The following is a 288,358-nucleotide window of genomic DNA, read 5'->3' as shown; positions in this document are numbered from 1 at the left end:
ACAACAGTATTAGTAACCATATAAGTGCATTTCGAAAGGAAGTTTGTTATTAATGTAGTTAACTAAACCCTGACCCTTACAGAATTTAGGAGGTAGAGTATTAATAATTTTAATTAAGTATCCTATGCCTTTACTGTCATTTACAATAAAATTGGCTAGTTTAGCACTAATCATATCTACAATGCCTATTTTTTCATTATGGAAATTATTGTTGCCAGCATTTTCTTCTCCTGCTATGACCAACAATCTATCTATAAGTTTTCTTACATCATCCACCCACACAAACTCTTTGGGTAGAGTAATGTTGTGTTTAATACCACTACCAGTTTTAAGTTGGTTTCCTTTAGGTTTAATCAGATTTTTGTATTTGTCTCCACTGCTAGATTTAACTCTATTCTGACCAGCATTATTGTTTCGGTATAGAGCATCAGACATTACTAAAATTTCTGAGTAACTCTGGTAATCTTCATCTGTATAATCTCTATTATGTTTCTTGGTGATGAGTTCCCACAATCCTACAGTACCAGGATATCTGGACCAGCTATTTGATCCACCTAAATTGACTTTTACGTCATCTCCTTGAAATGTAACTCTAGATTTTCCAATTTTCCAAACTACTCCCTCATTAGGCTCCATGGTTGGATATAATCCAAACACTTCATCTTTGTCAAATTTTTCAGTACTCAGGTATTCTCTTGCCAAGGGACCCAATTCAATTTTTTCTGAATCTCCTATGGCCTTAGTAGGTGGTTGTTGGATTACTAGAGGAGTATGAATACTGGATAGTGGTGTAGGAGGAAAATCTGCATAATTTCTAGCAGCAAGAGGCACTAGCTCATTCATGAGATTCTTATTTTGTTCTGTGACACTCTTAATTTCTCTACCAAGACCACTGATAGCATGAATAATTGGTTGACCTTGACGTTTGTGTTGTTCATACTATCCTCTATCCTCAGATTTCCAGCCTTTAAATCTTTTAGCCAGATAGTTACGTAAATTCAGATTGTCTTCAATTTTACGTTTTGTCATTTTTGTTCATAGGTTATTTATAACGTCACAACGTATCTTATAATGACTCAACATTTATAAAATTGTTAATTTTGTTTCTATATTTTCCATTGCTTGGTCATTGAGTCATATCAATTGTGGCAAATCCAAAATCATCTTTATTCCAACCGGAAGAGCAGAATTTATAAATTGACTGTAGTTTAAATCTCCTTCTACATAGTCATTATATACATGTTTAAGATTAGTGTGGTCCTGACGAAACAGACAAAGTAAATTTGTATTATCACGAAGTAACTGTTTGGAAATATTAGAATTGTTGGCTCTTGCATATCTTTGTGTGCATTGTACTATGCCCCCACGTATAGCTCTTTCTATAAAGAGAAACATATGCACATCTAAAATCAGCTACAGCTCAATTTTTGTTTTTAGCAACATAGCTGACCAAGCTAACCCTAGGAGACTGTAAAAGTGTGCTGGGTTCAATTTATAGATATTCATAGACAATTTTCTAAAAGCTTGGAATACGTCAGCAAGAATTGTCACATTAAATTTTAAATAAGCATGATGGTAGTTTCCCAGTGTCTTACACCCTAATTTCTTCCACGTTAATTTTGCATGATGGTAATCTTTATATGTAATATTCTTTTCTCTGAGTTGGCTGTAGAACTCCTTGAGAGGAGGAAGAGTTTCATCATTAAACTTAGTATGGTCAGTCACATATTCATATGCATATACCAATTTTTGTCTAATATGATCTATGCCCAAGCCAGGAAAACTTTTAGTTGTAATTTGGAACTGATCATTAGATAATTTGTTGGCAAGAGCATCCAGGTCAGCAGAGAGAAATCTCATAGAGTCTAGAAATGTCATCTTAATAGTACTGTTCTCAGAAATTTTTACTCTTTTGCTAAGATTAATGTATCTCTCTTGATTTTCTGCTAGAACATTTATATGCTCTGTATCATAACTTAGATGCCTAATTAAATAGTGGAAATCGTAGCCACTGCCATTATGAAAAAATAAGGGAATAAATTTGTCTCTTTGTATTTTGAAATTACAGCTGTTGCACAAAATCCCCAAATTTTCTTTTGTGAAATGACAATGATAATGAATTTTCTTATTTTCATTTGTTGCATATGAATTGCACTGTGGGCAGATCTCAGTAGCATCATATAATTGCTCTTCAGCAGCTGATAAAGGTACTCTTGGTTTTGACACATATAATACTTTATCAATTTTCGTTACTTCTTTTATTTTTTGGAAAAAGTGTTTTACAGCATTACGTCCTCTGTATACATAAGACTCATTAGCTTTTAATGAATTAAGCCACAAAACTACATATCCATAACTACAGACCTCACGGAGCTGATAAGGTGTAGTAGAAGATATTTCAGGATTAGGGTCTGAATAGTTGAATGGTTTGAGAAATGTCTCAGAATCTGCTATTATTATAGCTGAATGCTCCAACAGGGGCTTGTGTTGTTTGAATTTCTCAACTTCTTTTGGTTTGGGCATAATCATACGTACAGGCTTGTTCTCACCACAGTATTGTTTGTGTTCTTTAAGTTTCTGGATAGCATCATAGTTCTGATTATCAAATATGGACAAACACCTACGACAAATCTTGATTTCCCCATGATGCTTGGTTGCTTGGCTTCTAACCAGACGAGAGAGATTACGAATTAGACAGTAATGGAAATGCTTGTCATCTGCAACAAGTAACAAATTGATAACAATAGCATTATCATTATTAGAGCCCGGAAGTTTGGCAAAATGCCTCTTTTTATCTACTGCATATATTGATAAAATTTTTCCGGATATACGTTTCTTATGTTGTTTCGAATGTTTTGGAAGCCTTTTCATTTTGCTTATTTTGCCTACTTGGGACCCCACTGCCTATTTTTAATTATAATGCCTTTTTTTGCCTTTTTCAATGAAATTTGACATTTTGTTTTAAAAAAATGTGTATATAAATTATTTTTCTCCCAAAAAACGTTGTTGGCATTTATTTTTCTTCCGTTTATTATGTGAATAATTTTCGCCTTATTTAAGTAATATTGAACTCACGCATGTTTCAACATTGCTGAAGGAGAAAAGTGTGAGAAAAAAGTATTTCATGCTGAGTCAGGATATTGCCTTTCGGTTAACATTTCTTGTGCATGATTGACTGCTGAAGTGGACAGGTTGATTTCGAACACAAAGAAAATATTTCTGAAATCTCCCTCTCGAACCCGAAAATTTCAGGAAGTTGCGATTGAGCTTAGTTTATCTCAGCAACCAGTCTTTACGAGATAGGGAACCTGGATATCAGCAGCTATATATTATGCTAACAACCTTCAAAAAATCAGTGAGGTGATCGATGCTCTTCCAGAAAATGAAGCGGCTTCAATTCGAAGTGAAAAAGCTCCTGTGCTATTCAAGTTTACTTTTGCACATTATGGTGCATTACCAGAGACAATTACAATTATAGCATCCATGAAAATCTTCGAGGAATCTATGCAGCAGATGATGGAAGTGCCAGGAGAAAAGGGGTCAGCTGTTGCGGAAAAGTGCTAACGGGTAGTGAGTGCAAATAAGGACTTGAAACAATTGAAAACAATTTGTGATATTCTAAAAGGTGAAAATGCTGTTACCAAAATGAGTCCAGCTACATTAGCTTGTTTTATGTATGCTCGAATAACTTCTGTCGAATTAGAAAGATCATTTTCTATTATGAAAAACATTCTCTCTGACAGACGACTATCAGTGAATGTTGAGAACTTAAAAAGCACCTTGTAGTTATGTGCAATCAAGACGGAGAAAATTGAAATGCTCTTCCCAATTTAGATTTTAACATTTTGCCAGAAATTATAGATAAAAGTAAGCGACTTCTAAATGTGCCTTTTTTCGGTTTATTTTGCCTTTTTCCATTTTTAGTGCATATTTACCACATTATAAATGCCTTTTTGCCTGCCTATTTTAACGAAAATAAATGCCTGAACTTCCGGGCTCTAATCATTATTAATGTTACTTATTCTGAGAGGATATACAAAATTGCATACACATTGAATTGATTGCCAAGAGTTCTTTTGCCTGTTTTTTCAAATTTTGTTATATCAGATACAGCAACAGGATTCTGGATATTTGACATAACATGCTCAAACTCTATATCATACTGTATATAATGATGAACTAGCTGTGGATTGTCTTTCCAATGAATTGGGTAAATTTTTGCCAAGATACACCACAGAAAACACTTGTTACCTTTATTTTTTATAATGACCACTGCTTTCTTCTTTTGAATATTTACTGGAAGAGGGACATAGGTAGAAGCAGATAGAGGTGAGAATTGACTTATTTTCAGTTTTAGTTTCTGTGGGAGCCCACATAATTTCCAACCAGATCCTTTGGCCTAAAATTCCTCATGTTTTGTGAGTACTGTATCCATAAGCTGGGCATAGATTTGTTCCAAATTATCTACTATATCACTCAAATATAAATTCTGAGTCTTGGAACAATGGTGATGTATATGATGTGTTTCATCAGGTTTCTTATATTCAGAGGATAGAGTAGTATAAAACTCGATAGATTTATTTTTAAGTTAATTTCTCAGGAGTTCTATTATATTAATGATTTTTTGTCCTTCAAGAAATTGTTGATCTCAGTAACAACTACTTTTTTACAACTGATGGCAATGCCCAAGCAAAACCTATATATATACACTCTGACGGGACATTCCCGAACTAGCTTAGTTTTCGGGATATTCCTGAATTTCACTTACAAGTATAAGTTCCTATTCTCAAAATCTGCAAGTGTGAAGGAGAGGACAAGGAAGAAGCATACTAATATATATACATATATCTAACCAATCAACAGAGTCACATGACCTTAGGGTAGAATATTCCCAAAGTAGATATTTAAGAATTATACTCTTGTTAATAATATTCAACCTTGAGCTTTTTTTAGAAATACCAGCAAGCACGCACAGGTAATTTATATCTCAAATTCCAGACTAGATCAATACATGTGCATGTAGGTAAGTAATACATCAGACTAAACAGTATGTCCCAAAAGTTATATACATTTTTTCCTACATTGACTCACAGCAAATAAGGATAAAAGACAGGGTGTATTAAAAGTAGTGTCTATTTTATTTAATATAATAACTCACAACAAATGAGGATAAAAGACAGGGTGTGTTGAAAGTACTGTCTATTTTTTTTATTGGAAACCAAATAGTCAGTTTTTTTCATATCTAATGAACTACTTTTAATAGAAGCAAATATAATAGTTTTTTACTATAACTAAGAGACTATGTTAGGTAGAAAAACATTTTTTTCTCAAACAAGACTAGCCACCTGCTTGTAGCATAACCCCAAGTACAGTCAGAAAAAGTAGTTTGTGAGCCACGTGAACTACGATATCGTAACATCTTAAAGCCTGTTGTCTATGCATCCCAAATATTAAAGTTATCGCTTAGGTTTGCCTGGTGAACCTGGCTTCTCGGGAACGATTGAGTATTCACAGCAGCGTGAGTCATACCCCCAGAACCAGCCATAACAAACAACAGCTGGGTGCCATGAGACCTCCATAAAAGTTTCAGGAATTGGTGTCTTAACTACTACTCGTAAGGAAATGTTATCTTTACTGATATTAGAGTCATTGTCTAGAAAGTTCACTAAAGTGGTGGATTTAACCAAATCATCATCGAGCAATACACATGCTGTTAACCCAGAACTCCTTGAAAAAGATTGGAGTTAAAGACAACTACTTGACAAATCATAAGACGAATTGATATTCATTAGTCCTAACTTAGAATTTTGTGTAAGGCATGGATCATTATGTCCTATCATCCATTTCATAACTTCATTAATCATCCTCATCGCCTTTGTTGACGCAAGTGCTAGAAATGCAATATAAAATAAGCAAAATTAATAAATGACATTTTCAGCGATTTCACGCAGCGACTCAGTTGCATGTAGAAAGAGTTTCTTTAATTTAGATCCAAGGGCACCCCTCATTCTGCTTCATTGTCATTTTGCCTCCACTTTGCCTACCACAACCAACCACGAAACAATCCACAAAGTGCACCAAAGCGGCACATATTATGAATAGGTAAACTATCTGATATTATGCTAATTTAGAATTTAGTAATAAAATGGGAATTTTGGGGGTCCCGTTAAGTGGCTGCACATCCATTATGTAATCGCAATATCATCAAATTGTACGAAGCGTGTCTACACCTACGCAAAGTGCCAGTCCCCGTGATGGAATATGTAGTGCAAAACCATGGCTTTAAGATCAAATTTGTTTTGTTATTGTTTTTATTAGTAATTACCTCAGTTTTCTTCCTCTGAAGTTAAATTATTCATGACGACGATTTATGATTACATTAAACACATGAATGAACATACACAATGAACCCATTTTGGTCGGAATTCGGAACCTTGTTCGGCAAGAAATACAAATATCCATAAGGCATGAGTGTTTCAATGGAGATGTTCCTCTACTTCCCTCATTTTATTACTAATATATTTCCGTAATATACAATAATAAATCACAACTACCTAAAAATAAATATTATATTACATTTTCACATGCGTATGTTTATTTTATGGTTAGAGTGTGAACTGGCACCTGTTTATTTACGTGATTGTTCTTTATGTTTCGTGTGTAGTTAAAGATAGGAAAAATGCTTGTGGAACGATTAGGGCTATAAGAATTCCGTCCGTGACGGAGTGGTTAGTACAGTGCGCTACGATGTCTGATGTCCTGGGTTCGAATCCCATCGTAGGCATGGGTGTTGTTTGTGATTGCCCCTTCATCAATTTCATCATATCACTCATCCTCGTTGTCGCGATTAGCAAAAGGTGAAAGAAAAACGACCTTAAATAAGGAAATAAAGAGGTTATAAGAAGCATTCTTATTTCCGGACGTGTCTTAGATTTTAGAGTTGTATCTGGCCTCCGGAAGGAATTTGAAAGCAATCACAAATGTCTTATATGTATTTTGTGCATCACGTAACTTCAAATTAGATGGAGAAACAGAAAATCTGAGGGAAGTCTGAGAAAACGTGGTTCCTTGGAGAAGTATGCTTAAATCAAAGAGTGTGCATGGTTGCTACTGGATGTTCGGAAAAAAATTACAATCCCAGCTCAGAAATTACTTCCTGATTTTCTAGATCCGGAAAAGTCCGGATATATGTATAAAAATGCTTACTTTGTGAAATTTTATCGATACTTTAAGTGTCGGTAATTTGTTCGAAGTAACAAGTTTCATTCCAGAAATTACATATGGCCTCCCCGATGGCGCAGTGGTTGCGTTGCCGCCTTGTAATCAAGGGGTCCCGGGTTCGATACCCGGTGGGGGCACAAGTGGTTCGGATCCAACTTTAAACTGTAGATCCAGTCCGATTAGCCTTACTGTGCATAAAGTGGACTTAAAACAACAACTCAATTCAACTCAACAGAAATTACATAAACAGTCCTTATTGGAGATATAAGGCACACAATTCTGTTTTTTCCGTGTATAGTAGTATTTTATACTACTTCCAGAGTTTGTTTACGAAATTGTGAACTTTTTCCTTCCCGATTGTTTTCCCTTCCTCCCGTCTCGACGGAAAACGTTCTGTCTTGCATACACAAGTTGATATCACATACGGCCGTGCTATTAATTAGCAGTTGAGAAATTTAGAACACAACCGTTCACTTCAACATTAATTTTTGAGCTGAAGATGTGTCATATTCTCGTTATACAATGCTAAGATGTCCTAGTAACTTATTATATTGTATTTACTGCAAATGCGTTCGTGTCCAACATTTTGAGATAATTTGTCCTACTTTCCGATGAAGAGTGATCTGATAGCCCTATGTGTGATGAGAACTGTTTTTACTCAATTTCAAATATAATTTATTCCATTTTCTTCAACTTCTATTACCTTGTTATTACCTCCAATGCTTACACGACTTTTCCTTCGTGCTCGACATTTGGGTTCAGAAATGTTTACAACACCCCCATCTCCCGCACGTAAATAGCAGGCAACAACACTCTGGAAGACCATAATGCATTCAACTTGTTTACTATATATTTTACGAAAAAATTAGAATGTTAGTTTGATATAGCTGTGGATTGTAACGAACGAAATAAATACCTGTTTTATACGCACACTGGAACGAATGCAGGCTTGCCGTGAGTCACCCTGGCAGTGAAGGTCACTGATCGAAGCAGTTGGTGCTTTCTTGCTACAAGCAGGCACCTTATCTCTGCTCAAGGAAACACGGAAATCTTCGTTACTTTTTTTTCGCCAGACTAATGGTGAACATTTATATGAACGTAAGGAGCAGTATCGTGTATTCTTTTGGAATTACATTTCGTGACGTTTAAAAGATATCATAACAATATGTAAATCTCTTTTGTGACCTACACTGAACTTATGTTAAAGTTTCAATGACATGGGAAAGCGGAAATTTATAGATCCTTCTTCCTTACGATTTCTAAACAACTGAAGAGTGTGGTGAACGTGAAAAACTACTTATTGTTCGCCACAACGATATCTATTATACAAATGGTATCTAATGAAAATCCCTATTACATCACACGAAATGATTTTTAAGACACTTCTACCACGTATCCAACATAACCAATATTCAGATTGATTCCAAGCTTCTGTTTGGGTTATTTTGTGTCTCATTTTTACCTCTTGCGATAATCGCGACGATGAAGATAATGGGTAATGATACGAATGCAATGCTACATCTAAGCCTCAGCAGGTTTCGAACCTGGATCCTCTGGCTTTGTAGAGAGTTACGGTGATATTTATTTTTATTTTCATTTGGTATTTTAAGTCCACTTTGTGCACAGTAAGGCTAATCGGAACTGCATCTAGTTTAAAGTGGGATTCGAACCACTATGTATCTCCACCGGGTATCGAACCCGGGACTCCTTGATTACAAAGGCCACTCCGCTACAACTGCGCCATCGGGAAGGCTAAGAGAGAGAGAGAGAGAGAGAGAGAGAGAGAGAGAGAGACAGTTACGGTGACTACGCTTATGAAGATTTTAAAGTAGCAGAACGACTAAGCTATTCTTTAGTTAATATTATTGGGATTGTTAATGAATGTTATGAAAGTCTGTTCAAATTGGAAAAAAAAACTACGAAATTTCCAGAGTGCCGTTACAAATCGTTAATTTTTCCCTTTTGACACATTACTTTGCTACGTACTAGATATTTGCATGCTAAGATGTAGAAAGTGCTACATTTTCAGTGTGTGGAATTCAGATTTATTCCTGAGAATGGAGTAGTTGGAAAAGGATCACCTCACATGTTTGGATTATACCCCTACCCTGCCCACACACGCACACAAAGGATATCGGCTGTTGTTCTTATAACGAAATATCACATATTGTGTCAAGAAAAATTGGAGCCTATTCACATCCTTAAGGAACTGGGAAGAAAGCCCACGTAGAGATTTGAAACTTCTGTTCCGACCAAATCTGGATGTATATAGTAAATTAAAAAGCAAAGTGCTCTGCACCAAGCTATGAAGGCGTGTAGGGGGTGTGGAGATAAGGCCCCAAGCTTTCTCGATGAGGCACAAAGTGGGGATGATGTGATCAGCACCACACCCCTGGCCGCCTTACTCCCCCCCCCACCCGAGTTTCATCCAGGTACCCACCTTATACGACGCTGACTAGGCACCGGAGTCGCTAGAACAGGTGGACAAAATCCCGATTCTCCCCCGTCGGTGATCGAAGCCAGATCTCTCGCATGATAATAAAACGCCCTGACGACTGAGCTACTGCGGCACATATAGTAGACTATGTAATTAAGGCAAGAATTATTTTAGCGTTTCGTTCAACGATTTTAGGCGAATCATTTTCAAAGATATAACGTGTACCTCTTGCCGGTTCTGCGACCTGGCTTGAGAAAAGGCGATTTTCAGACCAAGAACATTCCACCTGACAAGTCACGTGACTTTCCTACATTTCCTGTGTCTGTTGGCTATTCCATGAAAGACGAGTTGCTCTTGAGACAGACAGAATCATCCGATCACCTAAACGTGCAAATGTGTGTTGCCTACCCTTCCGGCATTATTTACTGCCATTAAAGTCTTATGGGGAAGAACTTTTTTCCACCACTGTACAGTCATGGAAAAAAGTTCTTCCCCATAAGGCTTTAATAGGAGCAAGTAATGCAGGAGGGTAGGCAACACATATTGCACCCTTCGATGATCGGGTGATTTTGCCTGTCTTAACACCTAGAAATGTCTTCCACGCGAAGGTCAACATGACAGGAAAGCAAAGAGGGTCACGTGACTATTGGTTACGTGGAGTGTTGTGCTTCTCCACGTCCCCAGTTCTTGATCCACATTGCAGAAAAAGTAGAGCTGCATGCAATATATGAAAATAGGTTGTTTTCAACTACACGCTTAATTATGATTTTCCCAATTGTAAATCTATCAGACGTGTCTCCCGATTTAGTCGGGACAGTCTTTTACTTTGAATTCCTGTTTGTCATAGGCGTAACTTGACGGGAGCAGAAAGGGCATTTGTAACCCCCCCCTCCAAATCAGGTTTCTTAAAGCTGCTAAAACAGGAATTAAATACTATGATTTGACGCGTCCAAAAAAAGTATTATATTGAAAGATTTTTCTCAAATACGTAGATAGCAATTTAATACTTTGAAAGTGTCTCAGATTTGTTTATTGTCACATCTTAGTGTGGCACAGGTCTACTACAAAAGTGGAATTTCGTAACAGAGATATGAACCCACTCCTTTTATTTCGTAGCCGATTTCATCTTGAAACTGAAATTAAGAATATTAGTTAATAATGTCATTGGTAAACAATAAAAAAATGTGTTAGACCCAATTCTTTAATACCTTATCATAATCTTTATCGCAAATTTAAATTTTGTTGTAAGTCCACTTTATGCAAAAAAAAAATAATAATAATAAAGTTCTTACCTGTGCTTGGCGCTACGCCATGAAGGCGTATAGGGGGTGTGGGGGTAACGCCCCACACTTTCTTGATTCGTTCGTGAGTGGGGGTGATGTGATCAGCATCACGCCCCTGACCGCTTTTACCCCCAGGGTTTCCCCCAGGTACCCATGCCATTCGACGCTGGGTGGTCGCTGGGGCCGCTTCAAACGTTAGAAAAGTTCCCGGGCTTGAACCGGCCGGGAATCGAACCCGGGGCCTATAGCATGGTAGTCAGACGCGTTACCGACTGAGTCACCGGCACAGATAGACTAATCTGAAGTGCATACAGTTTAAAGTGGGATCCGAACCACTATGTGCGATCACCTGGTATCGTACCCCAGACCCCTTGATTACAAGGCCTTCCACTACGCCATCAGTGAGGCGCACACAATCTTTGTATTTTGACCTTTTTAAACCTATATGTATCATATAAGAGGTTGTTTAACGTTGCTATGCCTCTATGGATTATATTTAGCAAGTATTCGAGCACATAGCGTCAGGTTTCATAGAATATAAGCTTCTCTTCCATGTTTATGGTTTCCTGTCTGCAGTAGAAAAACTGGCAGGTTCCCATAGCTTTTCTTTCAATAGTCTTCCAATGGTTGCATATCATATCACTCAAATTTGATTCATTCGTTTCGAACACATTCCCCGATGGCGCAGTGGGATCGTGGGCGCCTTGTAATTAAGGGATCCCGGGTTCGATACTCGGTGGAGGAACATAGTGGTTCGGATCCTCCTTTAAACTGTAGGTCCATTCACGATTAGCCTAACAGGACATAAAGTGGACTTAAGACACCAAATCAAGCAACCAACACAATCCCGTTATTGTCCAGATTATCGAATCCAGAACCTTCGTCGCGAATAACATAAGCAGGAAGACAACGTGAAATAACCGAACAGAAACAGAACCTAAAACCCACATCGGATAGATTGGATTAAGTCGACGATACAGCACGGGTTCTGAAATGAAAAAGAATACGAAAGTTGAAGGACCTCTATACGCACCCACTTTTCCTCCACTCAATGGGGAAGATATCATCCTAGCTGAGAAGCCTTTACGTAGGAGTGCCCTGAGGGAACTTCAAGGCCACGACGATAAAGTGTTCTACGTGCAATGACGGGACCAAAACATACGTCAGATAGCTGTGTTCCTCCTTATTTCGTACGCCATTGATAACTGGAACACGTGACCTCGTCTTTGGTAGAGCAGAAGCCTGCTTGCTTGCCACCGCTCTTTAGTTCAGTGACCTTCGCCCGTAGTCAGCAAGAGTGAATGACTCACCATATACTTGTTGTCTGTGAGGCTACACAAGAATAGATATTTCGTTAGTGGCTGTAAGTATTGTTTCATCTGCAGTTATATCAGTTAACATTTCAATAGTTTCCTTCCTAATGGTTACGTTAGTGATAAACATGTAAATTAGTTCTCGAGAGTGAACGTTTTATCTATTTGAACGGGGGATTTTTATACAGCCTGCATGTATTATTTTTTCCTGAAAGCCCGACCCTGTGGCCGAGTGGTTAGCACATCGCGCTGCGACGCCACGGGTCCCGGGTTCGAATCCCGGTCGGGTATGGTTGTTTGTGAATGTCCATTTTCATCCATTTCATCATTTCATCACTCATCCTCATCTTCGCAAATTAGCCAAGAGGCACAAAACGCGAAGTAAAATAAACTAAATCAATCAATCAATTTTTCCTGAAACAAGAAGAAATTCGAAGACGCAAAAAGAGTTGTATAAGAGTAGTTAACAAAAGGAAAAAAGAAGAAGAAAACGAAAATGTAAATGCTGAAATAAATTATGGTAGAGATCGAGTGAATAACATTTTGTCATGGGGCCTCCTCGATGGCGTAGTGATAACGTCGTCGCCTTGTAATCAGTGGATCCCGGGTTTGATACACGGTGGATGCACATAGTGGTTAGTATCCCACTTTAAACTAAAGGTCGAGTCCAGATTAGCATATCTGTGCACCAAACCAAAACTAAGAAAGAAATTGTCACAGTGCAAGAAAATTTCATGTTCAACCAGATACGAAACAAAAGGGAATAATATATTGCAGGTTGGAGTTCACATCTGTAGCATCTAACCAGCACAATTATGAATCGCAACATATCGTATCAGATCCATTTTTATTATACATGTATGATAATATAAGAGAAGTAGAGGAAAGAGAAAACCAAGCGAAACACGGACGCCTTCTCCAGAATTTCAAATCTCGTTACATAAGGTTCTGGGTTGGAGTCTAGAACAGGCATGACTTTCTTGTTCTTGCCCTTTTATCTGCTTCATTTCATCATAATTCATCGTTATGGTTTACCTGCAGGGGAAGAATAATGACAATAATTGTAAATACAAAGCCAATGACAAACAGAACAACTCGATTACGGAGGTGCCAAGAAGAAACGAGACTTTACAGTTTCTCCGTCTCTCGGTTTGTCGAATTGAAAATTGCTCTCCCGTTCTCGGTCTCGATTAGTTAAATATAGAAATCGAAAATGTATGTGAATGAATATACATGTATTTTATATATTCCGGTTTTGTAGGAGATTTCGTGAGAGATGAAATAAGTACTCTTCCATCGTATTTATTTTTATAATTTTTATTCCCTGTTCGATGATCGCAACGATAAGGACGAGTGACCATTACATGAAATTGATGACGAAATAATCAAACACCCCCGACAAGGACGGTACTTAAACCCGGGAACTTTTGCGACGATATCGAATGTCAATCACTTAATGAGCTTGACCACCGAGCCTGCTTAATGTTGTTTCTGTCAGGTAATTCGTAATAATATCCCACATTCACTATCATTTGCTTCATAATTTATCTTATTGTTGTGATTAACCTGAATTCAAAGAATTAGTTGAAAGGCAAAAATGCAAGATTGAATGTCTCTGATGTTACTTCGTGCCGAATAATATGACGTGGTATTATGATATGAATTTATTAATCATATAATATGCCTATTCATTCCATTGATTGATCCCAATTGAGCACACAAAATATGCTATAATGTCCACTCCATGGAGGAGTGGTTAGCACAGCGCGCTAAGATGCCATGGGTCCCTGGTTAGAATCTCGACTTGGGCGTGGGTGTCCTTGGTAAGTGTCCCTTCATCAATTTCATCATAGCATCACTCATCTTCATCGTCGCTATTTGCCAAAAGTGAAAGAATAGCAAATCTAAATAACAAACATCCAATCAAATCGAACATCTCTACCGATTTAATTCTATACGGTACCGAATTCCCACTTTATTACTGCATCTTAAGTCATTTTACAGCATCTCAATTGTTTTCCGATTCGAAAACATTTGGAATGTTGTTTTGTGCAGTTGATTGTGCATTGTTTCGTTGTTTGGATTGTTTAATTAACGTCGCATTAATTAGTTTTAGACCAATCGTGACGGGGGAAGCAAGAGCACAAAGAAAGCGAAACAAGGAAGAGACCACGGCTTTCTTTAAAGATAGCATCCCGTGAATACAACTCAAGTGACTGCAGAATATTATGAATAAAATTTATTTCGCTTTTTCCTTTTATTTCTGTTTCAGTTATTTTACTTCGCTTTTCTTCTACCACTCGCGTTACTTGTGTCGGTGAGGAAGAATTATAAACTCGTAAAATGGACGATGGTACAAAAAAATATATGCCTCTCCCACGGTTCCAAGCTGTCAGTACAAAATATTGTCTTATTTTTAAAATTTACGGGCAAATATGGTTTGTCACGTAGCAATTTTCGCTTATCTATTTCTCAAGGGGTTCCATTGCCTCTCTGATGTCGTAGTGGTAACGTCTTCGCCATGTAATGAAAGGCTTCCGAATTCAATACCAAATAGAGAGGCATTTGGTTTTGGATCCCATTTTAATCTGTAGGTCCAGTGCATGAACTGGACTTAAACAATTAACGTGTGGCATGTGGTCTGTGATGAGAACCATCATTTCAGCGAACCTTCTTGACGATGACTCTAATATCACTGGAAAGAATAGTATATCCTTACGAGTAGCTCTTGTCAAGAAACCAGTTCCTGAAATTTTCTTCTGGAGGAATCATAGCACCCAGCTATTTGTTGTGGCTGGGGCACGAGTCATGTGACTCATGCTATCAAAGCTCAATCCTTCCCGAGAACTCAGAATCACCAGGCAAACTTAAGCGAATATTTTGTTATTTGGGTTGCATAAACAACAGGCTTTAAGACGTTACGAAATTCTACGTCCCGTGGCCCAGGTATTTTTTTCTAAGACTGTACACTCACCAATCAACAGAGTGTCACATGGCTCTGAGAGTAGAATATTCCCAAGCTAGATATTCAAGAATGTATAGAATGCTATAGAGGAGCACACTCAAAAAATGTTTAATGTAGAACCACCACTAGTCACACAAAGTTCCAAAATATTTACGATGGCACTTTTTGCCAAACTTGGTTCGTACTCCTTTACAGGTGACAGCAGTGGCGGCGATTAGGGCGGGGCCGAGAGGGGGCAGTTGCCCCCCTACCTTTTTGCCACTTTGGCGCCACGCTAACCCTATGTACCAAGGGAAATTAAACTGTCCTTCTCCCCATACTTTTGCACCTTGGACCCCTAGTTTTGGAACCCAATCGCCGCCACTAGGTGTGAGTGATACAAATGTTTTCTACCAAGGAATAAATGTCTGCAATTTCAAATTGATAAACCTGTTGAGCATTTTAAGTTTAGAATCTAAAAGTTGTCAACGGTGACTGCGTGACTCATGTATCTGGAGACGGTGCAAAATCGGAATGAGCGTTCGCTGAAGATAAGCGAGCTTGGTCTTACAAGGCCTTCCACTTACCCGTAGGCTTTCGATGCTTGACGGGTCAAAACTCAGGTCTACAGTTTTACTCGACCGCTCGCCAGCCAGGCGGGCCTAGTAAGCGAGTTTGACCGATGTGCAGCTCTCTGATCGGGACTAGGCATACAATTTTTAAAGTGAGATTTTGAAACCCACCCCCAGAAATCTATAGTTTGGACCTAACTTTTGGGGATCTGAATCGAACTTGGATATAACTTTAGGGGGATAGAATCAAAAGTTTTCTACCCCATAAAAATAGGGCCCAAGACTACTTTGCTAAATTACGGTTACATTTGCGAAATCATAAAAATTACTCATTAACTTGCTTCTCAGGTCCCAGGAGGTTAACACAAGTTCCATTAGCTTGTTAATTCTGAAAATTCGTTAAGTGGGCGAGTGCCCCCGCTAAGTTACGGCTAATTAGTCTGAGGCTCCTTGAATGCAAGACAATAACGATTACCACTATTATATATCTAACGTCCATCATTGTGTACGTAATTTCATAATCAATTGTTGTTACGGTACTAATTAAAAGAATTAATTCAATATTGATTCTTCTGTACTTTTAGTCATGATATTTTAAAAATGTATTTAGCTTGATGCAAAATAACAAAACTTACCAATTCGACAACGCATGCTCAAACTGAAAAATATTTCCAACAAAGGATACCACATTCCGACTCGCAAATGTGTTTTTGTTTGATTGATTAATTGATTTAGTTTATTCTACTTCGCTTTTCTGCCACTTTTGGTTAATTGCGAAGAGGGGGATGAGTTATGATATGATGAAATTGATGAATGGACACTCACAAACACTCATGCCCAGGTCGAGATTCCAACCCGGGACCCTTGGCATCCACAATGTGCTAACCACTCTGGCACGGGGACCGGCCTATGTGTTTTAATTCAGCGATATTGCATTATGAAGGCAGATTCCTGATATAGCATAGTCTGGAACTCGTAATGCTCACTTTTTCCACTAATATTCTAGCTTCACAAAGAAATATTTTAAAAATGACTTCGTAAAGGGCTATCGTGCTCACGTCAAAAAATCCATGTAGGCTATCTTCGTGCACTATTGTTCCACTCATACGAATACAGACGTTCTGTGGTGACAAGTTTGAGTCAGGTAACAACTCATTTGTAACTTTCATATTGATTGGGTGGCATTTTTCTGCCAAATTCTTTGGACAAAAGGGAAATTAAAGGAGAAGTGGGAAAAAGTCAGTAAATTGCAAATAATTTATTGTTCCCCCCAAATATCATTCCCCCAGGGATAAAATTTATCAAGCAGAGAGGGGGACACAAGTATCCAGATGGGCGAATTCACCCCATCCACCCTACAAATACCACACTGCTCATTGGAGATTTGTAAATTGCCCTAGAAGCTTAACTATGGCAACCTTTGACTCACCTACCTTGATAATAAAATGGATGATAATTTAAATTTGTCCATTAAAAAAAACATTAAAAAGTACATTCTACGTTAAATTAAAGTGAATGAAAAAGTCCAAAGTGAACATGGTTGCCAAATTTCTTAGATATTATCCGAATACTCTGCCAAATTATTAAAAGTTTCGGGGATGAACTCTCAATTTCCAGGGGGAAATCCCCCTGGGTAACCCCCTGAATTCATCACTGTCGAAATGTTTTCCTTGTAGTGTCACAAATTTTTCACATTTCCTAAGAAAGTAATCTTAAAAATTGCCGCACCACATTTCTGGACGAAATTATTTTACATAAGAATAGTACATAAAAATTCCTTGCACGAAAGAACACTTATATTGCGGCCCTATGACAACAATAATAACATTTACCAACACTGAACAGAATATACCTTACCACCTCGTAACAGGTATTTAAATATTAATAAAATGTTTATTTTTTTCTGTAATTGTTCGTAATTTATGAAACATTACTTAGTTCTTATGTATTATTTTCTTAAGAAATCTCCCCTGAAACATCGGTAAGATGGCTGGACGTAGGAACACCATCCAAAGTTATGTGCAATTCGACTCTAAAACGAGAGGAGGAACAAATTCCATGCAGCCTATGTGTGAACGGATTTTGAAGCGACCGGAAGAACAAAATCCACCCAGCCTATGTAAGAACGTATTTTAAAGCAAATGAAGGAGGAAGATCCACTTAGCCTACGTAAGAACGTATTTTGAAGCGAATGAAGGAGGAAGAACCATTCAGCTTATGTGAGAATGTATTTTGAAGCAAAGGAGGGACGAAAATCCACCCAACCTATGCAAGAACGTATTTTAAAGCGAAGGAAGGATGAAAATCTACCCAACCTATTTAAGAACGGATTTTGAAACGAGGAAGGATGAAAATCCACCCAACCTATTTAAGAACGTATTTTGAAGCAAAGGAAAGATGCAAATCCACCCAACCTATGTAAAAGGGATTTTGAAGCGAAGAAAGCATGAAAATCCACCCAACCTATATAACAACGGATTTTGAAGCAAAGGAAGGATGAAAATCCACCCAACCTATGTAAGAACGGATTTTGAAGCTAAGGAAGGATGAAAGATACTATTGAAAAGTGCTGTGAGCAGTATGCAAGCTGCTCAGACAGAGCTGGAACACTTTCTATTTCTGCATTTAGCTTGTTCATCTTGTCTGTCATTTCTACCACTAAAATTTCTTTATTGTTCAGCATCTCTTGTATTTCGGCCATATTAGCCTAAAGCTGCATAATCTGATTCTCTCTGGCTTTAAGTATGTCACTTCTTTCATGTTTACCGGCTGTTTCAACTTGTTGCTCCAATTCCTTCACTGATGACTGCTCTTTACCAAGTTGCTCCTGGGTAGCCTGTAATTCTGAAGACAAAGTTGACATTTGAGTTTCTTTGCTTTCTATAACTGCTTTGAACTGGTTTAACTTTTCATCTAAACTTCTTACAGCAATGGCTTTTTGCTTTGCAAGTTTCTTCATCTTCTTCTGATTTTTTGTGGAGGTCATCGGTCAAAACTTTAACCTTCTGTTCCAGCAATTGGACTTGATTACTTAATTCGGCTTTCTTTTCATGATCCCCAATAAAGCCGTAATCTTCTGTTGATTTTCTAAGCAGCCACTCTTGTTCTTGCTGCTGCCTTATAGACTGGAGTTCATATCTGAGCTGATGTACTTCCTGCTGCAATTTATCATTCTCAGCACATGTTTTAGAAGTTGTAGACTCGGACGGTGTGGCCAGTTCCAAACGTTCCCGAACCTGATTCTTTTCAGCGCAAACCATCTCGTGTTCCATCTTCAAGCTATCACTGTTCTTGAATTTCCGTGTATGCTGAATAAATTACATTGTACTCGCTTCTCATACTCTTGTATGTTGCCTCGGCCTCCTTGAGTTTCTTCTTTACAATGAACTTATTTTCAAGCTCTTTCGTAAGCTTTTCGTTCTCACATGTTGCCTGGTTGAGCTGGAACTGACTCTCTAACAATTTCTGTGCCATGTTGGCTTGTTCTTCTTTCTGTGACTCTAGATAACTCTGAAGAACTTCATTGTATTTTGATATGGAGGCAATTTGTTGCTGGAGTTGATGTATTTGCAACAATAATGATGCATTTTCACCAGCTCTTTCACTCACAAGCTCACGCAATGCACTCATTTCATGCTGGACGGAATCTTGTGGAATGTTGGTGGCATGTTTTGCATCTAAAGATGGTACCATTTCCCGTTCAAATACATCTACAACTTCTGGCTTATCCTCGAGCTCCCTAACTTTCCATTCAAGTGCTTCTACGTGGTTTTGCAAATCTTTGTACTTCTTTTGCATCATTTCCATTTCAATGTCTTACCTTTCCTTCATTTCAACAAGCCTCTCGTTCCCTGTTACTAAAGTGTCAATGCGGTTAACCATGCCTGATTTTTCATTTTGCAATGTGTCAACTGTGCTTCTCAATTCCTTGGATTCTTTTTCCAGAAGCTGAATCTGATTTTTCAGTTCTTCTTCAATTTCCTTATCCAAGTCGCTTGTATCCATTTTGCTGGAAATTTTACTGAGTTCGTTAATTTGCTTTGTCAGTTTATCATTCTTGTCCTTAAATTCTTTCAGTCGTTCAATGTGAGTATCAATGTCAGAAAGGAGATTGACATGTTTCTTTTTCTTTTTGCAATGACGCATTTACACTTAAGAGATTCTTGTTCTCTTCTTCTTGTTCAGAAAATAATTTTGCTAAATTTTGCAACTGGTCATGAGAAGCATTTATACTTTCCGACGATGATGATAATTGTTGCTGCAGTTCAATAACTTTATTTGAATTTTCATCCAGCTGTGTCTGAAGTTGTTGTATTTGTACATTTCTGTCATTTACTGGACACGTAAGCCTGTCTATTTCCTGTCTACCATCCTGAAACATTCTCTCAACTTCAGTTTCAACAGTCTCATTTCAGTGGATACTTTGAAGTGTTCTTCAGTTTCCTGATGGGTCTACAGCTCCTTCTCAAGCATAACGACTTTATCAAGTGACTGGTTGTAAACAGCTTCTATATCAATCAACTGATCTTCTTGTTGTAAAGCTCGGATCGTATTTTCAGCGCACATTAAGCTTTTCCTCAAGTCTACATTCTGAGCTTGAAGATTTTCTATTGAAAAGTGCTGTGAGCAGTAGGTATATAAGCTGCTCAGACAGAGCTGGAACACTTGCTATTTCTGCATTTAGCTTGTTTATCTTGTCTGTCATTTCTACCACTAAAATGTCTTTATTGTTCAGCATCTCTTGCTGTAACTACAGAAGCGAGGAACATAGAAAACAGAGAATTTCGAAGATCTTCTAGATCCAAGAAGGAGTCGCATAGACTACAACTTACCTTTGGTAACAAGACCTACGAATGATTTTTTTTTTGTTAGAGGGGGAGAATTGATAGAAGTTAAGAAAAAGATAAAGGATTTAACAATATATCATGTGAATAAGTCTAGTTGCAGAGAGATTGTCTTTTGTCTTTGTTGAATGTCATTCATGTAGTTTTTATAACATGAAGTTATAAGTTAAATAAATGTTGTTATGTTCGATAACGTTTTGCCTAAACGAAGATCATTACACTATATTAGAAAGGATTTTAAAGCGAAGGAAGGATGGAAATTAACCCAACCTATGTAAATGGATTTTGAAGCTAAGGAAGGATGAAAACCCACATAACCTATGTAAAAGGGATTTTGAAGCGAAGGAAGGATGAAAATCTACACAACCTATATTAGAACGCATTTTAAAGCGAATAAAGGATGGAAATCAACCCAACCTACGTAAGAACGGATTTTGAAATGAGGGAAGAATGAAAATCCACCCAACTTATTTAAGAACGGATTTTGAAGCGAAGGAAGAATGAAAATCCACCCAACCTACGTATGAACGGATTTAAAGCAAAGGAAGAATGAAAATCCACACAACCTATATTAGAACATATTTTAAAGCGAGAGAAGGATGGAAATCAACCCAACCTATTTAAGAATGGATTTTGAAGCTATGGAATGATGAAAACCCACACAACCAATGTAAAAGGGATTTTGAAGCGAAGGAAAGATGAAAATCCACCCAACCTACGTAAGAACGGATTTTAAAGCACACAAGGATGAAAATCCACCCAACCTATTTAAGAACGTATTTTGAAGCAAAGGAAGGATGAAAATCCACCCAACCTATGTAAGATCGGATTTTGAAACGAGGGAAGAATGAAAATCCACCCAACATATTTAAGAACGGATTTTGAAGCGAAGGAAGAATGAAAATCCAGCCAAACTATGTAAAAACGGATCTTAAAGCTAAGGAAAGATGAAAACCCACATAACCTATGTAAGAACGGATTTTGAATCAAAGGAAGGATGAAAATCTACCAACCTATTTAAGAACGGATTTTGAAGCGAAGGAAGGATGAAAATCCACCCAAACTATGTAAAAGGGATTTTGAAGTGAAGGAAGGATGAAAATCCACAGAACCTGCGTAAGAACGGATTTTAAAGCAAAGGAAGGATGAAAATCCACACAACCTATTTAAGAACGTATTTTGAAGCAAAGAATGGTGAAAATCCACCCAACCTATGTAAGAACAGATTTTGAAGCAAAGAACGATGAAAATCCACCAAACCTATGTAAGAACGGATTCTGAAACAAAGGAAGGATGAAAATCCACCTAATCTATGAAAGAACGGATTTTGAAGCGAAGGAAGGATGAAAATCCACCCAAACTATGTAAAAGGGATTTTTAAGTGAAGGAAGGATGAAAATCCACAGAACCTGCGTAAGAACGGATTTTAAAGCAAAGGAAGGATGAAAATCCACACAACCTATTGCAGAACGGATTTTGAAACGAAGGAAAGATGAAAATCCACCCAACCTACGTATGAACGGACTTAAAGCAAAGGAAGGATGAAAATCAACCCAACGTATTTAAGAACGGATTTTAAAGCGAAGGAAGGATGAAAATCACCCAACCTATGTAAGAACGGATTTTGAAGCAAAGGAAGGATGAAAATCACCCAACCTATGTAAGAACGGATTTTGAAGCAAAGGAAGGATAAAAATCCACCCAACCTATATAAGAACGGATTTTAAAGCGAAGAAAGGACGAAAACCTTCCTAACATATGTAAGAACGGATTTTGAAGCTTAGGAAGGATGAAAATCCACACAACCTATATTAGAACATATTTTAAAGCGAGAGAAGGATGGAAATCAACCCAACCTATTTAAGAACGGATTTTGAAGCTATGGAATGATGAAAACCCACACAACCAATGTAAAAGGGATTTTGAAGCGAAGGAAAGATGAAAATCCACCCAACCTACGTAAGAACGGATTTTAAAGCACACAAGGATGAAAATCCACCCAACCTATTTAAGAACGTATTTTGAAGCAAAGGAAGGATGAAAATCCACCTAATCTATGTAAGAACGGATTTTAAAGCAAAGGAAGGATGAAAATCCACACAACCTATTTAAGAACGTATTTTGAAGCAAAGAATGGTGAAAATCCACCCAACCTATGTAAGAACAGATTTTGAAGCAAAGAACGATGAAAATCCACCAAACCTATGTAAGAACGGATTCTGAAACAAGGGAAGGATGAAAATCCACCAAATCTATGTAAGAACGGATTTTGAAGCGAAGGAAGGATGCAAATCCACCTAACCTATGTAAGAACGGATTTTAAAGCAAATGAAGTATGAAAACCCACCTACCCTATGTAAGAACGGATTTTGAATCAAATGAAAGATGAAAATCCACCCAACCTATTTAAGAACATATTTTAAAGCCAAGGATGGATGAAAACCCACATAACCTATGTAAAAGGGATTTTGAAGCAAAGAATGATGAAATTGCACCCAATCTAAGTAAGAACGGATTTTAAAGCAAAGGAAGGATGAAAATCCACACAACCTATTGAAGAACGGATTTTGAAACGAAGCAAGGATGAAAATCCACCCAACCTACGTATGAACGGATTTAAAGCAAAGGAAGGATGAAAATCTACTCAACGTATTTAAGAACGGATTTTAAAGCGAAGGAAGGATGAAAATCACCCAACCTATGTAAGAACGGATTTTGAAGCAAAGAATGTTCAAAATCCACCAAACCTATGTAAGAACGGATTATGAAGCAAAGGAAGGATAAAAATCCACCCAACGTATTTAAGAACGGATTTTGAAGCGAAGGAAGGATGAAAATCCACCCAACCTATGTAAGAACGGATTTTGAAGCTTAGGAAGGATGAAAATCCACACAACCTATATTAGAACATATTTTAAACTTTTCTAACGGTGGAAGCGGCCCCGGCGCCTACCCAGCGTCGAATAACATGGGTACCTGGGGGAAACCCTGGGGGGTAAAGGCGGTCAGGGGCGTGATGCTGATCACATCACCCCCACTCACGACCGGATCAAGAAAGTGTGGGGCGTTACCCCTACACCCCCTATACGCCTTCATGGCGTGGTGCTATGCACAGGGGAACACTTTACCTTTACCTTTTATTTTAAAGCGAGAGAAGGATGGAAATCAAACCAACCTATTTAAGAACGGATTTTGAAGCTAAGGAATGATGAAAACCCACACAACCAATGTAAAAGGGATTTTGAAGCGAAGGAAAGATGAAAATCCACCCAACCTACGTAAGAACGGATTTTAAAGCACACAAGGATGAAAATCCACCCAACCTATTTAAGAACGTATTTTGAAGCAAAGGAAGGATGTAAATCCACCCAACCTATGTAAGATCGGATTTTGAAACGAGGGAAGAATGAAAATTCACCCAACATATTTAAGAACGGATTTTGAAGCAAAGGAAGAATGAAAATCCAGCCAAACTATGTAAAAACGGATCTTAAAGCTAAGGAAAGATGAAAACCCACATAACCTACGTAAGAACGGATTTTGAATCAAAGGAAGGATGAAAATCCACCAACCTATTTAAGAACGGATTTTGAAGCGAATGAAGGATGAAAATCCACCCAAACTATGTAAAAGGGATTTTGAAGTGAAGGAAGGATGAAAATCCACAGAACCTGCGTAAGAACGGATTTTAAAGCAAAGGAAGAATGAAAATCCACACAACCTATTTAAGAACGTATTTTGAAGCAAAGAATGGTGAAAATCCACCCAACCTATGTAAAAGGGATTTTGAAGCGAAGGAAGGATGAAAATCTACCCAACCTACGTAAGAACAGATTTTAAAACAAAGGAAGGATGAAAATCTACACAACCTATATTAGAACGCATTTTAAAGCGAATGAAGGATGGAAATAAACCCAACCTACGTAAGAACGGATTTTGAAATGAGGGAAGAATGAAAATGCACCCAACTTATTTAAGAACGGATTTTGAAGCGAAGGAAGAATGAAAATCCACCCAACCTACGTATGAACGGATTTAAAGCAAAGGAAGAATGAAAATCCACACAACCTATATTAGAACATATTTTAAAGCGAGAGAAGGATGGAAATCAACCCAACCTATTTAAGAATGGATTTTGAAGCTATGGAATGATGAAAACCCACACAACCAATGTAAAAGGGATTTTGAAGCGAAGGAAAGATGAAAATCCACCCAACCTACGTAAGAACGGATTTTAAAGCACACAAGGATGAAAATCCACCCAACCTATTTAAGAACGTATTTTGAAGCAAAGGAAGGATGAAAATCCACACAACCTATTTAAGAACGTATTTTGAAGCAAAGAATGGTGAAAATCCACCCAACCTATGTAAGAACAGATTTTGAAGCAAAGAACGATGAAAATCCACCAAACCTATGTAAGAACGGATTCTGAAACAAAGGAAGGATGAAAATCCAGCCAAACTATGTAAAAACGGATCTTAAAGCTAAGGAAAGATGAAAACCAACATAACCTATGTAAGAACGGATTTTGAATCAAAGGAAGGAAGCGAAAATCTACCAACCTATTTAAGAACGGATTTTGAAGCGAAGGAAGGATGAAAATCCACCCAAACTATGTAAAAGGGATTTCGAAGTGAAGGAAGGATGAAAATTCACAGAACCTGCGTAAGAACAGATTTTAAAGCAAAGGAAGGATGAAAATCCACACAACCTATTTAAGAACGTATTTTGAAGCAAAGAATGGTGAAAATCCACCAAACCTATGTAAGAACAGATTTTGAAGCAAAGAACGATGAAAATCCACCAAACCTATGTAAGAACGGATTCTGAAACAAAGGAAGGATGAAAATCCACCTAATCTATGTAAGAACGGATTTTGAAGCGAAGGAAGGATGAAAATCCACCCAAACTATGTAAAAGGGATTTTTAAGTGAAGGAAGGATGAAAATCCACAGAACCTGCGTAAGAACGGATTTTAAAGCAAAGGAAGGATGAAAATCCACACAACCTATTGAAGAACGGATTTTGAAACGAAGGAAGGATGAAAATTCACCCAACCTACGTATGAACGGATTTAAAGCAAAGGAAGGATGAAAATCCACCCAACGTATTTAAGAACGGATTTTAAAGCGAAGGAAGGATGAAAATAACCCAACCTATGTAAGAACGGATTTTGAAGCAAAGGAAGGATGAAAATCACCCAACCTATGTAAGAACGGATTTTGACGCAAAGAATGTTCAAAATCCACCAAACCTATGTAAGAACGGATTATGAAGCAAAGGAAGGATAAAAATCCACCCAACCTATATAAGAACGGATTTTAAAGCGAAGAAAGGATGAAAACCTTCCTAACATATGTAAGAACGGATTTTGAAGCTTAGGAAGGATGAAAATCCACACAACCTATATTAGAACATATTTTAAAGCGAGAGAAGGATGGAAATCAACCCAACCTATTTAAGAACGGATTTTGAAGCTATGGAATGACGAAAACCCACACAACCAATGTAAAAGGGATTTTGAAGCGAAGGAAAGATGAAAATCCACCCAACCTACGTAAGAACGGATTTTAAAGCACACAAGGATGAAAATACACCCAACCTATTTAAGAACGTATTTTGAAGCAAAGGAAGGATGAAAATCCACCTAATCTATGTAAGAACGGATTTTAAAGCAAAGGAAGGATGAAAATCCACACAACCTATTTAAGAACGTATTTTGAAGCAAAGAATGGTGAAAATCCACCCAACCTATATAAGAACAGATTTTGAAGCAAAGAACGATGAAAATCCACCAAACCTATGTAAGAACGGATTCTGAAACAAGGGAAGGATGAAAATCCACCTAATCTATGTAAGAACGGATTTTGAAGCGAAGGAAGGATGCAAATCCACCTAACCTATGTAAGAACGGATTTTAAAGCAAATGAAGTATGAAAACCCACCTACCCTATGTAAGAACGGGTTTTGAATCAAATGAAAGATGAAAATCCACCCAACCTATTTAAGAACATATTTTAAAGCCAAGGATGGATGAAAACCCACATAACCTATGTAAAAGGGATTTTGAAGCAAAGAATGATGAAATTACACCCAATCTAAGTAAGAACGGACTTTAAAGCAAAGGAAGGATGAAAATCCACACAACCTATTGAAGAACGGATTTTGAAACGAAGGAAGGATGAAAATCCACCCAACCTACGTATGAACGGATTTAAAGCAAAGGAAGGATGAAAATCCACCCAACGTATTTAAGAACGGACTTTAAAGCAAAGGAATGATGAAAACCCACACAACCAATGTAAAAGGGATTTTGAAGCGAAGGAAAGATGAAAATCCACCCAACCTATGCAAGAACGTATTTTAAAGCGAAGGAAGGATGAAAATCTACCCAACCTATTTAAGAACGGATTTTGAAACGAGGAAGGATGAAAATCCACCCAACCTATTTAAGAACGTATTTTGAAGCAAAGGAAGGATGCAAATCCACCCAACCTATGTAAAAGGGATTTTGAAGCGAAGAAAGCATGAAAATCCACCCAACCTATATAACAACGGATTTTGAAGCAAAGGAAAGATGAATATCCACCCAACCTATGTAAGAACGGATTTTGAAGCTAAGGAAGGATGAAAGATACTATTGAAAAGTGCTGTGAGCAGTATGCAAGCTGCTCAGACAGAGCTGGAACACTTTCTATTTCTGCATTTAGCTTGTTCATCTTGTCTGTCATTTCTACCACTAAAATTTCTTTATTGTTCAGCATCTCTTGTATTTCGGCCATATTAGCCTAAAGCTGCATAATCTGATTCTCTCTGGCTTTAAGTATGTCACTTCTTTCATGTTTACCGGCTGTTTCAACTTGTTGCTCCAATTCCCTCACTGATGACTGCTCTTTACCAAGTTGCTCCTGGGTAGCCTGTAATTCTGAGGACAAAGTTGACATTTGAGTTTCTTTGCTTTCTATAACTGCTTTGAACTGGTTTAACTTTTCATCTAAACTTCTTACAGCAATGGCTTTTTGCTTTGCAAGTTTCTTCATCTTCTTCTGATTTTTTGTGGAGGTCATCGGTCAAAACTTTAACCTTCTGTTCCAGCAATTGGACTTGATTACTTAATTCGGCTTTCTTTTCATGATCCCCAATAAAGCCGTAATCTTCTGTTGATTTTCTAAGCAGCCACTCTTGTTCTTGCTGCTGCCTTATAGACTGGAGTTCATATCTGAGCTGATGTACTTCCTGCTGCAATTTATCATTCTCAGCACATGTTTTAGAAGTTGTAGACTCGGACGGTGTGGCCAGTTCCAAACGTTCCCGAACCTGATTCTTTTCAGCGCAAACCATCTCGTGTTCCATCTTCAAGCTATCACTGTTCTTGAATTTCCGTGTATGCTGAATAAATTACATTGTACTCGCTTCTCATACTCTTGTATGTTGCCTCGGCCTCCTTGAGTTTCTTCTTTACAATGAACTTATTTTCAAGCTCTTTCGTAAGCTTTTCGTTCTCACATGTTGCCTGGTTGAGCTGGAACTGACTCTCTAACAATTTCTGTGCCATGTTGGCTTGTTCTTCTTTCTGTGACTCTAGATAACTCTGAAGAACTTCATTGTATTTTGATATGGAGGCAATTTGTTGCTGGAGTTGATGTATTTGCAACAATAATGATGCATTTTCACCAGCTCTTTCACTCACAAGCTCACGCAATGCACTCATTTCATGCTGGACGGAATCTTGTGGAATGTTGGTGGCATGTTTTGCATCTAAAGATGGTACCATTTCCCGTTCAAATACATCTACAACTTCTGGCTTATCCTCGAGCTCCCTAACTTTCCATTCAAGTGCTTCTACGTGGTTTTGCAAATCTTTGTACTTCTTTTGCATCATTTCCATTTCAATGTCTTACCTTTCCTTCATTTCAACAAGCCTCTCGTTCCCTGTTACTAAAGTGTCAATGCGGTTAACCATGCCTGATTTTTCATTTTGCAATGTGTCAACTGTGCTTCTCAATTCCTTGGATTCTTTTTCCAGAAGCTGAATCTGATTTTTCAGTTCTTCTTCAATTTCCTTATCCAAGTCGCTTGTATCCATTTTGCTGGAAATTTTACTGAGTTCGTTAATTTGCTTTGTCAGTTTATCATTCTTGTCCTTAAATTCTTTCAGTCGTTCAATGTGAGTATCAATGTCAGAAAGGAGATTGACATGTTTCTTTTTCTTTTTGCAATGACGCATTTACACTTAAGAGATTCTTGTTCTCTTCTTCTTGTTCAGAAAATAATTTTGCTAAATTTTGCAACTGGTCATGAGAAGCATTTATACTTTCCGACGATGATGATAATTGTTGCTGCAGTTCAATAACTTTATTTGAATTTTCATCCAGCTGTGTCTGAAGTTGTTGTATTTGTACATTTCTGTCATTTACTGGACACGTAAGCCTGTCTATTTCCTGTCTACCATCCTGAAACATTCTCTCAACTTCAGTTTCAACAGTCTCATTTCAGTGGATACTTTGAAGTGTTCTTCAGTTTCCTGATGGGTCTACAGCTCCTTCTCAAGCATAACGACTTTATCAAGTGACTGGTTGTAAACAGCTTCTATATCAATCAACTGATCTTCTTGTTGTAAAGCTCGGATCGTATTTTCAGCGCACATTAAGCTTTTCCTCAAGTCTTCATTCTGAGCTTGAAGATTTTCTATTGAAAAGTGCTGTGAGCAGTAGGTATATAAGCTGCTCAGACAGAGCTGGAACACTTGCTATTTCTGCATTTAGCTTGTTTATCTTGTCTGTCATTTCTACCACTAAAATGTCTTTATTGTTCAGCATCTCTTGCTGTAACTACAGAAGCGAGGAACATAGAAAACAGAGAATTTCGAAGATCTTCTAGATCCAAGAAGGAGTCGCATAGACTACAACTTACCTTTGGTAACAAGACCTACGAATGATTTTTTTTTTGTTAGAGGGGGAGAATTGATAGAAGTTAAGAAAAAGATAAAGGATTTAACAATATATCATGTGAATAAGTCTAGTTGCAGAGAGATTGTCTTTTGTCTTTGTTGAATGTCATTCATGTAGTTTTTATAACATGAAGTTATAAGTTAAATAAATGTTGTTATGTTCGATAACGTTTTGCCTAAACGAAGATCATTACACTATATTAGAAAGGATTTTAAAGCGAAGGAAGGATGGAAATTAACCCAACCTATGTAAATGGATTTTGAAGCTAAGGAAGGATGAAAACCCACATAACCTATGTAAAAGGGATTTTGAAGCGAAGGAAGGATGAAAATCTACACAACCTATATTAGAACGCATTTTAAAGCGAATGAAGGATGGAAATCAACCCAACCTACGTAAGAACGGATTTTGAAATGAGGGAAGAATGAAAATCCACCCAACTTATTTAAGAACGGATTTTGAAGCGAAGGAAGAATGAAAATCCACCCAACCTACGTATGAACGGATTTAAAGCAAAGGAAGAATGAAAATCCACACAACCTATATTAGAACATATTTTAAAGCGAGAGAAGGATGGAAATCAACCCAACCTATTTAAGAATGGATTTTGAAGCTATGGAATGATGAAAACCCACACAACCAATGTAAAAGGGATTTTGAAGCGAAGGAAAGATGAAAATCCACCCAACCTACGTAACAACGGATTTTAAAGCACACAAGGATGAAAATCCACCCAACTTATTTAAGAACGTATTTTGAAGCAAAGGAAGGATGAAAATCTACCCAACCTATGTAAGATCGGATTTTGAAACGAGGGAAGAATGAAAATCCACCCAACATATTTAAGAACGGATTTTGAAGCGAAGGAAGAATGAAAATCCAGCCAAACTATGTAAAAACGGATCTTAAAGCTAAGGAAAGATGAAAACCCACATAACCTATGTAAGAACGGATTTTGAATCAAAGGAAGGATGAAAATCTACCAACCTATTTAAGAACGGATTTTGAAGCGAAGGAAGGATGAAAATCCACCCAAACTATGTAAAAGGGATTTTGAAGTGAAGGAAGGATGAAAATCCACAGAACCTGCGTAAGAACGGATTTTAAAGCAAAGGAAGGATGAAAATCCACACAACCTATTTAAGAACGTATTTTGAAGCAAAGAATGGTGAAAATCCACCCAACCTATGTAAGAACAGATTTTGAAGCAAAGAACGATGAAAATCCACCAAACCTATGTAAGAACGGATTCTGAAACAAAGGAAGGATGAAAATCCACCTAATCTATGAAAGAACGGATTTTGAAGCGAAGGAAGGATGAAAATCCACCCAAACTATGTAAAAGGGATTTTTAAGTGAAGGAAGGATGAAAATCCACAGAACCTGCGTAAGAACGGATTTTAAAGCAAAGGAAGGATGAAAATCCACACAACCTATTGCAGAACGGATTTTGAAACGAAGGAAGGATGAAAATCCACCCAACCTACGTATGAACGGACTTAAAGCAAAGGAAAGATGAAAATCAACCCAACGTATTTAAGAACGGATTTTAAAGCGAAGGAAGGATGAAAATCACCCAACCTATGTAAGAACGGATTTTGAAGCAAAGGAAGGATGAAAATCACCCAACCTATGTAAGAACGGATTTTGAAGCAAAGGAAGGATAAAAATCCACCCAACCTATATAAGAACGGATTTTAAAGCGAAGAAAGGACGAAAACCTTCCTAACATATGTAAGAACGGATTTTGAAGCTTAGGAAGGATGAAAATCCACACAACCTATATTAGAACATATTTTAAAGCGAGAGAAGGATGGAAATCAACCCAACCTATTTAAGAACGGATTTTGAAGCTATGGAATGATGAAAACCCACACAACCAATGTAAAAGGGATTTTGAAGCGAAGGAAAGATGAAAATCCACCCAACCTACGTAAGAACGGATTTTAAAGCACACAAGGATGAAAATCCACCCAACCTATTTAAGAACGTATTTTGAAGCAAAGGAAGGATGAAAATCCACCTAATCTATGTAAGAACGGATTTTAAAGCAAAGGAAGGATGAAAATCCACACAACCTATTTAAGAACGTATTTTGAAGCAAAGAATGGTGAAAATCCACGCAACCTATGTAAGAACAGATTTTGAAGCAAAGAACGATGAAAATCCACCAAACCTATGTAAGAACGGATTCTGAAACAAGGGAAGGATGAAAATCCACCTAATCTATGTAAGAACGGATTTTGAAGCGAAGGAAGGATGCAAATCCACCTAACCTATGTAAGAACGGATTTTAAAGCAAATGAAGTATGAAATCCCACCTACCCTATGTAAGAACGGATTTTGAATCAAATGAAAGATGAAAATCCACCCAACCTATTTAAGAACATATTTTAAAGCCAAGGATGGATGAAAACCCACATAACCTATGTAAAAGGGATTTTGAAGCAAAGAATGATGAAATTGCACCCAATCTAAGTAAGAACGGATTTTAAAGCAAAGGAAGGATGAAAATCCACACAACCTATTGAAGAACGGATTTTGAAACGAAGGAAGGAGGAAAATCCACCCACCCAATAAACGGATTTAAAGCAAAGGAAGGATGAAAATCCACCCAACGTATTTAAGAACGGATTTTAAAGCGAAGGAAGGATGAAAATCCACCCAACCTATGTAAGAACGTATTTTGAAGCAAAGGAAGGATGAAAATCACCCAACCTATGTAAGAACGGATTTTGAAGCAAAGGAAGGATGAAAATCACCCAACCTATGTAAGAACGGATTTTGAAGCAAAGAATGTTCAAAATCCACCAAACCTATGTAAGAACGGATTATGAAGCAAAGGAAGGATAAAAATCCACCCAACGTATTTAAGAACGGATTTTGAAGCGAAGGAAGGATGAAAATCCACCCAACCTATGTAAGAACGGATTTTGAAGCTTAGGAAGGATGAAAATCCACACAACCTATATTAGAACATATTTTAAAGCGAGAGAAGGATGGAAAACAAACCAACCTATTTAAGAACGGATTTTGAAGCTAAGGAATGATGAAAACCCACACAACCAATGTAAAAGGGATTTTGAAGCGAAGGAAAGATGAAAATCCACCCAACCTACGTAAGAACGGATTTTAAAGCACACAAGGATGAAAATCCACCCAACCTATTTAAGAACGTATTTTGAAGCAAAGGAAGGATGTAAATCCACCCAACCTATGTAAGATCGGATTTTGAAACGAGGGAAGAATGAAAATCCACACAACCTATTGCAGAACGGATTTTGAAACGAAGGAAGGATGAAAATCCACCCAACCTACGCATGAACGGACTTAAAGCAAAGGAAGGATGAAAATCAACCCAACGTATTTAAGAACGGATTTTAAAGCGAAGGAAGGATGAAAATCACCCAACCTATGTAAGAACGGATTTTGAAGCAAAGGAAGGATGAAAATCACCCAACCTATGTAAGAACGGATTTTGAAGCAAAGGAAGGATAAAAATCCACCCAACCTATATAAGAACGGATTTTAAAGCGAAGAAAGGACGAAAACCTTCCTAACATATGTAAGAACGGATTTTGAAGCTTAGGAAGGATGAAAATCCACACAACCTATATTAGAACATATTTTAAAGCGAGAGAAGGATGGAAATCAACCCAACCTATTTAAGAACGGATTTTGAAGCTATGGAATGATGAAAACCCACACAACCAATGTAAAAGGGATTTTGAAGCGAAGGAAAGATGAAAATCCACCCAACCTACGTAAGAACGGATTTTAAAGCACACAAGGATGAAAATCCACCCAACCTATTTAAGAACGTATTTTGAAGCAAAGGAAGGATGAAAATCCACCTAATCTATGTAAGAACGGATTTTAAAGCAAAGGAAGGATGAAAATCCACACAACCTATTTAAGAACGTATTTTGAAGCAAAGAATGGTGAAAATCCACCCAACCTATGTAAGAACAGATTTTGAAGCAAAGAACGATGAAAATCCACCTAACCTATGTAAGAACGGATTCTGAAACAAAGGAAGGATGAAAATCCACCTAATCTATGTAAGAACGGATTTTGAAGCGAAGGAAGGATGCAAATCCACCTAACCTATGTAAGAACGGATTTTAAAGCAAATGAAGTTTGAAAACCCACCTACCCTATGTAAGAACGGATTTTGAATCAAATGAAAGATGAAAATCCACCCAACCTATTTAAGAACATATTTTAAAGCCAAGGATGGACGAAAACCCACATAACCTATGTAAAAGGGATTTTAAAGCAAAGAATGATGAAAATGCACCCAATCTAAGTAAGAACGGATTTTAAAGCAAAGGAAGGATGAAAATCCACACAACCTATTGAAGAACGTATTTTGAAACGAAGGAAGGATGAAAATCCACCCAACCTACGTATGAACGGATTTAAAGCAAAGGAAGGATGAAAATCCACCCAAAGTATTTAAGAACGGATTTTAAAGCGAAGGAAGGATGAAAATCCACCCAACCTATTTAAGAACGGATTTTGAAACGAAGGGAGGATGAAAATCCACCCAACCTATGTAAGAACGGATTTTAAAGCAAATGAAGTATGAAAACCCACCTACCCTATGTAAGAACGGATTTTGAAGCAAATGAAAGATGAAAATCCACCCAACCTATTTAAGAACGTTTTTCAAAGCTAAGGACGGATGAAAACCCACATAACCTATGTAAAAGGGATTTTGAAGCAAATAATGATGAAAATGCACCCAATCTATGTAAGAACGGATTTTAAAGCAAAGGAAGGATGAAAATTCACACAACCTATGTAAGAACGGATTTTGAAGCAAAGGAAGGATGAAAATCACCTAACCTATGTAAGAACGGATTTTGAAGCAAAGAATGTTCAAAATCCACCAAACCTATGTAAGAACGGATTATGAAGCAAAGGAAGGATAAAAATCCACCCAACCTATATAAGAACGGATTTTAAAGCGAAGAAAGGATGAAAACCTTCCTAACATATGTAAGAACGGATTTTAAAGCAAGGGAAGGATGAAAATCCACCCAACCTATTTAAGAACGGATTTTGAAGCAAAGAATGATGAAAATCCACCAAACCTATAAAAGAACGGATTTTGAAGCAAAGAAAGGATTAAAATCCACACAACCAATGTAAGAACGGATTTTAAATCGAAGGTAGGAAGAAAATACACCCAACCTATGTAAGAACGGATTTTGAAGCAAAGGAAGGATGAAAACCCACCCAACCTATGTAAGAACGGATTTTAAAGCAAAGAAAGGATGAAAATTCACGCAACCTATTTAAGAACGGATTTTGAAGCGAAGGGAGGATGAAAATCCACCCAACCTATGTAAGAACGGATTTTAAAGCAAATGAAGTATGAAAACCCACCTACCCTATGTAAGAACGGATTTTGAAGCAAATGAAAGATGAAAATCCACCCAACCTATTTAAGAACGTTTTTTAAAACTAAGGACGGATGAAAACCCACATAACCTATTTAAAAGGGATTTTGAAGCAAATAATGATGAAAATGCACCCAATCTATGTAAGAATGGATTTTAAAGCAAAGGAAGGATGAAAATTCACACAACCTATTTAAGAACGGATTTTAAAGTAAATAAAGGATGAAAATTCACCCAACTTATGTAAGAACGGATTTTAAAGCAAAGGAAGAAAGAAAATCCACCCAATCTATGTAAGAACGTATTTTGAATCGAAAGGAGGAAGAAAATTCACCGAATGCTCCTCCCGATTATGTTTCTTTTGCTACAACACCCAAAAACTTCAAAGAACAAGTCGTATTATTTTTATTGCAAAGACAACAATTGAGCATTAGCTCGTACGGCTAAGCAACAGGAATCAAGTAAAGTAAAACCATGTACCAGGTGGTATTTTGCAAACACTTATATCTGACACAACGAATATTTCAACCTGTGTGCATGCTATTTTAGTATCGTAACGAACCTTAAAGTTCGTGGGATCTTAAGAGTATCTAGCAGGTTAACCAGTTAATTGATGGGGTGATGTAAACTACTCATCATTCATCCTCTTGATGAGACCACTCGTCATTAGCATGACGAGTTATCGCTTGGCATGCGAAAGGTACAAATTACACAAAGGAATTAAACTACTGAAAAGACAATGGTCACTCGTTGGATTTTGTGAACCGTTGAACCTGTATCATGGCTGGGTGTAGGATAATTACCTGTCTAACTGAAGTCTCTTAGCTGAATGAAAATAGCGAAGTCCTCTGTAAGCTTCTCTCTTATGCTGACCAAAGCGTGCTTCCACTACTGACCTCCTGCCTTGCTGACCACCTTCTCTCTCCCCACTCAATCTCCAAAGTTCGTCACCTCCCAGCTTGTCTCACCTCTATATTCCCTGGCCATCGAGCTCTTCCTCGATGCCGAATCGCCGAATCGTGTGATTATCATAATTGCTACCATGCAAACCGCTGACACCATAACCAGAAGTATTACCTGTTCCTGAATGCTCAGGAGGTTTGCATGGCACAACACAATGCATTGTAAACATGCCTAAGAAGCTTGAGACAGCTGAGAAAAACAAGTGAATGCCCTGGTCAACATGAAGCGTTCAGAGAGACTTAATAAAATAAACATACAATCTTAGGGATTGTTACGTTCGCCCCGACTGAGAAAAATTTTCTCCTTTGAAAATTTAAAAGTCAAATCGCAAAGCTTGACGTGACTCAGGTTCGCCAATTCCATATATTTTCTTAAAAAACCAAATATACAAAAGAAATCCACCAAAACATAACTTTCTCTTTTTTGCCGTATCCTGAAGGAAAGAAAATTTTCATTCCCTAAACTTTATAATAAATAATACCATTAATACTAACAAATTCGTATGTTTATACGATGTAAAAAAGAATAATATGTACTATTAGACTGGAAATCACAAAAGTTCGTGTCGTTAAGCGATAAAACTCTTAATGTACCACATTTGTGCGTACGTAATGTTTATTATGTAGAATTGCTCATCCGCCAGCGCTTAGTCAATAGTCTGTGATGCCTCGCCAAGTGGTAACTACTCTGTGTCGTCAGCGAGGCAAATGGCTGGAGCGTCTTCGCAAGGTAGAACGGAATTCACAATGTTTGTTTATATTGCCACTCGATATAGACTCTTCAAATAAATAACAAACCCTTAAAAAGGTGCACAAGTAAGTAAACGTAAGTAGGCATGTAAAACGTTGTCACATCTCACTGTTTTTCCTGTGTGAAAGCCTGAGTATACTAAAGTTTGCGTAGCCACTGCACTCCTGACATCGCCAAATATATGAACTTATATGAACTTGCACTGGCTATGTTGCACATTCCAATGTATTATAATACAATATTCAATGCATATAATTGGTTACACTGATAACTGTCGCTGGTAAAACATAACTATAGCGTTCAATTTTCTTTTCTACGTTAATCTGTACACTGTATACATGGCTTGGTGAATACCTTTGTATGACTGCACACACACAAAAAAAATAATCTTGCAGTATTTTACCAACTGTCTACTCTGATTGAAAATATCAGAAAATGTCCAATGTGCAATTGTATTCTTATGTGCAATTGTATTTTTAACTATGTACCATGTTGGTGAAACACAATTAACTGTTTGGGAGAAACATTTGCATAAAACTAAAGCATACTTTCGGCAATGTTTGAAAGTGCTGTAGTTATGCTTGTTATAGCTTGCATGTGCAATTGGATATCCATTGTAAAACTTCTTCTTAAAAAAAATATGCACTAGTTGATGCTAGCACTGGTCAATTGACACCACTGGCGCTTGTCGCTTCCTTGTAGTATAATGTAAACTTGAATGCATATAAAACTGGTTCTCATGCATGGCACAAAACTGAAAATGTGTATAAGGGCTATGGAAAAGTATTGTTTCCCATAATGCATGTTAAATGACCAAATAAATACACATGATAGGAGCTCGCATGTGTATGTGTAGAAACACTGTAGCACAATTCTGTAATTATTGTTTGTGACCGGAACTGCTGTTTGTAGAATGTATGTTTTCTATGCTTCTTCTTCTTTCTGGATTGCTTGTCGTCTTGACTGCATTGGGGCAATGTAAAAATGTGGTAAATTACCCGTAAAACTTGGGAGATGGGGAAAAGTTGTTGTTTGAACTGCAAACAGTGTGGAGGGAAATTATTATCTGCTTCCTTCACTAGGTGTTGTTGATAATGTATAGTCCGCTATACTGGGAAATTCCTGGTTAATTACATCCTTCCTGTAAAATGTAGTACTTGTAGTATGAGTTAAAATGTCTGCATATCTCCATCGTAGAATGGTAATAAGTCTTTCTGCCTGGTAATAGTAGACTGCCTGCGGATGTCCGGCATGAAAAATGCCCATGGATGGTGTAGGCATTGCTTGTCCATGGCGTTCCGTATAGACAGGTTAGGTTGAATAAAGGGAAAATTATGACAAAGAAAGGAAATAATAAAGGATAGGAAATGTATAATTCGTGTTCATGCAAGTACCCAATACCAACTTATTTCCATTGCCTTTTCTTTAAAATCAAATTAAATTGTCTCATCAAAATAAAATAAATTAAATAAATAGATAAAATAATTGCCATAACTCTTTGAAAATAAATAAGGAAAATTTAAATAAAATATCCAACTGTAATTAAAATATTAATGTCCATGATTAATGTGTTGCCTTAACCTATTAATTATTACTGCACTGCTCTAAATGAATCTGTTTCGCAAGCTGATGATGCTTAAAGAAATAATATCCTAGGGTTGCGGTTAATAACACATTCCAAATAACAAAAACTAATATAGACATGGGCAAAGGGTTTAAAACTAATTCCTGAAATGAGATGCCCTTACTAATTGATTGATTAAGTTGCTTTAAAGCAAGTTCAAGCGGAGTCCATTGGGGAATAGTGAAATCAGATAAATTCTTGGGGATATTAAGTAATAATTCAATTTCCTTCATCTTTACTTGTTCGAAAGCTAAAATTCTTGTGTGTAAAATTTGTTGATCCACAATAATCTGCGAAAAATCCTGATAATTAAAAAATATAGATTGCCCTTCGTTAAGCTGAATTGATCTGTGCGTGTTCAAATTATTATTCAAATTCTGAATAACAATAAATTGACCTGATCCTGATATTAAAATACCATTACGTGTTCTAATAAACTGAAATAATTTATTGTCAGTAATAGACTTCACCTCAAAATTACAAAATGTAGAATTAATAAACAAAGTAAGTGTTGCAAGCATGTTCTGCATTCTGTTGAAAATTATAAAATAAATTATTATGTTGTGAACCCTTAAAATAAATATATAAAATTTGAGTTGCGCAAAGCAAGCTATTAGTGTGCTAAAAGGTTGCTTTGGCAAGCCTCTAATGGCCTCCTAATAAATGATAGGCCGGTGCAATTTGCCGTGGTTCATAAATTGCAATGTAAAACAAAATTTCAGTAAATGCTACTTCTGAGTTTCGTTGAAACTCCAGGTGGTAACAAATATGGCATTAGGGAATTAAAAGTGTGATATTCAAATTTTAAACACAATAAAAATAATAAAACTTTCTCAATTTCAAATTTTCTTTAAACAAAAGAAATTTAACCACTCAAAATTTCTTGAGTCCGCCGTATACTTCAAATCACTTGGTCTTGTAAACAGACCCGCCGCGGAAAAGTATACTTGACCCATATAAGAAAAGTGTGTCAATTCCTTAGGTATGTTTAAACAAAATAGATAGAGAATAGTTATGCTATATATTACAATATAAATACAAATTAATAGTTATTACCTCCTGTACTAACATTAACATGAAGTTAATCAGTAAGAAGTAATGAATTTATTGCTGCATTGTCGAATAAGGTGCAAATTGGGTAAGTGAACTAAATTTTCCTAATAATAATAATAATAATAATAATAATAATTTCTCAAATTATAACATTTGTGGTAAACCACACTGTTAAAATTTGGAAAGGCTAACGATGCCGTGGCGACTTTTGCCGCACATGCCTGTGCCAATCACCGAGGCTTAGCCTGGCATGTTGCTAATAATCTTGATTACTCTATGTGCATAAAGTGCTAAAAATTACCCTTTTGTAACATTTCCCTAATTTTATCGAAATTTCGTTTGACTTTATCCTGATTTAAACCAAATGTACGTCCATTTCCCAAAAAATTTACTCACTATAAATATCTCTATGAAAAACGGGAAAATTTTGCGAGAAAAACGCAAAAAAATTCGTCTTGTTGTTCCTTTATAAAATTATTGGTCGTGATTAGTCTGAAGTGCATAAATGCGACGTTTTACGGCTAGATTTATCTATATAACAAAAATTATCCCTAACATTGTTGACATGAAGTTCTATCGTGAAAATCAAATTCTGATGGCTATATGCGTAACTAAACTGTTCCCATAAAATTTTAATGGGGAACGCCACTGATTCGAGAAAATCTATGCTAAGTGTTTTCTGAGCTTCGAGCGTGTTCAAAGTACTCGGGAGAGAGCTTCCGTGCGGAGAAAGGAATTCGCTGACAAAGTTCCTGCAAAGTTGCATTTTCGTGGTCGCATGGAAGGACTGAACTGATTTCTCTACAGCGACAGGCGTGATCGGCGACTTCGGGGAAGTTCGGGTTCCGTTCGGGATAGCGAACGAAAAATTGTTGCTTTGGGCAGCGGGCAAAGGAACGGAGGAAGAAAAATGCAAGCTCTGGTTCGCTGATACATTGAATGACGCGTAAATATTTACAAAACTTTAAATTACTACAAACAAAGTCTAGTAAGCGCTGCGAGAATCGAAATGGAAGTCAAGGACTTTGAAATGACGTAATAAATGGGATGGAAAGAGAGAAAACTTCGTTGCGCTTGCGACAGCGTGTTTACTTGAACACTTCCGTGCTCGTACAATAACAATAGTTGGGAAGCTGTTAGCAAACTAAATGACTAATAAACCTTGCATAAGATACAATCAAACGTAAAAAAATGAATTATACTTAAAATTAAAATCGTAATGAATATAAAATTCTAGGCGAATGTGAAGTCGTAAAAAATATGGTCTGTAAACGATACAACAGGTTCGGAAACCTGAAAATTTGGCTTACTTTCTGCTTTTAAAGTAACATTTGAAACTTTCTCGACTTTTACTGGTGACTGATTCGCAAATGACTCTTTAACTTTTACAACTGGCTGAACACAGGGTGAAATAGGCAATTCACTTTCCATTTTGCGACTGTTTTGAACAAAATTAGGATCCTTGCTTACGGCAAATTTCTGAACTCTATCTTTAACGGATAAAACATTCTTCGGCAAATCTATACTGTCGTCTTTAGTGACTAAACTATTTCTGGATACATCTTGAACTTCTAGTTGTACCCTAGGTTGAATAATAATGGACTGAGGCAAGGGTGGGGGAATTGGCGGGTGACTCGTTTTAAATGGTACCACTTCAACAATCGGTGCAACATCGTCGTAAATCTGGTCAGTGGGCGGTGAATGATTATTAAGTTTGCTTAACTGTAACTCGTTGGTACACTCATGGTCATAAGTAATAGATTTCTTGCGTTGACATTGAAAATAACAGATTATGAAAATTATAAAAATACTAATAATAAATGTTGTTAATAATAAAATTGTAATTATATTATAAGGATAGTTAAAGGACTTGTTCAACAGATAAATAAAATTAGAAGCTTTTACGTATGGAAGAAATCCGTTTAAAATAACTAAAATCGCAATGATTTTCATGTTGCTTAGGCAATCAAAACAAACAGTTCTTCAAAACTAATACGTACTTTAAGCCTGCCTAGTTTAAAGTAATAAATATTTTAACTCAACTTTTAATTAGTTCTGACTCTAGGCTCAAATTATCTGCGTAATTTATTTATTTAATATAATTTCTTTATTCTCTAAATTTATTAGCACTGTTTAACTTATCTTATTTTAAATTTCACTGCAAACTTATCTTATTTAATTTCAGGTGTTAACTTTGTTTAAATACTTAAAATCAATCGAACCGTACTGAGGTACAAGGTAAGGAAAAAATTAAGACTGATTTACTCCTGACTACCTGAAATAAAATAATAATTATTATTTACGCGATCTTTAAATGCCTTAAAATACTAACATCACTAAAACTTGAAGAATCTTTAATTCTCTCTACTCATTCTAAAATATGCTTAGCATATTATTGTGGCAAAGCTTTATACTAAAACCGTTGTGGTTTAATCATAATCATTCTGCGATGGCAGAATGGATTTCCAGGATTATCGGTTGCAATCCAATATCCGAAGGAAAATACTTGTTAGTGGAGTGCAATAAAATCTTGACGTCGACGTCTACATATTCATAATATAAATATTCTCATAATTGGCGCTTAAAATAAACTTTGCTAATATAAATCATATACCTTCTTCTGAAGAGTAACTATAAAAGTCTAGTGATGTATTCGCCGAGCTAGTATTGTTACATACTGCAAAAAAACTTTTGTGCCTAAAGCACATTATTAAATAATAAGTCTGCTTTTAATTGTTAATATTATTAGTGCTATTTTATTATAACTTATTATGTCACGCAAGTGAAATTAAAAATGTTAAACCTGTTACTTATATAAATTTTCAATTTTAGTGACCATTATCCGTGCGTGAGTCCGCGTTGTCCTCTTGATGATCTTCATCTTCACCTGCCAAATTCTCTTCGCCTTCACCGTCGTCTGGCGCATAATATTTTTTGAGTCTCTGGACGGCAATAGAGTCCACTAATGTCTTTCCGCGCTTGTTTTGAAATTCCACCAGGTATGTATTGGGATTCTCTTCTCGAATAACTGTGGCTGGGCCTTTATAAATACCTGAAAAGCACCGTGCGGTTCCAATTTTCTGGGTGCTGTCAAAAATTAATACTTGATCGCCTGGTTGAAACTTGATCTGTTTCCTCTTCTGATCATAATATTTCTTCACTTCAACATGACGTTTTGCTAAGTTATCCGTAGCATTGGTTCTTGCTTTCTCCAATACTCGGAACCGTATATCATTCTCCACATTTTCACAGCTTGGTGTGTGTAATGCAAGCTCCCAGGGCAAAGTAGGTTGGAATCCATGTACTAAAAAGAATGGGCTATACCTCAAATTCTGATTCCTCGTAGTGTTATAACTGAATACACTTGGCTGTAAATATTGGACCCAATCAGTGTGTTTTGAATTAACAAAACACTTCATTATACTTTGCAATACCCCGTGGTTACGTTCAGAAAGGCCTATAGAATTATGCAAACCTACTGGTGAAAACTTAATGGTGATTCCCAATTTATTGCCAAGTTCCTGGAAAAGCTTAGACTTAAATGCTGATCCGGAATCGGTGTAAATATCCTGTGGGGTTCCGTAGCGTAACACTATTTCCTCATACACAAATTCAGCTGCTGTACTGGCCGTGCAATCTGCAACTGGTTTGGCTATTAAATAGCGCGTCCCAAAATCTGTTGCAGCGATTATGTATCGATGACGAAGATTGGATGAAGGAGGATATGGACCTGAAAAGTCCAGGCAAATCCGCTGAAATGGCTTCTGTGCGGGAAAAGTGCACAATTCTCCTGCTGGTAGACCTGGACGGCGTTTATTCTGCTGGCATGTAATACATTCCCTAATTTTCCTCTGTATAAATAACTTCATATTTGGAAAATAAATTCGTGGTAATGCAACGTTGTAACACTTGGTAAATCCAAGATGAGAACCTCCTATGGGTGAAGGGTGGAGTGTCTCAATCACAGAATCACGTAACGTCATTGGAATGCATAATAATTTCTTGGTAGTAGCTCCTAATTTCTGCTGTCTATATAATAATCCATCTTCCAACACATGATGATAGACCTGCCTCTGGATGTATAGAGGTAATGTTCCATCGTCCCTGTCTGGGTCCTCCAAAACTTTAATAATTGGGCCAAAAAATGAATCCTGTCTCTGATGTTCCGCGACATCTGTGGTTGCATCAAATAAAGTAAGTGTCCTGGGTTCGGGAATGTCCTCTTCAGTGTTGTCATCCTCTACGTTTTCTCCACATTCTCTGCTGAGGGCATCGGCGATGTTTTCCGTAGTTTTAACATGGATAGGAGTGAATGAAAAATCCTCCAAAAGGTTACTCCATCGAAGAAGCTTTGAGCTTAAATTACGGGATGTCCTAATGTACGTAATTGCTTTGTTGTCCGTGTATAAATCAAAATGGCGCCCAACAAGATAAAATCTAAATGATTTGAAAGCATATAAAATTGCTGTTAACTCTTGCTCAATAACACTCAATCTTCTTTCAGTGTCCGTCAATGTTCTACTGCAGTACGCACATGGCAAGTACTCTCCTTCTGCATTGGGCTGCATTAATACGCCACTGACCGCATGAGATGAAGCATCGGTGAAAACCTTGGTGTTCTTCGCTGGATCGTACGGTAACAAAACAGGTGCAGTAATTAGAGCTTCCTTTAATTTCTCAAATGCTGATTGTTGTTCAGGACCCCATGTGAATTTCTTGCCCTTACGAATTAAAGCCTGTAATGGTGATGCAATATCAGAAAAATTCTTGACATATTTCCTCACGTAGCTGCAAAGACCTAAAAACATTTCAACCTTCTTCGTGGTGGTGGGAACCTTATAATTCTTAATGGATGACAGTATTCTATCACTTATACGATAGCCATATTTGGCCACATTGTGGCCCAAGGCAATTGTCCCATAGTATCCAAATGAACATTTAGGTACAGCCAATTTCAATCCGGCAGATCGTAAACATTGAAACATTTTCTCTAAATTCACCAACATATCCTTAAATGTATTGGCAAAAACAAACATGTCATCGATATAAAAGGCAAAGTTATTGTCATTCATACCCGCTGTAGCGAGCTGAACACATCGGGTCATTGCCGCAGGAGAAGTCACATGTCCCATAGGTGTAAAATTCATCGCAAATTGTCCCCTGGCTGGTATAGTAAAAGCAGTGTACTTTTTCGATTCTTCCGCTAATGGAATTTGAAAAAATCCTTGTTTCAAATCAGCACTACAGTAGTAGCTCTTACCGGCCATATTGTGCAATATCTCTGAAATGTTTCCAATTGAAACTGCGTCGAAAACGGACCTGGCATTCAGCAATCGAAAATCTTGCACCATGCGATAAGCTCCTGATTTCTTCTTAACAAGAAAAACTGGTGAATTGTACGGTGATGTAGGACTGATGACCCCTGCTTCTAGCAAGTTGTCAATTTGCTGATTAATTTCCTTACGTAGGTGTACAGGTATAGGGTAGGCTGGGACGTGAAATTCCGAATCGTCCTTTAACTTTATACGATGCGTATAATTAGTGGCACAACCAATGTCTTGCTCAGACCAAGAAAATACATCTACATACTTCTCTAATAATTGTCTAAGTTGCAACTTCTGATCGGGTTCTAATGCTGGATTTATGTCAAATTTAGTAATGTCGTGCACTGGTTTTGTCACGGTGCCAGTCTCCTTGGTCACCATAACGTTAGGTCCTCCGTCATCTGCAGTATGACGCGAAGCTGGTACTGGATTTTGCCATGCCTCTGCGGTACCTAAGCGTGCACCTTTCCTAATTTTAATTTTGTAAGAATTTGGATTAGTAATCCAAATTAAAAATGACTCCGGATTTACAATGGCTCGAGGCACCATTAAGCCTGTGTCCATTTGAAACTGTAAATCTGGTTCCAAATAAGTTAAATTTTGATTATTAGAATTTGTCAATTTGACAGGAATACACAAATGAGATCTAGGTTTGATTCTAATTTGTCTGGAAGTTACAAATTCCGGCACATATAGATCCCTGATCAGACTAGCAACTTTTATGGAAACGTCAAAGGTTTTTCTGTGTTCCGCCCTTAACTGGTTCCGCGGAGGAGTACCAAATCTCCTCAATGTGAGTCGATTTTGATCAAAATCCAAATTTGCCTTATGAGCTCTTAAAAAATCATTTCCTAGGATTGTCTCACGTTCAAAATTTGGAATCATCCGAAAAGGATGGGTAAAATTGCGGCCGTTTATTGCAAATGTTAATAGGACAATCTCTTTAATTTCAATTTGTTCTTTTGCTACTCCCCTTTTGGCCGTATGAATTTTGAAACGTTTGGCGGTTGAAGGAATGCCTCGATCACTGGTAACTGATACTTGGCTTCCGGAGTCCACAAGAAACCTCTGACGTTGTCCCCCTAACACTGCGTTAATATAAATTAATTCCTCATAGGGGAAAGTAGAGACTGATATTTGTTTGCCAACGAAATCTGCGCATACGTCTCTTCTATGGGCAGTCACTGTTCGTTTAAAGCCTCCGTGTTCTGAAAACAAGTGGCTGCTGTGTGATTAGGGTAATTACAAATAGAGCAGCGTGGTCTCCCCCGTTGCTCTTCCCTGTTTTCCTGGCCTCGCCCTGCTGAAGACGAGGAACCCCGCGAGTTCTGTCCACGGAAGTTTCCACGTCCTCGCCATTGTTGGGTATTACCATATCGCCTATTGCGATCTGAGTTGTTACCATTATTGCGTCCATTCCTGTACCCCTTATTGTACTGTCGTCTATTATTATTACCCCGATAGGAGCCTCTATAATTATTACCCGACTGATAGCTATCCCTATAATAAGGTTCTCTAAATTGTTTTGGAGTAGATGAGTCGGTGCCAGGGTTTTGTTTTTGATCCTCCATGCTATCCAATCTCAAAGTGAGACTGGCTAATCTCGCTTCCAGACCAGTTTCCTGAGCCTGGACTTGAGCTTTGGTATTTTGAGGATTATTAAATAATTTTAATTGCTCAACCTCCTTTTGCAAGGCTTTGAATTTTGCCTCAATGTCTGAAGTGGGTCGCGATTGCGCAGACTCAGCAGCAGCCAGATTGTTACTCTGCAGTAAAATCTGCTGCTGTTGCGGAAAAGTTGGCGTATTATGCAAAGGAGAGAATAAGCTATCCCTTTGATCTTCGTACCTCAGTTCTTTCAGCTTGCGCTGCCTCATCAAGAACTGACGTTTTTCAAAGGATTTTAAATCCTTAAGTAACCCATGCACGGACTCATACTCTTTATGGTGGATATCTTTCATATAATCCACCTGTAATCCCAAAATGATGTTTGATCTGTTGTTGAACACTCATTTTGGGGTCTGCCTTGAGTAGAAGTAATTGTTTGTCCCGAACATAATTCGTAACTGGCTCAGTTTCCTTGTGTAATCTATATCGAATTTGTTCCTCGATCTGGAGTTGATCCAAGGACCCTGTAAATTCGTCTTTAAATTTTTGCCGTATCTCCTCGTAAGAAACTTCTTGATTTTCTGTACCATCTTTCCAGGTCTGGTACCATCGTAATGCTGGCCCAGCCAGAAGGGCTGGAAATAATTCCTGCTTACGGGCATTGTTCCATCCATTTAATATGGCAAGGCTATCCACTTTATCTAAAAATTTTGATACATCCTCCCCGGCTATCCCCTGAAATGGGATACCCTCTAAAATAGTTGGGGGAACAAACTGCGACTGAGCCATTGTTGCGAATTGCGTTTGGTCTAAATCTCTAATATCCTGATCTTGTTGCTCTAATTGTGGTTCACATTTCTGTTTTTCCAATAATTCTCGCTGAAGGCGTCTAGTTAAAATTGGGCTACGTTTAAATTTGGGGGTGGAACTTGCAGCTGGGCCGCTGACATCTAAATTAAAACTTGTAGTTCCTCGTGCTATATCTAATAATTGATCTAATGTTTCGTCGAGTTCATCAGCAAGGTGAAAGCTCGACATCTATCATGGCACAAGTAAATTCTTCTCCCCCCATAAATGCAAAAAGCTTTAAGCCCTATGTATTTTCAAAATTAATTTTGGCAAGGACATACCAAAAAACTAAACAAATGAGCAAAATTTTAGGGTGGGTTTGAATTTAACCATGTAACAAAATTTGGGGTGGGGTTAATTTAAACTGGCTAACAAACTCTTTTCTCATCGCATTTCCGAAAAAATGGATGAGAAGCCCAAATCTCCACCACGTAACGAGCTGGAGATAGGGGGAAATTTCTAGGCTAACAATTAAATGTAACTCTTTTCATTTCCGAAGAAAATGAAAAGACCCAAAGCAACTCCACCACGTAACGAACCTTAAAGTTCGTGGGATCTTAAGAGTATCTAGCAGGTTAACCAGTTAATTGATGGGGTGATGTAAACTACTCATCATTTATCCTCTTGATGAGACCACTCGTCATTAGCATGACGAGTTATCACTTGGCATGCGAAAGGTACAAATTACACAAAGGAATTAAACTACTGAAAAGACAATGGTCACTCGTTGGATTTTGTGAACCGTTGAACCTGTATCATGGCTGGGTGTAGGATAATTACCTGTCTAACTGAAGTCTCTTAGCTGAATGAAAATAGCGAAGTCCTCTGTAAGCTTCTCTCTTATGCTGACCAAAGCGTGCTTCCACTACTGACCTCCTGCCTTGCTGACCACCTTCTCTCTCCCCAATCAATCTCCAAAGTTCGTCACCTCCCAGCTTGTCTCACCTCTATATTCCCTGGCCATCGAGATCTTCCTCGATGCCGAATTGCCGAATCGTGTGATTATCATAATTGCTACCATGCAAACCGCTGACACCATAACCACATAACACGGTATCGATCTGGAAATTGCGTATGTACACGTGTGTGTGTGTGTGTGTGTGTGTGTGTGTTAATGTATCCGTCATTGTATTCTCTTATAATTTTATTGTTTTTCATTTATGTCAAATTCATTCATGTTATGTTATTTGATTTCAGTATTATTCAGTATTATAAATATATGTATTGTAACTTTTATTCACCAGAGTTAGGTGGTAGAGCAGCCCAAGGCTGAATCTCGCTCTGTAGTAAATAAAAAGACTTTTCAATTCAATTCAATTCAAGAACGAATTTTGAAGCGAATGAAAGAAGCAAATCCACTCAGCCAACGTAAGAACGGATTTTAAAGCGATTGGAAAAATAATATCCAGCAACCCTATGTATGAACGGATTTTGAAGCGACTGGAGAAAAAAAAAGCTACACAGCGGAAATACCATGCATTTCTGTGGAAAATGTTACTAACAGAAACAAACGGGAAAGTTTCTAAAAATAGAAGAAAGCAAAGAACGTAGAGAAGACAAAATCCATCCAAATTGAATGAATAACAATAAAGGATAAAATTATGTCAATTTGAATTACAAAATATTAAATTTTACCTATCTTGTATGCGAATCAAATAAAAATATACTTATAACAGTGTTCAGAACTTTGATTCATTATAAATATTCCACAAAATATTGTCTTTGAGATTTATATGATGTAAGCAAATTTGTGTCTCTGAAACCAATTATTTAAAGCTATATTTAAGAAAATTTTATATTAATTTTGCAGAGTTCGAATTATTAACTTCAAGACACGATTTTATATTAATCGTAATTTCGTAAAAACCAATGTGATGTAACTACGTTTGAAGTTAATTTCTCTAAATGATGTGTTACATTGCATTATAAAATTTTATTATGTTAAATTAATGAGGAAATTACTGTGCGTCTTGTGTTTTAAGCCTGAATCACACGGAACTGGATTTCCAGTAGGAATGCCCTAGTTGGCGTTGGACTGGCTACCCATTTGCTAGTTTTCACCTCACACGACACTTGTTACCGTACTTGCGGCCGCGTGAGATGTAAACATCGATCACTTCACATTTTTAAAAGCCCATAACTATTAAACCGAGAGGAATAACGTTTCGTATAAAACGTTATTAGGTATAAAACATTGACACTACTGAAATACATACTTTATAAAGGTTACTATACACGTATGGAAGAATATTTGAATTGTTTCAATTGTAAACACTGTGCACTAAGCATAGATTGTGTAACTCAATGTGCCTTTCATGCTGTATATGTTATTCTTCTTTGTAGCTGATCAGTGGTGATTTATTTATTCTTACTTGTTGGAATTTTAACCACTGTGTTAATTTTAAAATACCAACGTTTCAGAGGCTGAATCTGCCTACGTCTGAAGGGTAGTGTGTAGTATGTTAAATCATATGGTGTCTATAAATGGTTGTTGCCCTGTAGGATTATTCTCGGTGGCCAAGGCTCCCGTTTCTCGGTCACAATGACCTCTATGTACATGAAGTTGCCAGGCAGGATTATCAGTGGCCCAGGTTCCACTTCGTCAGGTGGCCACGTCAAGACCTATTTTTGTATGTAGGTTGCCAGGGAGGATTATGTTGCGGTGGACCAGGCTCCACCTTGTCAAAGGATTGATGCTGTAGGATCTGGATATCAACCCCAACACACATTCCGAGAACTAGAGAAATTACACAAAAAAACAAACTAGGTAAAGCCCAGAGCCACATCTCATTCCTCATTGCATGACGTCAGTCCAATATCATACCGAAAGGCTTAAGACTAATCCCCCCATCAGATCTCCTAGAGCCATCCGTATTGCAGTTAGGGCCAGCCAGGCTCTAGTAAGAGAACGCATCAATTTTCACAGAATGAACAAAGAGAGGCTTCTCTCTCAAATAGACCACATCAACAATAATTTATTAAATTCTCTAGAAGATCAAGACTACAAACGAATAACAAAAGCAGTTCAGAATACACAACAGCAAGTTATTCATAAACAGAACGAAACACACGATAGAAAATTACAACTACTAACCAGGTAAACAGACAGACAGACACAAGAAACCTCCCCACACAAAACCACTATTCAGAACCTTTCAAGCTACACATTCTCACAAGAGGAGGAAAGATTACTTAGTAAGGGCCTCAACTTCGCTCTCCCCCACCCAAGAAATTACCTGTACTAGACATAATTGCGTCAGTAGAAAATGCCACTGCAAAAATGCAACCTGAACAAGCTGAGGAACTCAGATGGGAGATCAGAAAAGTCATCAAAAAACCAATACAGCTCTCGCGCAATAATATTACTCAAAAGGAGATAACAGCCATCACAAACCCAGGGTGGCTACTCAAGGACCATGATAAAATTCAAGTATAATTCCCAGTTTTCAAGGCGAACTTTCCAAAAATTCAAGCAGATGTTTTCTCTATCTCAACCTTACGTATTACCGCCTCTCAACATCCACACACAAATATCTTAATAATATAAAGAGGTGATTCCAACATCCAAAATTTCTGATTCAATTAAACCGTATACCTAATATAATTAAGATATTGAATTTAAGGTGCCGAGTTTCTATTTACAATCAGAGGTGCAACCACGATTTTTGTCTGGGGGGTAAGCACCAGAATAAAGGTACTAATACCAATAATAATAATAGGGTTAATGATATTATTATAACATTATTATTATTATTACTGATTTGCTTTATTTTAATTCGATTCTTGTGCCACATTTGGCTAATTTGCGCAGATGGGGGTGAGTGATATGATTACATTGATAAATGGACACTCACAAACATCCATGCCCCAGCCGGGATTTGAACCCGGGACCAACATTGTTATTATTATTAGTAGTAGTAGTAGTAGTAGTATCAAAGACGTTATTAACCTCGTAAATTACACAAAAATGAGGAGAAGTTTTTGCTAAAGCATTTGTGTTCGAACAAACGATTTGAATTTATTTTTTTCAAGACGTTCAATTTCACATTAATAATTGAAAACAAGCACACAAACTATTTTTGAGACAGAAAATGCTTGATAAATGCATTCCAAATATAATTATTTTTTACATTAACATGTATAATTTTCATGCACGATATATGTTTCACATATATGCAAAATGAAGTGATGTGGACACTAAATTGTGTACGTATTCAAAAGTTTCTTTAATACATATTATATGCAACATATATTATTTTAATACATTACACAACCAATTCATCCATCTCACAATAAACCAACAGCAAAAATTACATAAATTGTCTCTCAAATGTGCACGCTCCCCTTCCTCAAAACAATTGTTCATGCATTTTAAACATAATCAATTAAGACAAGTCTTATTTCTCTGTCTGGTAATTTACAATACAATACATTACAGAAAATAACCGTACGATGCGAGCGAGGCAAGCAACAAAATTTTTAGCTCCAATTTTTTGCAGGCTGAAATCAATATTATTTTAATAGGGTGCAAATAATTTCACAGGATGCCAATGCATTCTCTCTTTTCCAACTTTTGTGCCTCCCCAATGGTGTAGTGGTAACATTGTTGGCTTGTGTTAAGGGGTCCCGGGTTCGATACCTGGTGGAGGCACATGGCACAGTGGTTCGGATCCCACTTTAAACTGTGGGTCTAGTCCCGATTAGCCTTTCTGTGCATAAAGTGGAAATCAATCAATCAATTTTACAACATTTTTTAAGTTCGATCGTTCGGCCGGGCTGACTCCCGCCACCCCCTAGCTATGGTTATGAAATTGAGAAGACTAAGAAAAGCAGGAATTGCGACAGGCCAGTAGCTAGAACTGACCTCCAGGGGGGGACTCACGGGTTATCAGGTTTTTTTTTGTAAACCAAGTTCATTTTTCAAAAGTTTAATAGTATTAAATGATGGTAAATTATGTGTCATTAAGTTATTTTAAAATATAAAATTTAGAAATATACAAATACTAGTTTTTTTTCCTATAGTTTTTAAAACATCTCTTGAAGTGCTAATGCCGGCTACTGGCACACACTCCATACTATTTTTGATGATACTGATATTTATATCATACATGTTAAAATGTACAATATTCACTTAAATCATTGTGCCTACCATACATTCCACCCCGGGTCAAAGCAATAAAACTTGGGATTTGTTGACATTTGACACAGATGCAGAAGGAATGTGGATAATGACATCAAAGTCACAGATTTCTGTTAAACGAGAGGCTGCAACAGGGGCAGAGAAGGTACAGATAAAGAAGGCTCCTTATGAAAGAACATTCTAAAGTCTAGAGAATCTTTGAAACACTTGCCGCTGCTTAGACTTCTGCTCATAAACAAGATAATCGAACGAAGTTCTGAACAAAATAATATATTCTGTCTAAATTTTCACTCTTCACCTCAAACAAATTAGAATACAAAATAGTTTTACCTAATGTCAAGGGGGCTGGCGGCAGTGTCAGGGGGGGTTGGCAACCCTGTTAGGGAGGTCTGAGCCCCCCTGGGCCCTGCCTGAATTGCGAGCGAAGCAATCAAGATAATTTTACGGAAGTAAATGTGAAGTATTGGGCGGTAATTGCCCCCCTGCAGGTTCACTTGGCCGTCTACGTTTGCCCCCCTAGAACTCATTTCCATCCAAGGTTGGGCAGGCAATGCCCCCTGCCCCCCTGTGGTTACACCACTGTTTACAATTTCACATAATCAGACTCGAAATACATATACAAACACAAGTCACAGATGTTACGAGATGTACTAATCTACAAAAAATTGTTAATTGTCAATCCATTTAGGGTCTGACAGTAGCACATAAGCAGCACTGATAATGATCAACCTCTGCCACATACCACGATCCACACACCATACATAAAAGGCATATCCGAGAGAATCCTAAAAATAACCAAGAAATACAAGAAAAATCAACCTCAAGATATCTTGCAATAATCTTTCACCTGTCAGATTGTTCTGGAAAGGACAGTAACGAATTAAACAGATTGAGAGAATTGTTTTATTTTTCGCACAGGTTTTGTTGCGTTCCTCGTTTGTACGCTGACTGGCCAAATAAACCTTTTCCTGCTCCCACAAAAATAGGCAATGATTAGGCTGGAGAGTTCAATGAACAACAACAGGACCAGAGCACACAATTTGGACACTATCTCTCCATACACCTAAGATCCCAGCGACATTAGTCCTAATCTCGTACACCCAAAACATTCAGACACTATACAATGGAAGATATCACTGGCCAGAATTTTCGAAAGGGGGTGTAAATTCTTTTTCAGAAATACTAGCACAAAGGGAGTTATGACTCCAATCAACACCGCCTTTGACACGCCTCTGATCACAAAACTGCAGATCATTCACGATGTTACTACTTTCATCCTGGAACACGATTATTACACCTCTTTTCCGGGTTTAATTTACAGATTGTTTGATTTTCTTCACTTTACCCATAACTGTGACCTCTGCAGAACGTGCACTTTCGAAACTTCATCCAAAAAAATATTATCTGCGGAATAGTGCTCGTCAGCAAAGATTCACAAACACATCTATTTTGAACAATGACCACAGTCATACGGTATGGCTAAACATTGAACATACTGTGAAACCCTTTGCTCATGCCAAAGCAGGGAAGTGAAGTTTTTCAAATAATTATCTTGCGCTCAATTTAATATTGTTATTTATTTCTTCTATCTTGATTGTTTGATATGTGTTAAATACACATTCATTATTTGTTTTGCTGTAAAATGCAAACTTCTTTCAATGAACATCAGACACACGATGTGGGTTTTCTGAGTTAAAAACATTATAAGCATGCAATTCATAATTGTAACCACCCTTATAGTGTAATAAATACTATGGCTGGGTGGTGGAGTGCAAAAATATGACACATGGCTGGGCCTCCAACGTTATGTTAAATATGGTGGGGAGAACCTTGACTGGGCTGTTTTCATGGAAAGAGAAATAGGCAAGTGTAACACCCATTCCCGCCACTTTCAGAAAGACATCATACCTTGTGGGGTCCAATTCCAACTTAACAAAAATCTGCACCCATTTATCTGACAAACCTTATTTTCTTTCCAGTCTTTTTTGAGTTGTGTTATGATTCCTTTTGCAAATTCTCACTCATTGATAAGTTTTGTTTCGCCTTCTGAACTAGAAAATATATCAAGACTTGTTATCTATAATTGACCATGACGAGAAATTTTTACACAAGATTATTACTGGTGACGAGACTTGGTGTTTTGCCTACGATCCTTGAAACAAAACGTCAGAGTTCCGAATGGGTCAGTAAAACATCCCCAAGACCTAAAAAACTGCACTTCCAAAAAACAAGGGTGAAGACAATGTTCATTTTCCTGCTGCTCGACAATGCCCTGGCTCATTTGGCAGTAATAAATCGCCAGTTCCTTGCTGAAAGCAAGTCTCCGCGTTGCACAATCCACCTTATTCACCAGATTTGTCACATCCGGACTATTTCCTCTTCCCAAAACTGAAAATGCACATGAAGGGTTCAAGATTCGACTTGATTGAGGCGATTTAGAAGGCTTGACCGACAAACTCAAGACACTTCCGAAAGAAGACTTTTCTGAGACCATGAAGAGATTGAGAACTCATGCTGAGCAATGTATCGCATCAAATGGATCCTCCTCCTATTTTGAGTAAATAAACAGTCAAAATTCATATGTCTTTGACTTTTTTGTTATTGCCTTAGTCCGGGAACTTCGGACCCCACTGTGTATGTTGTAATGATGCGATCATTACTGGATCCTTTTTATGTTATAAATTGTGTATGCCTAAGTCTATGTCCTGTACGTTTGAGTTCTTGGCCGTTGGGGAGCGGTAAGTTTCCAGTAACGGTTTAGGTCATTAGCGGGGCCTATAAAAGGAAGGGAAGGCAGCAGTCGGCCTCAGATGTTTCGGTGCAATACGGCGAGGTAAAGAGGTGTCTCTTCTCTATGGGGCGAAACGAAGACTTTTCTTGATAATATGAATAGGCGGATACTTTAACTTTCTCTTTTTCTTTTAGTACACACACTTGCTCTTTTCACATTATTCCAATAGTTTATTTCATGTGGGAAACTTTTCTCTTACATAGAATCTTGCCGCTTTCGTTGAAGGAAATCGCTGCAGATTGGTTCAGATTTTCGAGACCATTCGGCACTTTTAGGGAATTTGAGAAGGCGTTCTTGGAAGAATTCTTTAGTGTCGATTACGACTCGGAAATAGCAAGGATCATTCAGAACAATTACCAGTCACCAGACCAGTCTCTTCTTGCATTTATTCGACACACCAGGAAGCTTTTCGCAATGAGGGAGAAACGGGGGACAGAAGACGAGGTCATCCAGCACGTTTTGAAATTTTCCCATCCTAAATTCAGAACACACTTGTACAACAGAACATTCGCAACAATCAAAGATTTGGAAACCCATTCTATGGACATTCAAAAGAGATTGTATTCAGAAGCCCTGTACTATTGCCCAGAACTGAGGGACAACAACAGTTCACCGCAGGTGTTCGCCCAGCCGTTTCCTGTCAGTGGAACCAAGCAATTAGCAGCCGCGGGGGCAACGAACCTCTTCGGCAGCGTGAGGACAGAAGTATCAATGAGAGCCATAAATCCTGGACTGGTCAACCGGCTAAGCTTTTCCGGGAATGTTGGGACCCCGTCGAGAGCAGAAGAACCGACGAAGAGAAGGGGGATCCGTTAGTCCCCTGTAAAATCAATGGAAAGGACTTCTCCTTATTCGTAGACACAGGGGCCTCTGTGAGCACTGTAAATTTAGACATCGCAAAACAACTGGAAAAACAAGGAAATAAGATTAACAATAAACGTATCAATATTTCTTTGGCAGTAGGCTCTGTACAATCATGTGGGGAAATGTATCTTACTGTACATTTGAATGGGGTGAAACTTAGGCATAAATTCGTCGTTTTGCGCGATTGTTTCAAGGGATTCATCGCAGGTCGTGGGTTCATAAGGCAAGCCGGATTATCTCTGCACTTGAAAGAGGGAGGCTACAGCTTTGCAGACAGTGACGTCATATATTTGTTTTCTGCGGAGAAGAGGGAAGCGGGGATGAGTCTTCCGATTCTGCAGGGGACGTCGACTGTGGAGGCTGAAGCTGGGGCAACCGCGACGGTAACCGCGACGATGGGAAAAAGTGAAACATCTGATGCAACAACCGCAACGATGGGATATTGCCAAACACGTCCCGAAATAGCAGAATTGATTGAGCGTGCAGAATGTTCACCAGAAGTAAAGAAGAAATTAGCAGATATTTTAAACATCTACAGTAACGTCTTTTCTGAAAAACCTGGCGTTACACACATCTTACAGCACAAAATAGAACTAACCGATAGGACACCATTCTATTCTAAGCTTCGTATTTTGACTCCAGAAAAGCAAGAAATAATGGATAACTGTATCGATGAGCTGTTAGCTGGGGGTTTCATCGAGCCCTGCAAATCTAATTACATTAATTCACCGTTGTTAATCAGGAAAGGGGATAAATACAAGGTGATCCTGGATCCTTGAAAGACAAACGCAGTAACAAAGAAATCTAGGAATGAAGTCCCGGATATGTTTGAATCTTTGAGTAAATTAGGCAAGGCTAGATATTTCTGTAAATTAGATTTGGTAAACGCTTTTGGCCAGCTTTTATTGGAAGAAAACTCACGCCAATACACGGCTTTCAACACTTCACGAGGAATCTTTCGCTATTTGAGATGTCCCTATGGATTGAGCATGATTCCTAACACACTGGCGAAACTGATGAATATTGTCCTTGGAGAGCTGCAGGGTGTCTCATGCATTGCATTTTACGATGACATTTTGGTTTATGGAGAAACGGAGGGAGAATTGTTGCTCGCGCTGAAAGAAGTTTTGGAGAGAATGCACAAGGCGAACTTAACACTTTCACCATCGAAGTCCCAACTTTTTACTTCGGAAGTGGATTACCTGGGTTTCAGAATTTCTCACAAGCAAGTGATGTGCCACCCATCCAAGATTGAGTATTTGGACCAGATAAGGGCTCCGAAGAATGTGAAGCAACTCCAGAGCATTTTAGGATTCTTCGGATTTCTGAAAGGGCATATTAGCCACATGTCAGAGTTGACGAGTCCTCTCACTGACATGTTACATAAGGGAGTTCGTTTTCGGTGGACGGATGTTCACGAAGAGTGCCTGACCAAACTGAAAGAAGCAGTAAAGAATAACGTTTCTCTGTACATTCCCGTACTGAATGAGCCGTTCGTCATCTACAGCGACGCGAGCGATAACTGCGCCGGTTTCTTACTAGGACAGAGGGACCAAGGGGGGAAACTGCATGTTGTATCCTTTGGAAGTAAAAAGTTCTCACAAGCCCAGAAGAACTACAGCACAACGCACAAAGAATTCCTCGCTCTGCTCCTTGCAGTCGAGACTTTCAACAAGTACATCTGCCACGCTCCGGCAGTGGAAGTTTTCACTGACCACAGTGCTCTGACCACGATATTCAGTACTGAAAACAAGAGTGCAAAGATGTCAAGGTGGACCGCTCGTCTCTCGCGCTACCCTCTGCTCATCAAATACGTGAAAGGAGAGCTAAATCTGGTAGACTTTCTATCGAGAAATGAAGTATGCAACACCCATCCGTCTGAGTACGACGGGTTACCCGCAGCGCAGGAAACATTCCCCCTGGAAGATGAAAATGATGAAGGTTACGTAAAATTCGAGATGGAAGACGGAGTTGTGATCGATTCTCGTCAGATATTGCACAGAAACCAGTTGCTGACCTCAGTGCTTTGTGCACTATACAAAGCGCGAAGCAAATAAAGAAGAAACGACGAGAAAATTTGCTTCGAGGGATCAAACTACCCAAGGTTCGTCTCTCTAAAAGTGAAAAGATGCAGGGCTTTTCATTGTTGCCTTTCTCCGTGGCCGAGGGGAATGAAGAACACGAACCGCTGGATCCGAGCAGGCTTCTGGACACCACTTCAATCATTTCAGAGCAAATGAAAGATAATTTTCTTGCAGACTTAGCGAAGACTGTTAGGAACGAGGAGGTGGAAGGGACGAAGATGTACAAGGAAAAGTTGAAGACACTGGCCAAATCTTCGTATTTCGACGATGATGGAATCCTTAGGAGAAATTTGCCTGCAGAAAAGTACAAAGAGAAAGGAACTGGCAAAATATGGGCACCTCTTTCTCTATGTGCGCAAATTCTTATGTCCTTGCATGATAGTGCATTCGCTTCTCACCCTGGAAGATTGAAAACTTTAGCAAAGGTCAGAGAACAATACACGTGGCTAGGCCTAACAAAAGACGTTATTCAATACTGTAAGTCGTGCCAACCATGCTGTGTATTTAAAGGGGACACGACTAAGAAGCAAGGCTTCATGGCAAGTAATAAGGAAACAGAAGTTGGCAAGAACTTATACTGTGACATTCTGGGACCAGTCGTTCGTTCGAAAAAGGGAAATTTCCAATACGTTCTAGTATGCGTTGATAGTTTTAGCAGATTTACTATCTTGCGCCCTCTTCGCGTTGTGACTGCGAAATCTGTGCTAGAACAATTACTGGATATATTCTCGATCCATGGATTCTACCCGAGAATCTCCACTGATAATCAAAGCATTTTCAATTCCAGAATGTGGAAACAGATGATGAAGATGTTTGATTCCAAGCAGATCAGAATTTCTCCATATCGCCCGCAGGGCAATCTCGCAGAATGCTACGTAAAGGCAACTAAACGTGCTCTTTCCACACTAATTTCGTCGCACAACGAGTGGGCGTCATCGCTACCGTACGTGCAGTTTGCATTGAATTCACAAGTTTGCAACACGACCACATTCAGTCCAGCATATTTGCATTTTGGACGTTCTGTGAGGGGTCCTTTCGAGAAGGCCAGGGACGCTTTGCCTCAAGGACCTGAAATCAGACAGGAGGACATCTTGGAATTCGTGGAGGAAACGAAATTCAGGATAGAAGAAGCCAAGAAGATAGCTTGCAACAATCAAGAGCGCATGCATAATGCACAGAAGAAAGTATATGATAAGAAACGCCACAAGTGCACGTTTAAGGTGGGGGAAAAAGCTTGGCTTAAGGAACATCCTCTCTCTGATAAGGCCCGTGGAGTAACTAGTAAACTCTCGGGGAAGTTCTCTGGACCGCACGCAATTGTGGAGCAAACTTCGGCAAATACTTTCAAACTAAAACACAGCGAGGACGGAAGAATATTGAGAGCCAACAGCGATCAGTTAAAACCTTATTCTTCGCCGCCTGAGTTCGCGAAGAAAGTAGCCGGGCAAAATTCAGCGAAGGGAGCGCACGTATCTTCTCCAGAAGACAAGAATGAAGATGTACCCCAGATGCGTTACAAGCTGAGAAACAGATTCTGATCTAATTTCAAAAGGGGACAGTGATCAGAACGCTACATTTTAAAAGTAGCTTCGCTACAGCTACAGCTACTCTTCCAAAATGTAGCTTCGCTACAGCTACAGCTACATTTACCAAAAAGTAGCTCGCTACGCTACTCCTGATCGCTACTCGCTACTTCGCTACTTTTTGCGCTACTTCTGCATAAAAAAATAAAAACAACCATATGGGTATTAAAAATCTCCTACTACTGGTAAATAGATTCTGTTATTTTTTTGTCATGATTCCAGTCATTCAATAATTTTGATAGCAGTGTTACTTCAGTTACTTATTTTACTATAGTTTTGAGAATTCCATACCTATGCAAGTGGCATATCAATTCATATTTGATATGTGAATATTGCAATTAGAGTGTTACCCAAATTAATGATTACAACTATACACAAATCAAATTTGGTAGGATTACGTATGTTCACATCAACATATTTTTCTTGAGAATAAATATTTCATTTTTTATAGACTGATATGAAACAGCATTTTGAATGAAAAGTACCTGAAGCCCTTTGACTACAAAAGGGCCTCAGGTTCGATTCCCAGGGGAAGCACATAGTGGTTAGGATCCAGTCTCGATCAGCTTATCTATGCATAAAATGGACTCAAAACAAAAACTAGGAAAGACGCCAAGTTGGGAGGATGGGATCCTCCTGCTCCTCCATTCCCCTCACTGCTCATCATTCTTCCTCGTTCTCACAATTAGGCGAAAGAGGTAGAAAGTGACTATAGATAAGAGAATAATTAAATAAACCATTCATCCTCATTGTCATGATTGACAGAAGTGGAAGTAGATGAGGAGGTAAACAGAAGAGGACAAATGGGTGGTGGACTATATCAAAGCATTCGAAGATTAATATGGAACAGGGATGTACCTATGAAATGCAAGAAGGTAATATATAACACATACTATGTGCCAATAATTGCGTATGGACCAGAGACTTGGACAATGGCAGAGAGAGACAAAAAAAAGATACAGGCAGTGGAGATTAAATTTTTAAGGATTATTTTGAGGAAGACTAGAAGGGATAGAATAAGGAATGAGGAGATCCGACAGACAGTGAGTGTGGTGAAGCGTCAGGACAGGATAGATCAGGCACAGATGAGATGGTTCGGACAGATGAAGAGGATGGATGCAGAAAGACTACCAGTAAGAGCTTAGAATGCACAAAGAGTGGGAATAAGGCCAAGGGGGAGACCAAGATGTCGATGGAAAGAGCAGATAGTGGAGTGTTAGGAGAAGAGGACAAGATTGCAACACCGTGCAAAGAGAGGAGTGGTGGAAGACCTGAAAAAATGGAGAGGCTTGACTTATATGTTGACCCAGCCAGAGGCAGGAAACGGCAAGGGATGATGATGATGATGTCATGATTAGCAAAAGTTACAGAAAAGTGACGCAAAAGTAGGAGAAAAGAATAAATTTTAAAACTATGTATATTAACTAAAGAAAATTGTCGTTTCTGTAGGCAAGTCAATAACTCGTACATACTTTTTGCAATATGATAAAATTATTGAGGAAACTGTCGTGTAAACCTGTCTGTTCTAAACGTATTGTAATTTTAAAATTTGTGAACAATACTATCGCGAAAATAATTGTAATTCCAGAAACTCTATCATTCTTGTAACAATAATTTCCTGCTGGTGAGATCCTATATACTGACGATCATCAATGCTGTTACCGTACTGAGCCATTTATTGCTGGCACTATTTCCTTGTCAGTGCAGTGGAAAATCCATCACTCATTTTTGCACTGCAAGTAGTGTCTTACACAGCAATTAATGACATTTTGGTGTCTCTTACACCATGGATATCAACAGGATTTGTTCCGGGGGTGACACAAACGAGGCACTTTTTTCCAGTGGTGAATCAAACGAGGCATGTTTCTCCCCAAAATAGCGATGCACCTAAAAAGACGTAGCTGTTAGCAGGAATATATTCATATATGTCAGTTAGTTATCTGGATATCTGAATTATTCAGCTACTAATTAATTAAATTACGCAGATATCTACAATCTACAATCTAGATAATCTGTACCTCCATGTAATAAACTGTCTTTATGAACCTCCTGCAAAATTAAGGGTTATTGTCGATTTTTTCTGACGCTGTTGCCGCATTCAAAATTCACCTCAAAATGCTGAGAAAAAATGTAGCTGTAGCGAAGTTTTCGCTACAACTACAGGAATTTTGTAGTTTCGCTACCGCTACAACTACAATTTTCAAAATGTAGCGTCGCTACAGCTACAGCTACAAAGTTTGTAGCTAGCTACAGTAGCGACGCTACAAGTAGCTCGCTACTTCTGACCACTGAAAGGGGATTTTTGTAAATATTGTATATAGGGATTTATCTATCTTTTCTTTATTTTTTATCTTTCATTTATTTTCTCTCTCTGATACCTCGCACCTACTCGTGCAAACGTTTCGTTCCGCAGTCAACAAAAGTAACGCAAAGTTAGTGCGTATTCTTTTACCGCGTATTTTCGTCGAGAAGCCGCAGTTCGGTGGTGAGAAAATCCAGTGAATAGCAGTGACATCTCTGGATGTAGAGCCATTTAGACCCATTCATGTGGAACCCGGTCGAAGCGGTGTCTTCCGATCTCGGCAGGAGCGCAGAGCAGTGGCGTTGCCGGGAGTCGAACCAGCAGCCTTGGTGACTTGGATGGATTTCCAGGAGGAAGGATGGAATAGATGCTGAGTGGGTAAGAATCGACGTGGGTTAACCAGCTCCAGTGCTGAGGGAAGAACGCAGATCTCGAAGTACACTTGTGGACAAAATTAGAGTGAACATTGACTGTCAGTGTCGTGTGACCTAATGAAAGTGTGTTTGTAGTGAACAGAAACTGCGGACAAGTGTTTTGTGTATATTATTATTATTTTTCTAGGTTACAGAACTTTGATTTTTCTCTCTTCAGGAAGGGGGGACTATGTAATGATGCGATCATTACTGGATCCTTTTTATGTTATAAATTGTGTATGCCTATGTCTATGTCCTGTACGTTTGAGTTCTTGGCCGTTGGGGAGCGGTAAGTTTCCAGTAACGGTTTAGGTCATTAGCGGGACCTATAAAAGGAAGGGAAGGCAGCAGTCGGCCTCAGATGTTTCGGTGCAATACGGCGAGGTAAAGAGGTGTCTCTTCTCTATGGGGCGAAACGAAGACTTTTCTTGATAATATGAATAGGCGGATACTTTAACTTTCTCTCTTTCTTTTAGTACACACACTTGCTCTTTTCATATTATTCCAATAGTTTATTTCATGTGGGAAACCGGGTACACAACACACATACCTTCAGCCACCTTTTTTGGTACTGAGGGTTATATTTTTTTTTTTACTCGTGGAGCCAGTGGCTACGCGAGTCTACACACTCTCTTTGGGAAGGGGGGACAGGGTACACCGGAATGTAATGTTGTGAATAACGGCCAAGAATTAACTCCTGTAAATATATTATGAATAAACCTATATATATCTAAAAGGAAATGGGCGTTATACTATAATTTGAAGAAATACGTGTCTATTGCCTAAACTAGCATCCACAGAACTTCAGGTACTGCAAGTTTTGAACCTCGGGACAAGGATTCAAAAATGTATGGTTGTGTATATTGTGTATGTTGCTGAGAATCGGCTTAAAAGCACAAAATATACCGTTACAATGTCAAGATGAGAAAATAATACTTATAACTGAGAATTACTTACAAATCAGATTTAGATACTATGTCATATCATTATTCAAATACTGTAATTGTATCTATTTTTAGGAACAAGATATAGCATAATGAAGATTATTTCTGCCATAAAGTTGTAAGTTAACGAATCAAAAAGTTTGATTCTTAAATACATTACATTTGCACTTTATTAGTTTTATGTCGGTTAGCGCCCACTTCCCGTATACATTTACTTTCTGGTCAAGCATGTATCTTTTTCTTTTTCCGTTCTCTATGACTGAGCAGTAGGAAATTCAAATGTTCACTGAAAGAACCGCTGTTCTGTTTTTATTGTGGAACATGGCAAACGTCAGCTATCAGCATCTTTTTAATGTGTGTACTTTCGTATCACGATTGCTTATAAACAAAAATGCATCTTGTATTCTGGACAGTTGTGGCAAATCTTTCTCTTGTGATTTCATGCCATGCACCACATCTCCTTGCATTCTCTGAGCAACTCGAGACCGATCACCACCATGCCCACCAATCCTGTTTCGTATTTGAAACTCAGCTTGTGTTTATGTAACTACAAGAAATGAATATTTCTGTGACATTGTTGAAGCTTGGTTATGTACGAATCAAATGTATTTCACAAAACTTTGTACATATAACACCGAATTATGTACAAATAAGGTTTATACTGAAGAGCTAACATCACTCTCATCTTCAGAATTGAATTCAATTCCTGAAGATGAAAGTGATGTTAGCTCTTGAAAGCTCCGAAGCCTATTCGGAAATCAACCTCTTCAATATTCGCTGCCAGGAAAAAAGGTAAAAAAAAGGTAAAGTGTTCCCCTGTGCATAGCACCACGCCATGAAGGCGTATAGGGGGTGTGGGGGTAACGCCCCACACTTTCTTGATCCGGTCGTGAGTGGGGGTGATGTGATCAGCATCACGCCCCTTACCGCCTTTACCCCCCAGGGTTTCCCCCAGGTACCCATGTTATTCGACGCTGGGTGGGCGCCGGGGTCGCTTCCTACGTTAGAAAAGTTCCCAGATTTGAACCGGCCGGGGATCGAACCCGGGACCTTGAGCATGGTAGTCAGACGGAAAGCATCAAGAATTATTTAAGGTTTATATTTTTAAATTGGTGGCCGCGGTGGCTCAGTCGGTAACGCGTCTGACTACCATGCTAAAGGTCCCGGGTTCGATCCCCGGCCGGTTCAAATCCGGGAACTTTTCTAACGATGGAAGCGGCCCCGGTGCCCACCCAGCGTCGAATAACATGGGTACCTGGGGGAAACCCTGGGGGGTAAAGGCGGTCAGGGGCGTGATGCTGATCACATCACCCCCACTCACGACCGGATCAAGAAAGTGTGGGGCGTTACCCCCACACCCCTATACGCCTTCATGGCATGGTGCTATGCACAGGGGTGCATTTTTTTTTTTATATTTTTAAATTATATTTTGCCGGGACCTACAGTATGATAATAGAGGATTGTCTTTTAAGATAAATTAGATGCAAATAACAGCGGCTGTCAAATAGATTATAATCTTTTCCCTTTGGTTTTTACACTTGTTTATACATTTACTAATAAACATTACTACATAAAAGAAATTCATACTGGAACAAAAACATCATTTTCAGACAAAAGTTACAAAATAAAAGTAGCTGAAGCAAACCAGAGTTTGTTCTTTTATCAATAACATCTTTAGCAACGATTATTTGCAAACCAAGGGTAACGATCACATTCGAACTCAATCAGGGTGGTTACTCCACATAAAGGCTTTATACATGTGTCTCTGCAATTACTAATAAAAATTACTATGTAAAAAAAATTCATACTGTCGGAAATCTTTGTTATGTGCATATTTGACTAGTCACAGTCTATTCAAGCACCTCTTACAGCGTTGTCAAAATCTATGGTCATCACATATATAAATCATAATAATAATAATAAAAAATGCACGGACTTGAGAAAAAACTAGTTCATGTTTTCATCACCAATTCTTATACCCTCCTCACCATCTTGAGCGGCTTGACTATCAGAAGCCACTCTATCACAGACAGATTCACTTTCACTTGCTTGTTTTGAAGACTGTAACTTACTTCTCTTAGCTTGTTCAATCCTTGACCTTCTTTGCCTTTCTTCCCAACTTTCCCGAAAGGCTCTCCTTTTCTCCCCCTCCTGCACAACTTTTCCTTTATCTCCGGTAGCACTTCTTGACACTTTCAGTTCCTTCCTTAACAACCTCCTCTTGCTTGCTACTTTGCTACTGACAACAACTTCTCTAGTTTTGCAGCTTCTATAACTCTCTCTCCTCGCGTCCCTTTCGTCATTGTTATCCTTTCGCTTGTCTTTGTTGAAGCTTTCCCTGGCTACTTTGGCTTGGAGCCTTTCCTTGGCCTTCCTCACCCTGTTCAAAGGCCACTTCTGCTTCTTCAGGCTTTTGGCTATCACTCGTTTCTGGTGATGCAGCTGTGGGAATAAGTCTGGAAAAAGAACAAGACAACGATAGTACTACATATTGCAGACATGGTAAAACACAACAAGGAAAAAGTAATCTATCTGGTGTAGGATAAATGCACATAGCAGTGTGTGGAAACAGGGCTCCCCCACACATTCTTGACCTGGGCCATACTGAAGATAATGTGGTCCTTTATCATCCAAATACATATTGATTAGAGGCTGAATAAGCACCACAGCTGCTTCATGCAAGGACACCACGAGAAAAATTAGTAGCCTTGGAATCAAATCTGGGTCTTCTGCATGAAAGTCAACTACCCTACTAACTGAATCACCTTGGCTATTGTAGGTATACATTGATATGAAATGCATTAACCTGAATTTTAAGTTCCTTAGATTTATGTTTTCCTGCTTTATAAGTTTTTTCAACTTGGTACCCCTGAAAAACGTAAAAGCAAGGTTTAATGTTGACATAGCTTCAGTAAAAAAAAGTACCTCGAATTTGGCTGGTAAAAATCCCACATTGGGATATCGAGAATTCATTTTGTCCGTAGGATGGCAGCACTGTACTGAATGACCACGACGACTGACGAAAATGCTGGAAAAATCAGGACAATGGTGCTTGAAAACCGGCGTGTGAGTGTGAGAGAGGTGGCTCGTGAGCTTGGCATATCACACATGTCCGTTCACAACATGTTGACTTATTTGTTAGGCATGAAACGTGTTGCGGCACGACTTGTTCTGAAGGAGTAGAATTTCCTGCAAAAAGCACATTGCAGGGATGTTGCTGAAGACATGATTTTGCAAGCCTCTAGTGACTCAACCTTCATGAAACACATCATAACTTGTGATGAGACATGGGTGTATGAGTATAACATGCAAACAGGTCAACAATTTTCGGAATGGCACTTCAAAAATGAACCAAAACCCAAAAAGCCATGCCAAAGTCGATCAAAAATTAAGGTCATGCTCATTGTTTTCTTTGATTATCGTGGTGTTGTGCACTCAGAATTCCTTCCAGCGGGACAAACTGTGAATAAAGAGTTTTATTTGACCATTGTAAGGCATCTGCGTGAGAATGTTTGCCGGAAAAGATCAGAGTTATGGAAAAACAATTCTTGGATTTTGCATCATGATAATGCGTTGTCGCACACGTCGACTCTTGTTCGAGAGTTTTTGGCCAAAAACTCAACACATGTCCTCGCCCAAGCCCCATATTCTCCAGGTATGGTTCCGTGTGATTTTTTTTCACTTTCCGCAACTCAAGTTACCACTTCGGGGAAGGCATTTTGAATCAATTGAATCCATTAAAGGAAATTCGCAGAAGGAACTCAGGGCGATAGTGTCTTCTGCATTTGAAAAGTGTTTCCAGGACTGGGTTAAGCGTTGGCATATGTGTATTGCATCTGATGGAGCCTATTTTGAAGGAGACAAAATAAAAGTTGATGATTAACCACGTATCTTGTGTCTTATTAACAAATTCCGGGTACTTTTTGTATGTAGTAGTAAATAAGGAAGCGATAATGATTTATGAAATCCTACTGATCCAATATAAATTTGCTAATGTTCCTTATGAATGTGAAATGTGTTTGCAAGAAAGGCTATGCTGGATTCCTTACACTTCTTAAATATTTTTTTTTCCCCAAGCAAAAAAATGTGACTTGGCATGATTGTAGGAATATAGAACTGCTGCACACTACATTTTTCGTTTACTTTGGTCTATTGTGACAGTCACAGGGGCATGCAGAATATGAATTTTTCCATAAAATTTTGATTTCCTTCTTCATATTCATTCTTTTAACTTTCATTATTGGGAGGTAAAATGTATACATTCACATCTACCAAGAGCCCTGTCATTCATCCCCCCTTCCGAACAAAAAAAAATTGATCTCTTAACGACAGTTAGCTCTCTTGCTACATTTTTTTTATATCACACTAAGTTCAAAAAGCACACTTGTGAAAAGTTCCCATCCAGAGGCTTATGTCTGCTAAACATCAAGCAAAGGCAATCACAGAACAACTTCCTCTGAATAGAATAAAACACCGCCAAATTCTTCGAGTCTCATGAATCATTCCACATTTACATACAATATTTTTCTTTTCCGTATAGGATCGAATGATTGATTCATTTAAAATTTTTGGGTGTGTCCTCATGCAAGGCCACTTTGCACCCTTCAGTGCTTCCGGGGAAGATCCCATTATCTAAAACCCTTAACTCAAAATTGTAAAAAGGGGTGTAAAAAGCCCCTTGGGAAATGTTAAAAATGCAGGTTGTAAATGGACCTGCACAGGACTAACACAACGCATTAAGAAAGGTAAGGATAGTTTAAAAACTACCTCAGAAACAGTGGAAAAGACCTGCTCTTATTAAAAATCTAAAAACATTAGCTAAAACACTGTCATCGTCACCCAACATAGATGATACATCGTTGGGAAGGTTAAAACCCCGTCTGAGGTAATTAAAATTGGCACACACTAGAAGAATGTGTCGAACACTTGAAACAACGTCACAAGTATGGCAGAATGGAGGCTACAGTCCTTGCAGCAAATGGCAATGTGCAAGACAGCTAAATCCGATTGAGAGTTGCATTAAGATGACTACTTCTCAGTGGGAGGGACGGGACAAGGAACGCCAAGCACAAGTGATGGGCTTGATAGCTTGAAGCTTGTTCCCCCATATCTCATCCCACTCTGCCTGACACAGGTTAAGAACTGAACAACAGAAAACGTTATGCAAGTCACTAGCTGGCAGAAGGTGGACAAGAACGTTGCCATCTGCATCAGCAGACTTGGAGGCTGCTTCGTTCCCTTTATGCCCACGTGACCAGGGATGCAAAAGAAGCGAACATCAGCTCTGGCACACAAGATACAGATGAAACTAGCCGTTCAAGGATACGGTGCACTACAGGAAGTCTGGAATTCGGCAATTCCAGACTCTGGAGCACACTGGTGGAATTTGTGCATAAAGAACTTTCTTCAGGGTAGAATAACAGCAAAATCCAATGTCTTGAAGACTACATACAGTTCTGCCATGTAGATGGAACAGGCAGGGTGTAGGGTGAAACTAGAGCTTTGTGAGTCCACAACAAAGGCGCATCCCACTGATTCCAGGGGTTTGGACCCATCCATGTAAAACATATTAAAATTGGGGTACTGAGATTGAAGCTCTAAAAACGTATGCTGGCATTCTACCATTGGCGTTTCTGTCTTGGAGAGGGCAGTTAGAGACAAGCCGATCGAAGGTGCAGGAACTCCCAAGTTGGGAGAGACGGGATGAGTGGAGACACGCCAGAAAGGATCTCGTCTGCATGAACACCAAATGGTCTAGTTGCATGAAGATGTAGCAGCTACAGAGCCAGACTTCTATCATCAGAGAAGGTATGATATGACAGATGCGTGGGCATCGAGTTAAGGTGGAGGAAGTAATTCAGCATAAGCTGCTGTCTTCGCAGAGACAGTGATGGCTCAGATGCCTCGACATACAAACTGGCGATGGGACTGTGGAGAGAAAGCACCGAAACAAATACATACCAGAATGATGGGCAATGTCTAGGACCGAAGCCAAGAAGATGGGTGGGCGAATACACAACGCATCCATAGTATAACTTCGACCTGATAAGTGAACAGTAGAGGCAGAGCAGTAAAGTCCTATCAGCACCTTAAGATGTATGACCTAAAATGCATAAAAGGTTGAGAACTCTGAGACGAGGGAATTTTAACTGGCCAGGTTAGTTTCCTATCAAAAATGAGGCTGAGAAATCAAGCATTCATGAAATGCAGAGGTGTTCTCCCCATGTACAGGTCATGGTCATAGTGGCAGGTAAGTTGTCAACAGAAGTGAATGCACACGGATAAATGAAAAACTGAAACCAGTTTGGGAGGACCACTCAACCAAATGGTTTATAGTCAGTTGGAGCTGACGAGAAGCTGGCACGAGATTCTGTGAGCGGCAAAAGATAGTTAAGTCGTCCACCCAGAAAAGACTGTGAACAGGAGTGAGAATGTTGGCCATAACCAGGGCCCGGATTTTGATGACATTTCATCTTTTAACTGGTGCAACGTAGTCATTGCTAACTACTATCGCTGACAAAAATATTGAGCCCTCTGTTTACGTGCTTGTAAAATTGTATTCCGTAGGTGGAAAAAAGTCAAATATACCTCATTGGAAAGCTTCAAGTGTCTATTTTTTAATAAGCGTCATCTGAAAATTATTCTTCATTGCACTTTCTTTTTGTAATGAAAAATTTACTAAAAAGTGTAGTTTTTCTTAGATTTTGCAAGAACGGGGAACTTAAGATCATACAGTTCATAATCAACTATTGATGTAAAACTGAGATTTTTTGTACTTAAAGACACATTATTTTGGCACCTCTGTGGAAAAAGTCAAACGAATATCTTCACTAGATTCTTCAAAAATTGAAATTTTAGGCAAACGTGCAATCTTGAAATGCATAATTGCAAATTCAATGAAATTGTAAAAAGCCGTTCATATGACATATGTGATCCAAATCCAGAAGTTTAACGTGTGTATCTCAAATATGACCACAGATATAAATTATTATCGACTACTCCTAATATGGAAAACGCGTGGATGACGTATGGCGAGATGCGGCCAATCTCAGACTCCGTGGGCTGCAGGTGACTTGCACAGCGTTGCCGCCTTGCTACACAGCCTGCGGGAATATTGGAAGTGCATTTCGTTGGTCCGATCCAAAGCATTGTAGCAGTGTTAAACAATGAATAAAAACAATTTGTCATATTATGAATAAAATAAATTTTCTTTGTATACTTTAGTTTTTGTTACATTTTCTAGCTTTTCTCCAATCTTTATACGAACGTCATTTTTTCCGTATCTGTATCATTTTATGTCACTCATTTCAACAGAGTAAGTGCAACAAAGAGCAGGATTTGATGAAGGTGATAAAAGATCTTAACAAATATTCGAACCAGTGACTTCTGGTTTCGCAGTATCCTCTGTACATAAAAAAATAACGTGCCTGCGATGTATAGCAACTTCATAACAAAGGAAAACATGAAAGAAAAAGTGCATGTAAGGGATCTTATGTATGTGTGCGAGTTCAGGCAATAATTCATGGTAGGAACACAAGAGTGATAAAATAAAATTTGCATTCGTCAATTTGCTGGCCGAACGCGAGTTTAAAGGGCTGCCGGCAGCATGTGGCAACAAAGCGCACTTCGTCGTAGCAACGAGAAGGAAAATGCGCGAGCCGGTTGCCAAGAAAAAAAATTCTGTCAGGTATTTCCACATAAACAAGCTTTAATCACAAGAAATGTCATATTTTTATGACTGGTATACAAGAAGCTACACACAATTGAATTTGTATATTAAAAACACGAAAAAACTACACTTTTATGAACACTTTTGTTTGAATGGAGAACAGACAGAGCTAAAATCAATTTGTCTTGCTTTTGTCTAAAAGCAGGCGGCACTTCTGGCTTTCCAATGAGATATATTTGACTTCTTTCCTCCCACGGAGTACAATTTTACAAGCACGTAAACAGAGGGCTCAATATTTTTGTCACGGATAGTAGTACAGAAATCCTGAACATCCTCCTCAGGTTGAAGAAATGTAATTTTTTTTGGTCATTTTTTAAAAATTTTGTGTCATTGCATGCTGAAACATAAGAAGTTCAACAATTTCTGTTTTGTCTGTATGTTATCTTGCGGTACTTACTCTGCGTTTAACTACCAGCGCAACAAAGCCTGTCTGAAAATCGTGAAATGCAACATTGTCGAGTTTCTTATTCTCAGTCAGTACAACACACCAAGGTGAAGAAGCAATTGCTAAATTGTTTGTTTCGGAATGAACAAAAAAGTTTCTTTTCAAAATTAGCAATAAATACCGCGTGCGATTTGAGAACATTTTTAATTTGAGAACCTGCAAATGTTCACTGTCATCCACTTTAATGCTGCTGCAGAATAAGAGGCAAGAATTGAAGCCTACTCATGCACCTTTCATGCAGTGAAATTCTTTTTTCTCTCCAAATGTTTTTCAATTAATACTTGTGCTTTGACTGTGTAGAAAGTAAGGATACTTACTTTTTTTTTTGTGTGTAATATTGTGAATTCTTCCCAATGTTATTGATTGTGATCCATAAAGTAAGTGTACATTATAAATATATATACTATTTTCAATAAGCAGATTGAGTTTTGTATGAATTTTTGGGTCATTTTTCGAAGATTTTTAAGTCATCAAAATCCGGGCCCTGGTCATAACATTGTTCACCACTATGGCAAACAGTCACACTCCTTAACACATTGTTAATGTTCGACCTTGGTAATCTTTATATTGTCACCTCATCACACAATAAAAGTCATATTGGTATATACTTTATATATACACACAGGGTGTCTATAACTGCTTAAGCACCTGCTTAAAACAAATATGGATGGGAAAACATCCACAGGACTCAAACACCCTGGTACATGATGCAGAAAAATGGCCAAAATGGTAGCCATCTTGAAGTCACCATCATTTTCTTGAATGATGGGTTGTAATAATGACGTAAACTGCTCCAAATGGAAGGAGTGGGAATAAGGCCAAAGGGGAGACCAAGATGTCGTTGCAAAGAGCGGATAGCGGAGAGTGTTCGGAGAAGAGGACAAGATTGGAGCACTGTGGAGAGGAGTGGTGGAAGACCAGGAGAAAATGGAGAGGCTTGACTTCTATGCCGACCCAGCCAGAGGCAGGAAATGATCAAGGATGATGATGAATGAAGCTATGTGTGACAGGTAAAAAAACATAGACCCGAAAAGTGCAAAAGTGGTTATGGTTATTTTGCACGTTCTTGTAGAAAATTCAAGCATAATTCCCAGATCTAAAAATTTATGGAATTCACAGAAATCTCAATCTGGAAATAAATTGCTTTCTAGCTACATTACACATGCGCAGGAATGGAAAAAATAATGTAACAGTCAGGTAAAAAAATTTAAAAAAAATGTATTTATACATGTATAATGCACACACTGTTTTTTTATGGGGGAAAAGCGACAAACAATTATATCTTGAATATAATGCGCAGAACTATTCAGGTTCATGAACTGGCTTCCTTAGTTATGGGTTGTAAAGCTGTTGCTCTGCTGATCTTACCTATTCAATGAGCCACCAACCCACCCCCACCTCCATCCACTGTGTTTAGCATCCCAAAGCTTTCTCTTCTGCAACCACTTTGTTTATTCTTTAGTAGAGGAAAGCGAGATCAAAGTTATGTTATGGATTTGCAACAGTCAGGAAGTTTTTTTTTCCATCATTTCTCACCTGACAAATACTGATGATACACATCCCATGTGACGGGAGGTGTATGCTTGAATTCTGCCAGAATGATGTCGCTTTTCTTAGTGTCGCAAACGTTCTGTTACAAATTGAAAAATCAGGGAAATGGCCTTTCACTTTTATAGTGTTTTTTTTTTTTATATCATTACTAAAGAAGTCCGACCTGGTAATTTGTATTTACGTCTGTTGATATATACTTGTTATACGCAGTGACATAGTGAAAACATGTGTGGTTTCATGTTGGCTGTCTGAATTACAGTATTCAATAAAACACTCAAATGCTGACCAAAACAAAATTTATTGTATAAATACACTATAAACATAACGTTTCCACCCACTAACAGAGTCTTCTTCAGACAAAGATTCACAATAAATAATAAATAAAAGAATATATTGTGGATCTTTGTCTGAAGAACACCCTGTTAGTGGGTGGAAACGTTACGTTTATAGTGTATTTTTTAAACAATAAATTTTGCCTTGGTTAGCATTTGAGTGTTTAATTAAACATAGAAACAAGACTTAACAGTGTTACCACTGAATTATTCCGTGCATAATACGCACTACAGTTTATTGGGGCAAAAATTTTGGAAAAAAAAAGTGTACATTATACGGTATTATTTTCAAACAAAAAAATATCTGGGGACAGGAGTTAGACTAACCTGCAGATCTATCCAGGGCATATTTCGCTGCATTCATTTCAGCCTGCTGGATGCTGTGTCCAGATGCTTTTGCTAGCCTTTTCCCTCTGAAGTAGACTGCCACTGTATATACACGTGTGTTGGTGGGGCCTTTGCATTCAATGACCCTATTAAAAGAGAAAATACATTTTACGTTAAACACCAAACAATTAACTGATTCCTAAGAATTCATTACATAAATGAATACAGTTGAATCTCAATTTTATGTTCCAGGATTTCACATTTTTGTGCATTATACAGATTTCTGTATCATAAATTTTTAGCCATTGTCCACAACAAAATGTATAAACAAGGTTTCAATATTTTCACAAAAAAATAAAATTTAGGGCACAAGAAATATTACATTCCTATTAGTAGTAGAGATGGGACACATTAATGGGTATCGTGCCAATATCAAATTATTGTTTACTCTGTTAGCTGCAGCTGCAGTCCTAAAGGCATTTAATTTTGCTGATGTTTACGCCCTGAAGAAAGTCCTTCTGTGCACAGATTCCAGCAGAGATTGCCAAATTCCAGACATAATTGTTTATCACTGACGGCTAGTGTCCTTGTGTGCCAGATCTGAAGTTCGCTTCTGTTGGATCCCTAGTCACGCAAACATCAAGGGAACGAAGCAGTCGATGCTGCCTCTAAGTCAGCTGATGCAGACGGCGACGTTCTCATCCACCTTCTGGCAGGTAAGGAACTGAAGAATGTTTTTTGTTGTGTCTTTCTTGACACATGGCAGGAAGAGTGGGGTGAGATAAGGAGGGGAACAAGCTTTGAGCTATCAAGTCCCCTCATGCTTGGAGTTCCTCGTCCTGTCCCTCCCGCCAAGAAGAAGCCATCTTAATGTGGTTCCGAATCGGACACAGCCATCTCACAGATCGTCAATTGCTGCAAGAACTGGACTGTCCGCTGTGCTGTACTTGCAACGTCGGAACATTCAATTTTGATTACCTCAGACAGGGTTTTAACCTTCCCAATGATTTGTCATCTATATTGGGAAGAGATGAATGTGTTTTAGCCAATGTTTTTAGCTTTTGAAAAGAGTAGGCCTCTTCCATTATTCCTGAGGTAGTTTTAAAACTATCCTTACCTTTCTTTGTGTGTTGTGTTTGTCCTATGCACGTCTATTTACAACCTGCATTTTTAACCTTCCTCAAGGGTTTTTCCCCCAGCATACACGAGGGGTGTAAAATGGCCATGCGTGCCGACACACCCAAAAATTTGAAATTAATCAATCATTATAAACCTATTTTTCTGTGAACATGAATCACCAAACATTTGCAAGTACAGCAGAACTCTGACTACATATTCTTCAGGGAACAACTGCTGAAGAACTTGCAATGTGTCCTTCTCGTTGTGCAAATATATACTGTAGTTCTTGTTGTTATTTGCAATATTTGTAACTAAGTGTATGATTGCTATTTTCTTAAAAAATTTAAATTAACTGTGATGACAACAGAGAATATAGATGTGCCTGAGTATCTACATCTTGGGACTTGGTTCCTACAGTAATTATAATTACATTTATTTCTTTGAAGCATAAAGTAGGAAGTGATTTGCTGAATTGTGAAAAAGTGATGTTTAGTATGAAAATTCTGTATTATACAAATAAGTAGAGCTAGTATTGTTATGATCTAAAAATCACAAAAAAAATGCAAAATAAAAAGTGCTCTTATGACCTAAAATTAAAAAAAAATATATGAACTATGATTTGAAAAATATGCCCTTACAACTGTTTCAAACAAGTTCTGTAGTATCAAGAGAATTTTTTTTCTCCCAATAAAATTTTTGCAATAGAGCACAAAAAAACTTTCATCATTTTCATTGACACTTGTTGTCCCACTTCACAAACAGCATGCAAGTTATTCACAGTTTTATTCACAACGAAAATGAGAAAAGTGTTGGAAAAACAACAAAAATAAGGGTATCATACATTGTGCTCAATTGCAAACATTTTATTGGGAGAAAAATTTGCTCTCGATACTACAGAACTTGAGCTGAATGACATTGGCTTTCACCATTTCTCAGGAAATAAACAGGGACGTATGGTTGTAAAAAATTCAACAACGTGAGTGAACATGGAAGTAAGAATGAATCCACTTCTAAAATGGCTGTATATTTCTTGAAAAAGTGAAAATAGGATGAATATGTATGAAAATCTACCAAAATATACTGCAGCTCATAGAAATAGCCAAATATGCCTAAATATGACTTTAAATGCATCTTAATCTAATTAGTTTCTTCATAATTTCAATGTCTATATATTCAGGGAAACATTACAAAGTCATGCTAAGTCATGAAAATCCTAGCCCTGCAAATAAGTATAGTGCGTGCTAAGAACGTAACTTATTACACAGGTGATATTTCACATTATGGGGAGTGGAAAGGTACAATACATAAAGCAAGAAAATGTAATACTATGGTTGCTCAATCTCACTTGCTACTTACACTTTCTTTAAAATGCAGAGAAATGCCAATCCACAAATATTTATAACAAACTACTTCATAGGGACCATGAAAATTGAATGTACCACTTGAATCGCATAGTACTCATGCAGCCCCAGAGTAGGGCTGACGTGATGTGCGCAGAAGTGTTCAGCGAGAGATGCTATTTCAGTAAACATGGAGCATGGTTGGCTGCACATCACACATTTGCTGTTGAGACATTTTTCAAGAATTGTGAACCTGTTGTCATGACACAGCGTCTGTTTAGACGGCACTTCGATATTGGAAGACATGAGAGGATATGAGAATTTCTCCAACACGAGTGTCTTTGAAACACATTCACAAGATCTAAACACACTCAAGCCGAGAATTGTGAAGGAAATTAATGCCATACAGGCAGCCACATTCTTGCATGTGATGGAAAGTGTGGTTACTCGAGTGTGCGAGTGCATTAACCAGGATGGTGTTAGTTTCAAAGCATAGCATTGTTTCTTGTGTAGTGACAAATGGCATACATGTGTGTTTCAGGTATCACTGTTGTCAATAAATTTGATTAATGACTGAAGACACAGTATATGATTCAAAATCATAGATGAGTGCAGGGTCACCCTGTATGATGCAGGAAAATGTAAAATTCAGGAATTTTAAAATCAGAGTTCTGCTGTACTTTTCTTGAAAACTATCTGTAAGAAGTGTTTAAAAAAAAATCTCAAAACATGTTTCGGTAACATCATTTTATTGAAGCACACACACAACAGAAAAACAGTGCGAGAAAACAGAAGCTAAAACTGATCCCAATCTTTCAACTCCTTCATAATCATTCTCAGAGGGCAAGCTGATAGTGGAAGAGTTTGGATTGGATTGGTTGATTTGGTGTTTCAAGTCCACTTTATGCACAGTAAGGCTAATCGGGGCTGTACCTACAGTTTAAAGTGGGATCCGAACCACTGTGCCTCCTCCGGGTATTGAACCAGGGACACCTTGATTACAAGGCAGCAAATGGGAGAGGAAGCACGGTCATTGTAGGAACTACTCAAAAGCTGCAAATTAAGTTTTACTTTCCATTTATTATGTTATTTGTTGAGCTTGAACAAAATATGGGAAGATTGGCTTTTTAGCTTACTGTCAGATTAAAAATTATGGATACTAGAGTTTGGACTCCAATTAAAAATTAACCAGTAAACCTACGTAAAAAGAAGTCACATAAAAATTTAGTTTATTCAATTCTGCATTAAGCTATGATAACCATTTTAATTTGAGTATACCTTCAATATTTTATCATCGTCAGAACAATAGAAAGTGCGGTTTTCTTGGTGTTTTCCAAACAACTACTCTCTTTGAAGTTCTATAAATAAAAAACTTGTGGTCCGATCGTGATGAAATTTAAATACAGTGCAGGTAGAAAGGTTTTAATTACAATGCTAATTTACAGATTTTTTAAATATAGTCCTACAAATACAATTTTGGTCTTCTTTTGAAGCTCTTTGCAGCTGTTTTTAAACCCCATTATCACATTCACAGTACGAAACAGATTTTGGTACTTTACAATTATATATATTACTTCACTTCAGACCGTCTGTTTTCTGGGAAAGCGAAAAAACACATTGATAATAACTATTGGTACCAAACCTAGTAATCTTAACCTAACTACGTAAAATTATAGTTGCTGTTGTGGAATGTCGTTTTGGGTGCTAGAACAGATGGTCTGAAATGAGGTAGTCCGTATAATACTAAAGTAGCAAGATTTTATAGATTTTTGATTAATAGAGTAAAGATGTTCGTTGAACATGACAGCCCAACCCCATACGTACTGTCGCTAGAACGATGTCCGATTGACCGTGGAAACTGCAGGCTGTCACCAGTGTGGTGTTGCCACATTGAATGAATGTATTTACTCCAAGATGGAAAGTCCATAATTCCTAATTGCTGCATAACATCAGAGGAACCAGAATGACAATGAGACATTACATGTATCCTTCCTACATGCAACCATACAGTTGTGGCCAGGCATCCAACACAACCTGAACACTTGTTGGATGTTGTGGCAACTACGACGATGACACCAAAGCACAAATGCACAGAAGAGCAACAAAACACAGAGTTTAGATTTCTCCCACATTTAACCCTTCTCTGGTCCTGGTGCAATAATTACCCATATTTTACATTTCCAGATTTCAAGTTTTTTATCATCACATGCTGCAGAAGAAAATATGGATTCTACTGTATGTAGTGTATTTTCTGAACACAAAACTACGCGTGAAAATACGTTACAAATTCTTGCTTTGCACCAGCACGATAGTGCGCTGCAGACGCTTTGCGAAATAATTGAAGTAGTTACTCTTTCCTCCACTAGAGGGAAACAGTAGCTTTCTCTTCGCTGTTCTCCCTGGCTTACGCGTCATACACTTCGCTGCGAGTTCACCAGTATTACTGCAACATTTTCTCTGTCCTTGCTTCCGACTTAATGTACGCAGCAAATTGACATGCAGTGAAGTAGGTGTCTAGTGCGACGTGTACTTCACCATGTTGCAATATAATTGCCAGGAAGATTTGGTTGCTTTTGTATCAGCGTGATGGCTTATGGAATCTGGAAAGTTTTGTGCTCTTGATGAAACTAGAATACAAGTGAATTAACAGGTAGAATTTGCCAGCGTAAAAATTTGCTGAATACTAGAACACATATTAATTCCTGCACGTTTTGTGGAAGTTAAGATTCACGAATAAACTAGTGAAGTTTGTCTTTTGTTGACACTAATTAAATTGTGGGAATAGAGCACTCTAAAAAGGCTAACGAAGTTTGATTCATCCAATGCGTGCCTTTTTGAACTGAGTGAGAATCGTCGTGTGCGCATGGTTGCTCATTGTACATGTTTCTGAACTTGTTACGTCGTGAGTATGTCCCGGGCGAAGAGGGATATTACTACATGTCCAAGTGCCGGAATTGTGGAGGTTGAATTGCAGTTGAGGAACAATTCAGAATGCACTACTCTGGCTGTGGGCACACAAGCTAGGCAAGGAAACTGTGATGTGGCATCCTTAAGTTGCAACGAGGTTCCATTGTTCCAATTCGAAAGTCACAATTTTACTTTAAGGTACGTACTGTTAATTTAGTGTGGAAATAGTTTCGATTGCATTGCGAGTGAACCATTTTTGACATATGTTGAAATTTACGTTAGTCAAATTACCTTTCGTAAGCTACACCCATATATGTTTGTTGACCGATAGTAGATCGCTAGTGCATGACGAAGGGCGATAAAAATGTGATTTTTCCTTGTAAGCAGAGTCAGTAAAATTAAATGTCCCCCACGTACTAATTGAGTAATGTCTAAAGAGCACAAATAAGTAAATGAAGTATGAATAGAAATTCATGAGTTAATAAGTAGTAGTAAAACCCCTGTTATACACCAACAAATTTAAAAGTTGATTTATGACTGTAATTGGGTCACTAATAGTGTGATTGTTAATTGTTGAACATAAAGCACATCTTTTAAAGAAGCATTAATGTATAAATGCCAAAAAAAAGTTAATATTTGAATACCTCATACCTGATACTGCTTGTTGCTCAATTTGTCAATTGTTGTGGAGAATAGCAGTCTGTTGCTCAAACATTGTTCATGTGAATTATATGAAAGCATCCGAATAATAAATCTTGTTGAAATCAATTATAACTCTTTGTTATCATTTGAGAGATAATTATAAAAAAACATATTAGTAATGTTTGACAATATCCTGTGCCTTTTCTTGAATGCCAATTGTCAAATGCTTGAACATATAAAAATGGTTCCTTTGCAGAGTACTAGAGTTTAGAAGTGTAGTTAGATATTTTGGTAACTGTGTACTTCTGTTACAGGGTTGTGTCTTCTGGAACAGCACCCTACCGCCTTTGATGAAATATCTCGTTTACAGTTGAACACATTTTATAAAAAAGGTGTATGCGACTTACTCACGTTGTTACAATACAATATAAGTACTTAAAAAATTACTATAAAAATGATTACTTACGGTTCGTGAGTAATTGTGTAAATTGACGTAGGCACGAAGTAATTCCGATTGCGAAGAAGTGCACCTGAGGAAGAGACCAGTTGCATCTCGAAACGTTGTGTTTTCTATAAAACATATACTCACGAACCGTAAGTAATCATTTTTATAGTATTCTTTTTAAGTACTTACATTGTATTGTTACAGTTGATCGCCTTATATTATTTTTATGAATGTTTGTAATAATTGGTCTACTAAATCCCCCCTTGGGTTAGACTCTTAGTCATTTTGCTGATTCTCGAATGAGATTTAAGACGTCATACTACAGTGTGGCATTAGCCTTCAACTTAGAGACTTGTAAGTGGTTAGTTTGGGGGGTTAGTTTTGATCCACGGCCTTCAGCATTAGTTTCCTCCCTTATAAACCCTTAACCCAAGTAACCACATTACATGTACACACTATTTGTAGAATAGAAGTTACATACTTGTAAACTGGAATATCAGGTTCTCCACCATCCATTGTTCTCAATGTTAAACAGCATTGCTGCAGTTTGGATTTTGGATCATTCCAATCCTGGTTCATTATAAAATCTTGCAATCTTGGGAAGAAACAGACATGGCAAAATACATGGCAATACTCCAGACCCTGGAAAAGAGCAAAGCAATCAATGAGCTGGTAAAGATAACATAAACAAATATCATATGTATGAGTGAGTCTCTGTTTCCAATTTTTGCTTCAATGAAGTTGAACAGTGTTTAGTATTACATTTAATCAAATTTAGCTACTTATGTTCCTTTTTTATTTACCTCTACTACCACTCAGTGCATCTTATTTGCTTTTCAAAGGTCAATATTTGAATGCACACTATAGGTGATTGAAAAACAAAATACTGCACAATTTCTTGGGTTCAAACCTGTTAGAAAAAATCATTACTCTTTGTGACTGTATGTAAAAATAATAATGGTTATGGAAGACATTGTTTAATAAATTTTTCAAAAGCTCAAGTAAATTGCTTACTTTTAGTTTTAAAAATAAAGATTCTTTTCCAAAGATATTTTGAACATCAATTTCTATATACGAGGGGATGTCAAAAAATATCCGCACTTTCGTCATAACTTTATTTAGGTTCGCCACACTGTCTTCAGCGTTCGCATGCTGAAAGGTGGTACTCTTGTGGTTACGAGGGCGAGGTTTCACATTAAATGCTCTATTTTTCTTTCTTTTGTAACACAGTAAACATGGCCACTCTGCTGGCAGTGTGCACCAAGGAAGAACAGAGATCAGTGATCGATTTCTCTGCTCCAAAGTAGTGTCAGGGGCTAAATTTCACCGCAGGCTTTCAGTACAATACAGGGTCAGTGCTCTACCACGTAGAAGTACGTATGAGTGGATCTAGAGGTTCTACTGACGGGAAAATTCAACAAGCTCAAGAGATGATTCTGACGAAACAGACGAGTCACAGGGTGGCAGTTGATGAGGTGGCATGATGCTTTCTTCAAATATTCATCAGTGGTGTGCCCTCTCCCTTTGGCCCAGTATTTCTAAACAAAAAGAACGTCAAAGGCACGATAAGATGGCAAAATGAGGACAGACTACTAAAAAAAGTATAAACCGCACCCCCTTCGAAAATTCTGGGCATGCCATTGTTAGTCGTGGTTCTGTGTGCGAAATCATCCACGATAAACTTCAGATCACTGATCTCTGTTTGGGGCACAGTGCCAGCAGGGTGGCCAATTTTACTCTGAAAGGAAAATGGAGCAATTAATATGAAACCTCAGCCAATTAACCACAAGAGTACGAGCTGAAGGCAGTGTGGCAAACCTAAAGAAAGTTACGGTGAAAAGTGCGGGTAATTTTTGACTCTCCCTAGTATTTTTGAAGACTACATTGCATTGTAGATCAAGAGCTATAGAGTCAGTGAACAATGAACCAACTTGCCTTTTAAATAGTGGAAGTACTTCAAGAGTTCCCACATGAACCCTACATGTATTTTCCCTGAGATTTCGAGAATCCTCACATTTTTTCCAGAGTACTCAATATGCAGAACATTACTATTTTATTCATGGTGGATGCACTAAACGCGGTTTCACTATTGTGTATGAGAAATTTCATGTTTCTGTGTTGCTTTGATTGATTGATTGAGTTGGCATTTTAAGTCCACCTTATGCACAGAAAGGCTAATCGGGACTGTACCTACAGTTTTAAAGTGGGATCCGAATCACTATGTGCCTCCACCGAGTATCAAAGCCGAGACCCTGTGATTACAAGATGACGATTTCTGTATTGCTAACTTGATAGTTTTCCCAACTAATTTAGAAGGCTCACTGACTACATTCAATGAAGATACGGCATCTGACCACATCCTATATGCAGCACGGAAACATGAAATTTCTTGTACACAATTACTATTTTAATTTATTTTGCAATGGCCTTCTCCACTCTCATGTTCATATCATCCTCTCATTTTCTTTATTATTATTATTATTATTATTAGAAATGAGACAAATTTGTATTGTCTGATAAAAGGTATATCAGTAAATTAGTTTTATCAGAAATATTACCGATAATTTTGCCAATCTGATATATTTATAAACATTTGGTACGGTCAATAAATAACCGGATTAATGCCATGAAAAAGCGAAATAAAGTTTGGTTTGGTTTGAGTTGCTGTTTTAAGTCCACTTAATGCACAGTTAGGCTAATCAGGACTGGACCTACAGTTTAAAGTGGGATCTGAACCACTTGTGCCTCCACCGGGTATCAAACCCGGGACCCCTTGATTACAAGGCAATGACGCTACCACTGCGCCATGGGGGAGGCCATGCAATAAAGTGACAGAGCGATGAAACTTACGGGATATGTAGACCAGGCTGGGGTACGCCACATGTCTGCGATATGAGTTCCAGACCACATCACTAGGTGGCAGCACTGGCAGTGAAGGGAGGTTGTGTTTGTGCAATTTGCCTCCAAGGTGCCAGTCAGTCATTGAGTGAGGTGAGTCATGGCGTTCACAGTGTCAGGTGGCTCAAAAACGTTATGCCATAACAAATGAGTGCATTTCTACTGTTGATGACCTCATATGGGAGTGTTGAGGGATTAGTCTGAGCCAGATTGAAACCGAACTCGGCATTAGTAGAGGCACATATTTTTGGTAAATAAAAAAAGCAACATTTCGGTACAAAAACAGTCAATTTCGGGTTTAAAAGCAGTAAATCAGATAAAATTTTGGTGTTACAGCGGTGAATAATCAAGTCAAAAGTGCTATATAAAATGACATTTTGGTTTTGGAATTGTGAATATAATCCTAAATTTGACATAAAAACTAAACTTACTACACAAAATAAACTTATTCCTTCTAATAGCACATTTATGTCGTTACCAGAATATTAAGTTCATTCTTGTATAAAGGGGTCCATTTTTGCTTCTCAAATATTTACAGCAGAATTAATCAATTTTCCATGAATTGAATTACTCACAGGATACTTCAGACTTCAGAAAGTGTTGCGTCGATATATAAACGGTAAATTTCGTGTTTAAGAGTATATTTTGCATTTTGCAGTTAATTTCGCATTATTTCGTGACAAAACAGGGTAGGAAAATGCACCTCACACCTTTCACAAACATGAAAAATGAACATTATAGCATGTTATTTCATATTTCGTGTTTTCGTCAAAAACGAAATTTGCATGCTTCTAGGCATTAGTCAAGGTACAGCATATACTATTGTTCATGAACACCATCACTATGGTGTTGCCTTCTGCTGTCAAAAACTGTATCACGGATTGCTGAACATCCTTTGTGACTCCAGCACCTGGCCTACATATCCCATAAGTTTCATCACACTGTCAATTTATTTAGCTTTTTCACAGCATTAATCCGGTTATTTATTAACCGTACAAAACAGTTTGTGATTTCATGCAATGGTCTGCATTTTTTGTTATTATTTTTATGAATACAACATCTAACACATTGCAATCACTTATGTGGTGACTAAACCATTTATGTTCTTCAAGGAGAATTAGGAAATTTTTATTTTCTGAAAGAGTTATTTTTGTTCAAGATACTCTCTTCAAATGTCAGTTATTGGTCAGTAAATTTTGTGTCAATAATTACTGGTATTGGCAAAAAAAAACAAAAAAACATTGTATCAGTGCGCATTTTGATACCAATAACATATCTAATTCAAGAATAAAATGACAAGTCTGTGCATATAATTAAGCACTAAGGTTACAGGGTTTTGTGGGAATTAAACAATTTTTCAAACTGTTTTGCAGCACATCAAATAAAATTGTAAACACATCATGTGTAGAATAAATATGTTCACACTTTTGGCAAACAGAAGTTTACAAACTGACACATCAATTAATCTGTAATGAAGAATAAACATATACCTAAAGCTTATATCTTGAAAGTAGCTTGCATACAACAAGTTACTGAAGTTGTAATTATTAGTATTTGTAGTTGTAATTATTACTGACAGGTAGTGGCATATTCTAGGCTCGAAAAGTGCTTCATTGTGACTCATTGATCAATTAGATGAATTTCCAGGAGTTTCATTTTTCAATTTTTCTGTGATTTCCCAGATTTGCAGGTGTACTTATTTGTGCTTCGGGGAAAGACAGATGCAGCAGCAAATTAATATACATTCCTGCAAAAGTGGTTATCTGATGAAGCTCGTCAATCACATTGCGACAAGTTCTTGAGAGGAAGATCCCGGTGGAGGCACAAGCAGTTCGGATCCCACCTTAAACTGTAGGTCCAGTCCCGATTAGCTTGACTGTGCATAAAGTGGACTTAAAACACCAAATCAATCAATCAATCATTGAGAGGAAGATGGCAGTGGCTATCAAAATTAATAGAACATCATAAAAAACAGTTGTGTGGATAAATGAACACTTCATTTCAGTGTATTAAGAAAGTTCATATGATAAATTCTCTGCCTGAAATCAGATTACATATGAATGTCAATGTACAAAGAAAATCATATGGTACCAAACAAGGAACCTACACTAGGTATCTTTAGAAACTATTCGTAACACAACAGAGTAAAGCTATGTATATGAACAATCAAATACAAATCCTAAAAAAAAAGTTTCAGGATGCAACTAAATTTGCAGTCTAAAGTACAATTTTGGCGCAAATTATGATTTATTTTTTTTCCTTGTGTGAATACATTATCAATACAACTTACCTTATCGACATACAAAGCACCAAGGAAAGCTTCCAGGAGATCTGCCCTGTCTTTGGTTTTCAACTCTGCTTTAGGGTTGGAGTAGAGAGCATACTCAGTCATCCCCAGGTCATCACAGACAACAGCTTGCGTTCTATTATTGACTAGAGAGCTACGCAGAAGCTGTTGAAGGAAGGAAACAGAAATTATCAATGCAGCAGATAACACTGAACACTGTGGCAGGAAAATTCACAGGCAGAGAAAATTAAAACAATTTAACAGTTTTTCATGCATTCAAAAACACTGAACACTTTCCTGGTTTCTTCTTTTCATTATGCAACCTATGTACATTGTTCACAGGTTCCTGGACATTTTTGACAATTCTACAAGTAAATTACGTAATGCTGACCAAAGAACTTTAAAATTCTTTCATGAAACTTACAGAACACCCAACATTTCTGTTTTCCTTTCTACTTGCTGCACACATGCAACATGAAGACATGTGGGTGATGTGGAAGTAGGGTCCCATGCATTCGCAACCTTGGCCATTTGATGAGGTGGTGGTTCAGTACCATGCTCCTCCCACCTTACTTTCCAGGTTGACCCCTTCTGTGTGGTTTTCACAGCTGTGAAATGGAAAAATTTATGTATGACATTTTGTGCTCTTGCAAGGTTGATTTTTGCTTGGTAGCCAGAACTTCAAATGTTAGTTCTCCCCCAACGGTTTCTGTTTTGAAATGTAACAAAAGGGTACCAATGGAGACAGTTAATCGATTACATTATATCTTTCTTTGTACAGGTTGTAATTTTTCACATATACGGAGAAAAATTCAAGTAGAATTCACACATAATTCCCGGAGCCAATATTCACGCATAATTCCTGGAATTCAAGAAATTCCTGGTGAGTAGCCACCCTAATGATTCTTACAATTGGCCACGTGGTCCAACTATAGGACAGAAGGTTGTGTGCAGGGTGTTGTTGCCACTGATTTTGGCGCAAGTGAGCAAACGTGGCCACAGTCGGTGCTGTGAGGAGTCATTTGGTGGTGCAAGCACAGATGTCTCCACCAGCAAAACATTCACGTCCATGGCAATGTGACAATAAAGGACTAAAGATTTCCCACGCGAAGAAAACGTGCTAACTCCAAGACTTCTGTCAATGGATGGAAAGACCCACATGATGCCTGGAAAAGTCAGCTAGCAGAAGGAATACTCAGTTTGGTGCCAACTCTGCCAGGTTAACCTTCTAGCCTATAATGAAAAGGGGGGGGGGGAAACATCCAACAGATTAGAGTCTTTGCACAACACACAATGTACAGAAGGTTGTTCGGGATATATCCGAAGGACTATGCAACAGCCCTGCCATCTGTGGGATTGAGCTGGAGTGAAGGTGCAGGTGAAGTTATCAGTCATGTACCACAGCTTGCAGGTGCCGTGCAGGAGATTCATGCACATAGCTGTCAAATTTTGCCAAAAGTGAACCGTTATTGGAAAGGATACGTCATGGTGCTTTTCAATGCACATTTCTCATATGACTGAATAGTAGAACAGTGTCCGGAGAATGGCTCGACTATCGGGAAAACCACTGTGAAAGAAATAGTGCCCCGGTGCACACAACAGGAGGCCTGTTCGTAAACATTCACCGACAAAAGGCACCTGTAAAAGACACTAGTGAAAATGTCACCTGTTGTGTTCCGAGATATTATGCAAATGACATGCTAGGAAAATCCACCAATCCAACATGAAATGGCCAAAAGGGTAAATATGGCTCTTTCCACTGTGAACACTACCATCCAAAAGTATCTTGGGCTGTGGTACGTTTGTCAGGCCAGAATGCACTACCTCCTCACACCACGTTGCTGAATGCAGGATCAACTTCAGAAAACTCGATGAAAGACACCTGGCGGGGTCCAAATGGAGGACTGTGTTCACAATGGATGAAGCGTAAATTTAACTCACTGGCAGTGGTCACATTTAGTTGATTACATATCGTAAGAGCAACTTTGTTCACTACTGCTGGGACACTTTACACTCTTCAAGTAGAGTAAGGGACAGACATGTAGTCATTTGTCTCCCCTAACTAAACTTGAAAGTGACTTTCCTTCCTTCAATACCTCACAATATGGATCTAGAAAATATTACCTTATTATTATTAAGCAAACACCGATTTAACCTGACTGGTAACCCGAGAATACTTGTTTGTATTATTATTATTATTTTACATTTGTTTTTACATGTAAGTGTGCAGTAGATATTCTTTACTGGTTTCACAACGTAACACAGATTACATTCTGGAGTATATACAAAAATGTGCATGAAAATTTAATTACTGATACTACAGAAGTTAAGAGTTAAGTACTTACAGATAAATGTCCTTCATGATGTTCTGGAAAATATTTATACAAATATTCAGAAGCAATCAGCTGAAGAACTGTGTCACCTAAGAACTCCAATCGCTGATTTGATCCTCTGGGAAAATAATTATAATAGTAATTAATAACAATAATAATACATTCACAAAGAGACACTGGTCAATAAGGTAAAGTTTTATAACCAACATGTATATAGGGTCAAACAATGGAAATAATATTAAGAACAATAATAAAAGGTTAAATAAAACACAACACATCAACATTATTTTCGTAATTGGCATCATGCTGTATTCCATTTCAACTTACACTCTACTTGGAAGTATGGACCGTAGTGCGCGCGGAGCCGTCATTTTGTTTATTTGTGTGCCAGATGGATGGAATCTTCTTAATTTTGCCACCAGAGGGCAATAGCATTGGTTATGCAATGACGTAACAAGGAAACCATGGTGCGAAGTTGCAGCCCTTCAGGCTGCATTTTGGATTATGGCCCAGGGAGAGGAAGTAGTTTTTCCTCTAGACAGACACCTTAAGAAGGGGTCCGAGAAAGCACGACATGGGAGGAGAAGGATAAGTACTTTTAAGTTTCGAATTGGCACTCACACACCCAAATTATATTTGTTCATCTTTCTCGTCCGTTAAACTACGTGGAGAATTGACTTGACTGTAAAGGAATAGATTTAGTTCATCATTATTAATTATTTAGTTAAATTAATATCCATCCAACTGGCACAAGTGATACGACACGAAAATGTTTATTTCAGCGAGTTTAACATCGAAAATCTTTCTTTATGTAGACTAATGGTGCTTGCACATTATGTGAATATGAATAAACTCGCATATTTTGGAAAAGGTGTTGTATCTGTACTTTCTATTAGCATAGCAAATAAGTAGACCTATAAGGCGGAAATTTCCACTGCGCACTTTCTAAAGGTTTGTATGCATTAAACAACACGTTTAACGTGCATAGAAGGTAGGAACACATATGAACTGTTAAATTTCATGTCAAATTCACTAAAAGATGCCAATATATATATATATATATATATATATATATATACACAAAGCTCTATCCAGTTATTTACCAAAATGTTCTAGTTACAGTAAGAGGAATTTGATTTACAGAATATTATCATTCAAAACACAAGACAAAAAAAAAAAACACACACACACACACTGAACAACGAACACATTTTAAAAGATAACAGCAAATGTCCAGCTATAGCTTCTTCTTCTTTCTCAGTAGGCCCAACCCAGTAGTAATGTTCTAAAGCGGAGGTTATATCAATTAATCTCTAAACAGGAAACTGAATAAAAGGTTGCACATAATACTATACAAAGTATGCAAAAGTGTTAATGAAGTCTCAATACTGTGGATAAAACACATTCCACATAAAATAAATTATTGCAAAGTGGAGCAAAATACAAGGTGCATTCAATAAATAGACGGAAAAGTAGTATAAAAATCTAAAATACGAACGTGATTGTTACCAGGTGTGCCGGTTAATAATTCTTAATTTTGTCGCTGGAAGCAAGGGTTGGTGCACAGTCTCAACTGTTACGTCAGTGTGTTGCCAGGACAGTACCTGTCAAAACATCGTGGATGTGGAACCGAGTGCGAGTGATCATGATATTGGGTTTGTGTGGTAAACATGTTGACCTTCAAACCAAATAAGGAGCATGTGTGGCACGTCCAGCTTTTCTCGTTCAATCAAATGAAAAATGCAAGTGAAAACCATCATATCCTTGTGAAAACGTACGGTGACAATGTCCTAACACAAGATGCCAAGACGCGTGTGCACGTTGGTTTCGACAATTCAAAAGTGGTGATTTTGACTTGAAAGAAAAACATCACCAGGGCCAGCCGAAAAAATTCCAAGACGTCGAATTGCAAGCACTGTTGGACGAAGACGATACGCAAATGCAACAACAACTGGCAGATAAGTTAAATGTTGCTCGCCAAACCATATCTGATCGTCTTCATGCCATGGGAAAGATCCAGATTGGGCAACAAGACATGGAAAAGTGATTTTGCAGCACGACAACGCCTCATTACACACAGCGAAAGGCGTTAGAGACACCATTTCTGCACTTGGCGGGGAATTCTTGCCCCACCTGCCATACGCACCACTTCGGATTACCACTTGTTTTCATCGATGTCTCACTCACTTTCCCAGCAACACTTCAACAATTATGAAGATGTCGAACAATGGCTTGCTGACTGGATCACCTCAAAATGTGAACGAATTTTCTGCTAGGGCATCCACAATTTGACGGACAGATGGGCAAAATGTATAGCTAGCGATGGTGCATACTTTGAATAAAGCATTTTGTTACCTTTCTCCCCAGATACACTTGTTTTCTTTCGGATCAATTAAGAATTATTAACCAGCACACCTGGTATATGTTTGTTATTTTGTGAAGACATCTGTAAGCTATTCATAGCTGGGGCTGGCACGCCTGCCTCCCGCATGGGACGCTGGGAAACAGTTACACAAGATGGCGGCACCCTTACAGGAGAGCTCCAAGCTGGAGCAGCGAAGTGTTATCAGATTTTTGTTGAGTGAAGGCGTGAAACCGATAGAAATTCATCTCCGCATGACAGTTCAGTATGGTGACAACTGTATGAGCCAATTACAAGTGTACGAGTGGGCTGAGAAGTTTAAACAGGGCATAACCAGTGTGGAAGATTTTCCACGTTCAGATCCTTCTGTCACAGCAGTCACCGAAAGCAACATTGCTCAAGTGGAGGAATTGGTATGGGAGAAGTGGCATATTACTGTCAGTAAAATTGCATCCCAGATAGAAATAAGTGTAGGATCAGCCCACCACATCAGTCATGACATACTGAGGTTTAGGAAAGTGTGTGTGAGGTGGGTTCTGAAACGTTTGACACAGGAAATGAAGGAGAGACGTGTTGATATGTGCAGAGATCTTTGGCGCCGTTATGAAGCTGACGGTGAGGCATTTCTTCATCGTACTGTCACTGGAGATGGAAGTTGTGTTAATTTCTATGAACCAGTACGTAAGAGGACAGCAATGGAATGGCGACATCCTTCGTCTCCCAGACCGAAGAAAGTGCATGCTCAACGGAGTGCTGGAAAGGTCATGTAAACTTTGTTTGGGACTACAAGGGGCCAATTGTTAATGTCATAATGTAAACAGTACCAGCTACTCCAACCTTTTGTGCGAAAAACTGAAACCAGCCATTCTGCAGAGATGACGTAGTCTGATGTCCACTGGTGTGATTTGGGTTCATGACAATGCGAGACCACACACTGCCAGTGTCACATTGTCTACCATCGAGGACCTAAAGTTTGAGTGCTTACCCCACCCTCCATATTTGCCCAATCTCAAACCTTCCGATTTCCACACCTTTGGCCCACTGAAAGATGGACTAATATAATCTATACAAAATTTGTATAAAATAGTCTTACTTATGTAAGTGAGTATAGAATTTCAAAACTACGTTTCGGGTTCGACTGCCCCCTTCTTCAGGTTCTCTTTCCTCTAGGCACAAATCATTTTATGCTGCATCAAGAGTGTTAAAAGGATTAGGTTAAAAAAAAAAAAAAAACATGTTAACAACAGCTCTCACTGAGAATTGAACCTCAGACAAATCACAACAAAGGTCAGAGTGCTAACCATTAGGCTACGCAGGAACTCGTTTAATACTAGGATGGCCATAAAATTCAGGTAACGGGTACTTGGATTTCAAATTTTACAATATCTGTTTCGAATGCAATGGATATTTTGGATAATTCAAATATCTGGATAGTACAGATTTGATGAATGATTTGTAGAAAATTGGTACAGTGAAATAATAGCATAACAAATAAAAGAATATGTGGATAACCTGTAAAATGGATAAACAATAAAATCATCCAGATAATGCACACATTCAGATATAAAGACATTTAGGATAATCTGGATTATTCAATATTTGGATAAAATTTTATTCGGATTTGACCATCCCTATTTAATGCCTATTTAATGCATGCATATGCCTAAATATGAAGTAAAGAAGCAAGGAGAATCAGAACCCAAGGTATAACAATGAATATGACCAAACAATTAACACAGCAGTACATACAGCCACTTATAGTGCAATTTTGACTATTTTGCCATTTTCAAGGAGTAGATACACCTTGTAAACTCATGCATTCTGAGGAAGCTTTGTAGATAACACCAAAATCTGTAACATTTTACATATATGGTAAAGAAACGATTACAGTATAGTGTTAGTGACATATTTAGTATCCGAATGTGTGCCAAATGGCAGAAAGAACATAGGTGAAGCTTAGTTTTTATTGAGAGTAAATCAGTTGTGGCACTCATTTTACATCAAATTTCACTTTTGTTTGTTTACAAGCAGAACAACGGAATGTGGTTAGTCAGTTTAAAAGGATCCCGGGAAAAGAGGTCTTATGAAGAATGGGCAACACTTTAAAGCAGAATTTTTAACTGGGGGGGTTTAAAGGAACTGTGACCTGTTTTTAACAAGTCTTTTTTAACCAAACCTTTTAACCAAATCCTGTTAACACTCTTGATGCAGCATAAAATGATTTGTGCCTAGAGGAAAAAGAACCTGAAGAAGGGGGCAGTTGAACCCCGATACATAGTTTCGAAATTCTATACTGACTCAAGTAAGTATGACTATTTCAGGGACGTTGGAATCAGGGGGGAGGGGCAAGATAGTCTATTTGCCTACTTTACTTTCTAAATGAGTAAATGTCTAAATATGCAACTTCTTTTGTACTGCAGTCACCTGGAAACAAACATTTATTAAGGAGGTCAATGAACTATTCAGGTTCTTCAACGACCATTTGGAATTTTATATTGGATCAATAGAATATCGGTTATCGGTATCAGTAAATTTTATATCAGTACTTTATTGGTATCGGCCCATCACTAACTTCTATACACAGTACACATAAATATTTTTGATGATATCAATAGTGATATAAATTTTACCAATACTATTAACCAACTCATCCTCCATGGCCGTGCAGTCTAAGGTGCTGTGCTTTGGACTCAGACCACAGGATGGATGGGTTTACGAGTCTGCGTGGGTTCAGTCTCTGGGTTTTCAGCCTGTGTATAGGACCGGTGGCAACCCACCATCCTGAGGCAATTGGGGAGCTATGAGTGAGCTACGACTTGTGGTTTGACGTGCTGACCCCACGTCACCCCTTTACCGGTGAAGATCTCCACACATCTAGGTAGGATTGGGGGAGGGAGACTGGCAGTCAAGAGAGTAACCAGATGAGTGTAATGGATTTTGTCATAGAAGAAACTGAGAATTCAGGCATTTACTTTACAAGAAAAAGTATGAAGGGCATTCAAGTGAAACTGGAACTTTTAGGCATATGAAGTAAGAGAATGTATCACTGGAGTCAAGAATTTATTTCAAAATTTATGCCCCTGACCCAGTGTTTCACTGGTGCCAGGAAATGATCTGCATCAAAAGATCTGTCAGTATGTCCAGGTCACAAACATTTCTTTAAAAAAAAGTGGATGCACTTCGAGAAGAACCAGGACTGTAAAGGTGAGATGAGGTAATATCTTCAAGTAATATTAATTTAATATCCTGCACAAGAAGGTTGCCGTCGGTGTTGAAACCAGGCCATTTTATTAGTAGAGTGAGATTGGTGTGTGTTGCAAGTTCACAACTTACTATTATCCATGAATTGTTCAGGTTCAGACATTTCACATGTGAACAACTGTTGAGGGCTTGCAACCATAACAACCAGGATTGTCACACATTTGTATTTTGTATTTTTTGTTATTCTACGTAACTTTTCTGCCACTTTGGCTAATTGCAACAATGAGGATAAGCAATGATTAGATGAAACTGATGAAGGGACATGCACAAAGAACACCCCTGCCCAGGCATGGTCTTGAAATGGGAGCTTTGACGCAAGACTGAAAGTCGATCACTTACTGCACTCAGTCACTGAGCTGGTGATTGTCACTTATGGATGCAATTACATGAATAAAATAAGTGAAACTGGTGGTTGTGTTATCACCAGGGAACGGATTTGTGTGTAGTAAAATTGTGCTAAATACAAAAATTTAGTTATTTTCAGCAAAATATGGAGTTAAAATTTACATTCTTTCATAATACAAGGTTCGCCCATAAAAAAACCAAACTTTTTTTTCTTTAGGAAACAAAACAAGTAATTACCTTTAAATGACTTTATCACCTTCAAAATAATCACCAGAGGAGGAAATACACTTTGACCAGCGTTTGTACAGGTCTTGGAAACACTGTTGATAGTCATTCACAGTAAGTGTTCGCAAAATATGCATAACATTTAATTTAATGTCCGCGATGTCGTCAAATCTTCACCCTTTCATAGCCATCTTAAGCTTGGGAAAAATAAGCAGGCGATAAGTCCAGAGAATATGGAGGGTGATTGATCACTGTCACTAAATGCTTAGCAAACTAGTGTTGTATAGACAATGTGGTATGAGGCCGAGCATTATCGTGTAACAGAAACCATTGGCCAGAATCACAGAGGTTCTTCCTAACCCACTTCATCCTTTCTCTGAGTCAACCAAGCACTTCCATGTAATACCACTGATTGATTGTTTGGTTTTCAGGGACAAATTCATGGCGGAGCAGTCCTTGGGAATAAAAAAATGTGATGAGCAGCACCTTTGTCTTCGACTTCAACATTCGTGCTCTTTTCTTTATGGGTGAAAACTGTCCTTTCCACAGCGCACTCTGTCTTTTTGTTTCGGGGTCATATTGTAAACACCAGGTTTCATCTCACCCTTCACTGCCCGTATCATCTGTAACGTTTCGGTAAACAATTTACCCAATTTGTAACAAAACTTTATGCTGTAACGTTGTTCCATCTTGGTGCCTGCACATGACCTGCATCTGATGCACGGTTGCCCTGATACTGACTGCCTGTAACAGGTTGAAACATGCACTGAAGGGCAGTGTTAGTGCTGCCATGAGCTACATAAAATACAGTCTTGGCATTGTAACTATTATGTAATGCTCGTGCATTAGGGGGAAAAATATGAAATTACAGTGGAATTTTGTGTAATTATGGAATTTTGCTTCTACTGTCGGCCCTATGGATGCTGGATGGATCAAATTTTGAGGGAAGCATAACAAATGACCGCTCTATGAGGATATGTAATGCTTGTGCTGCAACTTTGCAAAAAAAAAAAATGGAAATTATGGCGTTCAGAAATTTTGCATAATTACAGAAAGATTCTAACTTTGGGCTTTTGCCCCCACTTCCCCCCTGTACTCTTAATTGTCACGTTTCTTAAAATGTTGCTTTTCTTCATTCTTACATTTAGAATTTAATTTTTTCAGAAAGATGCAGTGGTTGAGCAGTTTTGTCTTTAATTTATCCCACTCCAGGAAGTCTCCCTCAGATTGCCCAGACATAAAACACGGAGCAATGAAACTTTCCACACTGCAACTCCCAGACTCTCACTCATACAACGTTCATTATTCCATAGGCAACCGAATCAGTTCAACATCATCTCAAACCAAGTAGATATACTCATCGTTTATCACCAACTTAGAAAAAATATTGTAATAAGTAATGCATTGTGAAAATAATCTGTTTACCTTGATACTGTCTTGGCTTGTTTATATTTATATTTTGTTTATTTTATTTTACCTTGTTTTATGTGTTTCTTTTAACATTAGTGGACTGTTTTACTGTTGTTTCTTACCGGTTTAAAATGGCTCCTGCTGTACTGGAAATTTCAATAAATAAATAAATAAATAGTAACAAAAGGGAAACAAAGTGCTTTTTTATTTAAATGGCGCTTGCAGAAAGATAATGCACACAGTGTTTAGTACAATTACTGCTTTTCGTCAGAACCATTCGCGCCTCCCTGATGGCGCAGTGGTAGCGTCATCGCCTTGTAATCAAGGGACCCCGGGTTCGATACCCGGAGGAGGCACAAGTGGTTCTGATCCCACTTTAAGCTGTAGGTCCAGTCCCGATTAGCCTTACTGTGCATAAAGTGGACTTAAAACACCAAATCGTCAGAACCATTCATACGGTAAAAATAAGTCACAGTGTCCAATAATTCGTTTACCTGAGATTTCGTTTTGCACAAAAAAAAAAAGTTCTGCAACTTCTCTGTGTTCAACAACATCATCATCTTTAAATATGATGGTAATAAGACACAGAGGAACTCCTCCCTCCCCTGCAGGCTGCTCTTGAATCCCCCTCCCTTTCTTCAGCTTATGACAGGATGGAAAGTGTGGCGCCTGATTTGTGTTTGCAGCTGATAAGAAAACCTGTATGGGAACGGGCGGCAGATGTTATCATCACGGAAATCTTGAACTCCAAGAGCAGCATTCTTTCCAGCAATCAGAGTAAAAACGTATAACTGAAGTCTTTTCCTAGTTGGGACTGAACTCGTTGAACGTATAACTGGAAAAATTGTATAACTGTAATATAATAGCACGCAGCCTTAGGTGAATTGGCAGGGACCGCCGGAAAAAACATACTAACAAGAAAAATGTACTATCGCGAAACATATAATTGCAACTTCACTGTACTAGGAAAAAATCATACGATGTATACATTAATGAAGGTAACGAAATAAAGTATCTGCACTGCTACTGATCCTTCTTTTTACAATAACACATCACAATTCTCCTCACTTAACCTTTTGAGTTTCAAGGCCATTTTCACAAGTAAGCCTCTCGGTCCCGGGCCGATTTTGAGAAAAATGCAGTTTCAATTAAATGAGTGTAGTTCGGAGTCTAATTGCCCTAGAGAGATGAGTGATATACTGTTGTACGCGGAATGAACCAGAGATTCAGACTATATGAAATTTATGCAAATTCGGCGTATATGTGGCTGGGGGGAGGAGGCTAACTCTCAAAATTCCAAAATTTCGGAAAAAAAATTTTGTTCCCCCACCCTCCCCCCAAGAAAAAAGTACATGACAGTGTCGACATGCACATGGAAATGATCGCTGACATGTAAGGAACACAAAAATATTTGCATTATTATCATATGACCAATGTAACTTGAGTTGTACCCCCAAAAGCAATGGTCGGCACGCCACTGATTCAAGCTTCAAAATGCAGCGGTACCTTGAAATGACTATAGCTCAGAAACTAAATACCCTAGAGATATGAAAGATATACCGTTGTACGCAGAATGAATCACAGATTCAGACGATATATAATTTATGCACATTCGGCGTATATATGGAGGGGGAAAGGGGGAAATCCCCTGAAAATACTTTTTTTTAAAAATGGGGTTTCGCTCCCCCACTCCCTGGCCCCCCGAAAAAAAGGATATGAAAAGTTCAAAATGCACATAGAAATTATCGCTGGCATGTAAGAAACAGAAAAATATTTGCATCATTGTCGTATAACCAATGTAACTTTGAGTTGTACCCCCAAAACGAATGGTTAGCATGCCACTGATTCAAGCTTCAAAATGCAGCGGTACCTTGAAATGACTATAGCTCAAAAACTAAATGCCCTAGAGATATGAAAGATATACCGTTGTACGCAGAATGAATCACAGATTCAGATGATATATAATTTATGCACATTCGGCGTACATATGGAGGGGGAAAGGGGGGAAATCCCCTCAAAAATACTTTTCTTAAAAAAAAATGGTGATTCCTCCCACCACCTCCCCCCCCCCGGAAAAAATGTCAAAATGCACAAAATGCAAAATTTATGCAAATTTGGCGTATATATGGAGGGGGAAGGGAGAAAACCCCCCAAAAATTATTTTAAAAAATTGTCACCACCCAAAAAATGTCCTCGCCCTTGGGTACAAAACGACACCTACGCACAACATTCATGGACGAAAAGCTAGAACGCAGTCAAAAATGAGCACCGATTCTTGCAGCTGCTTGAATTTCTATTTTTAGACAATGCAGGGTAACCCGTGTCGCAACTTGTGGACACTTGTGCTAAAAAAACAAACGTTTCCTTCAGGGTGCTTTGAAATTCCATTCTCACAACGCAGATTCAACAACCAGTCTTCGCCCTCACCCCACCGCCACCCCCTGCTTGCGCCCTCACGGAAAACTTTCAGTTTGACATCGGATACTGATAAACAAGCTTTCTTCGAAAGCAGTTCACAGGCGGGAGTGAAAAGCATTGCTTTAGAACAACAAAGCCGGTCTTCCTTTGTCGGCAAAAATTTGACCTTGAAAAGAGATGCAAAAGAGAAGTCCCTTTTCCCGCTTTTTCCCCTCCATTTTCATGAGGACAAAAAGAAATGCAAAAAAAACATTTCTGTTAAATACATGTGTTAGGAACAATATATATAAAAAAAAAATCGAAATTCTAGCCAAAAATAGAAAAGTTATAACGTAAAATCTACGACCTTGACACAGCGTCTCGATCGAGACGCTTGGGACCATGAGGCTTACATTTGGGTATCTCGATCGAGAAGCTTGGGATACAAAAGGTTAAGAGATACCTGCCTGCAAGACCGAAACAAAACAAGAAGAATAAATATTCTGATATCATACTTACAAAGTGAGATTATTGTATCCAATACTCCTGTCAGTAAATGCACGTGCAAGTAGACGTATGTGTCTAAACTCAACACCAATTGAATCTTCGAATTTGGTTAATTTCTGCAATAAATAAATGAAACTAATTACACCACAAGGCTCATGCATTTACAGTGTCATTTTACAATGCCATAGTTCATAAGTTACCACACACAGTGGTATGATTTTACATTTTCCCAATTTATACATTCAATCTTGATGGTCCCAACATGGAAAAAGGTTACAACTTGACTTAATTCCAGTTGTTCATTGTGGAACATAGGGCATCAACAAAGCATCTCTACCTGGTTCTATTGACGGCAATTCTCTTTCCTTCCTCCAATGCCTCAGTGTGAATAGATCTTCGCCACGTCTGCGTCTGTCTAGGCCTCCCTCTTTTCCTTCTTCCCTGCGGGTTCCAGTCTAGTGCCTCTCTCTCGACAGCCTCATTTTCCTTCCTCAACGTATGCTCTATCCAATTACATATTCTCCGCTTTATTTGTATGGACACCTCTGTTTCTCCAGATTTTCTCCAAAGTTCTCGGTTTTGAATCACTTCTGGCCAAAATATATTGAATTTTTTTTTCTCAGGCAGCGATTGATGAAGGTTTGTAGTTTAGAGGTGATCGTTTTTGTTACCTTCCATGTCTCAGTACACACTTGACATTACTTCGAAAAATAAGAAGTTTGGTCTTCATAGATATCTTCTTGTTTTTTCATACTGGATAGAGCCTCACAAAGGTGCCATTTGCTTTTTGGATATGTTGAGAAACATCCTGTGCAGCCCCTACGTCTTTTGCCACCACACTATCCAGGTAAGTAAAGCCATCCACATCTTCAACTTATTGAAGATTGAAGTTGAAAAAGGTTACAAAAGTAAAATGTAAAAAAATGGAAAAAATGTAAAATCAAGGTTTCACTGTACTACCCAGTCTTATCAAAAAATACTGACACAACGTTTTGAATGAAATAAAAGAAGATACTGTAATATCCAACAGATATGTGTTACATGTACATATTAGGGATGGGCCAATATGAGAACTTGGCTGATACTGATAGAAAATTTACTGTTACCGGTAACAGATATTCTACCAATCTAATATAAAATTCCAATTGGTTCATTGACCTCCTTAATAAATGTATGCTAAAAATTGAGCTAAGCCTTTGCAACGCACAAGATGCATACTAAGAAATGTACTTTAAAAAATTGATGATTCCAACTTTAATCCTTATTTTTGACAGAAACAGAAAGCTCCGGTTAGAGAGATGGTCCAGTTGGTAGGTCATCTGACTGCCACACGGGAGTCCAGGTTCGATTTCGAGGGTTCACCCAGACTTGAATAAGTGGGTAGGTACCTGCAGGCAGCCCTCAGAGACAAAAGTGCTGAGAGGTTGGTGGTGATTGCATCACATTCATAAATGCCAGAGATTGTGAATGTGTGTGGTTCTACCTACACATCCCTCCATATGCTTTCACAGCAAGTAGCAAGGTGTACAGACAGGAGGGAGGGATACATTTACCTTTTATGCCTTTTCAATAATCAGATCATCAGTAACACTTCTCTTTTTAGCTTGTAAAATAGATGAATGTTCATGAAAACATACATGTAAATAGTACATTAATATTGTAGAAGGTAAGTGAACAATAGGTATACATATGTACATGTACACACAAATTTAAAGAAAAAATAATAAATTTATGCTTAAAGAAAAACAAAAAGAGCATTTCACAATTATATAAAATATACTTTTGCATTATATCTCACTGTAAGATAATATAGTAAGACAAAATTTTGCATTACCTGTAGTAATGGAAACGAAACTATCCATTTTCGATCTCCATCAGGTTCTTGTTCTTGCAGTGGGTGCAATGGATAGTTCACCCACACATCCAGAAGATCTTGATGATGCTTGAATAAAGTTTCAGCAAACACTTTGTCTGCAACCTGTTGAAGGAGAAAAAGAAGAAGTAAATTATTAATCTCAGCTATATTAAAAACAAGACAGCAGATGAAGGGACAAATGCAATGAAACATCCATGCCTTACTCAAGATTTCATAAGACCACAGCTTCACAACCTGTTTTGCATTTTTGCGATTTTACGTTTTTCTGGGGGCAAAGCTGAAAAACTGTAAAATGTGGGAAAATGTAAAACTGGAGAAAATTTCAGAGCATTTTGCTCTATTGAAACCATGATTGTTGAATGTATAATGTGGAAAAATGTAAACCACGGAAAGTAAAATCAGGGTACCACTGTATCAGGTTTCATATTTTAGTTATTTTTGCATATAATTTACATATTTCAAAACATTTATCAACATATACTCCATATTCACACAATAACTAAATGTCCCCATCTGACCCAAAGAGTTGTGTGAATATCTTGCAAATAACTGACAAAGTCCGAAGCGATGTTAAACAAGCAAAAGAAAAAGATTATGATCTTGTTCTACACACTCCAATTGCATTATTTACAAGTCATCCGGACATTTCTTTTTCTTCTTTAAATTTTACACCTCCCAACTGTTTGCTTTTAATGTTGAAAAACAGTTGAAATTCCTGTTTATTTACAATTGTTGTCAACAATATTGAATGAAGGCTCAAGGATCGGTTCCTGGTTGTTACAAACATTATTTTGGCAATGTTGGAAGAGTGTCCCAAGACAGGAAGCCCACCGCAAACCCCACAGCAGTGCCAGATGCAACGACTTGTGGCTGACGTACTGGATTTGCTTCTGGTTTCTCTTCAAGACAGTCACATTAATAGTTGCAATGCCGAGACTGTATTACAGTCAAATCTCGATTCAACGACCTTTCACAGTTCCCGGGAAAAGGGTCGTTATTTCGAAGGGGTCGTTATTGGAATTTGCACCAATTTTCAGCTTAAAGGGAGCTCAAACGGACTCAAAGATGCCTAGGAGATGGTAACACCATTTATCCTGGTAGTTATACAACCTGTTATACACAGGATGCGTGTTGTGAGAAGGAAAATAGAACATGAAAAAGTTTTCACAAAAGAGAATTTAAAATAATGTTACTTTGTTTCAATTGTGCAGAGTCGTTGCTTTTCCAGGAAATTCTTACAATTCTAGTTCATGAGAAACCCGTTTGCACTGAGACCAATGGAAAGGAAAACAATCTCTCGCTTATTGCAAGCGAAACTCGAAGAATCTTGACACCAGTCAGACTGGTGCCAGCAAAAGTCGGGAGATAATCGGGCAGAATGAATGTTGGATTTTATACGGGTTTACTGGAGCATTGTCTGTTACAAGATTAACTGGTAAGATTAGATCTCTTGGGAGAAACAACACAACCTCCCTAGGTACTAGTCAAAAAAAATGAAGGCAGGGCTGTAATTTTCGTTCTGGTTCCGCTGTGTAAAATACATCGTAAAAAAGAGTCACATTTCTTTGCTTCAACCAACTTCATTCTCCCTCCTTCCCCATTCAAGGGAGCAGTCCAAACTCCTTCCTTGACTTGCATTGTAATCCAGCGTGAAAAAGGAAACGTGCAACTTGCGATCTGTTTTCACCCAATGCGTATTCTAGGACAAGTCATTAAACAGCGTGGCAGTCGATAATCATTCGGGTTTGGAATTGAATTTCACTTTAAACTATATATTTAGTCCCAATTAGCCCATCAGCATAAAATGAACTGAAAACAAGCTTTATGAAACTGCGCATTTTCACATATCAAAATGGTAGATCATTATTTACTCTCACGTTAATCGACGATTTAATGTTGGATTTAGGAGTATTCTCGATGTCAAACACCCACCCTTCCAAACGTTTTCCCCTTGAATAATGTCTTATTAATCAGTCTCAGCGACCATTCCTACATTGAACACACTTTTTTTTTTCCTCCACATGAATGGTTCTGAAGAAAAGCCGATGCAAATTAAATTTACAGATTTGCTTATCAGAAGGCGCAGAACATAAAGTTATTTTAACTCTTGTTTTCAGTTCTGGAGATCGAATTTCGTTATCGTCAAATCAAAACATCTTTGCGAGATTCAAAACAATAACTTTTGCCTTCACGCTGGATCGGCAAGCGAGAGCTTTGCAGACGCTAGACAAAACATTGGCGCCAGCTGCATCCTAAAAACAAGGAGACCGGCTGGAAGTTCGAGCAACATGTGGCGGAAGAGAAAAGTCCCAGTATTTTAAAGATAACGCAACTGTCGAAGACGGAACTTTTAACAGCAGTGTAAAGAAGAAAGAAATGACCCTTGCTTTACGTTTACCATGCAACAGACGATAATACGGGCAATATTTCCAATGCAGACAACAGCATTAAAAAATAATAATAAATAAATAAATAAAAAAAACAACTGAAATCTGCAATTATCAACATTGCCGTGCACACCAGTGGCGGAGAATGAGCTGGGGAAAGGGTAGAGGGTCACTTTTTTTTTTTTATTGGTTCTATGGTTTTTGTTAGTTTTCAAGAATATATCCAGAACTGGTTGCCCCATTTTAGACGTCAAAGGAAAGGAAGAGGGGTGGTTCATTTTCCACCCTCGCCTGTAATCAGCCCACATCAGCAAGAAAATCGTGGCTGAAACAATCTGTATCACCCCCCCCACCCCCCCCCACGTTTGCTGACAGGAAAAGAGGGAGAAGTCAGTCAGCCAACAGAACACTTCTTTTGGCAGATATGACGACATCGACACAATTATGAAAACGTATGAAGTAGGGATGGCCAGATCCGGATCCTAAAATTTCCGGATCCGCTTTCGGATCCGGATCCAGAACTTTCGGATCCGGATTCGGTACTTCCGGATCCGGTACTTTTGAATCCGGATTCGGAATTTTCGGATCCGGATCCGTTTTGCCATCCCACATGCGCTTCTTTGGAAAGTAAGAATGTGTTTATAACATATTGTTACCTGTTAATATACATATATATATAATATATATACATACACACACATATATATATATAGTGTGTGTGCGCGCGTGCGCGATTTGTAATTAATTAATACACTTACAAGGGAGGTCTAAGTCTCCCCCTCCGATTTCCATGAAACTTGGCAGGTGTATTTGAGGGGGGTTGCCCCCTAAAACAGTTTTTTAGCCGAAACAAAAAAAAACACGTATTTCTTCATTTGGGCCAGTTTATACACACACCTGCCAAGTATCATGGAAATCGGAGGGGGACACAGGTGTCAGATCCTCACTTCAATTTGTCCTCATCTTGACATTTAAGGGGGTTTTGACCCCTAAAACCGTTTTTTTTAGCTGAAACAAAAAAACCACGTATTTCTTCCATTGGGCCCCACTATACAGCTGCCAAGTTTCATGGAAATCGGAAGGGGACACATAGGTCAAATGCACACTTAAATTTGTCCTCATATTGACATTTAAGGGGGTTTTGCCCCCTAAAACCGTTTTTTTAGCTGAAACAAAAAAAACACGTATTTCTTCCATTGGGCCCCACTATACACCTGCCAAGTTTCATGGAAATCGGAGGGGGACACAGGGGTCAGATCCTCACTTCAATTTGTCCTCATCTTGACATTTGAGGGGGTTTTGCCCCCTAAAACCGTTTTTTAGGTGAAACGAAAAAAACACGTAGTGTTGGGCCCTACTATACGCCTGCAAAGTTTCATGGAAATCGGAGGGGGACACTTAGATAACCTCCCTTGTTAGTCTTACACTTTGTAATTATATAACACTGCATATATTATAATGTTTTATTTTAATTTGTAAAACTGTAACTGTAGAACAATTGTATAATTTTTGTATAACATTTCTATCTTGTTATATGTGTTAAAGGTTTCATCTTGGAATGGAATGTCTCACATTTATGTGTGTTTTCATTTCCAATACATTCGAATGAATTCATATTCGTTTCAATGGCATTTACATAATCACCTCTGACATTTTATGTTAAACAAGTAAGATTATTTTTGTGCACGAGTGTGTTAGCCGATGCGTAGCAAAGTATTTTAGGAACAACACTTGAAAAAAATTCTTGTAGCACTAACTAATGAAAAATTTCTTTGTAATCGAAGATCATAATACCTTTTAAGGTGTGGTAATATTATAATGGGATTGAGATACGAAACTCTCGGATCCGGTTCCGAAACTTTCGGACCCGGATCCGGAACTTTCGGATCCGGGTCCAGATCCGGAACTTTCGGATCCGGGTCCAGATCCGAAACTTTCAGACCCGGATCCAGATCCGAAACTTTCTGACCCGGATCCGGATCCAGATCTGGAATTTTCAGATCCAGATCCAGATCCGTAAATTTTCAGATCCGTAAATTTTGGATCCGGATCTGAATGGCTCCGGATTTTTCGGATCCGGATCCGTTTGGCCATCCCTAGTATGAAGTGGGAAACGGGAGTTATGATGCACGTAAGATCGAAGTAAACTTTTGTGGAAACCTGGATGACAACGCATTAAGCAGGTTGACGATCTTTAATTCACCTATGTGGTTTTGATTATCTCTAACAGTTTCGCTTTTTTATGAAGTGTTGCAGGGAACAAAGAACACGTTTTGAATGAAAGCGATTACCGGAAGTTGTCGGCTACAAGGCCGAATGTTGGTCACTCACGGGAACCTGCTGAACTCTAGGTCAGAGCTGGACAGATGGGCCAGACTTCCAGGCGCCACGCATCTGTATTTTCGAACATTCCTGCGATCTTATCTCTCAAGGTGGTGTATTTATCGATGAAAGAGCTTGACCTGCCATACACATTGGCAAAGACTGCAAGTCCAGCAGTCATTTCGGGCTGCTCCCCCCCTCCTCACCTGCGAGTTTTCAGCAGCTCTTAGGACAAGGAAACAAGTCAAGTCGATTTAAAATAACATCGAAGCACATACGATCTTCTCTTCTCGCGTATCCAAGAGCAAGCGTGGCAAAACAAGCCTGGAACGTTGGGTAGCGGCAGTCGGGTGCAGGGTAACATTGGTGCGCTTGAGGGAGGGGAGGGCAGAGGTCAAGTGCTATTGGATTTCACTCAAGCATGGTGTGGTGGTGTCTATTTTTAGTTCAGACCTAATTGTGGGCGGTAGAGCGCTCGTAAAGGGAATGAGTGGAGGAAAAAACAACGCATTTTTCGGCCGATTTCCTTCAATTTTTCAACTTTTTTTTTCCAAATTTTTCTAAATTTTTCACGGTTCCCGGGAAAAGGGTCGTTACTTCGAGAGGGTCGTTATACCCGGGGTCGTAGAATCGAGAGTTGACTGTATATGTAGGTCGTGCAGTGTCCTACATTATTAAAAATGTAAATTTTTACAATTTCAAGTCCATATTTAACTCCATATTTCAGTGAAAATAACTAAACATGTATTTACATATTTAGCGCATTTTTACTACACAAATCCGTTCCCTGGTTATTACAAAAATATTTTGCTTTAAAAGTTGCGAATAATATATTGTTGTCAACGTTTTGAGAGAAGATGCATGCAGAACACTGTAAAGTTGGGCTTTTGCCTACCCGTGCTTTTTGCCATGCGAGAACAGGTTTACCTGCTCCCCAGCCCACGGCAACCAATCGACTTGCATCTTTACCCGGTTCCATGTCTTCAAGGTGCTCTGCACTTACAAGGTAACTGGGCATTCAGCAAGATCCGGGCACCTGCAAAACCTGCTGGAAGGAAACAGCCCTCCGGTAGCATGTTTCTCCAGGCATTTCTTCACCACGTGGACAGCTGCAGCCAGTGTTGCCTACTTACGTAGTTTCTAGATCCTACAAAGTCCTAGGAGGAGCTTTCTCCTCCAAGAAGAATTTATGTACTTAGCTATTTCAGTGTAAGCAGTTTTTATCTTATTGCCAGGAAATGCACGCAATATTATAGCTTCATTTAATAAAATGAATGATCGGACAAAAAAACTCCTCCTCGAAAACTAATTGTTTCTCATTGCAACCACAGGGGGCATTGCTCATTAACCTTTGACGGAAATTAAGTCTTGCGGGGGTGGGCAAACATTAAAGTACAAGAAAAACCAGGATAGCAGAATTTAAGAGGAGCAGGGCTAAAGGATACTCAAGATGGAATTAGTTTTCATATTTTTTCTTGTATTTTCCTTCCAGACGACCAAAGGCACCTGCAGAGTGGGAACAGAGGGACAATTGCAAACCATTCATTTCAAATTTTATGAAAGTAGAAATATAATATATTATACAGTCTTATGAAGTTCAATGACATAGCTAGGGGGTAGCGGAACTCGGCCCTGGGAGCCAAATGATCTAAATGAAAAACGTTTTAAAACAGAGAATGCCATGGCAGCCCATGCCAACATTGCTATCAATGTTGGTTTGTTATAAGATTGATGAATTGATTATGTAATGTATTTAAATATGCATTAAAGAAACTTTGAATACGTACACAATTTAGTGTTAACATGTTGCATATGTATTTTCTTATTTTATGTCACTCTATGTTGCATATGTGAAAAGAAAATATTGTACAGGGTGTTTCACCCAAAAAGCCATGATTTCTAGCAGCTACAAAGTTTATTTTAAGAATAGTATAGTAAAAAACATAAATGGATACACAAGAAACAACGTATAAATTTTGTTTTCCAATGTTTTACACTGTTTTGTTTCGTTTGCAAATGTTCCCCTACAAAATGCAGATGCTTAAAAAATTAACAGTCATTGGAAAAAGAAGGCATTTGCATTTTGCAAATCAGTTCAGTGCATTAATTGCTGATGACCCTGACATTATTGGTAACTTGTGGTGTAAAGACGAAGCGTACTTTTATCTGTCAGGTGAAGTAAACAAACAAAATATAAGGATTTGGGCAACAGAAAATCTGCATGAAATGGTAGACTCAACTCTGCATCCGGAAAAGTTTTTGGTTTGGTGTGCTATTTCAAAACATGGCATAATTGGACCTTTCTTCTTTGATGGCTATGTCACATCAGAAAATTACTTGCAAATGCTTGAGCATTACTTCTATCCTGGTCTTCGTCGTAAAAGGTGTCCACTTCGTCGGCAATGGTTCCAGCAGGATGGAGCTAAACCGCATACAACAGCCGTACTTTCCTTCACACAAAATTCCCCAATCGTGTGATCTCCAATCGCTATCCCTTGTTTTATGGAACAGGGTTACAGTGGCCTCCATGCAGCCCAGACATTAACCCTTGTGATTTTTTTATGGGGTTACCTCAAGCAGGAGGTATTCAAGCTTAAACCCCGATCTTTACATTAATTGAGGGCAAACATTGAGCAGTGTACTGCAGCAGTTAGTCACGTAACCCTTGGTAAGGTTTTTGATAACATGTGCATCAGGGTCAGGGAAGTGTACAATCGTCAAGGTGGACACTTTGAACATGTCTTACATTAAACTTTAATCTTTGATTTATCAGACCATGTAAATTTATCTTATAATGGGTATATTAAAAAATGTTGTTGTACTTCAAAATCACGGTGTTTTCACAGAAACACCCTGTACATGAAAATTTTACATGCCATATGTACATTGAGAATGCATTTATCATGCACTTTCTTTCTTTCAAAAAAAGTTTGTGTGCTTGTTTTCCATTATTAGCTAATGTGAAATTAACATGTTGAAAAAATATTTCAAATCCTTTGTTTCAACACAAATGCAAATGCGTTAGAAACAAATTCTACCCACCTTCTTTTTGCATGACTTATGAGAATAATGCCTTTGATGTTACTTTATATTGTTGTTGTTGTTGATGGCACATTTATCCAGGTACTTGCCCCTCCAAACGAAAATTCGTGGTTGCATCTCTGCAGGCCCGTAGCCAGAATCGATTGGTTAGGGGGCACTCATGGGTTATCAGGGAGGGCATTATAAACCAAGTTCATTTTCAAAGGTTTAATATTATTATATGAAAGTAAATTATGTGTGTGTGTGTAATCATTAAGTTAATATAGGACACAGAAAATCTAGAAATATCGTTCAAATACTTACAGTATATTTTCAATATCTTCCCACTCATAGCTGAAGCCGAGAGAAAATATTCTAATTACTTCCTGCTACTTTGACTTCGGCTTGTAAATCAGATGAAATAATATTACGCCTATCTGTTCTTTGTATTCTGTGAATTTAAATATTAAGTTTTGAGCAAAATAATATTTGCAATCTACATTTTCACTTGTCACTACAACCAAATTTTACAAATTCTAGTTATTGGACTTTTAACCACTGTTATTTTTTACCAGGTGTGCCGGTTAACACATTGGGGTCTCACGACGGGTGTAGCCCGCAGTGCACTTAAAGTCAATGTGGACGAACGACGGGCTTAGCCCGTCCTGCGGTATGCAATCGCTTTGCCGATTGAACGACGGGCTATGCTCGCTTGTACTTCATCTCATGCGCATGTTCATTCAAGCCCCTCTGTTGAAATTCCGACTGCTAGGTGACTCATGTGCTATTTTTATCTCGCACCTTCGACTGTTTGTTGTCGGGTTGATGTACTGTGCATTGCTTAGAATGGCGTCATTAGATCCAGACTGCATAGAGGATTCCGCCTCAGAGTTTGAAGTTAGCGACGATTTTGATGATGCAGATGAATTTGAAGATTTGAAAGGTAGGTTATATTCGTAATAATTATTGTTGACAATATAAAAAGTGTTGCAAACTCTAGTATTTTTTGAATGAAGTGAGAAGAGGTAATTTTTTTGGTTCATCTTTCCTCTTGCTTAATTCTCCTACATGCACTGATGTAATTTTAGTTTTTCTATTTATTATTTTGTATAGTGTATGTCAAATGAAAATTTATTTTATTTATTTAGTTTATTTATTTATTTGATTAATTTTTACAGATGATGCAGAACCAACTGATACATCGTCTGGTCCTGTCCTGCAGCCACTTTTTCATACAAAAGATAATTACTTGTAATTTGTAATTATTTTTTGTTATGTGCACATAAGAAGTATTCTTATGCAAGATTCAAAAGATGTATTGATAGTTTATGTAGTTAATTATTGAAATTTCCAGATTACGAACTTAAAATATCTCTATATTAACATTTGTTACAATGTTGTACTTTTTTTCTTCTTCACAAAACATTGCTGAAAAAATATTAAAAAATGTCTGAAAATGAAAAGAAAATTTAACAAATTTTTGTTCATTGAAAAGAGGAAGTCTTGTAGATTTAAGAAATATGTGTCAAATAAAAACAAATTAAAAATATTTTTTCTATGATTTTTTGAAAAACAACCAAAAACCGCAGACCAGAGGTAAAAATGCTGTATTATGAGGCCAGACCCGAATGTGTTAATAATTCCTAATTGATCCGAAAGAAAACAAGTGTATTTGGGGAGAAAGGTGACAAATGCTTTAATCAAAGTATGCTCCATCGCTAGCTATACATTGTGCCCATCTGTCCGTCAAATTGTGGATGCCCTTCCAGAAAAATCGTTCACATTTTGAGGTGATCCAGTCAGAAAGCCATTGTTCGACATCTTCGTAATTGTTGAAGTGTTGCTGGGAAAGTGAGTGAGACATCGATGAAAACAAGTATTAGTCCGAAGAGGCTACATCTAGTGAGTATGGCGGGCGGGCAGAAATGGTGTATCTAACGCCTTTCGCTGTGTGTGATGAGGCGTTGTGCTGCAAAATCACTTTTCCGTGTCTTGTCGCCCAATCTGGGTGCTTTTCGATCAAAGCATTGTTCAAATTGATGAGTTGTTGATGGTAGCGAACGGCATTCACTGTTTCAGTTGGTTCAGAAGGTCATGGTACACCACACCCTTCTGATCCCACCAAATGCACAGCATTGTCTTCCTTCCGAAGCGATTCAGTTTTGCAGTTGATGTTGGGTCAACCCATAGATTTTTTGCATTTTGGGTTCTCGAAGTAGATCCATTTTTTGTCCGCAGCCACTATCCGATGCAAGAAAGACTTTTTTTCATGCTGAGAAAGCAACACTTCACACACCCTTTTTCGCTTTTCCATTTGTCTGTCGTTCAGATGATGTGGGACCCATTTTCCTGCCTTCTGGATCTTTCCCATGACATGAAGACGATCAGATATGGTTTGGTGACCAACATTTAACTTCTCTGGCAGTTGTTGTTGCATTTGCGTATCGTCTTCGTCCAACAGTGCTTGCAATTCGGCATCTTGGAAGTTTTTCAGCTGGCCAGGGCAATCTTTGTCTTGCAAGTCGCACATGCCGCACTTGCTCCTTATTTGGTTTGAAGGTCAACATGTTTTCCACACAAACCCAATATCACAATCACTCGCACTCGGTTGCACATCCACGGCATTTTGACAGGTACTGTCCTGGCAACACACTGACGTAACAGTTGAGACTGTCCACCAACCCTTGCTTCCTACGTTTTGGAGGCTCCGAAACATAGGTAAATCTCTTTTAAAAAATAACAGTGGTTAAAAGTCCAAAAACTAGAATGAATAAATCAGCACTGATTAGCTACAAAGAAAAATTTTACAAAGTAGTTTACCAAACTTCAGAAAGAAGGGGGGGAGGGTAACGGCAATGCACCTGGCCCCTGCCTGGCTACGGCTATGGTGTTCGCAGTAGAACAGTGTGTTGCTCTACTCACGACTTCAGCATTGAACATGACATGTTCCACCAGTGCCCTGGATTATTGGTTGTTTACGACATATTCTTATGGAGCCTATACCACCGAAAACCAATTTCAATGTGTGTGGGGGAAAAAGTAGCAACATTCTAAAAGCTCATTTCACTGGCGATGTGGCTTACGAATCTGAGTTCCCTTTCTAAGTAGTGCAAATATATTGCAGTTGGCAACACTGCAGACAGGTGCGTGACCGGTGTAGTTTCTACTCGAAGCAACTACGTCATGCAGAGGGAGGGGTGTGCAGTTGATTGAAAGAATGCACTGAGACCTACTAGGTATCGTAGGACTGCGGGTTCACAATACCTGCCAGGAACGATCTGGGCAGGTGGTCAGACAAGCTGCTCAACCGAGGGTGTTACGCAGGTTGTATGACATTTTAGGAGTGATGTATCGCGAACGGGTCTGCTCCAGGTCTTGTGCAGGTCTCTAGATGCATGTGTTTTTTATTCTATTTTTTTAAGTCAAAGATCACATGTGAGTAACGTAGGAATGTTCAGGAATATAAATTCACAGTGTTTCATACCAGAATATTATTAATTCTAAGCCTATACATATGGACAACTTGCAAGAGGCCAGCCTCCATGACAAAGTGGTTAGCACATTGCATAATGATGCCAGGGATCCTAAACGTACGGCTATGAAATTAGGCAGGTGGCAGAAGTTCGCACTGTTGCTACGTCGGAGCACAACACCCAGTGTGTTCGAAGGTTTAAGATTGAATTGTTGTTTTAAGTCCACTTTATGCACAGTAAGGCTAATCGGGACTGAACCTACAGTTTAAAGTGGAACTTTCGGATCCGGGTCCAGATCCGAAACTTTCAGACCCGGATCCAGATCCGAAACTTTCTGACCCGGATCCGGATCCAGATCCGGAATTTTCGGATCCGGATCCAGATCCGTAAATTTTCAGATCCGGATCCAGATCCGTAAATTTTGGATCCGGATCTGAATGGCTCCGGATTTTTCGGATCCGGATCCGTTTGGCCATCCCTAGTATGAAGTGGGAAACGGGAGTTATGATGCACGTAAGATCGAAGTAAACTTTTGTGGAAACCTGGATGACAACGCATTAAGCAGGTTGACGATCTTTAATTCACCTATGTGGTTTTGATTATCTCTAACAGTTTCGCTTTTTTATGAAGTGTTGCAGGGAACAAAGAACACGTTTTGAATGAAAGCGATTACCGGAAGTTGTCGGCTACAAGGCCGAATGTTGGTCACTCACGGGAACCTGCTGAACTCTAGGTCAGAGCTGGACAGATGGGCCAGACTTCCAGGCGCCACGCATCTGTATTTTCGAACATTCCTGCGATCTTATCTCTCAAGGTGGTGTATTTATCGATGAAAGAGCTTGACCTGCCATACACATTGGCAAAGACTGCAAGTCCAGCAGTCATTTCGGGCTGCTCCCCCCCTCCTCACCTGCGAGTTTTCAGCAGCTCTTAGGACAAGGAAACAAGTCAAGTCGATTTAAAATAACATCGAAGCACATACGATCTTCTCTTCTCGCGTATCCAAGAGCAAGCGTGGCAAAACAAGCCTGGAACGTTGGGTAGCGGCAGTCGGGTGCGGGGTAACATTGGTGCGCTTGAGGGAGGGGAGGGCAGAGGTCAAGTGCTATTGGATTTCACTCAAGCATGGTGTGGTGGTGTCTATTTTTAGTTCAGACCTAATTGTGGGCGGTAGAGCGCTCGTAAAGGGAATGAGTGGAGGAAAAAACAACGCATTTTTCGGCCGATTTCCTTCAATTTTTCAACTTTTTTTTTCCAAATTTTTCTAAATTTTTCACGGTTCCCGGGAAAAGGGTCGTTACTTCGAGAGGGTCGTTATACCCGGGGTCGTAGAATCGAGAGTTGACTGTATATGTAGGTCGTGCAGTGTCCTACATTATTAAAAATGTAAATTTTTACAATTTCAAGTCCATATTTAACTCCATATTTCAGTGAAAATAACTAAACATGTATTTACATATTTAGCGCATTTTTACTACACAAATCCGTTCCCTGGTTATTACAAAAATATTTTGCTTTAAAAGTTGCGAATAATATATTGTTGTCAACGTTTTGAGAGAAGATGCATGCAGAACACTGTAAAGTTGGGCTTTTGCCTACCCGTGCTTTTTGCCATGCGAGAACAGGTTTACCTGCTCCCCAGCCCACGGCAACCAATCGACTTGCATCTTTACCCGGTTCCATGTCTTCAAGGTGCTCTGCACTTACAAGGTAACTGGGCATTCAGCAAGATCCGGGCACCTGCAAAACCTGCTGGAAGGAAACAGCCCTCCGGTAGCATGTTTCTCCAGGCATTTCTTCACCACGTGGACAGCTGCAGCCAGTGTTGCCTACTTACGTAGTTTCTAGATCCTACAAAGTCCTAGGAGGAGCTTTCTCCTCCAAGAAGAATTTATGTACTTAGCTATTTCAGTGTAAGCAGTTTTTATCTTATTGCCAGGAAATGCACGCAATATTATAGCTTCATTTAATAAAATGAATGATCGGACAAAAAAACTCCTCCTCGAAAACTAATTGTTTCTCATTGCAACCACAGGGGGCATTGCTCATTAACCTTTGACGGAAATTAAGTCTTGCGGGGGTGGGCAAACATTAAAGTACAAGAAAAACCAGGATAGCAGAATTTAAGAGGAGCAGGGCTAAAGGATACTCAAGATGGAATTAGTTTTCATATTTTTTCTTGTATTTTCCTTCCAGACGACCAAAGGCACCTGCAGAGTGGGAACAGAGGGACAATTGCAAACCATTCATTTCAAATTTTATGAAAGTAGAAATATAATATATTATACAGTCTTATGAAGTTCAATGACATAGCTAGGGGGTAGCGGAACTCGGCCCTGGGAGCCAAATGATCTAAATGAAAAACGTTTTAAAACAGAGAATGCCATGGCAGCCCATGCCAACATTGCTATCAATGTTGGTTTGTTATAAGATTGATGAATTGATTATGTAATGTATTTAAATATGCATTAAAGAAACTTTGAATACGTACACAATTTAGTGTTAACATGTTGCATATGTATTTTCTTATTTTATGTCACTCTATGTTGCATATGTGAAAAGAAAATATTGTACAGGGTGTTTCACCCAAAAAGCCATGATTTCTAGCAGCTACAAAGTTTATTTTAAGAATAGTATAGTAAAAAACATAAATGGATACACAAGAAACAACGCATAAATTTTGTTTTCCAATGTTTTACACTGTTTTGTTTCGTTTGCAAATGTTCCCCTACAAAATGCAGATGCTTAAAAAATTAACAGTCATTGGAAAAAGAAGGCATTTGCATTTTGCAAATCAGTTCAGTGCATTAATTGCTGATGACCCTGACATTATTGGTAACTTGTGGTGTAAAGACGAAGCGTACTTTTATCTGTCAGGTGAAGTAAACAAACAAAATATAAGGATTTGGGCAACAGAAAATCTGCATGAAATGGTAGACTCAACTCTGCATCCGGAAAAGTTTTTGGTTTGGTGTGCTATTTCAAAACATGGCATAATTGGACCTTTCTTCTTTGATGGCTATGTCACATCAGAAAATTACTTGCAAATGCTTGAGCATTACTTCTATCCTGGTCTTCGTCGTAAAAGGTGTCCACTTCGTCGGCAATGGTTCCAGCAGGATGGAGCTAAACCGCATACAACAGCCGTACTTTCCTTCACACAAAATTCCCCAATCGTGTGATCTCCAATCGCTATCCCTTGTTTTATGGAACAGGGTTACAGTGGCCTCCATGCAGCCCAGACATTAACCCTTGTGATTTTTTTATGGGGTTACCTCAAGCAGGAGGTATTCAAGCTTAAACCCCGATCTTTACATTAATTGAGGGCAAACATTGAGCAGTGTACTGCAGCAGTTAGTCACGTAACCCTTGGTAAGGTTTTTGATAACATGTGCATCAGGGTCAGGGAAGTGTACAATCGTCAAGGTGGACACTTTGAACATGTCTTACATTAAACTTTAATCTTTGATTTATCAGACCATGTAAATTTATCTTACAATGGGTATATTAAAAAATGTTGTTGTACTTCAAAATCACGGTGTTTTCACAGAAACACCCTGTACATGAAAATTTTACATGCCATATGTACATTGAGAATGCATTTATCATGCACTTTCTTTCTTTCAAAAAAAGTTTGTGTGCTTGTTTTCCATTATTAGCTAATGTGAAATTAACATGTTGAAAAAATATTTCAAATCCTTTGTTTCAACACAAATGCAAATGCGTTAGAAACAAATTCTACCCACCTTCTTTTTGCATGACTTATGAGAATAATGCCTTTGATGTTACTTTATATTGTTGTTGTTGTTGATGGCACATTTATCCAGGTACTTGCCCCTCCAAACGAAAATTCGTGGTTGCATCTCTGCAGGCCCGTAGCCAGAATCGATTGGTTAGGGGGCACTCATGGGTTATCAGGGAGGGCATTATAAACCAAGTTCATTTTCAAAGGTTTAATATTATTATATGAAAGTAAATTATGTGTGTGTGTGTAATCATTAAGTTAATATAGGACACAGAAAATCTAGAAATATCGTTCAAATACTTACAGTATATTTTCAATATCTTCCCACTCATAGCTGAAGCCGAGAGAAAATATTCTAATTACTTCCTGCTACTTTGACTTCGGCTTGTAAATCAGATGAAATAATATTACGCCTATCTGTTCTTTGTATTCTGTGAATTTAAATATTAAGTTTTGAGCAAAATAATATTTGCAATCTACATTTTCACTTGTCACTACAACCAAATTTTACAAATTCTAGTTATTGGACTTTTAACCACTGTTATTTTTTACCAGGTGTGCCGGTTAACACATTGGGGTCTCACGACGGGTGTAGCCCGCAGTGCACTTAAAGTCAATGTGGACGAACGACGGGCTTAGCCCGTCCTGCGGTATGCAATCGCTTTGCCGATTGAACGACGGGCTATGCTCGCTTGTACTTCATCTCATGCGCATGTTCATTCAAGCCCCTCTGTTGAAATTCCGACTGCTAGGTGACTCATGTGCTATTTTTATCTCGCACCTTCGACTGTTTGTTGTCGGGTTGATGTACTGTGCATTGCTTAGAATGGCGTCATTAGATCCAGACTGCATAGAGGATTCCACCTCAGAGTTTGAAGTTAGCGACGATTTTGATGATGCAGATGAATTTGAAGATTTGAAAGGTAGGTTATATTCGTAATAATTATTGTTGACAATATAAAAAGTGTTGCAAACTCTAGTATTTTATGAATGAAGTGAGAAGAGGTAATTTTTTTGGTTCATCTTTCCTCTTGCTTAATTCTCCTACATGCACTGATGTAATTTTAGTTTTTCTATTTATTATTTTGTATAGTGTATGTCAAATGAAAATTTATTTTATTTATTTAGTTTATTTATTTATTTGATTAATTTTTACAGATGATGCAGAACCAACTGATACATCGTCTGGTCCTGTCCTGCAGCCACTTTTTCATACAAAAGATAATTACTTGTAATTTGTAATTATTTTTTGTTATGTGCACATAAGAAGTATTCTTATGCAAGATTCAAAAGATGTATTGATAGTTTATGTAGTTAATTATTGAAATTTCCAGATTACGAACTTAAAATATCTCTATATTAACATTTGTTACAATGTTGTACTTTTTTTCTTCTTCACAAAACATTGCTGAAAAAATATTAAAAAATGTCTGAAAATGAAAAGAAAATTTAACAAATTTTTGTTCATTGAAAAGAGGAAGTCTTGTAGATTTAAGAAATATGTGGCAAATAAAAACAAATTAAAAATATTTTTTCTATGATTTTTTGAAAAACAACCAAAAACCGCAGACCAGAGGTAAAAATGCTGTATTATGAGGCCAGACCCGAATGTGTTAATAATTCCTAATTGATCCGAAAGAAAACAAGTGTATTTGGGGAGAAAGGTGACAAATGCTTTAATCAAAGTATGCTCCATCGCTAGCTATACATTGTGCCCATCTGTCCGTCAAATTGTGGATGCCCTTCCAGAAAAATCGTTCACATTTTGAGGTGATCCAGTCAGAAAGCCATTGTTCGACATCTTCGTAATTGTTGAAGTGTTGCTGGGAAAGTGAGTGAGACATCGATGAAAACAAGTATTAGTCCGAAGAGGCTACATCTGGTGAGTATGGCGGGCGGGCAGAAATGGTGTATCTAACGCCTTTCACTGTGTGTGATGAGGCGTTGTGCTGCAAAATCACTTTTCCGTGTCTTGTCGCCCAATCTGGGTGCTTTTCGATCAAAGCATTGTTCAAATTGATGAGTTGTTGATGGTAGCGAACGGCATTCACTGTTTCAGTTGGTTCAGAAGGTCATGGTACACCACACCCTTCTGATCCCACCAAATGCACAGCATTGTCTTCCTTCCGAAGCGATTCAGTTTTGCAGTTGATGTTGGGTCAACCCATAGATTTTTTGCATTTTGGGTTCTCGAAGTAGATCCATTTTTTGTCCGCAGCCACTATCCGATGCAAGAAAGACTTTTTTTCATGCTGAGAAAGCAACACTTCACACACCCTTTTTCGCTTTTCCATTTGTCTGTCGTTCAGATGATGTGGGACCCATTTTCCTGCCTTCTGGATCTTTCCCATGACATGAAGACGATCAGATATGGTTTGGTGACCAACATTTAACTTCTCTGGCAGTTGTTGTTGCATTTGCGTATCGTCTTCGTCCAACAGTGCTTGCAATTCGGCATCTTGGAAGTTTTTCAGCTGGCCAGGGCAATCTTTGTCTTGCAAGTCGCACATGCCGCACTTGCTCCTTATTTGGTTTGAAGGTCAACATGTTTTCCACACAAACCCAATATCACAATCACTCGCACTCGGTTGCACATCCACGGCATTTTGACAGGTACTGTCCTGGCAACACACTGACGTAACAGTTGAGACTGTCCACCAACCCTTGCTTCCTACGTTTTGGAGGCTCCGAAACATAGGTAAATCTCTTTTAAAAAATAACAGTGGTTAAAAGTCCAAAAACTAGAATGAATAAATCAGCACTGATTAGCTACAAAGAAAAATTTTACAAAGTAGTTTACCAAACTTCAGAAAGAAGGGGGGGAGGGTAACGGCAATGCACCTGGCCCCTGCCTGGCTACGGCTATGGTGTTCGCAGTAGAACAGTGTGTTGCTCTACTCACGACTTCAGCATTGAACATGACATGTTCCACCAGTGCCCTGGATTATTGGTTGTTTACGACATATTCTTATGGAGCCTATACCACCGAAAACCAATTTCAATGTGTGTGGGGGAAAAAGTAGCAACATTCTAAAAGCTCATTTCACTGGCGATGTGGCTTACGAATCTGAGTTCCCTTTCTAAGTAGTGCAAATATATTGCAGTTGGCAACACTGCAGACAGGTGCGTGACCGGTGTAGTTTCTACTCGAAGCAACTACGTCATGCAGAGGGAGGGGTGTGCAGTTGATTGAAAGAATGCACTGAGACCTACTAGGTATCGTAGGACTGCGGGTTCACAATACCTGCCAGGAACGATCTGGGCAGGTGGTCAGACAAGCTGCTCAACCGAGGGTGTTACGCAGGTTGTATGACATTTTAGGAGTGATGTATCGCGAACGGGTCTGCTCCAGGTCTTGTGCAGGTCTCTAGATGCATGTGTTTTTTATTCTATTTTTTTAAGTCAAAGATCACATGTGAGTAACGTAGGAATGTTCAGGAATATAAATTCACAGTGTTTCATACCAGAATATTATTAATTCTAAGCCTATACATATGGACAACTTGCAAGAGGCCAGCCTCCATGACAAAGTGGTTAGCACATTGCATAATGATGCCAGGGATCCTAAACGTACGGCTATGAAATTAGGCAGGTGGCAGAAGTTCGCACTGTTGCTACGTCGGAGCACAACACCCAGTGTGTTCGAAGGTTTAAGATTGAATTGTTGTTTTAAGTCCACTTTATGCACAGTAAGGCTAATCGGGACTGAACCTACAGTTTAAAGTGGGATCTGAACCACTCTGCTATGTGCATCCACCGGGTTTTGAACCGGGACTTCTTGATTACAAGGCAACAACACTACCACTGCGCCATCGGGGAGGGCCTCGAAGGTTTAAGAGAATGAAAGATCTCGTTGTAGAGTTGGTCTTTGTAATCCATGTGATACAAACTGACAGTATTTGATCGAAAGATCAGGGATGACACAAGTGCCCCAGAGAGAGGGTCCGACACTCAAACTAGGCAACACGGCCTGCTTGATGTTGCCACACAGTGCACAGGAACCAGCGAATTTTGTCCCACTCTCGCTCTGCTTTTCCCATATGTGGCACGAGTGCAATTCTACCCAGCTGCCTATTTTCATGGACGAGTGTTTGAGCTTGAATCTAGGTTTAGGCATGGGTGTTCTTTGTGAGTGTTCATCAATTTCATCCTCATTGTCACAATTAACCAAAAGAGGCAGAAAAGCGACAAAAAAATAAATTAGAATTTTTTTAAAAAATATTTCTTTCTACTCAGGGTAGTCACTCTGGGACCATGATAAAGTTCAAGAATAATTCCTGGTTGTCAATACAAAATACTAAAAAATCAAGGGTACAAGCAAATGTTTTCTCAATTTCACAACTTTATGCATTACTGCCTCTCGCCACCTACGCATACACACACAAATATATTAACAACATAAAGCATCTGTATGATTCCAATGGATCCAAAAATTCTAATTTGATTCAATTAAACATTATATACTGTACATTTGAAATATTTCATTTAAGGTTCGGAGTTTACATTTGCTACTCAAGACTCGAAATACACCTAGCCGATCTCTGTGGCAGAGTGGTTTTAACAGCATGCTACGCCGCTAGGGGTCCTGGGTTTGAACCCAGCCCGGGCATGGGTGTTCTTTGTAAGTGTCTCTTCATTAATTTCATCACATCATGACTCATCCTCACCTTTGCATTAGCCAAAAGTGGCAGAAAACTCAGTAAAATAAACCAAATCAATAATCAATAAAACGAAATTGAAATACATCTACAAACATAAGTCACAAATGTTACGGAATATACTAATGTACGAAAAATTGTTAAATGTATAACCATTTCGAACTAAAAGTTACCTAATCAACTTCAAGATAACTTGTCTTGCAATAATTTTCCACCTGTTAGATGGAATGCTCTGCAAAGGATACTAACAAAGTAAACGGACTGAGATAATTGTGTTTTATTTTCTATGCAACTTTCAATTCCTCAATAAAAATAAAAGCTCAATTGTAAAAAAAAAAAAAACTCCAGGGAATTTATAAATATATATAAAATCAATGGGATTTGGATTAATAAAATCTGCAATTTCTCACATCTATGGACAAAAATTCATGCAGAATTCATGCATTCCCGGAGCCTATAATTCCCACATGATTCCAGGAATTCCTGGTGAGTAGTCACTTTGCTACCATTATTCCTAAAGTATGTACCTTTATTCCACCATCTATGAAAAGGGCTCCCATTAAGGCTTCAAAACAATTGGCCATGGCATGGCGTAATTCCAGATCATGGCAGAGATCAGATCCGTGAGCATAAAGCATGTAGTCTTCTAAATTAAGGATCTGCAGGTAAGAAAAAATGAACAGGTAAATAACATTTTTTTACATTATATAAAGGGTGTCTCAAAAATACGGGCCTTTTTTTTAAATGGTTAAATAAAAGAAGAAGATGAACTTCGAACTAAGTGTATTCATGGTTATGAATAGTATAGGGTATGCCATTACTAAATTAATTCACTCACAGTCACAAGATAGCATCATGTCTTGAAGATGATGGCAGTAAGATGGCCACCATTTTTGCGTAAACATACCTGAAGCCGTCTAGGAACATCGTGCATGGCTCGACATAACATGTCCCCAGGAATCTGGTTGATTTCCTCGATGATTCGTGTCTTCAGCTCCTCGACTGATGCAGGTCGATGTTCAAACACCCTTGTCTTGAGGTAACCCCACAAAAATAAATCTAAGAACCAAGAGATCTGGGGATCTGGGGGGCCATGGGATGTCACCAAATCAAGAAATCAGTCTATTGTCAAACAACTGTCTCAATGCTGCAAATGACTGCCGAATTGTGTGTGATGTTGCCCCGTTCTGTTGAAACCAGGTGTTGTCACGAATGTGTGGAAAGTAATTTACGGCTACTGGGTTACCTTCACCATTTTTTAAAAAATAAGGGCCTATGAAGCCAGATGATGACACTGCACACTATACAGTCACTTTCTGGCTGTGTAATGGCACTTCCTGCACTAACTGCAGGTTTTGAGGGACCCAATATCTGAAATTTTGCTTATTGACGAAGCTGCTGAGGTGAAAATGGGCCTCGTCTGACATCCACACCTTGTCAATGAACTGTTCGTCAATGTCCAATTTTGGACATTGCACTGAAATCCATGTGTTGCTTGTGGTCGTTTGGTTTCAATTGCTGGATGATCTGAAGTTTGTATGGATGGAACTTAAGGTCAAACTTCAGTACATGGTGAACACTTGACCTATGCAGCTACAGAGATGAACCTTGGCGTCGAACAGTGTGTCTTGGACGTCTCTCGACGGTAGCCTGGACAGTCTGTAAGTTATCCTGTGTTCAAGCACTGTGAGGTCGACCTGTTTGTTTCAATTTCAAGGTTGAACTTGTTGCTTCAAATTTTTTAACTCAAGTTCGCACTGCATTCAAGAATGGAACTTCTGCATGTCGCAGAAGTTGATAATGTCGCCGAAAATCTAGACGTGCAGCCTCCACACTGTCGTTATTCTTATAATATGCTTTCACAGCATATGCATGCTGTGCACCGTCCCACTTCTCCATGGCAACTGAATGGCATGGTACCTACTTCACGTTGTGTGCATTATGGGCGGCACATATATTGCAGTGTTGCAAACTAACATTTTCAAAAAAGCCCATATTTTTGAGACACCCTTTATATGTACATAAGACATTTTAGAGTAACTGTGCATTATTTGGTTTGCTTTCAATGTAAACATTTTCTATTAGTCAAAAAAAGCACATCTTGTATTTACAAAAATATAGATAAACATATATGAACATTTAACTGGAAATGATATAAAATTTCCTAAAGCTGGCTGTACACGATCAAATGAATCATGAACAAGTCGTTGTATTAAACACTAAAATCGACAATTGAAAGTCATTGAACACTTCCTACTGGAAATCTTGAATGGTCTGAAATTGTACACAATCAAAGAAAAATTGGACAAGTTCACATTTTACCAAAACATGTCAGTGTGTACGGCATGAAAATACAGAAATAAGACTAGAGATTAACCATAACAAAGATAATTTTATTTCCAAAGGAACAAGTGGGGCATTTTCTCAGAATTAATAGCCTAAATGTAATCTGAGACACCACAAAAACAATGTGAACACAACAAAATAATTTTATGAAAATCTCATTTCCACAGATATATATAGATAGTTGTTTTTCATTGTGTGTTTATCTGAATTTCAATTTAAGATCAACACAAAATATTTATGGATGGTTATCAAATATATTTTATTATCACATTACTCACTGCTGTAAAAATATTCAATATTCTTTATTGAATAATTGCTATTAAATAGATACAGACAAGAATGTTCCACCACTCTTCATTTCCCATCTCACAAGTCAGAACCAAGTGTTTACAGTTTCCGTGTAGCATTATTTTCACCACAGAATAGATAAATAGCATTCTGAACCTCGATGCTTCTTTCCAGTAATCAATTTCAATAGCATGTGCTCTGATTGGTCGATAGTCAGGCTTGGATGGCGCTATTCAGAACTGTTCCTAAATAGTAATTCTTTGACCTAAGCATCGAACGAGAAAAATGACATGGTCTCTGACATCATTTCCTTTAAAGCGTTCAAATTAATGAATGAATGACTTGTTTGTGAGTCATTTGATCGTTTACAAACAGTTTAATACCAATACTCTACCAATCCAATAAAAAAAATGTAAATACTCCATGAATAAAATCCGTAGTTCACATAACTTCTTTGTTTGGAAACAATTGTTTAAGTCAGGGGAGAATGTATAAATGGGTGGAAAGATGAGTTTTCAAAAAAGACGAAATGTTAGTGACGAACATCAGTGTGGGAGGCCAGTTTGCATGGGAACTGAGTCAACAAGCAAATCCGTTAATTTAGTACTCTCTCCTCTGACTTAAAACAATTCTCTCCCTACTGAACCTGATTCACCGATATGTCTATATTGGCCGATTACGCTGTCTCATCTCTATATTCTACATATGCTGAGTAAAAGTTCTTATACCAATCTTACCTTGGCCAGCACAGCCAAATGCTGATTTTGAACAATTGCTGCTCTGTACGTTGCCAGCCCTCCTTCCTCAAGGTCAGGAAACATGTGAAACAAATGAATGGATGTCAGGAATTCCACCACAGCATCACCCAAAAATTCCAGCCTCTCATTATGTGTAATGTTTGACTGTGTTTCCTGCTTCTTGCCAAACCTTGACATAATATTTATTAGTGTGTTTATTCCTGTAAAAATGATAATACGGAGAAAACATATTTCAGTGACACACACACACAGATAAGTGTAAGTATATGGTAATTGCTTGCTAACATTTAACTTTGGACTAATGTAAAATTTTTGGAGATACTTAAGTATCAATATACTTAATAATTGCAAATGTTTCATTAAGAACATGGATGGTTTATTACATTAATTAATATATGTAATGGACTTTGCCTTTGAAAAATAACTGTGCATTTATACATTAACTATGAAAAACCTAGGGATATTAATTATATATACCATATATTTCTGAATCCAAGACGAGGTTTTTTGCTGGATCGTCGTACGGGATCGTCTTGCTTTCGCAGCATATTATGTGGAGTTTTTTTTTCTTAACTGAACAGAACCACGAGCTTCCGTTAAGCTTTAACTGCAGATTCTGTGGGCCATTCAAGTGAGAAGGACTAAGTGGGATCTGTATCTGACTAAGGGATGTCTGTATCTGATTTCATTTTTTTGTGTACCAGTACTTTTATTGTCTCCTTCAGTTACTTGTAATAAGGTAACCATTCGTAAGTTTTGAAAATAGTTTTTCTGTAATACCTTGTTGAAAAATGGGGGGTCATCTTGGATTCGAAGTAAACTGGATTCAGATATACAGGGAGGTTATTTCAGTCGTTCACCGCCATCGTGTCGGCCGGTCGGCGCCGCCTTCATGCAACAGGTCCCGGCAAATTGCGTTAGAGGAAGTCCGTAACAGAAACAGCTTGTTTTGTAATGTTTCCACTTTTCACAATTACAGTTACAATTACAATTGAATAAGCACGTACCTTGTCGCAAGGATGCTGGAAAAGGTGTCCTCCCAAATACAAATATTTCTGGCACCTTATTTCTGACATCTAATCTTAGATTAGACATTGCTACTTTATCGTCAGTTGACAGAAAGGGAAGACAGCATCCCGGCGCATAAAGCGAACCGAAACCGTAAAATGATATTTAAAATTAATAATAGTGATCACTAACCTGGTGTGTTATAAGATATATTGAAAATGACCTCCTTCAACAGCAATACAACACGTTTCTTAGGTTCAAGAGATCCTGTCTCTCGTAATTGCCTGACCACTTTTCTGCAAGAGTTCGTTTTCACGTAATTATCGTACATAAAAACTCGATGTTCAAGACTATATTTGTTTAGCGGAATAACTAATGAATGAATAACAATTAACACACAATAAAGCACTAGCACACCAACTCAATAACACAGTATTAAAAAGACGTGTACTGATAAACGCAAACAGAAGTGAGCATGAGGGTACGTTACACTCACGACGTCTGGTAGCCGACAGTGTTGCTAACCATTTTCCGGCAATGTCCCTACAGACATAGTAAAAATCTCCCTACAACTGACCAAATGTCCCTACGCCAAGTAAAGCGTCTAAAAAAACAACACCTCATTAGCATGCAAAACAGAAGAGAAAATATACACATTTACTTACCAAATCTTTCTGCTCGGTGCTCCACAATTAATGAAGGAGCGAATTTACAATACAGGACCCCTCCCCGATTTTTGTAATATTTCGCATACTCACTAATTGAGGCCTCCTAATCACGAATTTGAAGTTAAAATTTGTGGGTCACCTGTAGAAATAGCAAAATAAGTGAATTTGAGTGGTCCGTGATCGGCACGATTGCTCATTACTTACCGGAAGATTTTGTGTTTCCAATACTTAAAAAATGAAATATACATTCCTGATATTGCTACGACCTCAAATTTGAACTATGTTTGCCTATCCTATCCTATCCTAACCTAACCTTACCGTGAATGGTTCGTGGGGTTATCCGTCAATGGCTTGTGGGGCTACCCGTGCTTGGTTTTTCGACCCCAAATTTTAATTATGTTTGCCTTGCCTAACCTAACTTAACCTAACCTTACCGAGAATGGTCAGTGGGGCTATCCGTGAATGGTTTTGCGCTAATTGTGATTACGAACCGATAAAAAAATCGTATTCATCATCGAAGACACCATTTTCGTATCCTGCAATTTTACGATCGATGCACTGTTTCCAAGCTTACCTGTAATCAAATCAGTCCACATTCCACATGTTCTTCTACATCGTGATTGTCACTGTCACATGTAATCCCCTTCTTTAGGCAATATACCGAAATCCATAAGTTTATTAATTACCCCACGAAATCCTCCTGCACACTCCACCTAAAAATCTGTACAACATTAACAACTTTTTTACTGTTCTCTTCCGCCATTCTTACACGATCCATGCTCTCCAAGTATGAAATCAACAGTGTGGCAACGCTGTAGACAGCGTAACTAATTGCGAACGTCAATTGTTCATATCAACAAATATGGCTACCATACTTGTATACGGAGAATCATTGCGAGAATTGAAATGCTTATTTTACAACTTCTACACGTTAATGAACAATTTTTTCACCTCACCCCAACATGTTAACTTGAGATAAATCATCACGACTAATTATTTCGTGAGTATAAGACGTAGCATAGAAATTACAGAAGGGTCCGGTATTGTAAATTTTTGCCTTAATGAATAATAGGGGTGTGCGGGACAAAATGTTTTGGGTCGGGACGGGAATTTTTTTTAAATCCCGACATTCGCAACGGGAAAAATTTGCAATTTCCCGACCAAGTCGGGAAATTTTCGAAATTTCCCGAAGCTCAGGAAATCTCGAATTCTACATGTCATTTTCACTTTAAGTGATTGTTTTTGCATTTCTAGAATAAAAACGTACAATTTATGATAAGTTCCAGAAACTTACAATGAAGAAAACGTCGAGAATTAACGACTTTTTAAAGTGACCATTCGGTATTTCCCGACTGCTTGGGATCCCGAAAAGTCGGGAAGTCATTTCCCGAAGTCGGGATCGGGAAGGGAATTTTCTTTTCCCGATCCCGGTCCCGACTTTTCGGGATCCCGCACACCCCTATTGAATAACGTTGAGTCATTTACTGTTATTTGAAGTCATACATGCTGCTGCTGTGAAGAGATAGATGTTGGTTGGTGATGCTGTATTTCCTGAAGTCTTTAACAATTCTGGTCCCATTCTATTTCTCTTTTTTGTTTTTGTATCACTTAGGTAACATTGAAAATATTCTTTCAGTTTCCGCGTTAGAATGTGGCAATGTTAGCACTATTTTCGCGAGAGTGGAAATGTTTTCAAAAAATAACTTGCCTTGAAAGTTCTCGGTAACCGATAACATGTTCCAAAATTCTGATGGAGACTTGTTGGTTAGTTGTTTTTTCTCTTCCTCACTAAAGTATCCAGATAAACTAATCCATTCATTCCAAACCGAGCACGAAGAAAGTGCAGCTGACTGGCGAGTAAGCTTTGCACCTTTGCGCAATAAAAAGTTATTTTCCAAGATTGAAAAAAGTCCCTACGTTTTCCTTCATTTGGCAAAATCTACGCGGGCGAAATATAGTGAAAAGTCCCTAAGGTTGGTATCACTGCCGACACTGTCTCATTCGTGCAGTATGAAGCGCCGTCTCGCGGCTGACAACTCCCCCGATAAGCTGCCGGTGCTCTCGCGACAACTGAGGATAAAGTAGCGATGTCTAATCTAAGATTAGATGTCAGAAATAAGGTGCCAGAAATATTTGTATTTGGGAGGACACCTTTTCCAGCATCCTTGCGACAAGGTACGTGCTTATTCAATTGTAATTGTAACTGTAATTGTGAAAAGTGGAAACATTACAAAACAAGCTGTTTCTGTTACGGACTTCCTCTAACGCAATTTGCCGGGACCTGTTGCATGAAGGCGGCGCCGACCGGCCGACACGATGGCGGTGAACGACTGAAATAACCTCCCTGTATATACGGTATATATATTGACAAAAATAATAACTAAATTACAGTATTTTGAACTAAATTACAGGCTACCTATAGATAAATTGTATCAATCAAAAATTACCTTTTTAATAATATAAGACACTAAACAATCTACATAAAATACAATCTCAGTATTGTAACTATTACCGTGACTGTCTTCAAGAGGAATTCCATCTGTATGCCACAAAATTATTGCTTCCGGTTCTGCTGTCGGGCATGCAACTATAGTAGCGAGGGTGGGGTTAGCAATAGGCTGCTCAACTTGGGACTCTCTTCCAACGATTGTAACAATCAGGAGCCGATGCTTGAGGCCTCAATCTGTATTGTTGACAACAATTGTAAATGAATAGGATTTTTGAAGCCTTTTACAATGGCAAAAGCAATCAGTTGGGAGGTGTAAAATTGGAGAGGAAAAAAAATATTGTTCGGATGACAGGAAACTTGTAATTAACGCTATTGGAGGGAATAAAAAAAGTTGTAAACTTTCGTTTGTTTAAGGTCACTTCCGTCGTTGTCAGTTATTTGCAAGAAATTGACCCAACTCTTTCAGTCACACTGGGACATGAGTTATTGTGCAAATATGAAGTATATGTTGAGAAATGTTCTGAAATGTGGAAATAATATGTAAAAATAACTAAAATATGTAAAATATGAGCCTAAATCTAATGTATGTACAAATATGAAAAACAAAAACTGAATTTTTTGAGTCTACATGCCACGATTTGCAAAGATAATACAAAACATAACATGATTTCAGCATAATACATAAATATATATATTTACATATAAAGTCGTTCCCTACATCAGCCAATACTGATAGAGTACCAACTAATTTGTTCCATCGATAATTTAATTAATACAGTAAAAGGTCTCTCATCTTGACGTTGACAAATGTATGATATTTTTTGTCTCCAATGAGGAGTTATGAGCAGAAACAAGTGCAGCACATGGTAAAATAAGGTAAAAGGATAAAATGGGGAATTTCCTGGAATGGGTAAAACTGTTGTATGGACCGAGAAATAATTTTTTGCATGAATAAATCACTGTTATCAGGTGTTAGTGGGTAATTATTCCATGCTGTCTGGTAAGGCATTTCTGTTGTTTACATGTTTTAATATCAACTGCCAACCTGCATCTAGGTTGCCTGTATCTGAACTGAGATTTCCTTGAGTATTAAATACAGGGTTATTACAAATGATTGGAGCGGTTTCATGCGTTTGTTGTAGATATAATATTTGACATATTACCTTGAAATTTTACAGTAATGTAGAAAAACCCAAAAAATTTTCTCTTGCAGGCATGTTTCAGATTTCTGTCAGGAGAGTGCAGCACTGAGCAGTGAGTAAAGATGGCGACAGGCGCTGAGGAAGCTTATGCTGTGCTGGAATTTCATGCATATCAGTCGGTCAAAAAAGTGCAACAATGCTTTAGAACAATGTTCAAGAAAGGTGCAATGAGTGCCAACTCCATTCGGCGATGGTTTACAACTACGGGATGCCTCTGTAAGGGGAAATCAACGGGTCGGCCTCCAGTGAGTAAAGAAACTGTTGAGCGCGTGCGAGCGAGTTACACACGTAGCCCACAGAAGTCGACAAATAGAGCAAGCAGAGAGTTGAACATTCCACAACGAACCGTTTGGAAGATCCTACGGAAACGATTGCAACAGAAGCCTTACCGCTTAGAATTGGTACAAACCCTCATGCCCCACGGAGAAGTGGTTCGCAAGGACTTTGCTACACGAATGAAACAACTGATGGAAGAGGATGGTTTTTGTGAAAAACTTGTTTATAGTGATGATGCACTCGGTGCAACTTTCTGGAAGTTTGTTCTAAAGTGTTGTTGCACTGTTTTGACAGACTAATATGCATGAAATTCCAGAACTTTGTTCTAAAGTGTCGTTGTACTGTTTTGACAGACTGATATGCATGAAATTCCAGCACAGCATAAGCTTTCTCAGCGCCTGTCGCCATGTTTACTCACTGCTCAGTGCTGCACTCTCCTGACTGAAATCCGAAACACCCCTGCAAGAGGTAAAGGTAAAGGTAAAGTGCTCCCCTGTGCTTAGCACCATGCCATGAAGGCGTATAGGGGGTGTGGGGGTAACGCCCCACACTTTCTTGATCCGGTCGTGAGTGGGGTGATGTGATCAGCATCACGCCCCTGACCGCCTTTACCCCCCAGGGTTTCCCCCAGGTACCCATGTTATTCGACGCTGGGTGGGCGCCGGGGCCGCTTCCATCGTTAGAAAAGTTCCCGGATTTGAACCGGCCGGGGATCGAACCCGGGACCTTTAGCATGGTAGTCAGACGCGTTACCGACTGAGCCACCGCGGCCAACCAGTGCAAGAGAAAAAACTTTTTGAGTTTTTCTACATTACTGTAAAATTTCATGGCAATATGTCAAATAATATAGCTACAGTGAACTCATGAAACAGCTCCAATCATTCGTAAAAACCCTGTATTTTAAGATGGGACAAATTAATTGACCAACATAATCAAATAAGTGTAACAGTGTATTCGTAAATCTAATATATCCATGAATATTTAGTGTAAAGTTCTGACATTCTATTATTCTTTTTATGAATACATACAAATAATTCGTATGTTCTGGTTCTATACAAAAAATGTTTAATACTGGGTGTCTTTTTACAAAACTCTTATAACTCAAGCAGATTCTCAGTCCTTTCTGATTCCCATAGCCTTAACAAGATCGCACGAGATATTTCAGCTATCCATTCCCCTTCCAATTTCTATACAAATTCCTTCATGGTGTCCACTGCCAGTCTGTGGAACAAAGTGCCCTTTGAAACTTGAAATGTGTCCTCAATATCTATTTTTAAGAGCCAAATAAGATATTTCCTATCAAGCAATCTATCAATTTATATCTAACATGTATATAAACTGCAGAATAGAACACTGATATCTGTGAACACTTTCAACTGTGTTACGAGGAATAACGTCTCACGGATTTCTCTTGTATGTACAGTCTTATTTACACATACCTCCCCTACTCCATATACCTGTATACATCTATCCATTACAGATCCAATAACACATGCTTGAAGTTGCATTTTGCCCCATCACACAGAGAAATGCACTTATCAAGATCAAGTGTGTCTCGATGCATCCATAAAATTGTCTTAATCCATTGAGAGACGACAACTTTCTGAGATCTGTATCTGAGAATATGAGAGACCGTAACAAGTCGGAACCCGATATTTATACCGCCGACAAAAAAACAAACCCCAACCACCCAGGCAAGGCCCTATTGTTACCTCTCGAAAAGGGAAGCCAGCGGTTGCTTTCCCTCAACGGCTACTGGGCAAAGGGCAGCCTAGGCAAGAGCATTTACAAATATCCAAACTTATACACATATACTTTCCATATTGCAGCTGTGCGTAAAAACCATACAGCAACTGCAATATTACCCAAATATTTCCGAAATGAGATGCGCATGTATGTATGTACATGTGTGCATGGTCAGATGGTGTTCATTGAAACTGTAACACAGGTGATTATAGAAAATGCTGCTGGAGGGTTCACCTGTTCCACCTGTTGGCCATGCACAGCGTAGCAGGCACTCAAGTGAGTAGATGTGTGCCTGCCAGTCACATTAGCACAGCAGTAGATGGACTGCATGTCAGTTTCATGCAGTAGAATGGGGAACATATCAGAGTTCCAAACATGGATAATTGTTGGTGCTCGTTTCGCTCGTGCATCAGTAATGGAGATTGTGAATATTTGCAGGGTATCAAGAGCAGTATGAAGGGTCACGGCAGCATACCAGAATGAAGGACGAACCACATCCGGGAGGCGTAACTGTTTGGGGATATGGAAGGACGTTTGTGTAAAAAAAAGCATAAAACCACCGCTACAAAAACCAACACAGATGTGAATGCAGACTTGACTGAACCTGTTTCTACAAAACCCATCCGTCGAGAACTTCATAGGGTCAACATCCATAGCAGGGTTACTATACCAAAATCCTTGGTCACTAGCACAATGCCAAAAAGTGGGTTGACTGGTGCAAGCAGCGCAAATCATGCACGTTAGACGACATGAAAGTGGACCTTCAATGTTTTTCCAATATCTGGAAGAGTTTACATGTGGAGAATACTTAGTGCCCAGAGTGAAACATGGGAGATGGGTTTGTGATGGTGTGGGGTGCAATGTCGTGGCAGTTTTTCGGACCACTGATCGTTCCAGAGGGACATGTTATTGCCAAAGGCCACTTTGGAGAACCATCTGCACCTTATGGTGCAAATATTGTTCCCGGATGGTGGTGCAGTGTTCCAGGATAATAATGCACTGACACACACTGTTAAACAGGTTGCAGAGTGGTTCGATGAGCATGAACGTGAAGTTGAACATCTGCTATAGTCCACCCAGTTCCCACACCTGAACATTATTGAGCCCTTATGGAGTCTTTTGGAGGATCGCATGCAACGATGTTTCCCTTTACCAACAACATGTTGTATACTCATCAGTGTGCTTCAGGAGGAATGGCTGTAAATCCCTCTCACTACTATTGGCCCTTCCCCAGATGTGTTGCTGCTGTACTGAAGGCAGCCCAACACCATACTAATAAAGGTTAGTGTCTGCACTCCAGGTGTTTCAGTGTTAATGTCCACCACCTGTATGTCTTTGTTTCTGGTATTGTAGTGCAGCCAACACTTGAACTACACCAATTTCACCATTTCAATGTAATTGGGAAGGCATAATTGTGTAGCAAAGGTGATGGATGTTAAACAAAACTGGGTTGCATTACAAGACTATTTAGACAAGGAAGTAAGGTGATTTAAAATATGCAGTAGTCCACGTTTATTCATTTTTTTAAAGTGATATAATAAGTGAACATACCCCTTTTCCGTGTATTCATGTAGTGTATCCTTCTGTCCCCATACTCAGGTTGTCTTATACCACAATTTGTAAGTGAATTGCGAGCATGATCAGGATTTGTTCCAAAATTTTCCCTGTAATATATCGACAAAAATGTACACATAAATAAATTGCTTCAAATAGCAATAACATGGGACAAAAGTGATTAATCCAGAGAGCTGTTCTATCGCAAAGCAAGTTGAAATATGTTGTTTTAACTTATAAACAACTACACAAAAATGAAATTAATTGTAACATTTTTGAAGATTTGTAAAGCTTTATAAAAGTGTATTGTGCTAACTGACAGGTTGTTGCCACCATGACAATTAATTAAACAATACTGTGCAAATAAAAAACACTTGGAGCATGTCAATGTATAATATCTGACATTAAGAATTGTCAAACGTCTTAAGGTTCATTGACACATTCATTTCAGGATAACGTTTGGAGAATCTTACATTGATAAGCTTGATTAAGCTTGAAAAATATCTGTATTTCAGCTCAATACAATTTTATTAAATTTTTATCTTAAATTACAAATTCAAATTAATGCCATGATAACGTATCATTGGTTACTTGTAATTTTTTAATAACAGTATGTAAAACTCATAAATATCATACAATTTCAATACCAACCAGATCAATTTTTCATATAGAGATGTAGTAAAAAATGTGATTTTTTCAGTGTTTACCGAAATTTTCTACAATTCTTAAAACATTTAGTTGGACTTGAATAGAATACAATTTAAAAAGCAGAAAGCTGAAAACAGACAGAAAATTTACAATTAATTCCACAATATTTGATTTATCTGTAGAAAATCACAACTAAAATCCAAAATTTGTGCACATGACCTGCATTACTTGCAATGTTATAAATAAAAACATCCCGGACTATCTGAGTGTAAAGCTTAAAGCCAGGAGTGAAATGCACTCATACTCCACCAGAAACGCTGCTAATCTCCATATACCTCGCTGCAGAACTTCTGTTTCGAAATCTTCATTCAGTTACATGGCACCTAAAATCTGGAATGCACTCCCGAACGAAATAAAACAACTGAACTACAAACACTTTCGTAGGGCAGTGTATGATTCACTGATTGATTATCAGAAGCAAAGTAAGACCACATATCATTAAAAACTGTAGTGTCTTATAATCTTCATGTATAATAATGTACCTAGGTACTTTACTACATTTTTCTTTGTTGGGTTAGGTGGTAGATCAGCATTTGCTGAACCTCACCCAAGAATAAAGACCATTGAATTGAATTGAACATTATGGCTATCTTTTAACCTTTTGAGTCCCAAGGCCATTTTCACATGTAACCCCCTTGGTCCCGAGCTGATTTTGAGTAAAATTTAGAGTTTCAATTAAATGAGTGTAGATCGGAGGCTAATTGCCCAAGAGAGATGATACCGTTGTACACGGAATGAACCAGAGATTCAGACTATATGAAATTTATGCAAATTCGGTGTATATGTGGCGGGGGTGGGGGCTAATTCTCAACATTCCAAAATTTTGACAAAAAAATGGGGTCCCCAATTCCCCCCCAAGAAAAAAGTATAGGACAGTGTCGACATGCACATGGAAATGATCGCTGACATGTAAGGAACACAAAAATATTTGCATTATTATCATATGGCCAATGTAACGTGAATTGTACCCCCAAAAGGAATGGTCGGCATGCCACTGATTCAAGCTTCAAAATGCAGTGGTACCTTGAAATGACTTTAGCTCAGAGCCTATTTGCCCTGGAGATATAAACGATATACCGTTGTACGCAGAATGAATCACAGATTCAGACGATATATAATTTATGCACATTCGGCGTACGTATGAAGGGGGAAAGGGGAAAAATCCCCTGAAAAATACTTTTTTTAAAAAAAGGGGTTTCTCCCCCTGCCCCTCTGAAAAAAGGATATGAAAAGTTCAAAATGCACTTAAAAATTATCGCTGGCATGTAAGAAACAGAAAAATATTTGCATCATTGTCATATGACCAATGTAACGTGAGTTGTACCCCTGAAACGAAAGGCTTGTACGCCACTGTCTCACTGTCGGAATTGAGCGAAACACAGTTACATTGAAATGACTATAGCTCAGAAACTAAATGCCCTAGAGATATAAAAGATGTACTGTTGTAACCAGAATTAATCAAAGATTCAGACGATATATAATTTATGCACATTCGGCGTACATACGGAGGGGGAAAGGGGAAAAATCCCCTGACAAATACCTTTTTTTTTAAAAAAAAAGGGGTCCCCCCCCCCCAAGCCTTTTGGGGACACAGCAGGCACAAACGACACTAGCACACCTTTCACACCACAAGAAATGATGACAAAAAAGTCCTTGGAAGACTGTCACTTCACTCAAAAAATATCCTCGCACTTGGGCACAAAACGACTAACACCAACGCACATGTTTCACAGACGAAAAGCTAGAATGCAGTGAAAAATGAGCACCGATTCTTGCAGCTGCTTGAAATTCTATTTTTAGACAATGCAGGGTAACCTGTGTTGCAACTTGTGGAACACTTGTGCTCAAAAACAAAGGTTTCCTTCAGCCCGCCTCGAAATTCCATTCTCACAACGCAGATTCAACAACCAGTCTTTCCCCTCCTCTAAAGCAATGCTTTTCACTCCTGTCTGGTAACTGCATTCGAAGGAAGCTTGTTTAACAGTATCCGATGACAAAATGAAAGTTTTCTGTGCTGGCACAAGCAGGGCCACCCTCTGCTTGCACACGCATGGAAAACTTTCAAGCTTCCTTCGAATGCAGTTACCAGGTGGGAGTGAAAAGCATTGCTTTAGAACAACAAAACCGGTCTTCCTTTGTTGGCAAAAATTTTCCCTTGAAAAGAGATGCAAAAGAGAAGTCCCTTTTCTCACCTTTTCCCCTCCATTTTCATGAAGAAAAAAAACGGGCAAGAAACATTTCTGTTCAATACATGTGTTAGGAACAATATATATCTAAAAAAAAAAAAAAATCGAAATTCTAGCCAAAATAGAAAAGTTATAACGTAAAAACTACGACCTTGACACAGTGTCTCGATCGAGATGCTTGGGACCACGAGGGTTACATTTGGGTATCTCAACTGAGACACTTGGGACCCAAAAGGTTACACAAATGATCACCAAATTACTGGAAATTTGCCTAAGATACAATTATTTTCAATTCGAAAACAATTTCTACCAACAATCAAAAGGCCTTGCCATGGGAAACCTCCTACCAGCTCCCATAGCAAACATAGTTATGCACCTGGCTGAAAAAACATACTCCAAGCTCCAGAACTATAATACATCAGGTACGGAAGGTACCCCAGACTGAATTTCACTATAAACTATGAAAGCAGTGCAACTTCCTAGGCCTCACCATCAGCTGCAAACCCGACAAATTTGTAACCACTGTTTTCAGAAAACCAGACACTTTCGAACTATCCACCCAAGCAAAAGGCTAAAATAGCAACTATCATGGATACACAGAATACCAACTCTCCATGTGGTGCAGTAAAGCAGAAATCCAGACCAGACAACCCACAAAACCACAACCAACTCCCAACAAGAATAAATTGTTTGCTTTCCCCTACCATCCTATCAGTGGCACGGTAGCTCAGTCATTAGGGTGTCTGACTCCATGTGAGAGACCCGGGTTTGATCCACAGCGGGAGAGAACCGGGCTTTTTCTACCTGTTCAAACAGCTTCGGCATCCACCCAGTGTCATATAAAGTGGGTACCTGGAGGAAACTGGGGGGTAAAGGCAGTCAGGGGTGTGGTGCTGATCACATAACCTCCACAATCGGGCATGATCAAAAAAGTGTGAGCCACCCCCTATATATATATACGCCTTCACGGTGTGGTGCAAAGCTCAGGGGAACACTTTACTTTTTACTTTTACTTTTTACTACCATTCTACCTCAGACAACTTCCTTTCCAAAATCCTTCTCCCCTACAACATCCAAGTAGCACATAAACCAACTGCAAAAATTGCTGACAAAGTAAACAAACACAAATGATACTTCCTCTCCCTCCTCAACAATCCAGTTGTCTATGATGCAGAGTATGAGTGCAAGACTCATTACATCTGCAGATCCACCAGATCAATCAATGAGAGAATTCAACAGTACCTAACAGATTAAAAAAAAAAAAAGCCATCCTAGCACCAGACTTGCAAAACGTATCAAATACAACAACAGCCATAAAATCAAAAAGTACATGTCAAACACAAAGTGCACACACTCATGCCATCATGCACTTCCAACCTGAAATGAACATCAATAGTGGACAACACACTGTGCATGGATGGCAGAGGGTGCAGGCAGATAGGCGACAACAGCATGCCTAGCGGCAATTGAGGAACAAAAACAACAGAAACAGGGCAAGCAACAACAAGTTCCAACGAGGATAGTGGCAGTAACCACCGAAATTAATAAGACAAACTAAAAACAGATTGGCTGAAAACTTGAGTATTAAGTTTCTCTGTGATTATTTACTACTGCATCTCTCATTTTCCAAAATATGAAAAACGTAATACTGAAGTTGTATGCTGGCCATCTACCATATCAAATGTATAATAAGTAGGGACCTTGACTTCTAGCAAACGCAATAACACCGAAAAATGTTAGTTGCTGCAAAAAATGGTGTATGTAGTGACATGTTCTAAACACATTCTTCATTCATTCAAAATCACAAATAATGTAAATTTGGCATAAAATGCAAATTGTGTCCTTTTTTGTGAATTTCAACACATTTTACGCTTAAAGAATGAGAAATACCATGAAAATCCTACGTTTTTGGGTTCTAGGATTTAAAAAATTAAATGTACTACAAGGTCTGTCCGGAAAGTAATAAGACTGGCTTTGGCATCTTGCGCAGATGCACTTGGAAGAGAAAGAAAAAGGGGAAGTTCAGCTTTTCAACAGTACCACGTTCGTTCTTCTCCGAGCAGCGAGAGCGACAGGACAGACGGAAAACCTAACCTCTGTGTGAGAGACATGTCACGGCGACAATGTAGAGAACGTTGGAGCGGCGTTACGCTGTCAAGTTTTGTGTGAAGCTTGGTAAATCTGGATCAGAGACGCACAACTTGAACAGCATCATGCAAAAAGGAGTTTCAGTGGGTATACAAACAATGGCAGAGCTGTGTCGCTGCGGAAGGGTCCTCTTTTGAAGATTATTAAGTGCATTTGGAAATATTGTAAATAAAATTGGGTTTTCTAGAACTAGTCTTATTACTTTCCGGACAGACCCTTCATATTTATGAATGTATTACCTTCAGGTTATCCAAAACTTTATCCAAAAGAAAACTGTAGTATGTGCTATACATGGATACATTTAGATAGCTACATGAAACCAAGCTTAAATGGATATTTCCCATGATTTTTCACCTTCTATCAGAAATGACTGTGTCACCGAGTAAAGTAGCGCAGTTCTGGTGGAAAGTGAGTACACACTTTGCATCAAACCGGAGCTGTAACATTGGCATTTATCCCGTGATATAGTCTTGCATTATCAATCGAAGTGGTGTGACAGGGTGGCTACTCTGGGATCTTGATAATATTCAAGTATAATTCCCAGTTTTCAAGATGAACTTTCCAAAAATTCAAGGGTCAAGAACATGTTTTCTCTATTTCAACATTACCTCTCACCACCCATACATAGACATACACAAATATATTAACAATGTAAAGGATCTGAGTGATTCAAATTTATCCAAAATTTATAATTTAAATAAATTAAACGGCATATATTACATTTGCCTTTTCACATACTCAGACTCGAAATAAATCTGCAAACACAAATCACAACTGTTGCGGGATATACTAATCTACGAATTTTTTTTAACTGTATAAGAATTTCAAACTGGAAATTAATATAATCAATTTTCAAGATATCTTGCAGTAATCTTCCGTCTGTCATAGATTGCTCTGCAAAGGACACGAACAAAGCAAACGGATTGACAGAATTCTGTTTCATTTTCCACGCAGCTTTCTTTTCTTTTCCTGTCAATAAAAATTAAAGCTAAACTGTCAAAGCTTTGCCTCAGGGCATTAATAAATATGTATAAATCCAATGGGATTGGGATTAATAAAAGTTACCATTTTTCACGTCTTTGGAGAAAAATTCACTTAGAATTCACGCATAATTCCCGGAATTGAAGGAATTCCCGGTGAGTAGCCACACCATTCTAATATATCAAATAAAATAATGCACCCTGTGTGATTTTAGCAGAGATAGAGTGGCTACGAATAGTCACATGGGACCGTAACATCAATAGTTGCAGTGCGAGAAATGTTTTGCACTAAAGGAGGAAAGTATGATTTTCGCAGAAATTGAGTGCATACTACCATCACACAGAGGCCATAGCATCGGATTAATGGAAAGTAACTTCCTCAAAGCTCATTTGCAGGGTATGAAACTATCATGAACAATTTATACTACCTTAAGAACACAATGAGGGCATAATTTTAGGTACATTTGGTAGAAAAATGTTCTAAAATAAAAAATGCAAATTTTGGGAAAAATAACACAGAAAAGAAAAATAATACCACTTTTGGAAAAAAATAACACCAAAAAATCAAGGTTCCTAGAAATAAGCTTTCTTATTTGCACAATTCACCTCCTGCATTATATTGATTCAACACATAAGTGGACGATTGTGTGCAGTCAACAAATTTAGTAGCATGTGTAATTGATACAGTGCAATTTTCATGTGCTCATTTTAATGCTTTCTGAAATTAATTACGCAAGTTTTAACTTTCACTAAGAATTAAATACTAATTACAGAAAGTAATAGAAAGTTCTACTTTAAAACTATAATATTGTTAGTTAAACTGCAACTTGGGACACAAATGTATAAAGAACCAAGTCACCGTACTACTAAGAGAAGCGAGTATACCAAGTATTTGTCATATTCTCTACTCAACCTAACAAAACTAGTATGCATGTCTCAAAAGCTGTTACCGTGGTGCTATATTTATAAAAATGAAATAGATCCGTAACATTACATTAGACAAAAAATCCCTACATGTACCTTACTTCTGTCAAAATTTACAGACTTGAAGTACCATAAATAAGAATTGCACACTTATAAATAAAAAGATATGTTCAAAATTCCTGCATTTTCAATTTTAGTAGAGTTGGACCGTGTTTACATTGAACTGATACAAATGTTGATAATATTACTAAGAACAGTTCATATCTTGGTTATTACGAGGGGATATCAAAAAGTAATTGAGTAAATTTTTTACAGTCAAACAGAAAAACTGAAATATACATTTGGAAGTACATGTATTTCGCCATCTTTCCATGAGATAACAGGTGTGTGCACCTCGTGCATGCAGAGAGGCAGTTGTTTCAAAATGGCAGCTACGCTTGAGACGTTCAACTCAGTTGAGCTGCAGATTGTGATTTGGTTTCTGTGGTCAAGGGACAGAAACCACCTGAAATCTATCGTGATTTGCATGCAGTGTATGGTGACACGTGCATGACATTCACAAATGTCTGTAACTGGTGTGCAAAGTTCAATGCAGGGCATGTAAATGTCTTCGATGAACCCCGTTCTGGATGGGCTCGCACATCTCACACACAGAGCAATGTTGACGCTGTGGAGGCATTGATTCAGGAGGACCGGCGGTCAACAATCCAAACAACAGCGGATGCAGTGGGCATTTCATATGGCAGTGCATACACCATCATCCATGAAGAACTTGGGTATCGCAAAGTGCCAGCAAGATGGGTCCCCAGACAGCTCACACCACAGCATATGGAGGACCATATGGGATAAATCTTGAGCATTTGCTCTGGTACCATAGGGCTGGAAACACACTCCTCGACCTCATTGTTACCAGGGACAAATCATGGGTTTTTCATTACACCCCTGAACAAAAGCGACGGAGTATGGTATGGAAACACACAAACTCACCCCCACCCAAAAAACTCAACACAACCCGTCTGTAGGTAAGGTTTTGCTTATCATTTTCAGGGACATCCAGGGTGTCATTCTTGCTGATTTTGGGGTAAAAGAAGCAACTGTAAATGCTGCTGCATATTGTGCCACATTGGATCGTCTACGAGCTGCTCTGCATCGTAAACATCCAACAAAATCTCTGGAGGAGGTCATCATTCTCCATAACAATGCTCGTCCCCATGTGGCTTCATCAGTGATGCAAAAAGTCAATTCCTGGCATTGGGAAATTCTCAAGCATCCAGCATACAGTCCAGACCTGGTCCCATCAGACTTTCATCTGTTCGGCCCACTGAAGGAACACCTTGCTGGCAAACACTTCAGCTGTGACACGGAAGTTGTGACAGCCATGTGTCGTTGGTTACGATGCATCTAGCCGAACAATTTCTACTGCATGGGCATCGAAAAATTGGTGTCACGTTGGGAATGGTGTATAAATGTGAATGGATGCTATGTGGACAAGTAGAGTAATGTTCAACCTTCAAAATGTATATTTCAGTTATTGTGAATACATTTCCGCTTGGCTGTAAAAAATTTACTCAATTACTTTTTGATATCCCCTCGTATTTACCAATAATAAATCAGTAACCAAGATATGAACTGAAGGTAATCTTTTATATGACAATTTGAATATTATCAAGAGATTTTGCTTAAATGTTTATGTGGTAAATATAGGTATACATAAAAGAATGTGAGATTTATCTCAGTAAGTGATGCCAGAATTACATTTGTTTCATGGTGTCTAGTAACTAGCAATCCACATGACGAGAAGAAGAAGAAAATGCATGAATAAGTGCATTGCCATGTATCTTTGAGTATAAATAGCAGCTGTTAAGTGGTACAACTAGGAATGGGACAGATTAATCAGTAATCTATCAGTATCAGCCGATATAGGCATATCGGTTTATCGGCAAAATTACCGATGTGATATATATATATATATAAATATATTATAATTTAGTGCAAAATTTTGCCATTTTGTTATATATTTTTTATGGATAATCTTCATGCCCTACTTTTTAAAAAAGTAAATGTCTACATATGCAACTAATTCTGCACTCAGTCAACTTGAAACATGCATTTATTAAGGAAATCAATGGTTCATTCTGGTTCCTCAAGGGCAATTTGGAATTTCATATCGGTTTTCGGTACTGGTAAATTTTACATCGGAACTTTATCGGTATCAGCCAAAATTTCATATCGTCCCATCCCTAGGTGAAACTAAACCAATTGTCAACATGAATGAAACTTTTGGAACGAATAAAAAGAGGTTGTTTTTTTTTAGAGGGGTTCATGCATACAGATAAGAATATTTAACAGTGAACAATAAGTATGAAAAATTTACTGCATTATGTTCACAAATTTTGCCAACTACTTGCATATATTTTTTATGGATAATCTTCATGCCCTACTTTTTAAAAAAAGTAAATGTCTACATATGTCTACACATGCACTCAGTCAACTTGAAACATGCATTTATTAAGGAAATCAATGGTTCATTCTGGTTCCTCAAGGGCAATTTGGAATTTCACATCAGATCAGTAGAATATCGGTTATCGGTACTGGTAAATTTTACATCGGAACTTTATCGGTATCAGCCAAAATTTCATATCGTCCCATCCCTAGGTGAAACTAAACCAATTGTCAACATGAATGAAACTTTTGGAAGGAATAAAAAGAGGTTGTTTTTTTAGAGGGGTTCATGCATACACTGCATTATGGTCACAAATTTTGCCAACTACTTGCATCAAGTATCAGGATTGACAAAAAGAGAAGCAACAAGCCACCAAGACAAATTCATCACCTCCGTACAGAAAACTAGGCTCAGGCATCCAGTACATACATGCAAAATCCACCCCCCCCCCAAAAAAAAAAATAAAAAAAAAAAATAGAAAGCTGGAGTATGGATGAACTTCTATAGAAGAGCCTTCACACATATCTGCAAGAACGGATCGATGAACACATACAAAATGCCAAAAAAGACACACCAGAATCAATACTTTCACAGCACCTCCAAACCACAAACCTTTCCATTTCCTCCACATCCATACTGAACCCAACCAGCTCTGTCATAGAAAACACTATCAAAGAAACCAATGCCATAGTCCAATAGAAACTAGTGCTAAACCTGGACATTGGACAGGCACACCCAACTTGGCACCCCATCCTTCAAAAAATACCAGACCACGAAAAGAAAAGATGCAGTGCCCCCACATCAACCCCCTCCCCCCCACCCACATAAAGAATGGGAACAACACTACACCAAGCAACACAATGCAGCAGATGGCCCAATCCCCCAACCACCACCCTGTAATGCCACCCGACAACAGAAAGCACAGCAAATGACGCAAGCCAGAAAACACACACAAGCAGGGTCAAATGAGGAAAATGCAACTACTGCCACCTGGGAACTAACAAAGAAGTGACATGCAACCATCTCCGCTCCAGACACCGTACCCTTAGTGAATGAAGGCAGTAAGCCTTTGAAATTATTCGGAAAAACTCTCCAATTGTGCAAAGTGAAAAAAAGAAACTTCATGTAGGTAATACTTAAACAGCATTTACCACATCCATCGTGAATGGATATATTATTTTGTAATTCGATTATGTCATACCGTCATATGTATACTAATGAACAAAACAGACAGAACTGAAATATATTGTGTAGTTTTCAAGAAATGGCATGTTAATTGCTGCCTCGCACACACACACATACAAAGGAGGAAATTAACATTTAGCAGACAGATGGGATATATATATATATATGACACCTTGTCACATGAGCAAGGGGCACTTGAAAGCCAAATAATGCTGAAAGAAATGCTTCAACCTTCGTAGATCCTTCTTACTTTTATTTGGTGGAACTACAGTTGAGGAGGCTACTGCAATGGAACCTCGATTTTACATTTTTCATGGGACTAAGCTGAATAAATTTAACCTTTATGGGCTGAAGCATCATGCGAGTGTATTCTTGTTGAAGCAGGGGCCTTTTCAAGTATGTCTTTTTCAAACATGCTGCAAAGTATTATTTTCTAAAAAATAATAATAAAGTTCTAGAACTAATTGTTGTAGAAAGATGAAATTGATTTGTTTTCTTTCGTAATGACAGGGCTTTTAGCAAAGGTGAAATTTACAGTGTGTCTCCCAATATTGATCATCTATCATCTACGGTAATATAGGGGTGGCCAAAATGTTGACCCTCTGACTCATAAAGGTTTACATGGGGAAAAATGTGAAATTGAGGATATTTTGCTACATTAGGACCATCAAAATTGAATGTACAGGGTCTGGCACTATACATCTACCACTTTCAAAGGCTGGCATTTACTACTGCCCCACAGTAGGGATGAAACAAGCATGCTAGATAAGATCACGAGGGATGCCATTTTTGTAGCAATGGAGGGGTGGACCCCTAAGCAACGTGCTTTGGTGATAGAGGCGTATTTTAAAAGTAATCATTGTATGGTAGATTTGCAGAATAAATTGCAAAAGCAGTTTTGAGTATAACACTGGGAGACATGGAAGAGTACCAGAACAACACTGAGGTCTGTAGTTCATGTCCAACAAGACAAAGCAATTACATATGCCACTTGAGAAACAATGACAATGCTACATAATGTGTTCGTAGGCAGAATCACCTCACGTTGAAGGGACATAATTGGCCTGTGGTTTATTTCTCTGGAGGTACCTCAAGAGCAGAGTTTTTGAACACGTATCCCATACTTGGAGACCATGAAGAGGAGAATTGGAGAAGTAGTCCAGCCAATTTCACCTGCAATGTTGGTGTCTGTAATGGATTATTTTGTCTGTCGACTTTGAGAGTGCACAACACAGAATGGTGGTATCTATCTGATGTGATTTTCAAAAAATAAGATGAAGTGAACAGTGTTATGTTATTGTTTTAAAAATAGCATTATGTACAGAGGTTGTTCGCTTTATATCCGACAATGTTTGACGGGTACTCACCTTAAGAGACACCGTCCAGCCACTACCGATCATGTTCTATTGGACCCCCAGCATTGTGGACTATCGACCGGCATCGCAGTTTCCATTGCAGCAAGCTCCGGTGCAGGACAGGCAGGGGAATTCTGTCCCACTCCTCCCTGCAAGCTTTCCATAGACCATTCAGGGTGTGCGGGCGGCGATGTTGAAGACGTCGTTTCAACAGTCCAAATGTGCAAAAATCCATTGGACTGGCATCTGGGCTTTTCACAGGAATGTCTTCAAACGGAATGACACGAATTCATAATTCCTCTGCCATTTCCTGATAAAAATGTAGTGATGTTCTGGCGGTATGACTCGAAGCCTTGTCCATATGGATCATCACCTGGTTCGCGTCCATTCCATACAATTTTGGGATGTCTCTCAGATAGATAGTTGTCAGAATTGGAGTCTTGGAAGTATCTGGCATTCACCTTCACGTTTCTGTTCACCTTGCATATCATCAACTTACCCTCATATCCGAATCCCGTCACAACCATACAGGCACGAGGGAAACTTTCCTTGCACTATGCCATCAATGTCACAGTATGTGATCGCCCGAATGTGACCAACAGCAGTGAGATGGATATATGATTCATCCATTGTGATAACTTTCTTCCATTTGGAATGCGCCAGGTACTTTTCATACAGTTTTCAGCAGTTCGTCTTACGTTCGGCAATGTGACGCGGTAGAAGGTGGTGTACACGGGCCTTCCACACACACTTCAACCTGAGGCGCTTGCAAATTGTTTTGTTCACAGTTGACAGTGTGAGGTGAAATCTGTGGGCCATATCTTGTTGACTCCGGGGATTTTCACCCCTTCCTTTCTTCAATGGTTTTAACACAAATCATTTCCCAAAAGAGAAAATTAACATCAGAACATGTATTAATCTTGAAATTGGTTTTCTGGTGGATTACTGGAAGATACATCACATGTCCATTCTGTTTGTACGTATAAGCAAGGTAAGACCAGAAAGTGGGGCTGGAATTTATTCTGAAGATCTTGTCTTATGCAGCAAGTACAATTACTGAAGCTATAAAGCAATATGATAAATATTGTACTTACATTTGATCTGAAGCTAAAAATTGTCTTGATGAAATCCACATCTGAAAGCTATTATCTCCTGTTTTTCCTGAAAATAAGTCATAAATGGGAATATCGAATGATTGATTCCTTACCGCAATGCCAGAATTTGGTGGTGTAGAGGCTGAAGTTAGAGAAGTGGATATGATCTGAACTGAGCAAGAAGATAATTTTTCAGCAATTCATAGGATGATTAGTGAAGCATGCAAATACAGTGAACTGCATTGTTTAGTGCATCAATAGGTGTTTGCATTAGTAGTTTGGATCTGATTGAGTGATTGATTTGCATTATTTTACTTCGCTTTTTGTGCCACTTTTGGCTACTTTGCGAAGATGGGGATGAGTGATGATATGATGAAATTGATGAATGGACACTCACAAACATCCATGACAGGATTTGAACTCAGGACCCCTGGTGTAGTAGCACAATGTGCTAACCACCAAGGAGGCTGGCCAGTAGTTTCAATCTGAATCAATCAGCAAGAAAATAACATCTAAAATGGAATTCCAGAAGTACTGCACTGCAAATCAAATTTGCAGCATTGTCATCACCACATATATGATGAACAAGGTAAATATGAATGTACTGGTAAGTAAAGTTCCCTGTGCATGTAGAACCATGCTATGAAGGCACATTTAGGGGTTGTGCCCCCTGCCCCCCCCCCCCCCACACACACACACATTCTTCATCTAAGCCATTTTGGAGCCTCACTCCGGCCACATTTACCTGCCAGGGTTGTCCCAAGGTACTCACTGACTTGAGCTGGGTGAACCCCGGAGCCACTTTATTTAGCGACAAGGCCGGAAAAATTCTGACGTTAAATCACCCAACACGGGACTGGAACCTGGGTCTCCCATGTGGCAGTCAGATGTCATACTGACTAGACCAGCGTGGCTCCTTATGAATGTATTCTTTATAAGAGTAAATATGACACAAGACGCAATGTTGCAGAAGTCATTTACTTCAAATATACATTCTAGAAAAGGGACTGATTAATCAGTACTTTATCAGTATCAGCCGATAAAGGCATATCGGTGTTATCAGTTTATCGGTAAAATTACTGATAATATTACTGATCCAATACATCTATAAATATCTTATAATTTAGTGCAATATTCTGCCATTTAGTTAATTTCTTTATAGATATAAACATATAATTTCCATTCCCTACTATTTTTTTAAAAAAAAAACAGTAAACGTCTAAATATGAAGTTCCTTTTGCATTGCAGTCATCTGGTAACATACATTTTAGTAAGGAGGTCAATGAACTATTCATAATCTTCATGAACCATTTGGAGTTTTATATCGAATCAGTAGTTACTGGTATTGAAAATTTTATGTCAGCATTTTATTGGTAGGAGGCAAAAATTTCAAAAGCCAACCCTTCAAAGCAAAATACAGGGTGATTCTTATAGAACCGGCCTGACAAAATGAGCTGTAATATAAAATACACCATATAGTATTTAACGTAATGTATGCATGACATACCTTGGATAGTATTACGTTGATTGTGATCAGAGCATGTGTTGAAACCTGGACGTGTCCACCGTTTTCAAGAAGGCATGCCTCCACCCACGTTTGCATATTCGCTGTGACTCGCTGCCATGTTTCTCCGGTGTAAGTTCCTGATTTCAGCAATGTTGGAAGCTTGTAACGTACATAGTTTTGTTTGCATACACCCTCTCCTTCATCCAACCCTGCATACGTTACAAGTTTCAAAGGACAACATTGCTGCTGCAATCAGGAACTTCACTGGAGAAACACAGCAGTGAGTCACGGCGAATATGCAAACGTGGGTGCAGGCATGCCTTCTTGAAAACGATAGACACTTTCTCAAGTTTCAACACATGCTCTGATCACAGTCAAAGGCACACTATTGAAGGAAAGGCATGCATAAATTATGTTAAAAAACTATACAGTACACTTTATATTACATCTCATTTTGTTAGGCCAGTTCTATAAGAATCACCCTGTATATTAAAGCCAAAAAGCATAAACAAATTGCATGGACATTGTAATGATATATCATATATAGAAGGGAAAACAGAAGAATTTGCTGTTACTTTCATTGGAATCAAGGGCATGAATATTTAAAATGTGACAGGTGAATCAACAATGAATGAAATGAATGAAAAAGTGAAGTACTCAAACACAGCTTGAAAGCAATGCACATATAGTGCAAAAGCAAAATGAACAATCAGATTCATAGTCTCCGTTAGATTAGGATTTACATTTCGGCACAATTGTTATGCATTCTACTCATGCCAAAGCAAACAACAATGGTGTACGTATTCATAAAGGTTCAAGGGATGACTGGTGGAATCAATTTTCAGGCACCCATAACACAAAAACTGAAGAGTCATATTGAGGAACAACATAAAAATAGAAATAACATAAATTTATACATTTCTACATGTAAAATTATGTCATTTTGTTGTAAGCATGTAATTCATATGTCCTAGTTTTGCAAGGAAAATGTTACCATGTTGCATGCATTAGGGAAGTTAATGAATTTTCATGTTCAAGAAACATTTGCAATTTTATATGGTACTCCCTCTGTCCCATAATTATTGTCCGGTACATTTTTGTTTGTTGTGTCATAATAATTTTCCGATATTCAAACTGTGACATTGGTGTATACAGAAGAAGAACATGAAACACGGGAATGAGTCATATAACTTTATTACTCAAGGATCAGTACAAATTGTGCTATCCACCTGCCTCTTTGTCTGTCATTCCTGTACTACCATTTTGGCATACCAGACTATAATTATGGGACAGAGGGAGTAGTTTATCAGTATGGGCAAAAATGTGAGACTGAATAGAAATTAATAATATAATTTCAACACAAATTAAAAATTATAATCTCTTGTCCATGGAAGTTACAATCAGTAGTTTGAAGATGTACAATGAAATACAAATTTAATTTTTCACCTTACCACTCCAAGTCTTCCATTTAAATATTTTTCATTTGTAGTAAAGATATTAATTATTCTGTTTACATAAAAAGAAGTTCATTTCCATAAGATAATCTGCCATGAACAATTCTGCATACCTGACCTGTTTGACCTGTTTGTAGATGTAGGAACTTCATTGGTAGAAAGACAATCTGCTGTACATCTCCTGTACAATAAGATGATGATGATGATTATTATTATCACAACTTGCAAGTTCATTATTTTACAGGCAGAAAGTGTTAGCTATCAGAAGTAGAAAGACAATGTGTTGGAAAACATGAAGAAATGTTAATCGTGTCAGAAAAGGCTAAAGATAGGTGGTTCATTTAGGATCAGACAGCACCGTTGCCAAAACAGTTTTCAGCTGTTTTTTCGTTTTTGCCATTTTGCAATCTTTGTTTTCACACAATAATTTTTTATATCGTCAAACAGAAAAGCAATGCTATGTGCTGCTATAAGTACAAAAGATTAAGTTATTTCTGTAGTGATGCTGCAGCTTGTATCATAATCAAGTTTTTTCATTAAAAAAAAGTCTCAAGACAGAATTAGCACAATAATTAAAAAGTAATTAACACTGAAAAATTTTCAGTTGTGCCATTTTAAAATTATCTTTCTCCATTGAATTCTATTCAAAGAGTTGCTTTGAAATGTAGCTTAGCTTTCATTATTGGTTGAATGAAGTAAGATACTTACTTTCTTCTTCTGCCAATTCTCTGCCATAATAAAGCCTGCAGATTTATTAATGCAGAAAAAAAGCCTCCAACTTACCCATCTTTTCGGCAAGTAACAATTTCTCTTGATTACATTTTAATATAAACCTGCCAAGCAGCCCAAGTTATCCCAGAAATTCTTATTAATGACTTGGCAGGTAATGATCTTGTAACTTTTGTGACTTCTGCTGTATGTTTTAATTTTACCTGAATGATTCCTGATAGTAGGTCTTATAATTGTATGATAAATTTGTATTATACTATTTCTGTACATGTGTTATAATTATTTCCATGTGATCCACAGTACATTTTTTTTGTGCTAATTTTGCTTTCATTTCAGATTGGTACCCACATATTCAAACTGTTGCACTCAAACAAACTCCAGTACTGCAATTTTTGTGCTGATTATACCATTCCATGCTCCCTCATTTCTATATGTTATCATTAGAGCCCAGATTTTAGGCAAAATGCCTATTCGTTTCCGATGCTGGTAGACAAAAATTGAACACAAAACTACACCGATCCGAAGGTTCTTAACATTCTGAACAATACTTTGTTGCCTTTTTGCCTATTTCACCTTACGCTGTCTTTTTCAAACATTTTTGCCTTTTTTTGCCTCTTTTTGTCATTCCAACAAGGCATTATGTTGCCTTTTTTTGCCTATTTCACCTTAAACTGCCTTTTTCAAACATTTTTGCCTTTTTTGCCTCTTTTGTCATTCCGACAAGGCATTTTTTTAAAATTATATTTCTCTTCTACTTGATTTCGTTTTTCAATAACCCTTGTTATTCAAATTTTTTATTTGTAAATACATTTTTAAAGATTTAAGAAGAATTTAAGTCCTTCCCTTCAATTTTTAATGCCTCTTCTTCAATTTTCACTGCCTTTTTTTTGACATACCCTGCCTTTTTTTCAATTTTTCGTTGCCTTTTTGCCTGCCATTTTAAATACTTTTCAGTTCCTGAAAATCCGGGCTCTAGTTATCATATATATATATATATATATATATATATATATATATATATATATATATATATATATATATATATATATATAATGGATAAAAGCAAGGAGGGCCAAAAGGGCTAAGTAAAAATTAGCGAAAATTTTGAATTTTTCTACTGTCTGGTGAGTGTTTCCTTTTACCTTCTTTGATTTTTATATATATATACACAGGAATAGGGTTAGAAATGGTGCCAGAAGGGCGGATAAATACAAATAATGAAGGAGACAGTAAACACTTACCACACGAATAGAAATAATTCAATATTTCGCGATCTGAGTCGCATTTTCAAGAAGGTAGATAAAAGATCGACGACACTGTGAGTAGAGGCACAGAATACTGACCGTAGCGTCTCTACGGTCAGTGTTGCCAGAAACAGTTGAAAGGAAACACGAAATACTTTAGCCAGTGTTTACTGTAAGGTGGGTGGGTAGTTTCGGGGAGGAGAGGAAAGAGTTACTGGTTGGCTAGTTTGAGTCCGGGGGGTATAGTGGCGTGCATGCCTGCTATATAGGCCCTTTCCCATCGCCTGCGGAAAGATGTGTCAGAGCGGGGGGGTAAAAGGTGGATGATGGCAACACGGAAGCAGTTATTGAAGGTGGTGTTATGGCTGTTGGTGTGGATGGCAACTGTGAAATCGGAGTTTTGGGTGGAGGAAGGGTGATTATTTATCCTTAGATTCAAGGGGGTGGAGGTTTCGCCTAGGTAGAAGTTGCCGCAGATTTGACAGATGAGGGTGTAAATTAGGTTGGATGAGTGGCAGGTGCCCTTAGGGTGAAGGGTGAACTCACCTGCCGCTGTAGGGATCAGGAGGGTGGGGGAGGTGATGAGTATGGGGCAGGTCTTGCATCTGGGTTTGTTGCACCTGTGGGCTGGGGGAAGGGGTGCGGAAGGGGTGGGGGTGTTTCGGACCAAGATGTTTTGGAGGTTGGGGGGGGCGAAGGAAGACGACCCTAGGTTTTTCCCGAAAGATGTCTCTGGTCTCGGGATCACTGTGCAGGATGGGAGGAGGGAGTGGAGGGTATGTCTGATTTTCGTAATGTGAGGGTGGTATTGGGTGATCAGAGTTGGAGGGTTGGTTTTGGGTTGTTTGGTGCGGTTGTGGGAGTTAGCTCTAGTGCCCACAGGTACAACAAACCCAGATGCAAGACCTGCCCCATACTCATCACCTCCCCCACCCTCCTGATCCCTACAGCGGCAGGTGAGTTCACCCTTCACCCTAAGGGCACCTGCCACTCATCCAACCTAATTTACACCCTCATCTGTCAAACCTGCGGCAACTTCTACCTAGGCGAAACCTCCACCCCCTTGAATCTAAGGATAAATAATCACCCTTCCTCCACCCAAAACTCCGATTTCACAGTTGCCATCCACACCAACAGCCATAACACCACCTTCAATAACTGCTTCCGTGTTGCCATCATCCACCTTTTACCCCCCCGCTTTGACACATCTTTCCGCAGGCGATGGAAAGGGCCTATATAGTGGCACAGTGTCGTCGATCTTTTATCTACCTTCTTGAAAATGCGACTCAGATCGCGAAATATTGAATTATTTCTATTCGTGTGGTAAGTGTTTACTGTCTCCTTCATTATTTGTGTATATATATATATATATATATATATATATATATATATATATATATATATTTTGCTTTCTGCATATTTACATTTAAACCCAACTTAGCAGCTCTTCTGGTTAGTTTTAAGAATGTCTGCTTAAGTGCATTTGTGTTGCTTCCAGTCACCAGTATATGGTCAGTATATGCTATATGCATTGTGTAAGTCTATTAAACAGCGTACTTGTAGGTTTGTAGTTACAGATTTCAACACTTGAAAAGTCCTTTTTCAATGTCAAAATCAGATTCTTATATGCTTTGACGTTAATATCAGTTAATATTGTTACAATGAGGTTTATGAGTTTTGTTGGTACTGCCAGTTCATAGAAGACATCTGTATACTATAATATATTAAGTGAAAGTACACATCATTTTCATAGCTCTCCTGAAGTTTCTCTCCTTATGCAAAAATCTGGTTTGTCCTTGATTTTTCTTTTCTGAAACCTGCTTGGTAGTTAGTCTCCTACCATACCTTTCATGTATAATTCGAATCTCTTAATTAAAATTCTGGAGAAGACCTTCCATACTACTTGCAGTAATGTTATGCTTCTATAGTTACTGCATATTAAATTGTTTCCCTTCATATATATTGAACAAAATAAGGCTGTTCTCCACTCTCAGGCATCACCTCTTGCTCTAGATCCTGGATATAGATGTAAGTCAATTCCTCCATATTTGCATCACCTCTGCTGGAGTTATTAGTACCAGGTGTTTTTTTTTTTACTCTTAAAAGTGTGCATATCCCTTCCAAGGTAGATGGTTCTTTTGAATTCCTTTTTTCTGCTCTATTTAATAGGGCATATCTTCTTTGTATCTTTTTCTTATTGTCCCTGCAGAACTCATTTCTTGTATTTTTTAACTATTTCATAATCTTTCTAATATTCATTTAATCATAGCATATACATGTTAGGGATGGAACAGATAAATCACTACTCTATTGATAACAGCTGACTTAGACATATGAGTGTATATTGATAGAATTATTGACAATTTTATCAATCTGATTATCCTATAAATAGCCTATAACATACTGCAAAATTCTGCCACTGTGTTGTCACTTTTTTATGAATATTAAGATGTAATTCATATAGCCTTGCTCTATGACGTATTGTCTAACCACACATTTTTTTCCGAGAAAAATGTCACCTGGTTACATGTATTAAATAAGCAGAAAAGACCATTAGCAGAATGACTACAACCTATACATGAATTTTCACATAGATATTTGTTTGGTACTTTTGAAGAAATTGCACAATTAAGACAATTTCATTGTATTCAAATTCTTCAATGCCATACCCTTGGTCTCAAATACAGAATTTTAGAGCCATCTTGATTTTACAGACGACTGTCTCATTCTTGGTCGTGTCACAACAAGTCTTCACGGTTATGGTCCCATTCTCGCTTGGATTTTTACTATGCCATCTCAGTTTCGGTACCATCACTAATCTCTGATATCCTAGATCTTGTCACTTTTCACTATTGAATTGCAAAATAACTGAAGGATTCCTCTTCTTGTGAAGTATGCCACCCTATGGTCTGCAATTTCCTGTACCTTGTGTTGTTTCACATCACTATATTCACCTAATAACCATTACCAGTTTCTCTTCAAACAACATTTGCTTTCATTCATACATTGAGTACTTTTCCAAATTGTACATCAACTTCATTCAAAATTATGATAAATGTTAAGCAGAACCTGCTATGAAACTAATAAGGCATTTGTAATATCTAATGTTTATACTCTGACTGCTCTTCCAAAGGCAGTAACACCGGTGGTTGTATTCCAGCAGCGGATCTTAGAGCTTTGCGCAAAGCACCGTAATTTTAACATGTTTTATACGGATGGGTCCAAGACAGTTGAATCAGTCGGTTCCGCCTTCGTCCTAGACTCAAAGTTCCAGGTATTCGCTACAATTGATTTGTGGCTAAGTGAGCCCCAGAGCCACGAGGATAAGACTGGAAAAATTCCAACATTAGATCACCAACCCTGGGAATGGAGCCAGTCTCTCCTACATAGCAGTCAGACATCCTATGGAGTAGACCACTGCGACTCTGTGATTACATAATAGGTTTGTAATCCTAATATCCTTATGAAATTCTTTAATATTCTGAAGCAAAATTATGGTAACTTGATGCTTAAAATTGAAGTGGACTACTCATTCATTAATAATAACCAATATTTTGAACAACTTTTAATTGTTACAACTTTCAGGGATCTGTATCTATGGGGATCAGTAAGAGTGTTGTCATCAATATGGGTATCGGTTTAAAGCGGTATCAGCTCAGTCATTATGCATATAATAGTAATAAACTAAATCAACTGCTGCACATCACAGAAATATTCTCCAGAAATATTCTCAATCATTTGGACTGGACAAATGTAAAATAATCCATGGAGAAACGAAAATAGATAATTGAAATTGATTGATTGATTTGGTTCATTTTACTTTGCTTTTCTGTCACTTTTGGGTAATCGCAAAGATGAGGATGAGTGATGATATGATGAAATTGATGAAGGAACATTCACAAAGAACACCCATGCCCAGATCTGGATTTGGCGAGACCCCTGGCATCGTAACGCATTGCTCTAACAACTCCACCACGGAGGCCAGCAACTGGATTTGACCTGAAGCGTGGAAGAGCAATAGACCCACAAAAAGAAATGGAAACTTGGATTCCAGCAAAACACTGACAGTTGAACACAAAACTTACAGAAAAAGGAGGACAACACGAATGCCTGAGCCTAATCAGAATCAACACACTACTTAAAACAAAACTCAAGAGGTAAAAAATCTGACAAAAATTATTAACCTCTAGGCCATTTCAGCCCCAAATTACACCCCTGGTATTGTCCAAAGGACACAAAGTCTCAAGAACTGGAAAGAAAAACAAGAATCATGTGTTGACCAGAGCCAGAGAGTTGCTTCTAAAATCAGCAGTGGAGAATGGGGTTCCGGAGAAGTAAAGAGGGAGGGGCCTCATAAGTATATTAAAACTTCTCCTAACTGACATCTCTGAATAGCGGACACCTCTAAATTACGGACATTTTTAAATTCTCAGGCAGAAATAAACATTACTTCTCAATAACAGACATTCTTAAAAAGTGACGTGGACACTGAAAACTACCTCCCCAACGCAGATAAAACTTCTTAATAACGGACAGCCTGAAAGAAAACGGTCGCAATTCCTGGAATTCAACACAACAATGGCCAGTATTTCGAACAAGAGCACATTGTTTCATGTTACACTGAACATATTTCTTTTTAAAAGTAGACAGTACTCTTTGCGGTTATCTTTGTGTGTCACTTCTGCTACGATGTAGCAGAAATGCAAACGACTGACTTTAACCTTTTGAGTCCCAAGGCCATTTTCACATGTAAGCCTCTCTCTCCCAAGCCGATTTTGAGCAAAATGCAGAGTTGCAATTAAATGAGTGTAGATCGGAGACTAATTGCCCTAGAGAAATGAGTGACATACCGTTGTACGCAGAATGAATCACAGATTCACAAGATATATAATTTATGCACATTCGTCGTATATATGGAGGGGGAAATCCCCTGAAAATACTTTTTTTAAAAAAATTGGGCTTCTCCCCCCCCCCCACCCCCCGAAAAAAAGGATATGAAAAGTTCAAAATGCACATAGAAATTATCGCTGACATGTAAGGAACACAAAAATATTTGCATTATTATCATACGACCAATGTAACTTGAGTTGTACCCCCAAAAGGAATGGTCGGCACGCCACTGATTCAAGCTTCAAAATGCAGCGGTACCTTGAAATGACTTTAGCTCAGATACTATTTGCCCTGGATATATGAACGATATACCGTTGTACGCAGAATGAATCACAGATTCAGACGATATATAATTTATGCACATTCGGCTTATATATGGAGGGGGAAATCCCCTGAAAATACTTTTTTTTTAAAAAAATGGGGTTTCTCCCCCCCCCCACCCCCCGAAAAAAAGGATATGAAAAGTTCAAAATGCACATAGAAATTATCGCTGACATGTAAGGAACACAAAAATATTTGCATTATTATCATATGACCAATGTAACTTCAGTTGTACCCCCAAAAGGAATGGTCGGCACGCCACTGATTCAAGCTTCAAAATGCAGAGTTACATTGAAATGACTATAGCTCAGAAACTAAATGCCCTAGAGATATGAAAGATATACCGTTGTACGCAGAATGAATCACAGATTCACAAGATATATAATTTATGCACATTCGGCTTATATATGGAGGGGGAAATCCCCTGAAAATACTTTTTTTTTAAAAAAAATGGGGTTTCTCCCCCCCCCCCCCGAAAAAAAGGATATGAAAAGTTCAAAATGCACATAGATATTATCGCTGACATGTAAGGAACACAAAAATATTTGCATTATTATCATATGACCAATGTAACTTCAGTTGTACCCCCAAAAGGAATGGTCGGCACGCCACTGATTGAAGCTTCAAAATGCAGAGTTACATTGAAATGACTATAGCTCAGAAACTAAATGCCCTAGAGATATGAAAGATATACCGTTGTACGCAGAATGAATCACAGATTCAGACGAGGAGGGGGGAGGGAGAAAACCCTCAAAAATTATTTTAAAAAATTGCCACTTCACCCAAAAAATGTCCTCGCACTTGGGGACAAAACGACACATACGCACAACATTCACGGACGAAAAGCTAGAACGTAGTGAAAAATGAGCGCCAATTCTTGCAGCTGCTTGAAATTCTATTTTTAGACAATGCAGGGTAACCCCTGTCGCAACTTGTGGACACTTGTGCTAAAAAAACAAAGGTTTCCTTCAGCACACTTCGAAATTCCATTCTCACAACGCAGATTCAACAACCAGTCTTCCTCCACCCCCTGCTTGCGCACTCACGGAAAACTTTCATTTTGACATCAAATACTGATAAACAAGCTTCCTTCAAATGCACTTAACAGGAGGGAGTGAAAAGCACTGCTTTAGAACAACAAAGCCGGTCTTCCTGTGTCGGCAAAAATTTGACCTTGAAAAGAGAAGCAAAAGAGAAGTCCCTTTTCCTGCCTTCCCCCCCCCCCCCCCCCCATTTTCATGAAGACAAAAAAAATGCAAAAAAACATTTCTGTTAAATACATGTGTTAGGTTAGGAACAATATAAAAAAAAATCGAAATTCTAGCCAAAAATAGAAAAGTTATAACGTAAAAACTACGACCTTGACACAGCATCTCGATCGAGACGCTTGGGACCGTGAGGGTTACATTTGGGTATCTCGATTGACATGTTTGTGACACAAAAGGTTAAAGGAAAAAGTTGCAGTCATCAACATTATGTTCATAAAATACGTACTGTAATATGCTTATCCTGCTGAGTAATATCCTACACTTTTTTCTGAATAGCGAACACTTCTTAATAACGGACATTTATTTTTCCCCCAGGCCTGTCTGTTATTGAGAACTTTTACTGTATTACCAAATTAGATTCAGACAAAATTAAGCCACTTCAGGAATATTTTGCACACAGAAAAGAAATAGTCTCTCCTTCATAACGCAATAACCTCATCACAAGGTAGTCACACACTCCTAAAACCAGCCACAGTCACAGATAAATACATATCAAACCAAGACAAAGAATTAACTGAATGGAAAAAACTAAACCCTTCCATGGTAAGTAAAAGCAATATACATAAGGAGGTTAAACAAGCAACAAATCAGTGGTTAAACAACAGACCTGATACCAGAAATAGAAAGTTATATGAATGTTTGATTTGCTTTATTTTACTTCACTTCTTGTGCCACTTTGGCTAATTTGCGAAGATGGGGATGAGTGATGACATATTGAAATTGATGAATGGATATTCACAAACATCCATGCCCAGGCTGGGATTTGAACCCCTGGCGTCGTAGCGCCAGAAACTTATATGAAGGCCATTCAGAACCAAGTAATCAACAAAAAAAATTCACTAGATGATGATTTATGTTGCAAATGCCATGCTGCTGCTGCAACATATAACAGGATTGCATACATGAAGTTTCGTGATTCCTCATTGCACAATTGGATAGTTTTCAGATTAATTTTGAAGGAGGTGGAGGACTGCAATGGCCTCCATCCACTCAAAGAACAGGAACTATGTACATCACACAGAGCAACACAATGCAGCAGACAGTCCAACCCTCAACCACCACCTGGCAATGACACCTGATGATGGAAAGCAGAAAGCAAAGCAGATGACAGAAGCCAGGAAATACACACCAGCACCACCAAATGGGAGAAAATTCAACTACCACCAGCCGGGAACTAACAAAGAAGTGATGCACTACCATCTCCGCTCCAGATGCCATATCCTTAGTGAATGAAGGCAATGTGCCTTCGAAATTAATCAGAAAAAAATATCCAATTGAGCAACGCAGAAACACAAAACTTTACATACGTAATACTTAAACAGTGTTTACTACATCCATCATGAATATAACAGGATCTTCTAGATGTTTCAAGTTATATCTGAATATCTCCAATGACAACCAAGTAGCACAAATCATGCATCAGAAACTTGCTAAACAACTTAATAAATATTCTTAACACAACATTCAATTGTTACAAAGTTCAAACATCGATATTGATGAGAATTGGTATGGGCATCAGTTCAAACTTACCTCATATCTTCAAGCAACAGACTTTTCAAAATGCTGTCGATAGAAATTGCAAAAGAACAAACACAAGCAGATAGACTTATACTGAAGTGTTTGCTCTATCACTGACAAAAAGAAAGTACACATCACTCTGTTGGTAAATCAGATTTCAAAACAGAAAAAGCGATTAAAAAAACAATAAAAATATGATACTACAATAATGTGCAGAAAGTATACAATAAAAATTAAAATATAATGAACACCTTACCTGTACGATGGATGAGTTAATGCTAATTGAAGAAGGTATCTGTTCTTAAACTTGTAACTAATCGTCTTCTCCAACCCATCCAGTGATTTATGGAAGCGAAGATGGCACACAAGCACAGGAATCAACATTGCATGCTACAAATGGAAAAAATAAAATATCTTTACTTTGTGGACAAAAACAATTGTGATAATTTTCAAAGTGCAAGGTTTGATCACCTGTGTGGTGCAGTATTTGGGTCAATGCAGTAGTTATTCTAGCAATTATCAACATAACAAAATAGTACAACTAAGAGTTTTGCATTATTAACATAACATAACCAGTGGCTCTACAGGCCTGGAAAGGCTTTCACCTATCTCCCGACTGCCAGTCTACCTCCCACAATCCTATCTAAAAGTGTGGAGATCTTCAACCAGCAATAGGGTGACGCGGGGTCAGAATGATGAACCCCCAGCTGTTATAGGAGATTTCCCAGAATGGGTTATGCTACTCACGCGTAGCTCCCCAATATCCTAAAAATGGTGGGTTGCCACCGGTCCTATACACAGGCTGAAAACCCAGAGACTGAACCCAAGCAGACCTGTGCCCATGCCGTCCCACAGTCAGAGCCCAAAGCAGTGCCTTAGACCGCACGACCACGGAGGAGGACTGCATTACTATATTCATTAATCTAAAAAGGGTGTCAGCATAGTTTATTGCTGTATCAACTGGCACAGATGACTCTCAAATTATCAACAAGGTGTTCATGATTCATATGAGGTAGCATGGGCATCTCTAGTTTCCCTTATATTGATCACAGCATACTAGGGATGGGCCGATATGAAATTTTGGCAGATATTAATAAAGTACCAATATAAAATTTACCAATACTGATAACCAATATTATACCGATCCGATATAAAATTACAAATGGCCCTTGACAAACCTGAATTGTCCATTGACTGCAGAGCAAAAGATGTTGCATATTTAGACACACACTTTTTTTTTTAAAAAAAAAAAAAGTAGGGCATGAAGATTATCCACACAAATTATAAGAAAATGGCAGAATTTTGCACTTTATTATAATATATTTATAGATATGTCAGATCGGTAAATCAGTAATTTTAACAATAAACCAATATGAATATACCGTACTTACTTATGTATAATGCACACTTTTTTCCAAAACTTTGCCCCCAAAAATTGTGGTATGTATCATGCATAGAATAATTCGGACAGCCAACTTGAAACTGTACAGGGTCATTCCGTGACACTTGCATTGATTTTTCATGTTTATAGAACCATATCATGTTATATATCGTTGTAAAGGTTAAATTCTGCAGTTTCTGAATATGGCAACAGTATTCCATTCAAGAGGCTGACACTAATGTGCAATGCGGTTGAAATAAGCTCATCCCAAAATGAAGGAACGTTGCAATTTTGTGATACTTTGGATGAAAGAAAAGATAATGAAAAAGAAAATAATAATTAAAATGCATTACTGGCCAAATAATATGACATATATGGAGTGTGTAAATGCCTTAATGAAAGAAGTATTGTGCTGCTAACTGCTACTTTGAGTCTCTTATAAATGTTACATTAGTCATGGAGAGAAATATACCGCATTTGATCCCAAAATTGCCAAGTTTTACTACCGAAATCGTGATGTTTTTTTCACCATGTGGCTCTAGCAATGTGCAACCACATGTGACATGACACATCCAAAAATGACCACTCTTTCCTTGACCCACCAGATATGCTGCCTACTGAACACATCTGGTTCATGATCTCAGAATGACTGACATGCCATAGACCACCCACAGTAACAACAAATGAACTTTGGCAATATGTTGAAACTGCATGGACTGATTTACCCCCAGACACAAATTCCAGGTCTTCTCCATTCTGTGTCACGTCACATAGCAGAAGTTATTACCTCACAATGTTGCACAAAGTAATATTGCCTGCTGCAGCCTTTCACCATGGCCAACTGATTTCGAAATGTTCCACATGTCCAACCAAGATGTAAACGTAATCATTTCACTCCTGTACCATCAGTACTTTGTAGAATATGATTTTGATAGCTTGATAGCTCTTGTTTTCCATTGTGTTGCAATTTTAATAGCCAGCAGCTTAAATATGGAAAGTTCTTTTTTTCTCTATCTTTCTTTCTTTGAATGCACACACTTTACATGTTCAGTGCATTGTTAACTTGCATTTGCTTTTTGCAAAATTCACAACAAAATTAATATCCTGAACATGTAGAAATAAGTTTTAAAGACAATAATTATGGAATTGCAGCATAGGGCAACTCTGTTATTAGTGCAGATAGTAAAACATGGAAATAGGGAGAAAGTTGTTGAAAATATGGGTTATGGGTTATCTCCATACAAAGTGCTTGAATTGAAAAAAGTACTGTACAATGGTACGAGCCTCAATGAGAATGAAAAATGCCTTCTGGCTACATGCTTTGTCCTTAAAGGGAGGATTTGTGTTATCACATTATTGTACTGTACTAGGTAAATTATGAATTGATGTTAATATTTAGAAGCAAAGTAAAAATCACTACTGGTCACTGACATTCATCGATGCCAGCTTCATTGCTAAAAATGACACAGGATGCAATGCAACAATACCAATTTTAATGTAGCCATATTTATATTTTGTAAGTGTTTACCTTTCCTAGGGGTGTGATAGCCTGCATGTGATTTCAGTTGCAGAAATTGTGTGGAGACCAGAGGTTTGCTTGGTGGCTCAGTGGTAGATCAAAGGCAAGAATGGCAAAAACCTAGGTTCGATCCCTGGTTGGGATACCAGTTTCAAGTAAATTTTCATGAGTTACACTTGGAAATAGTTCACATTGCTTACATTTTCTACAAAAGTATGACAATAATTCCTTTGTTTAAACACAGAACTGATTGGTGTAAAACACAATAACAACCACCAGACTTGTTTCAAAATAATCAGACTTGAAGAGTAAGGCTCAATTCTGATAATGTTAGTTTGTTTCAGTTTTTGTTGTAAGTCCACTTTGTGCACAGATAGGCTAATCGGGACTGGATCTACAGTTTAAAATGGGATCCGAACCATTATGTGCCTCCACCGGGTATGGAAACCAGAATCCCTTAATTACAAGGTGATGGCATTACCACTACACCATCAGGGAGGCCCAAATTATCAAGGTGGTAGAACAGCAGCAGGCTGAACCTCGCCCTTTAATGAAGGAAAATTGAAATTGAAATACAATTTTGGATCAATAAGAAATAAAGACAGTAAGTCTTCAATTGTTCTACATACTTGAATCATATCACACATTATTCCAGTTCTGAAGAAGCCTTGTCCAGAAACAGCGATTGTGACATCTCTCTTCATTTTGCTCTGAGTTCTCATTTCCTGCAATTTGCTTTCCTTCTCCTCCAATTTCCTCTTATCTTCAGATGATGGTTTTGGCATATTAGCCAACAAATGACGGAACTTCACATACTCACGCCAGGCTCTCTGATATCTACAAGAAAAGCACAATAGTAACAATATTAGGGATGGACTGATATGAAATTTTGGCTGATACCAAAATAAGAGGATGGCGGAAAAGGTTATTAAGATACCGTATTTACTCATGTATAATGTGCACTTTTTTCCAAAATTTTTGCCGCTAAAATCTGTGGTGCGCATTATGCACGGAATAATTCGGACAGCCAACATGAAACTGTACAGGGCCATTCCATGATTTTGTGACACTTGCCATGATCTTTCATGTTTACGGAACCCTATCATGTTATATATGTTATATACCATTGTCAAACTTAAATGTTGCAATTTTTGAATGTGACAAGACAATTCCATTCAAGATGGTGACACTAATGTGCAGTGTGGTTGAAATAAGCTCATCACAAAATGAAGGAACTTTCTCATTATGGTACTTTGGATGAAAGAAAAGATAAGAACAAAATAACAATTAAAATGCATTACTAGCCAAATAATATGACATATATGGAGTGTAAATGCCTTAATTGAAGAAATCTTGTGCTGCTAACTGCCAGTTTAAGGGTTCATAAATGTCACTTTTCTCCATTAAAAACCAGGGTGCGCATTGTACACGCATGCACATTATACACGTGTTAATACGGTATATGGATAAATATATTTAACAAAAGTCCGGATTAACTGAAATAACTGTAGAAAGTGCATTAAAACTCCGTTTATTATGGTGTATTTAAAGTATTTAAAGGGCATAGGCCTAAATACACTATACAGTACAGTACAAAATCTGTGGAAAACAGAAATTCGTCAGTGGTTTTTCTTTGAGAAGTGCTTTTGTTGACTTCTAGCCACATTTAAAACCTTGCATTCTGCTGCTTTTTTTTCTTCTCCAGATTAAGCAAAGTCCGGCTTATCGGGTTCTGGATTAACAAGGGTTTACTGTAGTTGGAACTGTGTTTTCTGCATTATCAGAACTTGAAATATTGATATTTAATGGGTTATTCACTTCGTAATGATCTCATGAAAGGAACAATTAAAAACATTTAAGTCATATGAAGGTGACAACTCAGTCTTTTGATACACAAAATTATCTTTAAAATATTGGGAAATTGTCCACATACAGTGGGTTTATAAAGTGAAATACATTTTTAATATGCAACTTCCTTTTTTAGAACAAATCCCATCAGTGGTACATTGTAATGCTAACCCCTGTGCCATGAAGGAACATAACAGATGTAGGGATAGGAAGGGCTCCACACATTCTTGATATTGGACATTCTGAAGGTGATGTGATCAGCAAAACGCTTCAGTCACCTTTAACCTTTTAAATATCTTTAATTGCTTGACATTTACTCAATGTGCATTATTTATTTAAAGTTATGTCCTTTGATTTTGAAATATTAGACCAAGAATGCCTAGACAATGTTATTATCATTTGATGCTACCAACTGGCTGATTCTGGTTAATTCCCAATGCAATTAATGTCCAAATAGATTTTCATAACAGAAACAACTTACTAGTTACAAACTTACTCAGGGTTTCCAGCATAGCTGAGTTGAGGAGGTCTAATACCAAAGTGAACAATTTCTGGGTGGTTGATGGCATCTTTGTTAGGCTGATCTCTATCCAACTGATCCACTCTAACTGAACATGGCTTCATTCCAGGGTAAGTTACAATCATGCCTACAAAAATACATGTGTGTATAAAATTAGGTACATAATTACTACTTACTAAAACTAGAACCGAGCCTGTATCAATGTAGCGACGTGGATTGAAATACCCATACTATTGCAAAGCCTAGGTACTGATTCACCACTATACACCGTGTCCCAAAAGTCCGGTAACACTTTTATTAATTCATTATACAAAATCTACAAGTGATAAAGCTTTCGTGTATATGTCATATGAAAGAGTATCTCAAATGTTTTTTTTAGTGTATCAGTTCCCAACTTCTTCAATCCTGTTCTTGAGTTCTTCTACATTTTGTGGTAAAGGTGGCACATACACACTATCCTTTATGTATCCCCATAAGAAGAAGTCACAGGTAGTTAGATCCGGGGATCTTGGAGGCCACGTGTCGAAACACTGATCATTTTGCCCTGCTCGCCCTATCCAGCGTTGAGGTAACTCGTTGTTCAGGAATTCACGAACGTCGTGATGATAATGGGGTTTGGCCCCTTCTGCTGGAACTGGAATTTGTCAGAATCTTCTTACATTTGTGCGAACAACCACTGCTGAAACATATCCAGGTAAGTATGGCCAGTTACAGTGTTTTCTGCGAAGAAAAATGGTCTGTAAAGTTTCCGTGATGACACTGCGCAGAAAACGTTTACTGTCTCTGAGGATATGCTCCAAACAGTATGGCAAGAATTTTATTACCGTGTAGACATATGTCGTGTTACACATGGTTCCCATATCGAGGCATTGTGAACTCATACATTAAAAAAAACATTTGAGATACTCTTTCATATGACATATACACGAAAGCTATATCACTTGTAGTTTTTGTATAATGAATTAATAAAAGTGTTACCGGACTTTTGGGACACGGTGTATTTGAAAATCAGGAAGCAGTGGCACTAGTGTCGAATGCTAAAGTCACTAAGTTGATTGATTCATTCGCTTTATTTTACTTCGCTTTTTGTGCTACTTTTGGCTAATTTGCGAAGATGGGGATAAGTGATGCTCCGATGTTTTTGCTTTCAAACAAAAGTTATCCGAAGTAGATTGCTCAAATAGTCTCAGAGATATAACGTTTTTCTGAAATAAGTGTAAAAATTTTAAAATCGCACGCAAAGACTGCGGCGAGAGAGGGGTTACTTTCGAAAACCGGCTTGGCTGTTTAAAGGTTAAGCTGTAGGTCCAGTTCCGATTAGCCTTTAGCCCCCAACTTTAAACACCAAAAATCAATGAATCGAAAAAATCAATCCAATATAAATAACATAAATGTTTCGAACTCGCTGAGCTGTTTCACTTTCCGCGCAAATTGCATTGTCTGCACTCAATCTCGTCCAATCTGTAGATTCTGCACTGTCACATAAAATATCCTCGTCCAGACTAGTAACTGAATTTACTCCCTCCCCATTTTCATTGCTCCCTTCCGTAGCCTGTTTTTTTTTTGTGAAAAAACTCTATTTTCTTCGACGGGAGTTTTCTTTTAGCCGTTGCTAATTTTTTTCCTGTCCTCACAACTCATATCTGCAATGTAAAACCCAAATCACAAAGAAAGTAAGAAACGCAAACACCTCTTTCACAGCACCAATGCCACTCATCTACATCTCGCACAATAATAACAAATACATTTTTTTTTTTACACTACACTACACTATCACGATGGAAATGTATCGCACCAAACTACACTACCCATTCACTCGAATGGAAAAGAATGCAAGAACTGACAAACCCAACGTTTGCCTCACCCTTGGATCCCGCCTGAACTCTACACAGATTTGTGAAACTGATGCACATGTTCGATCACCGTGGGCTACCCCCAGTAAACTGGATGCTCGAAGCAGACGACAAACGAGCTCTCTCTCAGTAGTGACGTATTAACATGGTGGTGCATGTTTTTCAGCGCAACGCTAGCCTTGCAACTTTATGAAGTCTGGTTTTCCCCTTAAACTGAACGCAGAGAAACGCGAAATGCAGTTTTTGAAATTGCTTTAAAAAAAATTGAGTGGAAATGTCCATTATTTTCATGGATAAATGTATCGTGGGGTTCCCTTTGTCAACTCCCAGATATTGTAGTGCCCATGCTGTCACTTTTAAATCCGAGGATCTCGGATTCCACTTCTAGCACACACACAATTTGCTCACCCCACTGGCGTACGCAGAGGAAGGGGGGAATAAGGGGCTATAACCCCTTCTCGAAATTTTTTTGACAAAACATTCTAAACAAGTTGGGAAAACTTTCCTTCAAATCACCCTCCAATAACAATTTTTTTTCTTTGAGCTACTCCTAAAACGAAAGTTTAAAATAATGATTGGAGCTTCTATGTCATATAAAAGGAAATACAACAGCAAGGTATCACAGAAATTGATTTACAGTGATGTATTCTATGATCCAAGCAAATTTAATCTCACTCTGATCACTAAAGGTTGGATTCATGGCGCTTAACCGACGTATACATTCAGGTGTAATTGGTACAATTTCGATTGAAATCTCATAATCTTTGAGTGAGGTAGAAATGTGTTTTGGATTTTATTTCTAGATGCGAAAATCTTTTACTGATGCACACATGCTTTCGTTTACATTAAAAGATCACCTGACATCTCACCATAAAATAAACATTCACAAGTACCTACATTATTGCCAAGTATGTGCAGTTAATAGGACTACTTGCGAAAATAAATGCAAGTCTTCAAACCAGCTATTCATATTGTCCACCAAAAATTCAAAAAATTATTTTCAAACGTATAGTTTTCCTCAAACTCCTGAACTACTGTCCTCCTACCCACCCAGTGTATCAATAGTTTTCAACGTTTCAAGCAAGAGTAACAATGTAAACTTCGTTTTGTGCTCCGAGAACTGAAGGATTTCAGTTTTACGTGTGGTGGCTCAGTCGGTAACGCGTCTGACTACCATGCTAAAGGTCCCGGGTTCGAACCACGGCCGGTTCAAATCCGGGAACTTTTCTAACGTTGGAAGCGGCTCCGGCGCCCACCCAGCGTTGAATAACAAGGGTACCTGGGGGAAACCCTGGGGGGTAAAGGCGGTCAGGGGTGTGATGCTGATCACATCACCCCCACTCACGACCGGATCAAGAAAGTGTGGGGCATTACCCCCACACCCCCTATACCCCTTCATGGCATGGTGCTATGCACAGGGGAGCACCTTTATAATAGTACTTTCAGTGCTCCTACAGCATCATAATGGATACCAAATTCCATTATAAATAACTACTTTGTCAAATAATTCTTCACCAATCTTACAAACTTGTACCTCTCACGAGTCGATCGGGGAACACATTTATTATTTTTATTTTTTATTTTTTAAGACAACAAATTGCTACAAAACTCAACAAGCTCTCAAACAGGATTAAACGACGAAGCGACCCAACATGCGTTAAAAACACAGCCAGCTTTTACTATTCAATAGACAAGTATTTGTGAAACACCAGAAGTCTTAGAAAATCTCAAATATATGGCATCTAAATATGATACAGCTAGGGGCGGCAACTTTTCTAAGAGAATGAGTGGCCTCAAGCACTTTAATTACTCTGCATAAGTTCACAAATATCATATAAATCCTTCCTTCCAAGTATTATGATTTGAATGCCCACTAACAATGTATCGTAACTTTTCTGATATCTATTATTTACTGATTTCAATAATCACTCCACCACGTATCATGCCAACAAATATAATAGTAGCAATAATATCACGACAAATTATTGTGTGTACTAGAGCCCCTCTGGCCCATATAAGTTGGCAGCACTGTACACAGCCAGAATTTATTACAAATATTATTTTGTTTGTAACTATGGGGCTGCAAACTGAATTAAACTATACTGGAACACTCTAAGTACAATATATTTAATAATATAATTTACATATCCAGTGAATTGGAAATAAAGATCCCTGGATAAGATGTGTCATGCATAACGAGGTTTGATGGTTCAAGACACAGAGAGAGGGATTCCTCCTATCCCCCTTCAAACTGCACCCTGCATTAAAATCAGAGGCGCAACCATGAATTTATGTCAGCAGCAGCAGTAGTAGTAGTATCAAAGACGTTATTATCCTCGTAAATTACGCAAATAGGGGGTAGAATTCGGTGCAAAAGCATTTGTGTTGGAACAAACGATTTCAAATATTTTTTCGATTTCAAATATTTTTTCAATACGTTTAATTTCACATTAGCTAATAATGAAAAACAAGCACACAAACTGAATTTTTGAATGGCAGAAAATGCATGATAAATGCATTCTGATTATAATTATTTCCGTACATATAGCTGCTGGATTGTGTGACAATGCTTCTTTCTAGGAGCAACACCTGAATGTTTGGCTTATGTGACTTTGTAATTAGCATGGGCACATGTTGCGAATTGTTTGGTGTTTACTTGGATCAAAATTTATCTCACTCCCCCCCTCCAACTGGTTTAGGCAAAATGCTATATCCCATTTCTCATAAAATAGCAGACAGCTGCCAGATCTGATTGACTGGTGCTGGTAAGCCATTAGGCGAAATGGGATGCGATCCGAAACTGGGGTATTTATTCAAATTGTCCAAATGGTTAGTGCAAGTTCTTTATGTCAGAATTACTTTAATTGACAATTCCCTGCGAAGGTGAATTATTAATTAATAGCAGTGGCGTGTCCAGGATTTTCACAGTAATTTCTATCACTTACTGCCTTTCACTTTTTAAAAAGAATACTGGAGCAAAGGGGAAAGGTAATGACCCCCAACGATCCCATCTTGGAATACCACTGATTAAATACACTTTGGGCTGTCTTATCCTTTGTCATTTTGGAACACATATCTCCTCATACAACCACATTTTTTTCACAGGAACAACAAAGCAAATGAGTACTGACTGATTCCAACAAATCTTTCAGGTGGAAAAAAAAGGGGGAGAGCTGGCATCATTATGCCAACATACGATGAGTCACCAAAAGGCAGGGACATGCGGTGACGTCGACACTTAACCCCCCCCCCCCTTTTAGGGCCCAATATTCCTAAAAGAAGAACGTCTAAGACAGGAAAAATTGCAAAGTTAGGAATTACTACAAAAAATTGTACAAATAACTTCCACCCACATTCGAAAATCAAAAACGATTTGATTTGACTATGGAGCCAGAGATGCCAGGTTTGAACTCGGCTTAGCAATGGATGATCTTTGTGTGCCCCTTCATCAATTTTATCATATCGTCTTTGCGGTTAGCCAAAAATGGCGGAAAGCGAAGTAAAATAAACCAAATCAAACAATCAATCAATAAACGATTTAATTTGATTCGCTTTTTTGACACATTTGGTTAATCGCGAAGATTGATTAATGAAGGGACAAACACAACGACCACCCATGTCCAGGTAGGAGTTCGAACCCGGAACTGCTGGTGTCGTAGCACGCTGTGGTAACCACTCCCCCACGGTTGGTTGATTTGATGTTTTAAGTCCACTTTATACACAGAAAGGCTAATCGGGACTAGACCTATAGTTTAATGTGCCTCCATCGGGTACAGATCTGGGACCACTTTACCTCCCCCACGGAGGTTGGCCGACAGCAAACATGAGAGGAAACGTGGGAAACCATTTGGATACGTGGGTATCGGTAAAGCAAACTGCATTTTCCTGAGCAGTAATTTTCAATTGAATTTTTGAAATACCAACTTTATATATGACTAACGTTTTCTCAAAAATTTTGCATTGCTTGATTTCCCTAATATCCCCATCTCACGATCTCGTTACTGAAGGATCGGGCTCGAGCAGCCATGGCCTTTGCATGAGTGTTTCTTTGCAACCACTCTTCACCTGTTTAATTTAATCAACGTTCATCGTCATGGCAGAAATTAGGTAAAGCGATGGAAGAGAGAAGAAAATACAAATAATTTCCTCCCAGTGCATCTGCAGGGCACTGTGAAATCAGGAGCTTAGAATTCTGATTATGATTGTCCCTCACAACTTTCATAAGATCTTAGCTACTTATTGCGATTAAATCTATACAGCTAGAAAAAGCGATGGGGGATAAACAGGTAACAAAACACACCTTTTTCTACTTTCTTTAATGATATTCATTTGGCTTTTTGAGTTCTGGAATACATTTTTCATTTCCAATTTTTTCATTATTTACTGCAGGCAGAGTACAACACACAGGAACAAGAATGCATGCTCGTCACGAATTCCGGCCTGAATTGTTCTTTGTGAGGTCCCTTCATCAGTTTCATCATATCATCACTCATCCTCATTTTCGGGGCTAACCAAATGTGGCAGAAAAGCGAAGTAAAATAAACCAAACCAACAACAAGAATTAGAACGCCTGTTCTCTTGCCCAAATAAGTACATCCATATTTATGATTGTTTAGCTTATCCATTTTTTTATTGGGGCCAAGAGATTAGTATATTTAAGTAAAACACTACTAAAACGAGAGCAAAAGAGGGCGTGAGCAAATATTTGTTATTTAATCATTATATATTCCATATTTGAAAAAAAAAAGCATAAAATTTTTGTCTGCACATAAGACGTTCCAATTGCATAAATAATAAAAGTACATCTCATATTATACATACATATTGTACGTGTAAAAAGTAGTGTAAATACAGAGAACATAAGTACTGCAGAAAAATTTCCCCTTAGTTCTTTAGAGGATTTACAAAGGAAGCGAAAGGAATCCAATCCCCTATCTGTCCTATAGGATAGACTGGAGAACCTGAAAGCACCATTGGAGCAGGGGCGAGGGGGCAAGGGAGGTAGAGGCAGAAATCTTCCCTTTCCCTTCGGAAACTCGTTTCTACCTGGAACTGTGAGGCGGAGGAAGAGCGAGCTAGGCCAGCTGAACGCATCGAGGGATGAGAAGCGTGTAAAAAAAAAAGTGTTGCCTATGAACTGTGGCTTCAACAATACAATAAATATTGTGATTTGAAATTAATTAAGCCGCGCGTCAGGCTAAGTTTGCAGCAGGTTTTATGTATCAATCCGCGCGAGAACTGAGCTCAGAATCTTCCGTGCCAGTCTTTCCTCGACCACCGAGCTGCTTACATCGCAGACACTGAGAAAATCCACAGTATTGCCAACCACACAACACATCAAAACCCGCATGCATGTCAAGCGGAATGTTTTTGTGTTTCTTTTTGTCTCCTGAAACATAACATTTTAGAAGTACTTTCGGCACATAAATTATTTAAAAAATGTGTCATTACTTAATATAAATGCGAAATATCTTCGAAACATGAGAGCATGTGCATGGACGTGTGCAGGATTTTTTCCAGGGAGGGGCAAGGAAGGTATTTTTTCCGCAGGGGGGCAAACAAGTCACATTTCCCCCCAAAAGAGTGTAGTTCTCTAAAAAAACATTGCTTAAATTTGAATTTATGGTGTTAATGCAATAATTAACACATATTATTGTGGCTAAAATGAAATTATATGTGTGAAATTCATAATTTTTGGTTGACTTTCACCTTCCGGACGCCCATGAGCATGTGTGTATATTTTGAGCATGCAAAAATAAAAAATAAGTAAATATATAAGTAAACAACGACAGGCCGTCTTGAATTTAATGACAATTTTTTTGTTTTTTTGTTTATAAAAAAATACATTTATGAAAACCTTTGTTACTGTAAGACACATGCACTTCAAGTTATATCAGAAAAAAAAAAAAAGCATGATTTCTTATTGGGGATATATACAATCAGGTGCATTGTCTGCTGCTATTACTCTGGTTTCAATTTATGAATGACTTCACTAAACCAGAATTCAAATCTTGGTCTGTCCATTTCTTGCTAATCATCCTTCCCTTTCTTTGCACGGAACAGTAAATATGCACCTTCAACAAAGACTTCATTGCTGTTAGTGGGTGAAACAATAAGCCTCCCCCCCCTCTCCCTTTCTCGTCGGTTTCTTCAGCCCTGGCGGTGGTTTTGCACGGTGGTATAAAAAAAAATTCCATGTACGCCCCCGACCCTCCCCTCACCGAGTTAAAGCACGTCTGGTCCAAATAATAAACATGTTTCTTCTCACGGGGTTATTTTTTAATACGGTGGACATTCTTTTGTCGTCAAACAACAAACAATCGTTTCCTCTTCCTAAACTCGAACAGCAAATCATTCAACACCCGGGATGCAGTTCGTGCGCACATTTACGGCAAATCACCTCACGTCCTTTTATACTTTGATCTTGTTTCCTTAAGGAGGATTATGCATTTAAAACAACTTGCTTGATTTGAAGAGCTTTTCCCTTCGGATGAAGCCCACAATAACACTATCTGAACAGGAGGCCTCGATTCAGCCATTCTCGCCGCTGTATAGCACGATTATTAATCACAATAAACATAGCGTTAAAATAGTGGGATGTGCAACACTGGTATCACGGATTCCACGCGCTCTACAACGTATTGTCTTGCTCGACTCACACTTCGGCTTCAGTGATTCCTCAGCGCAATACAAAACTCCAGTTGGCGAATCTGTGGATCCAAGTTCGTCTGCACAGTGATTGCAATCGATCAAGTCCACACCTGCTAATGGATGTATTATTTTGTCTGTAGTTTATAAATTAAATAATTGTTTTCTTGCAAGTATGCAGTTGTGTCGGAATAGAACCCGTCTCAGTGGAACTATATTCTGCGCGCACGTTTGGATATACATATGCGAAAACCTGCTGCAAGGTTAACCTGACGCTTGGCTTAGATATTTGAGATTGATTGATCTATCTCTGCTAGACTAGCTACTTCTCAGGCATTTTAGGCACAATTAAGCAAAATAGGTACTAACCTAATAGGCATTTATAGGCACTATAAAAATGAATTTTTGGACTAGAACACCACAAAACGAATTAAAAACATTCAAGCCTATTTATTATTAGACCTGGTGGAGGCACACTGTGGTTCGGATCCCACTTTAAACAAGAGATGGTTATTTTCCTTCAACTTCCCTCACCCTCACATGATCTCACAACTTGCCTTTCACCCTCATGGATTGTCCTCACCCTCATGGCTCACCTTTTGCCCTCACCCTCACAACTCATCTTTTGCCCTCACCCTCATGACTCAACTTTCACCCTCACGACTCTTCTTTCACGCTCACCCTCATGACTCATCTTTTGCCCTCAACCTCATGACTCGACTTCACCCTCACTCTCATGACTCTCCTTTTACCCTCATGGATCAACTTCACCCTCACCCTCACAACTAGCCTTTCACCCTCACCCTCACATGCCTTCACCCTCATGGATCGACCTCAACCTCACAAGTCTTCGAAGGTGAGAGTGAGGTCTGCCCTCATGAGGGTCGCCCTCCAGAGGGTGACCACCTCTGAGTGGGTCTCCTATTACTGAACGGTAATTTTGTCCAGCTGCCTATTTTCACGCGTTTAGAGTTATCATAGGGATCTATAACTGTATTAGAATCAGTATCAACTGAAGAAAAATATCACAATATATACATACCTTTCACTTCATCTGCAAAATTCTGCCATTCAAACTGTGTCATTTTTAGCATGTTAGGTAATGCCTGTTCTTCAAGAAGAGGCGTATTTTGAGCAAGTAGGTAATGTAGAACTTCATTCATTGAAAGTATTTCTTTACCATTATCTGAAATTTTAAAAAAAGGAAAAAAGACATGCACATAATTAGTTTTAATTAAATAATGAAAACAGGGAAATTTACACCACATCTAGAAAGAAATAATTTGTTCTCTCCTTGTCTGTTCTGTTTCAAAGTGTCTTATTGGGAGCATTGGTCTGTTGTGGTGTACTGAATTCTCCACCATTCTTACAAAAAAATCTTCAACTTAATTTCCCTAATTGAAGCAAGCTTAATGAGAAAAGCCAGAGCTTATGAGTAAACTAACAAAAATCAAAAGGTTAAGCACAATGAAAACCTTCCCTCAACCTAATGGAGATAATTGAGCCTTTTGCCCCCACGTCCCCCTGAATCCTCAATTCTTGAACACTGCTTAAAATCTTGCTATTTACTGATTCTTGCTTGTAGAATTTAAATTTTTCAAAAAGATGTAGCACTGTAGAAATTATAGCCACTTAATAATAATATGGGGATAACAAATGGAAAATAAGGACCTTTTCAAACTTCACTTGTTAATAATAGTAACAATGGATATATTGTTTTGTAATTCGAAAATATGTCGTACCTTCATATGCATACTAGAGATAAAAAAGACAGAACTGAAATATCATGTATAGTTTACAAGAAATGGTGTGTTATTTACTTCCGTGCGCTGCTGGTCAAAATATCAACCATCTGTTGCCAACGGAAGTACAGGTGTAGTTTCTAAATTGGGCATCCAGATGCTAAAGGTTAAGTCCATTTTATGCACAGATAGGCTAATTGGGACTGGACTTACAGTTTAAAGCGGGATCTGAACCACTATGTGGCTTGTTAACGGGCAATGAATCAGAATTTAAATCAAATGAGTGGGAGACAATTTTGAAATAAATTGGCATAAAACATATCCTAACTTTACAATATTGGACAATCACTTGCTTAGACTCTCTTGTAAAGCCAACCACCAATATAAGTCTGAAGATGTAACAAATGAAGTAAAATTATTAAATCACTCATACAATATCAAGATTTCACTGTGGCTGAAATATTTCCACATGAAGGACTTTGAGATATATATATATATATATATATATATATATAGGATAAAAGGAAGGAGGGCCACAAGGGCTAAATAAAAAGTGAAAGAGGAGAGAGGAAACACTCACCGGACAAATAAAAAATTCAAATTTTCGTGATGGTGTATCACATCTTCAGGAGTAGAGAGACGTTGTATAACTAAGCGACTAGAGGGAAGAGTAAGCATTACCTGCAGTGTTGCCAGGTCCCGAAGAAAAAAAAGAAAAAAAGGGTTGACAGTACCACAAAAAAAATGGTTCTTTCGCCTGGCTTGTCGAAAACTGTGAGTGTAGGGGGGGGGGGGTTGGTTGGGAAAAGGTGGTGGTGAGGGTGAGGATAGGGGATGAGGGGCGTTACTGGGTGGCCTTGTTCAGGCCTGGAGGTGTGGTTGCATTCATGGTCGATATGTAGGTCCTCTCCCATCTTCTACGTATTGAGGTGTTGGTGGATTGGGGCAAGGAGTGGACGATCGCTACCTGGAAGCAGTCATTAAAAGGAATATTGTGGTGATTGGTGTGAATGGCAACAGCAAAGTCCAGGTTTTGGGTAGAGGAGCGGTGGTTGTTGATGCGGAGGTTCAGGACTGTGGATGTTTCCCCCAGGTAGAAGCTCCCACAGATGTTGCACGTGAGGATATAAATAAGGTTAGAGCTGTTGCAGGTTCCTTTGGGGTAGAGGGTGAATTTGCCGGTGGCAACATCTGTGGGAGCTTCTACCTGGGGGAAACATCCACAGCCCTGAACCTCCGCATCAACAACCACCGCTCCTCTACCCAAACCCTGGACTTTGCTGTTGCCATTCACACCAATCACCACAATATTCCTTTTAATGACTGCTTCCAGGTAGCGAAAAATGAACAGGCGAAAAATGTGTCCAGACATCACTGCACATTCCTAAACATAACTTCGCAGCAATTACCATTTTTCACGGTTTTCGCGTTTGCTAAATATCAATGTCCCTACTAATTGGAAATTACTTTCTGGCCACCCCTCATTTAAATCAGTAGATGGAAAGTGAAAATTTAGCAGGGCTGGCAGAGAAAAGTCAATTCTTGAAGAAAGAGATTTTCTTTTATGATTGAATGATTCGAGTAAATATGATATTAAAATATTTACGTATTTATTATTAGTATTTTGTTTCATAATATTGGACATTAACCTTACTCAGTGAGATATTAATGACCATCTCTCACGAGTTTCAACAGACAGGACAGAGAGTGGCGTTAATTTCATTGCAATACTAGTGTTGCAGTAAATTTGAGATTGGGAGCATGCACTTGCCAATTTTTATAACGATCACCAATGCAGATTTATGTTTCACTTTTTCGTGATAGTATTCAATATATATCCAGTTTGGTTGGATTCTTCTTGATATCTAAGAATAGTGCAATGTCATTGTAAACGTATGTTAACTTGTGCGAAACCATTAATACGTCAGGATGATGAAAGAAAACCTTCGTAAGCACTGCTACATTAAATAAGGTGAAGTGAGCCAGAAGAGTAATAAAATTCCAGCAGCATATTTGCAGTCTAATGCTCTTATTGTTTATGCATGCAATTTTTGTTGGATGTTGCAGTCCATGCAATTTCTGTCGCATGTTGTAGTGAGATACTTTGTCGGCTGGCGATATTCGACAAAAATCGTATGTATCAATGGAACCTATTTGTTTCCATGTTCCTTCAGTTTGTCCAACAAAATGCCTTACTACTATGTCCGACAACTATCAGACGGCCCCACCCGCTCTTATCCCCTCCATCTGTTGACAAGTCCCCTTACTACTCCCATAAGGACAAGAAAAAATGATAATTCAATGCATTTTCCATGTAATATTTAGAGGCTTAACCTTTACTCCCCCAATGATACCATTATGGTATCATTAGAGTATGATTGTACTGGCCCGATGATACCATATGGTATCATGGTGCTGATTACGAAATGAATGTGCTTTTTGGACCTTCATACTCTTATGTTTGGGTGGAAACTCTGACACAGGTCTGGAGCAAGCCTGGGAAATTCATATTGATGACCAACATCCCCCTCTCCACAATCCATGCCACATTTCCGAACAGTTTCACATTTTGGCTTATGTATTCAACTTGTATGGCACCCAAAAACATGAAACATGTTTCATTCTCAAAAACCCCCCTTCGTCGGTCCGCCGTTCTGAATTGTACATGGTTGCATGCTCTGTTGTTTTAGCTGCAAAACAAAACTTATCCGAAGTAGATTGCTCCCATAGTGCCAGAGTTATCACACTTTTCTGAGCAATATGCAAATTACCTATTTTTCGTAAAAAACAGGACAGAGTTTCACATTTTGGCTTATTATTCAACTTGTATGGCACCCAAGAACATGAAACATGTTTCATTCTCTTTTGAAACGTTCTTCTCCCCAAAATAGCGGGAGAAGAGAGGGCAAACTACAGATTTTTATGTTTTTTCTTTCATTGAAATTCGGGGGTCGCCCTCTCCAAGCCCCCTTCTTCGGTCCGGCGTTCTGAACTGTAGACGGTTGCATGCTCTGATGTTCTAGCTGCAAAACAAAACTTATCCGAAGTAGATTGCTTCCATAGTGCCCGAGTTATAACAATTTACATCCAAAAATGCAAATCACAGATTTTTCGTAAAAAAAAAAAAAAAAAAAAAAAAAAAAAAAAAAAAAAAAAAAAAAAAAAAAAAGAGGCTTATTATTCAACTTGTATGGCACCCAAGAACATGAAACATGTTTCATTGTCTTAAGAAATGTCCATTCTTTGAAAAGAATACTAAAGTTCGCGCCTTCTCCCCAAAATAGTTGGAGAAGAGGAGGGCAAACTCCAGATTTTTATGTTATTTTCCATTGAAATTCGGGGGATGTGCCCCCAGGCCCCCTTCCTCGGTCCGGTGTTCTGAATTGTACACGGTTGCATGCGCTGATGTTTTAGCTGCAAAACAAAAGTTATCCGAAGTAGATTGCTCCCATAGTGCCCGAGTTATAACAATATTCCTCCAAAGAGTGTTCGAATTTAAAATTCCTGCCGAGAAGCCCAGGCGGGAGAAATTAATCTCTCTATATATGTATATCTCTCTGTATATATATATATATCTCCCCCCCTCCCTCCTCCTGCTATCACTGGTTTCTGGCGGCGTGGTTCTGTTGCGCATAAAAGAGGCCTAAAAGTTGAGGCCGAAACTTACGAACGAGATTTCCTGTTCCCGTGCAGAGTTCCATAACAATATCTTTAAATAAATAAATAAATAAAATAAATAAATACAAGAAAATTAAAAAAGTCAATGAAGACGAAATTCCCTGACATTTCCCTGACTTTTTTTGACACCTCAAATTCCCTGACTTTTCCCGGTTTTCCAGGTCTGTCGCCACCCTGTGTGTGTATGTGTGTGTGTGGGAACTATATATATAACTTTTGTAATAGACTATCCAGAAGAAATATCTTTGACAGCTAAATATACAGTTAATTGAAACAACTAAATGTTTGAAATCTAATAAGAAATACTCATTCAAATTAAACATTTCTTACAATTGTTTAAGATGATTTAGTTTTGATTAGGAATCATGCAAGAAGTTTCTTCCTCCAACAAAACAATTCTCAAATTTCATAATTTATATGTGAGACCATTTTAGGTGCAAGAAGTGAAGAAAATTTTGTCAACTTGACGTCCTTAGATGTACAACAAATAAAGTATAGACAGAATCTCCAAAATATCAAACCTTTCCATTCTATATCCGAAAAGTTGTGCAATGTTAAACAAACATCTGCAAGGATAAAAATATAGTTAAGGATTGACTTTCTATTATAGGAAAGATCTGTTACATTATTAACCCTTGCATGTTGATTATGTTACTGTTTGTTGTATTTTTGTATGTGTTGTATCTTTGCAAATAAGCCACCAAAGCATGATGGCTAAATTTTGTTCACCCCAGCAAGGAAAGCTATTGTGACTGTCATTCTTTATATAACACTAACAATTGTATTGTAATTATGAACATCATTGATAAGATGAAGGATATCTTATCATTGCCGTCATGGTTATATTGTGGGATATAGGGGAATATACAAAAACTATAAAATTTATTTTATTTTAGGTTTGTTGCTAATGTAAAAACTTGACAGCAATGAACGTAGATCTCTGCATTAATTTATAATACTCATTCCAGGTATTTCTTATGTGTCATTTTACATAATATACAATCATTATTAATTCATATAACTAGACACAGGCTAAAATCATGCTACATACAATGATTATAACTTTCTTTTAGTAATATATTCAGAAGAAATTATTTTCAGGTAATATTACAACAAATTATATTTTGTTTGAGGATATGCAAGCACTTTCTCCAGTCCATTACATACATCTCTTATTACCGCTTCATGAAATGAATAAGTTAAAAAATTTGTTCTGTCATTTGTATTAATAGGTTAATAATTACACATGATAAATACAAGAAAATGTTTTGTTTGAAGTAAAGAATATAATCTAATAATATTCAAAGTGCCATTTAAATTCAAATACTAAATAATCAATTTAAAGTTTAAAATGTTTCAGCACATAAAGTTTGTTTCAAGAGCTTTTAATAAGTTTACAAAGCCTGTTACAGGTGAATTGTATTCCCAATTTGTTTTTACTTCAAAATTATACACAATATTCAAGTGTTTGGATAATTCAAATTTGTTTATTTTGAACTTTACATTTTTCCTTAGGAATTTGAATTGTGGTAGATTATTTAAGTTGTTTTCACGCATCAAATTATCTAAAATATTTCATCGATATTAAATAACAATATACGGGGTGAGCCAAAAGTCCCATTGCCTCCTATGTATTTTGCGACGGGGTAAGGTTATGGATCTGAAGTAAATAGAGTATGATAATAGATGAGACATGTTAGCTGAGGAGGTTAAAGACAACAATTTGTCCAGAACGTCTGTGTGGACACCATTATTTTCATAACAGAGAATTATGTGCCTCCAGGTACTGTGTGAAATTTGTATGCAGCATTGTGTGAGTGATCGTGACAAATGCATGCCGAACGGCTTCTTTAATTCGTTAGTTGTGTTGTAGCGCATGCCGGGAATTTTCTGTTTGATATAACCTAACAATGCATTATCACACGATGAAAAGTCACTTGCACAATGCTGTGTAAAATTCCACACTGTATCTGGAGGTGCATAATTCTCTGTTATGAAAATGATGGTGTCCACACAGACATTCTGGACTAAATTGTCGTCTGTAACCTACTCAGCTAACATGTCTCGTCTCTTATACTCTATTTACTTCAGATCCATAACCTTCCCCGGTCGCAAAATACATAGGGGGTAATGGAAATTGTGGCTCACCCTGTAGATAACAATACATCATTGTTACATATTCAATGTAAGAATATCTTCTACATTTTTAATAATCATCTGAAATCACAAATACAGTAGAACCCCAATTTTATGTCCCTGGATTTTACATTTTCCTGCATTATTAGGGGCATACATATTATATATATTTTTGACAAAAACACAAAATATGAATTAATAGATTGTAGTGTTAATTTTTCACATTCTTTGAAAGTGTGAGGTGCATTTTGCTAACATGTTTTTTCACAAAATGATGCAAAATGAACTGTAAAACGCGAAATAAATTCTTAAACATGAAACTTAGGGATTATTTACCGACTTGACACCTTCTGAGGTCTGAATTATCCTGAGTTATGCAAATCACGGAAAATTGATAACTTGTGCTGTAAATATTGGAGAAGCAAGAGTGGACGGACTCCTTTACACAGGAATAAACTTAATACTCTGGTAACTACATAAATGTGTTATTAGAAGTGAAATGTTAATTTGTTGTAATAAGTAAAGTTTTTAAATCAAGTTTAGGTTTTTATTCACCATTTTAACACCAATATGTCAATTTATATACCGCTTTTGATCCTGAAATATGGCATGTTTTTATACCGAAATCTTGATCTTTTATTTACCACAAGTATGTGGCTCTACACATTATAGTTCCAACTTTTCCTCGGTTTTACATTTTCCTTTTCAACTAAGTCATCTGAAAACCGTAAAATCAAGGTTCCACTGTATGTAGTAAATTCATGTCTACATAGCTATATTTAAAACACAATTCCAGAGAACTACGAATGCATATAAGAATTACATACCTTGAATATCACGTACAAATCGTGGCATGAAGTGAAACTGAGGACACCCTCCTTTGTCTCCAGATGCTCTAAATTCCAAATCAACCAATTCTAAAATTTCCTGAAATAAGTATGTATCTGAAATATAGAAAATAAATAAAAGGCTTCAAATTCAAGTTCATAGTTCAAGCTATTCAGAATACTATATATTCAATTTTAAATAGAGATAATGTAAGCATTCATATATGCTAACATGACTGGACTGTTACTTCACTGTTCTGAATAAATTACACGCAACAGCCATCTGTAACTCAACTGAAAAGACAAACTGACACTTCTATCCAAGGTAAGATTAGAGCTAGGTTCAGTAAGCCCAGGTCTAAGGGGCACAAAAATATATCATCTTATACAGTCAAACCCCGAATTTACGTTTTTCAGGGGCCCGTAAATAAAAAATGTAAAATGCGGGAAACGTAAAAATCAGATAAGAATAAGGGAGGTGAGAAACTCAAGTGTCAGTAAGAAATTACTGCACAATAGACTTTTTATGGGGTATATTGTATCAAAAAATTATTACTCAAGTGTCAGTAAGAAATTACTGCACAATCGACTTTTTACGGGGTATATTGTATCAAAAATTATTTAACAACAGGAAGGAAGTATGATAATCAAGTTCTAAGGTCAAAAGCAAGACGTGCTGTTAAAATCAATGATGGATTAGTGGTACCCACTTTCGAGGGTAGGGACGGTGGATGTCTGCTTCTAACTTCCACCTGTTAGGTTCAGTTTATGCATCTGATCGTGTGAGATCCCCGTTAACTCTGTAACTGGTAATTACTTGCTATTTTTAGAAGTCCCGGGTAATTGGAGGGGGGGGGGTGATCATCTATAGCTGGATGCAAAGCATCTTTATATACGGTAATCAAAGTGTCCTGAAGATGTGCAGAATGGTTCACATTCCACTTTGAGCTGCATATATATCCAGTCCCGATCAGCCCAACAGCATGAAGTGAACAAAACAAGCTTCATCAAACTTGCACATTTTTAGACGCAGCAATAATTATCAGTGACGCACGCAGGATTTTCGAAAGGCGTAAATAGGTTACATATACTTTATATAGTAGTCAGCCCTCATTTTGCCATCTTTTCCTGCCCTTGACGTTCTTTTTCTTTTTAAAAAAATACTGGCCAGAGGGAGGGGGCTTATGACCCGCATCACTGCCTTTTGGGCACACCACTGGTTGTTATATACATCCATGTTAATTGACGATTTATTATTGGATTTAGAAGTCTTGCGGAGGGCAAACAGCACACCCCCTTCCACCAATAACACTTTTTTTTTTCGCCGTCAATGATTAATGTGCGATTTATTTTCAGCACATGAATGTATGGTTCCGAAGAAAAACAGTGATTATATTATTCTTAGCAACATGTGCATTTCCTTCCTGCACTGCTCTGTGTGTTCAAGGTGTTTATCAGAAGGCAGAACAAGAAAAAAAAATAGCTCTTCTGTTTCTAACTCCTCGCTTTGTGTCTGGTACTCGTGTTTCCTAATTGTCAAAACAAAACAACCTTGGGAGAGGAGAGAGGATATTCAAAACAACGCCGTTTTTCTTCCCTTTGGATTAGTCATAGCTCTGGAGCCAGAAGACGAAACATTTGGCGCCGGTTGCCAGGTGACAGTTGCTTGCAGACACCTCTCCTACCTGTTTGTAATGGGAGGGGAAGGGGAGGAGACGAACAGGTGGTTGCGTGGCACTGAACAAGTTTTATCACAAGTGTGCTTATTTCCGGCCAATTTGCAGGAAGAAAGAAGGAAGAAGGGGGAGAAGGATCACTGCTTGAAGTTCTCCAATGTTGTCATGTCAATGCTTCAGACTCATGAGCAAGATTTCCGATGCGGGGCATTAAAAAATGAGAAAGGGGCTGAATCCTTCAATTACTGCATAGCTCTGCACAGTGCCCGAGTAATGAGCTCATGTTGGGGAAAATGGGAATTTTTTTTTTATTTGTAGTACGCTATGTTCTATGTTTGTTGAATACGCATATTCCGGTTGAAGAGCAACTGCATAATTTTAGACGCCAGAGAAAAGGGTGGCACTTTTCAGTAATTACAAGACTAGTGATTAGGGATGGGTGATATCGGAAATTTGATATTGCGATATATCGTCAAGAAAATATCGTCACAGATGATACATTACTATATTTTTTCCGTATAATGATATCGGCGATATAGTGTCTCCACAATATATATCGCTGACATGATATATATTGGTAAAATATCATGACGATATATTGCCAAATATGATGATATATTGCCAACACGGTATATATCGCAAAATATTGTGACGATATATCGCCGGCACAATATATATTGTAGCGTGACGTCGGGTAAGGTACGGGATCGAGTCACGCCGGGACGTAGCTCAGATATATATACAATAGGTCTTAAGTTTGACTTGGCTAACCACCTCTACCCTTAAGGAGGCTGATGAAGGATTGTTGGGAGCCTGTGTTGTTGAACGCTACTCACCCCTTGCTGTTGGTCTGGCCCTCGGCTTCTGGCGTCGGCGACGGTGACAGGTGTCCGCTGGAGAGATCAAAGATGACGATAAGAGACGGCAGGCAATTCGGCGACTTGTTTTATTCTTGCAGATTCTTCGGTTGGCTTAATCCGGACTGCTATGGACTTCTCGCTTGTTGCCGCCTCGTAGTGTCGCAATCTCTCAGCAGGCCGTCGTCCTCTTCTCGTCGATCAGTTTGGTGGTGATATTGGAGCGAAGTGAGAGATCGATTTACTGTCTCCAGCGGTTTTATACATTGGATTTGAGTCATAGGTTGGTGGACTTTGCACCTCCACTGTGCACCTGGGGTATCCCTGGATGCAGATGGAAATTTACAGTGGAGGTGCACTCACCGCTGGCGAGGGCCGTTGCCTTGCTGACTGTGCAGAGCCGAGTGGAAAAATTCTTGTTGCTCGGCTCTGCATCCGGTGGAATGTGGGGTGAATGAGCGTTCAACTTGCGAGCTTCAGAGCGATGTTTGAGGCAAATTAATGTTTCGACTTTTATGCTCCCAATTCCTTCATCATTCCCCTGGCCAAGATGTATCCACTGTGAGTGGTTACGAAGCAGAGTAGAGATGGTTATGGAGAGTATATTTTGAAATAATACTTGAAAGTACATTGAGTAAAAAAAAATAAAAACCCTGTATATAATAATGTGGAAAAATAAAATAAATAAAAAAGTTGGAGCTGTCGGTATAGCTGGTACTGCGCGGGTCTGGCTGCATGTTCAGCTGGAATGCTGACTACTGGTGGTATGCTGAGCTGCAGGCTGCCTGTGGTCTGCTGGCTACATGTTTATGTGCTTGCTGCAGGATGGTGGCATGGTGTCTGGCTGGCTGCATGATGTCTGCATGGTGTGCTGCAATAAGAAGGCTCCTGGCTGGCTGGCTGCATGATGTCTGCATGGTGTGCCGCAATAAGATATCTGCTGGCTGGCCGACTGCATGATGTCTGCATGGTGTCTGGCTGGCTGCAATAGGATGCCTGCTGGCTGGCTGGCTGCATGATGTCTGCATGATGTCTGCAATAAGATGTCAGCTGGTTGGCTGGCTGCATGGTGTCTGCATGATGTCCACTGGCCGACTGGCGGGCTGCATGATGAGCTGAAATAAGATATCTGCTGGCTGGCTGGCTGCATGATGTCTGCAATAGATGGCCGCTGGTTGGCTGGCTGCATGGTGTCTGCTGCAATAGGAGGGCTCCTGGCTGGCTGGCTGCATGATGTCTGCAATAGATGGCTGCTGGCTGGCTGCTTGTACAGCTGCTCCAGGATGACTGCTGCGCCATGATGATTCCTCGCTGACCGACTGCTGGGTGACTGGCTGTATGCGGAACTGCCGAAGAGATGCTTGAGAACGCCGTGAGTGTAGTATGGCCAGATGGTGACGTTGTGCAAGGGGGAGCCGACAAGCGTAGGGAAGGGGAAGGGAAATTATAATAAAAGGTGTTCGCCTAAGTGCGGAAGAGTAAAGGTTGGAGTCGAAGGTGACATAAGTGAAATGACAGGGGTGGGTAGACAGTAGCCATCATCGAAGGTGATACGTGTGGGAAGAGGAGGAGCTAAGCGAGTGGGAGTTGTAAGTTGACGAAGAGTGGGAGGAGGTGGTGGAGAATGTGTGGGACGTTGAGATATAGTAGCTAAGGAAATAGGAGGACTAATAATAGGAACGGAACATGTCTTAGGAGGAGATGGGGTTCGCCGGTGACAACATGAACAGCAAGAAGTGTGACGTTTTAGACGTAAGTACATGTAGGTAATGCAAATACAGAGAAGCAGCAGAGCTATGAAAATTAAGAAGAGATAGGAGGTTGTATGTGCAGGAGATTTTACAAGGTCATGAGGGGTAACCCTTGTACATAGCGTCTGATGAAATTGCATATGCCTAGGAAAGATTTCAAATTCTTCTTAGATTTAGGTGGAGGGAATTCTTTGATTGCACGCAGGATGTGATCAGAAATTTGGAATCCCTTTTGCGACACAAGATGGCCTAAGACTGGAATTTCTTCAAAGCAAAATTTACATTTATTTGGCCCTAGTTTCAAATTGGCTGCACGTAATTTAGCAAAGACTTTATGTAAAACTTGTAGCATTGCGTCAACTGAGTTTGTGTAGCAAATTATGTCATCCGTATATGCAGATATCTCGGAACTATCTATGCCAGATAGAGCCATAGACATTACATTGTTCATGACCTGACTACTTGTCTTCAATTCCATTGGCAATACTTCATACTCATAATTTCCACAATTACTAATTGCAAATGAGGTCATTTTCTTCGACCTTTCTGTTAATTTTACCTGAAAAAATGCCGATTTAAGGTCAAGGGTTGTGTAATATTTCTTCCCTGCCATGTCTGCTAAAATGTTATCAATGTTAGGTGTGGGGAGAGAAGAGGGCTGAATAATTTTATTCAGCGCCCGAAGGTCAGACACCACGCGGAACGAATTGTCTCGCTTGCGCACTAAGAGAACTGGGTGTCGGAATGGACTACCTTCTGACCTGCGAATGATGCCATCTTGTAAGAGCTTGTTAAGCTCAATTTTCATTTGCTCTCTAAGATTCAAAGGGATGGGGTATTGTCTCATATAGGGAGGTTGATTGTCGCCAATGTCAATGTCGTACTCATAAATTGGGGTTGTGGTGAGTTTATCGCCTTTCCAAGCTAAAACATCAGCATAATCAAATGCTAACTTTATGATTTTTTGTTTGTCTGCCTCTGATAAGTCAGGGTTAATACTAATGCAAGATGGGTCAAATTTTTTCTGACTTTCCTTCAGTCTTGTGTTTTCTGTATTGTCTTCTGTGCATGCGTATGTAGTGGTAGTCGTATCAGTGTTGGATGCGTCTGTCATGTCTACTAGAATGTCACATGGGGTTGCTTGGCCAAGTGGGGTGTTGGATTTGAGTGTGACTGCTTTCTCTGAGGGGTTATGAATTAGTAACAGAGGGGAAGAAGTGTTAAGGAGAGCATGGGGTATGAGGATATTGTATGTAAGGAGTGTTTCCTGAGAGGGTGTGAGTAGGATATTGTGGGGGAGGGGGGGAGTGATGGAAACTGAAACATATGTTCGGGTTCTAGGTTGTAGGGTTACATTTTCTGGGATTGTTACTAAACTGTGTTGGTTGCTAGTAGAGTGTAGTTTAGAAAAAATTACATCAGGGATGGTGTAGGTGTGTGATTTTGTGGGAAGGTTATAGTTCGGAATATGGCCTAAGCGTCTAAGAGTTAACAGGTTAGTACTAAGTGAAATGTCACAATTTTGTGTCTTCAAGAAGTCATTGCCAAGGAGAGGAGGTAATTCTTTGGATTGCACAACTCTAAAAGGGTGGGAGTACCTATATCTTCCTATGTGAAGGGGGAGTATTACAATTTCTGAGATAGGAAGTCTGTTACCAGTGACGCCTTTAATAATGCTGTGCATTTGAATTTTCTTTGCATTGGGTGGAATTAAATGCTCAGGACAAATACTAATCTGGCTTGCGTTGTCAATCATAATTTCTAGGGGGTTATTATTTACATGAGCTTGAATGAAGAATAGATTGTTTTTTTCAAGGATAGGAACTGTGTCAAATTTTGTCTTGTGTGTGGATCCGTCCCATCGATTCACACGGTTTTTCAGTTTAAATCGCCCTTGTTTTCATTGTTTGGGTTATAAAAACAGTCCCTGGTAGAGTGATTTGAACGGAAACAGATCTGGCATTGCGAAAACTGTGAATTTTGTCGCCCCCCGACTGAATTATTATTTCCACCTCGAGATCTGAAATTACGTCGCATGCCGCGAGTAGAACCTCTGCGATTGCCATTCCCCTGGCCGTAAAAAGTAGGCCGGGTCTGAAATTGATTACTGTTATTTGATTGTATTTGATCTGCCAGGTTCTGGACAGTGTGACACAACGCTTCAACTTTATTTTCTAATGTTAAGGTTTGCAATTGATTTGTGACTGAATCTAGTTGGTTCGCTGTTGAACCGCCAGATGGCAAAATTGCGTTGCAAGACTGGGAAACGGCCGCGCTGGTAGAACTAGCGGACTGCGTGTGTGGAGCTTGACTGGAGGGGAGGGAAGGAGGGGCTGTGGGCGTGGTTTGGACTTGCCATGAGTTGGTCGGGAGAGCTGGTGTAGCTTGATAAGATTGCTGCGGAAGAAAGTTGTATGGAGCTTGAGAGATCTGCGGGAGGGGGGTAGGGGGGGAATATGTCACAAATGACGAAGCAGGCTGAGGTGTGGGGAAAGGATGCGTGTTGCTGACCTGTGGTTGCGTACAGCTGGGAAACTGAGGGGAGGCTGTTGCGTAAATGGAGTGCATGTACTTAGCGGCATCTATCAGTTTCATCGCTTCACTTTGTTCCTCATTGCGTCTAGCTTGAATCCGCATGTCTTGCCTTTCTTGATTCTGCAGATGTGCAATAAGAGAACTTGTGTCGGTGAACTCTTTGTCTCCTATCGCAGCGATGTGTTTAGATCGAAGTCCCGACACAACATAGGAAAGGATTTGAGGGTTCGTCGCTTGCGGGAAGAATTGAAGGACGAGATTTTTCTTACGAATAACATAATCATGAATGGGCTGGTTAATTTCCTGCTTTGTCTCTAATAAAATTTGGATGGGCATGCTGACTAAGTGACTGCCTTTAAATAATGAAATTAATTCTTTTTTGATTTTAGGAAAGGTGAGGGTGTTGAAGTTTGGCTGCTTCTTGAGATCGTTCAAAAATGTGAGCGCTATGTCTGCGAGGAACAATGGCAACATTTCGCGTTTTTTTATTTTCCTCCCACGCCAAAGCGCCCGCAATACTATCGAACTTTTCAAAAAACTGCTCAACTTCTTGAGGGTTTTTTCCTGTGAAGGGGGCGGGGTATAAGCCATGGGGTATATTTACGGACATTCTTGACGGGGATGGATTGATAGTGGTAGGGGTAGGATTGATGGTGGTAGGGGTGTTAGTTCTAGGTGTACTGGTTTGGGGTTCTGGGTGTTTCTTTTTTCGTTTGGGAGTTTCTAGACCACCTAGAAACTGTGGATAATCGGGATGTTGAGCCTTGGATCTGGTTATTCGGGGGGAAGGAGCGGGGGAATTAATAGCGGAGGCTAAGGAGAGAATCTGGTCAAGAGAACGGTCTAGCTCTTCGTGAAGAATAATTTGGGATTCGTTCATGCGAATTTAGGGAGGGGGAATTGTTATGCACTTATTCACAAGGAATGAAAGATAGTGAGCGGAAGAAAAAAAATTACAAGTGGGGGTTTTATATATATATCGTGTTGACGATATATATCACCAAATTATCGTGACGATATATAGCCGGCACGATATATGTATATATCGCTAAAATATCGTGATGATATATATTGCCAATATATCATCTAGTTGATATCGCCTGGATGATATTTTTTCAATATAGCGATATATCATCTGGACGATATATCACCCAGCACTACTAGTGATGACACCATAGGGGGCATGACAAAGCAAACGTCCCCCCCTGCAAATGATAAAAAGGTGAAGGTAAAGTTTCCCATGCACTTTGCACCATGCCGTGACGCACGCATACGGGATGTGGGAGATGGTGTGATCAGCATCATGCTCCGGCCACCTTTACCCCACATATTCTTAGATTTTTCCAATTTGAAGGTGATGTGATCAGCACCATGCTTGGGTGGCTCCCGTGCTCTTTTGGCCCAAATATGCATTTTAATGACATTTAGATGTGCACTAAATTTTGCTGCTCTCAGAAAATATTGCCACACATCTCGTTTATTCACTCATTTTTCCTGGCCCCATCACTTTACAACATACGAGTTACGCAATATGCATAGAGAAAACATTCTCTGCCTCACGTAGAACAATCATTAATCACAACCTCGCCACCCTCCCCCTCACACACAATTGATTTCACACGAATATTTTTCCATCAGTGAGTAAAATATCGCCCTATCTGCCCATAGAAAAAAATATCACTTTAGCTTGTGCGTTTTCAGCTTCATTCTGATAACCAAATGATATAGCGTTCGTTCGTGAAAAAACTTCAGATTAACAATAATCGAACAACATCCAATCATATTGCCTAAGGAATCTAAACAAATTTCCATTGAAGAAAAAGTGCAGTTGTTATCCGGTATGGCAAATCCTTAATTTTTTCCATTTTCAACGTTGTAAACAAGAAGAAAGTTAAAGTTTTTACAAACAAGTCCCCCCTTTTTTCGTTCTCGTCAACTATGAAGAATTCAGTAAATGTGTGGTCAAAGAAGCGAAAGGTGATCGAGTCTCGTTGTCAATTTTCCACTTGCGTTTTTGTGGAGGGGAAGGCTGAAGAAAGACACCACACACATTGTGTCCAAACTCTAGGGAAGGCAGCATTTAGAGAGAATCAGTTTGGCAACAGTGCGCTTGTTATCTGAACCCACGGCAGAAGGATCGGGCCATTTCATCTTCACGGGGAATGCAAGAAGTGCCATTTTCCCTTTCTGTCCCTCAAGGGAGGTATGACAAATGCAAGTTGTACCTGCCTCCCCCTCCACCCCCCTCCCTGCCCTTCCACTGATCATGCCTCTTCGCTCCCTCCTCTCCCACGAAAGCCTAACATCTGGAAGTTAGAGGTCGCGTGATGAATGAAACAGCTGCAAAAGCAAGAAAAGGGAGGGAGAAGTCGCAGAGTCAACAGAACAGGTTTCTGCCAAATTTTAAGACATCTTCATGGCTCGGAAAACATATAAAGAGGGGAAACGGGAGTTAGAGCGAATGTAAAATTGAGGTGAACGTCCTATTATTTAACATGGCCTTTGCCGGGGCCTGACTGGATGAACGTATTAAGCAGGAAAACGTATAATGCGGGAACGTAAAATCGGGGTTTCACTGTATCTTCATATGGTCTGAATGCTTTCCTTCACTTATTTTATTGTTATTATTTTTACGTTTATTGTTACTTGGACTAGTTTTGTGCTGTTACACAAAGTTATTCCGTTTGAAACCAGCAGCAAATAATTGCATTTTGGAATGAGATCCATGCTACACCTGCCAGTAAATCTTAGAATTTTGTGTACCCTGGTTGACTGGGAGCAGTAGTTTTCCCCTCACTTTCTGATAAGCAGGGTATGTATTTATATGTTGTAAAAATGTTCTAAATATGTAAATATATATTTAGTTATTTTTCACCAAAAAAATATGGAGTTAAATATAGACTTAAAATTGTAAAAAAATTACCTTTTTAATAATATAAGACACTACACAAGCTACATAAAATGCAGTCTCGGCATTGTAACTATTACCGTGACTGTTTTGAAGAGAAATTAGAAGCCTGTGGCACAAAATCGTTGCTTCTGGCACTACTGTTGGGCATGCAACTACTAGCGAGGGTGGGGTTAGCAATGGGCTGCTCGACCTAGAACTCTCTTCCAACGTTGCCAAATTAACGTTTGTAACAACCAGGAGCCAATGCTTGAGCCCTCATTCTCTATTGTTGACAACAATTGTAAATAAACAAGAATTTTTAAGTGTTTTACAATGGCAAAGCAAACAGTTGGGAGGTGCAAAATTGGAGGGAAAAAAATATTGTTCGGATGACAGAAAACTTGTAATGTACGCAATTGGAGGGTATAAAAAACATCGTAAACTTCTGTTTGTTTAACATCGATTCAACAACTGACTTTGTCAGTTATTCGCAAGAATTCACCCATCTCTTTAAGCATACAGGGACATGAAGGTATTGTGTGAATATGGAGCATACGTTGAGATATGTTCTTAAATAGGGAAATAATATGTAAAATATGAGACAAAATTTAATGTATGTACAAGGGAAAGTCAATATATGTCGCAAAATGAAATATCTTCGAATTGCTGCAGCAATGTGTAATTGTTTTATGAATATCAGTTGTTGCATTGATCCTTTCCACAAGTGTCGGTGTAGGTGGCAGCACCACCTTGTATTATACGGCGCTAGTAGTCACGTTCTCGAGCGGCGGTGAGACATTCGAATGCCAAGTGGGTAAGATGGCAGGTGTGTTAGGTCAACCAGTCAGCATGGAAGGTGATGGTCACCGTGTTTTGGGACAGTAAAGGCATTCTACTCGTGGAATTTCCGCCCCAGGATCACACTGTCACTGCAGGCATGTATTGCAGAACCCTGATGAAGTTACGGTCAGCCATTCGAAGGAGACGTCTAGGTGCTTTGAGAGATGGAGTTCTTCTGTTGGATGACAATGCTCGTCCACAGTGCCAATACCACAGTGGCTCACATACGGTCCCTACGGTTGGAACAACTGGAACATCCAGCCTACAGTCCAGATTTGGCACCATCCAACTTTCATCTCTTCGGCCCACTGATGAACGGCCCCTGGGTACTCACTGTTTCCAGGATACGGAGGAGGTCTATTGGGAGGTTACCAGCTGACGACACCAACCACAAACCTTCTTCGCTGCTGTCTTTGAGGGACTCATGAAACGCTGGGACAAGTGCCTAAATATTTATGGAGATAACGTTGAAAAATAAACCACATTTCATCAAGAAACTATTTCAACTTTTCTTTCTATTCCATTTTGCAACTTATATATTGACTTACCCTCCTACAAATATGGAAAATAAAAATGAATTTTTCGAGTTTACATGCCATTATGAGCAAATATAATACATAATATAACTGATTTCCTCTTCATACATAAACATGTATTAACATACAATTTCCGTTCCCTGCTAAGGTGGCCGTGTCCGAGGAACTAAATACTCAACAGAATGTAATTTCCCCACACTGGTAAAGGTCCAACAAGATGGAAAAATCGGCCAATGCTTTAGCAATGGGGCCACTTCACATGAAATCAACCAATGAAGAGGCACTTTTTAACCTAAGATATATCGATTCTTTGAAATTTGGCATACTGAGAGAGCCACCTGAGGTAGGAAAATATGCAAAGTTGTAGATCCATATCTTTTGTATTTCCTAAATTACAGCAGTTAAACTGTACGATTTTGATCATCTAACATAACTCCAGATCCTACTGGCATCCAATTTTTAAATTTTGTAGTTATTGGGTAATAGTGTATGCATGACATACAATTTTTTGGAAAAAAAAACCACCCATTTTTGAGAAAATTGCTACCAAAGTTCTCTTGACACCACCTTCAATTGTTTTTTTTACCCTGGCATAGGCATGCTATATCTCATGTGAAAGAGCCCTTCAAGATCTCTCCAAAGCCATTTGAGTCACTTGTATATGAGCCCTGATTGATGAAATATTGCAATTTAAAGCTAAAAATATGTTGAAAAAATGGGTCAAAATTGCAGTTCCATATCTGTAATTTCAGAAATAAAAAGATATGGATCTACCATATCAGGGTGTCTACTAAATGTTTGTTTTTAAATTCCAGGTTTCTTCCAGGTTTGTCCAGGTCTATTTATATTATTTTCCAGGTCTATTTTCTTTAAACAAAGAAAAGTTGTTATTGTTAATCACCCCTACCAGAAGGCCAGTTGAGAAAAATTTGCAGTAACTAACAAAAGCAAGTTTCCTCACCCTTAACTGCAGTATAATTCATATCCCTTGGTAGTAGTATATTTTTTACATTTTCTTTTTACTACAAAAGTTCTAAAAATTATTAATTTAAATTCTAAGCATATTAAAATTTATATAATTGCATGTTACTGCATATTCTTCTTGGATGGGGAATGGCCTGTTACGTTATTTTTACAAAATTTACCCAGTCATACAAATTTATTCATAAAATATACTCATACAAAATGTACTTTGCACTTGTACAATAATTCTGTAAGTAACAAAAACAATGTGTTCAGATTGGAGTTCTTTGAGTACATTTTCTAGTATAACTTTCTTCCTTTTCTTGACATTTAAAAATATTACCGGCAGCTATAAATGAAACCATATGTTCTCATACATGTTCACACACTGTGTGCTTTCACAGACTTTCTCAAAATTAGCGAAGAAATCCCTTGAATTGCAGCATTCCCCCCAAAATTGAAGCGGAGGCAGTGGCAGACTCTGCTCAGGTATCCCTGTAGTCACCATAAGCCCGTAAGTGAAGTGGACATATGTAGTGAAAATGGTAACTTTGAGAAAAATCCAGGTTTCTGGTTAAATTCCAGGCTTTTTCCAGGTTATCCAGGTACAAAAGTAGATTCCAGGTTTCACAGGTTTTCCAGGTCAGTAGACACCCTGCATATATATATATGTCCTCTTACCATTACAATTAAATGTAACTCTGAAACCCCATAACATAGAGCAGGGTTTTTTTTTAGCAAAATGTTCCACAGTTCAAAGAGTTTTGTTCTTGTTGTAACTTCGTTCGTTTGTTCTAATTAGTTAATTGGTATTCATTTTGGTTCTGCAGATTGGAAAATGATGACATCCCAGGAGAAAGCCCAAGGTGTGCTGTGGTATGTTGAATGCAAGTCACTGGTTACTGTGCAATAACTCTTTTGCCATCAATATGGAAGAAACCCAGCATTCTGAGATGGGTGCAGAACATTAAAGCAACTGGTAATGTGAACGACCTGCCTTGGAGTGGATGACCTGGTGTCTCTCAACAAACTATTGACAATGTGCAAGTTGCATTTCAATGCAGCCCTCCGAAGTCCATTGTTACACTTTGCAGAAGGATCATTGCAGATGTGCAAACAGTTTATGTTGATATGCTACAGCGAGTATGGGTAGAAGTGGAATATCACCTTTACATCCTGAGGGAAACAAGAGGGGCACACGTTGAGGTGCACTGACGTACAAAAACAGTTTTGAGCTGTAGAACACTTTGCAAAAAAATGACTGCTCTATGTTATGTGGTCTCAGAGTTACGTTTTATTGAAATGGTAATGGGACTTTAGGGGCACCCTGTATATCTCTCGGTGGGTTCAAAAGAGTAGATATCAGTTCAAACATATCTAAAGGCTACTCTGCAACAATATATTCAACTGTGAGGTGTGGTAGAACCAAGATTCCTATTTATCACATACACACACTGCAATCAAGGATGAATACCTGGAAACAGATGATATGGAACGGTAAGCATATTCCCCTGTCCCCTGATTTAAACTGTACTGAGCATAATTGTTGCCGACTTGTTGGGGGGATGTTGCCCACCTCCAGGGACTCAATAAGATCAGGACTGCATTGGTGAACGAGTGGGATTCCATGCCACAGAACCATTGGACACTGTTGTGAATACTATGGCAGCATGCTGTGCTGTACACTGAATTGCTGTTCAGGGGCATCACACAGCATATGAAGAACTTTGGTACCAACCAAAATCTATAAAGTGGCATGTGGTGTTAATTCGTTGTGTGTGAAGCAGATGAGTGAGACTCCAGTTTATCGAATTTACACAGGAGAGAGGAAATCATGTACAGTAGGGGCCCTCTAGTTCATCCACCTCAGGACCGAACCATAGGCCAAACTAAAAAATGGCCGAGCAAACAAAAGTAATGCAAAAAAGACCAATAAATCCTATAAACGGTACAGCCATACACAAAAACTCTCAATGGATTTTCTATTTATGCGCCAGTCATTAACTGTACTTTTACCAACTTTAAGATCGTTACAAATACTTTGGACTGATTCATCTTTATCTATGCACTCTAGGGCATGTAATCTTTGTTTCATAGTCACAAATGTATGTTTCCGTTTAGCATTTTCCAATAGTAAACGTACACATAAAACAACGCAGCACACAAAACAGTACAGTAAAGACGAAAAAACAAAATAACAGGAGCAGTGAGTCCGTACAATAGCAAGAGCTGTACACGACAAATCTGTACAGCACAATACTTTTTAGTGCTAGACAAACAAGTGGTGACTTGTCCCCGGCAAGGTGGCGGGGGTGGGCCGAACCAACCGAAGACGAACTAGAGGGTGCCTACTGTATCCTTAGGAATATATCTGACTAAAAAAAAAAGTCCGTAAATTGGAGATACATGATGGGGCAGGTTATCTGAACGAGAAAATTTTCCAGTCATTTCCCTGTTTCTGTGTGGCCCTAAGGTCCACCCAGCCTCATATCAATGGATACATGGAGGTAACCCTAGGGGGTAAAGACAGCTGGGTGGGATGCTGATAACATCATCCCAACTATGGTCGAGATCAAGAATATGCGGAGATCTACCACCACATCACCCCATATGCCTTCATGGCATGTGTACACATGCACAGGAGGGATCTTTACCTTTTACCTATGACTCTACTTTACCATTAAGGATTAGAGGTGGATACATCGATCTGACTTCAAATAGAGCTTTTCAGAGGAGATATGTTTGGAATTACATTCCTCTGGTCCTTATGCGATGAATTGTTGGTTACCTTTGATTAGGGATGGGACCGATTAATCGGTACTCTATCGGTATAGGCCGATATAGGCATATCGGTGTATCAGTTTATCGGTAAAATTACCGATTATTTTACCGATCCGATATATCGATAAATATATTATAATTTAGTCCAAAATTCTGCCATTTTGTTGTTATTTTTATGGATAATCTCCATGCCCTACTTTCTGAAAAAGTAAATGTCTAAATATTCAACTTCTTTTGCATTGCATTCAGCTGGAAACACAGATTTATTTCGGAGATCAATGAAAATTTCAGGGTCTTCAAGGACCATTTCTAATTTTATATCGGATCGGTAGAATATCGGTTATCGGTATCGGTAAATTTTATATCGGTACTGTATCGGTATCGGCCAAAATTTCATATCGGCACATCCCTACCTTTGATTGATTGGTTGATATGGTTTATTTTACTTTGCTTTTCTGCTACTTTTGGCTAATCACGAAGATAGTTGCTCCAGGACTTTGTATCTGTTCATTGTTACAAGCAATGTTAAGATACCACGATGGAGGATTGTATTATGATTTTGTGCAAGTTTATGCATTTGGAATAATCTGGTTACGAGGGTGATTCAAAAAGTAAGGTGACAAGAGCTCTCATGGGTATCATATCACTCCTATTCTTCAAATTTCCCACCAGGCTCGCAGAAGAAGAGCACAGCTTTATCACATAACTGTTATATGGAACGTATGTTGCGTCAGACCCTCGCAATATAAGCTGGAAGATGGCTGCTCTCACGGAAACAGTCAAGCGTGGAAGTGCGTAGTGTGATCAGGTTTTTGCATCTAAAGGGCACCTCACCAGCAAAAATTCCTCGTCAACTGGTTGAGGTATACAGTGCTAATGTATAAATAAATTTCTAGATCACTTTATGATGATTGAACATACAAATAAATTAATATTTGAATGTTAATCAAATGAAACAGGTCTGGGATTGGTGTACCGAGTTCGATAATGGCAGGACAGATGTGCAAGATGAGCAAGAATCTGGTCGGCCAAGCACGCCCACCAATTCAGAATTCCATCTCTTCGGACCGTTGAAGAACCACCTGAGTGGGAAGTGATTCACAAGCGATATGGAAGTTCAGCAAGCTGCCATGATGTGGCTTCAGGGACTTAATGCAAATTTCTTCTATGCCAGCATTAATGCCTCGATACCGTTGGAACAAATGCTGAAAAGTAATGTGTATCAGTGCCATACTACTGTGTATCACAATATCTGCCTGTGGAATAAAGTTTGTCCATAAGAGTTACCTTACTTTTTGAATCACCCTTGTAGAAAAAGGTAGCATAAACATTTATCCTGAATTTTATAATTAATACTCACGGAACAGATCTAACTCTTGGATCGCAAAATTTTCTGGAAGCTTCTCCTCAATATATAATATGGTGTACTCAATATTGAATCTGATCACCTTGCATGTGGGTAACTTTTCAAGCGGAGAATGCGAGAACATTGAAAATCCTTCAAAAATGAATTCATGCTCGTCATGTTTAATAATTGTTGGAGTTTTTGTCTGAAATTGAAAATAATTATAAATTTCACAGAAATTATAACATCTACTACTAAAATGAAAAAACATTAAAAATACATAAAGAACAATCTTGAATTTATATCTTTTCAAAAGACTGTGGTCAAAGAACTTATCAAGAAAATGTATAATGCAGGACTATTTTACATTTCTCTTCATTGGAACAGGAAAGGTAAAATGTAAAAACTGGGAAAATATAAAATGTGTGGTTCACTATATTAGCAGGGTTGCAATTCATTTTGCTAAACCAAATTCCCTCACTTCTCCAGGTTTTACAGGTACTTTTAAATAAATTTCTAGATCACTTTATGATGACTGAACATACAAATGAATGAATATTTGAATGTTAATCAAATGAATCAAATTTATTCTACATTGTTGAAATTAAATAATGAATAGGGGCTTGCATATTTCGTTTTTGAAGAAAAATAAAATGTGAAAGAACACAATGTAATGTTAATTTTTCATGTTTTTGAAAGGTGTTCTGTAATGAAATGAACTGAAAATGCGAAATAAACTCTAAAAGATAAAATTTAAGATTTATTTACCAACACGACACCTTCTGAGGTCTGAAATACCCTGTGAGTTATGAAAAGCACAGAAAATTTATTAATTGTGCTGCAAATATTTGGGAAGTTAACGTAATGAATGGAATTGAAAGAGTTATTTCAAATGTCATTGTCCTGTTCAGCTAAAACAGTATATTCTTTTATGTATTTGTGTTGATGGTAAATGGAGGAAATAAACTGCGTCATTTGTTCTCTAGTTTCTTGAAGAATTTTAATGAGAAAAATCCTAATCATTCTTATAAGTATAGGTTAACAACATGGCAGTTAATAGTGTCTTATATTGTATTAAAATGTATTTTTTAAAAAAGTAACTGCCAAGAAAATAAAACTGCATTTTCTTCAAATAACACTTGTTTTGTATAAAATAAACAAATACTTACGAGAAAATTTGTAGGAGGTGATATTGTGATCCGATAGTGATAAAGTTTGTCAGCATTGTTAGAGGATTCAATGCATTTATTGAGATTAGACTCTCCTGCATATATGCCATGCCGGATGCCAGATCTTCGAGATTTTGCACTACAACGGCACAATGGGCCATCATTCATCTGTAGAAGAAAATATGCTTGTTAAACAATGAAACTGTAATAATAATAGTAACCTATTAAAATAACTAACTGTTGCAATAGTTTTTGTGTAAAACCTAAATTTTCTTAGTCGTCTCCTATTTAAGCTTTTTGGAAAAGGGATATTAAAATTTTTATTTGTACAAATTTAAGAAAAAGAAAAAAATAACTGTCTTCGGTAAATATTTTACCTCTTACAATTTTCTTGTGCATCACTGCACATTTCGAAAGCCCACACTTGAAAACCCCTCACCTTGAGAGACTTATATGTGTAAAGAGTTGCACTTCGCTAAAGGTTGAAGTACAATTGATGTTGCACATATTACGAGGTGCATTTAAAAAGTAAAGGCCGATTGATTATATGAAACTAGAAAAGAAAGTCAACTTTATGCACATAAAGGCTGATCGGGACTGGACCTACAGTTTAAAGTGGGATCCAAACCACTGTGCCATGTGCAGCAACATTGTATTAATGGTTACAAACATTGTTCCATTTTTTTCCAAGCACTTTTGGTATCGTGGAAGAAGCTTTTTCATACCCTCTGCATAGAAGTTCACCACCTGGAAGTTTAGCCAATCCAACACTGTATTTTTCAACACCTTGAATTCTTCAAATCATTGATGCACAAGCTGTCATACAAAACCGACGATGTAGAATGCGGAGCTGAGGATGTGTTGTTATCCATGACAACGCTAGACCACACAATGTTGCGCTCACTCTTCAGACTAGGGATGTACCAAAACCGATTACAGATGTATGAATACCGGCAAAAATTTACATTTTGGACTCGGTATTGGGATCGACAAAAATAAGATATTTAAATCTTTACCGATAATACTAGAGTTTTACCTTTTTATATTTTATATTTTGATTTTGTAAGATTTACTGAAAATTAGGTTATGAATCTTCATTGCTGAACTGACTATTCCATGATCCACTGTTGTATTGGAAATTGAAAAATGAGTATCCAAACCTGAAGCAAGTGGTGAGAAAATACTTGGGCATACCTGCTGCATCAGTATTCTGTGAACGAGTGTTCAGTGTTGCTGGACAGATTTCCGAAAAGAGAAGAAACTCATGTTTCTGAAGTTGAATCTGACAGCATTAAATTTACAATATTAAGAACAAAGATTAATTTTGCATTTCAAAGAACTGCTTGTGTACTGATGTTAAATCTCTGAGAATATATTTGTATGTACATACTGTATATATAATATGCAATAGAAATATACATAGTAAATTTATTTTTGTCATGTTGAAAATAACATTTAATTTCTGTCGAATAATCTTACGTATCGGAATAAGTTAAATATTAGCTTCGGTATCTCTTCCAAAAATTATCGGTGAGTACATCGGCATCAGTAAATTTCCAGCTTCGTTACATCACTACTTCAGATGATTCAGAGGTTCGGATGGCAACTTTTTGATCACTCCCAGTATAGTCTGGACTTTGCACCAAGTGACCATCACGTCTTCCTACAGCTCAAAAAGTGTGGCTTGTGTCTCAACGAGGTGTTGAAAAAGGCAGTGTTGGATTGGCTGAACTCCCAGGCAGCAAACTTCTGTGTCTGTCACAAATTTCAACAGATTGATTAATTGATTCAATTAGGTTATTTTATGTTGCTTTTTTTCTGCCACATGTGGTTAGTGTAAAGATGAAAATGAATGGTGTGATATGATGAGATGGATGAGTGGACAATCACAAACACACATAGACAACACAACACAAGGATCATACTGGTTGCAGGTCCAGGCACCAAAGCCTCCTTAGTCTGTATGATGCAGTCCAGGGTGCACTACTGGAAGAGAGTTTGACATTTGAGTGTCCTCACTTCTTACATCCCATCACAAACTTCAAGTGCCAGGATTGATATTGGTGGAAATCAGTAAGAGCATCAGAATTGGCACACCCTAATACGTAACAGTAATACAGAGTGATTCAAAAGCCTCTTGACATTTTAATCGAAAAACATTTATTAACAAAATTGGCAGTACTAATGAAAAGTAATCTAGAAAAGAAGGTACTCGGTACATTTCAGTGTGGTGGCTCTGAATCCCGAACGATTCTGGTGAAATAGGGTGGGTCGCCATTTTGCTGGAAAACAAATGTCTTTTGTCGCATCCTGAAAACCATTCATTAGCGAAAATGTCAAAGACTTTTGAAGCACCCTCTAAATAAGAAGCAAATAATATACCTCTCCAGGATCATTGAACCAAAGTTCCGAGTGCAATCTATATGGATGCTGCTTCTTGCGTTCCAGCTCCTCCATTGTGGAATCATCATCATCTGAACTCTCTTCTCCAGATGAAGACTCACTGGAACTTTCCGCATCTGTTTCTGGAGAAAATACAAGAATAAAGTACAGTAAACATTAAACGCAAAGTTCGCAAAATGTAGTAACTTTCAATGAGCAGTTTCTATTAATACGAGGTGCATTTCAAAAGAAAGGGCCCTTTATTTATAAAAAGTGACTGTCAACAGTGATCCGATTGCTCCTGTGCAATAACATCAACTGGTCCATCGGTGACCTAACAATCATATTTTCGCTAGTCAGCTGTTGGTTATCCTGTGATTTAGATCGTGTTAAAATGACTAATGGCCAGTTGAGAAGTACGGTCTGTGATTCAATCTTTTACTGCCAAAAGTCATAATGCTGCTGAGAGAATTGTGAGAAGTGTATGGTCCAAATATAACGAGAGAAGGAAGAGTAGGGTAAAAGGTAATGGTGTTGTCCAGTCATGGACACTTCTGGGTTGTAATGACTGCATTTACTTTCAATAGAATCGTTACAACCCAGAAGTGTCCGTGACTGTACATTCACACCCACCAAAGATGAAAAAGTTCAACGAAACTCCATCTGCACGAAAAGTCATGGCAACTATGTTCTGGGACAAAGGAGGTGTGTTTTTCGTGAATTTCATGGAGTAGGGGAAAACAATCAGATCGTAGACTTACTGTGCACTATCAAAAGTAAGATGTGTCATACAAAAACCGACAACGACATGGAATGCTGTGCTCAGGAACTGTTCTTATACATGACAATGCTAGACCACACACTGTTGCCCTGCCCTCACTCTCCAGATGAACGAGAGGTTCGAATGGGAACTTTTTTGATCACTCCCCGTATAATCTGGACCTTGCATCTAGTGACTATGCATGTCAATGATTTGCAAAAACTGAGGTTTTGAAAACGGCAGTGTTGGATTTGCTGAACTTCTATGTACAGGGTTTAAAAAAACTTATTCAATGATACCAAAAATTCCTTGGATTGATTGAATTAAAAATTTTGGGTGTCGGCACATCAGGCTATTTTGCACCCTTCAGTGATTGCGTGGATGCCCCCTTACATAAAACTCTTACCTAAAATTTACAAATATAAAAAAGGGGTGTAAAAAGCCCCTCAAGAAAGGTTAAAAAATGCAGGTTGTAAATGGACCTGCACTGGACAAACGCAACACATTAAAAAAGGTAGGGATAGTTTAAAAACTACCTCCAAGACAGAGGAAGAGACCTTAAGAATATAAAAACGTTGGCTAAAAGACTGACGTCGTCACCAAACATGGATGACAAGTTATTGGGAAGGTTAAAACTCTGTCTAAAGGGATTAAAATCAGCACAATCAAGAAGAATGTGTCGAACACTTAAACAACGTCACAATTACGGCACAACGAAGGGTCCAGTACTTGCAGCAAACGACTATGTGTTAGACAGCAATGACCTATTCGGAGCTGCACTTCTTCTCGGCGCAAGAGACGAGGTGAGGAACGTCAAGCACCAGTGACGGGCTTGATAGTTCGAAGCTTGTCCCCCCTTGTCTCATCCCATTCGGCTTGCCATGTTTCAAGAACGACGACAACGAAACACATTCTGAAGGTCCCTAGCTGGCAGTAGGTGGACGAGAACGTCGCTGTCTGCATCAGCAGACTTAGTGGAAGCATCAGCTGCTTTGTTCCCCTTGATGCCCACGTGACTAGGGATCCAACAGAAGCACACTTCAGCTCTGGCACACAAGGACACTAGCCGTCGAAAGATACGCTGCACTACAGGATGTCTGGAATTGGGTACTCTCAGACTCTGGAGCACACTGGTGGAATCTGTGTATACTAGAACTTTCTGCAGGCCTTGAGGACTGCAAACAGTTCTGCTGTGTAGATTGAACAGGCACCCCAATGTAGGACGAAACTGTAGCTGTGAGTGTCCACAACAAAGGCACATCCCACTGATTCTGCAGATTTGGGCCAATCCGTGTAAAACATATTAAAATTGGGGTGCTGAGTTGGAAGCTCTAAAAACGTATGCTGGCATTCTACCATTGGTGTTTCTGCCTTTGAGAGGGCAGTAAGTCGATAGAAGGTGCAGGAAACTTCCAAGTTGGGAGAGACGGTAAAAGTGGAGAGATGACAGCCCTTGGAAAATTATGGTGACTATGTTGAGAAACGAAGTAGATATGTATATGTTTGTAAACACAATTACAGTCTTGCTACACTTCCTTTCTTCTTTGATATAATCAATCGGCCCTTATTTTTGAAATGTGCCTCATACAAGTGAACTAGCATTGTTGACAATTTGAGAATCAAAAACTAAGTAAAAGAAGCACATTTCAGATTTTGTGAATATTTTTTCTTAAGGAAATTAATAAGTGATGGGCAAAGGAAATTATATTTTTTGAAAGAGTCCATAATATGTTCCCTTGCATTTCAAATAAGATCAGAAACCATGAAAAATATACTGCAGTTCTTAAACTTTGGTTTATATCAGCTGCCTGCAAGGCTTTCATTAGGGATGTGAGACACATGCTACCACACACGCCTCCTGTATCCAATACATATCTAGGGAAAGTAAATTTGAATCAGGATCCCAAAATGGAGGGGAAAAAGTGTTTTCAAAATGTCAAAAAGGTACTTTCAAAATATTTTTCCTACATTTAAATATCAGTCATAACTGCATGAATTGAGTGAAGGATTAATCTCAGGGGATTATCCTGTAGAATTCTAACATCTTTAGTATGTTGTCTCAGCGAAGGCCTCCCCGGTGGAGTAGTTGTAATGTCGCTGCCTTGTAATTCAAGAGGTCTCAGGTTTGATATCTGGTGGAGGCACATACTGGTTTGGATCCCACTTTAAACTATAGGTCCAGTCCCGATTACTATATCTGTGTATAAAGTGGACTTAAAAACTCAAACTCATTTGTTATATAGAATATAGTAAATGTTTGTGGCAACAATGAATCTTTAGTGCATGGTCACATAAACATTTTAGGCAATAATTTTTCAAGTGGTGATTAGCGAGTTGAGCACTTTACTGTTATCAAGAAAAAACTGTCTGCCTTCATATACTGTACATGTTATCATATTTTGTCAGTGGTTTAGGATGAAAACCTGTGTGTATGTGTGCGTGTAACAATATAAAATAATTAAATAATAATAACCCATGGCTTGACATCCCTCGAAGGGCCTTGGCCTATCTCCCTGCTGCCAGTCTCCCTCCCACAATCCTACCTACAGGTGTGGAGTTCTTCAACCGGTAATGGGGTGACGTGGGGTTAGCACATCAAACCCATAGCCGTTGTAGGAGATTTCCAATGATTGATTGATTTAGTTTATTTTACTTCGCGTTTTGTGCCTCTTGGCTAATTTGCAAAGATGGGGATGAGTGATGAAATGATGAAATTGATGAAGGGACATTCACAAACAACCAAGCCCGACCAGGATTCGAACCCGGGACCCTTGGCGTCGCAGCACGATGTGCTAACCACTCAGCCACAGGGTCGGGCAGGAGATTTCCAAGACCGGGTTATGCTACTCACTCGTAGCTCCCCAATTTCCTCACGATGGTGGGTTGCCACCGGCCCATTACACTGGCCGAGAACCCAGACACTGAACCTAGGCAGACTCGAGCTCATGCCTTCCTGCAGTCGGGGCCCAAAGCACAGCACCTCAGACCGCATGGCTACGGAGGAGGACATAAAATGATTACACAATACTAATAATCAAGTGGAAGAGCATAATTTTTCATGAGAAATAGAAGTTGTCTATATTTTCACATCTTAAAGTGTCTACAATTTCATAAAAACAAAATTGCCTGCCTTTTCCAGTTTTTCCAGACAAAGAATCAAAATTCTAGAGACCAAATCATAAGGACAACTGGTGTACTTGTCTGAGAGAAGGTCACTAGAATAAGATCAATCTTATCATTTACAGCGGTAGTTATTATAATATAATATAATTATAATATAATATTTCAGCTAAATGAACACTTAGAATTCCACTTAACCAAGTACTGGAATATTTACTTCACATGTAAAGGTTAATAACGAGAAATGAAACTAAATAGTAATTGACTGTTGCATATGGGGAGGGAAGCAAGTATCGGGGGTGAGTTTTTATGCAATACATACCATGATTAATAAACAATATTTTTTAAAAAAAATATTCACAAATTACTGCACAATTATAGTAGAATGTAATAACTAGAGCCCGGAAGTTCAGGCATTTATTTTCGTTAAAATAGGCAGGCAAAAGGGCATTTATAATGTGGAAAATAGGCACTAAAAATGAAAGAAAGGCAAAATAAACCGAAAAAAGGCTCATTTGGAAGTCGCTTACTTTTATCCATAATTTCTGGCAAAATGTTAAAATCTAAATTGGGAAGAGCATTTCAATTTTTTCCGTCTTGATTGCACATAACTACAAGGTGCTTTTTAAGTTCTCAACATTCATTGCTAGTCGTCTGTCAGAGAGAATGTTTTTCATAATAGAAAATGATCTTTCACGAATTGAAGCCGCTTCATTTTCTGGAAGAGCATCCATCACCTCACTGATTTTTTGAAGGTTGTTGGCATAATATATAGCTGCCCATCTCGTCAAGACCAGAGGTGTTCACCCTCCGGAGGGCGACCCTCGTGAGGGCAGACCTCACCCTCACCCTCACCCTCCGGAAGACTTGTGAGGGTGAGGGCGGTGGAGGGTGAGGGCAACTCCGATCTCGGAGGGTGAGGGCGGTGGAGGGCGAGGGCGAAAGCGATCTCGGAGGGTGAGGGCGGTGGAGGGCGAGGGCGAGAGCGATCTCGGAGGGTGAGGGCGGTGGAGGGCGAGGGCGACTGCGATCTCGGAGGGTGAGGGCGGTGGAGGGCGAGGGCGAGAGCGATCTCGGAGGGTGAGGGCGTTGGAGGGCGAGCGCGAGAGCGATCTCGGAGGGTGAGGGCGGTGGAGGGCGAGGGCGAGAGCGATCTCTGAGGGTGAGGGCGGTGGAGGGCGAGGGCGAGAGCGATCTCGGAGGGTGAGGGCGTTGGAGGGCGAGCGCGAGAGCGATCTCGGAGGGTGAGGGCGGTGGAGGGCGAGGGCGAGAGCGATCTCGGAGGGTGAGGGCGTTGGAGGGCGAGGGCGAGAGCGATCTTGGAGGGTGAGGGCGGTGGAGGGCGGAGGGCGAGAGCGATCTCGGAGGGTGAGGGCGTTGGAGGGCGAGGGCGACTGCGATCTCGGAGGGTGAGGGCGGTGGAGGGCGAGGGCGAGAGCGATCTCGGAGGGTGAGGGCGTTGGAGGGCGAGGGCGAGAGCAATCTCGGAGGGTGAGGGCGTTGGAGGGCGAGGGCGAGAGCGATCTCGGAGGGTGAGGGCGGTGGAGGGCGGAGGGCGAGGGCGACTGCGATCTCGGAGGGTGAGGGCGTGCGGAGTGAGGGAAAGTGGAGGGTGTTGGAGGGTTAGGGCAAGTGGAGGGCGATGGAGGGTGAGGGTTATGGCGGGGCCAGATCGAGACACGAGGAGATAGGATTAAATTTAATTTATTTTTGTTTCAAGAATAATTATAAATTTCCTTCACCCAATAAGCGACTCATTCGGTAACGCGTCTGACTACCATGCCAAAGGTCCCGGGTTCGATCCAAGGCCGGTTCAAATCAGGAACTTTTCTAACGTTGTAAGGGGCCCCGGCGCCCACACAGCATCGAATAACATGGGTACCTGGGGGAAACCCTGGGGGGTAAAGGCGGTCAGGGGCATGATGCTGATCACATCACCCCCACTCACGACCGGATCAAGGAAGTGTGGAGCGTAACCCCCGCATCCCCTATACGCATTCATGTCGTGGTGCTAAGCACAGGGGAGCACTTTACCTTTTTTTTACTTTACTTCACCCAATATAATGTATCAATTTTTCGATAATATTTTGTTCCCGTTGTAATTTACATCGAATACTATTTGACCTGACATCGAATGGAATTGAAGCTCAAAAAGAGATATTACGATTTATTCCTGATGATCTCCTACAAATTTCTATGAGCGTCAAATGTCTATTTCTGAGGCATTAAGGCATTAATGAAATTGACGCCTAATTCTAAGAATTACCTGCACCTGCACATTCCACCCTGCTGGTAGTCAGTGTGCGTGCCTATGGTACCATGAAAAATGCGCTAGATGATTCATAGAAAGCGTCCGCGGGAAGGGAAGACTGCAGGTACTTTATTTAACGGCAGATATTTTGATATTTTCACTTGACTAGAAGAGCTTTACTTAGACACAGAAAAACAATCCAATAGGTTTAAAGCCCTTAATGTATAAATACCTTATAAGGGTAGTAATATTCGGAGATATTTGAATCCATATGTAAAGTAAAACCACACACAGGTACCAACTAACTTCTAGCCATGATTTTTGAAACAAAAATAACACTGGAGAACAGTGAAATTGCGGCACAGTGTTTGAGAGCTAATTTAGGGCAATTTCATGCTGCTGAATAATGATATGATACTATATTTCCTGAATTGGCTCTAATTTATGAAATAAATGCAACTAAACCAAAATGGCGGAAACATAAGACATACATATAAATGAACTTCCAACAACAATTTAATATTTCTTTTTGTGATTACAATCATTATTATAAAAATAAATTTATATAGGCCTATGATCATACTAATTAAGAAAATATGTACACAATGAAGTAACAAACTATGTGAAACGTTTTCTATACGATTTCCTGCTGTATTGCTTTTTAGGACAATCCCTCTGTAAGCTCCAACAATAGTCGGCCATCATGTGGCGATCCCACCGTCCCTGGTACCTTTCTTCCATTATCCTTATATCCTGATGGAACCTTTCTCCCCGTTCTTCACTAAAATCACCAAGGTTTTCTGGGAATCTGTCAATGTGGCTATGTAGAAAATGTATCTTCACAAATTTTCTCAAAATTTTTCAACATATTTCCAAATATATATCGCGGTAGTTTTCTGGTCTGCGATTCCCCAAAAAGTTTTTGACGACGGACACAAAGCTCAGCCAGGCCTCAGATTCGATGTAAGACATGTAAGTTGTAAAATTGGCATCATTTATAAGTGTACGAATTTGTGGTGGTCCGTCAAAGATTCCTGCCTTCAATTTTTCAATACTTAGTCCTGGAAAAGTGTGGCATATATATTTGAAACAATCAACACTTGTATGTAAGACCTTTACAAACTGTCTTATCAACCCAAGTTTAATATGCAGTGGCGGAAGGATGATATTGTCCCTATCTATCAGCGGTTCATGAATGATATTAGCTTTTCCCACTAATATTTTCCCTTGGGGGCCAAACTTTTATCGTCCAATGCTTTTCTCTAGCACGACTATCCCACAAACATAGGAAACAGGGATATTTTGTGTACCCACTTTGCTGTCCTAGTAAAAAATTCACCATCTTCAAATCCACACACACGAGCCACTTATGTTCAGCATATTCAATTTTTTTCTAAAACCATTTTTATGTTTTGGTATTCTTCCTTAAGCTTTGTTGTGTCCGATATATTGCCTAGCAATGCTTCATAAGTTGCCTAGCAACAATTTACAAATAAATAAATAAGTTTCTTAATGGGAATTTCAGCCCATTATCAAATTTTGATATTACCGAGAAAAGCGTAGAGTAGTTTTACCTCCTACATTTTCCATTGTGTGTTTATTTTTATAACTGGAGTCAATTCAACTGAACCAATCATACAATTGGCAATCACAGCTGTTTTGGGTGCTGAAACTCTTATTAAAGTTTATGCCACAAAATAAAATCTTTTTTTGTTCCCCAGTGTAATCAATGTTGAAAAAACACATTCCTTCGTTTTATTATTATTTTTTTCAAATTTGTTTCATCTTTTAAAATCCGTGTTTTAAATGTGATTTAGTGCTTAGGAATGTGTGTCCCTTCTGGATTTGAAAGGTTTATGGGTCATTCCATGTCAATTCAACCAGACCATGCTACCCATGATCTCAAAGTTTGATGAAAGGTGCAACATCAACACAAGTATTTTTATAATGAACTTATATCATCTAACTTACCCAGAAATAAAATTGATAACTTTTTCATTCCTTCTGAAATTTTGACAACTTATTTCTGAATTTTTTTTAAAAAGGCTACCGGAGTATATATTATTCAAATTAACTTAAAATCTAAGATTTTAGCTTCAAAATATCATTGAAGCAATTTTTTAGAGTATAAAATTTTAAATAATTCCCAGAAGGCGGGGCACAGGAAGTCGTGCCCCTTCCTTGGAAATTGAAGGTCAACCTAAAAATATATATTTCACATATATAATTTTATTTGACACAGTCGTTTGCGTTTATTTTTAAATGGATATCGCAGGGACATATGCTGGGTTCGGAAAGTGACTTTTTTAAAACAGTTACAGTTAAAAAGTAACCGAGTTACTTGTTATAAAAATCATTAATTGGAATAAACTAATATGTGAAGACTTACATGCATTTTATTTATGCTTCTGGCTGGTTCGAAAGTTTTAATAAGTCTTAATTGTATAAGTCTTCATATATTTATATTATTCATTAGAGGCGGAAAGTATTCCTGTAGGGAGGGGACAAATTATCAATTATTTCTAGTGGAGAGGAGGTATTGAGTTTCAAATAAGAAAACCTCTTTTCGAATTCCCCATAACAACAATAAATAACATGTCATAATAATTTTCTTCAATATACTACAAACTCATTGTAAATTTTTTTATTGGAATTAGGAATCTTATAAGCTGGTATCGAGATAAGACAAGACTTAGCATAGTCTCGGTCTCGGCTCTAGTTGTAAGCACCAATCTCGATCTCGAGGGGCAAATTTCGGTCTCGTCTCAAGTCTGTAGCATAAGAAACATACGCAGCATGTCGATGCACGAACTTTCACAGCGTATAGAGGACGAGATAAACAAATTTAACAACATTTTTGTACATTTCGACTCAACTAATCCTCGGAAAAGAATAATTTTATCCTGAATTTATAAAACTGAGCTTCACAAGGCCATTGCTGCCACTAACGGATTATCTTTGCAATTCCGATAAATAAAATATATACATGATCTAAAGTGTTGCTCACGAAATGAGACACGCGCAGTGGTAGCGTCGTTGCCCTGTAATCTAGGGGTCCCGGGTTCGATACCCGGTGGAGGAACAAGTGGTTCGGATCCCACTTTAAACTGTAGGTCCAGTCCCGATTAGCCATACTGTGCATAAAGTGGACTTAAAACACCAACTTAACAACAACAACAACAACGAAATGAGACACGATACGGGACAAGCTTTTTGAAATTCGAAATGAAACTGAATGCCTGTCACGTCTCACTGTTGCGATGAGACACGAGACAATACAAGACGGCTCGTGAAAAGTCTCGTCCCGTCTAGAAGAATTACAAACAAAAAACATTAAACAATTGCAAACATTTATTTACTTGGAAAAACGTAGTTTTCTTGGAAACCCAGACCAGCATTTATTACGTCTAAAAAAGGATAACGTGCAAAGAGTAATGAACAAATATCTAAACTTTTTTTTAATACTCTTTAATAATTGGAAGTAACCCATCCTTATTTCCCATTTTTCAATTTATTCAAGGTTATTAATTGTGTGTTGTGTTAAAACTCCAAATACAAATGCAATTCATACAATACAGATTCAGTTTTTGTGAAAATAATTGTGATAGGGAATGGGCAGTTCAAGAAAATATTGTAAACTGTATAAAGAAAATTGAGGGCTTTTCTTCTTTAAAAAAATATTATTTGCTTATTGTTTTAAAAGTTCTCGTTTCTAATGCACGAGAAATATTTTATGAAGCTTTTAGGAAATCCTTTCTTTTCTGTAATGTACTATGTATTGCAGTTCTGGATAGGTTTTGTGTTCGCACTACACACATTTAATTCTTTTTTTTTCTTGACAGCGGCAAGATTAGAATTTAAAGAAAACAATCCATTTCCACAGTGCATAGAAGTTCTTATAAGAATTCAATAGCAATAATAAAAAAAAAAACCACTCATTTATTGAACTTTCAGACCGAAGCGACATGTAACATGTATCTTTTGGAAAGCAATCTTCAGAAATCTTTCGAACTGAGGCGACACGAGGAGCTACAGGTGTCGTTTATCGCTTACGTGTCGCTCGGTCTATTGGAATAGGCGATGAATTCTTTCTTATCGTTTGTCCCTTCACAGACGACAAGCAATGCGTGTCACTGGAAACGAACCCTTAATAATACATGAAACCTTTCGCATTGACGTGTGATGCTTGGACTGAATACCGTCTTGCCCAAGTTTCTCTTGTTTGTCGTTTCGGCTTGCAACTTCCGTGTCGCTTGTTGCCTGTCTCTTCGCTATCGAAGCGACAAGCGACACAGGCCCCTTCAGTCTATAAGCAAGCATACACTGCGTGTAGACGAACAATATAACTTCAAAAAGGAAAACGAAATAATAAAGAACTATTTAAGATCCATGTTCACAACATGCCTGTAGGTGTTGCTGTGTTCATTCGCGGATTTTGGTTTGCGAGCAGTAGCCATTTACCACTGCAGAAAATCAGCAACGAAGTAATTGCATTCTCTATCACTATCACAGATCAAATAAAGGGGCTCGTTGTTCTGCAGCTATGAACCGAGTGGACCTGTTTGTTACCCCTTAGGCGACTTTCTGAAGCAGATTCCATTCTCAATACGAGGAACGTTTATATCTGGAAATCTTTGTCAAGATAAGAGACCTGGCCACAAATTCTGGTCCTGGGAAGGATTGAATGCGCTCTCCCCCTCCCCTGCTCTTTTAACAAGGAAACGAGGAGATAGTTGGCGTCTGTGCTTTGTCAGCCTTGAAAATTTGGCTTGGGTGATTCCACGAAAATCTTTAAAAGTTGCCAAATGTAGCTCTTGTCCCACGCCACAAATATTCAAGTTTGCAATTTAAGTGTCGTAAAGTAACTATTACCTGTAACTAGTTGCTTCCAATCAATGCTTCATATCGACGGAGTGTTTCTTTCAGGGTGCGGCACTATTATGGGGGAATATTCCTCGTTTACAACCCTTCCACGAAAAAATAAAATCTGCGTATGCCCATGATTATTGATTATTTGACTGAAAGCGTACTCTTAGAATTACTTATATTAGAGTGGGTGGTTTAGGAGTGGTTATGTCCAGGACCCTTAACCGACAATACCCCTCGAGAATGAATTATGTCAAATTTTTAATCAATAGATTTAGATTGATTGATTTGATTTATTTATTTGGTTTTTAAGTCCACTTCATGCACAGTAGCTAATCGGAACTGGACGTACAGTTTAAAGTGGGATCCGAAACACTATATGTGCCTCCACAGGGTTTAGAACTCGAGACCCCTTGATTACAAGGCGATGACACTACCACTGCGCCATCGGGAAGGCACTCAATAGATTTAGACTATGATGTAATACGTATAAAATGTGTTTCCGAGTGCAGAAATCACAAATAACAGGAGATATTGGATCCCAAAGTATGGACCGTGTAAGTTAAAATAAAACCTACCTCATAGTACTTTCACTGCACAGAATCAGACAGTGTCGGCGATTAGGGGGCGAGGGGGGCAGTTAACCCCCCATTTTTGACACTTTTGCCCCCGCAATATGCTAAACTTTCTCTACCAAGAGATAGTAAACTGTCCTTGCTCCCTCAGTATTGGCACCTTGTCATCCCTAGTTTTGGAACCCAATCGCCGCCACTGGAACCAACAAAGCCATTCAATAGAGGAGAAATTGGGTTGAAGAATGCCACAAAATGAAAATATTTGTAATGTGCTCGAAACATATTGACTATCTGAAACATCATTTTTAAAATGCTGCTACTGAAATTGTATGTAAGGGTGCCCTTACAATGTTGTTAACCCCCTTTCTATATCTCCGCGTGTATGGGGGTGGGGGTTGTGGGTGGGGAGCTAGTTCTTCCCCTCATCTATCAACTAGCATGGGTTAAAAATCGGTGCAATTGAACGAATTACATTAACAATATGCATAATTCACGTAATAAGCAACATTAAAATATGCTGCAATTTAACCAAATATATGACTACAAACATAATCTCTGGGTAAGTTAGATCTTATAAGTTCATTACAAAAATACTTGTGTTGGTGTTGCACCTTTCCCTCTCGATAATAATTGAAATTTTAGTAAACCAAGTTTTCGGTCCCAAAAAATTAGATAATAATACTATTTTATTAATTTAATTGTCTACTAAAATATAAGTGTGATATGTTGAAATATTTTTTTCTGGAATCCTTATTACTTAGTTATCATTGTTGTGAAATTTCAAAAAGATTGAATATTTGTAAGGGAGATAGAATTATTTTTCCAAGACAGTGCAGCTCACTTGGAAGCTTTGGTAATAGAAGAAAGGATGAATCACTGAAAGTTTGAGAAACTATAGAAATGAAACCAGACAAGTTAGAGAAAAAACATGTAGTTTCTCGCCAGCATGAAAGGATTAAATGTGCCAAGTTTCATCAAAATCTGAGAGCATAGGTTCCAAGACCTCTTTTTTTTTTGGTTGAACTGACATGGGATGACATGACTTATATTATCATAGGGCAAATATGTAAACTTTTTAGTGCCTCGTTCTACCCAATGAGTACAGGGAAAGGATTGTAACTATCTTTCATCTCCAATAAGGCTCATGTTTATATCCGTATAGGAACTGTAAATCTGGAGAGATGTATAATTAAAGGAAGGAACTAAATACCAAAACTTCCAAGTGTATTTTCTTGGTCAATGGGGGTAAAACCTACCACTAGAGCATGGTTTCTCAAAATATGGTATGCAGAACTCGTACACGTACTATGTGTTCAGAAAGTAAATACTCGGTTGATGATGGCATTGAGAGCGGAAATTAAAATATGAAATCAATTAAGACCAAATCGTATAATTTCATGCCATTGCCACTTGAAGTTCTTGGAGGGACATACATATTTCCTTTCCTGGAGTGTCTACATGTGTGCTAGAAAGATTTCCGTAGGTAACAGAAAATAAAAGCAATAACGGTCTTAAATTACGCACATCTGAAAGACAAAGAACGAGAATAAAAGTATTCGAGTGATAAGACATTCAAGTAATTTATATGATTTGTTACCGCTGCCGCATAAAGTAGGAGCTGTATGTGAGTGATTAATGTTATCTATTGGATGCGTGTTTGAGCTCCCATCCCCAACGTAATGGAGTTTTTATTTAACTGCCATTTATAAAATGATGCCGGTACGATTTCATTTTCATCTTAAATCGAATTTATTTTTCCTAAATTTCCGGGGACAAATTTAGTACAAGAACTTTCACTTTTCCTCTTCATCTATTGTTTATAAGAATTAATGTGACAAAGGATGGACTTTTGTATGGCGTATTATGTACATAAAATCTTTGTCCAGTGTCACAGCACATGGCCGTATTTAGAGAGGGACTTTGGATATCCAAAGGTTCACCCCCCATCCCCCGAAACTTCTGACATGTTGTATTAATGGACGTCCAGGAACCAAAATCAGTATCTCATATTCAAAAATTTATTCGAAGTTTTCAAAATACAAGGGTAGACAATGCTGAGACGATCGATGTACCTTTATCAATTTCATCATATCATCTTTCATCCTCATATTTGCAATCAGCTAAAAGTAACAGAAAGCGAAGTAAAGTAGGCCAAACCAATCAAATGATCGAGCTAGAATTTTCAAACATTTGCAATTCCCGAAACTTGTGCAAACAGCTTTTTTCTCGGAATCACAGCCCACCTCCATTGCTCCATTTTCACTTCTGCTGTTGTCTTTCCAGTGTATTTTTCTGGTTCTGACTGAAAAATGGGTTTGGGGTGTCCCAAAATTGCCTTTCCGACCTTTAAGTTCCCCCATTTGATAAGGTTTTAATCCTCCTTGACAGGAGTTCAAACCTACGACCTCCAGCTTCGTAGCGCGTTACGTTCACCACCCTCCACCCAGCGGCCTATGTAGTGTATACATGCAGTCCTATAAAACACGTACTTAGTGCATAGCGACTGTCGTCTGTCGACTGTTTGGTAAGTATAAGAACAATTATGAGCATCGGGAGGAGAGGATCGAACCGAACCGATCCATGGACCCCCTGGAATTTGCATAGTTTATTTCAAGATACAAAACATTTTTACTTTTAATAAGAGAAATAACAAAACAGTTTTATTATTAATAAGAGAAATAAAGTTCAGTTAGTATTCGAACAGAATAACAAAAATAAAAGTTTCATTAGATCGAAAGAAATAGTGTACATTAAAGAAACCATTATATATATATATATATATATATATATATATATATATATATATATATATATATATATATCATAATCTACCATTTAATCGAAATAATAAATGGTTCCACAGTTTTGAAAATTCCATTTTTTTAAAATAAAATGTCCAGCTGTCTCACTTTGAAAGCTTTTATTGAACAACGAATATAAAAGATATTAACAAAAGAGAATAACTACACATGTCGTGTACTCTAACTGTATTAAATGTAAAATATACAATGTAAAACAGCTATGCTGTTCATCTGGTGGATCGAGAACGAAAGTCTCCTTACGGATATAATACCAGCAATAATAATAATAATAATGAAAATTATGATAATAATAATGGAATTAAATTATATAAGTTTTATGGTATTTTGATTAACATTGTATAATAATATTTCTTATTATTGTTATTATTTATATTATTGAAATTTGATCAATGGTCTGATCCCTCCCAAAAAATTTTGTTGAACCCAACCCATGTCTACGGCCATACCATAGAAGGAATTAAATTCCGCCACCAAACTGATTTGCCGGAACAGAGTTCCGTTGTATTCCGGGCCTGCTGCATATCTACTTATTTAATGAACTATTCACATTTCCATAAAGTGTAAATATTTATTCAATTTGTTCAGGTTTTCAAACGGGTGGCGACAGCCCCCACCTTGGCATGTATATTTACGTATGTATGTGTGTGTGGGAGGAAGGGGTCATCCCCAAAGAATGAACATTTGCAAGCTGAAAGAGAAATTCCCCTTTTAACCTTCCCCCAAACAGGTATCACTCAGGCACGGACAGACGCACAGATTTACAAAGATAACGTATCACCAAATAATGAACAAATAATGCATCCCTGCTACTGTTTCTGGCACCTAGAAATGTGTGTGACTCATTCTTTTAGATGTCCCTGGTTGATGTGATGTGGGAGGAGATTTTCTTGATCTTAGAATAAACAGTAGTTTCCAATAACTGGATGTTCTTGACCCATCCAACTAGAGCCCACAGGCCATATAGCACAGATTAGACACACACACACTCACACTCACACAAAAAGAGGCAAAGTTGAAATGAATGATTGCATGGAAATTACTGCCAATACGTATATGCAATAATAAGCACATTAAGCTCATATACACTAACACCTGTAATACAACTCTAAAACGTTGCCAGAGTATCCGAAATATATATATATATATATATATAGCGATCTCGGAGGGTGAGGGCGGTGGAGGGCGAGGGCGAGAGCGATCTCGGAGGGTGAGGGCGTTGGAGAGCGAGGGCGAGAGCGATCTCGGAGGGTGAGGGCGTTGGAGGGCGAGGGCGAGAGCGATCTCGGAGGGTGAGGGCGGTGGAGGGCGGAGGGCGAGAGCGATCTCGGAGTCTGAGGGCGGTGGAGGGCGAGGGCGGTGGAGGGCGAGGGCGACTGCGATCTCGGAGGGTGAGGGCGGTGGAGGGCGAGGGCGACTGCGATCTCGGAGGGTGAGGGCGTTGGAGGGCGAGGGCAAGAGCGATCTCGGAGGGTGAGGGCGGTGGAGGGCGGAGGGCGAGAGCGATCTCGGAGGGTGAGGGCGTTGGAGGGCGAGGGCGAGAGCGATCTCGGAGGGTGAGGGCGGTGGAGGGCGGAGGGCGAGAGCGATCTCGGAGGGTTTGGGCGGTGGAGGGCGAGGGCGAGAGCGATCTCGGAGGGTGAGGGCGTTGGAGGGCGAGGGCGAGAGCGATCTCGGAGGGTGAGGTCGTTGGAGGGCGAGGGCGAGAGCGATCTCGGAGGGTGAGGGCGGTGGAGGGCGGAGGGCGAGAGCGGTCTCGGAGGCTGAGGGCGGTGGAGGGCGAGGGCGACTGCGATCTCGGAGGGTGAGGGCGGTGGAGGGCGAGGGCGACTGCGATCTCGGAGGGTGAGGGTGAGGGGAGGTTGACTCAAAATGAACACCTCTGGTCAAGACTGGTTGTGGAGGTAAACTAAGCTCAATCGCAACTTCCTGAAATTTTCGGGTTTGAGAGGGAGATTTCAGAAATATCTTCTTTGTGTTCGAAATCAACCTGTCCACTTCAGCAGTCAATCATGCACAAGAAATGTTAACCGAAAGGCAATATCCTAACTCAGCATGAAATACTTTTTTCTCACACTTTTCTCAATCAGCAATGTTGAAACATGCATGAGTTCAATATTACTTAAATAAGGCGAAAATTATTCACATAATAAACGGAAGAAAAATAAATGCCAACAACGTTTTTTTGGGAGAAAAATAATTTATACACATTTTTTTAAAAAAAATGTCATATTTCATTGAAAAAGGCAAAAAAAGGCATTGTAATTAAAAATAGGCAGTGGGGTCCCAAATAGGCAAAATAAGCAAAATGAAAAGGCTTCCAAAACATTCGAAACAACATAAGAAACTTATATATAGAAAAATTTTATCAATATATGCAGTAGATAAAAAGAGGCATTTTGCCAAACTTCCAGGCTCTAGTAATAACACAATAACTATTTACTGATAGGTGCAGATTATAATGTTAATATGAAGAAGAAGACAACTTGCACGTTGTCAGGATCTATATGAAAGATGTGATTGTTGTAAGAGTTTTGCACCAGTTATGAACTTAATTCTTTCAGAATAATTATTATGCGGACAGTATTGTCAAGATTTGACAGAATTTATTTGAATATACGACAGGATTTGTCAAGTGAGAACATTGCTACATCACTACAAGAAGATTCGACCGAAAAATGAGTTGGAAGGCAGGATATGCCACAAAGTTCTTCGCAGGTTATGTACCTGAAAATCTGTGTAGGAAATTTTGAAGGTTATTAATCGAAATATTTGAAGTGTCAGTGTTGTGTAGAGATTTTTCTCAGTGAATCAACTTAGTCCTCATTAACAACACAGCATTAACTTTTTGTTCAATTTGCTACAGTACTGGCAAAGCTACTCTTAAATCTGCAAAGGCAAAACTTGTTACGTTGCACATCATTTGTGATTTCTTGTTGTGTTCTGTGATTAGATCGCATTAACTAATAATTGAAGAAAGTATATAAACTGCTTCAGTAAACTATTATTACATCGTCATTAGGTCGAAGATAGTTTGCTTTCAATTGATAAAGAAGAATGACATTAACAGCTCACTGCTAATCCAGAATAATGTCACAATTATACATGTACTGGAATCTGAGTGATGTTTATCAGAATGGTGTTGTTTAAACCAGAGTATAATAATTCACAAGCTACAGAAGCTAAACTGTTCTGATGGACTACCAAAGAAACTGGCTGTAGAAACTACAGTTGATATATTCTTAACCTTTTACCGTGGTTTGTGGAATATACATCACATCTACGCAGTTTACGTATTAGTAATCACTTAACGCGGTTTGCGTATTATTCATCACCTCAATGTGGTGTGCAAATTATTCAACAATTTAACACAGTTTGCATGTTACTCAACAATGTAATGTGGTTTGCGTATCATTCATATACAAAACACAGTTTGCGTAAATTTAATCTGGGAAACCCATTTGAAGTCTATCGACAGTTAGGTGCATTTTTACATACAGTGACTGGCAAGAGAATCAGATATAAGATGACAGACACTACATCAATAGAACCGAGGATGAATTTGGACTTAATATTTGAGTGTAGTACATGAAGTACAATGCAAGAGGCATGTAGGATATCACCTTGATTATTACAATGGACCGATGGTCAAATTTCTATTTTTCTTATTAAACATGTACTTTGTAAGTTTGTTTTACACAACTGGATTTTAGATGCTAAAGGTTCTTACATAATGAATACATTTTAAATATTTTTTTGTACTCCGTGGAGGAATGATAGGTGCATATTATAATGTTAAGATGATGAAGACATCTTGCACGTTGTCAGGATATATTCTGTTTTGTTGAATTGGAAATATGTTGGTAATGGGAATGAATGGTGAATGCACGGATTGTGTATAATTTTGTTTGCTGTTACTAAAACCAAATGCATTAATAACGAAGACATTGTACACTTCACTCTAGTGTTCAACAAGGCGCCCCTCAAGGAAGTATGTTGGGTCCACTACTATACATGATTTACGTAGCTGATTTCGACCTCACTGTCCAATATTGCCACTATGCTGACGATTCCCAAATCTATATTCAGTGTAATACAGAAAACAACGATAACGCGATGACCAAACTTCAATTCAATCTTGATGCTATAACAAATTGGTCACGGAGAAACTCCATTCAATTAAATCCATCAAAATCTTGCTTCAAGATCAGAGGAGCTCATGGTACCCTTAAAAAACTTCATAAAAATGCACCTTCTCATTCAACTCTCGGCAGTATACCACTAAGCGAAGTGGATACAAGCAAAAACTTGGGGATTGTGTTCGATAGACACTTAAATTGGGAGGCACAAGTCGAATTTATTGTGAAAACTGCATGGGGAAACTTAAATCATTGTATCATTTGAAAAATACTCTGGACGCTAATGTTAAAGATCGTCTTATGCAAGCACTCGTCCTATCCACATTAGACTATTGTGCTCCAGTGTACAGTAATATATCCCAGGGCCTAAACTATAAACTTGAAAAAATTCAGAATTGTTGTATACGTTTCCTATTTAACCTAAACAGAAAGGAAAATGTATCCCCCTATTTAAAGAAACTTTCTTGGCGCTAAACATTAACAATAGAAGAAAATACTTCAACACTCACCTTGATGCACAAAATTCTTAAGAGTTGTGCCCCGAAATGCTTATCCGATAAGATCTGTTCTCGTAGAACATTAGCCGAACATAATATCCGCAAGAAGCACAATCTAAAAATCCCCCAGCAACTACATTAACCTTCATATGTTAACAATTGCACCTCCATATAATGCATACCTAACCAACCCCCAACACCCCCCAACCCCCGCACACACAACGAACTACCGAAGACTTATTACTTATCTTTACTCTACAGTATATATACTAATTTATTCAATGTATTATTTTATCATTGTATAATCTCTATATTATCTTTACTGTATTATCATGATCATGATGTGTTTTTTTTCTTTTTGTTTTTTATTCATTTATTGTATCTTTGACAAGGGTTGGTTGAAAAAACGGCCCATGAGGCCGAAACATGCCTGCTTAAATAAAGACCAATCTATTCTATTCTATATAAATATACAGCGTGAGCATAAAAACACTCCCTGGTTTCAAGATGTCATAAATCTAATATCTTTCTTTTCAGAATCGCTAGTTGTGAATTCGGTAGCTAGAGGGCAGTAACATCGAAAATGGCGTTCACTCCGCAGCACAGAAGCTGGTGCGTGTTAGAATTTGCCAAAACAAGCAGTGTTGTGAGAGTGCAGTGTGCATTTCAACGGAAGTTTAATGTTTATCCACCTACACACAAATCCATTCTGCAGTGGCATAAAACATTTGTTGAGAGAGGATGCATTTGCGATCAAAGAAAAGAACATTCTGGCTGACCGTCCATCTCTGAGGAAATTGTGGAGCGTGTGCGAGAAGCCTTTGTATGCAGTCCCAGAAAATCAACACGTCAAGCCAGCAGGCAGTTGCAGGTGCCACAAACTACCGTAAGCAAGATTTTACGTAAGTGTTTGCGTTTTCACCCGTACCGGCTGCAATTGGTTCAAAAGTTATATCCACAAGATAAGGTAAAGCGACATGAGTTTTGCGAGACTATCCACACTTTAATGGAGGACGATGAAACCTTTCTGACAAAGATCAATTCTAGTGATGAGGCAACCTTCCACTTGAGTGGAAAAGTGAACAGGCATAATGTTAGGATCTGGGGAAGCGAGCATCCGCATGCCACTCTTGATGTGGAACGTGTTTTTGTGCAGTGTCAGAGCATCGAGTGTACGGTCCGTTCTTCTTTGAGGGGCCAACAATCACAGGTGAAAGCTACTTAACAATGCTACGTGACTGGTTAATTCCTCAACTTGCTGCAGCTGCAGAGAGAGGTGACAAGATGGAGTCCCACACTGGCATCAATCTGTACGCAGCTTTCTGAATGACAACCTCCCACACCGTTGGATAGGACGAGCTGGATCCAATGATCAAAATCTATGCAAGTGGCCCCCACGATCACCGGACATGACAGTTTGTGACTTTTTCCTTTGGGGGTTCGTGAAGGACCAGGTCTATGTACCTCCACTACCCAAAACCTTGAATCATCTTCAGGAACGCATCAGTACAGCTGTGAACTTCATCACACCGGATACGCTTGAGAAGGTGTGGTTGGAGCTGGATTATCGTCTCGATGTTTCCCGCGTACATTGAGCATTTGTAATTCCAATGAACACCACGAAAACTTTATGAGTTTTTACAACTACTGTGAACATTTCTGTAAAATACTACTTTTGGTATTAAAGTTATACCCTTTCAAAATCAGGGAGTGTGTTTGTGCTCATGCTGTACATTCAATAAATAACCAGAAATATTTTCTTTGCAGAATCTGTTATTCGAATGGAATACAACACATGATAATTATTCCACGTAGTCCCCCTCAAGTTCAATGTACCTGCGCCAGTGCTCCAGAAGCCTCCAAATTCCACGTGCAAAGAATTATTTTGGGCATGTGCGTAACCAGTCATGCACTGCTGCCTGGACTTCATCATCCTCGAACTTTGAGCCACTAAGAGCGTCTTTAAGTGGGCCAAAAATGTGATAATCTTAAGGTGCCAGATCCGGGGAATATGGGGGTGGGGTAAGCAGATGAACTTTAGGTGGTAGCTAATGTGACTCTAGTAGTGTTTGGTCTCGCGTTGTCATGAAGTAACAGGATGCCACTGGACACCAGACCACGTCCCTTCTTCAAAATTGCTGGTTTCAAATTTTCACGCATAAGGTTTGTGTATGTCACACTGTTTACATTTTGACCTCTAGGCATGTAATGTTCAATAATTGTTCCCTTATGATCCCAAAACAAAGTCAACATGATCTTACCAGCACTTCCTTCAGCTCGCACCTTCTTGGGTCTTGGAGATGAAGAAAGTCGCCACTCCATTGTAGCCCGCTTTCGATCAGGTTCGTAAAAATGTACCCAACTTTCATCTCCCGTGACAATACGGTGAAGAAATGCCTCCCTTTCAGCCTTATACTGTCGCAAAAGCTCCCCCCGCACACATCCATTCCCCTGTCTCTCATTTCTGGTGTCAAATGTTTTGCAACCCACCTAGCACACACTTTCTTGAACATCAGTACATCATGAACAATATGGTGGGCTGATCAGACACTAACGTCCATCTTTGATGCCATCTCACTCACCGTAATACGCCTGTTTTCCCGTATCAACTTGTCAACTCTCGCAATGTTGTTCTCCGTGACTGCAGAGACAGAGCATCCTGGACGTGGTGAATCTTGAACACTTGTTCACTTGTTACACCCTGTTTGAACTTCTCTGCCCACTCGTACACTTGTATTCAACTCAAACAGCTTTCACCATATTACACTGCCATCAGACGGTGAATTTCGATTGGTTTCAACCCTTCAGCTAACAGAAATCTAATGACACTTCGCTGCTCGAAGTTGGTGCAAACCTGCAAGGGTGCCGCCATCTTGTTTTGTGCTGATTCCCAGCACCCCGTTTGCGAGGCAGACGTGCCAGGCCCATCTGTTAATAGTTCTAGGATACCACCACAAAATAACAAAGAAACACCAAACATGGTCGTATTTTCGATTTTTTATACAACTTTTCCGGTTATATATTGTAGTTCATCATTTTTTATGGCTGCTCATCATTTACCAAACACACACTAAAATGCAACATGAATCACATCAGAATTTTTCACAATCAAAATGCTCATATTTGCTATTACATTACATTTATTATATACCACAACAAAAGGGAAATTTCAGTTGTTCCAAAATCAATAAGTGATTCTGGAAGTATTTTCAATGTTGATCATTGAAATTACATCCATTTTTTCCCATCACGTCAGGATTTTTCAAAATTTCACAAAGTTCTCAAAGTTCGCCATTACATCACATTTATTACACAACACAACAAAATAAATTTATGCAAGGGAAATTTCGGTTGTTTGCAAACCAATAGGTGATTCTGGAAGTATTTTGAATGCTGATCATGCAAATGAAATACCTTTTGTTCCCATTGCATCAGGATTTTTCAATCAAAATTCTCATATTTGACATTCCATTACACCTATTACAGAATGCAAGAAAATAAATTTATACAAGGGGAATTTTGGTTGTTTCCAAACCAATAGGTGATTCTAGAAGTATTTTGAATGGTGATCACGGAAATTACATCAATTTCTTCCCATCACGTCAGGATTTTTCTCCACATCACTAAGTTCAATCAACCCACTATATAACTACATTGAGTATTGAACATTCTGTGAAGGAAATGTTCATGCAGGATTTTGAAAATAAAACTACGTAATCAAAGCCCATACAATTTGCATACCAGTGTGTCCTGTGAAGGTGGAAGGTGGATTAAATGCATACAATTCTATATGCATTTACAGTTCAAAATTGGGAGGATTTGTATTGTACAAAATCAATATTTTACCACCATTTAAACAGTGCCATCTATCAGATAAACAGTGGAACTACACATTTTATTGTAAAATTAAGGCACTTAATATAGTGCTGTTTTCTGAAAAAATAGACGTGATGGATAAAAATGGATTTCATTTTTGGAATCAGCATGTTGAAATTATTCAGAGACAACAGTCATCTGTGACACATCCAAACCCATGTCATCTCAATTGCAAATTACCAATGAGCACACATACTATTTGCACCAACCTTTGTGTTTCTGCAGCCGGAGCTTTTGCTTTCGGGGTGGTGGCTCGTACTTTGGCTTCAGTGCCCTTATTCTCTCGGACCTCTGCACCAGCTCAGATTCAAATTTCTTGCACAGATCCAATAGTTTCTGGGTGGCATTCATTACCTTCGGGTTGCTAAAAAAAAAAAGAAAATAGAAAGTGATTTACAGTGTAACATGATATGTAGCTTTACTGTTGACAAAAATGGAATATCGAAGTACATACACCTCATTGTATGACACAAGTGAAAAGTTGAGAGAGAATCTAACTTGATTCTTGATTTTCATTAAGAAACAAACAAAAAGAAAGTAAATTGCCTTACAATGTTGCACCCACAATTCCACACAGGTAAAACAGCAATAGCAAAAAATTAGGAGTGCCAGGGCCGGCTCGGTACCTCATAGAGCAATTGCACAGTATGCAACAGACATAGGTTCAAGTCCTGGTCAATCCTGCATTTTTCGTGAAATTTCTGCACAGAAAGAGAGTACTGTTGTAAAAATATAGACTGTCCTCTGTCCAACTGACCTTTCCCTTCACCGTAAATATTTTGTAACATTGTCAGATATTTCATTAACAATATTTGAACCTTTGTATTTAACTGCATGCTTTCTTTTGAATAGTTGCACTGAAAACCCAAAAGACTGAGGGATGTGTACAATAAATATAACTCCTATGAATAGTTTGTGTCCCGCATCGTGGCTATGCGGTCTAAGGTATCAGGCTTTGGTCTCCGAATAAATTACGTCTGCAGGTTGAAGTCTCCTGAGGAAAGCTTAACAACTTTTCTCCTGAGATTTCGGCCCGTGTATGGGACTGGTGGCCGCCCACAATTGTGACAAAGTTTGGAAGCTACGAATGAGTAGCGTAAACAGATCATGGAAACCTTCAACGACTGGGGGTTCGTTGTGCTGACCACATGTCACCCCATAACTGGTTGGATGGTGGGAGCGAGGCCAGCAGTCAGTAGGTAGGCCCTGGCCCTCAAGGGCTGTTGCACCACACATTATTTATGAGTAGTTTGTACAAAATTCTACAGATGTATTCCTCTTACAAATCAACAATAACAGTGTAATCATATCTAACAATGGTCTCAGGGAGTCTTATAAGTAAGGATTCTTATGCAGGCAAAACATGCAATATATATATATAATCAATATTTGTATTTGTATTTTTGTTATTTAGTATCACTTTTCTCATACTTTTGGTTGATTGATTGAATTGTTGGTTTAAGTCCACTTTATGCACAGTAAGGCTAATTGGGACTGGACCTATAGTTTAAAGTGGGATTCGAACCACTATGAACCTCCATCGGGACTTGAACCTGGGACCCCTTGATTACAAGGCGACGACGCTACCACTGTGCCATCAGGGACTGATACTTTCGATAATTGCAATGATAACAATGAGTGTTACGATAAAATTGATGAAGGGGAACTCACAAAGAACACTCATGCCCAGACCGGAACTTCAATGGCAAGATTGAGTCGGGGCAGGGCATATAATGCCCTTGGTCTCCATGCTGGCATAGATAAATATGTAAAACAGGGTGCGAAATTTCCGGTCGCCATTGGCGACCAAAAGTTTTGGGCTGGCGACTAAAATTTCGTTGTTTCAAATGTGTGTCAAACACACCTCAAGACTAGGGATGGCCAGATCCAGATCCTGGCGGATCCGAAATCCGGATCCTAAAATTATTCGGATCCGGAATTTTCAGATCCGGATCCAGAACTTTCGAATCCGGATCCAAAACTTTCGGATCCGGATCCGGTACTTTTGGATCCGGATCCGGTACTTTTGGATCCGGATCCATTTTGCCATTCCACATGCGCTTCTTTGGAAAGTAAGAATGTGCTTATAACATATTGTTACCTGCTAATATACATATATATATATAATATACATACACATATAATGTTATATATATATATCGAGTGTGTGCGCGCGTGCGCGATTTGTAATTAATTAATACACTTACTAGGGAGGTCTAATTCTTCCCCTCCGATTTCCATGAAACTTGGCATTTGTATAGAGCCCCCCCCCCCCTTCAAATGTCAAGATGAGTAGAAATTGAAGTGGGGATCTGACCCCGAAACCACGTAAATATGGTATAGGAAGAAACACCTGCCAAGTTTCATGAAAATCGGAGGGGGACCCAGGGGTCAGATCCTTACTTCAATTTGTCCTCATCTTGACATTTGAGGGGATTTTGCCCCCTAAAACAGTTTTTAGCTGAAACAAAAAAAAACACATAATCTCTATACACCTGCCACGTTTCATGGAAATCGGAGGGAAACACAGGGGTCAGATCCCCACTTGAATTTGTCCTCATCTTGACATTTGAGAGGAGGTTGCCAACTAGAACAAATTTTTTGCCGAAACAAAAAAACACGTATTTCTTCATTTGGGCCCGTTTATACACACACCTGCCAAGTTTCATGGAAATCGGAGGGGGACACAGGGGTCAGATCCCCACTTCAATTTGTCCTCATCTTGACAATTGAGTGGGTTTCGCCCTGTAAAGACTTCACCTCTTGAGAGAAACGGCAGAAGTTATAGAAGAAATTCTAAAACTGAGTGATATCCACATGACTATTAGGTGGTTAGGCAGCAAAGAACGTGCAAAAAGAGCTCTCTTGCAATCATGGAAAGCTGTTGTGACCCATCTTGAACAGGTGGCCCATAGAAAAGACAATGATGGCGCTAAAGCTAAGGATTTGCTGAAAAGTTTGAAGCAATTTAAATTTGTTAAGCTTCTGTACTTCCTTTTGGATTTCTACAGGAAATTGAACCCTTTAAGCGTGGCACTACAAAATAAGAATCTTTTGATTTCATCTCTGAAAATAAGAATTGAACACTGTATTTCAGTTTTTGCTGACCTGGAATCTAATGTTGGACCAAGCGAACAAGATTTCTTGGACCATGTATCCATTTCAGGGAAGATCAGGGATGTTCAAGAGTTTCATACTGTTAGAGGAAACTTAATTAACAATGCGAAGGTGTACATCACAGAAACATTGCCGTCTATGTCAACAGATGCGATTGCATCTCTGCATGTTTTCGACACCTTGGGTTGGCCTCCCAAAGAAATTATTCTTCAGTTTGGGATAGAAGAAATAAAGAATATCTACATATACTTTAACCCGATCCTTTATAATGAGAAAATGGATGTTCTGTCAGCAGAGTGGACAGAATACAAACTTTTGTTTCCTTCTCCAGCTTTGAATCAGACGCTGGAGAAGATCCACAGTGCCGATCCACAGTGCAGAGTGTTCAGCAAGATTCCCCAACTTGCTCCAGATTTGGACATTTTGTGCTGTTCTACCAGTGAGCACAGCCTCATGTGAGGGAGGTTTCAGCTGTCACAACAGACTCAACACTACTTACAGGAACTCTCTGAAGACTGAGACACTGGATGATTTGCTCAGAGTTTCCGTAAACGGACCCCCCCCCCCATCCTTCCTGTCAGAGTTTGACCCAGCAGCTGCGATTGATAAGTGGTACTTCAGTGCAGAACGACAGCGCTACACACAAACATTAATATTTAATAATTGCTCATATTTTTATTATTTATCAATATAAAATAGTGGCGACCAAAGATTTTAGTCCGGCGACTGATTTCAAACTTGAAATTTCATGCCCTGATGTAAAATAAAAAAATATATCTAATAGAAAATATGTCTATTTTTTGTAGTATATCTTCATTTTTATGCTACTTTCTTAAGATATCTAACAAGTAAATGTAATTATAACAAATTAATTTCTCAAAATTTTAATTTCAATATTTATTTTTACTTTGAAACGGTGAATGTGCTACATAAAAAAGGTAAAGTGCTCCCCTGTGCTTAGCACTATGCCATGAAAGCGTATAGGGGGTGTGGGGGTAACACTACATAATGTGCCAAACATTCCAAAATTTATGACCACATTATACTGATAACATGCATAACAACAGTTTTCACTGTCAGCAGCAAGCTGGTGTAGCACAATATTTTTCATTGTAAGACATAGATTTCCAAAATATATAACAATATTCTCATTCAGTAAACATGTGTAGTAAAGAAGATGCAGTAGTAAAGAAGAACGTACAAATAGTTTGGATTTTTTACGGTGTTATGGATTAAGACAAGATTAGGTGAAAGTAAGGTGACACGCCCAACAGAATCAGACAAAAATTGCTGACATTTTGGGGAAATCACATTTCAATCTGAAATATACCTGGATTACACATGGAAACCAGAGAAATAGTAAAAATGACACTGGAATTGTATATAAAAAAAAAGCGTTCCAACTTGTCTTTCCAACTGCATGTCCAATGTTTACTTCTGCATGCACCATCTATTTTTCAATGTTTGATGACACACAAATATTAGGGACTTACTGCAAACCATGAAATTCATACAACTTACAACATATTCTGAAAAAAACCTTGCATTATGTAGTGCCTCTTGATTTCATCTTTATCTGCCTTGTCTGCCCATAAGTGAATAAAAATTTCAGTAATTTAAAGATGTGTTATTATGAATACAGAACAATTGCACATTTCTTGTCTGTAAATCATATAATTAACATTAAAGCCATATGCTACTTACTTTTCATCGCGAGCATAGTACAGATCAGCAGGTGATGATCGTGTCCAAACCCTCTTCTCGTGCTCAATAATTTCTTCTGGTTTCATTCGGGACAGCTCTTCCAGTTTGGCTTTCAACTCGTTGTTGCTAAGGAAAGAAAGTTAGGAATTAAGAGCATACATAATCAAATTTACATAATCAGATTAACACTGAAAAAAGGTCTGATGAAATCAATGCTACGGATGGCCAATTCTGCGAAACGTTAATAAGTACATTGAATAATTTAATTGAGATTTAGTTTATCAGCCCCCCCTTTCAATGTTAGTGAAGCTTTCTCATCTTATCATAGACACAGTTTGAATCCAATTATAACTATTTATGGAGAAACTCATGAGTCCCAGTGGTCTAGTCAATAGGGCATCTGACTGCCACATAGGAGACGCAGGTTCGATTCCTGGGGTGGGCGATCTAAGGTCGGAATTTTTCTAGCCTTGTCCTAACGTAAAAAAAGCGGTTCTGGGGCTCACCCAGTCTCAAAATAAATAGGCACCGGGTGCAACCCTGGGGGGTAAAAGTGGCCGGAGTATGGTGCTGATCACTGCACCTTCAAAAGTGGCCAACATCAAGAATGTATGGGGCTCTACCCCCCCCCCCCCATTCCCTAAATGTGTCTTCGTGGCAAGGTGCTATATGCATCGGGAACTTTACCTTACCTTTAACGCAACCGTCATTGTCATGTATAATGAATAAAACAATAAATACATGTAATAAGGTAAACTTGTACAACATTCAATGTTTGAGCTCTTCATAGATTTTCACATAGTAACATTATTACTACGCACAAAAAAATGTTAAATGGTTGTGGAATCTAGTGCATATTTGTATTGAACATTCAGTTAAACTATATATATCTGCTAATTTGGTTGATGACTTGAGTATATGCACATATTAACACTTTCCCTACCACTGTCGCATGTATGTGCTCTTCTCTCTTCATTGTCGTATAGTACAGTAACATTTACGCATTCATGCTCGACTATGTTCTCTACCACAGCCACGATAGCATGTTTCATTTCTTTCTTCTTTTCCGCAGGCAGTTTCTGTTGTAACGTGTAACTCGCGAAACTGATCCTACCTTCTGTTGTGGTTATATGGAAGTGAAGAAACTAAAGTGCTAATTTCAGAATAATTTCTAGATTATTCAAACATGGTGGACAGTGAACCTAGAACATCAGGCAAGAGACTTCAAAATCCAAAGAGGGAAACTTTGACAGCAGAAGAAGTCGAGAACATCTTCCTAAGTGAAGACTATGAAGAAGACATTTCAATTCAAGATTTGGATAGAGTGTTTAGTGTGGGAGAAAGTGTTTCTTCAGAAAGTAGTGAGTAATGTTAAGTACCACAAAGGTCAAAGCCAAAGTGGCATTGTACTGACTACTCTTTCAAGTGGTCTCAAAGATTTTTTATCCATAATTCACGATTTTAATAGTTCAGCTTCAGGAATTCATTATAGAAAGTTTCCTGTGGGTCGTGACAGTACTGAATCTGATTTCATTTTACTTGTATACTCACCAAAGAAATGGCTGGTAAGGTTGTCACTGAAACAAACAGGTATGTTTCTCAACTCGAGTCAGCCGGTGAAGTGTCAACATACTCATCTATTAGGGCATGGAAAACTGTTACGATCGATGAACTGTGTGAGTTTTTTGCTTAACGTTTCTGATGGTTCGAAATAAGAAGTTTTCTATTTGCAAATACTGGTCTAAGGACTGGCTTCTGCATTCAGAGGCAATTTCCATCAGTTATGTCTCACAACAGATACATCGCTATTTTAAGAATGCTCCATTTGTGTGTAGGCTCAATTGTAATGACATTACTTCATTATCTTTGGAAAGGACTCTGTCTGGATGCTGATAATTGGTACACTTCACTCTGTCTCAGGTAGCTTGGGAGCACGTGAACATGCTCCACCAATGAGCACATGCAAGGAACAGGATTGCATGGAGGGGGGAAAGCAACTGCAGTTACCAGCCTTCGCAGCAGCATGTGCTGCTTCGTTCTGCCCACTCAATATGCACAGCCTTGCTCCAGACATAAGAGGACAGGGTATAGCCCTCTTCTGCCAGATACATTACACGATCAGCAGACAAACTCCTGTGGTACAATAAACTGCCCAAGAGAGAGGATGCCAGAAATGAATGCTCCAAAGAAGTTAAAAGGGGGTGAAAGGCAAACAAAGACTATGACCAATATCATGGTTTGTCATTGGCAAGACAGAAGAGAAGTTACAATATTGACTACTTTCCACGAAGATAAAATGGCAGAAACCAAACAGGTTAATCGCACCACAAGGGAAAAAATAAAGTAGTCATTTGTGTAAACACAAACTTGTAATTACACCGATGAGCAATTACATTATGAGCACCCTGACACAGGAGCATGGAGAGTAACACGTGACACGCTGGCAGCATGGTATATATTGGGCAGGTCTACAGGCTCGCTGTTAGTAGTGTGTCTGGTGTCATGTTGGCTGCACTCGTGCCACTGTTAAGAGCACGTATCAAAGTGGTGCAATGATGGGCAAACGACGACACGTTGTCCAGCAGTGTGTCGGCAGCGGTTCATTGATGCCAGAGGCGGCTGTCGTGCATTATTTGGAGCGACCACAAGGCCACAGTGTGAGAAATCGCCTACATGTACAACAGTGGTGACCCGGACAATGTTTCACAGCACACAGCTCATTGAATACTGTTGCGCATGGGACTGCGGCGTCGAAGACCAATGCTCATTAGGTAGGTGGTCATAATGTAATGTTTCATCGGTGTATAATCAAAACATGTTGATAGAACTGACATGTTAAATGCCCACAATTTATACAAACTTCACACAGGAAATGCTGTTCCATTGGCTGATTTTCAACTGGAAGTAATTAGGCAACTACTTCAGAAGCACCATACACCCAAACAATGTCAATCTAGTGAGCATTCAGCATTGGATATGCCATTGAGGCTAACAGAAAGACATTTCCCACCTTTGATGCCCAGTACTCCAAACAGGATAAACGCTATGAGGAAATGCCACGCATACACTCACACAGCTCCAGGACCAAAGAAGAAGAAGGAAAGCAGATATATATGCAGGAAATGTGGAGTTGGACTTTGTGTGGATGAATGCTCCCGTAAATATCACTTTCTCACGAAGTATTAAACTTCAAACCTTCCAGGAAAAATTTATTTGATTCTCTTAACCCCCCCCCCCCCAATCACTACTACTTCACTATCAACAGGATCATACCTATATGAGTACAAGTATACTTGAACAACTGTAAGTATATCAGATGATAAATAAATAGATTTTACATTAAAAAAACATTTTTTCCTGACATGGTAATACCAGCGTAGTAAGTATATAACCGAGTTGGTCAGACGGTACCATATTGGATTTTAAGACAGTAGGGAAAGGGTTAATTCTTACGTAAATAAGTCATTTACTCATTGAAAGTTTTATTTGTGGACATTGCTTAAATCATTTCTCCCTCTTAGCTTTACTACGTGGAAGATTTGATTTCTTGGCAAGGAATCATACTAATGATTCTGCCATATTTGTTTTTTATCAAATTTTTCTTTCTAATTCAGCAAGGTGCATTTTATAAGTTATGATGGTTTTATGGGTGGCCTAAATACATTTCTAATTTAGCTACCTTTCATGATATTTTGCGAGTATAATGGAAGCCAATTCTTTTCTTGTTAGTATTTAAATGCACCTGTGAGTTGTTCTTGGTTTGGTATGAAGATAAGACCGACTTGAATTACAAAATAATATATCTATTGTTACTATTATTAAGCACTTGCCTTATTATCACAAGTAAACTCGGGCAGGTGCTAGGTGCACTTTTTATATTATCCCGTACAAACTCGTGAGAGGCTTTCTGCCACGGAGTACAGTAAATATCCACTTGGAAGCAGCAACTTACTCAGTTTGATGCTTGGAATGTGTAGCTGAGTGAGAGACGCCAAAGGCAAGAAGATTGGCAGTGAATCACATTACTACTGCCCAGATTGCAATGTCCATTTATGTGTAGCTCCATGCTTCAGAGTTCACCTCACTGTGCTTATCTTATCTAATAATTTCAGAATTAGAATGGCAAAAACACATGTACAACATTTAAAGGCACGGTATTATGTTTATTTTATTATGATGATAAAAATGTATATCCTTCATTAGTCTGAGTATACTCGGGATAATAAAATTTGTTCATTATATATACACGTTTATAAGTGAGTGAACTGAATTGTTTAAACTTTCATTTCATATATACAATATTTAGAGGCAGTACATTATAAACTGTTTGTAGAAATAACTTTGTTTTACATTATGTTCATGAAAAATGAACATTTTTTATGCATGTGTGTGTGTAGCCAGAGTTAACTTGGAATAATACAACATAATTTTTATATTTATAGATATTCTATCTACTTAGCTATATTTCAGGTAAAATATGTATTCTTAGTAAGGAGCATACAATATAGAAGAAAGAAACAGGATTTTAAAAATTCCAATATTTCGGACTGAATGTTTGAAATTAATTTGTAAGGCGAGTGGTTAACAAGTAGTTATCCTCTGAGTATTATGGGATAGATCTTGTAAAATTGGCTCTAACTCAATAACCAGCACTTTCTTCTGATATATTTCACTTTTACAAGAAATAATGAGAACAAAAGAACATTTTAACATCATGCGACAATCAGGGGTCTAGGGTATTTCAAAATTTTCAGGAAATTAAGACTGACTTTCAAAAATGTGTTTGAGAAAAAGAAATTTAAAAAAATAAGAAATTTGAATTTTCAAAAAAAAAATGAAAAAATATAATATGTAATGTTCCTACAATCATGCAAAGTCACATTCAAAATAGTTAAATATTTCTTTGGATAATCTATATCAATTTCACTAGAGAAATTCAGTTGTAATATCAGCCCTGGACACAAACAGGTTGAAATTTGCAAGTAATTACCATGAAAGATCACTTTATGATGGCATGTCATTTGCATCTCAACATTTTGAAAAAAAAGGAAAAAACTCATAAGATGCATTTTTTTTTAGAAAAAAATGTGAAAATTTTGGAATTTTTTTTCCAATGGCGATGTTTTTTTATTTTCACTGCTGGTACCTTATTGAAGGTTGGGAATCAAACTTACGTGAATTGTTGATACATGGTTGTATTAGGAGATTGTATCGTAATTTTTGATCAGTTGTATTTAGGGGACATGCAGTATGTGAGATTTTTTTTTTAAAAAAATGTTATTTTTTCACAAAATGTTGGGATGCAAGTGACCTGCAAATGACTTGCATTCATATGTTTGATGCCATAGCTAGGTTTCAATAACATTGCAGACTTTTATTGAAAAAGATAAACTTTTATAATTTTTTTTAATATTTCAGTATGTCATAAAATCATCTATATTAATGGAAAAACAACTGAAATTTGTCAATAGTTTAGAAGAGATGATGTGTCAAATGTCATCACGTGGTGCTGGTCCAAGTTATGCACCAGTGGTCCTCAAGAAGTTAATCTCAGCATGACACAATGATACTTGAATTTGAAAATCCATTTTATCGTACTCACATGCACAGTAATACATACCCGATATCTGGAACAAGAGTGTAAACACTACAACAAAATAATACCACCTGACATAAATAACATAATATCCTTCATTATCCTAGTATGTTTTATCATTCTAAGACATAGTGTAGGATGATTTCTATACAAAAACATTTTTTACTGTCAAAATGCAATTAATGAATTTTAGGACGGAAAACTCATCTCTCCATTATGCTGCTATCTTTGACACATTATCATTCTTGATTCATGTGGGTGGATTAGTATTAATCACAATGATGGGATCAATGATCAATTAAATACATGGATACTACACAGATGCAAAGAAACATTATGCACCTGCCCTTTGAATAGAATTCAAGCTTGGGTTCCTTAACCTTCAGCAAATGGTAGCCTCTTTTGACTAAGAATTTGTGGAGTTCTTCTCAGCACCTGGTTTTCAAGTGTGTAGTGTTGAACAAACAAACAAAAATCATAGAAAAACTACTGTACTTACCACAAACAGTTGGAAGTGTTTTTTTTGCTTTTTTTTTTTTGTTTTAATTAAAAGAATCAATCTCTTGTGAGTAGAGAAATTGAGGTATCCAGTTCCGAAAAATCACAATTAAAAGTAGAGAAAAAATCTAAATTTTACAAAAAAAAATCTATTTGGAGAGTCCCTTTGGCCCCCACAATAGACAGGTTAACTTTGTAGCATATTATATTAACTGTACCATAGAGTTGTTTGGGTCAAGTTTGTTTTAAGTTTGCAAAAAATCTTGATCAAAAATGTTGCTGGTTTCATAAAATTTATTACATTATTTTCGACTGGATTTTATGTTGTGTTGTCTGGATCTTTGTTAAAATTTTGTACGAACATCATTAAACCTTTTTCATTACAAGAGACAAGATATAAAAAGTTCTAATCTTGAATATTTTTGGCATTAACCTAGCAGTGGGAACAAGAATGAAACTTTTATCCCACATATAACTTCATACCATGCTATATATGGGTTTGCCTTTAGAGGGGGTGACGGAAAAGTTTTCAGTCATCACAGAAAATGGGTAGCTACGCAAACCAAATGATATTTTTCATAATGTACCACTCATCATTAGTATCATGTCCCATGTTCATGTTTCTAACATTTCTAGTTTTTTGTTGAAGTTGTTGCAGGGTTTTGAAGGGAAGAAGGTGCAGTGATTTATTGAAAATGTAGAAACTGGAGTATCGCCCGGTGATCAAATACCTTCATCTCAAAGGAATGCCATCAGAAATCCCCCAAGATATGCTCAAAACTTTACATGACAATGCCCCTTCATACGTCACAGTCAAACGCTGGGTACAATAATTCAAGCGTGGCACTCAGACCGTTGAAGAGGAACGGAGGTCCAGAGACTCGCAACTGCCACCACCAAAGAAAACATTGCCATTGTTCTGGACATGATCATGCAAGAATGTTGATTGTCAACACATCAAATAGCAGACAGATTGGGCATCTCACAGGAGTAAGCAGATTGCATTTTGAAGAAAGACCTTGGCTTCCCAAAAGTGTGTGCTCAATGGGTCCCAAAGCTTCTGACTTCTGAGCAGAAGTGCACTCGGCAGAAGATGACAAGGGACAATTTGCAACTGTTTGAAGCAGGTGTGGACAAGTTTCTTGCTCGATTCATTATTATGGGTGAGTGCTGGATCCACCACTATCAGCCAGAAAGAAAAGAACAATCGAAGCAATGGAAGCATGCATACCGAAGAAGGCCAAGATCACTTCGTCAGCTCGGATGGTGATGGCATCAGTTTTTTGGGATTGCCGCGGTGTTGTTATTGATTGATTGATTTGGTGTTTTAAGTCCACTTTATGCACAGTAAGGCTAATCGGGACTGGACCTACAGCTTAAAGTGGGATCCGAAGCACTATGTGCCTCCACTGGGGATCGAACCCGGGACTCCTGCTGATGGATTACCTTGAAAGAGGTCACAGTGTTACAGTGACCTACTTAAATGCCTCAAGGTGTAAATCTGAGAAAAGAGGCCAGGCATGCTGACCAGAGTCCTCTTCCACCAGGACAAAGCTCTCGCACACACCTGTGATTGCCATGGCAACAATCCATGACTGCAAATTCCAACTTGTTCCTCAACTCCCTATTCACAGGACTTGACCCCCTCAGATTTCCACTTCTTAACAAATATGAAAAAGCTTTAGCTGGGCAATGTTTTGCCACCCGATACTCCAATTTTTCCATTTTTAACAAATCACTGAACCTTCTTTTCTTCAAGATCCTTTAACAAAAAAATAGAAACGTTAAAAAATATAATTTGGTTTGCCTAGCTATCCAGTTTCTGTGCTAGGTTCAAAACTTTTTCAGTCACCCTCTCGTATGTGCATCATAAACACTTTAATAATATTACAACTTGTGTTCATAAATACAAAAGATGTTACATAAACAATGGATGCTACTTATGATACTTGCCCCATTGGAGCTCTGGCATTTTTAACTATTTTAACCCTTCAAATAACATAAGACAATGTAAAAAAGTAAAGTAGGAATTTTGCATGTCTCAAATACCATGAAATTCAAAGGGCAAAAAGGTATATAGCACAAGATAACAACTAGAATACCAATATAAATATATATGTTACTCAATTAAAATTTAATAATGAAGTTTTATGGAAAAAGATAAAAGTAAAATATGTATGAAATGTCACTTAATTGATCAGAGCACACTATAAATAATAACATTATTCTTAGGCACAATACCATCATGATTATCTCTACTAGAAGATAGAAAAAAATTAATAATTGCAAATTTAACTACATCTATGAATAATACCACACAATCAACATGCATATATAAAGTACACCTCATAGCCAAATCTCGTAAACTTTAAATTTCAGCAAGTTGAACAAATTTGGTCAGTTCCAGAGCAGCACCAATTCCACCTGTGGTTACCTGTCATTGCTTGTCCTTTACAGCCCATAGAAGGTGGTTTGAATAATACCTTGCAAGCCTTGAGGAAGAAAGTATGAGTTTTTAAAATGAGATCTAAAGTAGTGTCAACACAGCATATTCTACGTAATGAAGAGGTTTTTTCGGTATGTCAACAATGTGATTTCTGGATAAGCTTCCGAGCTTTTGAGAGCTAACGTCACTCTCATCTTCATGGATTCAATCAATCAGTTGGGATTGGATACGGCTATTGAATCAATCCCTGAAGATGAGAGTGACGTAGAAGTCTCGAAAACCTATCCAGAAATCAGCTGGTTGACATCCCCAGAAAACCTTATCATTCACCACCAGGAAAGCGTCAAGAATTCCATTCTAGATAAGTTTGTCTATCACTATTTCATTACCTTTATGAAATGTTATTTTATAGTCTGTAATTTCCTCTGACTTATATTGTTACGTATAAATATTCATAGTAATAATAATTTTAAACTTTTCTTTTAAAGGAACATTTGTTTTTTAACTTCTTAAGTGTTTTTCCATCAAAAATAAACTTATATTAAGTTGAATATGGAAATATACCTGGAAAAATATCCAATGAAACACTCTGGTTTGTAATGTCCAATGTGCTATCATGCACATTCAGATGTTACTTCAGATTTACACCAAAAATTTGATCACTCTACAAATCACACAATCAAAACAAATGAACATTATCACCAACATCATGACATCTGGTCTGGGTGCTCGGAAACCACACAATAGGGCTATCAAAATCAATGGTGTCAGTATCACAAAATGATTTTAATGACTAACAGCAGCTGAAACTTTTCTGGAGTTTGAGTAATTCATGGGGTCTCTAAAATTCCACACAACACTTTCAGTACTTTGTACCAAAATTTTGTGGAAATATTAATTATGATAAAATGACAGCTACATTAATATTCCTTTACCTCATACTAAGGTCAGATCGATAGAAAATTTTTGCTAATACCAATAAAGTACAGATTAATTTACAGTTGACTGATACTTTACTGACTCAATATAAAGTTGTAAATGTTCTTGACGAACATGAATGGTTGTAACTAGGTGACTGTAATTAATTTTGTTTTAAAAAACAAGTTGCATATTTAGACATTCACTTTCAAAAATTGGGCTCATATTTTGGGGAATGAAAGATGTGGTAGTACAATAAATACACGTAGGAAAATTAACAACCTTTTACATGCAACTTAATTGTAACGGTTCTGTTAACCTTTAGTACCATGCGTTCATTTCGATCTTCAGCCGAGAGATCGGGAGAAGCGTGGCAGGCGGCGCTGACGGAGATGCCGACATTTGCAGCCTGTAATGCACACTTATTTTTATGGACATATGCAGACATTTATATAAATATTGCAAAAAGGGCACTAACCTGTGTTGTAACACGCAAAAGTTCTTCTGCAGGAAGTTCTGCCCTTATATACACAGATAAATATGCTTTAGAAGCGATGTTAAGAGCCACAGATAATAAAACATTTTAATCATAGTTTTGACCAGTAACGTCCTGCTTAAGTTTATATCCTTGAAAGAGTTTTGTGTCGACGGGGATCGTTTGGAGGTTTCGAATGTGCAACACTGTATCAAGATTACGCTGCAGACGAAACCGTTAACAGTCAATGGTTATCGTGAGCTTCCTTGCAATCCGAAATCTCCGAGCTCGAGTTCTTTGTTCCTTTGCGACTAGTTGAAGACAAGAGCTGTGAATATAGTGGCGAGCAGATGTAAACCAAGAGCGTGTTAATTTCGTACTGTGCGCAAGTGTGTTATTCTTGGTTACTTGCCGTTACTTGTTTGTGTTATTGCAGTGTGTATGTGTGTTGTGTCAGTGAGACGATTGGAATGCCAGCCGCAAGGTTCATGTTAGAACAAAGAATTTTTATGTATGACACTTACGTGAAAACAGACTCGTGTCGAGACGTGTGTAGGCAATTTGTACAGAAATTCCCAGGCGTTTCACCTCCACATAGAGATACGGTTAGACATCTTGTCCTTAAATTACGAGAAACTGGATCGTTAAAGCAAAACTCGATGAAATTTGTGCCGCGTTAGAACGTTCTCCAAACAAACCTCTACGCCGTGTTTCACAGGAGATGGGCGTGTCAAAATCATCAGCACATACAGCCACTAAAGGTAAAGGTAAAGTGCTCCCCTGTGCTTAGCACCACGCCATGAAGGCATATAGGGGGTGTGGGGGTAACGCCCCACACTTTCTTGATCCGGTCGTGAGTGGGGGTGATGTGATCAGCATCACGCCCCTGACCACCTTTACCCCCCAGGGTTTCCCCCAGGTACCCACGTTATTCGACGCTGGGTGGGCGCCGGAGCTCCTTCCATCGTTAGAAAAGTTCCCGGATCTGAACCGGCCGGGGGTTCAAACCCGGGACCTTTAGCATGGTAGTCAGACGAGTTACCGACTGAGCCACCGCGGCCACGTACAGCCACTAAGCTACTAAAATTAAAACCGTACTCTTATAACACAGGTTAGTGCTCGTTTTGCAATATTTATATAAATGTCTACATATGTCCATAAAAATAAGCGGGTATTACAGGCCGCAAACGTCGGCATCTCCGTCAGCGGCGCCCGACACGCTTCTCCCGATCTCTCGGCTGAAGATCGAAATGAACGCATGGTAGATGGTCGGTTTCAAGCGACACCACTCAAATTACGGCCACTGGATGGCCGGTTTCGATTGAAAGCACTCCACGTGGCAGTAAATGGCATGTCATATCTTGAGAACTACACAAGATAATTCAGGTTTTTTTTTCCCATTAGAATGCATATGAAGGTACAACATACTCGAATTACAAAAAATACATCCATTGCTAGTGTTATTAACAGGGAACTGATTTTAAGATGCAGCACCTTTCCAAAAATATAGATGTTTTCATTCCGATCGTTTGAGATATGTATTTTAGGACATGAAATCAAGTAAAATGAACACACTTTGTTGCACCTTTTCTTGAGATTAGCACATTTATCCCCTTTTTACCCCCTCCTTAATGCTTCAGTATTTTTTTCCCTTCCTTTTCTTTCATTTTTTGTTGAAAGATTGGGACATAAAAATAAATAGTTTTCACTCTTCTTGAGCAGCTACATAAAATCCTATAGTCTCATTTTGTAGAGCAGAACGAGAGCTGTAAAATGGTATTTCGGCCCCAATAGTTCCCAAGATAATGTTTGAAAACCCGCGAGAGAAAATACAAACTTCAACAAAAGCTATTCAGTAGAATCACAGTACTCTATGCATTCCGCATGCATTATATTCAGAAGGTGTAGAAAAAGAGACCACCTTTTTTTTCCCACTCCTGACCATAATTTTGCACCTTAAAATCCTTTCCTTAGGTATTAATAAGCGGAGATTGAAAAAGTCCTTTGTTATCCTTTGTAACATTATGGGCTAGATTTATAAAAATTGCCATAACTTCTAAATCAGTGTATTTTTCTTTTAATTTAAATTTTACATGTCATAATGTGTAAATTTTAACTGACTCATTACTGGAGCAATATACACATTTTAAAATGTCACCACACAATTATATTTGCTTGAATGTAATCTAACACAAGGAGAAAAGAAGTAGCGTAATACAAGAATAAACTTTAGGATAAATAATATTAATAGCAATAATTCCAGAACTCTTCAAAGATAGAAACAATATTTTGTAACATGGACATGCAATGTAGTACATAGATAAAAAAAAAATCCCTCACTTGTAAAGTAAAATATACATAACTAGCAAGTTAAAGTGTTTTGTGTGTATACATGCATATGCCCATATACACACTAAATTTAAGATAATCGCTTTTGATTCAACCTAATCATTTTCTGCCTTTTCCATCCTTTATTGATATCAATGCTCATTTTAATACAGAATGAAAACAATGACTTTTGTCCTACACAAATTTCATATTCCTGCTATTTACTGAAAATCTTAAGTCACAAACAATTTTAAAACCATCTGCATATCTTAAAATAAAAAGCAACTTGTTTCTATTACATGAAACTAGCACAATTGAGGAAAATGTTTTGTTTCAAATATAATAAAATATTTTAAATAATATATAAAAGTAATTGCAATGCTATCACAACAATACTTAAACTAAATAAGTGTGTTTTTGTATTTAGTATTATAAACAGCACATTCCTTGTTCTTTAACAACACATGGCATTTCACAAATTTCTCATTTGCATTATCAGACAATAGATTTAGAAGAAAGAACAGGTACTATAGATTACATAAATTTTTGAATTGGTTTCAATTTGATTTTCTCCCATATCTTGGAATTGATTCAACAAAATATGTAATCCATACTGCTGGTTTCTCCTTTCCAAGTATATTGGGCCTGATGGTGTAAAGCAAAAGTTTGTGAAAAAACAAGGAAAGTGATGGTTACGATATCAAATAGTGAGAAAAATGCATTTTCCAGTACAAGGCATATCACAGAAATAAATAAGCTAATATTTCCTTTGGTAACATATTGCCTTACTTACATGTGTGACCATATGGATTTGCTGAATCTCTGTTTAGATGTTTCTTCTGGGTTCTTTGTGGACTAAAATTCCATTCATAAATGGAATAGGCTCAAGGGAATGAAAAGGTCTGCTACGATTGCCCATTGGAAGGAATACAAGGTAAATTTACCTTCAGAGTCTTGTGAAAAAACAACCATAGTATAGAAACTAAAAATAATGTACTGTATGTAACTATCATCTAGAAATTCAAAAATTTGATAGTACATGGAGAACATTAATATTTGTAGGGGGATCCAAAAGAAAACAGAATCATTCTCTGGTGGGGAGGCCCATTGTAGTACATGCTTCTGAAGCTAGATGCCTCTTGCATGAGTCTGCCAACCAGCTGCGTCGAGAGAAGTCGTGGTGCCATGTAATATATTTTTTTTTTTGTTAAGTGCCTCTCGCTTGTTTGTCAATTTTTGTGATGGTGGAAAAGTTTTGACAACGTGCAGCTGTGAAATTCTGTTTTCTGTTAATGAAAACAGCAGGGAAAACACTTGAAACAGCTTACAAGGAAGCTGAGCAGCATAAAATACAAGTTTACGAGTGGTTTTCCACTTCAGAAATGAAACATTAAAATACTGACCAAGGCAGAATTTATAGTATAAAAATATATACACTAAAAAGGTAATGTTTCCATCTTCTAACAGGGTCTTCTTCAGACGAATATTCACAATAGATTGATCAATCTATTGTGAATCAGGGTCTTCTTCAGACGAATAGATTGTGAATATTCATCTGAAGAAGACCCTGTTAGAGGGTGAAAACATTACTTTTATAGTGTATATGTTTTTATGCTATAAATTCTGCCATGGTCAGTATTTTAATGTTTTATTAACATGGAAGCAGGATTCACAGTTTTACCACTGGACATTTTCAGAAATGGTGAATCGTAACTTGCAGAGCAACCTTCACCTCCAGAACAGATGAAAACATGGTGATAATTCATGAACTGATCTTGGAAGACCATCGCAGAACAATTGACGAACTTGTTGATTTGTATGGTGTGTCCTGGAGTTCTTGGCAATGGATTTTGAGTGAGGAATTATAAATGAAAAGAGTTGCTGCAAAATTTGTGCCTGACGGCTTCACCACGACAATGTGCCAGTGCATAAAGCCTTGAGCATGTAACAATTTTTAACTAAAAACAGGATTGCCCAGCTTATCCACCTGCCATATTCACTCGATCTTGTTCCTTACGACTTCTATTTATTCCCCCAAAATTAAAAAAGTTCTCAAAGAAAAACGTGTTGTGGAAGTGGAAGAGGTGAAGGAAAAAACGACGGAGGCATTAAAAAACAAAACTTTGCAAGAGTTTAAGGATTGCTTCGAAAAGTGGAAAACACGTTTACACCTGTGCATTGCATTCAATGGACAGTACTTTGAAGGAGATTAATTTTGTAACACTTAAAAATAAATACACAATTTTTAATAGAAAATTCCAGTTTCTTTTGGATCCCCCTCATAAAGGACATAGTGTCCAAGCTATAAAAAAAGCAGTAAACAAGTTGGGATTTAACGATTTATAAATGTAAGTTATTTAGATACAAACACAGCAGGTTGTATGAAGTCCATAGATTCAAGCACTGCCCTAAGCTGAATAACAACTTATTATTCAATTAACCATTGTACCAATGGAATGGAAGGAGTATCTCCGGTAATGTCCACGCTAGGTTGTGGGAAATGCTATGGAGTATACCAAATAGTAATTTTCCTAGGTTGTACATGCAAATAAATCTTGTAGTAGTTAATTTGCACTATCCGTAAATTATTCAGACATTACTGAACTGAAATATTTGCACAAAATCTAAATTACAGCCCTGTTCATTATTAGCATCCAATAACAATAAATAATACCAATGAATTTACCAATTAGTTATTTTTATGTACTTCATGTAACACTTATGCAAATTGCACACTTTTAATTTTCTATTTTTATTTTTCATCTCCTTTAGACCAATCATAATGAGGAGGATGGATGATAAATTCATAAAACAGCTCTGAAATTGAATATCTATCCCTAATCCAGTATTAGAACATGGGTTTTGCTGTACATCACACTAATTTCTAGATATTGGGAGTTTCGCTTGTCATGTTTTGCTTATTCTGTGGAAAGAATATTATACCCAAATCTCAGAAAGTTCATGAGTTTGTCATTACTGTGTTTGTCATCCTATCTTGTCACAGCATAGAATATAAACCCATTTTCTTTCTTTTCTTTGCAAAATAAAAAATAAAAACTATAGAGCCTTTATTTAATGCATGTGACCACTAGTCTTAACTTCACAGGTAACAATATTGTTTTCTGACAATTTGTTTTAGATATTTACAATATTTTTATTCCTTGAAATTTTATATGCAGTTTAGGCCCCTTCCTGCAGGAATCACAACCACATACAATAAAGAAATAATCATGTGTGAATGTTTAATACATCTATCATACCATAATGGAAATTAATAAGTAAAATAGCTTTCCACTTTTTTATAATTTTCCTAAATACTTTATTTAATCAAGACACTACAATAACTAATTACGGGATACACATTGTGCTAATTCCAAACACACAATATACAAAATCAGTTAATGTTTCAAAATTACACTTCACTTAGTTCATTTTGCTGGATGTTTTGACATCCAATGAAAAATGTAGCAATTTTTTTTTTATATAACCTTTGTGGCAAGGATGCTAATCAATATGGTTATATTGGTTATATTCTCAATTCAACACTGATAAAATATTGTGAACAACCCTGTATTGATAAGAGTAATAAAAATAATGGAAAACGCTAAACAAAAGGAAAAAATATAATTCAACACAATTATCTTCTTAGTGACCACAATTAGTGCAATTACTCATCAAGGGACAATGAAAATTTTCACATCCTAATTTCCATTCAGAAAATGCGACATGTAAGTTCAAGAAGAGAATTTTATACTGTAAATTCTAATCTGATAAAATCACTGAAAACTAATGCATAAATTCTGTTATCATGTTACTATACTACTTAAGAAAAAAAGGAGTACTATTACCTTCCATGTTTCTACTTGTCTTTCAATAATAATTTTTCTATTTCAAATTTCATTACATTCAATAAATATTGATGAATTTAACAAAATATGCTAACATATGCAGTTTCTTGTATATATCTTCATGAACTGGCATGCACATATTCATGAAGGTGAAAATGCATTTGTAAAATGAATACTTCAATGGTTTGTCAAAATATGTCTGGCACTCCTTCCATTATATATTGCCAAAGAAACTATGGCTTGTCCCCAGATTTTAAAAATAACACTAAGGTTGAAACACAGAAATAGCATATTTATCAGACATTTCACGAAACAGCATTACTCATTTATAAATGCAATAGGTTGCATTAAACTGCCCTTATTTTCTAGCACATATGTTAAATGTGGTTTCAAACCCTTTACCCCATATTACAACGCTTAAAAAGTGAACACTGTATTCATTCTACATCTTCTACAATCACAGATTTATTTGTAGCACGTGCTATGCTTTGGATTATATTATACTTTGAGTTAATAGTTAAAAGGCCATGCGACCTTCAATTGAAAACTGTTAATTCTGAAGTGAAATGAACAGAACTAGGTTAATACCAAAAGTTCATAAATGACACTGAATTTTCCACATTAAATAACGGAGAATAAACTTAGCAATTGATAGGCTAAGAATTATTAGGGAGATTAATACAATGGAAATTCATTGTTAATTTTCACAGACCCCCACAAGAAAAACCACTACCACAAACACACAAGCCACAACAAGACACACTGAATCTTTTATTCTGGCCTAGAGCTAAAAAGAAACTTCCATATGTATAATCATATGGGTACTTATCCTCTAGTCCCCATAGAAACTTTCTAATAATATATCACTATAATGATTAATACATTAAAGCTACATATGTAATATGAGAAAGTAAACATTAATGAGAGAAAAACATCACACACAGAGATGACACACTATAGAATCCTTTATATTACTGACTTAAAACTCGATATTTTGGAAATATAAATCCTTCGTGTTTCGTTTGATAAAACTTACAAAGAGTGCTCGTCGATTTTATAGTAATTTTACTTGACTCTTGTTTAAGTGTACTATTTCTGTAACATTGGTTTAATCTCTCCATTACTTCAATGGAAAAAAATATCAAAATGAAAAACACAAAAAGTTTCCTGTAACTGGTTATTAGACAGTGCAACAATGAATTAAAGCATGTGCAACAACCATTTAAAAGCTGAAATAGCAAAAAAGGATTGCCTCATTTCCCTTATAATTACAAGTTTGATGATAACTCAGCATTATACATATTTGAGCACTAAAGCAATTATATTTATGGACAGCCATTATACATATTTACTAACTTTATCAACGTCTATGGAAAAAGATAATAAAGAACATAGCTAAATACACATGGTGCAAAAACAAAAAAAAAGCTAAAATTATAGTTCCTTTCATTACACACACTTGCAAACATAAGCAAATTCAGAATCAAGTAACTTTTCAAGTTCAAAATCTGTTAAACAACAGTTCAATATACCTGACGATATATCTGCATTAACATTTTTATGACATGTTGTCGCACACTTATCCATTTTATGTTCTTGGTTTGTTTCTTTCTCTCCCTTTGTATCCATAATACACATGTTCTTGCTGTGCACTGCAAATGAGAGAAAAACAAAAAAAATGACGAGAAATAGGAACTTTTTGAAACAATGATAAACCTACTATGTACAGAATGAAAAAAATAATATTTCTGAATTACAAACATATTTCCTACAATACTAAAGATGATATTTCAGTACAGCATTTCTCCTCTCACCTCTGGCATGACGTCTCCACGTAAGTTTTAATTCCCTCAGTGTCATATCTGAAGGTGGTAGCACTGCATCTCCAGCCACAGATGGAGCTGGTGTAGTAAGTCATGGAATTCAGCTGGTGTGGCAATGGTAAAATGTCACCTTCTAACTGGATGTACACTTCCCACTTACTATATAAGCTTACAATAAACTGCCAACCATTGATATTATTTACACACACATGCATTCATAACAGCCGGTCACTTAGTTTATGCAATGAATATATTTACTACGCGACAATGTAGGAACACTGTAGGGAAAAAGCCTCAACATATAGAAAAATCTTCAATGCTAAAATATTACTTCAAATTTCTGTTATGAAAATTGTGCTTCGTAATCCTGCAAAATGTATACAACATGCACCAAATCAAAGTTCAATATAAAGCCTAAGTTTAATAAAATATATTTTAAAGTCTGTCACTAACTTAAAAATAAAGGACATATACTAAAGCAACAGAATACATATTGTAAACTTACAAATAACACTTGGTTGATAATTGTATTTACACACTGTTCGTACCTAAGTTGTAAATTAAGCTAATTTACCAGTTTCTACCACTTATAGGACTTGCTGGACCTTTGGCCAATGGCAGGATAGCTGCTTTAGAAGTTTCCTCTCCTTTTGAAAAACTGCTATGATATTCCAAAATCTAAAAAAATTACACATGCCTAGTTTCCTTTCTCGAGCATTCACGTCAGTCTTCATGTGGCATGCTTTTGCCCAGACATTTTCAATAGTTTTGTGACTACATAAATGTCAAACTATTGAGAATATCTAGACAACAGCGAAAGCAAACAACATGGTGATTCGCGTGAATGCTCAAGTCATTTTTCAGATTTGGGAATATCATAGCAGTTTCTTTAAAGGAGAGGAAAATTTAAACGCAGCTACCCTTGTGGGCCAACCAAACCTTAACAATGGCATGCTAAATATCTAATTTGCACATTCAATTTACATAAAACCAAGTGTTACATTCGGTAACATCTATTTACAACAAATATGGACTGGAAATACATATCAAACGTCCCTGTACATGATATAAAAAGAGGGGGGAGAACTTGTTATGCTATGTTGTCCTAATGGTAGCCATCTTGGAGTCAACTTTATTTTTTACATGAAAAAGTGGTCATGTGACACATTAAACTGAACAAGAATATCACAAGAAACACATCCCTTTGTATAATTTCAATATAACTTTAGCCATTACACTATTGGGAGTACAAAAGTATGGAAATAGCTGTTTAAAACAAATATGAATAGGGAAATCTGAATCAAATGTCCTGATACATGATATAATACAAGAATGAAGGAGAACTTATTAGGGTATGTTATCAACACGGTGGTCGTTTTCAAATCCATAATTCTATTTCTTTAAATGAAAAGGTGGTTAGGTGATATATCAAAATGGGACAGAATTTCAAAAGAAATACAATAGTATGGCTACATTCAATGTACCTTTAACCTTTATTCCACTTCAACACCAAATGAATTTCATTGCATACATTTTATATCCTTTGACAATTACAGGTAAGTTTGTTCAAAATATTAATGCATTTTCTTTGAAATCTGGAACCTGCCAATATGAATTAACCTTTATTGTATTACATGCTAGAGTATTATGTTTACAACTAAATGTCAAGTTAAGAACAACTGTCATACATAAAAATTACAAAGGACAACATTGATGTGGTAACAAAGCCAAAAGAAGCCAGTCTTACATAGTTCATTTTCTTCATGGTGCTTTTATATAATAAAAATAATTTCATGGCTTTCTTATTCTCTTTGCATTGTTTTGCCTACTTATTTATTCCTTATTTTTTAATGGTAGAGTTGTTAATCGAGTCAAATTCAGTATGTAAACAAAGGATGAAGTGTGTTCATAAAAGTCATGCAGCATGATTCTGTGAAAAATAATTTTATTATTCTTCTTCCATAATAGGAATTTTTGGATTTTTTTTTCCAAATTTCTTTTACATTATTATAACATAAGTGTGACATTTCTTTTAAAGAAAAACCCTATCCAATGTTATATTTTTGGAAAACCTGGTCAAGACTATAGTTTCAGGTTTCAAGATAAATGGGTAAGTCGTTTATAGATATTTACCCCAGCTCATAAGGAGAATCTTGGTAATGAAAACCCATGCATCTTTTACATGATAGCCAGCCCCCGTGGCAGAGTGGTTAGCACATCACACTATGATGCCAGGGTTCCGGGTTCGAATCCTTGCCTGCACTTGGACGTTTGAGAGTCTCTATTCATGAATTTCATCATATCATCACTCATCCCATTTTCACAAATTAGCCAAGAGTGGCACAAGAAGCAAAGTAAAATAAAGCAAATCAATCAATCAATCTCTTATATGATAATCTAACCATAATACAGGGAGGTTATTGCAGCATGACACCGCTTCAGCGTCGGCCGCTTGCCGGCCCAGTCATGCAACAGGTGCCGGCAAATTGCGTAACAGATAGCCCGTTACACAAACCGCTTGTTTTGTAATGTTTCCACTTTTCACAATTATAGTTACAATTACAACTTAAATAAGCACGTACCTTGCCGCAAGGATGCTGGAAAAGGTGTCCTCTAAAATACAAATATTTCTGGCACTTTATTTCTGCCCATATCGCTTCTGACAGCAATGACTCATCCAACATAAAGGATTCAATTTTTCATTCTTGTCTTGCCTTCGAATAAACAAAACCGTGACTCTTATTTTGCAGATAACACAAGATTAATCCTTTTGAACACTAGAGTCAGTGGCGTGCCCAAGATTTTCGAGGGGGGAGGTTACGTATACATTATTATGCAAAACGAAAGCGCAGATAAACGAATTATTTAACAGTGTCACTTAATTTTAACGTGTGAATATTTTTGAAGTAAAGTAGCGATCATACACTGTGTGCGTTTTTCTTTCTGAGAGCGCCATTTGAAATAAGCACTTTTCCCCTTTTGCTACTATGGGATAAACTGAATATAAAAGGCTATAACTGCTCAACAACTGCATCTTTTTAAGAAATTTAAATTCTAAATGTAAGAATGAACAAAAAGCAACATTTTATGTAAATTCCGACAATTGTGAGTCCAGGGGGAAACGGGGGCCAAATCCCAAAGTTCTATTTTCCCCGTAATTACGCAAAATTTCTGAACGTCGTAATTTCCATATTTTTTTTTTTTTTCAAAGTTGCGGCAGGAGCATTACATATCCTCATAGAGTAGTCTTTTGTTGTGCTTCCCTCAAAATTTGGTCCATCCAGTGTCTATAGAGCCGACGCTAGAAGTGAAATTCCTCAGATGTCGCAAGAGCGTCAGCGGCTTATCGGAGTAGTGGTAAGCCGCGAGAAGCCTCTCGATACTACGCGAATGCGACAGCTGTCGGCTACCAGTTGTTTAGACGTGTTCACTTCGGTTTGCGTTTATCAGTACTCGTGTTGTTCAGTGCTAGTGCTTTATCGTGTGTTAATTGTTATTCATTCATTAGTTATGCCGCCAAACAAATATAGTCTTGAACAAAGAGTTTTTATGTACGATACTTACGTGAAAACGAACTCTTGCAGAAAAGTAGTCAGGCGATTCGCAAGAAAATTTCCTGGCAATCCTGTTCCGGACAGACATACTGTTTACAACCTCGTTAAAAGATTACGAGAGACAGGATCTCTTGAACCTAAGAAACGTGTTTCCAGACGACGTGTTCTTACGGAAGAAAAGCTAGACGAAATTGGTGAACGACTTGAACATACTCCAAAAAAATCCCTCCGTCGGCTTGCTCAGGAAACAGGCATTTCAAAATCCTCAGCACGAAATGCCACTAAATTACTTAGATTAAAACCCTACAAAATTACAGTGGTTCATGAATTGCAACCGCGCGATCACGCGACTAGAGTTCGATTCTGTAACTGGATGCTGGATAATATTGTTGCTGGCAGAGTAAATCCAGAATTAATCATATTTTCAGACGAAGCTTGGTTCGAATTGAATTATTATTTATGGGGAACATTAAAAAACAAAGTGTATCAGAATAACCCGCGTACAATAGAGGATTTAAAAGAAAATATAAGAAGAGAAATTGCCAGAATCACACCTGAGGAGCTTATGGATGTTCAGAGGAATTTCATACGCAGATGCCGGAAATGTATTGGTGTTGAAGGAGGTCATTTTCAACATCATTTATAACACAGAAGGTTAGTGATCATCATTATTATTAGTTTTAAATATAATTTTACACTTTCGGTTTGCTTTATGCGCCGCGATGCTGTTTCTGTTACGGACTATCTGTTACGCAATTTGGCGGCACCTGATGCATGACAAGGCCGGTAAGCGGCCGACGCTGAAGCGGTGTCTAAGAAAGATTACATGTCAAAAATAAAGTGCCAGAAATATTTGTATTTTAGAGGACACCTTTTCCAGCATCCTTGCGGCAAGGTACGTGCTTATTTAAGTTGTAATTGTAACTATAATTGTGAAAAGTGGAAACATTACAAAACAAGCGGTTTGTGTAACGGGCTATCTGTTACGCAATTTGCCGGCACCTGTTGCATGACTGGGCCGGCAAGCGGCCGACGCTGAAGCGGTGGCATGCTGCAATAACCTCCCTGTACATTTCAACAGTGTCTAAACTGATCTGCAAAAGAAGGTTTCTGGACTGTATTTAAATTGATCAGGAAGAAATATTCCTGGACCATATTTAAATTGATCCGGAAAAAAGGTTCCTGGACAAAATTGAAATCTTTACAGAACCTTTACGATCTAGAACCCATTTACGATTGCTGATTTTCTTTCCTGGACCAGAATTTAATCTATTTAAAATTCCTGGACCTTTTAACAACCCTGCCTGAATCCACCTCACTTCGAGCACTGTGTATACTCAAGAATAAGCATTACGTTTAAATTAATTAATTAATTTCATTTTTTTTTTAAACAAAAACTTATTTTGCATTGCTTTTATGCTACTTTTTTTTGGCTAATCATGATGATATCAGGATGAGTAATGATTAGATAAACATGAAGGGACACTCACAAAGAACATTCATGTTAAAGTTTGGGTTCGAATGTGGAAACTTTGGTAGCAAGATCGAAGTTGACGACTAACAACCTAGGGCACAGAGAGAGCAAATATTTAGTACATTCTATGCAGTAGTATCTTCAATTAAGTATCGATGAACACAATGTTATGTGAACACTTTCACTGGCCAATGTTTAAGTTTCGTTTCAAATTATATGATACAACATTGTAGCTTCACTTTTTCTGTATCTTTTGACTTATATTTCTTTAGTAAACAATGTGCACCATTTTTAACTTCCATACTAACTCATAGCAATATATAATATGCATAAGATGGCATTACATGTCATATTAGTGTTATATTAGTGTTAATGTATTTACATAGTTAACAAGCAGAGGTGGTCATTAGTTCTGATATAACCCATCAGCTTAAGTTTGGCAACTTGAATACACATAATATGACAAAGCAAGAAATTTAAAGAGTGATTAACAGAATTTAATAAAGAAAAACAGCTTTTTGTAGTCTTGAGAAACATTGCAAAATACTATGATGTGTAGTAGGAATAAACAGATTTTTACCAATACAGACAACAAAATAACAAACATTTTATCGAGCAATAAAAGGACACGTTGACTTTGTTAATCAATGTGGAAACATGGTTTGTACACTTTTTTACATGATTATAAATTTAAAAGAAAATAATGGAAAACTATTAAGGCACTGTAACAGTGTTACAATGATTCACATCAATTATTTACAAGAGCTAAGTTAAGAATACAACATGATAATTTGTAACATACAAGAGCTTATACAATTCCGTATGCAATTATACAGTTACTCCCATTGCATGAAATCCACATCAAACTTATAAAAACATGCATTAAATGAAGTGTTTCCCTTTGGGGAAACTTCCTTACGTTGTTAAATAGTTAATTTTACTGCATATTGTGACCCTGACTTTAATACCAGTCAGCAATGAAATTATATGGTTCAGACATACAAAGAATAAACTGTCATATTTCTCAAGTTCTGTTCATCTTAAACATATAACCTACATGGATAAGATAGTTCAAAAAACAGCTCAGTACAACTAGAGATGTGATGGAGTAGACTTTTGATGTGTGCAGGGATAAAATTAGCAAGCCAGAACAAGTATCAGTAAATATAAAGGAAAGGAATAAATTTCCCCGGCTTTTCCAGGATTTTCAGACCGGAGGACAACATTATATTCTTGTGGAAATGCCTTGTGATTCTATTAAAAAAGTAAAGTGCTTCCCTGTGCTTTGCAGCATGCCATGAAGGCATATGGAGGGTGTGGAGTTAGAGCCACACACTTTCCTGATCGCGGCCGAAAGTGGGGGTGATAAGATCAGCACAACGCCCCTGGCTGCCTTTACCTCCCAATTTCCTCTAGGTACCCACTTTATACGATAGACAGTGAGCGCCGGAGCAACTTGAACAGGTGGAAAAAATCCTGGTTCTCCCCCACCGGGGATCGAACCTGGGTCTCTCGCATGGTAGTCTGATGCTCTCACAACTGAGCTAACGTGGCGTGCACGTTTGTCTGGCATAACTCTCGAACGCCTGGAGCAATTTCAACCAAACTTGGTACACGTATCACTTGCAATATGAAAATAATTTTTGGGGGGTAAGGTACCCCTGGCACCCCTAGGGATAGGGTGGGAAGGGGTGACATGTAAAAATAATCGCGAACAACCGATTTTAAATTCCGCACAAACAGACATCCGTGACTATGCAATCCCGCACAATGAGAGTGTTTCTCGGGTTGTCTAACATTCAGGCTGTGTTGCGAATGGAATCCATAGTTTTCGTGACACTCCCAATGTGGTTAAACTTCACCTATCGGCATGGAGGGTGAGAGGGGATGAAAAATAAAATGCCACAAATGACCTAGATTAGTGTCGAATCCATAATTTTCGGAGTCTCTAAGCTAATTGGTGACATTCATGATGAAATAAAATTAGTTACATTTTACACTATAGTTAGAATTTCATTATTTTCCCGGCTAATAGAAGATTGGGATAAATAAATACCCAGGCAACACCAGGTAATCAGCTAGTTAATTATATATGTTGGATTTATAAGTTATGTATATAAGTTTAAAAATATGGCGAGTACATCTGAATTCCTACTTCATCACATCACTTGTAACAGGGAAAAATTATGATTTACAATTTTCAATGCATTGGTATTGGCAGTGCACAGTCACATGATGCTTGTATCTACAGACAAAAATTTTGGAATGTGTGTTGTCAACCAAGATCATATCTCATTAAAACGTTACTCTTCCAAGGCACCAATAAAAATTGCTAATTCCAAACTAAAAGTGTTGTGTAGTCTGCATTGGTCACAAACAACCAATTAACCAGGTACACAATTTTGAATTATGGCACTATGATTGTTGTAATCTTCTTATTTGCCTTGATTGGGAAAAAAAATAACCATCAAATAATTTCCAGAATCTCCCATATTTCAATGGACAAGGTTTCATTCTATTCAAAAATCTTATGTACATATCTCTTAGCTTTCATGTTATCAGCAATCAAATTTATGGTCATGCAAATTTTATACACACTGTAAATCAGGTTTTGTAAACCCAAATGCATGGCTAGGATGAGTGTCTTAATGATGTTATAATATGATCTGTAATGTTTGCAATAAGTACATATTTAAACCTTTAATATGGAATTATCAAAAATATACAGGGTTATTACAAATGATCGTTCCAATTTCAGACACATGTAAATCATATTTAATGAAACTCAGATACAAAAAGGTTATGTCAATGTAAAGAGTAACTAATAAAGTTTTTTCTTCATATCATTTCAGATAAGGTTGATGACACTGCTGCATAATAACTATGAGAGAAAATGGCTGCCGGCGAAGACAGGAATGCATTTTGTGTTCCGCGTGCAGCGACATTTCCGTACAAAGTTTGGTGCAGATCCACCCAGTGGGCATTCAATTCGTAAATGGTACTCTGATCTTAAAGAAACGGGATGCCCCTCTATAAATCAACTGGCTGCCCATCAGTAAACGTGTTCATGCACGTTTTACCAAAGGGGCTCACATTGAACACTTGTGAGGTCATGAAATAAAACTTTGGAGTTACTATTCACATTTAAGTAACCTTTTTGTAACCGAGTTTCATTAAATGTGATTTACATGTCTGAAATCGGGAAGATCATTTGTAATAACCCTGTATTAGTAGTAACTGTTTCAAGTTACACCTCATTAATTGTTGGTATTGTTTAGTGAAACTGCTGAAGTCATACCTCCTTTCAAAAATTCAACAATAATCACACAACAATATTAAATAAACATAAAGACACAAAAGAATCTAAAGAAAAAGCTTGAATCTTATAAATAATGAACAAAATTCAGGTTAATAAATATTCCTTCCTCTGACTTCTTATCATGTCCTTTTCTCTTCTTATCCAAAACTTCTGATGGCTTCACACAACCTTCAGTATATTTTGACAAATACACCAACAAAAAATATATAATGTCCAAAAAAAATAAAAAAATAATAAAGAGTATTAGTTGTGCATTCAAAATACTTCTAAAAGGCTTTACAAGAAAAAATATACAACGTAAAAACATTTAAAATGACATAAAAGCTTTAGCAACCAACTTATTCTCTTTCTTCACAGGAGAATCAGTTATATTTTTTTTTTAAATTACAATTATTCTTAAATTGTAGTTTTAAAAAAATCACATACACGTGAATACCTTAGAAACATAAAATTTTGCTTCTTGAATAAGTTTATTACAAAATTTGACAACAAAACAACTTGCATCTACATCTTCAAAATTAGTAACAATCTTAATTATGACTGCAAATTAAAATAATTGCATTGGGTTTATAGCTCAAAAATTAATGATTTTGAAGATATAAGCACGAATTGTACACATATCGATTAAATTAGTTAGATAACATGATATGACACTATTTCTGCTAATAACATTATTTCTCATTTGTGTGCTTCTCTGATAACCATTCATGTAAATATTTAATTATAGCAGATTCATACTTGGATGAAACAAACCAGCATATTCATTACTTATATGTATTCATCCCAGAACATTTAATGGAGGAAAAAGTTCATATGCTATATTTCCTGGCCATATACACCGATGAACAGTTGAATTTGAGACACCTGCCATGTTAGCAAAATGGAGCTGTGGGTGACCGGCAAATGGAACAGTGCCACATGACTGTGAAGGTGTTAAGACCTTGTACTGAGTATATGAGTAACAGTCTAACACATAATGGGGAAGACACAAGATCAACGCATTTGATCCCGACCAGAACATTAGGACCAGATGTTTGGGGCACTCCATCTCCAAAGTCGTGCAGGCACTGGGATTTCAACGGGTCACCATGTCAAGAGTGTACTGCGAGTACGTGAATTCAGGAAAAACCACCATGGCCAGGGACAACTGCCATAGCAGTCGATGACAGGGGACATAGTCGGCTAGCTCGGATGGTAACAGTGGACAGACGGGCCACAGTACGGCAGACAATTCCCCAATTCAATGCTGGGCCAAGACGACTTGTGTGCAGTCATACCATCCAGAACCATCTCCTTGCTATGGGGTGCAGGAGCCAACACTCCACTAGGTTACCTCTGCTCACCACATGTCACAAGGAACAACGATTAAAATGGGCATGGGAATACCACCATTGGACTCTCGACACATGGAAAAAGGTCACCTGGACTGATGAGTCTAGATACATGTTGGTACACGCCGAGTACAAGTGTGATGCCAAGCACATGAAGTGATGATCCCTCGTGTTGGGGACTGTTCACGTGGGATGAAATGGATTAACTGGTACATATGCCATCGTCCCTCCCCAGCAAACGATACAGGGGCCTGCTGTCAGATCATGAGCACCCATTTGTGTGCTTCAAGCACAGTGCAGGGGACCTGTACTTGCAGCACGACAATGCACAGGCACACAGCTCCAGAATTGAGAGAGAGTGGTTGGAGGAACACTTCACAGACATAAGGATGCTTGACTGGCCCCCCACATCACCCGACCTCAATCCCATCGAACATATCTGGGATGCTGTCGAGAGGAATGTGCATGCTGTGGACCCTTGTCTGATCGATCTCCATGCATTGTGGAAGGCTGTGCAGGGGCCATGGATTGGTATGGCTTCCAAACACTTCTGGGACTTTGTGGAGTCCATGCCACGCCGCATCACCACCCTCATCAGGGCGAAAGGGGGTCCTACACACTACTTGATGGATGTCTCTAATTCAAATGCTCATCAGAGTACATAAGTAACATGATGAGGAAGAATACCAGGTAATAATGAGCTAACATTGGTTATGATTACATAGGGACTGCTATTGGTATCAGTACTCACAATTCCTTCACTTTTTAATAATTTAAAATTACTCTGAATAGATAATGAGTGTGCACACACATATACTCTGAGTATTAATACTGGTGTGCTCTTAAACAATAACATTGTCACTTATAATCACAAGTATAATGGTTAGTTAACTTTGTTGAATTAGTCATCTCAAAATACCGGACACTTTGGCAAGATACTAATGTAACATTCAATTGCAATTACAATTTATTGAATTAGATTCAAACTAATGTTTATTGCTGTATGTACAGTCAGGGACACTTCTGGGTTATAGCGATCGCATTGTAAGTCAATGAGATCATAACAACCCAGAAGTGTCCATGACTGTACATGTGCATACAAACAACAAATTATTTTTTAAAAATAATCTACTGCATGGAAAGATAAGCATACTAGGAAATCAGAGGAACATAATGATCACGGAGAAGTACAATGAAATAACATCACATTTGTCTTTCAAAACCTACATATTTTACTTTGGAAACTAATCAATACTCAATCAAGTTTTTTTTAATGGTTTGTTTGCTCCAAATAGAATTTTTTTGCAAATATCCACCCATATTAGATGTTCAGAAATGTTAAAATATTAATAAAGAGAAAGAAGCATTTATCTCTGTCTTTTGTTTTGGACGACATATCTATAAATGAAATCTCTTCTTCATATGAAGGTGTGGTACATGATTGGAATTCTGTACAAAATACTCAGCAGATTTCACAGAAGCAACAGAGCAAAAGGTATCTGGTACAGTGAACATGCTGTTTCTCACAATCAGGTATAATATGCATAGTCAATGTATTTCCATTTAACAAATGAATACCTAAATGTATTAACATTTATGTACTAGTCTTTAAAAATTGTGTAGTTTATATCTGTACATATAAATATACATTTAAAAATTGGGGAAAAATTACTATTCCTACGTTTTCTTATCCTATGAACTACAGTGGCTGTGAAAAGAACCAGCTTTCACACCACCCCTCTTTCCTTCAGAGACTGAGGATTATACACAAAATGTGGTCCTTGTTCCATTTGTATACTGGCATGTTTGTGTGATTAATATTACTTAACTAGATTACTTTACGAATTTCAACTATACGCAAGGCCATGAAGTTAGGCAGGTGGCAGAAATTCGCACTATGCTATGTTAGAGCACAACCCCATGTGTTCGGAGGTTTAAGCGAATGAAAGATCTGCTTGTAGAGTAATTCTTTGTAACAAATGTGATACAAACAGTATTTACTCGAAAGGTCAGGGATGACACAAAAGAGTCCCGGAGCGAGGTCTGCCAGCTGCCTATATTCATGGCTGTGCATGTAGTAAGAATATTTTTTCGTGGCACAAGGAGCATCTGCTTGAAACAATCAATCTACATATTTACATAAGGATGAAATAAGTTCAAGAACATCAGAAACTGAGAATGTACTCTGTTGTATAAACAAATACATACTAAATACTTTGTTGCATAGCACATTACAAACATACTCTTACTAGCTGTTGACATGGTGCACTATATAAAATTAAACAAATATTTCAAAAAGAAAACATTTTATACAACATATTTTTTACCCTTGTGAAACATCATGATATTCAAAAATACAGTTAACTATCTGTTGCTTTGGTAGATGTCCTCGTGACAGTTTTTCTTTTTAATCCTTTGTATATGTCATATAAATATATTACAATAAATGCTAATAATGGCAGCATACAAAGATGCACAATGATAATAGAAATATTAATATGGCATGCTCTGTATGCTGAAAGGTTTAAAGCTATGGAAAACTTTTAAACAACTAAATACAAAATGACAGAAAAAAATCACATTGTGGCCATAAAACTTCCGTTGTTAGCTGTAACCTTATTCTTACCCTGACAAGCACATAACGGAAAGTTGTGAAAAGGCAAATAACTTTTAATGTGGCTTAACTATATTATGTGTTTTAAGATGTATTCATAAATGGTTAGTGTTGAAGGAAGTAGAGATATTACAGAGACTAGTAATGGACCAATTAGGGCAATTCCATTGAGATGGGTGTGACATTCAGACACATTTACATTCATTTTTAAATTATTCTCTTAGCACCTTCAAATATCTAACTCCATCAATTCATGTAATTTCATTTTCCTTGATGAAAGTTATTTAATTTCAGAATATTTCTCCTCCATCTCAATTGTCAGCTACAGAAAATACATTTTTGTAATTGTGACAGGTGTGACGCTTCTGAGACTTGACTTTAGGACCTTCCTCAGTCTTTCAGAAAACTCTGTGAAATATATGGGTTTACTGAAACAATTTTAGTTTATTTTCACAAAGCAAACTTTACTAGACATTTAGATGCTTTTAGTTTCTAAAAATATTCCTACATATTTTTATATAAACATTTTTGGCCTGTGACGGGTGTGACAAATTTTGCGACGGTTGTGACACCATGCACATTATTTAATATGTAGGATTACAGAAAAATGCAAAGCCTATGAAAATTATCATAAATAGATTTTTCAAATTAAGGTTTGTTTCAGAAATGAAGTAGTATACTTCAGAGCTTAAGATATAGAAGCAATAAATGAGACAATTAGAATGAAATTAGAAATAATTTAGTTTTCTTATGATACATTACTATATCACAATTAAAATAAATAAAGTGGAAACACCACACATAAAATCCCACTATGAAAAGTAATAGGTTTGAAACAATCTGTTAGTTGAAAGCCATTAAACTAATGTTTGTATTAATAAATCCACATTCCCTTTAATTTCGTTTCATAGTGACACTTTGAATAAAAATAAAATTAACCTTGTTTGGCTACTTTCACATGAAATGGCCCGTTAACCATTTTGCAATAATGCTTACAGCATAAAAATAAAACCAGCTGGAAAACTTGATTCTTTAATAAGTATTTGTCTGCCTAACACTTATAGCCATGAAAGGCAATATAACAATTTTCACCAGACATGTACACAACCTGCAAAAACCTGCAAGACATTTGCATGAAACCTGTTTTGACAATTCAATGGTTAGCAAATAAGAGCAATGTGCAGCCAGTAATAAAAAATAAATAAAATAAAGAGGTTTTCTCGGGATATCAGACAGGTGATTTCCAAATAGGCTTCCGAGCTTTCGAGAGCTAACGTCACTTTCATCAGGAATTGAAGATGAGAGTGACGTTAGCTCTCGGAAGCCTATCCAGAAATCACCTGGTTGGTATCCCAAGAAAAACTCTTCATCATTCGCCGCTAGGAAATCTTCAAGAAATAAATAAAATTTAGAATATGTTTTCTATGGCCTATGGGCAAAACATTTGGAACCACACTATAGGCCATTGGTTGTCCATGAACTACACTTTGTTAAACAATTCTGACCTAAGTTGTAAATTAGGAATCAATTGATAATTGATATTGGTAAAGTATCAGCCTAATATTTAACAGAACCAGCAGCCAATGTTTTACCAATCTAATAAAATGGGAAAAATTCCAAGAACAAGCTTACTTAATTTGCATACATAATTAATTTAAGTATCCAAGTGACTGCAATGAGTTTTGCATGAGAAAAAAAAATCGGTCATAATTTCTAAATTTAGAAGTTGTCTAAGAAATGGAAGAACAGATCTGAATTCATTTTATATTCATAAAAACAATAACAGAATGGTAGAAATGTGCAGTGACATACAGGCTATTTATAAAAATATTGGGTCAGTAAAAAATCATCAGCCATTTTACAGATAAAGAGATATGCCTATGTTGACCAGCATTAATGGAGTACTGATTACACTGTACTATCCCAAATATAAATTCAATTGCATTTGATCCTATTGATCTTATACTGTACATTTTTAATTTTATCAAGACGACACCTTTATAGCAGAAAAATGTATTTAGTACATTTTGCATGATTGTTGAATATTAAAACATAATCAACAGTATTTTAAAGGACTTAATCTTATCGTGTAGATAATTAAAAATTACTTCAGCACCATTCGCTTTTTTAAGTGAACATTTCATCAAAATGCACCAAATGTATGCTAATTTATATTAGACTTGTATGTAATCAGCTACTGGTTCCTCTGTCAATTTTATACTGGTACTTCACTGGAATCGGTAAAACTTATTTAGGTCAAACTCTCATAATATTGTGCAATGATACAGTCATACAAAATTTTACTGCCATGACTTGGGTTCAATTCGAGAATAAAAGCAGCTTGAGCATGGTGTTGATCACATCGCCTCCAAAAGAATTGAAGTGATTTTGCGCACGTCGGGACCTACCTTCACATCTCCCCTTGTGCCTTCATGACATGGTGGAATGAACATGGGAAAATTTGTCTTTTCTTACCTCATAAAAGTGTATCTATTGAAAGCTCTTCACAGATTTATTTTATTTTGCTCAACTATTTCCTTCCCTACTTTAACTTAACCTTTTAAACATTCATTAAGATCAAAAATTTATGTAGAAATATTCTTAAAGTTAATGATGAGCCAATGTAAAATTTTGGCCGATACCGATAAAGTACCAATATAAAATTTACCAATTATAGATAACCGAAATTCTGCCGATCCGATATAAAATTCCAAATGGTCCTTGAAAACCTGTATAGATCACTGAACTCCTTAATAAATGTGTGTTTCGAGGTGACTGCAGTGCAAAAGCAGCTGCATATTTAGACATTTAGTTTTGTTTTTTTTGTAAGTAGGGCATGGAGATTATCCATAAAAAGTATAACAAAATGACAGAATTTTGGATTGAATTATAAGATATTTATAGATATATCCGATCTGAAAAATTATCGGTAATTTTACCGACAAACCAATATGCTGATATGCCTATATCGGCCAATACTGATAGAGTAGCAATTAATCGGTCTCATCCCCACTTAAAATGTTATCATCTACACTGAAAAGTATGTGGTCTATTCTTATGGAGCACTGTATTTCAATTGTCAGTGTTTGGCACATGCAACAAATTTTCTAGTTTTCTCTTGGAACTGAATGGAATTTGAACACCAGGATGAGTTGCATTTGGTAGTCACTCTGTATGCAAGGAGAGAACAGAGGAACATGTATGCAGCAACACACACACACACAACCCCTTTATAGGCCTACATATCGTAGCTTCAAAGCAATAATTGTTATGTGCAATTTTACAATAAAAAACTAAAAAGTAAGAAAAATCAATTAACTCACCTTAACTGGTCGAGTGCTTTATCCTTGGACAAACTGCCTGACCCATAGTTTGACTTGCACAGGGTTGGGCTTCTGGATCTCTTGTCTTCTTGAGTTCTGCTCCTGGAGGACACTGGACTCCTTTTCCTGGAGACACCGTGACTTCTGCTGCTGGAACTTGGGGGACTGTATCTGGAGGCAACTGGACTTTTTCTAGAGTCACCATGGCCTCTGTTTCTAGAACTCGCTGAACTTGCTCTAGAGGGTATGGGGCTTTTCTTTCTTGACATACTAACACTTCTGTTTCTAGAATCTGTAGGGCTGCCTCTGGGGATTCCAGGACTTTTCTTCCTAGAAACACTGGGGCTTCTATTTCTAGTATTTGGAGGAGGACTGCATCTAGTTGGCACGGGGCTCTTCTTTCTGTTAATACTGTGACCTCTATTCCTAGCTTCTGCAGCACTTCTCTTCTTCTCTTTGCTGTTACTAGCCACCTCTTTACTCCTATGTGGATGGGGAGAACTCCTCCGAGGAGCGTACTTAGCATCGCTTAGAGTTCTCTCGGGACTCTGCGGATTCTTTACTTCTCTTCCATCGCAAAATTCACTTAAATTTCCAGATTTCCTTCTGCAATCCTCGGGACTACGAGCAGCTGTTCTGGAATTATGGAAATCCGCAGAACTTGGCCTATCTCTGGTTGGTGACATGGCAGCACTCTGGGGATGGCTTCTAACCTTTTCAGAGCTGCTAACGAATTTGTGTTGAGGACTTCTAGAATTTCTTCCTGCTTTCAGTCTTTTAGGGCTGTGGTTTCTTAACTTCTGTGAACTTGAAGCTCTGCTAGCATGCACATATTCTCTGGCAAAGCTTTCGCTTCGTTCCTGAATGTCTTGTACGACGTGAGGTCCTGGAGGACTTCGGGATTCTTCCCTCGGCAAAGGCCGTCTCGGACTTGGCGAAAATCTTCGATTTCTGGAATCTTCGGAAACTAAGTTCTCTCTATGACGAACCTCTGCATGACTGACCGACTGTTTCCCCACGTCTCGTGGATCACTTGACTGTTCGATGCTTCTAACATGATCTCTGGAGGAAGGCCTTTCGGGACTTACAGACGGTCTTCTTACTCTTTCGCTCTGAGGCCGTGGAGAACCTAGAGACCTAGGGTACATTCTGGGACTTCTAGGTCTTGGCTTGTCTTCTCTTGGATCTATCTCGCTTGGGCTGTATGATCTCTTCCTGACAACACCTTTCACAGAGTTTGCTGGCGAGGTTGAAAGTCTCCTATGATCCCTCTCTCTACTTAGGCTTCTGCTCCATCTTCTTTCTCTAACAAATTCTGGGCTTCTGGAGTATTCTCTGTAATGATCGTCATAGTCTGCGTATCTGCATTTGTCCTTGCTCTCCTTGTACCTCCCAACGGGTGAACCCGATTTTCTCCTTTTCCTTGGAGGACTTCTGCTGCTTGACCTGTAGGATCTGCTCGACTCTCTCCTGTTATATCGGAAATCATCCTCCTCATTGGGAGCATTATCTTGATCATCAATGTCGAACTTAGGCCTCTCTCTCTTGGATGAACTGCTTGGGTTTCTTTCCTCTCTGTGACGGGATGAATATCTATCAGGTTCATCCAAGTACCTGCCACTACTTTGGTCCCTGTCAGAGTAAAATTTGTCATATTTTGAGTCTCTGGAGTCAGAACTGGGTTTACTTTTTAACCTGGGTTGCTTCAACTTATTTAAAAATTCTGTTATTGGATCACTGTCAGAATCTTTATGATAGCTAGACGCATATGTGCTTCCATTTCCATCATCTGCATTAAAACTGGATGAACGTGATCCAGCATTGTAGCTTCCGTAACTTGTAGAAGGGCGTGATGATGATGCAGAGAGAGGATCACTCTGTGCAGGTAACTGAGAACTTGAATAGGAGGTTGGATATGTTGAAGTGTCGCTGCTGTCATGATGAGGATTGCTTCTATCACTATGCGATGAAATTGACATCATGTTGGATGAATTGTACGGTGCATGTTGGTTACCAGCATTAGGGGGAGGTGGTAGAGACTGCGGGTGGTTCATGGAAGTTGAACTTTGGAAATGTGGTTCGTGCATGCTGTGAGGTGGTACTGGTGGTGGATGTCCTGGAACTAATGCTGACGAGTTCATCTGTGGGGAAACACTGGGATGTAAGCCACTCATATTATGAGGAGGAGCATTGGGTCGTGGAACACCTCCATGAATCTGAGCCAGCATATTTGGGTGTGGCCCTTGCGATGACGGAAGAGGAGCCCGTGAAAAACTACCAGGAAGGTTATCAGGTGACGGCCTCCTTGGGCAATTTGGTGGACCTAAGGCTGGCGGTGGCTGTGCACAGTTGGGTGGCAGTCTCTGAGGTGGACTAGGGAATGGGGGACGTGAGAAGTTTGGTGGAGGTTTATGAAGAGGGGGGTGCGAAATGTTAGGCGGAAGATTGGGTGGTGGAGATCGCAAAACATTTGGTGGTGGTGGTTGGTTGCAGTTTAATGGAACGTTCGGAGGAGGTTGACGCAAACAGTTAGATGGTCCAGGAGGAGGCGGTCTCATGCAGTTCCCTGGAACCGGAGGTGGCGGTCTTGCAGGAATAGGATTTGAAGAAACCACCGGACGAGGTGGTCGGGAAATGTTTGGTGGAAGGCCAGGATGGGGAGGTCTTGGCATGTTTGGAGGGCCCCCAGGATGTGGAGGCCGTGGGGGTGGCAGATGAGGTGACTGCTGAACATTTCCAAAGCCTGCATTTTGAGGCGGAAATTGTCTGAAGTTTGGCTGGGACATATTAGATGGTGGCATATTTGGATGGTGATGCCTAGGACCTCCTGGAGGCATTGGTCCTCTTGGTGGAATGTTCGGAAATCCTCTAGGTGGTGGAAATCGCTTCATTCCCATTGGTCTTGGAGATCTTGGAGGTCTTCCAAAGCGAGGCATATCTGGTGGAGGTGGACGAAAGTTCTGCTCCATGGTTTAACTTATGCACAGATATATTTGTTCTCAAGCTACCTCCTATGTGTAATATCAGAATCTGCAAAAATAAATAAATAAATTTAATTACAACCAGAAATCAATATAGGCTATATTGCATATATCAAATTAGATCGTCCCTAACCTAGAAGTCCAGACCATATTTCTGTGAAACAAGTGAGGGGACAGGTTTAAATCCTTGAAGAGCATTTGCCAAGTGCTTAAATTTTTTTAAAAATCTAATTTGCAAGTTAACATTTCTAATTCCATAACAGCTATTTTACAAAATAAGGAAATTTTGTTCAAAAATTCAAACTAAATTTATTGTACATGAAAAATTCCTTTCTTTCACTTCTAATTTTTAAGAAACTTTAGCTGTTTGGAATTCACATTTGTATTACGATAAGACCCAAAGCTATGTATTGGAAAACATATGTTAAGACATTGAACATCATATTGGTTGTAAAGTAATAATTATATACGTATGTATAAAATATAGAGTTGCAAAGAAGCCTTTTTTTATATATAAAAACCTGTTGTTGTTTTTTTGAAAAACTGGAAATTTTGGATTTTTTGGCTTTTTACCAATTCCAGCTAACCTATTTCACTTGAAGTTACTGTTACAAGTTTACAGGTTTGTAGTGACATATTTGACAACCAGGTAAAAAAAAATATGTGATGTAGCTGCCAAGAGACAGATTATTGGCCAATCCCAGTGGTCACAAATTGCATAGTGGTTCAGATACAATTTATATCCCTAGCTTGCCGAGGTGAAGAGGGGCCCACCACATGTATATTTTTTAGATTTTTCAACTGCTTGAAAATAAATTGCATTGTTCTCTAGCATGTTCCCAAAATTTCTCAATTACTTTTGCTCATAAAAACATAACTGTAATGTAAATAGGAGGCAACATGCACTTGGTGGGCTCATCAGGTGCAATCTTAGAATGCATCTCATTCGAGACACTCATGCCAGTGACAATTGGTTGGTAATGATGGTAATTATTATACAATAAATAAATAAATAATTTAATAAACAACTGCACTTCTACAAAAAGGCATTAATAAACAATTATTATGGATTTTATGAGTTTTAGTAAATGATCGAATATATGGGAGACACTCATGCAATAATGGTTAACATTTTATATTAAATATAGTATTTTTTATACAGGGTGTCTCAAAGGTAATAGTGCAAACTGACACAGGTGAAAGTACACGATAATAGAAGCAAAAAAACTCTCAGTAAACATGGGTCTGCAAACCATGTTTATCTCAAAAATAACTCGTTTGCAGACCCATGTTTACTGAGACTTTTTTGCTTCTATTATCGTGTACTTTCACCTGTGTCAGTTTGCGCTATTACTTATGTGACACCCTGTATAATCAGCAAAGGAAGCAGCGATTCAATAATAAAATTATTTCTTGAATTTTAGTGATAATAAACATAGTGTGAGTCTGTGAGTAACCCCCCAGGTATGTAAGTTTCTTGTACAGCATGGGTAAGCTAGGGTTAATACTAAACATGTCCTGATGAGCACATCTGACCATGAAATGGACTTAAAACCAGCTTTTACATGTTTGAGTCTAATTTAAATGATGATGACATAAAACATGAAACAAATGTCAATACAGAACCGTAGCTAGAACTGACCTCCAGGGGGGGCTCTGCCAAAAGTGAAAGTGTTGGGAAATCACATCGTTCCGCACATCAGCCTGTAAGAACGTTCACACTAGTGACCTCTTTACATGCCCTTTGAACTACTTAGAGGGCTACCAGCCACTTTTCACGTTTACCACATTATAAGGCATGGCACATTTCACAGTTTAACGTGGAAAACGGTGTTTGAATTCTTGTGGCACTTACAGCGTTTACCAATTTTAGTCTTCAATTATGAGTGTCGGATGTCATTAAGTTACATTAAAATATAAAATTTTGAAATATGCAAATACTACAGTTTTTTCTACATCTTCTAAAACATCTCTTGAAGTGACACCATCCATACTATTTTTGATGGTACAGATATTTATATCATACATGTTAAATGTACAGTCATGGACACTTCTGGGTTGTAATGACCTAATTTACTTTCAATGGAATCGCTACAACGCAGAAGTGTCAGAGACTGTACAATATTAACTTCAATCATAGTACCTACTGTACATTCCACCCCCGCCCAAAGCAATAAAACTTGGGATGTTTTGATATTTGACGTAATGTGGAAGGAATGTGAATGGACGTTAAAGTCAGAGATTTCTGTCAAACGAGAGGCTGCAACAGGGGCAGGGAATGTACAGATAAAGAAGGCCTCCTATGAAAGAACTTTCTAAAGTCTAGAGAATCTTCTAAAGACTTGCCCCTGCTTAGACTTCTGCTCATAAACAAAATGAACGAACGAAGTTGTGAAGAAATTAATATATTCTCTCTACATTTTCACTCTTCACCTCAAATTAGAATACAAAATAGTTTTACCTGGGGGGGGGGGGGGCTGGCGGTTACGGCTACGGGCCTGTGTCAATATTAAAATATTTGATGTTTCGGAACAATTAAAAATCTTTACTGTTCACAACACACATGCAGAAGTATACATATTAGGTGAATGTGTGTATATATCCTGTTTAACAGAGCTTTGAGATGGAAGCGACACATGGCACTGCTTCCTTAGAAGTAAATGCAACATTTCAAACCAAAGCAACATAAGCTACAAGTGTCGCATGTAGAGTTGGAAGTGGTTGGGAAAAAAACGGAGTTAACCGTGGCTATTTTGGTTAGGCTTTTTTCACAAAAGTGTCTCAAATCAATGAAAATATAGGAGTTGGCACAATTTTTCCTGTTCCATGGTTTTTGCTTTTCTCCCTACTGTAAAATAGACACTCATTTCTAAATATAAAATACAATTTACAATATGAAATTAGTAGCTAGACATAAACAGCGTTCTAAAAAAAGCTGGCTTTTTTGAATGGGCGGTTCATTCGGAGTGTTATCTTCATATTTCAGTAGGTTTATTAAATATATCTATGTAGTATAAAGATATTCACATAACTAGAGTAGTTTTGTATGTGTTTTTACAGGGTGGCTACAAAAAAGCAGAAATGAAATTCCCTGACTTTTCCAGGTTTTCCAGGACAAAATTTACATTTTTCCCTGACAATTACAAACTAAACTAAATCGATGTTTTTGCAAATGGAAATAATAAACTCATACAGATCCACGTATGGTTTTGTTAAGTACCAATATTATCTTCTATGAAATTGACTTAATTTCTCTATTCTCTATGATTTGAATTCAAACTGCAAAATAGTGAATTTGGAAAATTATTTCAATTCACAAGCTAGGGAAGGAATGTTGTCATACGCAGTAAGTTTAAAATAAAATACTTGATTATTTTTAAAGTTACGACTAAATGAGATAAGAGTGAAGAGAGATTGATTAAGAAATACAATTTGAAATTTATCAGTCTCCTTACATATTCTCGGTATTATATGTTGATATTCTCACTCAGGTTTGGAACCCTCTGTTTGCAAGAACCATGAGTGCGGACTCATTTTTCAATGCATAAAGCTACTTCTCTCTTCTCTGTAAAGCAAACAACTTAACTCTTTCATATAAGTGAAACAATTGAATCGAACAAAATAAAGTGTCATATTTCCTTACATTATCAATGGGATTTCTGCTTCAGTACAGTATATCCAAGTGAAGTACTGTGAAACTGACAACATGCAGTTATACCATTATTGCTGACGAAAAGGGTATGTAGGTATCAGAAATTTAACGCAAGCAATTTATAGAATTTCACTGTATAGGTACCTGACTTAGCTAACCACACATTAAAACAGGAACACTCTAATAATAAAAGCTTCTGAAAGTTCATATACGAGGGGCATCCTGAAAAAAGATCCAATGGTCCCTATACGCAGCACTAGTGGTCGGAGAGCGACCCACACACATGCAGGCAGGAAGAAGTGGCATGTAGCTGTAATCTGGTACAGTTACAATGCAACCGTTTTAGGAAAGTTCTAGGTTAAATATTGCAGCTCTCATACAGTCTCCCACCGACTGCGATGTAGCCTACGTGTAGTAATCAGATTTTTGCACGCTCAGAATTTGGCACAGAGCCACCAGCAATCGTGTGAGGTGTGCAGACCAGATGTCGTGAATGATTTCAAATTGGTGTAATTTTTTTTTTTTTTTTACTATAACGTGTTATTTTTCCCAAAATTCACATTTTCATTTTAGCGCATTTTCTGGCAAATATCTCAAATTATACCTTCATGGTGTTTTAATTTTAAGATATGGATTTTACATAATGGAAATTTCCCCGTATCTACTGAAGGGTGCATAATGACCATAAGTGGCGACGCACCCAAAAAATTAAAATCAATCAATCTCATGTGACCAATACCGATATATTATGGCACCAAAAATTGGCATTGTATTTTTTGGCTTGTTAGTGTTACGTTTCCCAAAATTCGCGTTTTGTTTTAGGACATTTATCTACCAAATATACTGAAACTTAATACTCCATTGTGCTTTTAAACTATTATTTTAAATTGTAGGTCACGTGGTCTATGTATTTTCGAGACAGTGTGATATGTTGGAACAGATTTTTGAGGAAGTAAAGGTAAAGTGCTCCCCGGCACTTTTCCATGAAATGTATAGGGGTTTGGAGTTAGGGCCCCACACTTTCTTGATCACGGCTGAAGGTGGGGGTGATGTGATCAGCACCTTTATCCTCAAGGTACCAGCTTCATATGATGCTGGGCGGTGCCGGAGCAGTTTGAATAGGTGGAAAACATCCCGGTTCTCCCCCGCAGGGATCGACCCCGGGTCTCTCGCATAGTAGTCAGATGCCCTAACGACTGAGCTCCATTATTACTCGCTCGACAAATGCCGATGGTGCACACTTAGCTTGGTAATTCAAAACATATCTCGTGCGATACGCACTCGATCTCTTGTTAGAACCCTGCTACTTTTACATGATTTAATGTGGCTGTCGGAATTATTCCATGTACGTATAACTCTATAGTTTACTCTTGAATAAATTGTTGGAAAACTTGCATGTTCTATGTACACAAACATGGCCTAAAAAAGACAAGCATGTTGGATTTCATGGAATTTTTCATTGTTTTAGGACATTTCTTTTAAAAAAATCGCTAAAAACTCCAACAATTCGCATTTTTTTTTGCCAAATACGCATTATTTCGATATTTCTAACGGGCGAAAAATGTGTCCAGACATCACTGCACATTCCTAAACATAACTTCACAGCAATTACCATTTTTCACGGTTTGGGCGTTTGCGAAAAATCAATGTCCCTACTAACAGACAGGACAGAGAGTGGCGTTAATTTCATTGCAATACTAGTGTTGCAGTAAATTTGAGGTTGGGAGCATGCACTTGCCAATTTTTATAATGTTCACCAATGCAGTTTATGTTTCACTTTTTCGTGATAGTATTCAAAATATATCCCGTTTGGTTGGATTCTTCTTGATATCTAAGAATAGTGCAATGTCATTGTAAACGTATGTTAACTTGTGCGAAACCAGTAATACTTCAGGATGATGAAAGAAGACCTTCGTAAGCACTGCTACATTAAAAGAAGGTGAAGTGAGCCAGAAGAGTAATAAATTCCAGCAGCATATTTACAGTCTAAAGCTCTTCTTGTTTATGCATGGAATTTTTGTTGGATGCTGCAGTCAATGCAATTTCTGTTGCATGTTGTAGTGAGATACTTTGTCGGGTGGCGATATTCAACAAAAATCGTTATGTATCAATGGAACCTATTTGTTTCAATGTTCCTTCAGTTTGCCCAAGGAAATGCCTTACTACGACGTCCGACAACTATTGGACGGCACCACCTATTCTTATCCCCATTGGACGGCACCACCTATTCTTATCCCCTCCATCTGTTGACAAGTTCCCTTACTACTCCTATACGGACAAGAAAAAAAATATAATTCAATGCATTTTCCATGTAATATTTAGAAGCTTAACCTTTACTCCCCCGATGATACCATATGGTATCATCAGAGTAAGATCGTACTGGCCCGATGATACCATATGGTATTCATGGTGCTGATTACGAAATATGTTTGGGTGGAAACTATGACACAAGTCTGGAGCAAGCCTGAGAAATTCATACTGATGACCAACATCCCCCCTCTCCCCGCAACATATCCATGCCGCATTTCCGAACAGAAATCACATTTTGGCTTATTATTCAACTTTTATGGCACTAAGGAACATGAAATGTTTCAATCTTTTTTTTGGAAACATCCATTCTTTGAAGGGAATACTAAGGTTTGTGCCTTCTCCCCTAAATAGTGGGAGAAGAAGGGGCAAACTCCAGATTTTTCTAGTTTTTTCATTGAAATTCGGGGGTCGCGCCCCCAAACCCCCTTCCTCGGTTCGGCGTTCTGAATTGTACACTGTTGCATGCTCTGATGTTTTAGCTGCAAAACAAAACTTATCCGAAGTAGATTGCTCCCTTAGTGCCTAAGTTATAACAATTTTCTGAGTAATATGCAAATTACCTATTTTTTAGTAAAAAACAGAGTTTCACATTTTGGCTTATTATTCAACTTGTATCGCACCCAAGAACATGAAACATGTTTCATTCTCTCTGGAAAAGTCCATTCTTTGAAGAGAATACTAAGGTTTGCGCCTTCTCTCCAAAATAGCAGGAGAAGAGGAGGCAAACTCCAGATTTTTATGTTTTTTTTCATTGAAATTGGAGGGTCCCGCCCCGCAAGCCCCTTTCCTCGGTCCGGCGTTCTGAATTATACACGGTTGCATGCTCTGATGTTCTATGTGACAAACAAAACTTATCCGAAGTAGATTGCTCCCATAGTGCCCGATTTTTAACAATTTACCTCCAAAAATGCAAATTACCTATTTTTCGTAAAAAAAAATAATCACGTTTTGGCTTATTATTCAACTTGTATGGCACCCAAGAACATGAAACATGTCACGTTCTCTTGAGAAATGTCCATTCTTTGAAAAGAATACCAAAGTTCGCGCCCTCTCCCCAAAATAGCGGAGCAAGAAGGGGCAAACTCCAAAGTTTTAAGTTTTATCCATTGAAATTCGGGGGTCGTGCCCCCAACCCCGCTTCCTCGGTCCGGCATTCTGAATTGTACACGGTTGAATGCTATGATGTTTTAGCTGCAAAAGAAAACTTATCCGAAGTATATTGCTCCCATAACAATTTTCCTCCAAAAATGCAAATTACCTATTTTTCGTAAAATAAATAATCACATTTTGGCTTATTATTCAACTTGTATGGCACCCAAGAGCATGAAACATGTTTCACTCTCTTGAGAAATTTCCATTCTTTGAAGAGAATACTAAAGTTCGCGCCCTCTCCTCAAAATATTGGGAGAAGAGGGGGAAACTCCAGACTTTTATGTTTTTTTCCATTGAAATTCGGGTGTCGCGACCCCCAAACCCCTTTCCTCGGTTCGGCATTCTGAATTGTACACGGTTGCATGCTCTGATGTTTCAGCTGAAAAACAAAAGTATCCGAAGTAGATTGCTCCCATAGTGCCCGAGTTATAACAATTTTCCTTCAAAGAGTGTTCGAATTTAAATTCCCGCCGAGAAGCCCAGGCGAGAGAAATATCTCTATCTCTCTCTCTCTCTCTCTCTCTCTTCTCTCTCTCTCTCTCTCTCTCTCTCTCTCTCTCTCTCTCTCTCTCTCTCTCTCTCTCTCTCTCTCTCTCTCTCCTCTCTCTCTCTCTCTCTCTCTCTCTCTCTCTCTCTCTCTCCTCTCTCTCTCTCTCTCTCTCTCTCTCTCTCTCTCTCTCTCTCTCTCTCTCTCTCTCTCTCTCTCTCTCTCTCTCTCTCTCTCTCTCTCTCTCTCTCTCTCTCTCTCTCTCTCTCTCTCTCTCTCTCTCTCTCTCTCTCTCTCTCTCTCTCTCTCTCTCTTCTCTCTCTCTCTCTCTCTCTCTCTCTCTCTCTCTCTCTCTCTCTCTCTCTCTCTCTCTCTCTCTCTCTCTCTCTCTCTCTCTCTCTCTCTCTCTCTCTCTCTCTCTCTAGATCCTCGTGCCATCACTTGTTTCTGGCACCGTAGTGTGAATAAAAGGGGCCTAAAAGTTGAGGCTGAAAGTTACGAACGAGATTTCCTGTTCCCGTGCAGAATTCCATAACGATATTAAAAAAAAAAAAATAAGACGAAATTCCCTGACATTTCCCTGACTTTTCTTGACACCTCAAATTCCCTGACTTTTCCCGGTTTTCCAGTCTGTCGCCACCCTGTTTTAATAGATGTTTAAAGATGGTGGACGACAGACTGATTTAACATGCCTTGCGAGAGCTTTAAGTTTTGCTAATTTCTGAGGTTATATTTTTGTAGATTAAGAAAACCAAGTCTCAGCTACATTAGGACATTATTTGAGCTTGAGGTTTTTAATTTAAAAAAACTGTAATATAGTGTGGTTTAGGAAGGGTTGGGGAAGTCACCAATTTTGTGACCACAATATCTGTAGAAAATTTAGAGTTTTAAAGATTAAATTCATGTCGCAACTAGATACACCCAGGAAATTATTTATTTTGCATTTGCATTTGTTGAAACCATTTCAAGATGGTGGATGAAATATTTATTTTTCATATTCTGAGGTAGTTTCAAATTCTGATGACACTTTCAAATATCTGCCTAAACTACGTTTTTTGGACATTAATGAAGGAGACAAATATTTTAGGACATTTCTTAAGCTATGGCTTGAAATGATTTTTTTTTTTTTTTTAAATATTGTGCATATGTATATCGGGGGCCAAATTAGGGTCACTAATGTTTTGTCCATGGGAACTGTTATTTTCATAGCAACCAGATATTTTGGAGAATGGATACGGTATTCCATTTGGATGAAACGAGCCAAGACAATTGAATATTTAAGCCTTATAATTTTGGCATGGTTAATACACGGAGGAGATATTTAAATTTAAACATCCACAAAAATAATGGGAAAACAACTGTGATATATCTATTAGGGTTATTTTTAAGTAAAGTCCGTTCGTTTTGTAATAAAAACAAAGTAAGTAAATGTTTTTCAAAAAACATTTATTTTCTGACTTTACATACATTTCTCTATTCTTCTACATAATTTCCTTGCCAGTTTAACTCTGCCGCCTGTGATGATAGCCAGTTTCTCATGGTCGTTTTCACTTCCTCATCTGTGTCTAAACGCTTGCCGCCCAGGAATGTCTTCACATGGCGGAAGGAACAACAATTAACTCAGCTTCCTACTTGTGAGACCCTAAAAAACTTCGTCGAGCAATCCAGAACAAACAGCGTGGAATGCTGTCAGCCGGTGTCGTACTGATTCATGACAATGCAAGGCCAAATGCTGTGGTTCAAACTCAAGATCTGATTGAATCTTTTGGCTGGGAGGTATTTGATCATCTGCCATACAGTCCAGACCTTGCACCTAGCGACTACCACCTATTATCACAGGCAGCAGAGTTTTATGAGGAGGGTATCCAAAAACTTGTAATTTGTTACGATAAATGTTTAAACTGGCAAGGAAATTATGTAGAAAAATAGAGAAGTGTACGTAAATTCAGAATTTTTTTTAAAAAAAGAGAAAAACATTTAATTACTAAGTTTTGATTGCAAATCGGACCTTACTTAAAAAATAACCCTCATACTGTCAACAAACTGTATTGAAGCAGATATAAAAGTGTGTGTGCAGCTATCGTATGTTGTATAGTATATGCCATGAAGGCACATTCAGTGCATATGGGGGTAGGGCCCAGACATATTCTTGATCTAGGCCATTCTGAAGGTGATGCCATCACAACCCCCCCCCCCCCCAACCCCAGATACGTTTAGGCTGGGTGAGTCCTAGAGATGCTTTATGCACGAACAAGACTGGAAAAATTCCAACTTTAGATCACCCAGCCCAAGATTCGAACCCGGGTCTTTTGCATGGCAGTCATACAGCCTGTTGACTTTTTTTTACATTTGTAATAAAAGTAATACCTCTAAGCAGTATCCCTAAGTTTTCTCTCTCTTTTCTCAATTTCTCACACATCAATTTTCTATATTTTCTCTCTATTCTCTGTATTGGGACAAACACAAACAAGTATTTGAACCCGGGACAACTGACATCGCAGCTTGCTGTGCTAACCACTCCACCATGGAGGTCGACTAAACCACCATAGCTATCAAGTATCAGTATAGTATTGCAATGTGAAACCCTGGGAACTGATCGCAGATCTATTAACTGTTACACCATTCAGGAAGAGTAGAATCAAACTGTTTGTCAAATATTTCAGAACATAGTATTATGACAATCATTTGTCCCGCACCGTGACTGTGCGGTCTACGGTGCCATGCTTTGAGCTCCAGCTACGGGACGCATGCAGGTCCGAGTCTCCTGGGGGAAATGTAACAGCTTTTCTCCTGAGAATTCGGCCTGGGTATGGGACCGGAGGCCACCCACCATCATGATTAAATTGGGAAGCTATGAATGAGTAGCGTAACCAGGTCATGAAAACCTACGACAACAACTGGGGGTTTGTCGTGCTGACCACACATCACCCCATAACTGGTTGGATGATCTACCACCTCAGAGTAGGATCAGGTAGGAGTGTGGTCGGCAGCCGGTAGGTAGGCCTGGACCCTGAATTATCTGTTGCGGTTATGTATATTTTTTAATTAATCATTTTGAAGGTGTGAGACCTTGATTGTCAATTCTTAACTATATTAACAGAAAAATATTAAATAGTTTTTGATTCAGTGAACTAAAAAAATACAAATTGAATGTTCCAATAAATTACAATTACGGAAAATGTATTTCATTTATAAAATACATATATTTACAAACATAACCTGAAAAACCCAATAAAACCCAGTTTTGTCCGGGTTCTTTCAGGTTTTATATGAAAAAAAACAACTAAAAACTCCCCAAAAAATGGGCAAAATGCCAACCCTGCCACAAATGGCGGAAAAAAAAACAACTAACAAATCTGGACTGGACCTACAGTTTGAAATGAGATCCGAAGCACTCTGACTCCATTGAGGATTGAACCTCAGGCCCATTCTTATTACAAGGCAATAGGATTGCTTTATTCCACTCCAGAGGCCCATTCATAATTTTAAAAGGAACGTCTATCAAAAAGCCAGCCTTTTCCAAGAGCAATACTTGCAATTTGTTCTCTGAGGCTAAATGAAATGTTAATCTCTGATGAAGTAGCTAACAATATTGTTAGTACACAGAACATTCAGGCCGAAGCAATACATGACAGTGGGGGGGGGGGGGGGTCACATTGAAGTGACAAGGGCCCTTTCAGTCTAAGCAAGCATCCACAAGACAAGCAAAAACAAGACTGAGGCGACACGATGCATGCCATTGAAGGAGCTTTCAGACTGATGTCACAAAAGACAAGTGACACAGTCTCCTTCATTATAAAGAAAAACATTCACCATGCATGCAAGAATAATAGACCAATGCGGCGCAATGTAGGCTATTGAGAAAACAGTATAGTCTGAGCAACATGCAAGTAACATATTTAGTTCGTTGTCGCAATTCAGTTCAAAAGGTTGAATGGATTACTGAGGGTATGCTTCCAAGTGACATATGTCACTTGTTGTATTTGTCTGCAAGTTCCCTGAGAAAACGGTACAGGCCAAATGACACTTGCAGCTTATGTTGCTTCCTTTCAAAAGTTTGCATTTACTTCTAAGGATTGGTTTCCAAGAACCACATGTCGCTTCCATCTCAAAGCTCTGTTAAACAGGATATATACACACATTCACATAACACGTATACTTCTGGATATGTGTTGCGAACAGTAAAGGTTTTTAATTGTCCCGAAACATCGAATATTTTGTTATTAACATGTTTCAAATTTTATGACATCAACAACTTACTGTGCATAAAGTGGACTTAGAACACCAAATCAATCCACTCCAATGCATGAGTGTCTCACATATATATTATACTTTTTTATTAAGTTTTTTGTTTGTTTGTAGAAGTGCAGTTGTTTATTAAATATAATAATTACAATAATTACCATCATTACCAACCAATTGTACACTGTCACTGGCATGAATGTCTCGAATGAGACGCATTCAAAGATGGCACCTGATAAGCCCACCATTCTATTTACATTCCATTTTATGAACAAAAGTAATAGAGAAATATTGGGAATATCGTAGAGAACTCCAGTTGAAAAATCTAAAAAATAGAGGTGGTGGGCCTGCAAGCCGCTCCCCCCCCCCCCCCCTTTCGGTAAGCTAAGGTTAAAATTGTATCTGAACCACTATGCAATATGTGTTCACTAAGATTGGCCAATATCTGTCTCTTGGCTGCTACACCATGTAATTTTTTTCTAGCTAGTTGTTAAACATGTCGTTACAAACCTGTAAACTCATAACAGTAACTTCAAGTGAAATAGGTTAGCTGTAATTGGTAAAAAGCCCAAAAAAAGCCAAAATTTCAGTTTTTTCCAAAAAAAAACAGCTTTTTATCAAAAAAAATAAACACCCATTAAAAAAAGCCAGCTTTTTTGCAAATCTAGTTGCTCATCACTTGGACTGTACCATTTTCTCAGGGAACGTTGAGACCAAAGCAACAAGTGACATGCGTCACTTGGAAGCAGACCCTCAGTAATCCATTCAACATTTTGAACTGAAGTGTGACAACGAGCTAAACATGTCACTTGCATGTTGCTCGGACTACACTGTATTCTCAGTGGCGTGCATCGTGCCGCTTTTGTCTGTTGATCTTACATGCACGGTGAATGTTTTGCTTTATACTGAAGGAGACTGTGTCGCTTGTTATCCGAGACATCAGTCTGAAAGCTCCTTCAATGGTGTGCATCATGTCAGCTTGGTCTTGTTTATGTATGCATGGTGGATGCTTGCTTACAGACTGAAGGGGCCCATTCCAGTTGTCACTTCAATCTCACCCCCCATCATGTGTTGCTTCAGTCTGATTGTTCTCTATACTTAACAAGATTGAAGATTGTTAGCTACTTCATCAGGCATAAAGATTTAATTTAGCCTATAAATCACAGAGAACAAATTGCAAGTACTGTTGTTGGAACAAGGCCGGTAAAAGTAAAGTAAAGTGTTCCCCTGTGCATAGCACCATGCCATGAAGGCATATAGGGGGTGTGGGGATAACACCCCACACTATCTTGATCCGGTCGTGAGTGGGGGTGATGTGATCAGCATTACGCACCTGACCGCCTTTACCCCCCAGGGTTTCCCCCAGGTAACCATATTATTATGGGTGGGCACCGGGGCCGCTTCCAACGTTAGAAAAGTTCCCGGATTTGAACCGGCCGGGGATCAAACCCGGGACCTTTAGCATGGTAGTCAGGATAGAAGGTTCCTTTTATAATCATGAATGGACCTCTGGAGTGGAATAAAGTAATGCTGTTGCCTTGTAATAAGAGGAGGTCTGAGGTTCAATCCTCAGTGGACTCAGAGAGCTTCGGATCTCATTTCAAACTGTAGGTCCGGTCCAGATTTCTGAAATAGATTTATTTTTTGCCATTTGCGGCCAGACCAGTCTTATTTGCTTCTGCTTCAGTTTTAGTGCCAGTGTTTTTCAGGGTCGCAAAAGGTTTGTTGCACCTAATTTAAATCTAATTTTATATTTGACAGCAACTCTACACATAATTGAACTATGATTATGTCATAGTTGATATATTAATATTAATGATGGGTGCATATTAATTTCCACGTAAACTTTAAATATCAGAAATGTATTTATAAGTGAAATTGTTGGGATCAGGTCATCAACTTGTGAGAAATACATTTACTGGACTGTGAGTTCACAAAAGTTGAGAACCACTGCAAGAAGCAGCCAAAATACATCACTAGTTGCTCCGTGACCAGGTTTAGCGGCCATTTAACTAAATTATACATAATGTACTGGAAAGCCAGAATACAAGTATATATTATACTTAACACAAAATTACATGTAGAGAGATTTGATACTAGATTTTCAAAAGGTAAAGTAGTATTTTCTTTTTTGCTTCATGTAAAAGGTAAAGTGTTCCCCTGTGCATAGCACCACGCCATGAAGGCGTATAGGGGGTGTGGGGGTAACGCCCCACACTTTCTTGATCCGGTCGTGAGTGGGGTGATGTGATCAGCATCACGCCCCTGACCGCCTTTACCCCCCAGGGTTTCCCCCAGGTACCCATGTTATTCGACGCTGTGGGCGCCGGGGCCACTTCCACCGTTAGAAAAGTTCCCGGATTTGAACCGGCCGGGGATCGAACCCGGGACCTTGAGCATGGTAGTCAGACGCGTTACCGACTGAGCCACCGCTTCATGTACCTGTTCGTATAATAAATTCAAACATTGAAAATCATATCATACTATTAGGTTCTATTAAAGGCACATACAAAACTACTCTAGTTATGTGAATATCTTTATACTACATAGATATATTCAATAAACCTACTGAAATATGAAGATAATACTCGTAAAGAACCGGACATTAAAAAAAGCCAGCTCTTTGAAAACACTGTTTATGTCTAGCTACGAATTTCATACTGTAAATTGTATTTTATATTTAGAAATGAGTGTCTATTTTACAGTAGGGAGATAAACGAAAACCATAGAGCAGGAAAAATACTGCCAACTCATTTATATTCATTGATTTGACACACTTTTGTGAAAAAAACACATTTTTCCCAAAAAAAAAGCAGTTTTTTTTCGACCATTTCCAACTAAAATAAAATACAATGTATGGGTGTGGGTGTTGCTGTTACTGTGTGTTGTACCTGTAGCACTGAAAAGCAGTTTGTTTCATTTCCATGATGAGTAAGCACACGATTTTGATCACCATTTTCTGGTACTATTATCGTATGAGGGAAACACCTACGAATCATATATTTCGGACATCTTTATATTGCTAACATGTTATTTTCGAATGTGGAACATTTCCTAAAGTGAAATAATGCATATCAATGTCTATTTCTTACATTTACGAGTACTTACTGTTACTTGTTTCGAATCTGTAATACATTATGGCCATGATAGCGTACTGGTTTAGGGGGCATTCTGAGAGTGTTTTGTCGATTTATCCAGTGTTGCAAACTCGTTCACCGGAAAATATATACTTTCATGCCCGGATTTGAAATTATGCTAATACGTCGCAAACCATTGACGTTAGCCTCACAAACCATTGACGTTAGCCCCAAAATCCATTTTCCATAAGGTTAGGTTAGATTAGGCAAGCTCAGTGGCTCAGTCGGTAACGCATCTGACTACCATGCTAAAGGTCCCGGGGTTCGATCCCCGGCCGGTTCAAATCCGGGAACTTTTCTAACGGTGGAAGCGGCGCCGGCGCCTACCCAGCGTCGAATAACATGGGTACCTGGGGGAAACCCTGGGGGGTAAAGGCAGTCAGGGGCGTGATGCTGATCACATCACCCCCACTTACGACCGGATCAAGAAAGTGTGGGGCGTTACCCCCACACCCCCTATACGCCTTCTTGGCGTGGTGCTAAGCACAGGGGAACACTTTACCTTTTTTTAAGCATAGTTAAAAAAAAAAATACTCGACACGTCATGTTCTAGTGAAAACACGGCGAGGCTGAAACACTGGCCACGGGGTTGCATCATCTTAACACACAGAACATTGCACTCTCGTGCAGAAAGCAAATGGCGGGAGCAGAAACAGCGTGTTGGACAGAGATTTTCGTAGAAAACAACACGCATTCACATTAAAATGGATCAAATCTACATTCAGGAACTTCCACAACGCAAAAGAAAATTATTTCCGTAAGTACTTTCTCCTGTAAATTTGAAGGAATCCGTTTCCCTCATACGATAATGTTACCAATGATATTTATGAAAGTAATATATGGATAGGAAAATAATACCATCTGCAGTTAATGGTAGCAAAGGTGGCAAGTGGGGAGGCCAACGTCCCCCCCCCCCCTCATCGCAGCCAATGCATCTCCCTTAGGTTAGAAACATATTTCACTTACATCAACTTTTTCTACTTCTAACATAACTTCTCTGTACATACTTTCATTACCACAGTTCTGGGTGTCAAACGGCGGTCAAACCAGCCCTGGCCCAAAACCATGGTAACGGTTGAAGTTTTTGCTTGCGATGACGTGTGACCGGCCAAGTGAATGCATCACTTCAATGTAAAGTCACGTGAAATGACAAAACGACAGTGTTGCAGTATGCAGATATTAAACACCAGAACAAGAACAATGTCTAGATGAGGATGTGTACTACAGTCTGTGGGAAAGGAGATGCGATAGCCACTAACGCCGTCAAACGGTTGGGCGGGAACTTTACTTCACATACCATGAAGAAGTAATAGGATCTGAGCTGATTATGTCCTTTGCAATTAGTCACTTCATTAAATGATTTACTAAATCTCATCAATTTACATTGTCGAGTTTATTATTTGTGTTCTTTTTGGTTTAGGTTCAATATCTTCTCCGTAGAGAAAATTATGCTCATTTCTTTGTTTTCCTTGACCCTGTACATCCAAGGTCAAGGAAGTCAGTAATAAGGTGTGTTACATACAGTGTACACCAGGGCCGGCGCTAGTAATTTTGCCGCCCTGGCAGGTGGCGGCAGATGCCGCTCCCTCTCGAAAGCCCCCCTCCCCCTCCCGTCATTACGTAGCAACGGGAAATTGAAAATTAATATATTCCTAAGTAAAACATCAAACTATAAAATAAATAATTTTATTATACTATTAACCAAAAAAGGATATTTCGCTCGACCACAGTTAAACACTAATTTTATATTAGACTTATTACTATATTTTATGAAAACTCTCTCTTTCTCTTAAATGTAACAAGTATTAGGAAAGAAATGAAGGCTTGACTTCATATGTTTAACGTTGTAGGTCTGTGATACATGATTGGATTTTTAAAATGTGGGTGATCTAAGGTCTGAATTCTTTCTTGCGTTTTCCCCGCATAAAGCGGCTCTGTGGTTCACCCAGCCTCAAATGAATGGGTGTAACATGGTGCTATGTTCACAGGGAACTTTACCTTTGCATTTAATATTCTTCTTCGTATAAAGCTATCTTGCATAAAATAGAAACAAGGGTGTTGCAGACATGATTGATAGGAGATGGTATTTTTATTAGCCTTAATTTCCAAGAAGAACTTTGTTCGCCACTTGCCACGTTTACCGACAAAGTTAATAAATCCGAAGTTCTACACTCACATTAGGTGCAAAATCATGACTATTTATCAGTTTAAGGACTCCTTTCGTGTAATTGTTTTCTTATAGCCAAAAACGCTTTTCGTTCATCTTTTAATTCAGTAGCTTTCATGTGTTAACATTCCGGGAGTTTTCTACAATTTTCAAACAAAGATAAGATTGCATGTCTTTAAGCTTACTAATATCATAAAAGAAATGGAAAATTCACTATGATGTCTAAGCTGCTAAAACGTTTCTCTTAGAGCTAAAATAATCGTCTACGGCCTGGTAATAAAAATCAACTTTGTACCGCTTTAGTGGATCTTCAACAGTTTCATCATACTGAAACTGCTTCTCCTTTCGATTTCGGTCCTGTACAGTGTTGCCTATCTTTGGATCATCTATATCTAAATTCTATGCCAATTCATCAACCTGGACTCAAAGGTCGCCCCCCCCCCCGATGCCTCCACGAGTGGAGGGAGGGAAGTCCTACCAGGCTGCCAAGTGGCGTCTAAGAAACTTTGAAATTTTCATCACTCCTGCTTTTTTCAAAACGTGGAATAAGAAGTCATACGTACCATATAACTAGTGAGCAAAGAAATGTGAAGCCACACAACTAGTTTGCAATACACCGAGCCTCATGTGCGACCATTTGGACAGTTTTATTGTCGCCAATTATTTGAAGGAGTGCATCCTAGACCTCTCCCATTTGACATCTCAACAAAGTTAAGGCATCGAATCTGCTTTCCCACCATGTGACACTCAGTGGTTTTAAAGTGACTACTGAATTGTCTTAAAATCACTTCCTGTGATGTAATAGGGTTTTTGATTAGAGACAATTTGTATAATACATATCGTTGTTGCCAACAATAAGTAGTTTCACGTTCACCACACTCTTCGGTTGTTTAGAAATCGTAAGAAGAAGGATCTCTAAATTTCCGCTTTCACATGTCAATGAAACTTTAACATGAGTTCAGTGTAGGTCACAAAAGAGATTTACGAGGGTGGTTCAGCATGCTCCGCCCCTGACCCATTTCCAGTGATAGTAGAGACCTGTAATTTTACATGTAACATTGTTCATTCTTTAGACCAATATTCACAAAGTTTCAAGAATTTACAACAATTTCTCTTTTCGTTACACGTTGATGATCATTAAGAAGTGTAGCCACATGTGAAACAATGGAAAAATCTGAGGTCCGAGCAGTGATAAAATATTAACTCAAGAAAAATCTAACACCGAAAGACATCCATGCAAATATGGTGGGAACTCTTGGAGACTCTAGCCTTTCATATGATCTAGTGAAGAGATGGTGCCGTGAATTTAAATGTGGTCGGCAGACCTGTGAAGATGAGCATGGTGGTGGCTCATCTGCAACGGTGACCACAGCAGAAATTATTACAAAAGTGCATGACATGATTTTGGCAGACCGGCGAGTGACTGTCCGCCATATAGCAGACACATGTGGCATCTCAACTGGCAGTGTGCATTCAATTATTCATCATCATTTGTTAATGAAAAAAATCTCTGCACATTGGGTCCCGAGAATGCTGACGGTCAACCAAAAGAGGACACGTCGTGTGAAAGTCAGAACCTGTTGCGGACAATAAAGGCTGACAAGCCAAAGTTTCTGAAGAGATTTGTTACAATGGATGAAACGTGGGTTCACCACTTCGATCCCGAAAGTAAACGCCAAAGCATGCAATGGAAACACCCCCATTCTCCACCCCCAAAGAAATTCAAGGTTCAGCCACCAAAGGGCAAAGTGATGGCATCTGTATTCTGGGATGCAGAAGGAATCCATCTCCAACAGGGAAAGACAATCACAGGTGTTTATTCTGTAACCCTAATTGAAGAATTACGTACTGCCATCAAGGAGAAACGCCGCGGAATGTTCGCCCGTGGTTTGTTGTTCCATTGTGACAATGGTCCCATCCACACCTCTTAAGGTGCGGTGGCTGCAATTCATGCAGCAGGGTTCGAAATTGTCCCTCATGCCCCTTATTCTTCAGATCTGGCCCCCAGTGACTTCCACCTGTTCCCGAACATGAAGAAACACCTTCGTGGAAAACATTTTGCCAGCGATTCCGAGGTTATGGATGTTGTGAATGCTTGGTTCCAGGACCAACCAAAATATTATCTTTCTACTGGGATTGAAGCACTGGAAGGCCGATTGGAAAAGTGTGTTAATGTTGCAGGGGACTATGTTGAAAAGTGACAGTGATTTGGTTTTCCTCCGAGGGTTCCATCTATGTCAGGGGCGGAGCATGCTGAACCACCCTCGTACATATTGTTATGATATCTTTTAAACCACGGGGGGGGGGGGGGGGGAGACGATAACAGAGAGTGTATGATCTTGGTATCTTGGCTCTGTGTAGTCTGTTAAAAAGGGCGTGTCTGTGTTTGTTCCTTAACGTGCAATGGAAGAATAGATAATTTGGCGTTTGTTTGATTACTCTGCAATCACATGCAGGAGATTCATAACGTGATGTTCTTTTGATTATATGAAAAAAATACTGGTGACATTTTGAAGGATTCTATAGAGCAGAAGTTTAAAATGTATTATACAAATTAGTAATAGTATTTTAAATATTTGTGGCAACGTATTCAATTCACTGAAGTATTCTTAAAAAATGTATAATACTATGTAAGACCATTACAGACACATTAACATTTATTTCATAGAACGTATAAGCGATATTAAAAAATAAAGACTTCTGCAACTCAATTCTGCTTTATGGCCAAGTTACAAAGCAAAAATTAAACCATTAAGCTAAACTCCTACAGCTGATCAAAATCTAATTACGGTTTCGCAGTAACGCAACTTAGCTTTGAACAAAACTTCGTGTATATTTTGTGCTTACAAAATACCGACACGAAAGTTGTATTAATCATTTTACACATCGGTAAGAAGCCACACTTGGTTTCTACTGCAGAAATTAAAGACTACACACCGAAAGGTGGAAAAAATCTGCCTTTGCATGTTGACCTGAGACTGCAGTGGCGTTCCCAGGATTTTCGAAAGGGAGGAGTTACGTACACTATTTTTGGTAGTCATCCCTCATTTTGCCATCTTTTCCTACATTTGACGTTCTTTCTTTTTAGGAATACTGGGCCATCGGGAAGGGTTATAACCCCCACCAACTCCCGCTTGGGCACGCCACTGCCTGTGAGAATGAAATATTACTTTATGACAAGTTTGCGTGAAAGCAAAGTTGTACAATATTACATTTCATGTTAGGCAGACTTTGATATATTCGCGGAAACATGTTGTGCAATGAAGAAAAAAATACAAGTGCATAGCCTAGTGTAAATATAGTGTACATAAATGCTCATTTGAACTTGTCTTTTCTGGTATACACAGTACATTATGTTCAACGTACTTGGAAGATGTATCTTGTAATAAATAATAATAACAAGTGGTGTGCGGTATCTAGAAAAGTCGGGACCGGCATCGGAAAGAAAAATTCTGTCCCGATGCCGACTTCAGCAAACGACTTCCCTACTTTTCTGGATCCCAAGCAGTTGGGAAATTCCGAATGGTCATTTCAAAACGGTATTAATTCTTTTCTTTTCTACATTGCAAGTGCCTGGAACTTATCGGAAATTGTTAGTTTTCATTCCAGAAATGCAAAGACAATCACTTAAGGTGAAAATGACGTATAGAATTTGAAATTTCCAGAGCGTCGGAAAATTTCCCGACTAGTCGAGAAATTGCGAATATTTCCCGTCCCGAATGACGGGATTTAAAAAAAAAAATCCGTTCCGATCAATAATATTCTGTCCAGCATAACAATAAGTACCTATCGATATTTATTTTCAATTTGTCTGAAGCCACAAAATGTAAATGGGTGGAAATGCTCATTTGTGTACTCGATTTCGTGTGTTCAGTTTCTGGTATGGTTTTCCTATCTGCATAGTGCAACACTAGCGCATAGATTTGGAATTCATTTCATTGATAAATTCACTTCTTACCGTCGTTTCGTCATTACGAGTAAACAACGGATTGGCCCAACCTATACTTCTAATAACTCTCGTGCAGAAAGCAAATGGCGGGAGCAGAAACAGCGTGTTGGACAGAGATTTTCGTAGAAAACAACACGCATTCACATTAAAATGGATCAAATCTACATTCAGGAACTTCCACAACGCAAAAGAAAATTATTTCCGTAAGTACTTTCTCCTGTAAATTTGAAGGAATCCGTTTCCCTCATACGATAATGTTACCAATGATATTTATGAAAGTAATATATGGATAGGAAAATAATAACATCTGCAGTTAATGGTAGCAAAGGTGGCAAGTGGGGAGGCCAACGTCCCCCCCCCCCTCATCGCAGCCAATGCATCTCCCTTAGGTTAGAAACATATTTCACTTACATCAACTTTTTCTACTTCTAACATAACTTCTCTGTACATACTTTCATTACCACAGTTCTGGGTGTCAAACGGCGGTCAAACGATAGAAAAGCAAATCTCAAACCGGGTACATGTAACATAGATATAAAAACAGCAGTTCTTATTCAATTTCGATCGCTACAATAGTACGATATTGTAATTTACTCTAACAGTTCTATTGATAATCTATTTTTATACATGTTTTATGTATGTTGATGTAAACAAATGATTTCATGTTGTATAAACCGTATTATTACATAAGTGACAAACCTTCGAAAAGTCTCAATATACAGCTACTAGCTTCATTTCCAATAAGTAACATCTTGAGGAAATACTACTTTGTACACTATTATCATGAATTATCTTCATTGAAGCCAACATTTAAACACTCTTTCCCAAAATCACACGTTCCAGCACATCGTAATACGCATCACGCGAAGTACTCTTTGCGATGGTGAAGGTGAGAAAGATGATGTACATGTGACTTCCAACTGAAGAAAATCTCTGGCTGCCATGATGTATCCAACAATTTAGCCAATGTCCCAGTGTAAATTTTCGGTTGAAAATAGGTAGTGTCTGCTGCCACGTTGTTTTTCTGCTGGAACCTTGAAAAAAGATGCGCGTGGCAGTAGACTCGTTCTTTGTTTTATCGTGATTTCATCATGCTATGTATGCAATTACCAGTGATCAGAATGCTACATTTTAAAAGTAGCTTCGCTACAGCTACCGCTACTTGTCCAAAAATGTAGCTTCGCTACAGCACAACTACATTTACTAAAAAGTAGCTCGCTACGCTACTCATGAGCGCTACTCGCTACTTCGCTACTTTTGCGCTACTTCTACATAAGAAAAAAAATTGAAACAAGCACATGGATATTCAAAAGAAGCCCCTAGTATGAAAGTTGTACTTACTGGAAAATACGATCTTAGATCGTTATACGAGCGTAATTCGTTAGATTTGCTCTAACTTTGCGGATAGCTGGGGGGGGGGTGCTTTTTGGTATAGCTAAATGAGCGACAGGTGGAGATATGCTTTATGTAAGTTTCCTGTTGGGAATGCTTCCCTGAAGGCACAGTGGAAACTTTGTCACCTTGTAATCAAAGGGGCCCAGGTTAGATACCTGGCGGAGGCACCAGTGGTTCAGATCTAGTCTGGATTAGCTTGTCTCTGTGCATAAAGTGGACTCAAAATAAAAAATAGGAAAGACACCTAGTTGGGAGGATGGATTCTCCTGCTCCTCCATTCCCCACACTGTTCATCATCAAAAGGTAAAGGTAAAATGTTCCCCTGTGCATAGCACCACGCCATGAAGGCGTATAGGGGGTGTGAGGATAACGCCCCACAATTTCTTGATCCGGTCGTGAGTGGGGGTGATGTGATCAGCATCACGCCCCTGACAACCTTTACCCCCCAGGGTTTCCCCCAGGTACCCATGTTATTCGACGCTGGGTGGGCGCCGGGGCCGCTTCTACCGTTAGAAAAGTTCCCGGATTTGAACCGGCCTGGGATCGAACCCGGGACCTTTAGCATGGTAGTCAGACGCGTTACCGACTTTTTTTTTTTTTAAGTTTTATTTCACTATTCTGTTTACATCTATGGATTTTTTTTCCTACATGTATACATACAATTACATTACATCCAGATATTTACCAAAATATTGTGACAATCTGACATTTTGTTTTTTTGATTGTTTCCATCTAGATCTTTTAAGATACATTGTATATAGGGTGATATTTGGTTCAAACTTTTTGCTATATATATAGTATATTGTATGTGCTATTAACCACACAATAGCATTTTGTTTCTTCACAGGGAAATGTTTGAAGTCTGGTAATATACATATTTTTGCTTGAAAGCATTTTGGCGATATACGACATATTTTGGCAAGGCACATAATGAGAAAGGCCCAAATTTCTGGAATGCCTTTACATGTAGTGAGGCGATGTTCATTTGTATCCACCTCTCCACATTGTCTACACTCATTTGTTGGTAATCTTTTTATTTCATTTAGTCGACCATTTGTTGGAACTAGATCGTGCACCAGGGTATACCACAAACTTCGTATGTCTGTGTCAAGGAAAGGCTTGTGGAGATTTTGCCAGACATTTGACCAAATAACATTAGGAAAATTTTTCTCTATTCGACTCTGCTGCAAGATAAGTTGTTGTTGAAAATGTTCATACAAATATTTGGACAAAGTATTCTCCTTCAAATCCATGGGAAACTTCACATAACTCCATTCTTGTACAAAAATTCGTACATACATAGGGTTCTTTGTTAGTCGAGACAAGTTGGGTGGATTTTGCGGTGGAAACGTATCGGTAAATGTACGCAACCACATTGATGTAATCGACTGTTCGATTAAGTACAATTTATAATTTCTAGCTAAAAATAGCGACTTACATTTATTTTCAATATTCCATAGTTCTAGACCACCTGTCATTTGTGTTTGGCACATGATCGGGAAAGGTACCCGAAAAAAAATGTCCGTACCACATGAACCATCCCACAGCAGACTTCATTTGTCGGAGATATTGCTGTGTGATTGGCAAAACTTGAGCGACATAATTTAATTTACTAAAAATAAAAGTGTGTAGGAACCAAACACGCTGAATCCGACTGAGCCACCGCGGCCACTGTTCATCATCATCATTCACCATTCTTCCTCATTCTCACAATTAGCCAAAAGTAGCAGAAAGCGACTCTAGATAAGATAATAACAAAATAAACCATTCATCCTCATTGCCATGATTAGCAAAAGGTACAGAAAAGCGACGTAAAAGTAGAAGAATTACATACATTTGAAAACTGTATATTAACTAAAGAAAATTATCGTTTCTGC

General features: G+C 38.3%; 1 protein-coding gene across 1 annotated transcript; it reads right to left on the bottom strand.

The window, feature by feature from the left end:
• Positions 1–64,681: 64,681 nt before the first annotated feature.
• drosha (ribonuclease 3 drosha) lies at positions 64,682–285,970 on the bottom strand. Its single transcript, XM_083144582.1, has 22 exons — positions 285,786–285,970; positions 261,010–264,039; positions 227,463–227,588; positions 222,851–223,005; positions 199,739–199,881; positions 197,357–197,524; positions 196,203–196,392; positions 180,014–180,130; positions 172,673–172,816; positions 163,106–163,256; positions 161,391–161,598; positions 158,118–158,251; positions 131,905–132,017; positions 122,984–123,204; positions 120,140–120,271; positions 99,965–100,108; positions 98,143–98,246; positions 87,636–87,741; positions 85,294–85,455; positions 80,587–80,747; positions 73,653–73,798; positions 64,682–65,724 (listed from the first exon to the last, which is right to left on the bottom strand). The coding sequence occupies exons 2-22, from the start codon at positions 263,976–263,978 to the stop codon at positions 65,216–65,218; spliced, it is 6,303 nt and encodes a 2,100-aa protein (XP_083000708.1). The 5' UTR covers positions 263,979–264,039; positions 285,786–285,970; the 3' UTR covers positions 64,682–65,215.
• Between the last annotated feature and the right edge of the window lie 2,388 nt (positions 285,971–288,358).

The sequence above is a fragment of the Lepisma saccharinum genome, chromosome 23 (assembly GCF_977018435.1).
Source record: "Lepisma saccharinum chromosome 23, izLepSacc3.1, whole genome shotgun sequence".
Taxonomy (NCBI): Eukaryota; Metazoa; Arthropoda; class Insecta; order Zygentoma; family Lepismatidae; genus Lepisma; species Lepisma saccharinum.
The sequence above is the reverse complement of the archived record's forward strand: the minus strand, read 5'-3'. Positions and strand labels throughout refer to the sequence as shown.

Coding starts and splice junctions, on each gene's coding strand:
- drosha (XM_083144582.1), bottom strand. CDS start 263,978: ATGGAGCAGAACTTTCGTCCACCTCCACCAGATATGCCTCGCTTTGGA. Junction 197,525..199,738: donor GGTTCAATGATCCTGGAGAG/GTATATTATTTG, acceptor TTTCTTCTACAG/ATGAATGATGGCCCATTGTG. Junction 158,252..161,390: donor TAATGTGTGATATGATTCAA/GTATGTAGAACA, acceptor TTCCATTTGTAG/CATGCAATGTTGATTCCTGT.